Source organism: Rhinolophus sinicus, chromosome 9 (assembly GCF_057876585.1).
Source record: "Rhinolophus sinicus isolate RSI-liver-muscle chromosome 9, RSI-T2T, whole genome shotgun sequence".
NCBI classification, from domain to species: Eukaryota; Metazoa; Chordata; class Mammalia; order Chiroptera; family Rhinolophidae; genus Rhinolophus; species Rhinolophus sinicus.
Window position 1 is genome coordinate 40,366,019 of NC_142509.1, and position 277,238 is coordinate 40,643,256.

Here is a 277,238-nt window from a genome sequence, read left to right on the forward strand (position 1 = left end):
TGGCTAACTGGTTACAGCTGATGGCCATCTACTACCCAAGCCAGCACCTTTCCACGTGAGGCTGAGAGCCTGGAAACTGCTCTCTGGGACTCTGTCCCCCACCCTTCAGGAAGGTCTCCTTTGTCACCATGTTCTGCATTGATTGACTGTGAGGATCAATGACCCCCACACACGGGGGCCACACTGGGCTAAGCCCCACCTGCTGCAGACGCCTGCCAGACCCCAGGGAACGCACCCACAGGAGTAGTTGGAGATGGACCCAATTAGGATTTTCCCTTGACCGAGACTGCCTGGGAGTCCAGGAAGCTTATGTGAAGGAATGAAATATTTGGGTTAGAAGCCAAAGGACACAGCCCCCCTCCACCCACAGGGACACGGGGGAGGCCTGAACTTCTGGCTCTGTTCTAGGCAGGGCCCCTGACAGCGCCGCCTACTGGAGAACGTTAGTTTCTGCACGGGGGCCTCCCATCCCTGAGGGACATCATTTTCCAGGGATCACTTTAAGGGAGTGTCACGCTTGAGGAGGATGACCCATGAGGAGCTCTCTCTGTGGCGGAGACCCTCCTGGGAGCACTCTGGTGGGACACTAACCACCAGGCATCTAATCTGTAGGACCAGATGCACACCAGGACGCCCTGCTGAATCTGTGCTTTCCCATTCTAACTGCCACCTTCCATCTTTCCCGGCATAAATAAAACATGCCCTAAGCGCCCCACCGTCGCTCACCAGCACGTTATTAAAGCCATAAAGCATTTTCAGAGCTGTGGTTACCCTGAGCTAATAGCACCTGCGGGAGTAGCCACGCTGAGAGACATCTTAACCTAAAGAAAACTAACCAGGGAACCGACACCTCTTGTTATGTTATTTTGGAGGAGCCATGTGGAGTACGTTCCTCAGTGACCAACACCATCTCTGTCTGAGTACCCCATCCCTCCTCCCGCGAGCCCCACCCCTGACAATCTCTGGGCCTCACATCCTGAAGTTATGTTTGTTTGACCATCCACTCTTTAGCACAGAAAGATACACACAGAGGGGAGTGGGCTTTATCTTTCATCCCCAGTTTTGACTCTGTTACAGAAATAGGTGCCAGGGGCTGGCCCAGTGGCTCAGGTGGTTGGAGCCCCGGGCTCCTAACTCCAAAGGCCGCCGGTTCGATTCCCACATGGGCCTGTGAGCTGCGCCCTCTACAGCTAAGATTGTGAACAACAGCTCTCCCTGGAGCTGGGCTGTGGTGAGCAGCTGGAGGTTGGTGTGGGCTACCGTGTGCCACCATGAGTGGCCAGCAGCCGGCGAGAAATGCCGTGAGCTGCTGTGAGTGGCCGACCAATGACTGGCGACTGCGACCGACAGCCTCAGCCCTGGGGAGCACAAGGCTCATAACACCAGCATGGGCCAGGGAGCTGTGTCCTGCACAACTAGACTGAGAAACAACGGCTTGAACAGGAGTGGTGGGGGGAGGCAGAAGAAAGGGGGGGAAATGGTATAAAAAATATATCTTAAAAAAAAAAGAAAAAAGAAACAGGTGCCAGCTTGTCACAGGGGCACGAGAGAGGAAGGCTGGGGCCATGGGACAGCGGTTCTTAGTCTTCCTTAGTCCTGGAACCTTGGCAATGGCAGGAGTCTGGTGAGGACGCAGTGTTAGTTTGGGAAGATGAAAAAGTCCTGGAGATGGACGGTAGTCATGGATACACAATGACGCAAATAATTAATGCCCCTGACCTGACACCTGAAAATGGCTAAGCCAGTAACTTTTTATGTTATGTCGCTGAGGAGTTCTCAGAGGAACTGTAACCAAATTAGGGCAACCTGGAGGCTAAGGGGGCCAGCCAACGTGAGGTGTGGGAACCGGGAGGCACCTTCACGAAGAGCCTTCCAGGGGGCAGAGGAAGGCCACACCAGGGGCTTCCTCTGGTGCAGCCCCTCCCCCCTTTTGTGCACTCTCAGGTGTACCTAGAACAGCTTGGAGGCTGTTACGGGCTAAATTGTGTCCCCCCAAGTTCACATGTTGAAGCACTGACCCCAGGACCTCGGGGTGTGGCTGCATTTGGAGGTTGGTTTTCACAGAGGTGATTAAGGTAAAATGGGGTCACTGGGGGTCCTGATCCTATATGACTGGGGTCCTCATATGAAGAGGAGGTCAGGACACAGACACACACACACACAGGGTGACCCTGTGAGGACCGAGGGAGGACACGGCCATCCACACGCCGAGGAGAGAGGCCTCAGGGGGAACCAGCCTGGCCCACACCTGGATCTCAGGTTCCCCACCTCTAGGATGGGGGACAGTGAGTGTCTGTGGTTTAAGCTGCCCGTCTGTGGCATTTGTCACGCAGCCTTAGCTGACTGATACAGGGTGCAGAGTCCTGTCTGTCCTCCCATCGTCACTCTGCTCCAAGACCCCTGGTGCAGGGCAGAAGGCTGAGCCCCGCCCCAGCCCTCCTGGACCCACCCCTCTCCTTCCTGTCGCTGGTGGGTGAGGACATTGGGATGTTTGGGGCAGGGGTCCTCAGCCTGGCCTTGATTTAGAATCACCCCGAGGAGCTCTTGAAAGCCCACTGCATGGCCGCCACTCTGGAGGCTGGGGATCCGGGGCGTGAGCGTTTCTCGCGGTTCCTTGGGTGTGGGTGACTTGACCAGGAGGCGGGGCAGAGAGCCCCTCGCAGCCGCCGGATGCAGAGCAGCAAGTGCTCACCAGGTGTCGCTGTTGAGCGCTTGAAATATAGACCTGAAGTTTTTTGTTTTAAAGATTTTTTTTTTATTGGGGAGGGGGAACAGGATTTTATTGGGGAACAGTGTGTATTTCCAGGACTTTTTTATTGGGGAACAATAGTATGTTTTTCCCAGGACTCATCAGCTCCATCCAAGTCAAGTTGTCCTTTCAATCTTAGTTGTGGAGGGCACAGCTCAGCTCCAGGTTCAGTTGCCGTAGTTAGTTGCAGGGGGCGCAGCCCACCATCCCTTGTGGGACTCAAACCACAACCTTGTGGTTGAGATCTTGTGCTCCCAACCAACTGAGCCGTCTGGCCACCAGGGAGCTGAGCGGCAGCTCATTGACTTCATTCTATTTGCGGAAGGCGCAGCTCACTACCCCATGTGGTAATTGACCCTGCAACCCCGTTGCCCAGAGCTCCTGCTCTAACCAACTGATCCACCCATCCGCCCTAGACCTGAAGTTTTTATCTTATTCTAGTTTAAGTTTAAAAACTAGCGACTCAATTATTCATAATTGCAATGATGTTTGGGACAACTGGGGCATGTGAACGCACTTTCTCAACTGTACATGTTATGAAATCGAAATATAGATCAAATATCCCAGTGAAAATTTAGCATCTGAACTGGGAGTTGCTGTGAGCACAGAAAACAGCAGATTTCACAGGCTTACCACAAAATGAACAGGAAATAGCTCAATAACTTTATATATCTACTCCGTGCTGAAATGATACTATTTTGGATATATTGGGTCAAGTAGACTATGTTGCCAAAATTAATGTCACCTGTTTCTTTTTACTTTTTAAATGTGACCAGTAGGAAATGTTACATGACCCTCCTAGATACCTACCCAAGAGAATGGAAACACGTGACCACACAAACACGTGTGCCCACTGTTGGTAACCCTGAAATTCACAACTGCCAGAAATGCCCGTCAACAGGTGAACAGACAGAAAGTGTGCTCCAGCCACGCAGCCACACGTGGGTGAGCTGTGCAAAGAGGATGCTGAGTTACAGAAGTGCCCGGAGAGCAGGATCCCACTTGCCTGAAGCATCCAGAACAGCCAAATCCGTAGAAAGAAGGCAGAGGAGTGGTTTTCAGGGCCCGGGGTTGTGCAGGGGTGGGGGTGATGGCTGAGGGATGCGGGTTTTCTTTTGAGGGTGATGTAAATGTTCTAAAATTGATTGCGGTGGTGGCTGCACAACCTGTGACTGTCCTCGTAACTATTGAATCCTACACTTTAAGTGGGTGAATCAGGTAACATACAGATTATCTCAAAAACGCTGGTGGCTCAGGTGGTTGGCGCACTGGGCTCCTAACACTGAGGTCGCCAGTTTGATTCCCACCTGGGCCAGTGAGCTGCGCCCTCTACAGCTAAGATTGTGAACAACAGCTCTCCCAGGAGCTGGGCTGCCATGAGCAGCCAGAGGTCTGCGTGGGCTGCCGTGGGCTGCCGCAGGCTACTGTATGCCACCATGAGCAGCCGGTGGCCAGTGCGAGCGGCCGACCGACGACTGGCGACTGACAGCCTCAGCCAGGGGAGCGCAAGGCTCATCACACCAGCATGGGCCAGGGAGCTGTGTCCTACAAAACTAGACTGAGAAACAACGGCTTGAACTGGAGTGGGCGGGTAAGAGTGGGAGGGGGAGGCGGAAGAAAGGGGGGGAAGAAAGTACAGAAACGACCAGCAGGATAATTTCTGCTGGGCTCTGCTGGTCAACAGGCTCCAGAGCTGAAGCCACAAGCTGCAAACAACTGTCGGAGGGGGGAGCGCTGGTGGGAAGTGAGGCAGCAAATGGGGTCAGACGTCCCAGAGGCAGCCCAGCCCCTCCCCACCCAAGCTCCAGGAATTAGGGCACTTTCTTCGCTGCTCCGGCCCCAACGTCACACAATTTGTAGTACGAGAGCTTTGTATCATAGCTTCACGTCCGTAAGAGAAAGTGTCCCCTTTTATTTTTAAAATTTTTAAAAAAAATAGATCCAAAATTGGTGTGTGTGTGTGTGTGTGTGTGTGTTTATGGCGACAGCCAAGACCGCCAATTGAATGGACTGTGGTGTCATATATTTTCTCACATACTGTGGCCTCTGAATGCAAGCCTACAACTTCATCTGGTGCTCAAAGGTAAAGAAATCCGATCCAATTTGTGAAGAGAAGGGAAACCTATATTTTGGGTGGTATCACTTAGGAACTGGGCTAAGCTGCCAGGAACACAGACGTGGACATGGTGGCACCAGTCGGTCCCGGCTGCCCTGTGGTGTTTGGTGGAAGGGCCTGGCATCCCTCCGTTCCTGCTCCTCCACCCTTAGCTCATGTTTCCATCGTACCTGACGTTTCCTCAGGGTTGTGAGGTGGCTGCTGGGCTTCGGCCACCACACCTGAGTTCCAGGCTGGAAGACACAGGACGAGGAGTGCCCCGTCTTTCATGAAAGCCCCCCAAACACTTTACAGAATTCTTATCAGAAATGTGTCCCAAGCTCGCCCCTATGTGTACAGAAAGGAAACATTAGTTGTATGTTGGGCACATTGTAACCCCGAACAAAACGGGGTCCTGCTGAGGCAGAGAAAAGAAGCACAGATGCTGGGGGACACTGGATTCTTGCTGGACTCACTGAGGGATGGTGTGCTGCGCTGGACACGAGGCCCCATCACACGCGCCCAGCTGCCTCCAGGGAGACCTGGCTCTGAGAAGACGTTTGGCAGGAAGTGGGCTGCAGGGATTTGACCAACAGGAAACAGGAGATGGGAGGGCACCAGAGCTAAATGTCACTCCCTGTCCCCACAAGGACTCGGCTGAGGGGCTTTTCCTCACAAGTCTTCAGACATCTTGCATGCCAAGGAAACAAAGCCACCAAGGGTCTCCCATACGGTTCCCCCCAGGGAGCGGGCGTTCAGCCTGGGTAGCTCTGTGCTCCCAGTGCCACCAGCAGCGTGGGGCTGTGCAGCTTGGGACGCTGATTATTTTTACTTGCACTGACAACCCACACTTAATGTGCCTTTATGATGGAAACGCCAGAAGGGAGGGGACAGTCGCCACTCAGCAGCGGCCCTTTCTTTGCCAGGTCACACCTGAGAGGAGGGGCCACTGCCCCACACCTGAGCGGATCCCCTTGTCCACAGGCTGCACATTGCCTTTATTGTCTGAAAAAAAATAGATGTGACAAAACCCACTTTCACTCACTCAGGAGAGTTTACTAATGCCAAGTGTGACGTTGCTGGTCCCAGAAAGAGCCTGGAGTGTGGCACGCACGAGCTCCCGTAACGTGCATGACGAGACCCACAGTGGATGTCCGTACAGTACTGCTGGCTCTTCAGGGCACAGATTCCTGCCCATATCACTAAAGGACAGAGCAGAAATCAGGAAATGCACAGGGAGACAGCACCTTATGCAGGAGCAGAAGGAGGTCGGCTCTCAGGACAGTTGTGTCTTATGAGCCCAGACGTCCCTCCTGCTGCACAGATGGAGCAGGACGCCAGTGGGCCCATCTGGACATGATTTGCCACAGTTTTGTCTGAGCACCTGCTGCGCCTGGGTGCCGATGACCCCAGAGCAAGGTACAGGCGCTCAACATCAGTGGGTCTTAACTGCTGGGGACCCCTTTATAATCAGAGACCCCTTTATAATCAGATGGACATCATGGGTTCCAGCACAAAATGTGTAGTGAGGGACCCACACGCATCTCACAGCAGATGTTCTCGCAGCTTCCCGTGCCCCTCATCTCCATCTACTTCTGTCCGGCTCCATCTGCCCCTATTGCTGTCTGTCCCCCATCTCTGTCTATCCCTCGTCTGTGTCTCCCTTTGTCTCCATCTGCCCCCTCCCAGCTGTCCTCCCTGCTCTCTGCCTGTTCTGAGCCCTTGGAGGCTGGGCTCTGGGGCTGCATCGTCCGACCTCTTCGCTCCTGGACTGCAGTGAGCTTCATCCCATGGGAGGCTCCCGAAGGAGCTTCATCCCATGGGAGGCTCCCGAAGGAGCTTCATCCCATGGGAGGCTCCCGAAGGAGCAGGGAGGTGGGAGAAGGGATGTTCCTGGGGAGGGTCCTCTCTTGGGCTTCCAGGCCGGGGGTGGCGGCAGCCTCACTGTCACCTGTTCCCGGGTGCTGCTTGGTCCTATGGGTCCCACCGCTCCACCAGCCTCTGCCCTCCACCAGGCACATCAGCACCTGTTTCCCTGGGTCCCTGACCCATCTGTGAGCCCCACTATGCCCTCAACATATGTCCCGTCTGACACATTGTCCACTCTTCCTGCTCCAGGAAACAGACACTGAGGCCAATCTCCAGATGGCAGATGGTGGCGTCTCCTGGAAGGGGACACCCACTGGGCTCTGGAGACACAGCCCCCTGTCCACTAGCTGCGTGACCTGCCGCCAGGGACTCACCAGCGGCAGGCACTGGGCGAGGATCCCGCTGCGGGGGATGCAACGCGGGGGGTTGACCTCGGTGAGCAGGATGCAGCATTTGGACCTGCACTCATTGTGGTCAGTGCACAAGGCCCCATTTGGCTGGAGGAACACAGAGGCCAGAAGTCACCCCAGATGCCTGGAAATCATGCACCCGAGCAGGCGACCCCCCACCTGTGCACCTGAGCAGGCAACCCCCCCACCTGTGCCACCTTGTAACCTGGCCCCAGGAGGCACCTTCCCGCCCTCACCTTGCGCCACTGCACGCACTGGTAGAAGATGGTTCTGGGCACACAGAAGCGGAGCGCCCTTTTGCTGTTGGTGGTGCAGCAGCTGCTCCGACACTCCCCGTGGTCCGAGCACGAGTGCCCGGTGGGCTGCAGGGTAAGGAGGTCTAGCTAGCCCTTTCTGCCTGCTGGCCCGCCTTCCCGGAGGCCCGTGGCCCACCCGCCCCAGGACGCACCTTTTGCCACGACAGGCAATGTAGGAAGAAGGTCTGGGCCGTGCAGAACTTCTGTGGGTTCAGGCTGTTGATGGCACAGCAGCCACTCTGGCACTCCAAGTGCTCTTTGCAGGGCTCGCCGATCCCCTGCAACGCCAGGGCCTGTGTCTCTGTTCCTGGGGCTGCTGCAGACCCTGCTTCCTGCAACGGGCACTCCCTGCCCTCTGCCTCCCGCGTCCTGCCCGTGCCCCACACCTTTCAAAAACAGCTCGCCTGAGGAGTTTTCTGGAACATTCACAGACCAAGGTGGGTGGAAGGCCAGGATGGCCTGTGGAAAGGGGGGGAGGGAGCTAACAGTTGTCTGCGTCTGTCCTGAGTGATGTGGACAGAGGGTAAACTGAGGCACAGAGGATGGAGGAAGCTAGGGAGTCGCCGAGCAGCAGGGCAGGCAAAGGGCTTCCTGGTGCTGTGCCACGTGCCTCACGTGCTCACGTGTCACAGAGATGGTCAGTAACAGGCCACAGAGCCAACACGGAGCTGCACCTGAGGGTCAAGCCAGGTCTGCCACCCGCCCACGGCTGCCACAGTGAGCGTGGCCTTTGACCTCGGTTCTCAAACTTCTTTTAAAAACTCACAACATTACTGGGGGCCCCAGAGAACCGCTGTGGGCGTGGGTTAGGTCTCCTGTGTCCAGTGCAGTGGACGCTAACACGGAGAGAAGTTTTACGTATTCATGTATTCATTTAAAAATAGTAAACCCACTCCATGCTAATATAAAAAAGATTGTTATGAAAAATTGGCGTAGCTTTCCAAAATAACAAAACAAACCGTGCTCAGCAGAGTGGCACCTGTGTTCCAAGCTGGCTTCTCATCGTGGCCTCGATTCTACCTGTTGAGCTGTCACACACACTGTGACCCCGGGGGGATGCCACCACACGCTCGTAGGAGGGTGAGCGGGCAGAACACCCCTTAGCGCCCTCAGATCATAACTGACCTGGGGACCCTCCAGACTGGCCTGGAGACTTGGGGTCAGAGCCACTGGGAGCTGCTGCCTGGACCCTGGAGGCTCTTGAAAGGGTTTTCAGACGGGAACCGTTTCGCTTTGCTTTTCTGTAGAGATCCTACTGCTCAGGAGCCCGGGTTTGCAGGTGAGAAATGGGGACAGAGGAGGGGCTAACTTCTAGGCTGGGCGCCCCAACAGCAGGAGGGAGCATGGGGCGCGTCCCTGGGTGTATGTGCGGATGAGGCGGGGCTGTCCTCACTGTCACCTTTATTCACGAGCTCACACCGCCTCCTGTCAGACCCTCGTGCATCTATGCGGCCTGATGGCCCCCTGCTTCCTCCAGGGAGATCCTTAGCTGGGCCCTACGCTGACATTACCATCCTGAGAGCCACTTCCATCCCAGGACGTGGGCCACTGAGACCCGTCGGCCCCCATGTCAACCGTCCTGGAGGCTCGAGTGCACCTTCTTTTCTAGGAGCCCAGAGGGGGCTGGACACAGAGGGCACCTGCAGGGACGGGTAGGCAGCCCCAGGGAGCCCCGCATGCAGGGGTGTGGGCGTGGAGCCTACCTTGTGGGACGATGGCATGTGTCTCTTCATCGCCAGGAACACAGGCAGCGCACACAGCAGCAGCAGATGTCTAGCGTGTGCCATCGGGCCAGCCTGTCGATGCCCAGATGGCCCTGGAACGTCCCCACGCTCAGGGCCACTCTGCCCCCCAACACACCTCACGTGAGACCCACTTCCTGTCCCCTCCTGCTCGCAATCTTTCTCTTGCAAAATGGATATTTTAAGATTTACAGACATTATTTTCTAGAGCCGTTTTAGGTTTACAGAACAATTGTGCAGAAAGTACAGTTCCCATATACCCCTTCCCCCTGCCTCAGTTTCCCGTTATTCATACCTTGCATTGGTGGAGTACGTTTGTTACAATTGAAACTACACTGACCATCACAATCACCCAGAGTCTGTAATGTCTGTTCAGTGGGTTTGGACAAATGTGTCATGACGCGTATGTCATTATGTGTCACACAGGGTCGTTCCTCTGCCCTAAACGCCCTCTGTGCTCCGCCTGTTCACCCCCCACCCCAATCCCTGATCTTGTCACTGCCCCCACAGTCCTGCCTTTCCCAGAATGCCACAGCGTTGGGATCACACAGTGTGCAGCCTTCTCCGACTGGCTCCTTTCACTCAGTCACATGCACCAAAGGTCTCTCCACGTCTCTTCCCCGAGAGCTCACTTCTTTTTAGCACTGAGTGGAAAATGGATTTTGAACAAGGTTTTCTCCCTGGACGGCCAAGCCCTTCAGTTTAAGTGTCTCTGTGGCTGGAGGGGCACTGCGTCCGTCTCCCCGGGTCCATCTGCTGGAGGCCCACCCAGACCCCGACCCCGACCCCGACCACGACGCCGTCCACACCCGGGGGCCCAGTCCGGCCGTGGCAGGGGTTGGGCTGGAAGCCTCCAGCACATGTGACGACTCCCTCTTCCAGACTCGACAGACTCCAGGAGTCTGGAGTTGCCCTCTGTCTGGGCCTGAACTACACATGGGCACTTGGCTGGCCGCCTGCTGTTCATAACTGGACATTTGGCCTCCAAATTAGTCCCCAGTTCTTTTATTTTTTTAATTGCAGTTATAGTCACGTAACATAAAATTTACCATTTGAAAGTGAAGAATTCAGTGGCATTTAGTACATTCTCAGTGTTGTGCAACCACCACCTCTGTCTCGTTCCAGAACAATCCATTACCCCACAGAACAACCAGGCCCACCAGCAGTCACTTCCAATCGGCCAGAACCCTGCAGGGAGCAGCGTGACACTGAGGCCCCAATCCTAACACGGCCTTCATAGCTCGGCAGGGCTGTGGGGGCGCCCATGGGGCCATGTCACGTCTTCCTGGCTGGGCTTCATGGGACAGCACGTTCGGGGGGTGTCCCCCACTGAACCATGAGCCTCATGCCCTTGTTTTCTGCTCTGCCCCTCAGGGTCCCCAGATGCTGACGTCCCTGTCACCTTCACTCCCTCCCTCACAGTGGTCTTTCCGGGCCCCCTTGGCAGTGCCCCCTTGGCGTCTGCCAGCTCCAGACCCTGCAATGTGACTTCAGACCAACACTGGGTCCCGTCCGGCCTCTGTGGCTGCAGGGCCTTGGGGACAGAAACATGGTTCCCCTTCCTGTGACCTGAGGGGTGGGCTCCCGTGGTCCCATCACTGTCCCCCTGAATCTGTGGTCTCCAGATGATTCTATGAAGCCACATTCAACTGTCCCCTTCATTCTTTACTAGGGTATTTGTGTTGCAAAGTACAGTGAATTCTGTTTTTCCCAGAATTCCCAGAGCACGAGCCCGGGAACCTGCTGGCCGAGTCTGCCCCCATCTCCAGCCTGTGGTCATCCATCTGTCTTCTTTGAGACAGGAATTCAGATACTGGAGCCTCCCAAGGAAGGGAGGGAGAGACACACGGTGACCTACTGCTGGGTGGAGCGGTGTGGCTGGGAGCACAGAGAGGGGCTGCCTGGGGGACGACGCCTGCCCCCCCAGACCCACACGGAGGGTTGGATTCTGAGTCCCAGGATGTGGCCAGAAGGCCCTGAGCCAGGTGGGGGAGGTGTCTGGGTGAGAAAACGCGGGAGGACTCAATGCACGTCACACAGGAGCAGCCTGGCCAGGATGACCAGGGCACTCACAGAATTTGTCAGCTGAGGTCCCTTTGTTCCCTCACAAATACCCAGAAATGACTCCCGTCACCGGGAAGGGCCTCCAGGAGCTCAGCAACATGAAACATCTCAGAAAGGCAAGAGTTTAGTGCCGTTTAGAGTTTCCTTATCAAAAATAGCAAGTCACGGGATGCACTGTCTCTCCAATTCTGGTTTTCCTGTAATTTTAGATTTAAATGGATCTACAATGAACCATAGCTTGAAAACATTGCTAGAGCATCTCATCCAAAAGGTTTGCTGATTGGTTTCTACAGAGATACATGGACGGAGCCTCGGTTCTATTTTAATTGGCTGTCCCCCAAAACTGGCAAAGACGTGGAGGAAAGGGAGCAGGGAAGCCCTGGACTCGGCAGAGACACTACCGGCCCTTGGTTAGGGTTCACCTTTAAAAATGCACCCCAACTCTGCTTCATCGCGAGCGTGATAATGATGCTTGAAAACTTGTCCCTCAATAAAAGCCTCACGAAGCTGGGTGCCCCTTTACCGTGGGCGCGGCTCAGCAGTCAGGGTTTGCGGTTTTCCCCACGACCAGCAAGTGCGAGTGAGGCCTCCCAGGGTGGCCAGCCCGATGGAGAAGGGAGGGACTGGCTGTGGTCCGTCCTTGAGGTCATGCTCCTTTCTGCGCCATTCAGAAGCTGCCCGTATGAGTCGCCAAGTACCTCTACAGTGGAACCCAAAACACTTTTTTGTCCTGGAGGCTGAATCTGCATCTGACGCCAGGCCGGCCATAGAGCTCAGACAGAGCCCTGCCCCACAGTCGGCAGTTGCCAGCCCCAGATGCCACCACCCCCATGTTAGTCGGCCCAGACGGGCTCAGCGACCACAGCTGCCTTGGTTTGCGCCACTTCCAAGTCAGGACCAGTCCCAGAAGCAAATCCGCCCCCCAACCAAGCACATGGGACCTGTTATCAGTCAGCTAAGGCTGCGTGACAAATGCCAGACAGGCCGTTTAAACCAGACACTTACTGTCCCCCGTCCTGGAAGTGGGGAACCTGAGATCCAGGTGTGGGCCGGGCTGGTTCCCCCTGAGGCCTCTCTCCTCGGCGTGTGGACGGCCGTGCCCTCCCTGGGTCCTCACAGGGTCACCCTGTGTGTGTGTGTCTGTGTCCTGACCTCCTTATGAGGACCCCAGTCATATAGGATCAGGCCCCCCCGAGTGACCCCATTTTACCGTAATCACCTCTGTGAAGGCCCATCTCCCAATGCAGCCACCCCCGAGGTCCTGGGGTCAGGACCCAGCACATGGACTGGGGGACACAATTCAGCCTGTAATACTTCACATTTAGTTAGTTCCCCCTCCCCTCAGGGCACCTGGAACGGGCCTTTTCCACTGTCAGCATCCCCACCCGCCTGCCTCAAGTCTGATCACAGTGATGGGCCAGCCCCCCCCTCCCCCGCTGTGGAAGGCTCTGGATAAGCCTCCCACTCTTTCAGGCTAGCTGGCGCCCTACTTCCTGCAGCCCCTTTCTGCTGACCACACCCTTCTGATGACCACGCCCTCCAGATGACCACACCCCTTCGTGCTGACCACACCCCTTTCTGCTTCCTGAGGCTCTGTGAGGGCCCCAGGCTGGTATGAAGGGCACAGAGATTCCTGTTTATTTCCCTCACAGCAGGTCAAAGGTCTCAGATGCCCAGTCACGTGATTCTAGAGAAATGACACCAGACAATGGAGCCATATATAAACATTTTCCAGGATAAAAGGGCAAACCCATAGCCATTGTATGAACTTTGTGAGCCGTGTCCATATTGTGTCAAATCTATCAAATATAATTATTATAACTACATGAAAGGTACATTTGAATCACAACTCAAACGTTTTTGAATTTCAAACTTGCAGTGTTCTTTTTGTAGTTTAGACCAGGAAAAACATTTTTTTCTGGTCTCACACCTCTTCACAGGCCGCCGGGAAGGTCCCAGGCCCAGGCAGGTTACCAAAGTGGACACGATGTGCCTGACCAGTCACACAGCCCAGACACCACAGGGGCACACTGTGCCCGCACGGGAAGCACAGTTTACAAAGGTCATGGCCCACCACTGTCTACCACTCACCACAGCCCAGAGGTAGAAGCCACCCAAGCGTCTGATGGACGGATGGACAAATGCAACGTGGGCCTTCCACACAAGGGAACGTCGTTCACCGTGAAGGAAGGAGACCCTGCCACAGGCTGCAATGTGGGTGAACCTGGAGGACATTATGCTGAGGGAAATCAGCCAGGCACCAAAGGAGTAAATCCCGCAGGGACCGAGAGGGGTCAAATCCAGAGACAGAGAGATGCCAGGGGCTGCGGAGGGCGTGGGGAGTGAGTGTCTAATGGGGCAGAGGGTCAGCTTGGGGAGGCAACAGTTCTGGAGATGGTGGTGGGGATAGTCACGCAGCATGTGAGCATCTGGTGCCACTGGACTGGACACTTAAAGGTGGCCATGATGGTAAATTTTATGTTGTGTGCATTTTATCACAATTTTAAAAAAGTGGCAGGCACTTCTCACGGCCCTGGAGGCACAGTTGCTTCTGAACTCGAGGAACAGCGCATTCATAGCCCCTGGTTATTTCAAAACTTTCTCACATGTACTTATGTATGGAGTCTCTTTTCTTGGATGTGTTTATAAATATCTCAGATGAGACAGCTTTCCAGTTTTCCTCACAAACATCAAAGCCAGGTATGATGCCACAGCATCTCACTTTGCCAGATAAAAGCTTGACGCCAAATCCTGCCAAGGACAGAACAAGCCCCTAGCCCATGCTTTCCTCATAACCCTCAGGCCGGTGCCCTGCCCGACAGTGGCATGGGAAGGCTGGTTTAGCCTCTGGCACCCCGAGAAAAGGTGAGTCACTGAGCCCCTGCAAATTTATACACAGGAAAACTGAACGTGCAGGCGTGAGATGGGGTGGCCCCTGCAGAAGGACTCCCCGTGGGAGCTGACAATGGCTGAGGTATCTGGATCCTTACCTTTCTCTGGGGTCCCACCTGCTCCTCTGTGTAGAGGTGAGAGCGGCCAAGCTGTGGCTTCCAGAAGAGACTACAACCTCAAAGTGGAGAGTCACACAGACTCCCTGGGTCACCTTCTAATCCTCTTCTTTCTCATCCTGTCCCCGCCTTCAGCCTTGTCAGAAGGTCTTTCATCATCCGCCTGAGAGACTGAATGGACAGTTCCCACCACAGCCTCTACCAGCCCCAGAAGCCAAGTCCGCCCCTAACCAATCATGCGGGACACCCCTCCCCACCGGGAGAGACTTTCCCACCATGGCACCCCATCCCCACGGGCCTGCTCGCGGTTGGGGGCCAGCTCCCCAGCTCTGGATCAACAGCCTGTTTATTCTCATTTGGGAACATTGCTCTCTCTTCATTTATTTCTGTACAGTTTGTTCACAATAAGCCCGTACTGGCTTATTTATTACTGACTCTACGCCACGCCTTGTGCTGGGCTCTGCAGAGGAACAGACTGTGTGCCCCTCTTGTCACCTAGCTCTTGGTCTAGCTTGGAAAATGGAACTGTCAACAAATAGGTTACAAAATGTGGTAGGTGACAGGCATTTTAAGGGGGGGTCCACAGGTGATGGGAAGATGAAGACGGAGGGGCAGGCCCTGCAGAGCGGGCAAGCTAGGCACGGACTATCAGGGATGCGAGGGTTTTAGGCGGGAGAGTGACAAGACCAGAGTGTTTTAGAAAGTCTGGGCACGAGGAAGGACAGGCTGAGAGGCTGGAGCTGCTGAACGGAGGCAGGGCGGGTGGGGGAGGCTGGGTATTGATGGATGTGGGCGGTGAGGGAGCCATGGACCCAGAATGTCGCCCGGGTTCTGGTGACTGGGAGTGAGGGGTTCCGGTTAGCAGTTTCCGTTTCCATTGTTGACCTCTGCCTAACAAAGCACCCAACAACTCGGTGGCTCAAAGGGCAACTTAGTGTGTCTCAGGGCTCACCAGCTCTCAGATGGCACTGGGCTTCCTCATCCCCATGCTCAGGGCCACAGATGGCTGGAGTCTGGGATGGCCGATGCCCGTCCTCCCGGCTGGCTGCCCCAGAGCAGGTGTCCGAGTCCCAGAGGACCTGAGGCTCTGTGGCCATCCAGGGCTCAGGCAGCACCGCATCAATCAGGAAGGAGCCCCGACGCCGGGTCAGCACGGGAGCAGAAAAACCAAGTCATCTGAGCCGTAGTGAAACCCCAGCAGTGACAGTGTCACCAGGGACAGGAGGACAAGGGCAGGCGGGGACTGGGGATGGGGTTTCTTTTAGGCAGGGGGATGAAATGGTTCTAAAATTAGGTCGTCCTGTGAACAAAGCGCTGTAAACGAGTGTGTTGTGTGGCGCTGAGCTTCGTCTCAGCAAAGCTGCCGAGGTGACTACTTAGAACTTGGCTGATTGCACGTTGCTATTCCTAAATACGTTTTTAAATCTGTTGTTGCCAGGGAGTAATATTTTCTTTTAACCAAAGGTTTTAGAATTCAATTGAACAACTTAATTTTTTTACTTGTAAAATGCCTTTTTAAGTAAAAACCCATTATGAGACTCAGTCCTCCTAAGACTCATTTCTTTAACCTATTTAAATGTATTTATGCAAATTATAGATTTTAATCAACACCTTAACGGTTGTTACAAATTCTGTGGTTTTTCTCCCAACCTGGAGAGCTTGCATGAGGAGTTTACACTTGATTTCTGAAATTTCCCTTCCAGCTTCGAGACACCTTATCTAAATTTCGCAATAAGCGTTTGGGGTTTCCCCAAACCAGCCACACACAGGCTTGGCTCTGGGTTTGGGAGACCACGTGAGTTCTGGTGGGGGACCCTCCGAACGCAAAGCTACTTCCTACGGGTACTCGTGAGCTCGCCTTGTCACCTGACATATATTTCTAAGGACGCAGGGCAGAAAAGTCATCTCAAATAGTAAAAGAAATCCTTAAATTCTTGGATAAATTGAGATTATATAACATACCATTTCTTGGAAGAAAAGATAAGGAGAAAACACTACACATATTTAGCAGGGTGGTGCTCTGCCCCATGGGAAGGTAACAGCAGTGTGACATGGGTTTCTCTGAGTCACTGGAATTCAGACACTTCACCCAGACTTTTCAGGTGTGCACCATTTTCTAAAGTCATCTGGCCTCGGCCCCAGCAAGTCCTAGCAACCTACAGACGCAAGTCTTTGTTCAAATCAGATCATTTTCTTCAATTACTTTGATCACTTCTCCCTTTCTGGTCGTCTGTGACTCTGTCTCTGGCACCTGCCCTGCAGCCCTGTCTCCTGTGCTCTGCTCTGAGCCGCGGGGCCTTTCCTCCACTTGGTTACCCAGGTGAACATACTCTACTTAGCTCATCGAACCCAATCACGATTTGGGCTCCAGAGGATGTTACTGCTCTAACCGCACCCGCTGCATGTTCTCCTCTCAGCCTTTTGGCTCCAGGGTCACCTCCCGATTCTTGTTAGTGGGCTCACCATGCCCGACATTGGGCAGGGATGTGTGCCTCCCGGGGTGCTGGGTCAGGCTGCTAGTGGGCCACACACAGGGACCAGCCTCCGGCCAGTGGACAGCATGCACCATGTGCCCCTGTGCCCCGTAGCACAGACTGGCCAGCCACTCCCCTCCAAGGCACAGGGAGAAACCCTCTCTGCCGACAGCAGCACCCACCAAAACAATATTGAAAAAGAACAATGTTGGAGGATTAACAATTCCCCATTTCAAAACTTGCTACAGGGCCGGCCCGGTGGCTCAGGTGGTTAGAGCTGCATGCTCCTAACTCCGAAGGCTGCCGGTTCGATGCCCACATGGCCCAGTGGGCTCTCAACCACAAGGTTGCTGGTTCAACTCCTTGACTCCCACAAGGGATGGTGGGCAGCGCCCCCTGCAACTAAAATTGAACATGGCACCTTGAACTGAGCTGCAGCTGAGCTGAGCTCCCGGATGTCTCAGTTGGTTGGAGTGCGTCCTCTCAACCACAAGGTTGCCAGTTCGACTCCTGCAAGGGATGGTGGGCTGTGCCCCCTGCAACTAGAAAACGGCAACTGGACCTGGAGCTGAGCTGCGCCCTCCACAACTAAGACTGAAAGGACAACAACTTGACTTGGAAAAAAGGCCTGGAAGTACACACTGTTCCCCATAAAGTCCTGTTCCCCTTCCCCAATAAAATCTTTAAAAAAAAAAATCTTGCTACAAAGCTACAATTAGCAAAACAGGGTGCTGCCGGAATAAGGACACACATATAGAACAATGGGACAGAACAGAGAACAGAAATAAACGCTATGTCTATGGCCAATTGATTTTCCACATGGGAGCCAGACCCTTCAGAGGATAAAGAACAGTCTCTTCAACAAGTGGGGCTGGGACAGCTGGACATCCCCACACAAAAGGATGAAGTGGGACTCCTACCTTACATCATATGCAAAAATTAACAAAGTGTATCTACAACTGAAATATAAACCGCTAAAACCGTAAAACTCTTACAAGAAACCAGGGGTAAATTTTCATAACCTTAGACTTGGCAATGGATTCTTAGAAGTGACACCAGCAGCACAAGCAAAGACAGCTAAATTGAACTTCTTCAAAAGTAAAAACTTTGTGCATCAAAAGGCACTATCAAGAAAGTGAAAAGACCACCTACAATGTAAGAAAATATTTGCAAACCACAGAGATGATCAGGGTCTAGTACCCAAAATATATTGAGAACTCTTACAACTGAATAACGAAAAGAGAAACAGCCCAATTTAAAAATGGGCAAAGGGTTTGAAAGGACATTTCTCCAAAGAGCTTATACTATTTCGCCCATGAGGAAGGCAATAACCAAATGAGTGGAAAATGTCAAGTGTTGGCAAAGATGTGTAGAAAGTGGAACCCTTGTACTTTGCTGATTGGACTGTAAAATGGTTCAGCTGCTTGGAACATGGTATGGTGGGTCCTCAAAGTCAAACATAGAATTACCACATGACCCAGAAATTCCACTCCTAGGCATATACTTCAAAGAACTGAAAATAGGTGTTCAAACAAACCCTATACACGAATGCTCACAGCATTAGTGACAATCGCCAAAAGGTGCAAACAACCCAAATGTCTATCAGTGGGTGAACAGGTCAACAGTGGGATATGCATACACTGGAATATTATTCTACCATAAAAAGGAATGACGCACCGACACACACTACAACCCAACAGGTCTCGAAAACAGTATGCTCAGTGAAAGAAGCCAGACACAAGAAGACAAATATTGTATTATTCCATCACAGGAAACATCCCAAGCAGATAAATACACAGAGACAGGAGATGGTGGCTGCCAGGGTCTGGGAGGAGGGGTACCAGGCAGTGGCTGCTTCCGGGGCTTGGTTCTTATCTGGGGGTGATGAACGTGTCTGGGAGTCGATAATGGTAGTTGCACAGCAGTGTGAATACACTAAATTTCGCTGAACTGCTGACAAAACAATTGTTCATTAAAATGGTTAATTAGATGCTATTAAATGTCACCTCCAAAAAAGTAAAAAGTTTATCATTTTGTGAAAATATGGTCTCTGGGATTTGCTTCAAAATAATGAGGGGGGCAGGCAGAGATCTAAAAAGTTGAAAACAAAAAACCTTTGGTTTGCAAAGAGGAAAAATGGATGGGAAGCGGATAAAAAGCAGGGAGCTGATTCCGGGTGGGGGAGAGGGCCGGGCGCTGGGGTGCAGGAAGGAGCTAGAACAAAAAGTCTCCGACGCGAACCTGCAGATAAGCCAGAGGGCTGTTGGGCCAAAGACAGGCGTCCAGGGTTGTGTCTGAACCCCGGGGCAGGGGTCCGCGGCTGCCCTTTGGAAATGGTCTCGCTGCACCTTAAACTTACATATTACGCGGTGATGGTATCCCAATGAAGCTGGAAAATACATATATATATTTAAGTCTTGCCCTTCGGGTTCCATGCGCACTGCCCGTCAGACACCGGGGGAGACGCGGAGGCGGCCGGGCGGTGTGCCACGTCTTCGTCCCCATCTGGAGACAGGCTCCCTTAGTGTCCTGCCCCAGGAACGCGTGGGCCTCCGTCCTTCCTCGCTCCCTCCCCGCGCCCCCTGCTCCGTTCGCCCGCTGAGCCCCGAGCCCCGGGTCCCGCCTGGCGACCCCTGCCAGGTGCGCTGCGAGTCCTGGCCGGAGCGCCGCGGACCGGACCTGGGGGAGCCCCGGAAGGGGCGCCGCCCGGGGCGGGGCGCGCGAGACCGCGCCCCCGGGAGGAGGGCGCCGCGGAGCCCACAGCCCCGCCCCCAACCCACAGGACCGCGCGGCGTCCGAGCCTCCCGACCGTCGGAGCTCAGGGCCGCGGCGGCTTCCCGGGCGGCCGGGCCATGGCAGCTGCCGAGCCCAAGCCCCCCGCGGGAGCGGCCACGGCCCGGCGCCTGGCCCGGAGCTGCTGGTCCGCGTTCTGGGACTACGAGACGCCCAAGGTGATCGTGGTGAAGAACCGGCGCCTGGGCGTCGTGTACCGCTTGGTGCAGCTGCTCATCCTGCTCTACTTCGTGTGGTGGGTGCACGGGGGACGGGGACCCGGGGCGGGGCGGGCGCGGGGTCCCCCGGGGCGGGGAGGACGCCTCCGGAGCCGGCCCTGCGCGTCCCCACAGGTACGTGTTCATCGTGCAGAAGAGCTACCAGGACAGAGAGACGGGGCCGGAAAGCTCCGTCATCACCAAGGTCAAAGGCATCACCTCGTCCGAGCACAAAGTGTGGGACGTGGAGGAGTACGTGAAGCCCCCCGAGGTGCGTTCCATCCCCCGCGCGCCCTGAAGGTGGGACCGAACGGTGGCCGAGCTGTCCGCGCCAGCCGACTGTCCCCTTTCTGAACCTAGGGGGGCAGCGTGTTCAGCATCATCACCAGGATGGAGGTCACCCCCTCCCAGACCGTGGGGACCTGCCCCGAGGTGAGGTGGGGTTCCGGGCCGGGGAGGGCCCTGCCGGGACTGCCGCACCGCCCGAGCTGTGCCTGGGGGCAGAGGGTGTCCGGGCCCTGACCGAACCGTATCCTCCCCAGAGTGTGAGGGTCACCAACGCCACCTGCGGCTCCGACGAGGATTGCGTAGCCGGGCACCTGGACATGCTGGGAAACGGTCAGTGTGAGCCCGCTGGGGGCCGGGCTGGGCGCGCCCCTCACCACCTGAGCGCGTCTGCCCACAGGTGTGCGGACCGGGCGTTGCGTACCCTATTACCACGGGGCCTTCAAGACCTGCGAGGTGTCGGGCTGGTGCCCCGTGGAAGACGGGGCTTCCGTCAGGTGCGCCTCCCACCCACCTGAGACCCAGCTCCGCCGCAGCGCGTCTGTTCTGCTTCTGTCCGCTCAGCGACCGGAGCCGGGATGTGCTGGGAGGGGGGGGGGGGGCGGGCGGTGCACCCAGGGAGGCTGGGGGGGGGAAGGGGGGAGGCTAAACGCACCCAGTCTCTGCCTCCTCAGCCAATTTCTCGGTAAGATGGCCCCCAATTTCACCATCCTCATCAAGAACAGCATCCACTACCCCAAATTCCAGTTCTCCAAGTAAGAGCCCTCAGGGCCGGTGAGGTGGGCGGGCTGGGCGCCCCCTGCCAATGGGTGGTGGGCGTGCTCGCTGCTGTCCCTCCCACCTGAGGCGCTGGGCCGTCCTTAGGGGCAACATTGAGAACCGGGGAAACGGCTACCTGAAACGCTGCACGTTCGATGAGGTCTCCCACCTCTACTGCCCCATTTTCAAGCTGGGCTTCATCGTGGAGCAGGCGGGGGAGAACTTCACGGAACTGGCGCACTGGGTGAGAGCCCTGGCGACAGTGGCAGATGGCTCTCCTTCCAGGTGCTGGCTCCTGCCTGCCCACCAAAGGTCCCTCTCTGAGCCCCTGTGCACTCTCTGCCAGCCCTGGCCCTGCTTGGCACAGGACAGAGAAAGACGATTGGCTGCCTCATCTGGGTGTGCATGGCACCTGCTAAATTATTGACTCCTGGTCACACAGCTGGCCAGCCCTTCCTGTCCCCTGATGCCTCAGAAGCAGGGCACTCACCAAGTCCCCTCAGCCCTGACAACCTCAGGGCACCCCAGGGCTCTTGAGCATCTCGTGTGCCTGCCCTGACCCCGTCTGTGCCCACGTCTGGGCAGGGTGGTGTCATTGGGGTCATTATCACCTGGGACTGTGACCTGGACCTGCCGGCGTCCAAGTGCAACCCCAAGTACTCCTTCCGGAGGCTCGACCCCAAGCACATCCCAGCCTCATCCGGCTACAACTTCAGGTATCTTGGCCTTGGGCTCCCTGGGCCTCACCCATCCTGGCTGTGGGGGCTCCAGGAGCAAACAGGGCAGGTGCCCAGAGGCCCAGGGACGCCAGCAGTTGGCGGAGTCTTGGAGCTGCTTCCCTCTGGACAGACAGGCATCCACCACCATGCTCCTCAGGCAGCCAGGGCTCGGGCACCCGGTCATTCTGTTCCAGGTTCTGATGTGCTTCTGGGCCATTCCATCCCAGGTTTGCCAAGTATTACAAGGTAAACGGCAGCACCACTCGCACACTCATCAAGGCGTATGGGATCCGAATCGATGTCATCGTGCACGGACAGGTAAACCAGTGGCCCTGCCTGCCTGGGGTTCAGGCGGCCCAGGACTGAGCTCTGTCCCACCCACCACATGGTCTGCCCCAACGTCTAAGGTGCCTCTTCTCCCAGGCAGGGAAGTTCAGCCTGATTCCCACCATCATTAACCTGGCCACAGCACTGACCTCCATCGGGGTGGTAAGGACGCATGCTAGGTCTGGGTGTGTGCGTGTGGGGGCCCTGCCAAGTCCTTACCATCCGTCTTGCTGGCCCCAGGGCTCCTTCCTGTGTGACTGGATCTTGCTAACATTCATGAACAAAAACAAGGTCTACAGCCACAAGAAATTCGACAAGGTGTGTACACCGAGGCAGTCCTCAGGTAGCTGGCCTGTGACCCTGGCCCTTGTTTTGGGCCAGGCCCCGCCCCCGCCCTGTCCCTGCTCCAAAGAAGACCCAGGCCAAGCGGGCAGACCACAGGATGAGGGGCGGAACCAGGCCCTGGCCTCCCCGCCCCCACAGCCCCGGCCCCCCTGTGACCCGCCCGACCAGATGGTGGATGCTCCCGAGAGGGGTGCAGGACCAGGGCCGTGTGCCTCCCAGGACTCCACACTCACGGACCCCCGAGGTTTAGCCCAGCTCTGAGTCCACCCCACCTCCCATCCCACCTCGCCGGTGGCTGGGCCTGGCGGGGCACCACTCTGCAGCCCAAGCCGAGCTCCCTGGCCGCGCAGCTGGGACCCGCACGAAGAACCCAGGCCCTGCCCACGCACCTGAACGGGGACCGGGCACCTGTGCGACTGGGCAGTGGGCTGACAAGGGGGCAGCGCCCTGCTCCCAGCTTCCCATCTGCCCCACCCCCCTCCCCACCCACAGCCTGGGACTACCTGCTGAGACCCTTTGCTCAACTTGTAGCCAAGAAACCATATGTCCAGAATCCAGTAAATCTCTGACCAGAACCTTCTGGCCTCATTTTTGGGAAAAGCATCTTGAGGCCCTGAAGACAAATATGCACGGGTGGGTCCGGAGAGGGGCTGCTGGTGCTCTAACTGGCCTGTGCAACGTGGGCACATTTGCTGCCCTCCACAGCCAACCAGGTCGTGGTCACGTTTCACCAGGGGGCCAGCAGAATGGGAGACGGAGGCCCACAGTGCATGGGGACCCCAACTCGCCCCAGCACCCACCAGCTTTCTGGAGGAGTCATCCCAGACCACAGACCTTGAATACCAGAAAGGGTGGTGACGAGGACAGAAGCCAGGAGGGAAGCGATGAGAGTTGTACCCAAAGAAACTGAAGCTTAGGTTGCACTGTCACTTAAACTAAATACGCTTCCTGGTTCCGAGGGACATGGCAGGGCAGGAATTCGGTGGGTGGGGCAGGGCGAGGCTGCAGGCACCAGCTGGTCAGGTCTGTGGGTACCACAGCCGTGGATGCTACCTACAGTGGCCATCACACTGACTGCCTGCCTGGCCAGACCCTGCTCTGGGGGACACCACCACTTGACTGGACGGTGCTTTGTGTGGCAGTAGTGATGGCGAGTGAAGGGCCATGCCAAGGACCTTGCACAGGTCATCTCACCTGTGATCTCATCAGTCCCAGGATTAAGGGGATGGTTCAGACCCAAATCTGAATGTCGACCAGAGCTGGCCCTCCCACCTGCCCACACCTGACAACTGGGCTGGCCCCCCTCGCTGCAACCAACACTCCAAAGCCCCCACCCAGCCACCCCCAAAGACCCTCCCATCCTGTTACATTGGCTGCACGGGTCACCCAAATGCCTGTGACAGCCGGAGTGGCTCACAGATGTCCAGTTCTAGTGTTGAAGAAACTGGCTTTTCCAGTTAGGGCTGGGCTGCAGCTCAAGAACCACGGCCAGGGCTCAGGTTTCCTAAGTGTGAGTGACCCAGGCCTCATACCCCAAATGCCCACCCCAGCTGGCCTCCAGGGAACCCCTGGGAGCCAAGGAGAGGGCGGGGTGCCCAGCGACCCAGGTCCTGCTGCAGGGAAGAGTGCAGGCCCCCCTCCTCCCCACCCTGTGACGTGATGCCCCCAGCATGGCTTCCAGGAAGCCTTGCTAGCCCCCCTCCTCCTCCACCCGGCCCTAATTTGATCTGATCTCCATCTGGGGCTGACTTGGGCTCCAGCCACCTTCCACCCAGCGTCAGGTTTCCTGCGGCCATTTGGCCTGTCCCCGCCAGGCGGGCAGTACCCAGGGACGCACACACCGAACAGACGTTAGCTACTGTCTTCTTCCTTCCAGAGACAAAGCGCCAGCACACACACAGACACACAGCAACATTTTAAGAAACGTAACATGTAAATGAGAATTCAAAATGTCACTGAGTGACAGAGCAATGAGCTCACAAGACGCACTTTAGCCAGTCCCCCAAGGCCCCAGGCTGAGTTTGGTGGCCGCCTCACCAACTTGGTTTTTCTTTGGCTGCTTCCACTCACATTTCATTAAAAATGAGGCGCAGAGTTGGTCTTCTGTTTTGGGGCTTGTGACACAACGGAGAGCGGAGCTGGTGCTCAGCAAAGGCTTCCAGGGCACTGGGAAGCTGATCCTCAGCCTGGGCGCCAGCTCTGTGGACCAGGCTGATAAGCGGTGTGGTCCCACTTCAAATGGGCCGTGCCCCATTGGCTCTCCGCACCCCATACAGGAAACCCTGAGCTTGGGTGCCCTGTTGGACCCCTGACCATCAGGAGGGCAGTCCCTGCAGGGTCAGACGCTTTGGACCCACCCAAGGCTGAGCAGCAAGAACAGAACGGTGCCCTCTCTTCTTCCCTACCTCCACTGAAGAACCCAAATCTTCCCTAAAATCCCGGCGCTAACTAACATGTGCTGGCCAAGTCAGTGACAAATGGCCCTCAGGGCCCTGCCCATATGAGCAGCCCTGTCCTGACACCCTCCTGCGCCCTCCATCCGGCCTGACGGGGACACCCCAGAGCCCCTGCTCCCCTGGAGAGTCTCCAGAGGCCCAGGTCCCTGCGAGTTCAGGTCTGTATGCTCCGGAACTGGCCCACACGCCGCTGAATTTGGGGATGGCGCTTCCATTAACAAGTGACTGGACGCCGGGAATGCAGACTCCCACTCAGGCACCACCGCATCCTGGGTCCTGCCTCCAGCCACCCTCAGGGTCTTGGCTCAAACAGAAGACCCCCAGGGCAGCTGGGGCAGGGCTGTGCAGCAGCAGAGGCCCCACTCAGTTTATTCAGCAAGAAATGGACCCTCGGGGCCGCTCTTGGGCCCACAGTTGCCCTGACCAGCGCTGGGCCCGGGCACCTGCAGGTGGGGCCACTTCCCTTCCTGCTCTGGCTGGGGTAGGCCGTGACCCGCTCCCCGAAAACTCCCTGAGGGTCATTCTCCTTGAGGCCCCGTCCTGGACATGGCTGCGAGTTTGGGGAGCTGGGGCAGAGGGTGGGGACAGCGCCTGGCTTACTAATGGCCCAGCTGGGGGTTCTTCTCCAGCAGCCAATCCAGGGTCTCCATGAGGTACGACATGCCATAATGCTGGGCAATATTCCGGAAGATTCCGATCTGCTCCATGAAGACCTGCAGGAAACCAGTCACCGTGAGAGCCAGTCCCAGAGGAGGCGCAGGGACGTGGCCGAGGCCGGGCGCATAGGCAGAGCAGCAGTGGTGGGCGAGGCCCCACCTTGGTTTGGATGGTGAGGCCGAAGCCCCCGGCACAGCTGCAGTACATGGGCATGTGGGTCTCCTTCACACCCTGGCACTTCAGGCAGACCTGAAACGAGGAACAGCGGTCAGGAGCCCCGCCCCCACGGCCTTCACAGCCGCTTTGTCCAAACGTGTCGTCGCGTGGACAGCCGGGTCCTCAGGCTCCCTGTGTGTCCCACCAGCGCCAACTGCTTTGCCCGGATCCCACGCCTCCCTCGGGTCTGGGCTGAGGGGTCCCGGGCACCCAATGCTGGATACCTCCGTCTCTCACACACACTTCCCATTGGTTCCCTTCACACTCATCGCCACACACCTATCTTGTTTACTGTCTGTCGCGCCATGAGAACGAAGGGTCCACGAAGCCAGCTCTCGGCCACCGTAGGTGCCGAGATGCTGAGCCCAGGGGGCTTGTGGATGAGGTCTGAGCAGGACGCGGCCCCGGGGAGGCCTGGGTTACGACTGGAGCTCCCCAGGGTGCGACTGCTCACGGAGAGGCCCGCTGCTCACTCACCAGGTCCTGCAGCGTGAAGGCCATCAGCTTCTTCTGCAGGGCCGCCACCAGTGCCATCTCGATGACGGATGAGTCGTAGGCGACCTGACAGTTGGAGCACAGCCACCGGGGCGGCATGGCCCCGTCCTGGGCAGGGGAGGAAGCGGGTCACCCTCTGCCCGGCCGTCCTCGGCAGCGCCTGTGCACTGGCTGAGAAGGCTCAGCATTGAGAAGGCAGTGGGGACACGGGTCACCACCTGCCACAGCTCACTCACAGCTCCAGGCACACTCAGTCACCGAAAATGTCACTCACATATTACTGGGACAGTGTTCTACATGTGGCAGTCAAGTGGCTTAAGAAAGGGGGCCTGTTTTACTTCCCGTCCAAGCTAGCAGGGGCCTGGCAGGTAGAACCCAGAAAAGGGAGCTGGGTCCCTGGCGAGTGGGTACAACAGGACCTCCCTGGTGGCCTGAAGTCTGGACGCTGGGACCCTACCCGTGAGGGCCGTGGGAGCTGGCCCACCTGGGAGACAAAGGGGTCTTTGCACAGGTCCAGGTCCCGGCAGAAGTGACAGCTGTGGCAGATGACCTCGGGGAGCACGTAGGAGCGGCAGGGGTCTCGGAACTGGGCCTCTGCCGAGAACTCGCCGACGTCCACCAGGCGGAGCAGGTCCCGGTTCAGCTTGTTCACCTGGTTTGTGATGTTTGTGTCCAGGGACAGGACCTGCGGAGGATGGGGACGTGGAAGGGACGGCTCCCGGAGCCTCCCTGCTCTCTGGACTGCAACACCCTGTCCTTGTCCCGTTAGCAGCGTCAGAGGGACAGCGGGGTAAGGAGCTGCTCATGGGGCACACAGCACTGCTCTCGGGTGACTGCTCGGCACCTTGCTGTTGGTGGCACAGCCTCACGTCTGTGAAAACTCCCAACTGCACCGCAAACAGGGCAACGGGCCAGCATGTGCGGGTGGGGCACCGCGGGTGTGGGATGTGCTGCATCCTGACTGGTGGGCACGTGACCCTGGGCCTTGGCCAAACTCACAGGACACACACTAAAAGCTGTGACTTTTACTGTACGTAAATTCCACCTTAACACAAATAAAGTGAAAAAATGCTGAAGTCCACTGAGGACCTGAGCTGGTCCTGAAACCATTTCCCCACCCCAGTCAGACGTCACCTGGCCCTGGAGTGGCTGTCACTGTCAAGTGTAGTCTGCTGGGCGGCAACCTAATGGACAGTGAAGGGCCCTGTAGGTACAGGCGCCTGCTCGTCCTTATCTGGTAATACGACCCCGGCTCTGCGGCTGCCTTCCCAGAAAGGCATCGCTGGCAGCCAAGCCCTCCTCTCAGGTCGCATGGGAGCCTGGACCTTTCGGGAGCCCCGTCCGGTCCCTGGTCCATCCACATAACCCCTGAGCACCTGCCATTACAGCAGCACTCCGCGTCACCCTGCCCCGGGGCTCTGCACCCACTGCCCAGACACCCTTCTGGTCACTGTGGCCTCGGCCCCAGGCCCCATCAGAGGGCTTTCCTGCCACCTCAAAGCACCTGTACTCCCTGAACACAGGGCATCTTTCCTGTCTGGTCTACTGCTGAGCCTCAAACACCTCACACAGTGGCAGCACAAAGCAGGGCGCAGTGAGTGTCTGTGAAATAAATGAGTGACTTCTTCCTGCTCCCTGCACAGCCTTGCCACACAGGTGAGAGTGGGTGTCACCTGCACGTGTGCACAGCCTCACTGCACAGGTGAGAGTGGGTGTCACCTGCACGTGTGCACAGACTCACCGCACAGGTGAGGGTCGGCGCTCACCTTGCACACGCACTTGATGAATTCCAGTGCAGGGTTGTTGAGCAGCAAGTGAGAGCCGGGCAGGACAGGAAACATCTCTGAGAGCTCAGCCACGTTCCTGGACCCCGTGACTTTCTTCTGGATCTTCTGCGTGATGGTGAAGAAGTTCTGAGTGAGCTCGTTGGCCACGTAGTCCTGAGAGAAGGTGATCACTCCTGGGAAGACAAGGACGTGGCTCGGCCCCTCTTCACACAGCGGTGAGGACGCTGAGGGGCGCACAGGGGTTCGTCACAGGCACACGAGGCGGCCTCGTGCCTCAAGGCGCTCTCACCAGGAAGGGCTGCGGCTGCGCCCTGGGCCTCCTGTGATAGCTGGCTGGCCCCCCGTCTCTTCACGGGGGTGCTCCCCGGAGCGCTGCGTCTCAGCTCCTCCTGCACGCTGTGGTGCACGGCCACGATGTATGCTGCAGGGGACGGCACAGGCACAGGCCACGCGTGAGTGGCACCCACACCCGAGCAGAGAGGTGTGGCCAGCCTGGGCTCAAATGCCCCGTGAGCCAGCGCTGCCTCTGCTGAGTTTAGATGAGCCAGAGTCCACAACAGGAGTGGGAGCGAGGAGAGCTGGCCGACTCGTGCCCGGCAGCGACAGAAACAAAGCCCGAGTGCCGGGGTCAGCACGCCTGACCCCTAGACTACATGTTTCAAGAGAACTTGAGAGAGTGGGACATGGGACAAGTAGACAAAAAAAAAGTCACGAAGGAAAGCACCCTGCTGCCATGTGGCTGTCCCCTTGCTGAGCGTCGGCTGACAGCGAACCGCTAACTGCTCTTTCCTCGGAACAGGCTCTGAACCCCGGCGGGGTTTAACACACAGGCTGCATCTACCCGGCAACCCCACAACTTGGTTTGTAAACACCGGCCCTTCAGACCCAAATCAAACTCAGGCCTTTGTGACGCCAGCAGGACCAGCCCGGGGGCAGCTGATTCCGGCAGCGGCCAGTGTCTTCCACCCGACTTATTTCTAGTTACCTCACCTCACCGTATGTGACACACAAACCCTTGGGTGGCACTCCCTCCCAGGGACGGCCCCCTCACTGGCACCTGCGGGGTCTGGGCCAGGGTGCCCCACCAGGCCTGACCTCCTAACTGTGCGCCACGCACTGCGGGCACCGAGGCCCCCGTGATCCAGAGCGCAGGCTGGCAGCCACGCACCTGACACGACCATGAGGAAGTAGGTCTGGCAGGAGGCTGCCTGTGGCAGGAACTGCACGAGGTTCCAGTTGTTCTCCAGCAAGTCCTCCACGTCCGGCTCCTGACCACCGTCTTCCTCCTCGTCCTCGTCATCCTCGTCGTCCTCGTCCCCCTGTGTGCTGCCCTCCTTTAGAGAGTCCCTCTGTAACAGACAGTCCCAGGCGTGTCTTTACCGTAGCGGTGGGAAGCGCACCTGAGTGAGTCGTTCTGCATCAGCCCACCCATCTCACTGCTCTGTCCCCAGAGTCCCCAGTGAGTCTCTGTGTGATGTACCTGGACACACAGCAGTCTCACTCCACAGCGGGTTAGACTCACTTTACTCTTTCAGGGGATTCACTTTGCAATCACTTAGCTCCCATCTCCCAGGAAGGGAAGACCAAGGAGTGCTTCCGGGTCACCTGTCCCCTGGCCTGAGTTCCAGGCCTCCTGTCAGTCTCGCTTTATTACTGCGATGCCCTGTCTGACCAGGTCCCTTATGCGACATCTTTCATTTCAACACGTGAACTCTGCCGCCCGCCGTCCTTGGAGCAGCAGCCACCACTGCTTTCCCTCGGTCCGTCTACACCGCCTGCATTGCTTCCGTCCCAGCATCCAAGGGTAGCAGCCTGGCTCTGGCCCCTGGACGCTCTCCTTTTGACCCCGAGGCCCCACCCCTGGCTTCCTCCAGGGGGACTCGCCCTGGAGGGCTCAGTCCTTGCAACCCACACACCCTGCCACCACTTGACAGGCTACAAGTATCAGGTGTGGAAACATCCCTCGTCCCGACCAAGCACAGCACCCCTCACCCCACACTCTCTCTTTCCCGTCCATCTCGTAACAGACACCTCATCACACACACGGGCACGGCATACACTGCCCCAGCCTGTGTCACCGACAACCACCCCAACGGCCTGTCCTTGCAACCTCAATACAATACCCACGGTCCTTCCCCTGAAGCCCCCCTGCCCCATTCCTGCCTGGGCTCCGACCCCAGTGCTGTCTACACAGGGCCCGAGAGGAAGTCAGACCCGCCCCACCCCTCAGAGCGAAGTCTCCACCATGGCCTCAGGTCCCAGGGGTGTGGCCTCCACCCCGCCCTGTCACTCACGCGGGCACAGGATGCTCACTCGCTCCTTCAATCTCTGCTTTCCCATCACCCCCTTAGAGGCCTCCTGGGCCTCCCACCTCCTTTACCCCTGTCCCTCACCCATGTGGACTCTGAGCCTCACCCCTGCTGACCCTGACCCTACATGTACTTGTCTGCTTGTTCGTGGTCCTCGCTCACGGATGCCGTGGTCGCAGGGTCTGTCACATTTGTTGCTGCACGACCAGGGCTACAGCTGCTCCTGGCACCTGGCCTGTGACTACAGTGTGTGCTGGGTGGACGGATGTGGACCCCAAGTCGTTCCAGCCCCGACCCCAGCTCTCCAGCACCGGTCACCTCACCTGTCCGCAGTGGATGCCAGATGGCACATTCCCTTTGATTCCACCATAGTTAGACGGATCCATCCAGAGAAGGAACTCCCAGCACCGCGAGAAAGAAATCGTCAAGGAATGGAAGAGCTCTTTAGAATGGATGCTAAAAAGAAGCCAGACAGAAATTGCTTAAATGAAATCAGCTTCTTCCCTTTTCTCCACTTTTCCTCTTTTATTTTTACACCTATCTGCTTACCCTGCACTTATTTAAAACCCTCAAACTTCCTAGGGAACATGGTAAGCAATACTAAGGAGATGTCCACATCTAGCCAGGTGGGAGAAGCAGGACCGGCATGGAGGGAGGGAGAGGTGAGAGCCGCAGAGAGAACCGAGCCCTTCCAAGGCCTGTCCTCCAACTCGGTCGCATGTGGGTGGCCTGGGGAAAGGGGCACCGGCCGCCCGCTCCCACTGCCGGGAGCCTCAGCTCACGAGGCAGCGGGGCCGTGAGCTCTGGAAAAACGCTCTTCCGGACTTGCTCACAAATCTCGAAAATACCCGAAAGGATCAGATTGTTTCCAAGTAACAGAACGGAAAGCCCCAGAGTATTTATAGGAGTGCAAAAGCACCCAACAGACAAAGCAAGCTTCACAGTGTCCGGCATCCAATCCAGTGTCACCAGGTTTGCAAGAAGCAGAGAAAGGAGAAGACCTACCAGCTGCAAACAAACTGGAGCTGGCACTGATGTTAGAAAGAGCAGAGCACGTAAAGCAGTTATTGGAACTGTGTCCCGTGTGTTCAGCCTCAAAGGCAGAAAGGACCAACTACCAACAGCCCCCGCCACAGACATGCTACAGAAGGTCGGCCGGAGAAGAGGGGCGGCGCGGCACCTGCTGGAGATGTACTCCACGTAGGCCAAGGCGTCCTCCACCCGCCGCTTCCTCGTGCACAGGACGATGCGGTTGAAGTTGGCGTAGACGACCGACGACCCCAGGCGCTTGAACTCGGCGATGAGCCTGTGGACCAAGCGCAGAACCGACGGTCAGGATGCTGCCGAGCATCCCAGAAGGCACCGCGAGGAAAGAGCGGACGGTCCTAAAAAGCCACTCTAAGTGAGCTTAGAACCAGAAGCCACGGAGCGTGCAGATGTCTACATGGGAAAAACCCACCCAAAAAGCCAAAGATAATCAAAGAGAGGAAAAAAAACGCACAACTCATACCACAGAAATGGCTAATTTTTGTATAGAAAGAATTCATACAAACCAATGAGAAAAAAACAAAACTAGAGGAAAATGGGCAAAGGATATGAAGCGAAAGCCCAGCGTTGCTCCTACCAAGGATTGCACGTCACAAGTGCAGTGAGACAGCTGGTCGCCCTGGGCTGGGGACACGTACGTCCCATTACTGCTGGCAGTGAGGCTGCTGCACGACCTCCAGGGAGGGCTCTTTGCAATGCCACCCAAATGAGCATTTATCTACCTGCTCATCACATCTGTCAGACCCGCAACAGTGCCCCTTCCCAGGGACCATTCAGCAGGTAACACTCCCATGACCTCACACACAAGGCCCTTCCTTAGTTGGTTGCTCAGAATGGTATGTTCTGGAAACTGCCTGGATGTCCATCGGCATGGCCCAGCCCTCGCGGATCGCCGAGCTCTACTATGAGCAGGCGAGATGCAGAGTGGTGCACGCCAACTCGTGCAGAAGAGCGGCACACCTGGGGCTGCGAGGCGGCCGTGCTGGCAGCGGAGCCTTTCTGGGAACCTTGCACCACGGGCCGCGCACAGGTGCTGCCTGGGGACCGGGGACCCGCAGACCCCGCGAAAGCCACTGGCCACTCACTGCAGGAAGAGCTTCTTCATCCAGCCGTGCAGCGTGCGGTGCAGGGCGGGGTCGTGCAGCAGCGAGCACGGCGAGCGCAGCCAGCGGTAGAAGTGCACCACCTGGTTGTCGGCGTAGACGTTGCCGTACTGCGTGATCTCCTTCACCCAGCCCACCACCATGCTCTTCAGGATCCTGCGAGGGCACAGTGTGACCCCACTGTGGCCTCTGACCCCTCCACACGTGGCTCCCAGCAGCTTAGCTGCACCCCTCAGACTAGGTCAGGCCTCACCACCTCTCCACAGCTACTCACACCCGCCCCACGTGCTCAGTGCCAGGATCAGGAGACACAGGTGTGCAATGGGCACGCTGCCTGCTGGGAGCACCAGGGACCCGCCAGGGACCTGCAGGGCCTCCTGCCTCGTGCAGCCCCAGCCCCCACCGCCTGCCTCACGAGTGCCCCTGCTAAGCCGCCCTGATGTCCCCACACACAGCACCAGGAAGCCATCCCTCAGTGATTGTTCTTCCACCGGCGGCCTGACCCCACCTTTCAGGATTGCCCACGTCTTTGCAGACAGCCCCCGGGCCACAGCGTGCACACGTGGCCCCGAGCCTTTCTCTCTACAAGTCCCTTCCTTGCCATTTCCCAAGTCATGTCCGCCTTTCAGGAGAAGGCAACAGGACTGAGGGCAGAAGTCATGGTTCTGGAGTCACAAGACCACCCCGTGGCGGTGTGACCACAAGCATGCCATCAGCCTCTCTGCCTCAGCTTCGTCACTAAATGTGTAAGTGCCGTGACAGTGGGTGACAGCCCCTCACCTCGTGGGACTAAGAGTGTGTGTGCTCCCTGCCACCTAAACCCTGGAGGTTGCACCACGTCTGCCCGGCTGGACCCACGTTGCTGACGTGCTGTCTGCCCACAGCAGGTGCGCGATGGACACCCGCACTCCCAGCTAACCGGAGAGTCCCTAAGGCCACGCTACTGGTACAGGAAGGAGCCAGGACACAGCCCGGGGCATCACTGTACCCGAGGAGCTTTCTGACTGCCAGCTGGTGCCAGGAAGCCCAGTGATGCACGCTCAGAGGGGAGGGTAAAAGCCTATCTATGCTCCTTCTAGATCCCAAACCCAGTTCTGCCTTTGGGGGTGGGGCACGAGGCCGCTGTCCTGGGGACACAGCCGGGCACCTGAAGGTGCTGGAGCAGAGGGCCGTCTCGTCGTAGCTGGCCGGGGCGCTGGCCGCCTGGTTGCCGGTGATCATGTCCTCCAGGGACGCCTGCGGGGTCACGTCGAAGCTGATGCCCATGCTGTCGGCCCCCTCCATGTCGTTGACGTGGTGAGACTGAAGGATGGTGTTGACGGCTAGGTTCTGAATGTCCAGCTCCACGCACACTGCCCGCAAAGACAGCACTTCTCACGCACTGACCACACCCTGGTCAAAAGCCCGAGCCCACCCAGCAAGCACTCAGAGAAATGACTGTTGCGCGGGGCGGCAGGGGCAGCCGCCAAGCACGTAACTGTCGGCAGAGCCCGCCCGAGCCCTGAGGGTCATCTGCTGGGCGCCCAACGGCAGAAAGCAGCAGTGAGGTGCCCGGTGCCCTCGCCCACCCACCCGTTGAGTGACAGCCTGGACTGTTGATCTCCACAGTGGCTTGGTCATCGAACTCCATGACGAGGCGGTTGTCGTCTGCCTCCTTCCCGCCCAGGTCGGGGCGGGGCGTAGGGGACAGCCAGAGCAGGTGGTTGTGGCACCGCAGGTGGCGGGCAAAGAAGAGGTCGGAGCCGAAGGTGGAGATGTCCTCGGGCAGATTCCCAACGGGGATGTGGAAGTACCTGCACAGGATCCGGGACAGGGTGAGTGCCAGGCTGGCCCAGGAGGGGTGGAAACCAGGAAGACCAGCTTGCCACCAGGGGCGACGAGCCAGGTGGCCAGCCCCGCGCTGCGCTCACCGGCTCATCTCAAAGGCCTGTGACAGGCAGGTGTCCAGGTTGAGGTAGTGACGGAACATGTGGCGGGCTCCGTGGCGCTGCCAGTCCAGGACGCTGTAGCTGATGTGGTCGGCCACGCGGATGGGCACCAGCGGGAACTCCTCCAGGACAGGCACCTCACTGACCAGCCTCCTCAGCTCCCAGCTGGACTGCACGGCGATGAGGGTGGGCCCTCGGCGCTCCTCCTGGGTTGGGCGGGACAGAGTAGCTGGAAGCCAGCCTGGGGCAGCGGCTCAGGGAGGGCCGCCCCCACACTCACCTTGTAGACCAGCAGGAGGCGCTGGATGGCCCTGCAGAGGGTCTTCAAGTCGGTTTCAGCCCGAACCTCAAAGGTGTGTTTTGGGGGAGGCAGGAGCTCGGGGCCCACTTTGTCCAGCAGGAGGCCGTGCTCGGCTGTGTACAGGGCGCTCAGGTTGGGCATCTGGTTGCTTCGCACCTAAGCAAGGGCGGCATCAGCCCTCTGCGGCGGGAGGGGGGCGGCAGGCGGGCCTCCTGCCCCACCTCGGGCACTAGCGCCGCAGGCACTCCTGGGCAAAGGCTTCTGGAAATGAGGCCAGGGGCTGGCGTCCTCCTGCCCAGTGACCTGTCCCTCCCGCAGCCCTGCCCAGGGACTCACGGTGTCCAACACAAACACGGACGCCCTGCGCTGCGAGGGCACGAAGACGCCGAACAGCGCCTTGTGTCCTTGTGTGCGATGATACAGGTAGATGTGGCGGATGCTCCCTGCAGAAGGACACGCAGGTCATCCGAGGTGCGGGAGGCGGGGCAGAGCAAGGGCAGTCGGCATGTGCCGTACCTGGCTCCAGGTAGCTGAACTGGGCCAGCGAGCGCATCTCCAGATGCTCGAGAGCGAAGGCGTCCGTCTCCCAGCCTGAGAGATGCCTGCGCAGCTGCTTGCTGACCACACACACACAGCCCAGCTGCACCAGGGCCCGGAACAGCAGCGGGACCTGCAGGGGCAGACAGGTGGCCCAGGGCTGACGGGGGCTGCTGCCTGGGCACAGCCCGCCATACTCAGGCTGGCTCTGGCAGACACGCTGCTGAACTCGTGTCCCTGGAGTGGTGTCCACAGCAGCTGCTGCCAGCCCGCCGTGCCCACGTGGGCAGGCCGTTACCTGAGTCTCGTACACGCCTTCGATGTCGGGGGCCGACAGCTCAGTGCTGATCTCATTGATGTGTCCCTGGTACATGTCCTCTGGCACCGAGTACTCGTACAGGTTATAGACCGTGTTGGAGCGAGGAAGGATTCGATTCACCTGGGGAGGGCACAGCGGTGGCCTCGTCACCTGCTAAGCGGTGATGTAACACACACCTGCACAGGCATATACATGTGCACACTCACACGTATGTGCATCACTGAAGCAGTCCTAGGATTTCTGGTGCCCACAACCGTGGGGTACACCGTTTTACTCTCCCCGTGAGTGAAACTACAAGCTCTGGGCTGACTTTGGTAAGCAGCCTGAGGCCTCTGGAAAGCAGACACGCTCTCCGGCTGGGGGGGGGGGGGGGGGGCAGGTGTTCCGTTTCCTTTGCTCTGTTGTCTCCTGGGTTTAAGGTGAGGGTGTTCTTGGTCAGAGGACAGGGAGAGGAGACCCTGGCGGAGGCAGAGTCTGGTGACGAGGAAGCAGGAGAGGCAGCCAAAGGGAAGGGCATTCTCCCAGTGACCCCTCAGCACGTCCAAGAAAGCTCCAGGGCCCCAGCCACCTGCTCTCTGCTGTCCTACACCCTCCCTGTCTCTTTCGAGATCCCCATCCTGCTGAGTCTCCGGTCGGGAGTCTCGCCTGCAGAAACCTCCTCACTCGCTCCAGTCCCCAGCTGCTAATAACACACAACTTGTTCTGCGATTCTGAGCATCCGAGTGAGAGGTGCATGGACAGGCGCAGTGACCACGCTTCGAGTGACCGCACTTCGAGTGACCGCGCTCCGATGGAGACACCAGATGTGAACTGTCTAGGACATGTCAAGGACACAGCCAAAGGGAAGGAGGCAGAGGACCACCCATCTTGGGACCCCATTTACAGGAAATGTCACACTGGCTCATTTAAAGGTGGAACATGGTCTGGTGGTTACCGAGGGCTGGGCAGGATAGGCCACTAGGGGCCCCGGGGTTTCTTTTGGGGGCAACGAAAATGTTCTAAGACTGACCGTGGTGACGGCGGCACAACCCTGAACACAGTAGCAGCCACTGAGCTGCACCTGAAATGAGCGACCTATATGGTGGGTGACTGACATGCCAATGAGACTTGGCCTCCAGGAGCCTATGGAGAGGGGGCTGCAGGCAGCTCCCAGGTCTCGTGCCTGTGGAGCCCACTTGTTAGGTGCTCCCACCGCTGTGCACATGACCTCAGAGGCCGAGCAGGCTGCTGGCCGCAGTGACCAGCATCGCCAGCTGCCTCCCTACCTTGCGAGACGAAGGCCCCTCCTCCGCTTTGGGCACCCGCTGGTTCACGTAGAACACACGGGGGACGTGCAGCTTGATGCAGTGCAAGTCGCTGCCGATGACAGCCCACAGCCTGAACACGCCGGCTTGGGTGGTCTCGCTGATCTGAGAGGACAGATTGTACAGCAGTGCGTGCGTGTCTCAGCTTGTCTCAGGAAGCGCTCCACACCTGTGGACAGGCCACCTCCCGGGGAACCTCCAGCACCAGCCCCCGTCAGATGCACAAGGGTCACTCCTGTCCTTTCTCCTCTGTCCTAGACCACAGGACAGTCCCCAAGATCCTCAGCTGGCCAGACACCCCTTCCCATCATCCCTGCTGCCCTGGGGGCGTCCTGTGCCCTCCACGGGCCCCTGTACACACCTGCACAATCTGCCACGGAAGGTCCAGAATGCTGCGGGCGGTTCTTCGCAGGAAGCCCCCCAGCCCTGTGGAGGGTCCATCTCGGATGGCCCCAGGCTGTGGTGCACCCTCCGCTCCCTCTAGACGCTGCCTCTTCCTGCGAGCGAGGCGCTGTCGGGCCTGCAGCTGCCACTTCTTCTTGTGGAACCGCAGCCAGACCAGCCACTCTTCCTGGGACAGATGGTGGCACAGGTCAAGGGGATGCAAACACGGTAAACACAACCAAGGAGCACGTGGTAAAACAGGGCTGTGCTTCCACGGCTATGAAGCTGCATGGCTTCCAAATGTCTCACCGTCATCCTCAGAGCTCAAAACCCAAGTCAGGTCCCCGCAGCACTCAGGCGGCGTTGGGGACACAGCGCCCGCAGTGTGGGCCTGGCCAGGGCCCTACTCCAGTGCCCACCATGCCACATGCCCTGCAGCTCCTTACCTGGGTGGTTCCGAGGGCCGGAGGCCGCCCCAGGACCTCCTGCCAGGGCACCGTCAGCTCCAGGTCCTGTGACTCCTCCTGGCTCTCCCAGAGGACGCGTTTCCTCTTAGTCGCCACGGGAACTGCCAAATGGGGTGGCTTCACTCGGCCAAAGTCCTCCATGTCTGGTGCTCCAAGGCTCGGGGTGCCTTGGGGAGCCTGGGCCGGGCCCACCTGCAATGACCAGGGAAGACTTACAGGGTGGATCTCTCGGCCAATTCCACTTCTAGAAACCCGTAAGCACGTCACTTGAATGGGATCAAGCATTGTACGCAAATACACTCAATCTATTTTTAACTTTGAATAGTGAAGAGGTCAGACAGAAGTGTCACAGGACTGCCGCCATTATGAAGCGAGTCATTACACTTCTGCCTGTTTGCTCCAGGTCACTCTCCTTTTCATAGGAAATATGATATTGCAAAGAACAGATAAAGCCCCGCTCAGCCCCTGCTACGCCTTTCACTGCACTGCTTTCAGTACTTTTTAGTGTTTCTAATAGATTTTTATTTTACAGTTGAGAAAACTGATGTCATAAGGTGCAGGACTCACGAAATCCCTGGGTCTGTGGGCACAGCCCATATTTGCATGTCACACGCTTCTTCAGCCCACCTGGGATTCCATCTCCTACCACACAGAACATGGGGGGACCTGAGGGGCAGTATCAAGGTGTATGTCTTAGGAAGAAAACACATTCTAGAGGCCTGAATGGAAGCATCGGCCTCACGAACGGCAGCACAGGGCCTCCGGGCCCCGAGCACCACTGCGGACGTGCTGTCCTGCGCCAGGCACAGTACCTGTCTCTTTCCCTCAAGGATGAAGAGCTCGCTGATCTTCTTCTGCTTGTAGATGTCATTCTTTTCCAGCAGCTTTCTGTGCAGCCACTCGGGGTGTTTGACGCGTGGCACTGGGTTCCTCACCTACACGGAGGTGAGACCATCACTCGTCTGCCAGTCGGGACGGCCACACGACCGCCTCCCCGGCTGGCCCTCACCTGCTGCAGAGCCGCGGGAATCGTGATGATCTTCTGGATGGCGCTGCCCAGCCTCTCGATGTAGTAGTCCCAGTCCAGAATCTGCATGCAGGGAATGGACGACAGGCGCATGAGAGCCGTAGCCACAGCTGCAGCCAGCCCTGCGCCCAACACTGCCTGTACCTGATTTACCCTTAGGCACTACGGCGGAAGTGCCATTTCACAGAGGATGTGGAAACCGAGGGCTTAAAGGATGCTTCCCAGCGGCCGAGGCAGCACCAGGACCCTGCACTGGGTCTAAGCCCGTCTGAGACAACAGGGAGGCCCCCTGCGTCTAGCTTTTCCAATTTGGCCCTAAACGGTAACCATGTCCTACCCACTATGTCAACAGTGACGAGTCCAGACAAACAGCCAGCCTGAGCTGGGGAACACTCCATTGTCTAGTTTCCTTCTAAACCTCTGAGTAGAACAAAAGCCAGCACCCACCGTCCGAATATCGAAGTCTTGAAGGGAAGAGCTCTTTAGCCATTTCCGGAGAAAGTGCCTCCTCACCGAGGGCTCTGCCTGGAAAATGGCGAGTGGGATGGCCCTGGGTGGCAAGAGGCACGGAGGTCAGCTGGGGACGTCTCCCCAAACCCGGCCACAGTGCTCATCAAGTGTATGTGTGTTTTACATGGAAACAGGGACTCAGAACCTACTCTGTAACCTGTGTTTTCACTTACTGTTTGTTTTGTACAAAGTACACCTAATGTCTGATGCTTACAGTATTAATAACTGATAATAGCCAGTGTATTAGAATACCATGGTTTATAGCAACCCCCCACTGTGGCCACCTGGTCTGTGCTGTTCAGCTATGAACAGAGCCATTCACAAATGCCCTCACGTAAATTACATATTCATGTGCATGCATATAATTAAACATTTCTGAAAGGCCATTCGTGGGGTAACAGATGGGAAGAGTCCGACCCTTTCCTGAAAGAACGGACCAGTTTGTACGTCACTACCAAAGCGACAGGGCAGTGGCCAGCACCCCTTTCTTTCATTGGGGGAAATATTTGTTACTGTGAAATACTGCAAAGAACCTTAGGAAGACAGCAAGCCCCGTGCACTACCCCCCATCCTGTCACCCGTCAGGCCTGTGTGAGAAAACGGAGCTGAGGACGAAGCCACTCTGCTGCCTTGTCTCACACACAAGGACCCACGCTCCTTACTTCGGTGTTTATCCACCTATGCACGTTTTTATACTCTTCACACAAATAGGATTTCCCATCAATTTTATACAGAGGTGTCCTGTGCTATCATCCTGCAACTCGCCTTTTCTGTCCAGCATTGTTTGTGAACTCGGTGTGGTAACACGTGGCTGTGACGCAGCCATGCCAACTCCTATGCAGCATTTCATTACATAAAAAATACACTTATCCATTTTCTAGTTGAAGGACACTTAGGATATCCCCAAATTTTGCTACTCAGCGCAATGTAAACATGGCGGCAATGCAGGGCCTGCTGCTAGGAGTGCTCGTCAGGGGGTGAATCGGGCACGTTCTATTTCACCGTGCACAGCTGGCTTCTCACCCAAGCCACTGGCACCCACAGTCCCGTGGACACTGGGTGGACACTGGTCTACGTGGTCACCAACAACTGATATCATAAGGTTCATTATTTACAACTGACAGGTGCTTGTGAGTCTGCATTTCCTGATGTCTGCATGCACTGGCCACCAAGCTGTCACATGTGAGCTGCCTGTTCGTATCTGTTGTCCACTTTTTCCCTGGGTTGTTTTTCTTACTGATATGTAGGAATTCTTCATTTTACTCTCTATATAATCTATTTTAGACTTATATCAAATTCCTTTATTTTCTGTTATGACTGGGAATTTCTTTTTAAGAAAATATTTGCTGTATTTAATTCATTTTTTCTTCCAGACCTTTCTAACATAGGTGAGAACATAGACTATTGAAGTTTCTACATTTATTGGTTCTCTACTGCTGATTTCAAACTACCCCAACTTAATGGGTTGAAACAATACCATTTTTTACTTAGGAGCCTGTTGTTTGGGTGGCCTCATCTGGGGACACCTGGAGCTACAGGGAGCAGTTGGGTAGGCCCCCCTCTGTGCACGCGCTCTCAGGCTCCAGCAGGCCGCACCAGGCAGAAAGGGGTCAAGAGCAGAACCAGGACCCTGGTCCACTGTGTTTTCCTGTCTCACTCATCAGTTCTTGCACAGCTCACACAGCCCAAAGAGGGCCGGGTGACAGCAGCGCCGTGCCACAGACCCTGAAAGTTTCCGTGGTCGGGGCTGGAAGCCACTGTGGGGTGGCCCCTCTGCTGCTGCCCTGCGTGTGTTCCAGGAGCGGAGGGGCATTTCCCTCTGTCCTAAGGGGGCTGGGAGTCGTGGCGCCAGCAGGGTATGGAGCCTCGGCCAGTAGAGCACCCGCGAGGCACACACTGCAGCCTCTCCAGCCAGGGAGCAGCAGTCTCCTGGAGGGTGTGACGACCGGGACCCTGCCCTAACCCTGCCCTGGACCTTATGACGGGGCCCATCGTAGCTGATCCTCCAAGGACCCAAGCTCTCCGTGGCTCCAGTGGGTCGGACCCACCACGCTCGCTCACTCAGGGATCCCGCCAGGGCCCAGCAAGGCGCAGATCCTGTCACCTGATCTGCGGGGTCCGAGGTCCACCCTCCCTGACCATCCTGCTCCTTTCAGGGAAGCTCACCTCCCCACGAGGGACAGAGGTTGCCAACAGCAGCACCCAAGTGCCCCAGGAGCCCCTCCCTAACCCCAAAGCCCTCACCGCTCTGTGACGGGAGAGCCCTCGGGCTTCCGGGAGATGATGTACCGGCAGCTCAGCCCCGCGTCCTTCACCATCTGGTCGCCCAGGAACTCGGCCAGGCGCTTGGCTGTGCTGATGGATGTTGACTTCTGCTCCCCGTAGTCCTCCAGCCTCCGAGACATTGAACGGTTCTCAGATATCAACTCGAACAGCTCAGAGTCGGGCATGTTCGCTGCCTGGAGGGAGGACAGGCCAAAGGACACGAGAGCTAAAGAAGTGTCCCTCAGCTGACAGGGACCATCCACCAAATGTCTCCCCAGCGGAGGCGCTGAAGGCGGCAGTGAAATTCCAAGGACTGCCTCATACCAGGGACAGAAGACGCCAAGCCGTCACTCGTGCACACGCACCTGTGCATGCGCACGCCTGACCGTCTCCCCCCCCTCGGTCCCCCCAAGGTCTGCTCGGTCACGAGGACTGTGTGTGATTCCCCGTGTTCATTCTCGTGGGTGGGTCATTTCTACACAGAATAAGACATGCCAAGAACCAGAAGCCCACAGAGCAAAGGAAGCCAGACAATGTTCCAGAACATTCCAGCATTCCTTTCACCCAGAAAGTCTCTTCCTAGAAAACAATGCAGGAGGGGTAAAGGCATCTGTACTGAGACGTCTGATGCGATGTTATTGATCTCAGTGGAGGCCTGAAGCCCATCTGAGTGACACCCAACCACAGAGGATGGTTCTGTAACTCAACCCACTCAACCTGGATGGGACAGAGACTACAGAGCAACATGGGAATCACGACCAAGTCCATGAGAGGGAAGGAAACACCTCCATTCAAACTGTAGAAATTGTGTGTCGCATTCACAGGTCCGACAAAGATTTAAAACGTCAAACAATTTTCTGTGATCGCTGGCAAATCTTCCTCTTGCGATCCCTCGCATTACCACACCGTTTGTTTCCTTTAGAGTCCTGTCACTGGACACAGAAGTGGAGGGGGACTCTGCAGGCACTGGAACTACGCATGTGTTGGCATTTCACCAGAATCAGCCCTGGGTTATGTCACCTCCTCTCTGGGGCCCAGGGACCCGAGAGCCAGGTGCGGGGCGCCTATACCTTGCTGTACAGCACGTCCAGCCAGTAGTCAGCCACCTTGGCGACGGAGTCGTACACTTCCTCCAGGGTGCTGCCTTTGAGGAAAGCCTCGAACACGGAGGACTGGAAGATCTTAATCAGCTGCAGCTCCCCACGGCGCTTCACCTCGAAGCCCTTCAGCTCGGCCAGGGAACCGTCCTCGTTGAACACAGCGTATCTGGAAAGACAGGCGAGCACGGCTGTGAAGGGGCCTGGAACGCCGCTTCTCGCTGTCCTCTCCCTCCGCCTCCTCCCACCCTCCCTCCGACACCGTCCAGCAGCCATGTCTCTACCCGGACCTTTATTTCTCCCACACAGAAATGTCTCAAGGGCCTGCGGCCTGTAGAATCTACCAGGCGGAGGACAGAGCCGGGGCTGTCCAACAGTGCTGACAACAGCTTTTCAAACTGAACCCAAAAGGCCACAAACAGAGCCGAGGTCTGTACCCGTCCTGGACAGGCTGCTGGGCTGGACCCGTCTGTCTCCTTCCTAAGCACGGAGGCCGCGGGAGCCTACCTCTTCTTCAGTTTCTTGCCCTCCTCCTTGGAGGCTGGGAGAATCATGGCCAGGTAGGGCCCGTCGACCTCAAAGAAGATGCTGTTCTCCGAGCGGGTGACATAGGTGAGTGAGGCGGGCTCAGCCAGCTCCTGGTACTGCTCATTGGTGAAGCCTTCCTGTGGACATGGATGAAGGGGCAGCCTCAGTTGTCATCGTCACACCTGCAACTGACCGGCTGCCCTCCAAGCAGTGGACGGGTCAGCAAACGGGGCTCTTCCGTACGATGGGTGCCACTGGGCAAGACAAAGGGATCAAGTTGACATGTGTCCCACGTGGATGAGCCGAACTGCACTCTGCAGAGTCCAGAAGGCCGCACTCCGTGTTTGCACGCATAGGACGCTCTGGAAAAGGCAAGATTAGCACACAAAGAACACACTGGGGTAGCCAGGGCTTGGGGTTGGGGGGCTGATGACAAAGGGGCAGCATGCAGGAACCTTTGGGGTGACGGAACTGTGGCATTGCTCTGTGGTGGTGGACACACGACGCTACGTGTGGGTCAAAACACACAGAGCTTCACTCCATAAAGGGAATTTTACTGTAAGCAAATTAGAAAACATTCGACCAGTCAATCAGGTGATGCCAGAGGGACCGCAGACTGGCACAAAAGAACCCATGGTACTATTGATGGATGACAGAACCCGCTGAAGGGCTGCGGGACAGAGGGATGCCGGACATAACAGACAAGCCATGCTGAGTAGGTGGTGAAGACGAGCAACGAGAACAAAGGTGAGCAAACACCACTGTCGGCACGTCCTGGAGCTGTTACACATACACTAGGGCTGAACAAACAAAGAAATGTACTGAGAAAATCTGGTAGGTTTACTGTCTGCAAGAGGAAGAAGTTACTACTAAGGGAATGGACGACATCGGAGCCCGATGTAGCAACGGGTTCAGGTCATACATGTAAACACACCTGCAAGTAAGTATGGGTGGGTGTGGGGTTACTATACATCCATGTATCTCCTAGCTCAACTCACAGTGAGCAGCTACAAGCAGTGACATGGGGTGGCGTCAATGAGCACACTGGCACCGACTTCAGTTTCTAGCACCATCTCCACTAAAAGGAACCCAGGCTCCTTAGAGAAGTGGCTGATTCTAGGGCTGAGGCAGGAAAATACAACATGAGGCTGGAGTGTCTTGTAGTACCAGGCGGTAAGAAAGTACCCACCAAACCCAACCCAAGCCCCAGGACGGAGCGTGTCGCAAACATGTGGGCAAATGTGAAGGAGCCCAGAGGCCAACGGGCAGCGAGCTGAGCTGCAAACACAGCAGGCAGTCGTGGGTCACATGCCAGTGTAACAGTATCCCTGGACGACATGGACATAAACCACCAAGTAAACCAGGGAGCGAGGAACGGGTGACGACTCCTCCCACACAGTGCCATTGATAAATGTCGGGAAGGAGGGAAACAGATTCACCAGAGGGAAACCCAGCAGAGAACACCAGGACGACTGGCGAGGGTGCCCAGCGAGTGCGCCCGTTCAGGGAGGAGCAGGACACCCGCAGTTTCAGAGCATGTCCTCAAGGCTCACTCGTTACTGTGCTGCTCTAGCACGTGGCCAGACTTGCACAGCCCACTGTGGGCGGGCATGTCAAGGCCGCCCGGTGTGGACTTCTGCAGCACGGCAGTGGGGAAGCTGGGGCCGCAGCTGTGGAGGGACCGCAAGTGCAGATCCTGACACCACGCGTGACAAAACCACACAAGGCACGTCACCTCATTGGCGTTCCTCCAAAAGCCCAAATAACCTCAGTGCAAGAACAAGGAAAAATAGACAAGGCCAAGCTGAGGGGCAGACACGACACCTGCCCGGCACTCAGGGAAGTATCCCGGTCATGCAGACGGCAGGGCACTAAGGAGACAGACGACTACACGCAGCTGGGGTCCTGAGACAACTGGGAAATCCGAGACCGAGTTTGGTTCCAGTGTCAGCCGGCCCGAGTGCCCTGGTTCTGACAGCCGGGCCATGCTTTGTGGAGGTCAACGTCAGGGCAGCAGAACTCTGTTCTATTTTTGTAATTTTTCTGTAAGTGCAAAATGATTCCGAAACAAAGTGACGAGCAAAGCAGCGTAGGTGCTGTGCTGAAGGATGGCGCACTCGCTCGGCAGTGTGAACTCAGGCCACACAGAAAATGGGGACGGCGGAGGCAGGGCGTGGAGCCCAGGAAGGGATGGACACACGCCGGCCTGAGAGATACCGCAGGCCCCGTTCCCCAGGCCCCACCAGGCTGGTGCGAGGAGCCCACACCCACAGGAGCCCCGTCTGCAGGCCCAGGCTCACCTTGACCATGATGTTTAACATGGCCCCAGGGTAGGAGATGGTCACCTTGGGCTTTTTCATGCAGGTTGTCTTGATGACAAAGTTTTCAGGGAAGCTGTTGGGCAGCACGCACCATATTCCATCTGTGTCCAGCTCTAAGGGCCTCCTTCAGAGAAACAGAAATGAGGCCACACGGATACGGGCCTGGGGCCCCAGGTAGCGAGAAGCCCCTATCAAGTCTGGACGCGGTGGAGGCCCCTCCGGGCCATGAACGCAGCAAGCGAGACGCCCACCCATTTCCAGCTCGCTCTTCTCCCAGCCGTTCCCTCCCATTGCAGCCCTACCGGCCCACTCCAGCAGGCATGCCGCCGGCCGCGGGCCGCAGCACGGTGCTCACCCAATCTGCTCGATCAGCTCCCGCGCCTGCGTGATAATGCTGGCCCCCGTGAAGCAGACAATGCCGGCCATCTCCATGGAGTACCAGCGGGCCCTGGGGAGGACAGTCACAGGCTCATTAGGACAGGGCAGGAGAGAGGATACCAAGAGGGGGACTCTGGAGTAGGGCAAGAGGACTAAGGCAGAATCCACTCTGTGCTGAGGGTGTGGGGCTCAGCTCAGGAAGGATGAGCTGCAAGGATGCAGCATGCTGCCCCTGCAACAGCTCAGGACCTCAGGCTCAGCGGGACGCCCCATAGCAGCCCAGATGGTCACGTGTCCCCATGAGCCTCTCCCACCATCTGCAGCACCAAGCATCTCATGCCTTCTCCATTCTCCCAAGCCCCATGCACACCCTCCAGCTTCTCAGGGAAAACAGGGCCACAGGCACCCTCGGCTTCCTGCCACCCTCTGGCTCAAGGTCCCTGCCCGGGAACTCTGTTCAGGTTCCAGCCCTGCTCTCATCCTCCCCAGTGCCATTAAAAAGCAACATGAATAAACAGAATGACCCTCCCTCAAGCCCAGTCCCTGTGCCACCCACCGCCTTTTTCCTTCTCCAGAGCTGCCCTGTTGACTGTCCTAGCGTCCCCACCCAGTGGCCAGGTCTCCCCTTCAAGACCTGCTCTGCCCGAGGCCCTACCCACCTGGTCATGTCCAATGGACATGCTCAGGCCCCACCTCAATTCATCTCCTGCACCCCTAACCCCAGAACAGTGTCCACAGCGGCTTTGAGACCCCATCTCCTGGCTCTCTCCACCTCTCAGACGGCTTGACATCCCTCATTAGCCACACGGTGCTGTTTTAGTGACTGTGCAGACCCTCTCCACGTCCCAAGTGGTGACATTCACTAAGTCACCCCCCCCCCCCCCCACACACACACGAAACTACCAAATCACGTCTCTAGCCCAGGATGCTGAGACCAAGGCGTGCAGTGGTGCAGATGCCCCTTGAGGCCTACTGAAGGGGATGTGGCAGCCCACAGCCCTGCCCTCTCCCGGCCCCTGGTGCTAAGGCACCCTGTGCGCATGACGTACCCTTTGCGCATGACATAGCCATAGAAGGAGTTGAGAATGCACTTGTGTGCGAGCTGCAGCGACTCGTACAGCACCTCCATGTTCCTGCAGCGCCTCACCTCCGCTGCGTCACCTGCCTCCACGGCTGCACACAGCTTCTTCTTCCACACCTGCGAACCACACACACACAAAGCTGTCATGCCAAGGTCATTCACATGGGAACTCTCTGTCTATAGGCCTCTACTGGTACCTGCCACACTTCCTTCACTCCGTCTCTGACGGCACTATCAGTAGAAAGCTGCAGATTGCACACCTCGGCACAACTTCTAGGGACAAGGACGTGCTCCTGCTCCTACCCCAAGAAACTGAACAGGGCACGGTGTCCGGCATTGACTCGTCCCTCATAGGGTCTGCACGACCCCAACGCCTGCTTCTCTCACGTCCCCATTCACCTTTCATCTAGAACTGCCCCTTGGAAGGAGATGTCCTGAAAGGGCTGCTGAGCACAAAGAACAGGCCCACGTTACATTTTTACTTCCTGCGAGCCCAAGGACAGGAGGAGATACTCCACGTGGACACCTCAGACTTGGGGCAATGTCAGTGCCCTGGGACAGAGCCCGGAACCTGACAGGGAGCTGGAGAAGGGACTGAAGCCACGTCTGGAGACCAACAAAGCGGCAGGCGTTTGCTCCACCAGAGGTCCAGGGACTCCCTATCTGGGTCCTGTTACTCAGTTTACTCTCTTACCTACGCACTTGACAAGTTGAGTTCCAGGGTCTCTAAAATAACACAACTCAGGTGCGGCTGACAGGCACAGAGCCAGGTGCTCGTCATCTGCAGCAATGCCCCAGGGTAACAGTGTCCTCACTGGCCAGTACTGCTGGGCCACCCACTGCCTGGCTGGTACTGGGCCCAGGGTTGAAAGGTGCTGGACTCTTCAGTGTGGCGTGTTTGTCAAAACCCACACAACTGCCTACCCAAAAGGGTAGGACTTAACCCTATGTCAGGTTTACCTCCATAGAGTGGCCCAACTACCACCAGGGATGGTGTGGCCACGGGCACTGGAACGTCTGAACGTCCTACCCCAGCTACATTTCTGTCCCCATCACAGTGGTCGAGCATGACAGGCTCCTCCCATCTGATGTTTCGCCTTTCCTCCCCCAGCTGGCAACTGTCAGTACTTAGAAGAGTGTCTGGAACATACCAGCTCTCAGTAAATGTCTTGATGAATTTGCATCACACTAAGAGCCGTCGGATCATGCAGGCTGTGCCTGGGCGGATGTAAGACCCTCTGTGCCAGCAGAGGGGGCACATGGCAACCACAGACGGACTGCATGGCCCAGGGTGCCAAGCCTCAAAGGAGAAGCCAAGCGACAGCTCCCCCAGCCAGCGGGCTGGCAGATCAGCCCCACTTGCTTCACTGTGCTGACTGGTCTTAGCCAACAGGTGCTGTGGGAAGGCTTGGGACACTGTGTCCACAGCTTCCATGATGCAATGGACTGCCCTGAGGCCAACGTGTCCTGGGTCGAGGAGTTAGGCCTGTCTGTGTCTGGAACGACTGGGTTTAAGGGAACCAGAGCTACTCAGGAGATCACTGGAAGAAGCAACTGATAAAGAAATGCAGAGAAGACCAAAAATATTTCAGGGAACTCCCCATCCAATCTGAGAAAAAAATGTTTTTAAAGGTTTGGTATTTAAAAAGCAAAACACTTTAGACATTTACTGAGTGCCTACTATGTGCCAGTGACTGCATTAGACTCTAAAGAATGAGACAGTCACTACACTTTCAGGGCTTGTCTGATGAGGGAAACAGATAAACAGGTAATTGAAGAGTTAATAAAGTGAGATGGCATGGCAGTTTCTCAGAAGGTTAAAAACACCATCACAGTAGCATCTGCAGTCCCACTTCTGGGCGCGCGCGCACACACACACACACACACACACACACACACACACAGAAACGCAAAGCAGGAACCTGACATGCCTGTACATCCCACGACTCCAGACAGCGCCAAGTAAGGATCCTCACCTCCGAAACTAGACTCCGTCGTGACCCCACAAAGGTCAGACTCACCTTGTGGAGACCTTTGAACTCGTAGCGCCGGTCGCGGAAGGCACGCACGGTGTCCACGTAGAAGGAGTTCTCCCGCTGGCAGATGGTGGTGAGGCGCTCCTCCACCTTGGTCACGTGGATCTTCTTGTAGGCCTTCCGGCAGTAATCTAGGGCACAGCCGGGAGGGGGCGCACGTGAGCCTCCTGACTGGCCAAGGAAGGCAAGGAGGCAGCGGACGCAACACACACAGCTCTAGGCAGCTCTGAGTTAACAGAAGGGGCAGACCACTAGAAAGCGAGGCGGTCAAGAGTGAATGGGTGGAATACACCAAAAGCATGGGAAGGAGAGTCCAGTGTCGGAACACTCATGAAGCCTACAGGAAGAACTAGTTCGCCACGATCTGAGGGGTTCAGCGACTGGTTTAAGTGACCCCAGGCTGTGTCCCACCAACACACCCCTACTGAGGCCCAAAATTGGGAGACGCAGTGTTGGGAAAGCCATGGCCAAGTCCGGGCTGCTCACCTGCCAGTCTCCTCTTCTCGTATTTGGCCTGCTCCTCGCGGGACAGCTCATGAAAGGCCCGGGCTGGACCCTGTGGGGTCAAGGGAGGGAACTTCTCCGACTCCAGCTGGTGCCGGATCCGATGGTACTCGCTGCGGCTGGCCGGCACTGGAGGGGTGACAGCGGAGAAGAACCACGATGGAGACCAGTCCATCCATTTCCGCTGAGCACCCCCAGCCCGGCCGCCACTCACTGAACTCGCCCCTCCACTGCCAGGCCATCTTGCGCTGGCAGTTTGCTCCGGGCTTGTTGAAGTCACAGGCCGCACAGGTGGCCTCATCCACCATGGCAGAGGGCTGCGGAGAGCACGGGAGGGAAAGAGGGAGGGAGGGAGCAGTTAGGCTCAGGTAGGAAGGACTCAGTCTGGATGTAGGAGTATGTCTCACCTGCAGGCGGTTCGTCAGGATGATGTTTGGGTACATGGCCCCCACATCCAGGTGGTAGATAAGGGGACACTCGATTCTGTTAGGAACATCTTTCAGGGAGGTGAGCTTGTTCTTAATCTGATCACACACCTGCAGACGAAGAAGAAAGAAATGGAGGCTGGTGACCCAGCAAAAACTGGAGACTGTACACAGTAACAAGGAAAGCACCACAGGTCCCAGACGGACACCAGCCACCAGCACCAGGCCCAGGGCCATGGGAGGCGACACAGGAGCACAGCCCTACTAAGGGCAGCATGGTGGGAGCAGCAGCCTCCACCCCAGAACTTTCAGGGTTAGGAGAAAACTGCAGAAGACTGTCTGCAGCCTCACATGGCAGAGCCCATCTGCCAGCGAGTGCGAGACCTGGCGAAAATACTAGCAGTCACCCTTGCTGAGGGCCCCGTGGGTCCCCGAGGTGCGCATGTCCCAGCAAGCCTGCAGCTGACAGGTGAGCGGTTGGCATGGGCTCAAGCCCAGGCCTCAGACCAAATGCAGTGCCGGGTGGCCTCCAGTGGGACTTCGTGAACCAATGACAGATTTCTGGTTCCAGCAGCAGCTGAGCTGTTTGCCTGAAGACCCTCCTGATACCAAACACCTGGAAAGGCTCCCTGAACTAGAAAAACTCTCCCTATCTGTGCAGAAGTGAGCTGCTCAGTCATGCCGAGTACAAAGCAACGCGTGAACTGTAAACCGGAACAGGGAACTGACCTGGTGTCCCAGGGCCATGCCAGGTCTGGTAACTCAGTGAGAGGACACGGCCAAGTCAGACAAGGGGAAAGACACATCAGGTGAAGTCGGGAGCAGGCTCAAGATGGGAGGAGATTCCTCCTTCCAGCACCGAGCTGATAGTAGTGCGCAGTGCCACCTCCCAGGGAAGCCCCCAGAGACCCAGCGCGAGGCTTCTCCTGGGGCTGGTCACACAGGCAGGCACCGGCCTGCATGAACCCAATTACAGACCCCGGGAGGAGTGCACGAGCAGCCATCCTGCCAGACAAGGGGAGGGAGCCCAGCCATCCCAGCGCCCAGACGCAGGCCCCTGAGAGCACAGCCGACTCGGCCTGTGCCAGGAGCCCTGCTGCTCATTTCTCCAGCCTCCTCAAGGAGTGGTGACCTACACACAAGAGGGAGATGAAATACAGAACTTCCAATAAAGGCAGGACCCGCAAAGGCCACTTCCACAGAAGGCTAAACCAACACCAGTCTGCTCACCAGAACCCCGTCTATTCTGGGCTCTGGGCGAAGAAGGTACCTTGCCTGAACATGTCTCCAAGGGCTGGTCCCTCTAAAGGATCTGTGGTCTACATTATACTTCTCACTTGGTCTGGGAACGTCCAGCCAAGGAGCCAGGTAAGAAGGGACCCAGCCCAGTGTCCCCTCTGGGGACCCAGGCAGAAAAAACCATAAAAATACTTGACAACAGCCCTTGAGAGGCCGCCTGGATTCCTTGCTGAAGATGAATTCTCATTCCAAAATCTGAGTGTAGGAAGAGATACCCTCTGTGGCTGACAGCGGACACAGTGGAAAGCAACCCGCCAAAATTCAGGAAATAAATCTCCTAAATATGCTGAAGTGAGCGTAATTAAAAATACTAGAGACCTTGGGGTGGCCGGATGGCTCAGTTGGTTAGAGCAGGAGCTCTGAACAACAGGGTTGTCAGTTCGCTGTGCCCTCCACAATTAGATTGAAGGACAACTACTTAGAGGTGTTGGGCCCTGGAGAAGCACACTGTCCCCCAATATTCCCCCAATAAAATTAAAAAAATATATACCACAGATCAAAAATCTAAAACACAGGAAGAGAAAGTCCACTTTTTATAAAATAAAGCATGTCGGAAAAAGAACGAACAGAGCTCCTAGAAATAAAAACATTGTCCTAAAAACAAAAACAGTCACTGAGACTCCATGAGAATAAAGCTAAATAGGCTCTGACAGTCATATATTTTTATTCACTCCCCAAAGCATTTAAAACAGAACACTTGGTGTCTATGTGTGTGATAAGGTCACTGTGTCCTAAGAACTCCAACCCGAGACTTGGGAAACGCTGGCCTGGAGTGTCGGCCTATTACACCATCACAGCTGCATTCGCTCCGGCGCGCGGGCTGCCTCTGATCAGCTCACTGCACTCACTGGTTTCCCAGACCTGAAAGTGACACCTGTGCTCCTTTCCTGGACGTGTTTTCGCTCACACTTGTTCCTCCGCCTACACCCCCTTCTTCCTAGGGTGGCTCAGAGTCCGCACAGTATATGACAGCTGTAGCTGACAGCAGCTGTACAGCACTTCAGTTTGCAAAGGACATGCACACATTCTTGTTTGAATTTTGCCTGGTGAATCCATTCAGATATTTCTTAAAACCAATCCTAAAATGGTAAAAATGCCACACTCCTGGAGTCACTGGATGTGCTGCACTGTCGAGAGGTGCTCGACAGACGTGAGCTGTGCTGTGCCCAAGGGAATAGAGGCAGCACCAGGGGAGGTGCCTGGGGTCTCCAGTCATGTGACACACTTTGTAAATGGTGCTTTCCACCATTTTTGATGGATTTTATAGTTACTTTATTCTACTCTATAACTTCTAGGAATTCACTCTCATCATTTTTAAAGTCTCCTTAACAAAAAAAGAAATTAAAAACCTCCAGTGGCCCCTCACTGCTGACAAAGAGTCCAGGTGACCTGGACATGAGAGCCAGCACTGCCGTCTCTGCCCGCAGCCCCTCAACGTCCCCACAGCCTGCTCAGGAGCCCAGAGTGTCCCTGTGAAACTCCCCGACCACACCAAGTCGGGTCATGCACTGTGACAACACTGTCACAGCTGTCCGGCCAGACCAGGAGACACCCTGAGTCATCTGTCTCCGGTGCCCCCGACAGCAGCACGCAGTAGGTGCGTAATGAACATGCTCGGGAATGAAGCCAGGCTGCCAAGGTTGCCCATGCCACACTGTCCCCTCCCTGAGTGTTACCTCTTGGAAGTTGGCAACCTGCTCCATGGGCACCTTCTCCTCTTCCTCAATAGCGTGACGCATGGTCTTCTCCACGCGCTGCAGCAGGAAGTCAAAGGCAGCGGGATTCTAGCGCAAACGACCGAGAGGACCCAGGTCAGTCGGGAACCCGCCCCAGCTGCACGCAGCCTACCTCAGGGACGCCGCAGACCGCGCTCCGGAAGGAGCCGAGTCCTGAGCCTGCAGGGTCCCAGCCCAGGGCAGCCCAGACAGGACGGCCGGTGAGGGCCACAGGGGCAGAGGTGCTACTTCAGCCCTTGTGGCTTCTGGGGGCGACCAAGCCTGGGGTACCCGGGGGGAAAGGGGGCGCACCATCCTGAACCGGCAGGGGATATCACTGCGGAACACGCCGGACTCCAGGGCCTCCACGTGGCCACCCACATAGGTCTCAGAGTCCAGCACGTGGCCGTCATCGGTCATCTTGTTGAACTCCTGCTCCTGCTTGTTGGGGAAGACGATGTTGGCGTGGAAAGCCTGCACCATCAGCAAGGCCTCGCACAGCGTCCCGGAGCCCTTCCGCAGCACCTGCAGGAGACGCCAGGCTCAGCCGACCCCGGGCCAGCCCACGCGGGGCAGCGGGCCGGCGCGGCGGGGCCACTGACCTCATCGGGCTCCATGGGGATGATGGTGCACAGGGCGAATATGAAGGGGTGGACGTACTTCATGTACAGGTAGTACGTGGCCACTGCGTCCGACACCGAGTACGTGGCCAGCGTCTGAGGAGAGAGCGGAGTAAGGGCCACGCCCCCACGTGGGACCGCCCCCCCCCCCCCAAGGTGCGGCGCCGGCACTGCGGCAGGAACCTGGGGCTGCTCCGTGGCCATCCGGCACATGTCCTCGGGGTCCAGCTCCACGGGGTCATAGCCCAGCTTGGCTTTGGCGGCTGCCTTGAGGTTGTGGCTGCCCACCGGAAGGTAACTGTCCCTCTTCACCCACCTGGGAAGGAGAGGAGAACAAAGGCCAGGAATCCGTGAGGGGCCGCGAACTGGACACAGGAAGACAGGCCAGGCAGCGCGGGGCCCATGCGCCAGGTAAGTTCGCAGACACACCTGCCAACACAGAGCTGCCCAGCCGGGGCTCCAGGCCCCGCTTCCCTCCTGTCCTTGTGGGGAGAGGGATGCGAGCGAGGTGGGAGCGGGCAGCTGTCACCATCCGCGGCCTGTCCACCAGGGCTGCTGGGCTCTGCCCTCAGGCCCTGCCGTCACACTCCCTCCTGTCTGCATGTGGTCCTTTAGCAGGGAAACACGCAAGGACACCCTGTGCCCCGCGACCCCTGTGCCCGTCTTCACTTCTTCCCGATGAGTGACATCGCCTCCCGGGCCTGCAGCTCCTACTGCCCACGCCCACCCCGCCCCCCGGCCTCCACCCAGAACACCCCGCACTGGCCTACCCGGCACTGCCACCTCGCTGAGGCCCCACCTCTCCTCTGACTTCCCTTGACAGCGCATTCACCACCACCGTCTCCACGTGGATGGGGCTCCCAGGCCTGCTTCTACCTGTGACCTGGACTCTGCCCTACACCTGAACGCCCACACCAAATCCTGAGCCAGGCTTTCCTGTGCTCACACACCCTGGCCCCCAAATCTGTAGACCCCCAAGTTCTCGCCTCTCAGATATCTTAAGCCCACCCTTCACTCCTGTTCACATTGCAGCCAGGCCTACCCCCTCCAGCGCACGCACCACAGGCCTAACGAAAAGATGGATCAGCTTTAAAAGGTGTTGATGGCTCCCATGACAGCCAAGATGAAACGACCTCCCCACAAGGCACCGAAGGCTCGTGAGACCTCCAGCCAACCTTGGCACTCTGGGCCACCACAGCCCGCGCTCCGGGGGGCAGGGAGGCGAGGGACCTCATCCCAGGCCTTTCTTTCTGGCTGGGCAGCCCTGCCCTGAGGCCCAACGCTCAACATGTCTGCTGCACGAGCAGGCGACGACAGACATCACATCCCAGGACCCAGCCAGAGCCAACAGCTGTGTCCCCAGTGAGGGGAGCTGCTTCTCAGAGGCGCCGCCATCCCCCGAGAGGATGCGGACAGGACTGGCGTGAGCGAGAAGGGAGCCTGGACCCCACTCATGTACAGCCCTCAGGACACGCTGACGAGGGGCCGGGGAGCAGCGCGGCCCACCTGAGACAGTCCATGTGGATGCACTGGGGCGCCTTGTACTCCCCCTGGCTGTCCTTCTGGAACCCGATCTCCTCGTACATGCTCAGTCCGTGGGCTGCTGCTCTGGCCTCCACGAAGGGCCTGGGGACGATGGACAAGCACATAGGGCAGTGAGTCCCTAACTTGATGGCGCCGACCCAGGAGCTCCTCACTCGGGTGGCGCTCTTGCCTCTCCTACTTTGTTCCATCTCAGCCATTTCTCAAAGGACAGACCTGAAGCACTAAGTGTACTCAGTGTCCCGTAACGTCCCCTCTCGAACTCTTTTGTTACGTACAAATTAGACATTAAACTCACCAGTCAAAAAAGTCCCCATTGTAGGTGACCATGATGGTGGGCTTGGTCTCCTGGACGTGTTCAAACCACCTTTGGATTAGATGAACCTGAATTCAAGGAGTCACAGCATCAGCCGGCTGCATTTCCGCTCCTTCCAGCTCTTCCCAGCACCTGCCCAAGTTCAGGAGCGCCTCACACCAGCCCTGGACCCGCCCACTGTGCCTCCACACGGGCAGCAAGGACGCACACACCTAGTCCAGAAGCTGCTGTGCGGGTCGAGGCCTGAAGAGCCAACATGCCTCTCCTTCCCACTTCACCCCACACCGGCAGCTTCCCAGGGACACCTCTGTACCTCATCGGGTTCATTGAAGACACAAAAGGGCCCTTCGTATTCCGGCTTGGGGGTGAACTCAAAATCATCAATGTCCTCAGCAACAATCTCCCTGTTGGTGATGAGGTAGCCCTGGGAATTCACCAGCAGTCAGCGGGGGTTACACACAAGCCAGAGACACATGCCCCCCGACACTCGGCCCAGAAACTCCTGCTACAAAAATCTCTGTGGCACCTTCAAGGTGCCAAGAAGAGCTCTCCAAGAAGAGACGCGCTCCCTAAGCCCCCATGTCTGATTTCGATTGGAAGGTGGGAACATGTCTGGGTGGCAGAACAGCTTGCTTTTCACTTTTGGGATCACACTCACTCATTATTCACCCCAAAAATACTAATCATGGGGTGGGGGACCAGACAAGGGCTCTGTTCCCAGGGGCATACATCCCAGAAGGCACTGCTCACCTGCCCATCGATCATATAGGAAATCATCATAATCTGGTCAGTCTCAGCATCGGGAAACTTGAGGGGCAGCTTGGTCGTCTCAATGTCAAATGCCAACACCACAGGGTCCTGGAGGGACCAAATGTAGCATTAAGCCAGCCACAAACCCAGCTGAGCTCTGGAGACGGGTCCTCTCGACACCCACCACCAGCTGCTCCACTTCCACCTGCTACAAGCAAGAGTCCAGCCGCCACAGGGAAAGGTTTCCAAAAGAGTGGGACAGGCACCTCAGGGCTGACTGACCCACATCAAACACCACGATTCACTGATGGTATAAAAACTCAACACGGACAGAAAAAGACTTGGTCATAGGCAAACTGGAGAACTGCAGAACACCTGAGTCTCAGAGCGCATTCCAATGCATGACCTCTTCTTGACCTGATGCCAACCCTGCCAGAAGACTGTGGTAGCGCCAACATCTTCATTTTGGAAATGAGAAAACAGAGTAGAGACCTTTCCACGACCACAGAGCTGTCCCTGAACCGAGGCCTGAATCCATTTTCAATCCCTAGTGAAGCTGTTTCCCCACATCACTTCACTACTGACTGCCCAGAAGTCAGAGCGCTCGCTCGGGCGCTGCGATCCAGCCTCGCTCACCTACTGACGTCACCTCGTGATGTGCAGGTGCAAAAGGAAATTATACTCTAGGTCAGAAATGAAGCAGGAAAGTGATTACTCCACAATCTCTTATGAAAGTATTTGAGGAAAAAGAAGCAAACAAGTCTTTCAAGCAAAGTCACCTGTCAGCACTGAATTAGATCTCTGCAGAAACCCAGGGGACATTCAGGACGGAGACATGTGAACAGTACTTACGGGTCGTTCGACCAGGTCATCCCGGCGGGTGACCTCCACTGGAAAGGCGTTTCCTCGGTACCTGACATTGTACCAGTGAGCCTGCGGGACGTGGGGCACATTTAATGGCGAGCTCACGTCTGTCTCCCCAGTGGACTGGGCTGCGCCGCCGTGAGGCATGGCCCACTCACCACGTGGATCTTCAGGTCGATGGAGAGACGGATGTGGTAGGGCACGTCGTACTCCCGCATGTCCACGATGTTGTCCAGCTGGTCAGCAGTCTTCTTCGAGGCTTCCTCTTCGTCGAGGATCACATTGCCGCCTTGCAGGACACTGCAAACAGAGTGCCGCTCACTCAGCACACTCCGCTCGGGCTGCAGGGGAGGCCCGCGTCCACACGGAGGACACGCGGCTGGGCTGACCAGGACAGACCCTTCTGAAGAAGGAGCTCAGGCGACCCTCCGAGCCGAGCAAGTCACACACACAAGGAAATTTAGTGTATGCTTAGGGCATGTGCATTTTATAGGATGTAGGTAATTAAAAGAACAAAGAAGAAAAAAAGCGCTGTTACTTTGGTGGTGTGTCTACAAATGTGACCTGCTCTCACTGAGCTTGTTTCTACATCAAGAAAAAGAGGATGATAATAACAGGCCCACCCTGCAGGAGTGTCGTGACATAACAGTCACAAGGCTCTTGGTTGAGTGATGGGTAAATGGTAACTATTTCTGCACTATAGTTGTTCCTATCATATCCAAGCAGAAAATCACTGTCACTAGAATAGTCTCTCCAATATTAGCCCGCTAAGCTTCCTAATACTGAATGGACTATTCGGGGTGTGGGGGAAAGACAGATAATGAGTTTCAGAGAAGACCTCGGGGGACTCGGTCTCTGGTTACACCTTGCAATATTCTGAAAAGTAATTTATGGGCTACCGGTGTGTGTGTGTGTAGAAATATTCAGAGTCCCTAACTGATCTTTTGTCAGAGAATACGAATAGTTCTGAAGTGATCACAACTTTTAATTTGCCGAGATTGCTTCTTCTTGATCTCTTCCCTGCTTCCTGCTACAGCTGATGTCTGAACGTTTGGAGAACAATATTTGGTGTCCTACGTTAAATTTCTCTGTATAACTCCAAGGTTCTCTGGAGAAGAGGTGCTGTGTAAATCTAGCCATTTAATAAAATTTGTAGACAGCTTAACACTTACCATAAACCACGAGAACAGACTGTGTTAAGGTAGTGGGATTAGGAATCTAAAATGTCTTCACCGTTATAGCAACTCAGTGCTAGAGCCACAGATCCAGCCCCGATGTAATAAATTATGACATGGGGAGATGCCATTTATGTAACACAACTGGAGAACTGTAAGAAATCCTCCGTAATTGCTCAGAAGTGTTTCCCCATCGATCAGAGCCAGTCATAAAGGCCACTTAACTGCTGGGTTTCCCCACCTCCTATCCATCTCAACTCAGGAGAAGGGGACCACAGCCCTGTGGACCAACTGGCTGCCGTGGGTGTGAGGAGGCTCACCTGGAGAGCATGGCTGTGTAGGTGCTGCGGGTGTGGCTCTGCTCCCGGTTCTTCTTCACGGCAGGGGAGATCTCCTTCCTCACTCTGACAAGGTCCTCCACGGTGTTGAACGACAGCTTAATGTAATTCCGCTTCAGACCCACCAAGTGATTTGGCTACAGAGTGGACAGAGTTCAAGAGAAAAAGGACTTTACTACGGAGAGAACATAAGGGCAGAACGATTTCAAAGGTAAATATCCTTGTCAAAGGGCTGGGACCTCCAAACCACCTCGTCCAGCTCTGCATGTGGCACCCACTGCGCCACCCATGGGTGTCACCCAGAGGATGTCCAGACAACCACCAAGGCCTCCTCCTCTGTCCCGCCCCACACCCACAGGTGCCAAATGGGGCCTCTTCCCATGTCACTCCTGGCAAAGCGGACCCAGCCTCATATACCCTGGAAGGAACAGTGACACTCACCAAGTCCAGATCCTCTTTGGGGACAGTCTCTACTTGAGCAATTTTACCCTGAAACTTCTTAGAGAGAAAAGATGAAACTTCTCGCTCACAACCCTAAATTGGGATGGTGATGAAAGGACTTTCCATTAGTAAAACCTACTTCCTTCCTTGCCTGTTTCTCTAGAGGAGTCTGCCGCCTCCCACAGAATGAGGAGGCACAGGCTGTCGGAACTGACTCTCTGAAGCAGACTCACCTTTCTGGTCGCAATGTAGAAGTACGGCTTGTAGGGCAAGGCCACCTGCAGTCACCAAGCCATCCGGGGCGATGAGAAGGCAGAGAAGGGTAAGGACGGCTGTTTGCTGCGACCCCACGAGCAGCGTGTGCCCAGCGCTCCCTGGAGCTACCCAGCGCTTAAGACGGGGCGCTACAGGAAGGCGGGACCTGCACACGCCGCGGGGGCTCTGACACACACCACTGCCCGTCTTTCAGACTCTCTGCGCGAGCTTCTCGGACATCTTAGGTGCCAGTAACGTGGCTCCCAGGGGCCTGTCCCTCCCGAGGGGCTTCAGGAGCTGCACACGAGGAGCCTCCCAAACACCAGAGCTGAATGAACACTCGTCATTTGGGGCCCAGCTGTGCCTCGTCACCAAGTGGGCCTTAGCTTGTTGGGGTTCACGGGCTTACCTTAAATCTGCTGCCATCATCTTGAATAAAGTAGTAATCCACTGCACTGACTAAGCGCTTCTCTTCATCTAAAACCTCAGTCTACAAGAGAGGCCGCCCAAACCGGTGCAGGTTACCCTCCACTCTGTACAGGGGCCCTGTGCTCCCCACTTGTGGGAAACTGAGCTTTCTCCACCCCCTTTCACAAGAGCCCCATCATAACAGTCTCAGGGCGGATTTCTCTCAACTTGTCCCTCATCCTTGAAAGGTTTATTCTTATGTGCAACAGGGACACCCCTGCCCTTAGTCTTCCGCCCAGGGCCTCTATGGCCCAATGCTGCTGAAGAACCAAGTAGGAGAACTACAGACAGCCCATGTCTACCTGCTTCACCTGGACAGCAGGTTGCCACCAGATGGCACCCACTCTTCCCACAAGGGCCACGCTACCACAGGCTGTGGAAGGAGGGGCGGGAGGAGGAAACGCCCAGGTGCTTACAGGATGCATGTTGATGAGCCAGCCTGTCCTCTCGCCCGGCTCCTTGAGCCTCTCAAACCCGAACCGCACATCCATCCTATCCGTCCACTGACTGCGCTCCAGGCGCTTGAGTGCCGAGACAGAGGAGGGGGGGCCATCATCCCTGGGTGGGAGGAGGAGAGCCTGTCTTCAGGGTCACAATGCTCTCCACTGCCACAGCCCTCAGTCCACCCGCTGTAAGCGTTCCACGTGTGACATGGTAGATGTGTCCCTGAAAAACCTTGCGTTTAGCAAGACAGCTCATTCTAATAACAGGACTTGTGGTAAAAATATGAGTGGGGCAGGACCCTCCAAGGCTGTTGAGGTCCATAAGCAGAAACTGGCAACGATCATAGTGGACATGGCTGCCTTGTGGGTATTAAAAGCGCACAAAGCCCAGCACGGCTCTTCTGACCGCTTATCCCAGAGAAAGGAAAAGCCATGTTCACACAATGTGCATGTAAATGTCCTCAGCAGCTTTGTTTGCTGTAGCCAGAAACTGAAAACCACTCAGCTACTCCTCACCCAGGGACTAGCTAACCTGTTACGTCCATCCAGTGGGGTGCTCCTCACCAATAAAGAGCAAGTTACTGATACTTGTGACAGCTTGGGTGAGTGAAAAGGCCAACCCCCCAAATTACACACTTTATCACTCCACTTACATAGCGTCTTGAAGTGACAAAACTAGTGATGGTGAACAGATGTGGCTGCCATGGGAGGTATGGGGGACAGAGAATGGAAGGGCCGTGGCTGTAAAAGGACAGCACGAGGGATCTTTGGGGCAGAACCGTTGTGTCTTGATTGGGGTAGTCACCAGTATACAATGTGACAGAAGTGCACAGAACGAGAGACACATGCACACACGAGTGCCTAAGTGCTGTGTCTGTCCGTTTCCTGGCTGTGACCTTGTGTTCTATTATGTAAAATGTCACCATTTTACATAATGGTGGAAACTGGGTGAAGGGCTCACAGGATCTCCCTGTAATTTCTTACAATTGCGTGTCAATCTATAATTACCTCAAAATAAAAAGGTGTTTCTTTACCTATTTTTATGATTTTTTTTAAATGTGTGTGTGTTTTCTTTAAGATTTTATTGAGGAAGGGTGAACAGGGCTTTATTGGGGAACAGTGTGTATTTCCAGGCCTTTATTGGGGAACAGTATGTTTCTCCAGGGCCCATTAGCTCAAGTTGTTGTCCTTCAATCTAGTTGTGGAGGGTGCAGCTCAGCTCCAAGTCCAGTTGCCGTCTTCAATCTTAGTTGCAGGGGGGCACAGCCCACCATCCATTGTGGGAGTCGATCCGGCAACCTTGTTGTTGGGAGCTCGCGCTCTAACCAACTGAGCCATCCGGCCACCCCACCAGCACCTCAGCAGCAGCTCGTTGTCTTCAATCTAGTTGTGGAGGGCGCAGCTCACTGGCCCATGTGGGAACTGAACTGGCAAGCCTGTTGTTCAGAGCTCGCTCTAACCAACTGAACTACCCGTCCGCCCCTCTTTACTTATCTTTAAAATGTTAATTCCCAAATGTATTATTAGTTTGTTTCTTGGTAGAATGGAATTAACAATGTCTGCCATGTAAGATTTTCATGCATATCGAAAGAGACAGTGGATGCAAGAGCACTTTGAGAATTACAAAGTCAGTAGCGCGAGCGCAGTACGATGGAGCAAACGCAAGAAGCTTGAAGATTTTTGGACTGAATTCCAACTCTGCCAACACAGCGCTGATGATTAAATCCCATGGGGCACACAGTATGCAGACAGGGTTCTTTGTACACAGTATACTCAGTAAATAGTGTGTGTGGTGTTTATCAAAGACAAATATAAATATAAGGGAATGGCCACTTTTTGTTGTCTAACAGGTATTAGGTTGGTGCAAAAGTAGTTGCGGTTTAAAAGGTTAAAAATAATTGCAAAAACCGCAACTACTTTTGCACCAACCTAATAACATTCTGTAATGTCTGAGTTATTTAAGAGAAATGAGTTGAATGAACTAGTCATCTGCTTTCAGTCGTATAATGTGAATTGGAAAGTACTCGCTGGACTCTGTGGTGCCGCACTATGCCAGGCCGTGGAAACGACACACAGAACTGGCACGCGCACTCAGGTGGCCACAGCCACCTGGGACAGGGCGTTTCACCTGAGTCAGGAGGACCGTGAGACAAGGACGCTGGCAGAATGTCGGGCTGCATGGTCCAGCCTCAGTGCATGAGCGTTTAGATGGCAGGGTTCTAAGCTAAGCCATTTCCTCCTTTACATCGAGAGATGGCTTTATTTTCTGTGCAGCAAAGTCACTAACCACGTTTTTACAGAGATGTTTGTTTTCAGGCACAAAAGCAAGGGAGCAGACATGCTGAGCACAGGAGAAGAGTGCAGCCGCCACCTGACATTTGTGCAAGACTGGGGCACACCTCCCTGGGGAAGGAGGCCCCACTGCAGGTGCTCATGGGATGTTCTTCATACGCAGGTTCCCTAACAGAGTGGTGACAGGGCATCTGTGCAACACTCCAGCTAAGAGCTTTTCCCTTTCCTACTGACCACGCAATTCTACTCCTCTATTCCGATCCCTTTGCCTGGGGGAAAATGCAAACAAACCAATACAATCTCCACAATTTACTGACATCATTCTCCTGTTTACCAATTGCATATGAGCTAATTGGGGTTACAGAAACACCTATGGCAGAACAGATTATACCTTTAAAATGTGATGTGTCTTCTGGGATGCCTGGGTCTAGATGTTAGTACATCTAGATAAAAAGGGGAATATAATATTGTCCTGTGTGAGAGGAACTATCTCAATTGACAAAGAAACTCGCTTTTCAGCTCTTCAGTACCAGGACACCTGCCTCAAACTTCCCAAGCCTTTCTCTGGGTAGATCGTGTAATAATAACTCTTCACACAGATTTTACCGTAAACCTTAGTACTTAATGAAGACTTTCCACCACCAGAACTATCTAAGCCTGTTCTGATTCTAGAACTTAGGTTCACCCCAAATTGTTCACAATCAATCTTTAACTCCACAGGTATGATCCCATCTAGATAGACCAGAGTCATTACAATTTAGCTATCTTCAAAACAGAAAAATCCTTGTTTATTAGCATTCCAACTTTTTAAAAACATTGCTAGTTTCTTCTTTAAACCACAGTTCTGAGATTCTGTACCCTGAATATTTTTTGGCAAAAAATCCTATTTGTTTGCTAAGCCAAGTATATTCTCCACTTCTCAAAAATGTATAGCTAAGAATCAATATCCCATGGCTTTGTGTCGAAATGTAAATAAATGAGCTACTTTATGAAGCAATGAGCAGAGAAAACATGGAAATGTTTAGGGTGGTGCTGGCAAGCAGAGAAGTGGTGAGTGGAGACGTAAATCCACCCCGAGCAGAAACCACCAGGTTCCCACGAGCTGGCATACCAGTTCTCATTCCTGCTGGACTGCTCTCCTGGCCAGTGTTCCCTGAGCTGCTCCTGTGCTCTGCCGAACGACAGAGCCTTTGGGTTTCTTTGTAGTATTCCAGTTCTCAAAGGCATTCTCCTCAACTCTTCACAGATATTCATTCCTTCCCTTCCAGCACCGCTCATTTTTCAACATCGGATGCTAGCTCCTTGCTACGTGTTTCCAGGTTCCTGGGATACGACAATTCTTGAAACTACATGACCCTTCCATTCCAACACTAGTAGATTTCTCCACAAAGTGGGTGCTTCTAAAACAGTGCCTATCATTTGACCTGGCAACTTCCACGTCTAAGAACTTACGCGAAGGACACTGACATGCAGTACATTGTTTTACATACAGATGTTCATCACCGCGGTTTATGAGACGGCGGCAAAAGGAAGCCGTCTAAATAAAAGGAGACCAGTGACAGAAAACTTAAGAAATTTTTTTTGAACCAAGCCTTACAGAATTCAAGTCCTTAATTACTATAACATTTGACCAATTGTCAATTTATAAACAGAAGTAGAGAATTATTTCCTGAGAAAACTCTTCCTTTACCTGGAGGTGTTCCTTGGGGCACCTCCACTTGAATAGAATGACGTATCTCAAGATTAGGGTCCTTACTTTTCACAAAAAGATTATAACCACCTGCTGTAGGCAGAATGCCCCCCCCACAAAGATGTCTATGTGTTATCCAGGGAAACTGTATTACCTGACAAAAGGGACTTTGCAGGTGTGATTAAAGATTGTGAGATGGGGGTGATCTGGGCAGGCCCAGTATAGTCACAGAGTCCTAGGTAAGGGAGACAGGGAGAGAAGCTAGAGATGTGACGTGCTGTTTTGAAGGTGGAGGGAGACGCCATGAAATAAGGAATGAAGCTACAGGAGGCAAGGGACTAGACTCTCCCCTCCAGCCTTCAGAAGGAACAACGCCGTCAGCATGGTTTTTAGAACTTCTAGAGCCGTAAGAGAGTAAGTCTCCATTGTTTAAGCCACTAAGTGGTAACTTGCTACAGCAGTAATGGGAAACCTACATGTCGCCATACTCTACAACTGTTCAATCTCTAAAATAGCTGGATTCACCTTAAATCAAACACACAGGAAAACAGTATTCCAGGCCCTGCTAGAGAACACAGCTAACCTCCGTCCGAGGCCCAGATCTTTACCAAAATCAAGACTGAGTGCAGTGCTGTGTACGGAGAACTGCTCCGAGGACACGCAGACCTCTGCTCTACATCGGTCCAAACACCCTGCGTCGGGTCTGTCCTTGCATCAGGCGAGATGGAGTAAGCGGATTAGGAAACTGCTCGCTTTGGAGCACATCTCCTCCCAAAACTGTTTTCTCTGAGCTGCATATCTCACCTTTTGTGCCGTGACAGTACAAAATCTGAAAAGCAGAGATACTAGTAACAAAAATAATGCCTACCACCTACTGATTGCTTACTACTGACATGGTCCAAGCATACACTGTCTGTTCAGTTCTCACGACAACCCTTAGGAGGGGGCTGTAAGCATCCCCACTTCACAGAAGACACTTAGGCACACCCACTGCCACCATGCACTGTCCCATGGGGCACACTCAGCTCCGAGGATTAAATGAGCTGCTCAATGTCAACTGTTCGGAACAGACAGCAGACGGTGAGTGAAAAGCGATCACTGCTGTGCATATTTCTGCAGCACCCATACCTCTGCTGTAAGGACATCGCCAGGCAGTGGCGCGGGACAGCGAAGAGCCTTCCAGCAGTTATGAACTCAGACAAATGACTTCACATCTCTGAGCCCAGATTCAAGTATAAAACGTAGGCAACAGTCCCACGCTCGTAGGGTTTCCCATGAGGACTAGAGGCCACTGCGAAGACCAAGAACTTCGCACGGGAACTACTGTCAGAACAGTTGTAAGTAAGGACCCCGCCGGGTTTCTCCTGTTAAGTGTCGGTGAAAGGCTGTGCGGGGCGCACGGTGTCGCCGTGGGCTGCGGAGCGTGCGAACACGTCGCCCGGGCCACCGGGCAGCCCACGTCTGGCAGCGGGGCCCAGCGCCGCCGCCTCTGCGCCCCCGCAGCGTCCTGGCCTCCCTCCTGCGCCTGCATCCTCACCGAATACGCCGTGGGCCCCGTGACCGAGGGGTGCTGCCAACAGCCCGCGGGGACGCGGGGAGGACCCCGGGCTGCGCACAGCGCAGTCCGACGGGAGCCACCCGTCCCGCCCGGAAGCTTGGAAGGAGCGGCCGAGCTGCGCGCCGCGAAGTGCTCCAGGGAGCCCTCGCCAGCCTGGCCTCCCTGCTCGTCACCGCGAGGGGCCCACAGCCACCGCCGCCACCCAGGCGGCGCGAAGCCGGGTGCGGCCGCCTCAGCACGAGCCCGGAGCCTCCGCGGAAGGGAGAGGCCCCGAGCCCGCCGCCCGCCCGGGATGACCGGGCGCCCCTCACCTGCTGGCCTCGCCGTCTGCTCGCGGCTCCGCTAGACGCCGCCCGCTGTTCCTCAGCACCATTTCGCCGCCTGGGCTTCCCAGAGAAATTTGGCGCGCTCCCACCAACTCTCGCGAGAGACCGGAAGCGCCCGGTCGCCCAATGAGGAGGCTCATCGCGCTCCGCCCAGCCGAGCTCCAATCACCTCCGGCGCCTGAGGGGCGGTGGCCCGTTAGGGACTCGGGGAAAAGTGTGCTGAGGCGCGCGCGCCGCACACGCCGGGGTCTGTCGGGGGTGGCGCTGCGGACCACGGCGGGACGAGAAATGTCTGGCCGTCCCCGAGCCTGGCCGCCCTGGGGCCGGGTCAGCGCCGCGGGCGCGGCGTGGCGCGGCGGAGGTGATGGCGCCGGCGGCGTCGATGCTGCGGGCGGAGGCCGGGCTCGGGGCGCTGCCGCGGCGGGCGCTCGCCCAGTACCTGCGCCTCCTGCGGCTCTACCCGGTGCTCACCAAGGCGGCCACCAGGTCGGCGCGGAGCGGATGGGACCGGGCGGGGGGCGGCGGGCGGCCCGGCGCTTGGACAGCCAGAGACCTAGTAGCTACACAGACGCCTGCTGCGTGGGGGTTGAGTGTGAAAGGCCCAATCCCCGTGTACACAAACGACCCTCCAAAGATCTGAGGGTTTGTGCATTCGGCTCTGACCGTTACTACTTTGGCCCAGACTGAAGGGCAGCACAAAATCAAGGAGGGCTTCCTGCAGACCTCCGGGTCTTCCATCGTTGGGGCTCGTAGACATCGTCCCCGCGGTGAATGGGGCCGGCAGAGTGGGGGAAGCCTGTCGCCGGCCCAGCTCCTTGCAGCGTGTTAGTCCCTGAATTTGTGCTGAGAATTAGAGGCAGAAGCCTTGAGGAACGGCCCGGGAAGGCTGGGCAGGAAGGTGTTCAGGTTTGTTTGCTTTGTATTTGGGAGAAACTGACCCAGCGCCCTCGGTCCGCTGGTTAGCTCCGCCCTTTGATCTGGAGCACTGAACTTTTTAGGAGACATGTCCTACTTCATTACTTTTGGTTAACTAATTTTATAAGCTTGTTCCGCTTTATTAATTCAGCCTTTCATAAAAATGCACAGCGTGCTTCCTGTGTACTGAGCAGTGATTAGCAGTGATTCAGATAAGTGTATAGGGTCCCGGCCCTCTTAGAGCTTGTATTTTAGTGAAGAACTGGACAAAAAGGTAAATACGGATAAAGTGGTTAGGGAATTTCTCTGATCTGAGGAGATGACATTTGAACAGAGGCCTGAGTGAAGGGAGGGCACAGGCTATGCAAAGAAGGGAAGCAGAGCTCTCCATCAGGTACAGCGCGAGCAAAGATCCCGAGGGAGGAGCAAGCTAATGATGGAGGAGCGGAAAGAAGGTCTGTGCCGCTGAGAAAGTGAACAGTGAGCAAGGGAGCGGATGAGAGAAGTGGCCAAGGATCAGCTCAAGGACGCCTTTATCGCCCACACTAAGAAGTTTGGATTTTTTAGCTCAGAGAGCTCAGAAGGTAGCTACACCAAACCTTGCAGTGACTGGGCCTGTCTCCATCTTTCTACTGAAATTTATATTGTGATCATTGCGAATTCACATGCAGCTGTAAGAAATGATACAGGGAGATCCCTTGTGCACTTGCCCAGTTTCTTCCATTGTTAACATTTTGTAAAATTAATACAATATCACAGCCAGGACACTGGCGCGGATACAGTTCATAGATCATACTCAGGTTCCCCCTGCTTTTCTTGTACTTGTGCGTGTGTTTAGTTCTATAGATTTATCACATGTATAGGTTTGTGTACCCACCACCACAGTCAAAATACGGGAAAGTGTCATCATAAGGATGTCCCCTGTTGTCCTTACAACCATATACCTCCCTCCCACACGTGGTCAATTTGTGCAAAGTAACATAACCGTCAGGATATCCACAGTGATGAGTCCACCAATTGGAGAACTTGCTGAGCTGGTGCGCATGTGCGCGCATGCCTGCATGTTCTGCCTCCAGCCTTTGATGCAGGGCCCTACACTGCTGCCACTTTAATAAGGATGTATCTCCACTCCTCCCGTTTGATCTCGGGACAGCCATGCTAGGTCCATGGGGAACAAATGCCCCCTGCTGGCGGTCGCTGTTCTCTGATTACCTCTGTGTCCACAGTGGCATTTTGTCAGCACTTGGGAACTTCCTGGCCCAGATGATTGAGAAGAAGCGGAAAAAAGAAAACGGCTCTCAAAAGCTAGATGTCAGTGGGCCTCTCAGATATGCCATTTATGGGTGAGTTCCATAGAGGGGCTGGTTTACCCGGTAGTTGACTTAAGTGCAACAAAGCTAGGGTCTCAAGTTTCTGAAATAATCTAATTTGGAAAAATAATTTTTAAAAGCATTGAAGTAATCATGGGAAAAACCAGAACAGTGGACGGATAATGTTCACTTATTTTATAGTTTCATATGGTTTTCATTTTGAATTGCATGGGTGGGAGTGGCCGTCTTCATTGCGCTGAGAACTGGGGGCTGATAACTCACCTGAACCTAAAGTCAGACTTCAAGACTCGAAGACCCTGCAAGTGGGAAACACTCAAATATGGCCAGTCAGTTATTTTCATGGCATAAACATCCAGGAAAGGAAGACTTACATGTCCAGTTTCTGAACCCCTTTTTGAACTGCAAAGCACAGCGATTCAGGAGTTGTAGCAATAAACCCACCAGGTTCTCTGGCCAGTCATGTTTGTGTAACTGGACTATTTTGAAGTATTTTGCAATGAGTGATTTTTTTTTCAATTCCAAATTCACAAATACCATTTTTGTATTTGAGAGCACTGTTAACTTCAGTCATCACAGCTTATCTATAATGTATTTAAAGTCTCGGTCGTCCCACCATGCCAGACGCAGACTAGATCAGAATCACCTGGGCAGCCTTATCCAATTAGTTTTCCCTGCTCTAGGCCACCTGCCATTCTATGGCAGGTTGGGAAAAGACAACTAGGAGCTGCTTGTTTAAAGACTTTAAGTGTGAGGAGTGGGAAGACCTCTGAGTCCTTGCCCATCTTATCGCTGAATTTTATGGAGCTGCAGGGCTGTTGTCCGCTAGATGTAGGGTGGGCTTCAGTCCTCTCCAGAGAAGCCTGTACAATTGGCAGTGAAGGGCAGCAGTACAGACAAGCTCCCAGGATGGGAGCTCGAACACCAGGCTGCATCTGCGTACTTAGTACTGAGCACCTTCTGAGCCAGGCCCTGTGGACACAGCAGTGAACAGACACACGATGTTCTCTTATGACGCTGAGAGGAGATCATGACATGTAGTGAGAAATGCTATGAAGAAAATGAAACGGCCCAGAACAGAGTGGCAGAGACAGTGGTGGGTGACTTAGGAAAATCAGGAGAGACCTCTCCAAGCCAACAGTGTTAGGGAGCCGGCCACGTGATGATGGGGGGGCTCCAAGCTCCAAGGCAGGAACAAGTCTAGTCTGTCAGCAGCAGAAAAGAATGCCTGAAGCAGATTCAAAGAAAGAATACTTCCTAGAAGGCCCACAGGCCTGTGTGATCAGTGTGAGGGGCTGCGGGAGGCAGGTTGGCACCTGGGCTTGCGCAGACCGAGGAGAGCAGTCCAGCTCACCCCCGTGGGGCGCAGCTTCTTGTTCACAGGGCCGCTGAGTCACTACTTCTACCTCTTCCTGGAGCGCTGGGTCCCGCCCGAGGTGCCCTTGGCAGGGGTCCTGAAGCTCCTCCTGGACCGTGTCCTCTTTGCGCCCGCCTTCCTGTTGTTGTTCTTCGTCGTCATGAACTTCCTGGAGGTTGGTCTCTGAGCAGCACCTAGGACAGCTCTCCATGTCACAGGATGCTTAGCCTGGCACCTGTGCACGGGGTTCAGGAGTCTGGGAACTTTTCATGACACTCAAAGGGGACTTTCATGTTTTCCTTGATGAATGTGGGAAGCAAAGCAGTGTTATTAGCCATGCCTGCTGGTCGCAGTAGAAATTCCACATCAGTGACATATCCCTGAAGGTCGTTTAGGCTCATTGCTCCTTGCACGTGCCATTAGGTCTTGTCACTGAATGTGTTAATAAAGAAACACCTATGCTAGTCTATCAGAGAATTGTTTTCTGAACATTTTGATTGGTTCCTTTGTAGTCCTATATGTTTTATTTTGTACATTACAACACCTGATTCTGAGAATGGGATCCAGGCGTTACCAGACTGCAGAAGGGACCCTGGCAGAGTGTCACCCGTGCAGTTGCAGAGGCCTGTGTGGACTCTGCCTGGACATCACAAGTGTTCTGAAGAGGCTGACTTAATGTCACAGCCCACTGCATGAGAGGTGTGCTAATGTACCCACACCTAGTCCCTTCCCAGTTCACTGGCACCTTCAACCCCTCGCCACCTGTTCTCTGCCAGGCACTCTGTGCCCAAGACACATCATGTTCTTCCCTGAAACTAATTTGTTTCAACCAATCACAGCAGGTAGAAGCTTCTCAGGCAGGTTTTATTTTAAAACAACATCTTTACTTTGGAGTTTCTGTTACTAAGGATATTCCCCTTAGTGTGTAAAGTGACCCTGGGGAGAAATAGAAAAGATATTTAAACTTACCTGTGGTTGCTAATAAGTCCCTGATAGTAGAAACTGTTTGGGAAGTCTTTAGGCAGTCTGAGCTAGGAGGAAGCAAAGGGTGCCCACATTAGAAGTGAGGGTACCAGGCGGCTTCTCTTTATTTCCTTCCAAATATGAAGGGAATATATTTTCATTAAGAAACAAAAGCCCTGCACGTATATGTCAAGTGCTACCAAAGTGCCTAAAGTACCCACCACGTAAATGGCACACGGGGGAGCACACACTAAGTCACATATTTTGGCCGTTAGACACGACGTTGCAGCATTCTACCATCTGCCTGTCCTTTTGTGTAAGGATCCCTGTTTGGTTAGTTCCTAGACTTGTCCTGAAAGCCTGTCCTTGATTGTCGTCCCTGCAGTGGCCCATAATAAGAGCAACCGCTGACATTTATCGAGCACTTGCCTTGTCCCAAGCTCTGCTTCCAGTGCACGTCATTTTAGGCTGGCATCTCCCCTAGTTGACATCTGGGGAAGCCGAGGCCCCAGGGTGAATCACTGGCTGATTCCCGTCCCTGTGGCGCGTGAGTCCTCCAATCAGGCTAGACCCAGGCTGTGTGACTGCAGTGCTCAGCCCTGACGGCGTCTCCCCATGTGAGGTTCCTTTCCCCACTCTGACAACTGTGATGGTAATTTTCTTTTACATAGTTTGCAATCTGATAGGTGAAAAATAATTTACATATATGTATGAAGTTGAACACCTTTTTATATGCTTATCTGTATTTCTTTCAGGAACTTTAGTTTTATCTGTTAGAGTGCTCGCCTTTTTTTTACTGATTTGTATATTTGCATATATTAAGGATACCAGTGCTTTATCAAATAGTTGCAGACATTTTCCCCATTTTCAGGTGTTTGCCCTTTAGCTGCACATAAAGTTAAAACGTTTGTATAAAGTTAAAAATGGAAAGTTACATGTTTTTCATAGTGTCTTTTGCACACAGGAGTGTATTCAGATGTCATTGTTTTCCGTAGTGGACTTCCTTAAAGGAAGAGACTGGAAATACTCTCCTACATCCTTCTACTCTCATGATTTCATTGTGTACATTTTGACGAACCCAAAGATAATAGAAATATTCTCCTGCACTTTCCTCTAGTGTTCCTATGGTTTTATTTTTATTTGTAGTGGGAGAGAAGCCTTCTGTCTTGGTGTTTTCCACTTATACAGCAAATTGCCTCATTACCATTTATTGAACAATCCCCACTTTTGAAACATTCACTTTATCATGTTCTCGTAACCATATGTACAGGCCATTACCTGGGCTCTGGTCTTTTGATGGATCCTATTCATTCCACTATTTTTTTGGGCTGTTGCTACCAGACTTAATTACCATATTTTATAGTATTTTTAAGTCTGTGGTAAGGTAGGCCTTCCCTCATTCTTTCTCAAGGTGGCCATTATGCATTTATCCTCCCAGATGACACTCAGAATTAATTTATGGGGTCCATTTTTTAAAAACTCCTGACAAGTTTTGATTGGAGATTATTTTGGAAAGAACTGACAGCCGAGCCATAAGTAGTTCCGATGCCCAGGGCTATCGAGCCGTGTGAATCACCAGTCAGGTCAGCTCTGTAAGGGGCAACGACCGGTCGTGGACAAACGTCCCCGTTCCGATGATTTTCCAATCGGACGCCTAGCTCCTTGTAGCTGCACTGCTACACGTGTGTGCTGTCCACATACAAACGGAGCCAAATCTAGTCGAAGAACCCCACCGTGTTCGGGTTTGCGGCCCCCCAGGCCTTGGTGCCGCTGCGAGGGCAGCGGAGCTCGCTCACCGCCTGCGTTTCCCTCCTCTCCAGGGCAGAGACGCGGCCGCCCTTGCCGCCAGGGTGAGGAGCGGATTCTGGCCGGCGCTGCAGATGAACTGGCGCGTGTGGACCCCCGTGCAGTTTATTAATGTCAACTACGTCCCTTTGCAGGTGAGCCAGAGCGCGCCATCCTCCACCAGAGGCCATTTCCCAACAGCCATCCGGGTTCCGGACTCCGCCCCGAATCCTTTAGCTCCGGATTCGGAGGCAAAGCGCCATAGAGTGGCTCCCGAGCGAGGTCCACTTTCATGCGTTCGCCGGACAAACGTTTTTAAAAAGCCCGGGTTTCCTAGGGATGAGGCCTTCCAGACGTGCAGCCCCACGCGCGCGCAGGTGCAGAGAAACCGCGAGGGCCGCCTCACCTGGTGACGTCAGAGCCGCACGTGAGCGCGGGGCGGGGCCTGGCCCAGTGCGACGTGCGCGCAGAACGCGCTCTTGGGGAGCTCCGGGTGGCTCGGCGCTTTGGGCCCCAAGGGGGACCCGGCAGAGGAGTGTCCGCGGGGCCTCTGCAGGGCGCGCCGCTCGCTTACCGACCGCAAGCCCTGCTGGCCGGGCGCCGGCTCTTCACTGCACACCAGTAGCAGCCCCTCTGTGTCCCGCTCCCAAGACCACTCCGGGGCGGCGATTTGCTACAAGGGCTCGGCGCAAGATTGGTTAGAGGCACGCGGCGAGGATCTGCAAGTGGGTCCTAGGAATCCAGTGCAGGCCCCCCGTGCCATCTCAGGGCAAGCTCTCACGCACCAACAAAACGCGGCAACGCCTAGGAAAGCCCACTAGAGACCGCGCTGGGTTTAGTGCCGGGCTGCTCGGGTAGGCGCCCCGGAGCGCCACGCTCCAGGAGAGAGCCAGCGGTCAGCATAAACCGCACCGTCTCCCCAAGCCTCCCAGGCACCGGGAAGCCGGCCTAGTCAGTTGGGGGGGGGGAACCCTCCTGAAATCCAGGTTCCTGGATGCCACCAGGCCCGTCCAAGAACGACAGCCTCAGGCCTGCTAGGCCAATCCTTTTCTCACACCATCTAAGTAACCGTTTTAGGGAGCACAAAGGGATTAGAGCTGAAGCCCCGTGGCCGACTCTGCAAATACACCAGGAAGTAGCAGAAAACCGGGAGAAGGCAGTGAGAGATCCATAGTAAACGTAGGTCGTTAGAGCAGAATGAAAATCGGTTGGGTTTCCATGGGCTTTAACAATCGACGACCTTCCCACAAACAATTTCAGTGGTTATTTGGGAGCTGAAGCCACATTGCTGTGAATCAAGGAAAGTGGGGAAGTAGAAATCATGAGTCTAGAAAATTCTCTCCAGAAGTTTGTGAAGAGGGCCAGGGGAGGAGGCTGTGAAGCTGGAAGCATCCTCCAGCTAAATGGATGTGCACCAGCTGCCCCTAAGGGAAGAGGGGACTGGGCTATGAGCAGGGAACCCTGGAGACAGAGGGCCCTTCTTCCTGACAGGAGGTGACTATTTACGAAGGACCAGGGCGGCGTGTGGGTGGGGCCAGACAGGGGGAGGAGGCAGGGTGGGAATTTGGAGGCGAGTAAAGGAGTGAACTTGTGGAGGGGAGTCACTGGAGAAGAGGAGCCAGCCGAGGCCGAAGACCCTGTGCTGCATGGGTCTGGGGCTTGGGGAGGCGAGAAGGCTCAGGCTGGAGGTTATTCCAGGGAGCGCAGTGGGGAAACAGGAAGGTAAGAAACGGGCCATGGGGTGTAAGGTGCATAGAGAAGGAAACAGGCGTCAAGACAGAATGGCTGAGAATATAGAGGGACCTATGGTTGGCTCAAAGGAGAGGCTGGCAAGTCCAAGCTTTCCAAGTCACAGGGACAGAATGCTGCCTGGCTGGACTTTCCATCGTGGGTGGTTGCAAGCGAGTGCTTTTGGGGCAGTGGTTTAGTCAACAAAGGTGTATGTGTGCCCCACTGCTCTAGATTTGGGATGCGGTAACAAGACAGACCACACTGCTACTTCCGCAGAGCTTACCTGCCAGTAGACTCGCTGACTAGAGGTGACTTCAGGTGGGTTTGTCTGTCAGGGCAGCGGGACAGTGAGGGGTCAGTGACGGGCAGGTCATGGGGTGTAGAGGGGCTGGGTGAAGTCACACACATGATGGCAAGCCCTAGGAGAGAGGCTGAGCCAGGCGTTGAGGTGCTCAGGGAAGGACAAGGGACAGTCACTGTTTTCCCTGCTGGCCCAGGCACGTTGGCAGGAACGCTGTCCTCACCATGCTATGAAGTGGAGGCAATGGGCTGGCTGGGGAACGAGCCATCCTAGAGTCCTAGAGAACGGCTGCCCTCCCCGTGCCAGGGCCTCACTGACGTGTGCCCGTGTTTTCTTTGGCAGTTCCGGGTGCTTTTTGCCAACCTGGTGGCTCTGTTCTGGTACGCCTACCTGGCCTCCCTGGGGAAGTGAGGACGGCCTGGAGAGAACGTCACCTGCCCCGGGTGAGGAGCAGAGACAACCCGGTCAGGACTTCATGTGACTCAGATGCCCTCAAATGATGGATGGAGACACTGCAATCTCTTACCATCAGAATCTTGTATTTTTAAAAAGGCACTAGCTGAATTCACGTGGTGCTGCCCTAGAAACTTAAAAGATAGTAATGATTTCACTTGTCACCTTGGATTGAATTAGGATCACAGCAAACAATAATATAGCTTTTTCAGTGGTGATTTTAATTCCTCAGAGTGATTGCTGTGGCTTTGGAAGACATGCACGATCGGAGGGCTGCCCTCACATTTTTTCCTAATTAACTACTGCTTAGCTACCTGGCGCCACAGGAAAAGGGTCCTTTGGACCAGGACTTTATCCCGATGCTCTGGGAAGCCTATGATAAATAGCTGCCAACCTTCAGCTGAGTTCTTCCTGCCCTCCCATTGCTGGGTTACATTCACCCTCCCCTGGCCTTTTCTTGCTTAGAACATTCTGTCCTGACAGAAGCCCATTCTTGTTTCATGGAAGCATCCCTTGGGATCTTAGTTATGTATTTTCCAAAATTCTCTTCTGTTCCATGTTCTGTCTCTATTTAAGCAGAGCTTGTTTTTTCTTGCTTTGATCTTTGTCCTTCCCAATCAGGATTTCTTCAAATGTCTGTGGGCCACACATATCTAATGACACTCACTGTGTGCTGACCAGGCAGGGACCAGGTTTTTGTTGGGGATTACTGTCCTCAATAACTGATGCCTTTTCCCTTGGGTGGGTCAGTTTCCCCAGAGGGCAATTCTTCTTGAATTTCGTGCCTGGGGAAGGATAGTGGTTTTAGTGGGGCATAGTATAAGCCTGGGGGACAACATTCTTGTGGCTCTTTGGAGGAAAGGGGTTAGAGGTCCTGCTATTACTATGTGACCTTCGCATAATGTCACTGTTACCACCGTGTCCCAGGCTCAGCTGTCTAGTGTCGCAAGTCCAGTCCTTCTGGTTCAGATCCTCTGGAATGAACTTTCTCTAGTCTTCTTCCATGATGGAGGGGATGGGAGGGCAAACTCTTAGATTATCAGCTGGCCCTCCTGTGTAGCCCCACCCACCGCTTGTCCTCAGCGGTGAGGCCAATGCCTGCAACTTCCCAGACCCTTCTAGTCGCATTGACTAATGAGCTTACTTGTTGGCTTCCCTCAGTACAGGCAACTGGCGTCCCATCTTCCAAGGTCAATAAAGACCTGATTTCCACCTTTCAAAATTTTGTCAACTGATCTCTCTGCTTTTTCTTGTGGACTCAAGTGTATCTTTGTGTATGTCTTTTCTTTTTAAAATCTTTTTACTATTGTTTTAGTAACCAGTCTTCTAGGAGACAGTATGGGTCCAAGACATCATGTTTAAGCATAAATCTGGGTATTTCTAGGGAGTAGATTGACTCTCCAAAATCCGGTGATTTTTAAAAATGTAAATTGGATCATGTCGCTTCCCAACTTAAAAATCTGCAGAGATGATCCAACAATCCCACTTCTGGGTGTATGCCCCCCAAAAAAACTGAAAGCAGGGACTTGACAAGATACTCGCACCCCCATGTTCACAGCATTATTCACAGTAGCCAAGAGGTGGAAGCAACCCGTGTCCACTGATGGATGAGTGGACAGTGTGACCTCTCCACAGTGGACACTGTTCAGCCTTGAAAAGGAATGAAGCTCTGACACAGACCCCAGTGGGGATGGGCCTTGAAGACATGCTCAGTGAAATAACCTGGTTCCAAAAGAAAAAGTGCTGTGATTCTACTTATGTGAAGTCCCTAGTCAACCTCAGTAGACAGGAAGTAGATGGTGGTGCCAGTGGTAGGGGTTTGTGTGTGTGTGTGTGTGTGTGTGTGTGTGTGTGTGTGGTGCGAGGGTGGGGGGTGTGGGGGGAGGATGGGAAGTTGATGTTTTATGGGGGCAGTTTCAGTCTGGGAAGGTGACAAATGATTGGGATGGTGGTGACGGCCGCACAACACTGTGAATATGCTGAATGCCACTGACCTGTGCACTTAGAAATGGTTATGTCATGGTCACTTATGTCATGGTCATATGCTGCGGGTTGTGAAAGAATTCACCAGACAGGTTGAAATACAGCAAGAAGAGGCTGGACAGAATCCGCTGGAGGCTGCGGCCCCAAGTTGCTGTTTCCACAGGAGTTTTATCCGGGGCATTTTCCATGGCGGTTAGCTCCTTCCGGGAATGCTTTCGGCCGTCGCGGGGGAGGGTGTGATTCAGCTGTTATCGCAGCCTTTGCAGATGCTGTGTGAGCTGGAGCCAAACGGCTGCCCCAGGCTCGTTCCTGTTAACCCCCACCCATCTCATCTGTCCAGACAGTAAACTGTACGTTACGTGTATTTTACTACAGTAGAAACAAAACCTCCAACAAACCCCAGGCAGGATCCCCAGTCCCCATCTCCAAGGCCGGACTCCCCCTCCCTCCGCGGGGCTCCCTCTGGGGCCGGCCGAGGCCCGGGGCCAGCTCGCCCTCCGCGCGGCGCGGCTCAGGCCCCCTCGTGCTGCCCGTCGGGGCGCCTCCCCGGGGGCGCCGCCGCGCACACCAGGAATTACCTGCGCGCCGGCCCTTCCGCAGGAGTTCGAGGGAAGGGCCTCGGAGCCGCCAACCTCCTCGCCGCTTGGCCTCCGACCCGCAGGCCCGCGCGCCTCAGGGGGCGGGACTTCCGCCCGAGGGCGCCGGCCGGCGGAAGCGTGTCCCTCGCGGCGCGCCGTCCGCGCCCATGAGCGCTTGCGCGGGCGGCGCGGGACGGGCCGGCATGGCGTTCCGGCAGGCGCTGCAGCTGGCGGCCTGCGGCCTGGCGGGGGGCTCGGCAGCCGTGCTCTTCTCGGCCGTGGCGGTGGGGAAGCCCCGCGCGGGCGGGGACGCGGAGCCGCGCGTGGTCGAGCCGCCAGCGTGGGCCGGGGCCACGCGTCCGGGGCCGGGCGTCTGGGACCCCAACTGGGACAGGTGCGGGGCCGGCGGGTGGAGTCGGGGCGCGCTCGGACGGCCGGGCGCCGGGGCACCTCCCTGGCCCCGGCCGTGCCGCGCGCTCAGCAAAGGGCGGCGAGGCCGGTTTGCGTGCGGGGTTCCCCTCCGGTTCCTGCCGCGCGGCTGGCTCGACGTGGGGCGTCGCTCACGCCTGCCAGCCGCAGCTCCCTCGTCCGTCCCACAGGGTCGTTGCGAGGCCCGGGAACAGTGAGGCCTGGACAGTGGTCATTGTCAGTTGCAGACTCCTCTCTGTAGGGCTGTCACCCATGTTGGCCTTTCTGACCTTGTGAACCCTCGCACTGGATGCCACGTTGATCGCTCTGTGCCCGACCGCGGAGAGGCGGCTGTGGGTGCCGGCAGCGTCGGCCGCCCCCAGGGCCTCTGTGCGGCGAGGGCGCACGGCCAGGCCTAGCAGACGCCTTCAGTGGACACGGGGGCCTCCAGCGGCCCTGGGTCGTACCTGGCTGCTAGCCACGTGCCCTTACCGAGCACTTGGAATGTGGCTCCTGTGGTCAGGAAACAGGTTTTACTCTTACTCAATGTTAATTCAATTAAATTTAAAAACCGAAGCAGTGCGGATTTTAAAATTGTTTATGTGCTGATAGTATTTTTGATACATTGGATTAAATAAAGCGAGTAATTGAAATTTCACCTGTTTCTTTCTACTTTTTACATGTGGCTACTTGGAAGTTGAAAATCACTAGTAGTTGCTGGGCTTCTGTTTCTGTTGGAGGCTCTGCTCTGGGCCTGGCCGGGGCGGGCAGTTTCCCCAGCTCCTCTTTGCTACTTTGCTGACTGAGGAGGCTCAGAACTAATATTTATTGTCAGCCTGATTGTAGCAGGAACAAAACAGGTATTCTTTTTTTAACCTGTAGTTTTTTAAAAACAAATTTCTTCTTGAATATTTGTAGATTTACAGGAAAATTGCAAAGATGGTATATTTCCTGTATACTCCGCACCTACTTTCCTTTATTATTAACATCTGACACGTACGTGCGTTTGTCACAATCAGTGAACTAGTATGTATATAGTAGTATTAACTGATGCCCTCATTTTGAGTTTTATTCAGGTTTTACCTGTTGTTGGTTTTCTCTTCCCAGGACCTCACATGACAGTGTTTACGTCTCAGGCTCCTTTTGGCTGTGACAGTTTCTCAGACTTGCCTTGTTTTGATGACTTGGACAGTTTTGAAGGGTGCTTGCTGGTCAGGGATTCTGTAGAATGTCCTTCTGTTGGGATTTGTCTGTTTTTCTCAGGATTAGATTGGGCCATAATCGCTTCTTAAATACCAGTACAATCTCCCGAATTTCTCTGGCCTCGTTACGGACACAGGTTCATTCTTGAGGTTCAAGTGTAGATGTATGGAGGGGGACTGTCCATGCCGGGAAGTTCCGCATCTCCGGCCTGTTCTGGGGAACCTCGTCCAGCCTGTAGCCCCCATTTCTTCTCCGGTTCAGCCCCCAGGCTCCACGCGCCTGTGGCCTCGGCCTGGTTGTATTGTGGGCAACCCAGGAGTCCCCACTGCTTATCCCCCTGTGAGACTATGCACAGTCCGTCTCGGCTGAGTCCGTTCTCCCAGCTGTGCCCATATCACAGGCTCTTCATGAACGACCTTCAGTTCTGAGCCCCCAGCCGCGCTCTGCTGACGCTGTCCCCACCCCTCCCGTCAGCTCCTCCTCAGCATCCCAGCAGCGCCATCCAGTCCTGTCCATGTAGCGGGCGCGTTCTTTTCCTCACCACCAGCGTGCTGAGTAGCCGTGTGCTTCTGAGCACTCAGGTGTGCTGTGAGTGCGGCTGGGAGGAGGGAGCTGGGACCTTACTTCATTGTCATCACTGCATTGACATTGTAGCCACATGGCTAGTGGCTGCTGTTGGGCAGCACGGCTCCAGACTGCCTGTGTCCCCTTTGGCGAGGTTGTTCTGGCCGCTGAGTGGCCCTTCACAGCCGCCCCTGCCCATTCAGTCCCAGGCGCTGCTGTCAGTCTCTCCTCACAGGGACAAGGGCCTCGCTTCTCTGTTCTGTTCACTGTCCAGTCGCCTGTAACAGGCCTGGCACCAGCTCTGTGGGTTGACCGAGAGGCTGGCCTCTTCAGGGCCGTGGCAGAGAGCAGACTGCCAAGGGCATTCATTGGCTTGTCCCCTGGCCTTTCCCCAGACAGAAACACCATCATGTCAGAAATACTCCAGGGTGACGTGTAAGGAGAGGTCCCGAGAACATACTGTCTATTTCACCATTAGGCGAGAACCACTGTCGCTGGTGAACCTGCGGAAGAGGAACCTGGGATCTGGGGACGATGACGTGCCGCCCAGGATGGACCACTACAAAGCCAAGGCCACAAGACACATCTTCCTCATCAGACACTCCCAGTACCACGTGGACGCCTCCCTGGAGAAGGACCGCACGCTGACACCACTGGGTACGGGTGGGGGCTCGGGCCCCAAGGCCGGTGTCCTTGCAGGTGCTCCTGGGGCCGCTGGGCCTCCTGGGCCCTGTGGCAGGGACTCCCGGCCTAGATGCGAGCATTGTCATCGTCAGTAATTACCAGCCTGTGACACCAGCCAGGCGTACCTCGGGGCTGTTGCAGTTGGAATGTCCTGCCTTCATTGTAAAAACACCCCACGGCGGGTCGCCGCAGGTGGTCATCCAAAGCCCCCATGAGGCGCGGCGCCCCCATGGCCTGGAATGTGGCAGGCACCCTGTGTACACCGTTGAGCCTGACTAATTGACTGAAGGCCCTTGGACTGGCACGTGCCATTCTGTCTGTCCAGCATCGCTCCGTCGCTCCGTAAGAACAGATGGGATGGAGTGAAGGCCCCTCGAACCATCCGCCTGGCTCTGCGGTCTCTGTGCCCGTGGGCAGGCACATCCTAGGAGAAACTCCTGGGAGGGGCCCCAGGTGGACTTTAAACATTCCTCTGTTGAATGGAGTGTTACCCAAGTGCGCGTATTAAATAGCTTCAGTGGGAAGGGCTTCGGGGCCTGTTGTCACACTGCTCTGCTCGCGGTTCCGGGCGTACAGACAGGAAGTGTCCCCTTTCTGAGGTGGCGTGCACCCAGCCTGTACTCAGTAACGCTGAGGTCATCACATCTTGGTGTTGATGTGTGCCATGATCGCACAGCTGGCGGATGGCAGCCTCCGTCATCGGCCAGAGTAAGGATGGTGTGAGGGACCCGGAAAGAGCATGGAGGACCCCACCAGGCTGAGCCAGCCTCAGCCTGGCTCATTCTTTCTACTGTTTTCTCTGGGGTCTCACTGACGCACCTGTTGAATGTCTGGCCCCCAGTTAGGCCCACGCCCTCGGAGGGCCTGCCCCTGCCCCTCCTGGTACATGGCAAGTATTTGTGCAGGGAACAAGGACATGTCACTTTCTGCTGTGTCTCTCTCTCTCAAAGGTCGTGAACAGGCTGAGCTAACCGGTCTCCGGCTGGCCAGCTTGGGGCTGAAGTTTAACAGAATCGTGCATTCCTCCATGACCCGCGCAGTGGAAACCACTGACATTATCCGCAAACACCTGCCAGGTGAGTGCAGGCATGCAGCCGCCCAGCTCAGGTGGGAGAGTGGCTCTGGGGGACACGCTGACTCCTGCTTCCCCACAGGCGTCAACACGGTCAGCACAGACCTGCTGAGGGAAGGTGCCCCCATCGAGCCCGACCCGCCTGTGTCCCACTGGAAGCCAGAGGCTGTGGTAAAGCGCCCCCCCACCCCCACCCCACTGGCGGCTGCCTCCTCATGGGGCGGCCAGGGCTCAGCGCGTCACTCTGCCCCCAGCAGTATTACGAGGATGGAGCCCGGATCGAGGCTGCCTTCCGGAACTACATCCACAGGGCCGACGCCAAGCAGCAGGAGGACAGCTACGAGGTCTTCGTGTGCCATGCCAACGTCATCCGCTACATCGTGTGCCGGTGAGGGCTGATGGGCGCTGGCGGCCTGCTTGCCTGTGTGCTAGGCTGTCTCGTGACCTGTTGTCGGTGGCAACAGCACAGATGCCATCTGCTCGTCCCAGCACGGAACGGGTGACGGAACGTGGTCACTCGGTGAGGGGACCGTGTGTATGCTAGTCCCCTTGGTGACCGATGTGCACGCCCTGTCCCCTCAGGTTCATGCCGACGGCTTCTGGCGCCTGCGGCAGACCCTGCCATGTGGGCTCGCCCCGTTGGCCTCACTGTGTCCCTTTCGTAATTGATTCTTCCGTAAAAGCTGACTTCCCCTGAGTCATGTATCACGATAGCCTCGGGTCCTTATTTTGTGCTGTGGGTCATAATCTGCCTCGCTGGTCATTTCACTGCTCCGTGTCCTCCATTTGGGCCATTGGGACTCCTGCCCAGTTCCCGGCCCCTGAAGCCCCAGGGCCCTGAGCTGCAGCCATGTCCCAGGGCCTGTAGGCGGGAGAGCCAGCCAGGTGCTCATGTACCCACCCACCCGGATCCATTAGATCATGTCGGGCATTTCAGTCGCCGAGGGGTTCCCCTTCTCGTGACGAGTGTGGCAGTGGCAGGACTGCACACAGTACAGTAGCTTCCCAGGGCCTCTGCTCACTGTGCTTGACCCTTGGGCCTATCACTAGGGCTGTTGGGGCCGGTTCCCCTCGTGTCTGTCACATGCACAGCCCCAGCAGGCAGCCCCGGGGTGGCCAGGGAAGCGCCTGTGGCAGGACAGCAGTCCTCGCGAGCACTTGGACGCTAGAGCCAGGGTTCTCGGGTCACATGGGGTGCTCAGCCAGATGGTGCTGCTGGGGACAGAGGGGTGGGCTGGGAACAGCAGGCACCTGTCCACACGCTCTAGCCGAGGTGCCCCCAGAGGCCGTCCCTAAGCTCCTGTGCTCGGCCTACAGTTTCCTGGGTCCCCGCCGGTGTGCACACAGCACTGTCCCACGTCCTGCGATGGCCGGCCTGAGCAGTCAGGAGGCCCCAGTGCTCAGAGTAGAGGTTACCTGTTAGGAAAAGGGCTATAAGGAGCCCATGTGTCCCCGTCATTATGTGGGGCACCTTGATGACAGTGAGGGATGACCCTCGGTCACGAGGTAGTTAGTCCCTTAAATGGCCCAGTTTGCGGCGGTGACGCTGCTCACCCACGCGCCTTCTGGGCTTTTTAGCAAATGTGACTGCTCAGCAGCGAGCGTCCTTAAGCGTGTGCTACGGGGTGGTGCTGCACCCTCGTCCGTCCCTCGGACAGTGGCTCAGGAGCACGTGCTGCAGTGGGCTGCTCACAGCTTTGTCACCCTGGGCGAAACTGCCTGTAGGAAACCAGGGTACTTCTGACTCGTGTGGGCCTTGAGTTGTGCCATCCTGTCGCAGACAAGCTGTCACCTCCCCTTGTTTTGGGTTGGCCTCGGCCTGGCAGCTCCTTCCTGAGAAGCCCCTGGCTTGGAAATGAGGGGGACAGACACGGAACGACTTACCAACAGTTGGTCCCAGCACCGAGGAAGTTTGCTCTGAGGCCTTTGTCTTCGCCCAGACACCAGCCCATTTGAAAGACAGAGCCCATTCTAGCACGTTCTTTCCTCTCCGCAGGGCACTGCAGTTCCCTCCAGAAGGCTGGCTCCGCCTGTCCCTCAACAACGGCAGCATCACCCACCTGGTGGTGCGTCCTGACGGCCGCGTGGCGCTCAGAGCTCTCGGGGACACGGGGTTCATGCCTCCTGACAAGATATCCCGCTCCTGAGGCCCGTGCCTGGCTGCACGGGCCCCCTCCCTTGTCCCCTCACAGGCAACGCCGTGGTTACTTTCCGTTTCTCCAGGACGAGGGGTGAAGTGGAAAACTTTAAAATGCAGCACTGCATTCGTCACTGTTCTGCCCCAGGATGGAAAAGCGGCCACTCGGTCAGAGCAGCCTGGTTTCTCTCGCAAGGTTTCCAGCCTTCGTCTCATGTCCCAGGACAAGCCTGTGGGGTTGAAGGTGTCACTAGCAGCACTGCAGGCCCACGGCAGCTCCACACCGAGGAGTCTCTGGTCATGCCTGCAGCCCACCGCACGACGTCCTCGAGGAGGGCCCAGGGCTTCCATTCTAACTTATTTCGCTTCGTACACTCTTTTCTTAAATCCTTTTGTCACGTATTTGTCAATTAAACGTTTTCCTCATCTGGGTTTTCTTAGAAAAGCAGTTTTTCCCAAGTTGCGCAGCCCCAACGCTGCTGGATCTGAACTCACCTTTTATTAGGCCTTTCTGGACACAGGCGCGCCTGGCCAGGGGAGGGAGGGGACACAGCCTGCTGGTGTCAGGGGAGAGGGGCCAGGTGGTGACAGCCCAGGAGAGGGTCCTATTTAAATAAAATGTCCACCTGAGAGCTGAATCTTCATTTGCCTCCGGCTCTTACCTTTATGCTTGTGGATGAAAGTACTTAGGTGTGATGCATCCATCCCAAACTGTTAATTTAGTGTGCGTTGGTGGTGTAGTGGTGAGCACAGCTGCCTTCCAAACTGTTAATTTACACAGCAGTACAATGTCTCGTAAGTGGTTGTGGACATTGTAATTAGTGCCACTGATTGGGCTGTCTGATCCGCTTCTGTCAACTTGGAAACGACTACAAAATAAAACTTTATTTTACTGGTTTTCCAAAGTGCTAGTTGTGAATGTTTTAAAGAAAACGAAGCCTGCAGAGCACGATAGCAGCTGACTGGCTGGAACCGTCAGCAGCAGGCTCTTGTGCCGTGTTGCGTCCCCAGAGATGGCTGCTTGGCTGGCCATCTGCCACCAGGGCCTCGCTGACAGGCCCTGACGCAGAACAGTGGACTCAATAGGGTAAGCAGTCTTCAAGAAGCAGACACCACGCAGCATCCTCTAGAAACAGTTTTGACAAGTGAGCCGGGACCTGTGCCAACTTCTAAAACCAGAGAGTGGCAGGTGGCACTCAGGGTCCACCTCGGTGGGGAGGAGGCAGGAAGCGAAGGGCTGCATGGCCTCACGCCCCTGCAGCTGAGCCCTGCACCCCTGGACCTATGAGGTCTGAAGGCGGAGGCCAGGGCTCCCCTTCCCTGTCCGCTCAAGGGCTTCCCAGCTGCCTCGCTGTCCTATCTGCAGACCTGCCTTTTCAGCAGCGCTTCTGCCCTTTACGCTTGACCCTTGAGAAAGGGTCTGGTTTAGAAACCAAAACCGGGGCCAGTGGCTCAGGCGGTTAGAGCTCCATGCTCCTAACTCCAAAGGCTGCCGGTTCGATTCCCACATGGGCCAGTGGGCTCTCAACCACAAGGTTGCCAGTTCAATTCCTCAAGTCCCGCAAGGGATGGTGGGCTCCGCCCCCTGCAACTAAGATTGAACACAGCACCTTGAGCTGAGCTGCCTCCCAGATGGCTCAGTTGTTGGTTGGAGCGCATCCTCTCAACCACAGGTTGCCAGCTCGATTCCTCGACTCCCGCAAGGGATGGTGGGCAGCGCCCCCTGCAACCAGTAATGGCAACTGGACCTGGAGCTGAGCTGCACCCTCCACAACTAAGATTGAAAGGACAACAACTTGACTTGGAAAAAAGTCCTGGAAGTACACACTGTTCTCCAATAAAGTCCTGTTCCTCTTCCCCAATAAAACCTTTAAAAAACACACACACAAAAAACCCAAAACCGAGCCCACCCAGGGGGACGCAGCTGAACAGAGTGTTTGGACAGGGTCAGTTAGAGGGGCCAGTGACACCACGACGGAAAGCGTCCTGAGGTAGGACAGGGGACCAAAGACTTCAGAAATGTGGGTCACAATAGCCTAAGTTGGCAGAAACATGGCACAACAGGAAGCCACATCACAAGAGGGCACCCGAGCTGTTGACTCCAAAATACTTTTCGTTTGAGGCAGTTGAGAAAGGAACGTAGTACAAGCTGTAAGCCTGAGAAAACGTCTGGGTGTCTGCACATATGCAAAGTGTCAGTCAGTGCAAGACAGGAAAGGCATGTGCTCTGAGCTGCGCAGTGAGCGAAGCTGGCTCAGGAGATAGGACAGCGATAAACCTGACATTTGAAACCACACCCAACAGGCAGTTCTCCCACAACTGGGACTTCCTCTGAGGGCTGTGAAAGCTTCTGGAAACACCCCACAGCCACTCAGGAGTGGTCTGTGGTCCTTGCCACATGGCGCCCACCTAACCCCCAGAAACACAGGGAACCTTGGGGTGCCCCCTGCATGGAAGCCATCACATGGCACCCCGCACAGTGGTCCAGGGCACCTCTTTTGAGCTGGAGGTATCACACACCACTTGTTACCATCACAGACAAGCTCCCACCTCAAAGGGCAGGTATGACTTCGGTGCCCGAGTAACTGATGCCAGACAGGTGTTCACAACTGTTAGGGAAGAACCAGCACACAGACACTCAGAGTAACACACTGCTTCCGCAAAACACTAAGATTTTACCACAAAGGGTATCTGCCCACTCACAGGTGAGAAGTCTTTCTGAAATCTTAGAATTACTACCATTGGCTTTAAAAACACTTCATTAAGTGGTTTTAAAACAAACATAAACATCACCGGACCAGGGCCGCCCGATAGAAACAGTCAAGGGAGGCCTAAAATGTTAGAAAACAGGAACAGCAGACTGCAAAATTAGGGCAAAAACACTTTTAATTTCCATCTGAATATTTACAATATACAGGGCAGTAGGATAAGAGTGTAGAAAAAAACAGCACTGTGAATATTTTCTGATTTCAGAACAAAGATGCCTTTTTAAAACACCGCTGGTTTTTTACAATAGAATGCATCTTCTGTCTTATATCTATACTGCTGGTTGCAAGAACCTTTAGAATTTTAAAATCTAAATCTTGATTCTAATATTCCTGACCTGTCTCTCACGAGCTCATAACAGAAGAATTTTTACAAATGCCAAGGAATCTCCCGCCTACTTCGTGTCACTGCATATTCTCAAAAAGCAAGTTCATGAAAGTCACTGACCTACACAAGGCACTAAGGCCAGCAGCAGCACGGCCCGTTCCCAGGGTGCCGCTCGTCAGCAGTGTTCTTGAGCGCCTGGAAGGAGCCAGCCCTCAGCATGTGGCTTGGCCCTGGGCATCAGCTGCGGTGGCACAGGGTCTCCACACTCTGTGCACAGACCATGCGGTTGCTACGGTCCAGGGGACGCCCAACAACCGCACTCCAGGACCTGACCCCGATCCAAACCCGCCAAATGGAAACCTCTGGTCTCTGTACTAAAATGGAACACTTGTTTGTAAGGAGACTCAACTGGAATGAATGATAAAACACGGGACAAGTGCTCTGACCACGCTCCTGGCAGGTGAGCAAGGCACGGCGGGACCGCCACCTCCTGACGCCGTGACCCCAGCGGCTGCAAGATGTTTTCCAAGGGAAGAGCTAGTTTGATCTTCTGGTCACAAATTTAAAGTTTTTACTGACCAAATTATAAACATCACTGTGAGTACAGGACAGCCGAGGCTCACTGGCTGCCGACACGGCCTCAGCAGCTGGTCTCACCAGAAGGCATCGAGTGGCATGGGGAGAGGATTTTCCACCAGGAACTGGGAAGTCCGAGACCCTCCCCAGAAGACGGAGCTGGCACACAACCCCGGTCTGCAGAGCTGGGCCGCCTGCCACACCCACAGCCAAGCCCTCCTCGGGCACCCACACGACTTCGAGGCGAGCACAGGTGCCCGGACCCCGTCTGTCCCAAGCGCACTCACGTCTGTCATTGCCACAGCGACCGTTTACAGAACACGTGTCTGAGTTAACTTTCATCAGCTTCTCCCAAAACCAGAACTCTCAATTTTATACAGAACATCTGCATTTTCTAAAATTCTTTTACTCTCAAAATGAGGATTAATAAATTAATCTGGATTTTTTTTTTTGGTGACTTTTAGCAACAAACGTTATTACCCTCTTTCTTTAGAAGTGAGCGAGCCCAGCAGGGCGCCCGCCCTACAAGGCCGCGAGCTGGGCCAGGCGCACCATCCTGCGCAGGTGGCCCCCGTGCGCGGGGCTGTAGCGCCCAGGGCTGCCTGGGCCGGGGGAGTGGGGGGCGGGCCCGGGCTTCCGGGGGCTGCCCCCCGAGGGACCAGTTCTCCCTGGGCTGCAGCTCTGAGGGCACGCGACATCCGGCAGCTGAGACATCAACTTCCCTTTTATCATGGGGCTCGGCCAGCTGAGGGAACCAAGAAAGGTCGGTCAGCACACGTGATGAGGCGGGCGCAGGAAGCACAGGCGTGGGAGGACCTGGGTTCCTGCTCCTGAGCCTTGGGGGCCACTGCAGCTCCGAGAAGAGGCCCTAGGGCCTCAGAACCAGGGGCCCTGAAGACAAAGAGCATCCGAATCTCCATGGAATCCCAGGGCTGCCCCTCCCTGCACCCCCTCTGCTCAGGGTGCCGCCAGCCATGACCACACGTCAGGGCAGCTCCACGTGAGCCTGGCCAACGGGTGTGCCAGCGTCCTAGGTGAACCACCACATCCTACGAATCAGAACCAGCCTCCGGAAGCTAGCTACCAACCACCTGTGAGAGACGGTCCCGGGGCCCACGGTACCTCTGCCTGTCGGAGGCCGGGTAACCCAGGACGGCGTTCTTCCATCTGTGCACGGCTGGGTACTGGCCAGGGTCCACGTCCACACACTCCAGAGCTGCCAAAACGTCCCGATCCAGTTTCGTCGGCTCCTCTCTACAAGGTGCAGAAAAGGAAACACCTAGGATTAAAACAGACTTCTCAGCCCACTGCATTCTCAGCTTCAGAAGCAGTACAGGATGGAACTGCAAGCAGACGCGTGCCATGGCTGGCCCGTCACGTCACGTCAGCACCAGCTGGCGTGCTGCGGAGGTGAAGGCAGCAGAGGACACGCTGAGCCCAGGGGGAGCATCCCCAGAACCCGCCCTGCCATCAAGGCAGAAAGCGTCACCCGTCAGCTCACACCCCCTCATACCCAGAAAGGAAGAGCCTCTGGACAGGCTCTCTCGTGGCAGGGAACGAAGGCTCTGGGGACACAGAGCTGCAGCCTCGCTGGGCCGCGTGCCCGGGATTGCTGGAACGCAGGCACATTCGGGCAATTCCCGCTGCCATGTCACTTTCCGTCCTCATCTGGTGCTTTCCGAGTCTGTCAGCATCAGCAGGCTCTAACAAGTCTCTATCCACCGCATCCGTTCTGGATGTCAGCACCTTCTCACCTCTGCTTTTCATACTTTTATTTGGTGTCTTAGAAAAGCTACTTTCTAGATTCTGCAAATTGAGTTTATTGAACTCAGCAGTCAAGCCGCAAACAGGTGACAGGAGGGCCCCCTGCTGGCTCGGGGCCTCTGGTCTCTTCCCACCCAGGGTCTCGCCGCCACTCAGGGGGCTGCAGAACCCGTTTTTGCTGCTGAGGGGACTGGTCGGCACTGAGGCTTCTATGAAGGGAAGGGGGTCGCAACCCGCGTCTCTGGGAGCTCCGACTGTGGGCTGGGCGTTTCGAGCCGCGTTCTGCCGATTTTTGATCTCTTCCAAGCTCACGTCGTCACCTTCATCTGGAAAGGCCCTCACAGGCACAGAGCTGCTGTCCTTCCCAGCACAACCTGTGAGTGAGAGAGCAGCTCTTTAGGGCTGGGGACCACGGGGACCCATGGCTGCCCTCTCAGCAAAGCCCACCAGCAGCACACATCCCACGGAAGCACCCGCCTGACTCAAGACAGCAAACCAGCTGCGTCGCCCTGGGGAGGGCAGGACCTTCCAACAGAGATGGAGCCTCCAGGCCCAGCCCTCCTCCCTCAAAGGCAGGGAGATGGGAAGGAAGCCACGGTCACAGGCAGGCACACGCCAGGGCGCAGAGGGGAGCCGCAGGAGCTCGCGCGAGCACAGGAACACGCTCCTGGTCCGCGAGCGCACGGTCACCCTTCCCATCCTCACCACAGGCAGAGTCGTGTCCCGTGTCCTGTCGGGCCCTCCTGCCCATTTCCTGCTGCGTGAGATGCTCCTCCAGCTTCTGCAGGCCTTCCTGGGAGGCCAAGTCCACGAAACAGCCAAGGAAATCCCAGAACTCCACCCAGGGGTAGCCCAGCTCGTGCGCCAGCTCCCTGTAAGGACAGAGCGCAAGCAGTCAGCCAGGAAGCCGGAGCAAACTCAGCTGCTCACATAAAAACAGCCATTTAAAGCTGGAATATTGGGTACGATTTTATCCTGAACTGTGGGCTAAACGAGCGCCCCCACCTAACAGGGTGAGGCCGAGCAGTGCGCTTCTGGAGCTGTTACAACAGAACGAGCCAGACACCAGCAAGGACCGGCCCAAACAAAGGGCTGGCACAGCCACAGACGTCCGCTTTCAGAACAGTAGCATAAAGCTGGCTCTGAAATCCTTTTCAGGTTCAAGCTGTAAACCTGAAACTGTGTGCACTATTCTGAGAAAAAGTTCTGTAACATTCACTGACACTTTGATTACACTGTAATTCAGCGTCCTGTGTGGAAAATACACTTTTCAGGGAACTTTCTTACTAGAAATTTCTTGTGTTCTATTTCCTCCTTGCTCACGGGAAACACTGTAACATCCCTCAGACACAGGCTGCACGAGTGCCCTCCCCTCGCATAGGGGCTGCAGCACGTACGTTTGCAAGGAATTAGACCTTGAAGAGAAAGCAGTGATGTCCCAGCAAACGACTTCTGGGAACCAATATTCTGAGGCACCGACAATTAGAGCTCCTGCCCCCAGCCAGCACACAGCACATAGCACAACTTCCCCAACCAGCCCTGTCAGTACCTTCCCACTCTCTCAATGCCTCTTTCTGGATCCGATTTCCTGACGTTGTGAAAGAAGCCTGCTTTCTCTCGAGGCGGAGTCTTCCAGAGTCTGCGGAAATCTTCTGCCTGTAAGAAGGTGTGCTGAGCTAAGGCCTGCAGCCAAGCTGCCAGGTAACCATGAAGAGCCACCAGCATCGCAGAACCACCTGGATGCCTCCCCACGTCTGGCTCCTCCTAACACACCTGGGCAATGCGCCCACCTGCCTTGGAGCTAAGAGACCACAGGGCTGCATTCTGACCGAGGTGAGGAAGGACGAGCGGCTGGCCTGTGGGGTCAGTGCTGCCACCCAGAGGGTCTCCAGTCACTGTCCCGTCACACAAAGGAAAAACGTTTGTTTTTAAGTCACTCTTACTCAAGTTTTATGTTTTATGCAGCATATAATCCTAACTGGTATCACTTGTTTTTGGAGTCTTTTTTATAGCTGCAGGTAACTATTTAGAATTTTTATTTTTTAACTTTTATATTTTTTAAGTGTGTTTTTCCAGGACCCATGAGCTCCAAGTCAAGTAGTTGTTTCAATCTAGTTGTGGAGAGCGCAGCTCACAGTGGCCCATGTGGGGATCAAACTGGTAACCTTGTTGTTAGAGCACTGCGTTGTAACCAACTGCCACTAGAATTTTTTTCAACACGAGGAAAGATTACATACAAGCCCGTGTATGAAACACCTCAGTCCAGAAGGCAAACTTCAAAGTTTGCAAACGGAGGTTTCCTAGTGACAATACAAGTTCAAGAATTGTGGAGAGGTCAGCCTCACTACACGGGCAAGGACCTGTGAGAAGGGCCCTGGACATTGACAGGAGAAGCAGGTGGCGATGGCATGGGAGGGTTACCCCAGGTAAACGTCGCTTCTTTGCAGTGTGGGCTCAGCACCACATCTGCCCTGGCTAGCATGTGAGGAACAGTCAAGACACTTTTGTTTCCCCAGCAAACACTGGGAAGCCTGGTCACTAACTCCTTAGGGACCCCATGACACCTGCTCTCTAAGACCAACCACAAAGAAAGAGGCTTGACACCTAGTGCTTCTGGTGTCCAGCCTCGTGCTAGGTGTCCAGCTTCTTCCAGGAGCTGGTTCCAGAGGCTTCCACAGCAGCTCACCTTGGCCGGACTCAGGGGTCCCGCGAAGGCTCTCAGGGTCAGGACGGGGTCTCTGGGGCCGCCTCCACTGTGAGAGGTCTCAGCCGTCTGGTCTGAAGACCACAGCTCCCCGATCACTGGAGAAGACGTGTCCTCTGCTCTCAGGAGTGGCACGTAGTAGTGTCCTGGGAGGAGGGGACACACCATGGCTGAACGCATCTGCTACAATGGCTCCTTGCCTCCGCGGATGCGTTGGGCACCCAGTAAACTGAGCTTTGCACCAGGGGCTTTGCAAGTGACTCCATGAACTAACAATAAAAAGATCGCATCAGCTCAGGAGCTGAAGGACCCACCAAATGAGTCCCCCAGTCTTCCTCTGCTGGAGGAAAAAAGAAAAAGGAGGGAAAGGGGAGCAACAAACACCTCCTCCCGCCCACAGGTAGTAAAGGATGGAGAGGCCGGACCTGTGTGAGCAAGACTGGCGTTAAGTGAGAGCTTGAGAAATGTAAAAAAGAAGTCACATTTTAACCTCCGGCACTTCCCAATGCCCTGTTCCTTTTGTCTGACACAATTCTGTGTCACTGAATACACACTGGAAACAGACCTGAAATATGGGAAGAGCAAGGGAGTGCGATGAGGTCACAGGGGAAGGTGCAGCAGGAAGTGCCTGGAGACAATGTTCCCACAGATGGCTGTGGCTGCCATGTACCAGTAAAACTTTATTTACAAAAGCAGCATCTATTGACCCCTTCCTGACTCCTGCTTCAAATGGAGACCCACGGAGATCGGGATAAGAATAGAAACAAGAGAGAAGGAAAGACAGGCCTTCGAGTGTCTCTGAGTCCCACAAGCTCCTGACAAGAGGAGCGAGGCCCCGGAAAATGGAAGTGGACCCCCCCAGACCTGAGCAGGAAGGGCTGCCCCAACAGGGTGCATTCTTGAAAAGCTGAGCAGGCTTTTCCACTCTTCATCTAGAGTGACGAGATCCAGGGTTGGCAAGGGTGCAGGAGTGGAGGGCAGCCCAGGGAGCTGAGGGAGGGCAGCCCGCCTTTGCCAAGGAGGGCCAGGGCCAGGTAGGGGGCCAGGCCCTGATGCAGAAAGGGCTGAAAGGGAGCGTTCCCTCCGCTCGATTCCAACCGAGAAGGGATCAGACACACCTGCTGCATGAGAGGCTCAACGATGGGCCCCACATTCCAGGCACCAATTCCCCACCTTACCCTTTAAATATTCTCTAATCCGCTCCTTCAGTTCCACAGATTTATTTTTGCTTCTTTCACAAATAACCTATTTAAAAAAAGAGTAAGTGAACACTAAATTTTAACTTATCACATTTTATTAGAATTTTACAAAGCAAGTTTTATAGTTAACAAAACAAGCATAGTATCTAATACTGAATATTTCATAAAGCCCACAATCAAAAATGTATGTTGTGGGCAGCCAGTTAGCTCAGTGGTTAGAGCGCGAAGCTCTTAACAACAAGGTCACCGGTTCGATCCCCACATGGGCCACTGTGAGCTGTGCCCTCCACAACTAGACTGAAAACAACAACTTGACTTGGAGCTGATGGGTCCTGGAAAAACACACTTAAATAAATAAAAGTTAAAAAAAAAAAAGTGTGTTGAACAGTACAACATTCTAGAACATTTTGTGACAGCTTAAGGGGCCAGGACAACACGAAAAGCTCTGAGATTATGGGTAACTTTATTTTCTTTCTTCATGTTACTCTACAGTTTCTAATTTTCCTCAAGGAAAAGAAACCTCGAAGTGCACTATCAACTCAGATGAGAGACACCAGACATGCTCACAATTCTCAGTTCTGACTTCCGCTGCCTGGGAGCCTGTTGTTTGATTGTGTGGAAACAGAATGCCTATCTAGCATGGAACACAAATGTTTCCTTTTTGCAACTACAGGAATCAACTTTGTAAGCCCCTGAAGAATTGTAGTGACAAGAACGATTTTGCTAGGAAAACAATAAAAAACCAATAACCTCCAAATTAAGGAACCACAAAATTACCATCTACTGCCAGCCTATGAGAAACAAACTGGAATACAGTTGTACGGTGTGCCCTGTGAGTACAGCAACTAAGCATTTCTTAAGTTAGTAACTGATTGAAAGATGTCAAATGCTTTTAAAATGTGTTACCAAATAGTATTTTATATTGGAAAAATATACATACGTATACACATAAACAGCTGAGTCAGAAATATCCAAATAAGAGTAATTTCTAAGTTGTAGAACTGTCTGAATTTTATCCTTTTATGTGTATTCTAAATTTTCCACAGAAAATAGGCACTACTTACGTAACCACAGCAACTACAAAGGAGGCATTCACTACTAGAATAGGATCCTTACAGGTTCTATTTCCAAAGGGCTGGCAGGTCCAGGTCAGCTAACAGCTCTTAAGGCATGGTCAGGTCCACTTCCTGCTCCACCTCACAGGCATAGACGCACATCTGCCCTCTCCAAGGCACATTTGGCTCAATTGCCAGTATAGGTCATGACAAGGCCTGCTTCCTAAGTCTTGTATGGGTCAGGTGAGAATACAGGGAGGGGGTCAGGCCAGTGCCTGGTGCACACTGAGCTGAACATATCAGCTGTGTTCAGCATCACCACCCTCATCACCACCACCATCACCATCATCACCACCACCACCACCACTGTCACCATCACCACCATCACCACCGCCGTCACCATCATCATCACCATCACCATCACCACCACCTCCTCTGTTCTCTCTGACCCTGGTCACCTGAGGTATGTACGAGGGAACTTAATAAAAGACTCTGAGCAGCTGAGAACTGACAACGTTTTAGGGAAACAAAATCAGCAAGCTGGGACAGTCTACCCCGTCCTGGCTCTACAGAGCGCGTTTTACTCAGCAGTCAGGGTTCAAGGGGCGCCCGTGAGGCAGTTACTCGTGACATCACTGTAGCTGAGATCACTGGCTGTAACTGTATGTACTTTTCATTTCTAACACTACATAGTAACAGCATTTTAATAGGTACTTACATCTTCAGGTGTTTTCTCATATTTGTTCCGTGGGCGCTTCACAATCAAAGGGTGTGAAGAGAGCACGTTGACCACATCTGCATTCCCAAACTTACAAGCAAAATGCAGCGGTGTGTCGTAGCCCTGAGATGTGCAGAGAAGAACACTTATTTTTTATTTACACTTTTGTTTCACAAGGTTGCTTTACAATGAAAACAGGTATTTAATAAAACAAACAAAACCCTCAAAGACAAAAGACCATAAAAAGACACTGTTTCTATAACTGAACTGTAATTGGCACGCTGCCACACATCCACTTGATGCCAAGGCTGGAGCCTAGCAGTGCCCTCGCCACTGTGTACCTAGTGCCTGGGTGCCCAGGTCCGGTGGGGAGCTTACAACCAAGCTGGCGTGTGATACCTGCTCAGTAAACAGTAGCTTTAACAATTCAGAGCCTGGTACTATATCTTACAATCAATGCTCAGAAAGTGAAATAAACAGATGAAGTCAACATCCAGAATACAGCAGTCTGTGAAACTGGTCCGCACTCAGAGGAAACTCTCTGGCAGCTAATCCCACCGTGAAGTAAACTCCACTGCTGAATGCACAATGCTTTTCAATGTTCCCCTGCCCTGGTGGTCTTCTCCCCAGGCTCCCCGCAGCTGCACCTTTACCTGCTGCCTACAGACCAGTGGGCCTGAGGGTAACAGCACCCTCGAGCCCAAGAGCTGTGGAGCCCACCGCCTGCCTCCAGGCGTCCCCACACAGATGGCCACAGGCTCACATGCAGCCCGTCCAGCATGGAACCCACTCACACCTATAGAGCCACAACAGGGACCTGTGGCTACCTGTGATTACCAAGGACAGCAGGTTCCACTCCCTCCGTATGCCACGGCTGCCACCCCAAGCTTCCTGCCCAGGGTGACCACCACTCCTAATGGGCCTTGATCTGGTGCCCACACTCCCAGCTCTAGTCCACGTCGTAGGGGACCCTCGTGGTCCTGTGCAAGCAAATATGCTCATCATCCACACCATCCAGGGCCATCTCACCACCTCACACCACTTCCCACGGCAACCTGGAAAGGTCTGGACTCAGCAAAATGTCTCAGTTAAGGGCCAGAAAGGAAACGTGGGCTTTGCAGGCCACCTAGTCTCTGCCACAACCACCCCACTCTGGCCTTCTCGCCAGCCGCAGACAACAGACAAAGAATGAGCATGGCTGTCCCAGTAAAGCTGCATTTACAGAAACTGTGGCTCTCGCTCCAGTAACTGTCTGACCCTCTGCCATGCCCGCACATCAGGTGGGCTGTTGTCACTCGGTGTTCAGAGCGTCAGACCTCAAAGGGCCCTCAACACCCCTGCTTTCTTTCAGCCACTCCTCCCTCACACCCCAGAACATCTGTCCGGCTCTACCCTGCTCTGAGCTCTGCAAACTTGACCCCAACCTCTCCCCTCATTCCTGCGAGGAACTTCTGTTCCTACAGACAGCAGGCCCTGGGTTCTGCTGATGTTCCTGGCTGGCCCAGCCCCGCTGCTCACCCGCCTGCTCTCTGCTGAGTCCCTGCGCTTTCTACACAGCCCAAGTGCTTGCGGCCAACACGCTGATTCCCACTCTTAGTGGGTTGTGATCAGAGAATGTGACCTGCCACATCTAATTTCAAAAATTATGAACTACTGTTTGTGGATATGCGCACTTCCTATAGGGCACAGCTCTGTGTTACACCCAGAGTCAAACTTCCTGCTAACCACGTCAGGTAGCCTCGCTCGGGCAGGCTGTCCACACTTAGTCCACCTGCTATGCTTTGCCTTTGCTCCTTGTGTCCTATTTTATTGTCCTATTTTATTGCTCCTTCTGTCCTATTTTATTACTATTGCTTTTATGTCATCAGTTTTCTCTTTATCCCTTGCTATAATTTTGCTAGCTTGGGTCAATTATCTCCCCTTTTTTATGTCTCGTTAAAACTTATTCTTGTTTTCCAATTCTGCAGCTCAGTGCATCACACTCAATACATATTATGAAATAATAAATCATACCCCACTCCACTATGCTTTTGGTCCCTCTCCTATCAGCTATAACTTTCCACACTCCTACCGTGTTTCCCTGAAAATAAGACCTGAGCAGAAAATAAGTCCTAGCATGATTTTTCAGGATGCTCGTAATATAAAATAAGCCCTACCATATTTCCCCGAAAATAAGACCAGGTCTTATATTAATTTTTGCTCCAAAAGACGCATTAGGGCTTATTTTATTTTACAAGCATCCTAAAAAGTCACGCTACAGCTTATTTTCCAGTTAAGTCTTATTTTCGGGGAAACACGGTACGTTTTGCTGAGAGTTTACAATTCCTGACTATAAGCTATTATTGGATTTTCCCGTAAATGAATACATAAAACTTTTGTGTTTCAAGGATCTTTACTTACACCTTATGCACCAAAAAAATCAACACTTTGAAATTTTTAACCCACAGGAAATCTTCCTACTGCAAAGTTAAAAAAAAAAAAAAAAAAAAAAGATATACACAGAACACTGGGATCAAAGACACCAAAACCTTTTTGACTTTCGTCTCCGTAGGTTTTGGCACTGACCCAGTTCAGTCAGGCAGAGGAGGGAGGGAACTGTTCTGGGAGCAGCACCGCCCACCTGCCTGGTGGGGCAGACCTCTCGCGTGAGCGGGTCATTTACACCATCTTTTCTAGGCTCTCTGAGCTCAGTGAACACGTGTCTCCTCCCTGGCCCTCCCCACGCAAACACAGCGCAGGGACCCAGGGAACACTCCAACAGCAGGACACAGGTCTTGTCTGAACGGTGGCACTGGCCATCACTGCCACCAAGAAAGAGAAGAGGGCGCACTCACCACCTTGTCGGGGGTGTTCAGGTACAGGTCAAGGATGTAACAGATGCGCTTCTGCAGCATGTCCGGGGCGTCGTCCGGGTACATGAGGCGCATGAACGCGGGGTCCTCCAGCGTCTCCAGGGTCAGCTGGCAGATAGCAGCCTGGTTCTCCTTCGCAGCGACATGCATGACGTTGTACCTGCAGCCCTCCTGCAGGAAAGCCAGGTCTGAGCTGCATCTCTGCCCCCCAGTCCCACCGCGAGCGACGGGGAAGCAGGCTTACCTGCACGATGGTGGGGTTGTCCCCGGAACCAATCAGATACCGGGGATTGCTCCAGACGAGCTCGAAAAAGGAGTCTTTTTCTCCCTTCTCCACAGCTTTCCGCAGTTTGGCAGTGAGGTCTTGGGTACGGGGATTTTTGTAACTGTTCGCTCGCTCTTTGTTTGCTGTTTCTGACTCAGGTACGTACAAACCATCTGTTGTTGAGAGACAGAATTTAACATTTCATTCCACAAACACTTTCTCATCACCCTCTACATGCTCCACTGAGGGCGATGAAAGTCTCTCCTAGGGGCTCACGACCCAGCAGGGAGCAGCAGGTGAGAAACAAGGAGCACAGAGCAGACGGACGATGTCCCCACCACAGCAGTGGTACACACACACTGCAGCAGCACATGGCAGAAAGACCCGACTGGGCAGGCAGGTGGAGGACGGACAAGGCGCACGGCCACCAGCATCCCCACAGGTGTTGGGAGCGCGCGGGGCATTCCTATAAGGCAGCGAGCCCAAAGTGGCTTGCTCTCAGGTATAATACAATACCTGAGACCATCCCAAAGAGATGTTCCTGAGGGAAATTCTCATAAACTGCCAAGAGGGAAACCTGTAACTGTCTGAAATCATCCAGTTTCCATGTAAGAAGCACTAGTGTAAGGCCAGGTTAAGGAACAGAGGAAAAAAGGCAGATGGGCCTCTCGACTGATGACCAGATGTCGCGAGGAGAAACCCTTCCTCTGGAACCCCAGCCAGCCAGGGAAGCAGGACACCTGTGAGCTCCAGGAGGGGACCAAACTGAGGCCTGACAGTGTTGAACACAGAGGCCGCCTCCCAAGACCAGGTTTGAACAAGAAGTGGGTGTGGCCCGACTTTCGCAAGGTCATCTGGTCAAAGCAGCTGTCATAGGCCTAGACGTAGGCGTAGCTTGAGGTGGGAAACAGACTAGGCTCAATATCAAAACAGCTGCTGTACCCAACAGGCAGTGCGGCAAGGGAGAGAAGGGAGCAGAGAAGAAGGGGGCCCGGGTGGTCCTTACACTTTTCCACGGCCTTGTAGACTTCGGGCCCAGAGGAGCTGCCTGGCCCACTCTGTCCTCCACCTTCATGGTCCGTGGTCCCCAACCCCCAGACCAGCCCAACAAGCCATTCTCTTCCCACTGCTCCCTGGCCTGGGCCCTCACTTCCTGGTAAACTAACTGGACTTCTCTCAAAGGCAGAGAAAACTAACTACTAGGAATTAGGAAAGAGCACAAAACATGTGGTGGGTTAATGTGACAGTAATGCCAAAGTGTGAACAGCTATTCACCTTTCAACCCACCATTGCTGAAGAGCGGTGCTGCTTTCACAGGAGACAGTGGTAATGAGGATTTGCTTGGAGAAGGGAAATAATCACAAATTCCTCTAGCAAATTTCTCAGCATCTTCTCTGCTTGAAAAAGCTTTAAATCGGGAGCCTTTAATCATTCTGACAGCTTGCAATGCTTCCTTTTTATCTTCATAAACATGAATCCTTTCTGCACGGGAAAGTACCAAAGGGAAAGCAAAGATGAGTGACGGGAGGCAGTGTCCTTTATTGGCTTCTGAAGGCCATGTTTAACAGTAATCAACTGTACCCTGTCATCTGACTTTTCTCATATTAATATTTCAGACTTTTCATCTTGAAGAAAAATGGCTTTAGCCAAAAGAACATAATGAGCGTGATCATCTATGTGTGTTGATATAAATAATATCATACACATTTTATACACATAAATAATACCATGCACATTTTATATATGTGTGTAATTTCATACCCAAGGATACTCTTCCATCCTAAAAAATAAAATTCACGGATTAATGGGCTAAATAAAATTTAAAAATCAAGTTAGAAAACTATGAAAATACTAGCAAAACAGTGTAAGAAAATTTTAAACATAACTTTGGGTCGAGAACGCCTTTTTAAGCATGCCAAGAAATCCAGAAGGAAATACATAAAGGAAAAGAACAGAACTTGTAAATATAGAACGTATATAACAGAGATTATATAAAAATATTAAAGTTCTGTAGGGAAGCTATCATAATCAAGTTCTGTATGAGACTCTCATAAATACATAAAATATAAATGACAGATCAGGGGAAAAATTTTGAACTGATATAACAGAAGAATGGTAATGTCCATTGCCTAATAAAAATGGTCAGTAGATATGACCAAGCAATTCATTAAATAAAAACAAATCGACTGTAACCATATAAAAAAGGTAAGCGACTTAAAACAAAACAGAGGTTTCCCTTATTCAAGCGATATAAAGGGAAGTTTGGTAAAATGCAGTATGACTGATGGATGGAAACAAGGTATCTGTTGTCCCTTTTTAGAGTTCAATATTATATTGCAGAGATCCTGGAAAAGTTATTGTCTCAGACACAATGAATGGTAACACCTTTGGGAGGATGGCAGCTTTCAAAGTTTTAATAATGCAGACTTTTTGACCTGACACTTCTACTTACCATTTTTATTGAAATAAAAACAATGTACACATATATATACACGCAAAAGCAGTTATTAAGTGGTTTACTTCTAGTAAGATTTGAGTGGGGAGGAGAAATGAAATTCCACATTTACTTTATATACAGAATACTGAGGGTGCCAAAAAAATGTATACACATCTTAACAAAGGAAAAAAACTATTAAAATTACACTGATGGTAACCACTTTGAGCACCTCGTTTGTAATTGCAGAAGTCAAACGTGACTTGTATTCATCTTTTGTTATCGGTATATACTATTACAATTTTAATAGTTTTTTTCAGTTCTTAAAATGTGTATACAATTTTTTGGCACCATCTGTATACAACACATATAATACATTTTTTTATAAAAAGCAACTTTTATAATAAAGATTAAAAAGAAAAACAATTGCACTGTGACCATCTCCAGTGTCACTAAAACTCTTCTTTACAAAGTTCTCATGGTTGAATAATATTCCATTCTACTTGTGATACCCATTTTACTCATGACACCATTAATATGCTACTCTCCTATTTTGGGCACCATCACACATGATACACAGTAATAACGACTGTGCAGTTTCTGACATTCTAATCAACATTAAGTTTTCATTAATTCTTCTCAATGCTATTTTAGTCTTGTTTCAAACTGCAATTGTTTGATGTTGAAAATTATTTATACCCTCATGAGCCACTTGCATTCATCAACATAAAAGAAGGAAAAAAAGGAGGGAGATGATTAGCAAATGGCAGCCAGCCAATATATATTTGTAAGTGAAATACATTTCGTACAATCCGATTTTCTTAACTTTATTCATTTATTTTCAATTTGAATTTAAAAAAATTCATGTATATGTTAAAAAAATTTTAGGAGCGTTCTATATAAAAATGCCAACAGCAGTTAATTTGGGGGGATGGGATTATGGTGATTAAACTACTCTGTCTTCTCCTGTGTTGTCTGGGATTTTGAAAATCACCTTTCCCCTGCTGTCCACGCTCCCCCTGTAAGAAACACCACGCACCTGTCACATTACCGTTTCTCGCTGGGGAGTCCTCGTATGCCGGGTACACCCCATAGTACAGAGGTGGCTCCACAGAGGCCCTTGCCACGGCTGGGGGGCCTCCGACTCTAGCCGCGGCACTGAAGGGCAGCGGGCAGGTCTGCGACCTCAGCTCATCCTCCCGCGAAGGGTTCACGCCTGTGCTGTAGCCCAAATCTCTGTCTTCAGAAGAGCTGACCTGCGGGGCCGGGCTCCCTACCACAGACTTCACAGTCCTGTGTGTGTCCTGGCTGAGAGTGGAGGCCCCTGCGGTGCCCTGGTCAGGAGAGGGTGAAGGCAGCGTTCTGTGCTCTAGTAACGCCTGAGCCAATTTTTTCTCAAAAATGAACCTTGTGGTTGCGGTAATGGGTCCACATTTCAATCCAGCTTTGACAATCTCTTCTCGAAGGTCGTCTGGATTCAGGAGTTTCAATCGAGCCAAGATGGCATCCATTGTCATTTCACCTAGGTCCCAAACAACAAACATCAATCCGATGGCTGTAAGTGCACCTTTTCTTATTAGAAGGAAGAAAGAAAGAGGCAAAAAAGCTGGCTTCAAAGTTTCATTTCAATCCAGCGTTTCTCCATATTCTCTGGAGTCTACGAACTCCCTATGAGAATTTTCACAAGTTTTTGTTTCCAAATCTATCATGATATAAACAAAATTAAGATAAGCAGTTTCTGGTTCATTGGAATAAGAATCTTATGACCTAGAAATGTGCGTGATAGGATGACACTGCTACTCTAGGTAGGTGAGCGCACCGGGGAACAGGTACACTCATTTATTGCTAGTTGGAATGTAACTTGAAACAAATCCCAAGGAAACTGGGCAATTTCCATCAAAACTCCAACTGCAGAAATTTACCCTACAGACACTGCACTTTATTCCTTAAGTGATGGGAAGTTATGCAGATTTAAACCAGAGGCACCACAGAGCTCTGGCAGTAATTTTGCTAATCCCAACAACAAACAGTCACGGTTAATGTTTTGTGAGGCCTCCCACGTCCCTGGTTCTATCCAAAGCACTCTACATACATGAAGTCATTTAACAGTGACAATATCTCCGTGTGGTAGGTATCACCACTGTTCACCCGCACTTTACAAATGGACTTGAACTGGGGCTTTAATCAATGTATTTGGAGAAACAGCTGTTAAGTCTATGGAGCATAGGCTCAGCTGGAATCAGGGGAGACGGTAAGAAACGACGGGCAGAGAGCACTGCTGAGTACCGGGGACAAGAGCTCTGATGAGAACAGGTGGCCTTCAAGACGGACGGATTAGATGCCACAGGAGGGCTTGAGGGCAGGCCGCCCAGGGTAACACGACGGTGTGCAGTCGAGGTGTCCAGGAAGTGACTGCACCTGGGGCACAGTACTGGAGGCAGAGCAGATGGAGTTCAGGCACTGAGCATCAGAAGCACACACAGCACGCCAAGTGGGCTCCACTCTGAGATTTAGAAGACACGGAGTCCCGAGTGGGAAGAACAGATCTGGGAGTCATTAGCACAGAGATGGGGGTTAGGGTACCAAGAGACAGAACCAGAGAAACAAGGGACACACGAAAACAGTGAGTGATACCTAGGATCAAAAGACAGGAGCTCAAGAAAAAACTGAGCATGTTAATATGCCATTGAAACCATGGAGGAGAGGTTTTAAGAGGTGTTTACAGGTAAAATGACAGGACATCTAGGATTGCCTTTAAATGACCCCAGCAGGAGAGCAAAACAGAGGGGCCAGTGACAGATAAAACAAAATATTAATGCCTTTTTATAGCAGGATGATGGGTGCAAGGGGTTCATTATATTATCCTATTTTTGTGTACTGCTTTTTAAAAAACACTTTTTATGATGCCACCTCCCCCCACCCAACTCCAAAATTTCAAAAGGGGTTGTTACTTATTTAAAAAGGAACTAACAGTCCTATAAACAATGAATATATTGCACAGCCTCCTCTAAAGCTGCCCAAGAACTTGAAGGGGCAGGCCCATTGAGCACAGGATCCCACCTGGGCGCGGACAGCACCTAAGCGGTTCTCTGCCTATGTGGACATAGGAGCAATAGAGGTGGCTGGGTAATGGGACCTGATAGGAAAGGCACAGGGTAGGTGAAAGCCAAATGCAAGGCAAAGGCTGAGGGGTGGGGATGACTGGGGCCGACGTGAGGAAGACAGAGAGAAACTGACTCCATTTCTGACAATATTCTATTTTTCATACTATCGCTGTTTCCTTATTCTAAAGCTACCTTTTTAACATGGGCTAGTTTGAAGGGGATTTCATCCCCTTCAAACCCTAAATAGAACAATTACATTACATCATATCATACCACTAACTCTCTGACCTTGGGCAAGTTATGTAATCTAAGCCTCAGTTTCCTCCTCTATAAAATGGACACAACAGCTCTACTTCTTAGGCTACAATGAGAATTAAATAATGCATGCGAAGCCTACGTCATAGTGCTCGGCACTGACAAATTATCCCCAAATGTCAGTTACAGCTAATAAGCTATGAGGTAATACAAGCTTATTAATCCTGTAGAATACACAAGGCTAGAAAGTCAACTTGAATAAAAACAAGAAAGTGCATTCTGCTACTAATATTCTTAATACAAGTATCTGCTCACCTGTGCAGAAGAAACAAAAGATAAAGCAGAAACTAATGAGACTGGTTACCTGTGGGTAGGTTGGAAATGGACAGGGAGAATGGACAGAGGGCCCAGGGCAGGGGAGGGCAGCACTTCAAAATATAACTTTGTGTTCTGACTTTTAGAAACACGTTTGTGATTCACATACTCAAAAAATAGGTAAACAAACAAAAAGATGAGGGAGAAGACCCCCCCAAGTGGAATACAAATCCAAACAAATAAACTGAACTGTATTACAAAGTAGTAACATAAACAGGGGAGAATCTAGTAACCGAAAAACAATGTGACTACATGCTAAGGACACAGACAAAAGGAAGGGTACGCAAACTAGTACCCTGTCTGGCTGGATCTATCCAGTTGGTATGTGTTTTCACAGTGGATAGACCAGCAGCTCTGAAGCCATTTTAAGTGGACTCTAGGATACAGCAAATAACTGGATAAACTGTGGCTCATGAGAGCCAGGTTCCTCACTGACAGAGAGGGAAGTTACAAATAAGGAGAAGGGGAAGGCTAGACCGGCCACAAACTGTCTAAGGGCCAGAGAAAATTCTGAGGCTCTGAAATGCTTAACAGCTACAGATGAGAGCGTGGCTGTGTCCCATTAAGACTTTCACAAAACAGTGGGGGTCGGATTTGGTCTGTAGGCCATGGTTTCCTGACCCCTGGGCTAGAATTGAAAGTATCTGCATGACCTTGACGGACTGACTGATAGAGACAAAGATAAGATACAAGTAGGAGACATTCAGGCCTGCAGAGTGGATGACACTTGTCGGTGCCCCCACCTGTGGTGTGATTCTGCAAGATGCTAACACCGCGGAAGCTAAATGAATGGTGTTCAGGGTTTCCTGAGCTCTTTGTTTGGAAATAATTATAAACACAAGAAGTTGAGAAACAGTACAGCGGTCCTTGGACCCCTCACCCGGCTTTTCTCGGCTTTCCTGAATGGTGACACCTTACACACTAGTGCACGATCCAACCAGGATTGGACGTCACAGCACAATTAATGAGGCCCTGGGCCTCAACAGTTTCTGCAGTCGCTCTCTTCCTGTGTCTTTGTACACAATTCCATGCCTGGTTGTCACCCACACAGATCCATAATCAATTCCTGAACTGTCCCCCCACCACAAAGATGTTCCTCTTGCTGCACCTTTCCAGTTACATCCAACCTCCTCTCCACCGTCCACAGCCCTGGGCAACACTGACTTGTCCCCTGAAGCCACACTTTCCCTTCAAGGATGTTGGGTGAATGCATCACACACTTGCAAGGTGCTGACTGACCAACGGTTCTGTCCCACTATGAGCTGCAGCCGCGGTATGAACGCGCCGGTCTGTTTAACCACTCACCCCTCAAGAGACACTGGGGCGGTGCCAGTTTTTGGCCATTACAAGCACAGTTATAAGATTTGAATATGGGTTTGAGTGAAAGGAAGTTTCCATTTCTCTGCGAGTGCAGTGCCTGGTTTTCAGAAGGGCCGCACCTTTAACATTTGCACGGGCAGTGAGCGAGCCCCAGCTCCTCCGCCCTCCGTAACACCGGCCTTTTTTATTTCAGCGACTCTAAGACGAGTGTCCTGGCCTCTCGCTGCAGGTTTCATTTGGATTTCGCCAGTGGCTGGTAACGCTGATCATCTTTGCTTTGTACTATTTTTCTTTTGTCATTTTTAAAATAAATAAGTCTACGATGATTTCAAAAGGAAAGGCTAAAGTTTTAAAAGAGGTTTTTAAAGAAAAAGCCCCTGCAACTCTCATGTCGGTCGGGACCCAGGGGCCACACCGTGCGGCCGGCGGCCGGTGATGCTTCGTGTCGGCGTCGGCCCTGCCGAGTCTCCAGGCCGGTGGGGCTGACAGTGGGACCGGACAAATCGGCACGTGGCTGAAGTCGCCACCCAACACTCTAAGGGGTGAGAAGGTAAAACTGTCGGCAGCCCCACAGCACGAAGGGCGCGCTGGGCTGGTGTCACCAGACTCACCGTCCCCAGCTGCGGAGCCGAGACGCGGGGCTTAAGTCGTCCCCAAGCACCCGTCGGCCCCGAGTCCCAGGTAGGTCGTTAATAACATGTCACCTTCCCATCAGAGCACGTGACGAGCTCCTGGGTATTCTGCGGGACACAACCAGGCTTCCGGGCGAGGAGTGGGCGGACACGAAGGGCGCCCAGCCCGGACGCGGGAGGGTGGGCGGCAGGGGGGCGAGCTCGGGCCGCAAGACCCCAGAGGCTCCTCAGTGAAGCCAGGGCGCGAGGAGACGAGCAAACAGCCCGCAGACTCACGGCTCCGCCGCCGTCCGCGTTCAGGACGCCCGAGTCTCCCCGCAGGCCCTTCCCCACGGCGCCCAGCTCGGCGGGGCGGGTCCGGCGCGGAGGCAGCGAGGGCGAGGGCCTTACCTGGGTCGGGGGGCCCGGGCCTCCCCAGGCTCCGCGGCCGCTTCTCCAGCCGCCGCACCAGCCAGCGCACCGCAATCAGCAGCACCGAGGCGCCCAGCAGCTCCCAGGCCAGCGCTGCCCACTCCGCCGCCGCCAGCTGCGGCCACAGCATCGCCACCGCCCGCCCGGCCGCTGCCGCCGTCGCCTCTGAGGAGATCCGCGCCCGCCTCAGGACCCCGCGTCCCGGGCTGCCCGCGCCACTGCCTGACGGGCCCGCCCCCCGGGGAGGCCGGCGCGGGACCCGGGCCGCACGCGCGGGCCAGGGCGCTCGCCGCCGCGTCCGGCGGCCCCGCGAGGGAGAGCAGCCGCCGCCCCGACCTCTGCCGGCGCGGGACGGGAGAGGGTGCCGTCAGGCAGTGGCGCGGGCAGCCCGGGACGCGGGGTCCTGAGGCGGGCGTGGGGGCGTGTCCCGGGGCGGGGGGCGGGGTCAGCGCCGCGGCCGGGCCGCTCCCGTGTCCCTGGAAATGACCCAACTGTTGCGCGTCCCGTTTCCCAAGCGGAAGAAAGCAGGGGACCTCCCGCTGCCTCGCGTGCGTGGGGAAACGTCTCCTTTGGACTCTGCAGCCGGTTCCACCCGGCCGGTGCGATTTTCTTTTTCTTGCCGGAGTAATGCGCGTCCTCACCCCCTACCTTTGGGGGCTTCCCCAGGAATGGGTGAAAGCGACGGTGCGACCCGCTCCTGCGACTTCACGCAGAGGACGGGGAGCGGCAGCGGTCCCCTCCAAAGTGGCCCCGGGGCGTTCTAGGGACCGATGGAAGCGATCGTCCCGATCGTGGGGCTGTCACACGAGACCGCATGTGCTTGTCACAGCTCTGATGGGTACAACACAAGGGTGCATTTTGCTGTGTGGAAACTAGGCAGCGATTTTTAAAAGAGGCAAACACCTAAGTAAATACTGACATCCTTGTTTTACAAAAGTCGTTGGCTGGTCCTGGGAGTGCGTTGGGCGCAGCAGAAGAGGCCGTGGGTTTGAGCGTGGATGAGATGCAAGGCTGTGAGCTGCTGCTTTGCACCTGAACCGTTACGACGAGACGACGGACCTGTCAGGTTGCGGTGGGGCTGTGGAGCAGTTTGGGAATTCGCGTCCGCTGCTGGTGGGAGTGTGACGTGAGGTAAGCGCTTTGGAAAACAGTGAGGCAGGGTGAGCAGTGCAGCCCCAGGTATGGAAACGCCAGTCCAGTGTTTGCACAGCAGCCGCGAGGAACAACAACGGGTGTTACAAACAGCTCCACTGAGGAAACTCGAAGATCTAATTGGCCGTTGAAGTGATTCGTGAACCAGGCAGCATCTCATCCAGCAACTAGCAGGGCCTCCGCGGGGGTGAGCACAGGAAGGTTTTCATAGGAAGCAGCGTGGGGAAGGGAGCCACTTGCAGAAGAAAAGAAAGGATGATTCTTGGGAGGGTGGGGGAGGGATGAAGGGTGTTATCTTACCCATTGCAGCTTCTTTCTAGGGGGGATGGAAAGGACCCAAGTGACAGTTGACCTCACGGTGTTCACCATTCCAGACTGGCTGATTAAGATTGTTTCTGGGAGACTGAAATGGCAATTAGATCAGGTATTAAGTCGAGGTTTGGTGTCATGGGCTTTAGGTGCGAGTGACCCCATTTTGGGCGTGTGGTTTTCTCTTTAACACGGGAAACACCCAGGAGTTTGGATGGACCAATTGTGGAATCGCCATATGACAACCCTGTGGTAGTGTGCTATTCGGCAACGACGTGGGTGAATCTGAAAACCATGCTGAGCAAAAGAACCCCTGCACAACAGTGTGTGCTGCACGGTTGTGTGTAAGAGTCGGAACCAGCCAAGCTGATGGATATGAACGGTGGTGCCTGTGAGGTGGCTGATGGGACAGCACGAAGGAGCTCATGTGTCACACATGGGTGGGTGATAACACAGGTACATGTTGGTTGACGTTTGTCAGAACTCACCAAACTACACTTTCTTGGTATAGATTTTGTCTAGATTTAAAGGGAATAAAGAGTGCCTTGCTAGAGTGAAAGCTTACCAGGTTTTTAATTATTAAATGCTCTGAGAACAGATTTCTGTCCCCAGGTCTGACTTTTATGTGAGTATGTGTCATTGTGTAATGACGACAGCTGGACCCTGTCTGCCCTGCCTGCTGGGTAACTTTGGGTGAGTTAATTTCCCCCTGCTTGTTTTCTCGGTGGTAAGTGGGATGGTAATTGCACCTGTCTCAGCGGTGATGATGAATACAGGCCACGTCCTTGCTACAGAGCCACCGTACAGTACGTAAGGACTTGATAAATGCTCGCTGTTCTTACTACTGTCATAGTTTAGAAACATAAAACATTACACAATGTGCGTGCCTTTAAGGGGCAGCAGGGTCCTCCCTCATCAAGGGACTTGGGTGGAGTGATCACAGGTCTCCTTTTGGAGAGGAGGGGACTGATTTTGGAAATTGTGATGGAGGCTGTTGCTGGCAGCACACATTCTCGTCTTCAAGAACAAACTCCCAGCTGTAACTGGGTAATCCGATGACCCAGCGACTAAGTGGGGGCCACGGCAGTGCCATGCACAGCTGGTGCCTCCATGTGCTCACCCGTTCCCACCTGGGCAGTGCTGACCGGCAGCTGGGCCCTGGGGCAGCTGTCCCAGGCCACACACGGGAGCTGTAGGTTACACAGAGAGGAGGCCATTTTGTCCTCAGCACCGTGAAGCTGCCCTGATGAGCCCTGCTTTAGCATTTGGGCGGCTACGTGAAAGACTAACTCTTCTCACTTAAGCCTCTGAATTTGGGGTGTCTTCACCAATTCGCAGATTTTCTGTGGAATCCTGCTCATTGTAGGGATCCTATTAGGGCTGGATCCTGCTCACTGCCGTCCAGTGCAGTCTACACACTATTAAACAAGACTGAGAGAATCCAGGGCCGAAAAGGAAAACACGACCACGTTAAGCCACTATTTCCCTTCGAGTAGAAATGAGGGAATCAGGTGGGAACTGCCGCCGGTAGAAGGGGAAGGCCAACGTGTGAGCAGAAACCGAGTGCAGACTTGGTTTTTTCTGAGAGGAGCAGTTTGATCCAACTCCTAATTACAGTTGTCTAACTTCCACCCTGGCCCTAACTCCATTTCAGGTCACGAGAGGGCGAGGGACCGAGTCGGTCCCAAAGTAAGTGGGTGTCATTTTCACTTGTGTGATTGTCCTTCAAGGAGAGAAAGCAAAGCACGTGGGGGTCCAGTCTCTCGATGTTACATAGGGGGTCTAGTCTAGGCGGAGCAGCCGAGAGGAAATGCCCCGGGGGCCACCAGGACAGCCACAGCAAGAAGCCACTGGACCCTCTGTGGAGGGCACAAGCAGCCCAGAGGTGGAGATGCAGCCACTGAGGAAGCCTCACCCAGCTGAGGAGCCTGGAAATTTCGTTTGAAGATGCGCAAAGGGGCGTCTACCCACAGGGGTCAGTGTCGCATCCAGTGCAACACAGGCAGTGAGGGTGCGAGAAGGGGCAGCTTTGGGTTAAGTTTTTGAGCGAGAAAGAAACAGACTTAATGCAGTTAAATCTCAGAAGGCCAGGGGTCTCACAGTTCTGAAAGGCTGAGCCCAGAATAAGGCCGACTGGAGGTTTTTATTGATAAGTATACAAGGGAGTAGCAGTGTTTTTGGGATGGTCTGTGAGACTCATTTATCATGTTATAGAAACTACCCAAACCAATTGTGTTGATCTTCAAACAGCCGAAGCAGAAAGTCCTTGAGGTGAGGTATGCGACTCCCTTGAGGGAGATACATCGCATGTCGAAATTGTTTTACAGAGCTGAGCAGACAGCTTAATCTTAGCGCTCTAAACACTTTTCTCCCAATTAGGTGAGAGGGGAAAGCCAGAATCAGCAGCGGCTTTTCCCAGGCAGGGGAAGGGGAGACAAGGCCCCTTCCCAAATCTTTCTAAAGCAGCTCATGGGGGTCTCCATGGGGTTCCGCCTGGCTTGAGTTGTCCCCCGTGGGGAATCTTACCTGTCATTGGCTGCAAACCCTCTTTTGGAGACTAAATAGAGAGAAATATACAGTCCCAGAGATGCAGTCTCACAGACTTTTCTTTCCTTAAGGAAAGACATGGAGGGGACAGTCTGCTAGGCTGCTGGGTGACAACAGGTCAGGGTCTTGGAGAATTGTAAGAGGTCTTCAATAAGGGTAGAGCACACACGTGTAATCCACAGATTCGCTGTACTGGCAGCGTCATTTTGCTTGACTGTACGTACCCACCATTTCTACACCCGTTGGTGTACGCAGTTCTCTTCAAAGCCACTGAAGCAAGTTAATGGAGGCTCGCCCTCCAGCTCGAGGCCCGTAATCTAGTAGAAATAGGGATTCTCCAGAAAAAGCTGTAATGAAGAGAAACATGACGCGAAACGGTTCGCTTACTTCCGTACATGCAGGTGCACACGGAAGGGGGTGTGAAGGAGAGAGGAGCTAGGTCTGTTTGCTTTTCACGGTCCCGTCCCCCTTGGGGACAGTCAGCCCTGTACTGGAGTCTCCAAGGAGCTGCAGATCTGCCCCGCTTGGGGGTATTTATACCTAGGAACTGAAGAGAATGCAAGTTTTGCCACCCGAAAGCTGAATTTTGGGATTTTTTTTTTTCTAAATTAGGGGAGACAGCGAATGCAGTCCCCCACTACAACAAATTATACAGTCGAGTTTCCCACATTTGGAGAAATCGCAGGGGTCAGCACATCCAGACTGCCATGGATAAGCCTTGCCCTGGGAAAACCACCTTGGTGATCATGGTGTCTCCCCTGCTAGGTAAGTATTGGGATATTGATTTTAATCAGGTTATTAAGAAACAAGATTCAGAAAGAATCCTTGACCCCTGCCCCCATTTCCTGCCCAAGAGATTCAGATGGAAAAACCCGGTTTAGGAAGGGAACCTTAGCATCATCGCCCGAGTATTAGGAAGACTCCTGGCAGGGGTCTGATGGCCCACGTCACCCCGTGTCCCGGTCTTCGAGGTTATGTACCTGCCACCTACCGCTCTTCCTCAATTACCTGTAAACTGCCCATCCCACCTTTGAAATCTAGGACCCTGCCCCTTTTGTCCTATGTCTCAAATGTCTCATGTACCCAATGTTGCCTGTCTTTGGAATTTTCATGCATATGTGAATTCCCCATGTGCACGTATTAAAATTTTCTCCTGGTCACCTCTCTTAATTTGATTATAGCCCAGCTAGAAGAATTTAGGAGGTGGGAGGAAAAGTATTATTTTAGCTCCCACAGAATGATCAAATGCTACAAATCAGGCTTCTTTTCCAGGACAGCGCGGTGTTTTTTTTTTAATTGGAGAAGGGAAACAGGACTTTATTGGGAAACAGTGTGTACTTCCAGGACTTTTTTGTTTTTGTTTTTTCCCCATGTCAAGTTGTTGTCCTTGCAGTCTTAGTTGTGGAGGGCGCAGCTCAGCTCCAGGTCCAGTTGCCTTTGCTAGTTGCGGGGGTGCAGCCCACCATCCCTTGCTGGAGTTGAACCGGCAATCTTGTGGTTGAGAGGACGCGCTCCAATCGACTGAGCCATTCGGGAGCTCAGCGGCAGCTCAGCTCAAGGTGCCGTGTTCAATCTTAGTTGCAGGGGGCGCTGCCCACCATCCCTCGCGGGAGACGAGGAATTGAACTGGCGACCTTGTGGTTGAGAGCCCACTGGCCCATGTGGGAATCGAACCAGCAACCTTCGGAGTTAGGAGCATGGCGCTATAACCGCCTGAGCCACCGGGCCGGCCCCAGGACAGCTGGTTTTTAAACTGTTCTGGGTATGGCGCTCCACAGCCAGGGGCAGCAGACGCCTGCTCAGTGAGCAACGGCCCTCCTGGCATGCGGTGGGCACGTGCGTGGTTGGGAGACACTGGATCTGTCACAGTAACAAATGACCCCCAAGTCTGCAGAGGCTTGGGAACAACGTTGATTTGCTCCAGTTCTTGCCCATTGTGCGACAGCCACTGACCAGAAGCACCACGTTGTAACAATGCCATCGCCAAGGTGGGGCATTTCCCAGCAGCCAATCAGTGCCCTGGCCCGGAAGGGACACACTGTGTGCACCCCTCACCGGCTGCAGTGAGCCGCGTCTGCCCCTCAGCCTGCACCTGCTGTCTCCAGAAAGGCAGCCGAGAACCATTGGTGGAGAGCCCTAGTGACAAGTGCACAGCGCAGAAAGTGCTCAATGAACTGAAAAAAGCTGGATAGGGTGACTTGGACCCCATCTAGAAGGTTTGAAAGCCAAGCTGTGTGTACTGAACTTGACCCTGTAGAATCAGTAGGTCACTAGAATGAATGAGTCCACACGTTTCTGACAGCAGTGGATGTCAGGACGTGCACAGGAGCCCTGCCCCACACCACACAGGCAAACATGGCACCAGACACCCAGGTGAACGTCTCCCGCAGCTTCCAGGGCAGAGGTGTTGCTGAAATACACTTTCTACGACTCGGCAACATTCATTGTCAAGTGGAAACATGCATCAGGACAAACAGCAGAATTCCCACAAACGCTGCTGGTGGTAGAAGTTAGATCGCTGAGAATTCCTCCTCCTCTGGGGGAGGAATGGGGGCTCTTCCAACAAGCCAAGGTGTGTAGACTGGACGGCAGCAGCAGCAACAGCCCTACTTATAATCCCCACATAATCTGCAGGAGACATGGGACTTCTGAGTTACCCAGTGACCTGTAAATGGTGAGTCCTCGACCCTGCCCGTGACGTAATCCAGCCAGCACTTGCCGCCCCCCGAGCCAGGAAGCAGCTGCCTGTAACAGTGTGCCCCGAACCTTCCTGCGATTCACTGTCTGACCGGGAGGGCAGACACATGCACTTGACCAAGGAGACAGCCGAACAGATTCGCCAGCTCACCAGTCAGTGCCTGAAAGGGCTTAGCCACTTCAGATGCATGTCACCTTCCCTTTGTGATTATAGAAATGGCACCGCAACATTTCAGGGCATCAAAACCACACAAGGTGGTCCGGGACTCTGCTCGCAGACCGGTGGTCACGTGCTACCTGACCCCTGGCTAGAGGACACTGGGCTCACAGGAAAAACGTGTGCCACCCCCACACAAGCATGCTGCAGTCACTGTTCCTCCCCTGCCATCTTCAGGAGGGTTATTTGTGACAACTGGAGACCCACTACACGTAGGTCACTCTTCTCGATCAAGAACAAAGTATGGATGAAAAAGGTGAAACTAAGAGCCACAAAACAGACCCATATGGCCTCACTGCCATCAGATGCGACAATGCTGGGTAATAGCACTCCAGTCCAGGAGGCGCGTGCGGACGCGTTCACACGCATCTACAGCTTCAAGGGCACCTGCCACCCTCTCATCTCGGCTGTACCCAGAACACTTCCCTTTGACAATGACTTGCAGGTGGCAACAGGCGAGACGTGGGCTGGAGGGGTTGTCCGCTGAGGTCAAAGGCCAGCACAAGCAGGTGGCTTTCACAGCCCGTCTGAACTTTGGCAGATCAGGAAAATTCTTTCAAGGCAAGCACTTGAACAGGGTGTTAACATGAGATAAAAGTTACTCCCAAGTATGACAAAGTATATCAATATGCAACCCCCGCAATGAACTATGAGAATCTTTAACAAAAAATAGTTTATTGCACAAAATTTAAGGAATTCCCAAGCACGCTTAAATTTATAAAAAATCAACATGCTTTTTAAAATTACAATTCATTGTGCATGGTGACACCTTTCCCCTGAACAGCCCCAGCCGGGGGCCCCCTTTGACGAGGCCATTACTAGAAATGAATAACTTAAAACCACCGAGTTTTCTAGACCCTCTAAAACAACACTTCAAGGGTCCTCTTGTAACCTGAGACCACTATACAGCGAGCTTCACGGGGGACGTGGACTTGCTGAGCTTGGGTGAATAAGGCTCAGAGCGTGTTACACGTCCCAGCGCTATTCATGTCACGGGGTCCTCGAAGAAGGCTCTAGGACATTTCTCTTCAGATACGCTGGTCCCTCTCACTACTAGAAATCTACACACCACATCTAATTTTTGATTAAAAACAAACAAACCCATAAAGTAGAAATACATGTCACGGTGACTTTGCAGTCCCTATTCCAGGAGAAGTCCTCACATGGAGAAGGCTTTGGGGGGACTCTCCCGAATGCTGGAGGCCGGGGGCGGGGTCCCCACGGCCACCCCGCTAGCGGGACCCCAGGCCACGGAGGAGCCCAGAGCATACCCTGATGATACTGCCCGTTAGGCCTTCCGAGTGGTAGAGTAAGGAATGGGGACCCGGACGACCTGAGCCATCGGTCTCATGTGTGCTGTGGGAAACCAGTGGTAGCCACGCTGCAGGAAGGCTTTTTTTGCAACATAAGAAAACCAAGTAGTGACATCACAAAGAGCCCAAGCCAACATTCTCTGCAGTGAGGACACAACACAGTGTCTTCACACAGGATGAGTCAGATACACAGCATAACGCGATGATGAACCTACTTTTACAAACTCCAGACTTGACTGTTATTTTTCATGAGTAAATTCCTAATTCCACTCTGCCCACACTAGAAGAGAATTTCACACCTTATTCACTGAAGAGTCCAGCTCTGGGAGGTAGAGTGCCAGTGAAGTCCCTTGGAAACAAACATGCACACAAAAGCCCGCAACAAATCAAAAGCAGGTGAGGTCCAAGTCCCACTTCCTGTTTCAGGTGCTTTGTTAAGGAAGCCTCCAGGTGGTGCCAGCGTGAACACCAACAGCCCCAGATGGGACCGGTGGGCACATGTGACACGACACCGGGGGCAGGGTGCCCGAGAGCTCAGACCAATGACAGGCCGGGTGTCTGCTGACCTGAGAGCTGGGAACTGAGGATGGAGGTGACGGGGAGATGACAGACCACAGAGCGTGGGTGCATCTGCACCGCGGAGGGGACCAGACAAAGGAACAGGGGTGAGGAGCAGAGAGTGGCTTTCATCCGAGGGATGGACTCAGTCACTCGATCCTTTCCTAAGAGAAAAGCACATGACGACGACACCACGGGCAGGCCTTCAGCAGTGGCAGGAGGCTGAGTGCCATTTCTTGGTTTCAAAATGACAACCAAGGATGATGCAGCAAAGTAAATTACCATTTCTTTTCCAATGGTACAAAAACAATTTTATCAAAAATGATTTGCAGCGTAAGTTGAAAAGTAGGACACGGTTATAATGAAGTTTTCAAGTATTATTTCAAGATTAACCCTGTACAACGACACACGTGTTTTAGAAGTTCCAAAACTTGCACGGGAGTCATTTTTAAACACTAAACGAGTTTGTGGTTAATGCTACGTTAACTTTACCAATTAACCTTCTAATGGCTATTATAGGAAAACACAAGCAGCTTGAAAACACCATCCTGTTTTCTCCACACAGACAATAAGGACACACCAACTCGAGCGTGTCTGCTTCGCGACACTTCACACCGTCACCTTCAGACCACATCTCACAGAGGCACAGGACCCATTCTCTCTTCTCTAACTTACAACAGTAAGTAGTATTTCAGACTTTCTTAGCAAACTAGGGGAACAATTTACACACCCGACTCTCCCAGTCAGTGGTGTCTGCGGTGCTTAAGCATTTTGGGAGGAAACTGTACACCCCTATCGACCTCGCACACTCAGGGCCGATGTCACCGGCTGGGAGCTCGGGGACCTCGGCCGCCTTCCTCCCAGGGCCCACCTGCCTCTCCAGATGGGGTGAAAGGCCCTCTGGCCCCTGGAGGCTGTCACCACTGAGTCTAGCCGGGCTCTCGATGACCACAGGCCCTGTGGGCACAAAGGAGTGAGGCTCAGAAGCCTCGCTGGCGGGGAGGTCTGCAGGCGCCTGTCCTCCGGGGCTCTGGCCTCTCCCTGTGTGCCGCACACGTCAGGTCAGCGCCTGGGCATGTAAGGCCTGCCTGTGGTTGGTCAAGCTGAGGCCAAGCAGGGCCAGGGTCACATGGGTGAGCATTGTGCGCTTATGACAAGCAAAAGACCCTAAAAAATAAAGTGAAATGAAAACAAAGAATGCTCTTTGTCTAAGAATATTTGGTTTTAGAAGATAAATAAAATAATTATATTTCTTATAACTTTCCGACTGACATCCCTTAAACCTACATGTACGTTATTTCCTGACAGCAGATTTTCAAAAGGCAATCAATGAAAACACAACCCAGGTCATTCTTAAATAACGTCAGCATGTACTTACGATTCCTAGTATTTACATACACGTCCTCTGGTGGGATGGAAAATAAAGTAAAAAAACCCAAAGGTGCAAATGAAGTGTCATTGCCGCAGGGAGGTAAAGCTCTTACTGAATCAAACAGGAAGTGAGAAAGCAGACGTGGGGACTTGGGGCCAGGTGTCCACGGCGACGTGTGTCCACCGTCACTAGTGAGGCCACTCCTGCAAATAACGCTCAGACCCCTACTAATATTTCTCACCGAGATCTGAACCAGCTTTTCAGATTTGGTCATTTTGTGGGAAAGCTAGTTGTGAACTACAAATGGCTGCTTCTCTCCCCCGCGGCTCTCATTACTTTACTCCTTGTACAGGCAGCGCACACTTGGCATTTCACCTCGTAGGCAAACGGAGCACACAGCCTCGCAGATGACCCGGAGAGTGTCCCCTGGGCAGTTACACATGCTCGGAGTGGGGGTGCTCAGCGGGCTCCGCTCCCAGCCCCTCTCTGGACACGTTGCTCGGACTGCAGCGCTCGGAGTCTCCCCCGGGGTGGGCGTGACCTCCCAGGGCAGCGGAGCTGTCGACAGGGTCCCCCTGAGTCCACGAGGACAACGACTCGTGCATGGTGACGGTGTGTGCCTCCATCTGACGCTGCAGGCTGTCCATCTCCTGCCTGGGGACGAGGGAGGCAAAGATGGGAATGCTGGTCAGAGGGGAGCCAGGAAAGAGCACCTTCCCCGGCAGCCGTCCCCTCACACATCTGTGACGCCCTCAGGGACCAGCAGTACTGATGGGGTTGCAGAACTTAAGGGACCCAACACTCCTCTGCTCCACGCAGAGGCCACTGGGCTGCGAGGTTGCCCTACACGAGCTTCCGCTCTGGGCGATGTGGGAAGACCACCCAGGGCCTGTCACACACGTCCACTGAACACCTGGGACGTAAGGCCTCGGGCTCATTCAGCTCGAGACAACGCTCACTTTCCCACGGGGACTGAGGGACCCTGCTTAACAGAGACCCACTCAGCCTTCGCTGGGCACGCACTGCTGGCAATAGAAAGACGCCTCCAAGTCAAACACGTGCTTTGGAGATAGGCGACATGGGGCCAGAACGTACTTTAGTTGCTGCAGGCAGCTGTTGAGGTTCCTGAGGGGCTCCTTGCTCACGGCAGGCGGGGGCCTCAGCAGCTCCTCCAGCAGCCAGGCGGGGACCGGGCAGTCGGGGATCTTCACGGGCGTCACGGGGCTGGAAGGGCTCGCCTCGCCTTTCAGTTCCCTCTTCTGTTTGTAAAAGCACATGGTTAGCGGTCGGAGGGGTGTCCCAGCTCCATGCGGCCCTGGGAGGCATGGCCCACTCATCTGTACCCGCTGAGCTGCAGGCACAGCGGTTCAATAGATGCTGGTGGGATAGGAAGCCTTCCGCCTAATGCACACGGTGGCCCAGGCCACAGCCCTACGCCCTGAGGACGGAGCTGCCATGGCAGTCCACGCCTGTGACTCTGCGTTTCCCTAAGAAACAAAAGTTGATTTGCTAACTCCTACGACCCCCGTTCTAGGACCTCAAATGTTTTCCTAACAGGCAAACAGTGCTAATAAAGCTCTGGATCTGAGCTAAGTCTCTGACCCAGAAAACATTTACACACATGAACTAGAAACACATGCTGGGTATACAGACAGCCTGAGCAGGACTGGGGACCGCAGCTCCGGGGTCCTGGGGTCCCGGGGTCCCCAAGCCTGAGTCCATTCTGGGGGCTGCCGGGTCCTAACCCATGACCTCATCTGGTTTATAAAGCCCAGGACGACAAAATGGCATTTGAAATCTTGAAAACAAGCTAGCGTTCTGTTGGAAAAGGCACGGAAATAAAAGGACGGGGCCTGCTGTGATATGCATTTTCACACGTGGCCGCTCAGTGTTGGTCAAATCCAACCTGAAGTGGGAACGACTAGGAACGCGGTGCCTGCTTCCCACACACGTCAGGGCCCCGCTCAGCTGACAGCCGGGAGCCGCACCGTCTTCGCTGTGCCGCGTCGCAGGTCCAGCTTAAGCTGCTGATTTTGCTGGAGCAGAGTTTTCATGTTGTTCTTCAGCTCTGACACTTTAGCCTGAAGCATGAATTTATCTTTCTGGGTCACTGACAGGTTCTCCTGCACCATCTCCAACTCAGCCCTCATGTTCTGAGGAAAGGCAACATCGAGCGTTAAAAGCTAGAAGGTCTTAAGCACACAAAAGCAGAGAGTGTGGTTTGCAGGTCATGATTCTAAGGGGCTAAAACGGACACACTAGCTGTTTCACGATGAAGTAATGATGCTCCCTTCTTGGCACAACTTCCCCTCCCGCAGGCGAGACTGAGTTATAGTCTCATCCTCAAAGTTCTTCTCCCAACGTCCCAGCCTCTGCCAAGGCACCAGTGACACTCCCAGGTCCTCATCCTACAAGGAGCCCCTGGAGGCCCCTGTTTGAATTCCAAGGTCCGCGACTAGATAAGCCCAAACATGACTAAGAACAAATGTTAAGTCAATTCTGTTACTCGAGCCTCCGCCACAGGTTACGTTCCTGACCCTGTGCTCAAATAGGAGGGTGTCACAAACGGGTGACCTTTCACTCGTACTGTTGCATTTACTGGACCCAGCTCTGCCCAGACACAGCACTGGGCTCCGCTCCCCACCCACTGACCTGGTCCTTCTGAATGCGGAGACGTGGCCCAACAGCGTGGGGGGAGCACGCCACTCACCTGGCAACCCGGCTAGGTACGCAGACGCTGCTGCGGTGAGTGGGCGTGACCTCCCGCCGGGCCCCGCCCCCACCAGATACCTGCAGTAGCTGCTGAACTCCACCCAGCTCCTTTCTGCTCTGCTGCTCAGTCAGCTCCAGCTGCTGCTTTAGGGACTGGATTTCTCGCTCCTTCTGATCCACCTCCCACTTGAGGTTTTCCATCTAGAGGATATAAGAGTCACATGACCAGAAGAATTTTAAGTGGCATTCTTACACTATGAAGTTGCTCTAACCATATCTCTGAGCAACGTTTAGTATCACACATAGAAAAAACATGTTCCTTGCAAAGCGCACAGGGGAGGGGGACGGAATGGGTCAGCAGCAGCGTCTAGCTCTGCAGGTCCCGTCCCGGGGATGCAAAGCCACCCCTCAGTCACCTCCTGGTTTCCTAGGGGCTGTCGGCTCAGCTGCTCGTCCAGCTGTTTCTGCAGGTGTTGCAGCTGGGTCCGGGCCTCGGCCAGCTCCGCCTGGAACCCCGCTATTTCCTGGGAATGTTTCCCATCCTGAATCCTGGCGTAAGAAACAGGAGGAATGAAGCCACAGAGCTCTTCCACTCCCAGCACAAAACACCCATTAGCTGAGTATCACCCGTCCTGGGTGACACTGGTAATGACAAGCTCATGTACTGCTCACCCTGAGCGGGAACTGTCCTAGGAGCTTTCTTTCGACTGCCTCACAAACCCCCGGGACATGCATTTGACAGATTACAGCAGGAGGGCCACTGCCTCAGGGGACCAGCATGTGTCCCTGCACCTTCCAACTTGAGGCTGCCTCAGTAGGTAACAGCCTCAGAGGTGGGCACAGCCCTCGGGGCAAGTGCCCCTCACACTGGGGGCTCTCTGTTCCCCCTGAAGGACCAAAAAGGTGCAGAGTGGAGATGGCAGTGCCAGGACTGAAATTTCAGGGTTAAGCTGAGGCTTCCTGGGACAGGAGTCAGAGGAAATCTCCTTTCCAGATTTGCCTCCAGAGTACTCAGTGACTTGCTACAATGGGACCTTCGTGTGTCAACTGTGCTAATTAGAAATGGAAGAGAACCCTTATGAGGGCCTCGGGGGAGGGGACTGCGCCCCCCTGCAGACCGGGTGGTGTGCCCTCGGCTCCAGGACTCACCGCAGACTCTCGGCTTCTGTCTGCAGCTTTTGCACCAGAAGCTCCTTGGCCTGCAGCTCCTTCTTCACCTCGCTCAGCTCCAAGGTGGCGGCCTTAAAGTGGCGGCGGTTATGTCCAGCTTCCATTTTGGCAGCGGCCACCTACAAGGAGGGACGCCCACATCACCGGGTGCTGAAGCAGGAGCAGCACTTGGGGTGCCATCGTGCTGGGAGAAGCGCCACGGCCTACCTGGCTGGCGCCTTCGCTGCTCTTGCGGGTTTTCTGCCAAAGCCTCCCAGGTCCCCACAAAGGGCTGAGGTCCCTACCACTGCAGTGTTGCAAGCACACGACACGGCTACTGCTACCTGCTGAGTTAACAAATCCGTCCAAGAATCTCTTGGCCTAAACAGTTTCTATAGTCTTCTTGGAGCATGTGTCCATATCTCTTGTTAAATTTATTTGTAGTTCATGTAATTTTGTGAGAAACCTACTTTTCCATCAGATCACCTGACTATCATAAAGCTGATTATTAACTGTGTATGATGTAACTAGCCTTTTCATAGTTAACAGATTTCTCAGGAGACAAACAAATTCTCAGGATATAACAAAATTTTCCATTTTCCTTTACAATAATTTAGTTTTCTTGTCTAATTGCACTAACAAGCACTTCATTTAAAAAAAGTTTAATAAAAATACTTATATGACAGATGATTATAGAAAGAACTCTTACATAAGTAAAAAAAAAAAGCAAACTCCAAACTCCACTAGAAGATATTACCAGTGCTTGTCACTATGTAGCCTAGATGATCTGAACTGTAATCTTTATGCACTTCTTTCTAAAACGTTTTCCTAGCATGCACTATTTTTACAATCAGGACAATGAGACTAAATGCACTTGGACGAACAAATAAGCGTCATCCATAATTACTGCCCTTAAAACAAAGAAGTCTAAGGCACATGTACATCGTTTCCTCAGCAGTTTTCCTTGGGAACTTCTAGTTACAACTTGCGTAAGGGGAGAAAAAAGTGAATACGTGGCCCCTGAGCATCGAGCAATGACAGGAGATTGGGGGACAGAGAAGCACGGCGTGTCGCTGAGTTGGGTCAGACCTGTCAGCACGCAGCAGCCCCCGCAAGGAGCAAGCCCCGACCGTGCCAACAAGCAGACTCAAAACAAGTTCTACTTTAAAAGAATATTTCACTGTCTCACCTCAGAAGTAAGGGGCTGTTTCTTTCTATTTGTGTTACATTATCATGAAGAATTCTTCAAAGGATGTGGCAAAACCCAGTTCCCACGCAGCCACACATGTACATGGCAAGCACATTCTTAGCATCTGCCCTGCCAGCATGGTGGACACGAGCCAGCGCCCTCCTCCCAGGAAGCTTACATCCTAACAAGGAGAGAGGTCTACAGAAACCACGGAGCAGGGCTGGATAGCTGACGTGAGCGTGGGAGGGGGCCAGCCTGGAAAACTGCTCCACACACAGCAAACGGCCAGGGGCCTGGGCAACCCGCTCTCTTGGCTGTTGTTTTTAATACAAAGGGGGTCAGCTGTTCGCCGTTTGCTTTCTAACTCAACTCTACACCCCCAGCACATGGCGTGCCTATGGAGCTATGCGCATGACTGCGTGTTGGTGGAATAGCGCCGGCTGGTTCTGATGGACTCTCTGCCTGTCACTGGCACCAACTTGATGACATTTGTTCTCAAAATTCGGGAGGGGATCTGAGTGTCCAGGACACGCACACTCAGGGTGCGGAACGAACACGTGCATGGTGAAGGCGGCTGCGGGATGGAGGGGGCGCGGCACGCACCTGTTCCCGGAGGCCGTGCACGAGCAGCTTCTCCGACTCCAGCGCAGTCTGCAGGGCCTGCACGAGCTGCCGCATCTGGCGGTCTTCTTCCTCTTTCTGCTGCAGGACCGCCTGCACCTGTGCGACGGCAGAGGCTAAGCGCGGGCAGGGCTGCAGTGAGGCCCCGGGGTGCATGACACGAGGCCCTCGGCTGAGTGCCCATACGCGCAGTGACTGGCAGCGAGGGCTGTGCCTGCTGGGGCTGGGAGTGGGGTGCAAGGCAACCCTGGGCCTCTGCGTGCGGCTCTGCGCTGGGCCTGGTACCTGCAAGTTCAGCTGCACCAGGCCGGCCTCCCTCTTGGCCAAGGCCGTCTCCAGGATGCTGTTGTGCTCCCGCAAGGCTGCGTTCGACTGCCCAAGGCCCGCCAGCTTCCCGCGCTCGTGCTCCAACTCCAGAGCCAGCTTCTTGTTCGACTCCTCAAGGCGGTTGATGTTCCTGTGAAAGCCCCTCGATTCCTGAAGCTGAAACAAATCCCAGAGAGGTCCTGGCTGGTGGTGCCACCCCTACCAGACCCGGAACAGCTAACGCTGAGCGTGCCACAGCACTGGCCAGCCTCTGGACCTGAGCCCATGGCCCTCCTAATGGGCAGAGCCAGTCCGAGCTGGCATCTTGGCATCTGCAACCAGAGCCTTTGACCTGGGAGCGGCTGCTCCGAGTGTGCGTCCTAGCCAGGGTGCTGGTGCTACTGGGTGGGTGGGAGTGGGGGGGCCCAGCGTCTGGCGGTCAAAGACCCTAAAGCAGCCGGCCGAGCGCACAGGCCAGGCTCTGGCCCTCCAGGCGCTCTGCACCAGGGCCATGGGGCTGGCCTACCTCGTCCTGCAGCTGCACCACCTTCTCCCGCTGCTCCTGCAGCTCCCGGTTGGTCTGTGTGATGACCTCCTGCAGCTCTTTGTCCAGCATGGCCTTGCTGTGGCTGACGGACTGCAGCTCCACCTCCAGGGCCTGTATCCTCTCCTGACAAAAGACAGGATGGTGGGCTGGGTCAGTTTCCACACCCCCGAGACACGTGCTGAGCACACTGGCAGGTGACAAGCTCCTCCCACACCCCCTTTCCTCCAAAGGACTTAATTAACTGGCCATGGTGTGCACTCACCAGTGACTCACAAGCAGAATAACCTTCAGTTAAATGCTAGGGAAACAGGCAATTTCTGACATGCAGGTAAGAGTTATAAGTTGCTACCTGTGGCAGGCAATAGCCGCCCCAGGCGCGGGATCACCAACACCACGTGTTGCACACACACGTGAACACACTTCACACCGTGTCCTCACTCAGCTTCCTAACGAGGGTCCTACTATGTACCCTACTCCAGCCTCGTCTTACTGAGGGCCACGCAGAGTCACCCACCAAGGTCCCCGTGTGTCACATGCTGAGTGTAGGCGGAGCCGGGCTCGGGCGCCTGCAGTGCAAAGGCACCACACCCTGCCAGGTACCACATAGGCCAAGGACTTAAAAGAACAAATACTTTAGAGAAGAAGAGAGACGTAAATGAATAAATTCTCCCTCCCAACATTTACAAAGTAAGCAGGGGAGAAGGAGCAATTCATTTAACCTGGCAAAAAAGCATCATGCTGTACCAGTCCCTTCCCACTTGTAACTTCTCAGAAAGAGAGGACCAACTTTCGCTAAGAAGAAGTGCAATTACTGAACCTAAGTGAAATGACTCAAACTGGAGCGTAGAAAATGAAATTTACCAAGGTAGAATTTTACACTTACCATGTTTCCCTGAAAATGAGACCTAGTCGGACAGTCAGCTCTAATGCGTCTTTTGGAGCAAAAATTAACATAAGACCAGGGAAACAGAGTACTGGCGAAAGTGAAACAGTCTGCCCCACAGCTGCAAGGACAGGGGACAGTGACACGGGTGCCCTGCGCGTCATCTCATGACCCACCCTGCCCAACGCAGAGGGCGCCCCTTCGCGGCCAGCTCAGGGACAGCACCGCTGATGAGCAAAACGATGACAAGTCCAGGGCCTTGGCTCGTACACTAACGGCAGGACCACCGCCATCGCGCCATGTCCCACACTGACCTCCCCGATTGCTCCAGAATGATGCCAGCTGTCAGCAGAGACACCTGCACCCCCTCAACCTGGGCACTGAGGGTCCGCGCTGCACTCGCGCACCAGCTTCCCCCAGCGGCCGCTTTCTATGCCGTCACCTGCACTGGGCTCCTGCCAGCCCCCACTGTCCCTCTACCCCTGCCTATCAGTGTCCTACTGAGGAGAGCGACAGGTCTCACCCCACCCCAGCCACCAGTCTGCTGCTGCCACCTGCATGATCAAGTCCCAACGTCCTGACCCCAGCCCACCCACGCAGCCCCCCAGCAGGATCCCTAGTGGAGCCCCGCTGGGGGGCTGCTCGGAGCAGGCCCTGCAAGGGGCGCCCTCTGCTGAGACGCCTGTGCACCAAAGGCCTCCTGTTTACTCAAGACCAGTCGCATGTTGGCCCTTCCAAAAAGGTTGCCTGGCTTCTCTAAACACTCACCCGAACTCTCCGGCCCCCACCCACGCTGCTCAGAGATTCCTGCCTGACACTGAAGGGGGCAGGGACAAAGATGGGCTCTGGGGACGGCCGTGGCCCGAGCTGTCGGAGACGACCCCGCACACCCCGCAGGGTTTAAGCCAGAGGACCCACATGCAGCTCAAACACGGCCACACACGAGTCCCGCCCCTTTTCAAGACCGCTTTATGAGGGTTTCGGGGGAAATGGTGTAGCACGTCACGTCCCCACAATGAGTCTCTAGGGATATGGCAGCAGACGCAGGTACCCACGCGCAGTGTGAGGTCGCCGCCACCTTCGGCGGCTCCAGCTCGCAGCTGGCTCAGCTCGGTCTCGGCCAACTCCTGGGCTGTGAGCGCCTCCTGCAGGCGGCGGCTGAGGATGCCCACGGCGTTCTCGTAGGCCTTGTGCTTGGTCCTCATCTCCTTCTGGGCGCTGCTCAGGTCCGAGCCGAGCCGCTTCATCCTCTGCTTCTGCTCAGCGATGGCCCTAGGGCGTGGCGGGGGGCACAGGCCGTCTGCTCACCACGCTGCGCTCGCCCAGGCTTGCTGGCCGACAGCGCACAGGCCGAGTGAGCCTGCCCGGCCTTCCTCACTGGCCCAGCTCCACCCTCTCCAGCTATGGAACCGCCCAGAATCCAAGACCCCAGACAGGGCAGTGGCGGTGCCTGCAGACACAGCACCAGCTTAGGTCTGCCTGTCCTCCGGTATAGGCCCTGTGACGGCTGACACGGTCCCCTCCTCCCTCACCAACGTGCCCGTGTCCTTCCTGAATGGCAGGCTCAGTCAGTCACTGGGCCCCAGGAAGCTGCCTTGGCGTGTGTGACAGGAAGCACAGGTGTTAGCCCCTCGGGGAGCTGGTGGTCTAGCAAGCGCACGAGACACAAACGGACAGGACAGCAAGAATGCGGGGGAGGCCCCACGCAGCTCACGGCCCCTCACCTGGCGGCTTCTTGCTGCAGCTCTTCCATCTGCCTCTTGAGCACCTCGTTGGCCTCTGTGAGGGCGGCCATCTGCTCCTTGTCGAACTGCAAAGACTTCAGAAGAAGGGGAGTGGCAGTGAGGAGGCAGAGCCCTGTGGCCTCCAGCCTGACCTGGGGATGGCACCCGTGGGGAGCCTGGGAAGGACCAACCAGCAGAAAGCCATGGGGTCCCCATGCTTCCCGTCCCTGGCCACTCCCACACCAGCAGGGAGGACTCGGGCCCTCCTCCCGGCTCCAGTCGCTGGCCCAGCACCCGGACACGGCGTGCAGTCACGCGGCTGCAGGTGTCACCAGTGTCTGCGGTCCAGGTCAGGCCCACTCCACCTGCACTGTCATGGCTTCAACGCCGTCTGTTCCCCAAACTCTCAGCTTGCGGCCTCCAGCCTGCCTGCCCACCTGGGTCCTGCCTGGGCCTCTCGTGGGACATGTAAAGGTGGCCCTTGCTCTGACGTCCTCCCTCAATTTCTCACGTCAGCCCGGATGGGACTCTGGACAGAGGCCTTGCTCTCCCCGGTCCTCGGATGCCCCTGGTGCATGCTGCTCCCCCACCCGCTGGCCTCTCCTGGATCACAGGACCCTCACACATGCCTCTCACCAGCTCCAACTGCACTTCTAGCGCAGGACCTAAAGCACCGCTGCCGTGACGACTGGCCCTTCCCAGTTCCTCATGCATCGCGTCACCTGCCTGGGACTCCGTGTTGTCCCTCTGACCCAGGCCACTCCTGCCTCTCGGCATGGCGGCTGACGCCCTCCAGTGTCCGGCCCCTCACCACTGGATGCCCACCTGCCCCACCAGGATGGAGCTCCGCGACCTAGGGAGCGCCCCCCACGTCCACCCCCACAGCAGGCCCCAGGTGATTGTGGCTGAACCTGCACATGTCACAGCCAGACCTGCAGGTGCGTCTCCATCTCGTCCCGCTCCCTCTGCACCGACATGAGCTGGTCTTCAAGGGCCGCCATCTGCTGCTGGACGTGGGACACCTCCTTCTGCAGACGGGACCGCTCGGCCTCCACAGACGCTTTGTCCCCTTGGAGCTGCATCAACTCTCGCCTCAGCTCCTTCACCTCCGCGTCCAGACTCCTCCTCGTGGCCTTCAGCTCGCTGATGAGCTGGTCTTTGGAGGTGGCATCCCGGCGGTAGGCCTCCACCATCACCTGCCCGAGACAAGTTGCAGCCAGTGCGGGCGGGGCCCTCTCAGGGGCCCGAGGCCTGAACAGGAAGGCTCGCCACTTGTCCAGGTGTGACGTTTCAGGGTTAATGATAACACACTGCCCCAAACCCAAGACACCCCATTATTTTACGCTTCTGAACAAGTCTAGTGATACATGGAGCTGCCACGTCAGCTGCTGGTGCCTCAACCCTTTCATCTACTCTGGGATTCTGGCAATTCTTTGTCCCCTCAGCTGCCTGCCTGGCCTCAGATGGGGACCCCTTCTTGTGTCTCAGGATTCAAAACGAACACCACTGATCGCGCTCCCTCGGGTTGTCCCTCCTCAGACCCTCGGCACTTGGTGACACTCACTCCATTGGTCAACAGTGGACACTGGCTTCTCAAACACAATGGGCATCACGCCTGCACCATGACCTTTGTCAATGCTGGGTCATGCACGGTGTGACTTTTTCAAATGCGTTAAACAGAATTCAGCTTGTTGGTTGCAACGCATGCTCTGATGTGACAACTGGGCACACTCCGTGTGACACAGAGACCAACCCCACTGTGGGTGTTAGAGTGGAGGGAGTGAAGACTATATCTGAGAATCAATGAAGTGCCTTTAAAAAACTGAAGGCGTCTAGATGTCACCTTTCCCTGATCCACTCGGTTCTGATAAAGTGATTAAAACACACAGGATTATTTTCATATGAAGAAAACCAACAACACTATTTTACCTTTTGTTGAAGAAACTGTTCCTTTATTTTCTGCGTCTGCTTTTTCAGAGTGACAGTCTCTTGCTGCAGGTGCTCCACCTACGAGGACACATGTACATGGACGTCACACTGGTGGCTCCAAGAGGCCCTGGGCCTATGAGGACACGCGTGTACGGATGTCATGCTGGTGGCTCCAGGAGGCCCTGGGCCTACGAGGACACATGTACACGGATGTCACACTGGTGGCTCCAGGAGGCCTTGGGCCTACGAGGACACGCGTGCAGACATCACACTGGTAGCTTAGCTCTATTCCTCTAGTCCCCAGGGTGAGGTCCCTCTGGGTCTCAGTGAGACAGGATTATACCACCACTCCCTCCCCACTCTGTTTTTAGGATAATAACTTTAATCCAAGGTGCAGCTACCAGGGACTCTGTTATTAACTATACAGACAAAACTCTAATATGATCAGTAATGCCCAGTACCAATATATGTCTCTTCCAGAGCTTTCCAAGTGTCAGCCGAAGTCCCTATTACTGAGCTAACAGTCAGTAAAATCAGATTGTCAGAAGGGTTCGCACAGTTCTTATAAACTCCATCCCTGAGGGTCTACGAGCTGCCTGAGTGCGTCCATCCTACACAGTAACTCAGCTGGGTCCGTGTCTGCACAGAAAACAGTCGCCGTCGTCTGACTTCCTGAGGGAAAACGCTACTGATTTCCTCTTGTCCTGGGTGCTTATGGAGGGGGATCTGAAGACAAAAGTGTCCCTGACCCTACCACATTTTGTTCCGTCTGTATTTCCTAACATGTACCTATGTCGTCATGTCACACTGTTAGCAGAAGGGCTCCCAGGTGTGGCGTGCTAGGTCCTGTCCACACATGCCCAGACCCTCAGGCCGTCTCCCGCCCTCACCCGCCGATGCCTTAACTGTCCTGCTGACGAGTCCGGGTGGTCCCAGGACAGTCAGGTTCATAAGAAGGAAAACCCAAAAGTTCCACTCAGCTTTTCCCGTCTAAGCTTCATGTCATCCGTGGACAGAAACCGATGTTTCAAAGCCAAAGCGTGACTCAATTTCCCAGTTCTCGGCATGTACCGTGTTTCCCCAAAAATAAGACTTAGCCGGACAATCAGCTCTGATGCATCTTTTGGAGCAAAAATTAATATAAGACCTGGTCTTATTTTACTGTAACCTAAGACTGAGTCTTATAGAATACACTAACTATACTATACTATACTATAACAAGCAGTTTTTATGACGTGATATGATATAATACCAGGTCTTTTATTAATTTTTCCTCCAAAAGACGCATTAGAGCTGATTGGTTGGCTGGGTTTTTATTTTCAGGGAAACATGGTATGTGGCCAGCAGTGCCAGAAGCACACCACCTGGTAGCTGGTGGGGCCCCTGGATGCAACCTGGATGCATTCTTTCACGTTTACAAAACAAGGTGTTCACAGAAAGGACCAAACAGTTGGCATCGGCTCTCGTGTGTAATTGGTAACAAAATGATGGCAAATGTTACTACCTGGCTGGACTTGACAGCTAAGTCCTGTCTCAGCTGTTCCAACGTTCCTGAGGTCTGCTCGGCCCCTTCTTCCAGGAGTTTGGACCCTCGAGCCAGCTCCTCTGAGCCGCTGCGGGCTGCCTGCAGAGCCACCTCCAGGACAACCCTCTCGTTTTGCAGGAAGTGGATCGTGTCATCCTTGCAGGCGGCCTCCCCCTGCAGTTCCTCCAGCCGGGCCTGCAGCTCGTCGAAGCGCACCTGCAGCTCGCCCAGGGACTGCTCCCTGCTCTGCAGCACCTCCTGGGCCACGGTGAGCTGCTTCAGCAGGTCCAGCTGCTCCTGCTGCAGGGCCTCTAGCTGCTGGTCTCGCTGATGCAACGTCACCTTCACCTGGAAAAGCAGGAGCTCGATTCAGTGTGAATGGTCTTGAATGAAAACACTGCCCCACTCCAAGAGATCCCACTTTCTCCCTGTTCAAGTTCTAGGTAATTCGGGTGGACGCGTGGAGGCCGTCTTCTGCACATGAAGTTCTGGCGTAGGACACCAGTGGACTGAGCACGCAGCCGGGTCTGCGACAGCAACCAGGTCTGAGGATTGACGTTAATACCAATTTGATGGACAGCCTGGCACAAACACATGCCGTTGAGGCCAATGTGTGCGGCCCCGGGGGTCCGTGGAAGGACAGTGCGTGTGGCCCCGGCCGTCCACGGGAGGACAATGCGTGTGGCCCCGGGCGTCCGCGGGAGGACAGCGCGTGTGGCCCCGGGCGTCCGCGGAAGGCCGTGACGAGTGCTTGCCTGATCTAACTGCTGCTCCAGCGTTGCTGCTGAGGCCGCCACCTTCTGCAGCTGCTCCCGTTCCCCCTCCATCTCCTCCAGCCTCCTCTGCAGGTCTTCCTCCACCATCGTCTTCGCTTCTTGAATCTGAGCAAAGGCTGCCTCCTGGTCCAACATGTCAGCCTGGGGCCCGGAGACAAGAGGGTGTTTTAACCTGTGGGATAACCTGACGGCCACTGCAGGCGGAGCAGGCAAACCCGCCACCTGGAGGAGGGGCCCTTGTCCACGACCTGCAAGCAGAGGAGCCAAGTGCACAGGCGTCAGAAGGCTGGCGACCTCCCATGCCCAGAGACAGATCGCCCTGCTGCTTCCTCTACCACGGTCCCCTCTGCCACCCGTTGGGCCTGGCTGAAGGGAAAAGTCAGCAGTTTAGGGGCTGGGACGCAGGGAAGAACGAAACCTCGCGTGGCCTCTCATATGAGGATGGGCTGCAGCCTGTCTCCACTGCCAGGCAGTGATACATGGGACATTCTCTTGCACAGAATTATGTCCCAACCATTTGGGAAAACCAGAGACCAGGGGCCATGGGACAACCCGGGATTCCTTCCATTCTGACTACGCAGATAAGATCCTACGTCCAAGAGTGTTTCTTAGGGGAAAAAACATTAGTGTATAACTTAACATTTTTTCAGTTCTTTGACACTGGAGCCCTCGGAGAGTACGTTTTTTTTTTTTGTGGCGTGATGTTCTTCTGTCATTCACATCATCCGTGAAGACAAAAGGCCTCGTGCAGAGAAGAGCGGGATGGGATACCACACCAGTCACAGGACGCTGACTTCCCATGTGACCGGGAAGATTGACATTCGTGGCACAGAACCGCCATGGTATGTCACATACCCTTTTCTCTTCTTCACTTTTCCCAATAAACCTACCGAGTCTATATGATTAACCTCAAGGCTCAGAGAGGTTAGGAAATCTTCCAGGGTCTCGCAGCTAAGAGAGAACAGGTATCGGGGTCCTGCTCAGACTACTGCATCCCACTCCCCCAGAAATGACCTGAGGGACAGCTGGCCCTCATCCCCACTACTGCATATGGTTGCTGGAGGATTAAGGAACCGTGTAGGCTGAGTGCTCAGAGAGCAGAGAACACTTGTTAGCGCAGGCTCTGAAACGCTCTGGCACGCGCTAACTCCTTTCTCCCTAGCCAGTCCCTTCCCAGCACCCCAACTGCCTGGCTGAGCGCTGGGACCTAGGCCCCACGGTTCAGAGGACAGGAGCCGGGAGCCACCCAGACAATTCAACGAGAGATGAGCTTGCAGCGAACGTGAGGAACTGAATCCCCACCCTGATCCTGCAGATTGCTTGGTATTTAAAAGACATACAAATGCACAGAACGTTAATGCTCACGTACACATCTGTGTTCGCATATTTTCTTACCCGTGAGCAGTGTCCACAAAAAGCCCAACCCCGACCTCAGAAGCATGCTGCCCACCCACCTCGATGCCCTGGAGCTGGAGGGCAATGCGTTCCTTCTCCTTGATGGACCTGTGCTGCGTCTCTGACAGCTGGTGGGACAGGGACACGTTCTCGAGCTTCAGGTGCTCCAGGAGGCCCGCCTGGGTCATCTGTCCAACCTTCAAAGGAAAACCACGGCGGAAAGTTGCTCAGTTTTATGCACAAACGCAGACTGCCTTTCCCTGAGGTCAGCAGGGTGAGGGCCCCTGCCCAGGATCCCATCACACAGGGCCGCACTGCCCACACTCCTGCCAGCCACCTGATACCAGGGCCCACTGAGTTCTGTGTCCTGAAGAGGGGCAGGCTGGCAAGCCAGTCCGTCGTCGTTCCCACTAAAGGTGAGGGGCCTCATCTGGACAGCAGGGACAGCGGGGCTGGAGATCTGTCCACCAAATGGACGGAGCCAGCTGTGACCAGGCCCATTTCAGGCCCTGCCTCTCAGTGCCTGGCTGTCCTGCACACTCACCAGGCTGACCCCGACCATTCCCAGGACATGGCAACAGCCCAGGGTCGACCCCGGCCGTCAGCCAGGCCTCCTCTGACCGAGTGAGAGAGGTTGGGAAGAAGGGGCCCAGCCTCACAGCACCCACCAGGCCGGCCCCCGACACGCGGGTCTGTGATCAGACCTTTGAGTTCTCCACTTCCAGGTCCTACTCGAACACTCCTAGATTCACCAAAGTTTCAGGGTCTCAACAGAAGCTTCCAGAGCAAGGGAGACACCATGTGCTGGGGTTGTGTCTCAAGGCAATGAAAGAATGGGCCACCCTGCACTCTCCTCCCTCCTGGACGGTCCTGGGAACGTGTCTATGTTCCTGAGAAAAGGCACATGATGGACGATACACCCTAATTTAAGGAATGCTGAACCTGGGTGCCAAAGGCACTGGAAAAAACCAGCTCCGGCTCTCAAACTGCCACTCAAACCCTGGGACTCTCCTGTTTTTGTCTTCCAAACTCCACTTCTACTTACGTCAGATATATCCATGTTGCTTTCTCTAATATTTCATGCCTCATATAAAAGTACTGCAGCTTCCAAACTGCATTAGGTTGTAAAACGATTAATTTCTAAGTATGCTGTGTATGATCCTTTAGCTAAATATGTGACATAAGTTTAAGAAAACTTCTATTTTGTACGTTTGCAGACTTTAGATTTTTCAAAAAAAGGAGCATTTGATGGAATTAGTGTTTAATATCCTCTACTCGAGAAAGTAAGTTTTAATTAATCTACAATATTCAATCTGGACCAAAAAAACGGGGAAGGGGGGCAAGACCCAGAGCTACATTGAAAAAGACAGGCCGGCCAGGGCAGTACCCGCGCCTTCACGGCCAACACAGTGGCCCAAAGCAGTGTGGCGCAGAGCGAAGTGCATTTCGCCCACCAGCTGGCTGCTCGGAGCCCCCGAGGATGACGGGCCTGGAAGGAACAGCTCAGCATGGCTGGGCCCCTGGGCTGCTGACGCTCCTGCCTGCCTGCACCTAACGAAACGAAAGAGGAGAAGGTGTTTCCTGCAGGATGTGGGACATGAGTGTCCACACAGAGAAGGTCCGGCGATGAGGCAGCCAGTAGGTAACGCGTGCCATACTCTGTGTATGTCAGAAACAAGGTCACAAGAGGGTGGAGGCCGGGGGCAGGGACTGGGGAGCTGGGTTCAGACGATGGAGGCGTCCTCAGAGGGGACAAGGCTTAGCGGTCAGAAGTAGGCACACAGCACGTTCCAGAGAGGGGCCTTTAGGATTCTGCACGCTCAGGCACGACCTGTAAGACCCTGTGTCAGAAGGTCACGGGAAGGTGCTGCGGGCTACACGAGTGGTTAGCAGATTTTAAAAAACGCATTGTGCAATCTAAGCACAGAAGCCCTTTTAATTCAGGGGAAAGCAGTCGTCCCGCACGAGACGTGTGGGGGCCATACCTGGATGTGTGCCATCTCGCCCTGCAGTCTGACCCGGGCCTCCTGAGCCAGGGCGAGCTGTTGCTGGTACCACTGCCGCACGTTCTGCAGAGACGAGATTTCGGCCTGGGACGCCTGCAGCTTGCTGGTCAGCGTGGCACGCTCCAGTTGCACTTCCTGGAGCTGGCTCTGTAAGGCTGCCATCTGCTGTCGCAGGTCATGCACTGGAAGCAAGAAACCACAGCCGCTCAGACGGCCCGCCACGGCCAGGAGCGCCAGCCCCTCTGCAGCCAGCACGGTGGTGATGTTCAGCTGCCGTCCTGCACCAGGGTGCTTGGGGGAGACACAGGGTAGGTTCTGGCCCTGGTGTTCCGTCGTGTGTCCACCCGACACGTGACTTCATTCGCAATGCTGATTCGGCAGCACTGAGCTCACGGCCTGTGCATCTGTCAGCCTCAGCAAGGCTCATCCAGGTGTATTTTCTCCATAAAACACGTCACAGCCTCTTTGCACTTAGGGGTTTGGGGTTAATTTTAAATAGCAAAACCACCCCCAAAAGCACAAAAATGTGAAAAAATGTGGCACTAAGTTTGAGGTCCGAGACTGGAAGGAGAAGGCTGGGCTGGGACTCTGCCTTGTGGGTGGCGAGGGCCGACCTCAGGGTTCCAAACACCCTCGAGCAAGCAGGTGACTCGCCAGCAGGGAATGAGTGGACACTGAGCGCCACTGTGGACGCCTGGCTGTGGTCTTGAGTGGCCTGACAATGCCTGAGAGCCTCAACAAGCTCGGGAACAGCACGGTGTTTCAATTCCACAGAGAATCTGCTGGTGTGCTGGTATGGCCAACTCTTAACACGGATGAGGGGAGGGCAGGAAGGTAGAGGTGGAGCAAGGAAGTGACAGACAGCTCAAAGCATAGCACAGAAAAAAAACAAATATTTTAAATTTAAAATTACACCCAATATTTGACAAAATATTTACCCCTCTAAATGAGTTTCCAAAGATTGTTTAAAAAGTGACAAAACGAACATGACAGCTTAAGAGGCTCTGAGACGCTTTCTCTGAAATTCTTGGGGCCAGATGCTGCTCCGGAGTGTGGCAGGGCGGGGTTCCAGAATGGCACTGCAGGCGCCCTGTACACACGACGGGCGGACATTGGCGCCACCTTGGAATGGAGTCTCAACCTCGTGGGACTGTGGGCAAGTTCTGCTGCCCCATCAGCTCTGGTTAGGACAGGCCTGGCAACCCAGAATTATGGAAGTATTTTTAGGTTCAGAACTGTGTGGATTTTATAATTTTCTTAAGGGACTGGGTAGCATGAAACGCTCCGACACTAAAAGCAGTCTGTTTTCTCAGCCGGCGCGCTCTCCTTCGTAGTTATAAGGATAAAGCCTTTGCGACAGCAGCTGGTCACTTTTTCTTTAATGTCTACAAGTCTTATGGCCAAGATGCCACCCGGAGAGATGGGCCCGTCACAGCAGCGCTGCTGAGCCACGCAAGCCTGGCCTGAGACGGCGCTGTCTCTAGCAGGTGGCCTGTCTTCTCGGCGGCCCCAGGATGAGAAGACAGCACTGTACAAGGGCGACCCGGTACTTCGCTGTGACCTGCCACCAAGGTTCCTGGACTCTGCTACCCCACTCGTGTCACTGCCCAGGTGACTCCCACAGGGGTCCAGATAGAGCCAAAGCTGAGCTAGGGTAGAGCAAATGAAGGTTTGCATGTTGGCTTCCATCCTTTACCCAGAAGCAACACTGCTGTGGAATCACAGCTGTAGCCCTCACATGACAATGGCCTCTGAGAGCAGAGTAAGAGCAGTGAGTACTCCCCATGCCCAGAGTCCACATCCAAGCCCCAAGACTTCCCCTGCACACGTGCAAAGATGGACACGATCCCAGGGCTGGACTGGAACGATGACCCACTTCAGAAAGGTGGCGTGTCCCGCACGCTGGCACACGGGCACGCCACCAGCCCCCAGCTGCCCCAGGGCCACGCACCTGTGTTGTCCTTCCTGAGCATGCTGGTCTGCATGTCCTCCACTTTGGCCAGCAGCCGGCGGTACTGCTCCTCTGCCACCTGCAGGTCGCTGTGGGAGGAGGCCAGGCTGGCATTCTTGGCTTCCAGCATGTTCTGCAGGTCGGTCATGGCTCGCTCCAGGTCCCAGCAAGACTGTTTCAAGGTATCCACCTCCGAGCTGAGCGAGTCCTGCTTCTGCTGGCTGCTGTGACTCTGCTCCACGTGGGCCCGCAGCCGCGTGTCCAGGTGTGCGAGCTGCGCCTGCAGCTCTGCCTTCTCTTTCAGTGCCTGCAAAGACCACCAGGCAGCACAGTGACGCTCAGACCACCACCACCGCCACCCTGGGTATGAAGAAGCTGACTGAGCGAACCAGTGACACAAGGAGAGGTGTGGCCAGGCAAGCTATAGAGGACAGCACCATGCTTTCCACAGCACTCGGTCGTCCAGCATGACCGTTATCCCCAAAGAGGGCAGATTTTCCAGACACGCCCAGGGGGCAGGAAGGTGACGTCGGAGTCGGGCAGCACCTGGGGACGCTGTGCGAGCACCCCTCCATCCGCTAGGACGCTGGAAAACATACTTGTTCATAACCCCAAAAAACGTGCAAGCACGCGCACACACAGAGTAAGCACAGCAGGAGCCCTGGGGGACCAAGATGGGGAGCAGTGAGGCTCAGACTGGAAGACGGGCTGGCAGTTGGTGTCTGCAGGGAGCCACTATTTTCTGGGGGGCTCTGAGGGCTCCAGCCGGGCGCCTCGGCATAGAGCAGCCTGTGGCACTTCCCTGCACTGAGCGGCAGGGCCATGGGACCACTGTGCACAGGGTAAAGCGAGATACACGTGGGGCCTCCAGACGCCTCGGCCCTGGGCAGCAGAGCACGTCCACAAGACCAGCAAAGGGTGTGCCCCACCCAGCCTGAAGTCTGTCTCCAGGGTGTGACAGGAGTTACACATCAACACGCCCTAGGACAAGACCGTCACTGTGAACATAAACTCTGCCAACAATGGAAGAACAAACACCCAGAGAAACCGCATTAATGGAGCAAACGTAGTGGGATTCTAAAGTAGGTGTGTGTTCACGGAGAAGCCAGAAAGGATCGCACCCGGGCAGCTGGCAAGGGCCTCGGTGTGGACACAGCTGAGGAGCAGAGCAGTGTCCCAGGACGGCAGATGCCGAGCAAAAGCAAGACACCGGGGTTGGATGCCGCTCAAGTGGAAACGCACTTGGTGAGCCGCGTTCTGAAGGACTGAAGTGAAGACTGTGCACAAGCGCATGGGCTGTGACAGAGCAGGTGTCGGTGTCCCAGGACACGGAGCCACAGCACACCTGAGTAGGGGCCCACTGGCAGAGGGAGCAGCCCCTCCCGCCTCCCAAGAGAAGCGCCATGGCTGCTGTGACCTTCCTGCCACCTCGCAGTGCCCGTGTCCCCCGCTCTCCAAGCCAGATGGCCAGCCGGATGCAACCGAACTGGTTTACTCTAAATGTTGACAGGAAAGTTGGAAATTAAGGGACAGAAAATGATTTTTCAGGCACGTGCTAACCAGATAGAGCAAAGTTCATTATCAGGAAAAGCAGATCCCACAGCAAAAACTATTAGAGGGGGAAAGATAACAATTATAACGTGTCAGAAAAAGGTGAAATCCACCAGAGGAATTAAACTATTTGCTTTGTCAGGTATCTAAGAGCAGAGATAGGAATCTTCTAGGCATATCCTGAGATACGGGGACACAGAGCGCCAGCGCAGTCAGACGGCAGACTCATGCCTCTCTGAGGCTGACACTTCAGGCAGACAAGCATGTGGTGAGAGGTGAGGCATGCCTGCTGTGGCTCGTTCTCAGATGAGAAACTCTGGACCCAGAGGCCAGGAGGCACGAGGCACAGAGCACACCCACCAAGCATCATTACCTGACTGGCCTCCAGTGACAGGGCCTCCAGCTGTCCTTCGAGTCTCATTTTTTCTTTCAGAACCTGCAACATTTCATCGTGCGTTTCAGCCACAGAACTCTCCAGGGACACGCTGGAGGAAGAGGCAGGCAGCGGGTCAGGCAGTGGGAACAGGAGTGACCGTCCTGCCTCTACACTTGGCTACTTCTCCTAATTCCACCCACCCTGCTGCTCTCCCCATTTTTCACAATAAAGAAGTAAATAGATTTCAGTGGAGAGCTACCCCATCCAGAGTTGGACATTTTCCGCCACGACGTATGTGGCTGGAACGACCTCACGAGAATGTGAGCCCTGGTTAGCACTGGGCTGGCTCAGAGGCGGCTGCACAGAGACCAGAAAAGCCTCTCAATACTGCAGACGATTACTGAGTAGCTCAGGTTCCGTTTTCACAAAGCACCAGGTCTGCATGTAAATGGCCCTGGACAGACTCAGGATGGAGTGAGAGACGAGTGCTGGCCGGGCCACCCACCTGCTGCAGACGCTGTTCGCCGGGCTCCGCGTCACCCCATTGGCCTCCCGGGCCCGGTCTTGTTGCTCAGCCGCGGCGGCCTGGAGGATGTCAGTGATGGATGGGAACTGTCCCAGGGAGCTGGCAGCAATCTCCTGGCCGCCGACCACATAGGAGGCTTCACGTGCAGTCATGGTGCTCACCGGGAGGCCGCCTACCTCTCGGGCAGACACGCTGCTGTAGGAGGAGCTGTCGCTCTCGTTCCCATCGGCCTCAGATACGTCGTCTCCTGTCAGAGACACATTCTCCAGGCGGTCATCGGCCTCAGGACACAGGCTGACCGCAGACACCACTGACGCCACGCTACTCTGGCTCTGCATCAGGGAGCCCCTGCCAGAGTCTGAGGCCGGGACACTTGCGCCAGAGTTCCCAGCGTCTGCGTCTTCAGTTCTGTAGTCAGCCAGAGACCGAATCTTGCTTGATCTGGAGTTTCTTCTCTCCTTCTGATGTGCCAGGAGCCCTAAGCTGCCCACCTTGGGCCCCCGAGGGACACTCGTGCGCAGGAAGGAGTACTCCTTCGTCATGGCCACCGTACTGGCCCTTGGTAAGGCTTCTGGGTTCAGCATGAGCTCAGGGTCAAGTGTGCTGAAGGGTCTCGTTTTCGCTGCAGGCTGACTGGACTGAGAAGGAAAGAAAAGCACAATTACGTTTACAATCGACAAGCACTGACAGGCAGCACTTAAAACCTGGCGTCTGGAAAGGCTGCTGAGCTTGCTCCCTCCGCAGACGCCGGCCCCGCGGTCTCACTTCCTCCTGTCATGTCGGTGACCAGCGCGAGCACCCGACTTAATGGCGGTGACCTGATCCCCGCCAAACACCGACTACAGCAAGTCCTCGCCCATCAGACCTCCTTGATCACATTTCCTGGCTACTCTCCGCGTTTACCCCTTTAGATAAACTTGAAAATTTTCATCAAGTTATAAAACAAGTCCCACTGAATTAGAACTACCTTAACTTGACAATGACTTACAGGACAATGAGCTGTTTCCCTCCATTTATTCATCCTGCTTACATGTCCTCAGCAAAGAGTCATGTAGTGTTCATCTAGACTCTAGATGTCTTGGCCATTTTTATTGCCATTTTAATCGAATGCTTAGTTTATCATTTTGTCGTTATTACAAATATTATCTTTCCTCACTAATATAACTGGTCACGTGAAGATAACTACTTATTTTCAACATTTGTATTTTTAAACCAATTTTCTGAACTGTAATTATTTTAATAATATTTTTATAAATTTGTAATAGTAATTTTTTTAGTTGATTCTCTGGAGTTTCTCAAGGCATCACCAACACCTGCAAACAATAACACTTCTCTTTTCCAATGTTTACATTTCTTACTTCTTCTCACATCATCACGTTAGCTAGAACTTCCCCAATGGCCTTAAATGAGACTACGGATGAAGGAAGACACTGCTGCTTGTCGCTATTTCAGCGGGACTTTTACAGAGAATCTGTCTATCCTACATTATTGTGCAAAGTCAGTGCAACTCCAGTGGGGTGGGGGGACAGAGAAGAATTAGAAACATCTTAAAATGATAGTGGGATCAACTGGCAGAATAACTGAGCACGAGTGGTTAGAACACAGTAAGGGGGGCAGGGCAGACTGTACCCCCAGATATTGACACACATGTAACGCTGCAACAGTCAGATCCCCGAGAACTAGAAAAGCAGCAGACAGGCTGATGGCACAGGTCGCAGCCCAGGAATCAGCCCAAGGATGGTGGCTTTGCAGGTATGTAAGGCGCACCCCAGGAGGCAGCACTGTGACCACGAGGGAGAGATGCCCACAGAGCCATAGCTCCCTCTTGGGAAAACAAACGGCCAACCCTGATGGGGACCCGTCACTACTTACTAAACCATTCACTGAAAGCATTTTTAAAAGTTAATTTAAAATTATTTTCGCCTGTAATTTTTCACGTTTGCAGAAAAGTTGGATGAAGTGTGCAATTAACATTCCCACCCCCCTTGCCTGGAGTCACTCGATGTCATTTCCAAGCTGCTTTCATCAGCAGCCTGACTGGAGTTTGTGCCCGCGCAGGACTGAGGACAGCACACCCTGTGGGCACACGGATCGGGCGTCTGTGACATGGCACATATGCTAACTGCACGCCAAGTTCAGGAGACACTGTAGCACGCATGAAACCACGAAGGAAGCCCAGGACCGGCTGCTCGCACACAGAGCAACAACACCCACGAGTGCACTGTCGTGACTCCCATGGCAGGTGCAAGAGTAAAATGCGCTTCCTCTGGGGAGGCGGAGCACGTAGGTGGGACCCAGAGCCCTGCTGGAGTCTCTCAAAGAGGCTGCAGCCCAGAGGAGGGAGAGTCTTTGTGGAAAAGCACAGAAGCCCACCCAGGACTGCACCTGGCTGCTCTCCACACGTGGCATCTCTGTGAGCTGGCGCAGGACACTGACTCACCCTTTCCTGCTGGCGCTTCACCCTGTACTGCGCCAGCTGTTCTTCCAGCCGCCTCTGAGCCTGCAGTCGGACCTGCTCCTCCTTCTCCAGGGGCAGTGAGGACTCTGTTGAGCCTGTGGTGGGGAAGTGGCCATTCAGAAACTCACGAAGCACCAGGGCACAGAGGTCAGAACAGCGGCATGGCTGTTCTGCGTTCAATTACCATCGTGACTTAGCTTCTAAACAAGGCACGGCCGTCCAGTTGGAAAGGACGACTTCCAGACAGAGACAAATGTGTGAGCCCTGGACACTGGCTGCAGATAGGCCCTGCCCAGGGTCTGTGCTCCTGCCACAAGGGTGTCACTCTCTACAGCACTAGCGGACACAGCACGACATGGGCGACTGGCCCTTTGTGACAAAGCAACTGAGTTCAAAGTAGGTGCCGTGGTGAATGCTGAGCTCAGGGGTCCTCGGCCCTCGCCGAGTTCTAACGCTGACCTCTGATGTCACAGGAAAGAGTGAGGGGCAGTCCTGGACTCACACTCAGTCAGGCGGTCATGTCATACCAAATGTGCTCTTTCTGCAGCTACATTTGGAGGTACTCGTAGAATTGGATCCATAGCTTAACTAAATTTCTGCAATAACGACTCATGTTATAGTTTTGGCCAATAAAAGACTTTAAAATATCGAAACCCAAACCTTTTATTTTGGGTATAAAGAGCTGAACAATCAATGTAATGGTACGACAGTCACAGGTTTCTCCCATTCAGCAGACATGTGTGTGGCACACTGCCGAGGGGCCATGCTGATGAGAGCAGGTAATGTCCTAATTTGACCAGCTTCAGACGTGGGTTCTCAGGAGATGAGTAGCTGTTGCTTCAAATGACCCCTAAAACCTGAGAGTTGCCAAGTTCACTAGGAATCCACCAATGTCATTACTAATTTGTGCGTTTAACACTGAAAAGATCTCTAGTACTTTTCACCAGGGCAAGTGGTAAAGGTGGCAGAAACCCAGAGGCTGGGGACCCAAGTCAGCAAACAACACCAGAGACACAGACTCGGGTTGGGATGATGGGTGGACACTTGCCGGGAGGCAGCGGCAGCCACAGGCGGCTGCCATGTGGGTGCCTGGGCCAGAGCTCACACACCCCTCAGATCAGGAATCCAGGCCTCTACAAGATGCGTTTTGACTTAAATGTTGACAATTAGTTTACAGAACATTTAAAAGACACTGTGGCCCTAACAAAATAATGCCTGTGAGGATAAAGCAAACAATCCAAAAAAATGGGCCAAACATGAACCGACAGTTCACAGAAAGGAATGGCCAAATGAGCAGCAGATAAAAAGATGCTCAAAGCCTCCAGTAACCGGGGAGCTGTGAGTCACACGTTACAGTAACAAGGACACCTCAGCAGCCGTCAGACTGGTGGAAAGTAGCCTGTCCCTGGGAAGACGTGGGAGGCAGTCCCCACGCCAGACAGGCATGGCAGCGGGACTCTCGTGAGGGAAAAAGCACCCTTCTCTGGCCAAGAAGCCTGCATCCGGGATGTCCCCAAGGTTCAAATGTGCTGCCACTCGGGCTCCTGGACAGCCTGGTAGGAATGAACGTGGGGCTGCAGCAGACAAGGCTTATTCTCAGCACAGCAACACCAAGTGAGAAAATGTGAGCACATAATTGCACTTAAAAACAATGAGCCAAGCCTGGCTGTTTAAAGGCCTAGAAGAGACCATGTGGAGGTGCAAGCAGCATGTGTGATCTGGTCCCATCAGGTAAAATTTCGGGCACGTGGGAGACAAGGCCTGGCACTTTCTTGGACTCCCAGGCTGCCAGTGTGTGACTTGTTCAGCCCCGAACCCCCAGGGATCAGCACAAAAACAAACGCTGATTAAAGTAATTCATAAAAGAAAGCTTTCAAAGTGTTGAAGTGTTGAGCTCAGTTTCCCACGGCTGCCTGCTCACCACCTAGGTGAGAAGACGCACACAGACCCGGCCTGCATGGCCAACCCAGGACCACACAGCAGGGTGTTCTCTGTGAAATGGAGCTCTCTGATAAACACACAGTCCACCAGCAACAAAAGACCGGCAGAGGGACAAGCAGGGAGCTGGTCAGGGCCCCGGCCTGAGGGGTGGGGAGTGGCAGGGGCTCAGGAGGGGCTGGGAGAGAGCGGGGAGGAGCCGGGGGAAGGGATGCTTACACAGTTGAGTTTCTTGCATAGGAAGACTCAGCCTGAGAGACTGCAAAGCTTCTTTTCTAACACTGCCCTCAGCACTAGGCCCCTGAGACTTCCTTAGGTTGTCATGGAAACCAGCCACACCTGGAGGGACAGCAGGACCCACTGGGCTTGTGGTGGGGCCGAGAGCCGGTGGAGGGTCTGGGAGCTGTGGCGTCGACCCGTTCTGACAGGTGTCCCCCTGGCTGGGTGGGCCCCGGCTTTGTCTTCCATCGGCAGCTCTGTTTGCCTCAACACTGGCATCTGGAAGAGAGAGCACGGTGGGCCATCATGATCGTAACACCAGATCAAGTCATTTTCCAGACACGCAGACAAAACAGGAAGAGAATCTAGAGATATGAGCACGAGCTAACCCCACATGCTCAGTCTGTTTCCTCTGAGAGGACAGCAGGCCCTCGTCCTCCTGTGGGCGGGAACGGGGGACCAGTCACCTGACCTCTCGGGGCCTGACACCCTCATCTGCGGGATGCCCCCACCCTCCACACTTGGGTTGAAGAATGTAAGTAGTAATGTTTCCTTTTCCTTTGAACAAGGCCAATGGGAAACCTTATGAAACCGTTTTAAAAAAACAGCAAAAGGAAAATGCTTCAAGTATAGCTGACAATGTGTCATTGCAGTGCTAATCAGCCACAGCCTCACGTGCACAAAGGGCTGATTCCATCGTCATTTCGAAGCATAAGTGTACCCTTCAGCCTGAGAAACCTGAGTAGGATTAGCCAAGAGCAGGATTAGTCGATCAGAACGATCTCGGCAAACCCAGTCTGGCCAGTGAGGACTACACACCCATAGTGAGCTCAGCTTCCCCCACTCTCATTATCACACATGCACTTGTTTACACACTCAACCTATTTCCTTATCCAAAGGAAAAATGGAAGAAAGGCTTCTTACGCAGCCCCTCACCCTAGTGGGCCAGCCAGTTGGCAGACGAAGAACAGAGATGGTGTGTGCTGGGAGAAAGGGGCTTCTAGGGGCTTCCAAGAGGGGCTCTGGAGGTGCCCAGCCCAGCGCCACCCGAACCACTCATGGGGTCTACACCCCCTGGGTTCGTGATGTCCCAGCACACACCCAGGAGAGTTCTCTTTGCACAAGCAAATTCAGAATGGGTTTCTGTCACTTGAAATGCGAATCCCAACTAAGATGGCTACTTAGTCACCCCTCCCTGAAAGGGAGGCCAGAGTGCCAGCGGGTGCCACAGGCACGCAGCAGGGTGAGGGGACTGACACGGCTCTGACACGACGGCTGGCCCTACACAAACGGCCCCTTCAGCGAGCGAGCGAGCGAGAGAGAGAGAGAGAGAGAGAGAGAGAGAGAGTAGGGGGAGGGGAGGCCCTGCATTTCAGATACAAGTTAATTAGGTCAATACTGTTAATACTTCCTCATGTGTTTATACGTCTGGGAGAGTCTGAAACTTCACTTTCACCTAACAAAGCCGGTTTTGAGTATTATACTGCACTTAAAAGAACACGTGACAGTGGGAAGGCCCAATGAATAAGACCACTGTTTCCGAACAGCCCAACTGCGGACTAACAGATAGTGATGACGGACATATCCCAAGTCCTGTGTTTTCCGTCTCTGAGGTAAGGGCAGCACTAGTCCTGTTTACACCAGGAGGCTTCAGGGCGCTTCCTGGTGGGGCTATGAGCTGGCTCCCCGTCCGTCCATCCACTGTGTAGCACTCGGTCGGGGCCCATGGCGCCACCGGCCTCACCTGGCACGTCAGGAGCGCCCTCAGCACAGCTGTTCAGGTGCCTGCATGTTGCTTCATAAGAACCAGAAGGCAATTCTGCTAGGAATCAGTCCACACCCTACAGTTTTCAGGCACACACTGACCCTGCTGGCCAGGAGGGCACAGGAGAAGCAAGTGACTGACTCACCTGTACTTCTGAGGCACAAATACCCCGTCAGCTGACAGACACACGCGCTCCAATAACCCTAAGGTCACTACTGGACCATCCGGGGTCCTAGTTAGCAGGCAGACTACGAAGCAGGGAACAGGCCCTAAGTGGAGCGCGCCCCATCCCGCTGGAGCAGACAGTGCGACACCCCTATCCTGCTCCACATGCACGGTGCCTGACGGGAAGCTGGCACCCGCTAAGGGGCTCAGGCATCTGGTTACTGACAACGCGCTTTGAATGAGAAGCTCACCCTGGGCTTACAGTGTTTCTCCAAAGCCCAAGCTCAGCCACGTCCTCCTGTTGAAAAGGCAAAATGCCAGCAGCGCAGAGCAGCTGGTGACTTACACTGAGCTTCGTCCCACTGGTCAGGCGGTGCCAGCGAGCCTGGGGGCCTTGGGAGGGCATTGGGGTGAGTGGAGGTGCTGCTGCTGGATCCGTCCTCCAGGGGGCCGGCCTGCACGGCCGACATACCGTCCATGGTCACGATGACACAGGCTGGGCTGACAGTCGGGGGCTGCAAGTGAGCTGCTGGCAAGTTCTGTTTCTGCCATCACCAACAGTCACAAGCTCCTGGGGAGGGCAGCACGAGGGTTTCCATTTTGAGGAGATTTAAAGTCTCATAAATGGCTCAAAATCAAAGCAAATAATATCATGATACCTGATAGGAGGGAAAAGGAAATATTATGCAACTTTACTTGTCAGATTTGAAGTAACAATTCCCAATTTACATCTGTGTAAGCAAATTCGGACTGAATCATTCAACAAATGATCCGTAAGCACCTACCACCCCCTAGGTTTTGAGGGTAAAATGCTGAACCAGCCACCCGAAGCCCGCTCCTGAAGGCACGTGCTGGCTAAAGACGGTCCTGCCAGGACAGACAAGCTCCGTAACTGGCAAGCTCATCACAGGTGGCCACTGAGCTGGGGGGTGGTGCTGGGGCACACGAGAAACTGAGGTTTCATTATTTAAATCTGACTAATTTGAGAGTAAACGCTGCAGGTGGTCTAAGCGCTCACAGAGCAGCTCCCCTTCCAGGACCCCTGGCGTGTTGGCGCTGAGGCCATAGCTCAGAAGCTCAGGGGCAAAGTGAGGGAAGCCAGTGCAGGGAACATGGTGGCCACACCGCTCGGGGAGCACAGGGAGGAGACACGGAGGAAGGACAGCATGTCGGAATGCGGATAAAGAGCGTCCCCGCACGTACCAGCTGGTCCTTCACTTCTGGGAGGAGCAGCCCTCTTTTAGCCCATCTGCTCGGCTCGGTTTAAGGGAGCAAAACTTTGCCCAAAGTTTGGCGACTGCCTATTGCTGTTGAAGTATATTGAGGATGTCACCATAGGTACCACCCACAGATGAGGTGCGAGCTAGTAGTCACTGTACTTCCCTTAAAATAAGTTCCATGTTATTCTCTGTTCTGTTCCACTTCACATGTTTCAGGACAAAGTGACACGACCTTCCTCTCCAGCTCACAAATCCCACACAGATATTTGAGGTAAGAGCCTAGCAGTGGCCCTCACAGGAGGGGCAGTGGATGTAGTGTGCCTGTTTCTCCAGGAGCATGTACCCTGATAATCCTCTCTCACCCTGTCACCCGGGAGCAGGCACCCGCCCTGGCTGGCATCACCCGCCCTACCCACGCAGCAAATGAGCAGTCATGGAATGTCCCTCTACGAACCCAGGAGGTGGGCTTGCAGCTCTAATAATGCACACATTCCTCTGCTGTCCGGCCCCTTACAGGCCAGACACTGGGTTAACAGTAGTGCTGGAAAGGATATAAAAAGGTTGTGTCTACTGCTGAGCATGGAACTAGCACCACGGGTTTGCACTAGAAAGGGCTGCTGATAAACACGTGTGGAAACACAAGGAACCCGAACCCACTGCAGCTTATGAAAAGGCTCCCAGTTCCTGGCTCCTGGAAATACTCGACATCTGATGGGACATGAAAGGAGTTACTAAGGCTGGACAGAGCCTGACCCTGAGTACGACACGTTCTCAAGCTCATTTTTGTCTCTACAGCAACTGGTAACCTCTTTCATCCCAGAAAGACTTTCCAGGTCGGAGGGAGGGAAGCAGGGAGAAGAGGCCCTGGGAGGCCCCACACCTATACTTGCACCCTTGACAGGCCCCTCTGAAAAATCACTGTTTCCTAGGCTCCCGGCTCAATGGAAAACCACCACAATGCTCCCCACCCCCCTCCAGCCTGTCTCTCAGCCACAACCCCAGCAAGCCCTGGGCTGGCTGGTGGGAAGCTGGCCAGGCCAGGCTGAGATGCTACAGAGACGCCTACAAGGCAAGGGAGGTACATCAGCACAGGATGGCCAAGCTGTCCCCTTCATGGCGGGCTTGCCACTTCAAGGACAGATGATGACAGACGACACGTAAGAACAGCGGGGAGCATGGAATCAGCTGCTACTGCATATGGCATCGAGTATGGGCTGCTCATCCGGCAAGTCCCTTACCAAGGAAAACATCTATATTTTGCTCTGAAATGTGGGTGCAGAGGCCTAGGTCACTGCTGTGCTCCTTAGGATGCGTGATAAGATGACAATGACAGATGAGTGTTTGTCAGGCAGAAGCTGGTCCCTCTGCGGCGGGTGGCCTTCTCCCCTTGACCGCCAGGCAAACTCCCACGGATCCCTCAGCGTCTCTCACAGGCACAGCTCCCATCTCTCTGGGCCTCAGGTACAGCACCTGCCTGGCCCACGCCTGCCTGCACCACAACACGCCTGCGTGTACATCCCAGCGTGTGCCCACCTCCGCTACCATGCGGTCAGAGCCTGGAGGCAGCAGCCTCCACTCCGGACTGCCCCTGCCCTCGAACAGCCCTACTCAGAGTGGTGCCCAACCTAGGACCCAAGTCCCAGCCCCGAGAGCCCAAGCTAGTGGTTCCACAACAAGACGAAAGTGTCTGCATCCGGGAGCATCACAGAAAAACTCTAACTATTCTTACTACAAATACCTGGGAGCTACACTTCCAACAGGGACAAAGGACAAAGGCCACCCCGGCCCAGGGAGCAATGTCACCTGGGTGAGAAAGGGAAGGAGCAAGGAGCACAGCCTGCAGGACCGCACTTACCTACTAAAGACAGATCATGCCAGACAGAGGCGGGAGGCAGAGGGGCAGCCAAGGAGCTGCCGAGGGAAATGTGCTGCTGAGGCACGCGGGGGGGTGGGGGGGTGGGGGGACGCCTGGCCCGACGCTGCTCAGGAGAGGGAACACTGGCTGAGATGTCCGAGGTCCACTGCTGAAGGCAGGCCAAGCATGCAGACGAATGTGTCAGCTGCCTGAGCCCGATGCCATCACAACTCCACTCACTGATTCCCTCTCTTTGGATTTCTCACTAAACAAGAGACCTTTGATGCCCACGCAGTGCCCCCTCACGAGACAGCTGGTGCAGCCCTCCAGAATACGAGACCCCACAGCTGGGACTTGTTTTGTCAGTCATGAAGATGCGTCCTGTTGCCACCTGGCTTCTTCTGAAGCTGGACAAGACACAGAACCCACTGACTGCCCAGGGCGGCCGCTGGGGAAGTGACACTTCTCTCCGTGGGTAAGAAGCTGGCACTGTCCGTCATCCTCAGCCTCCTGCAAATTTTACTGAGCATGACTCAGTCGTTCAGGGCCTCATGACCTCAGACCGTTGACAAAAACGGGGCAAGGAGGAGGGTCAGAGAGCTGGGAGCACATCCCAAGGAAGCCGTTGCCAGTAACATGCACTCCATTTTGTGATTAGAAAAAAGTAAAGACATCAGTCTTATCAATTAATGGCTCCCTGCCCTCGCTGTTTCCTGGAGGGAAGGAAGGGACAGGGTAAAGCTCTCACTTAGAACTCTGCAGCGTTCTGAACTCTAGGTTCAACCCTGTCTGACATCCAGAGACCTCGCACTGAGAAACCCCTGCTTCAGGCCCCCCCACAGCAGAGCACAGGACTCCGGCGCCATCCTCCCCTCATTTCAGTTGTTCCTGTTGGCAATCAGAAACGGAGCATGGCCAAGGGTAACACAGAATTCCCTTGAGGAGACAGTGTTCTGTTGAGGCCAGACTAGTAACCAAAAGTAAACAGAGGCTGACACACAAAGTGAAAACCCTGCCACGCCTCATGTCACTGCACAGAGTGCTGTGCAAAGGACAGGCTCAGGCACCAGCCATCTCGGCTTCAAATCCTCACTCTTCCACCCTCAGCTGTGAGATCAGGGCAGATTCCTTAACCTCATCAGTAGGATTGTAAGAAAAAGAATACTACATTTTTGGCAGGATTAAACGTAACAAGGCACAGGGTCTGTGCCAGGCCCTCAATAAATCATAGCTATTATTATTAGCGTTATTTTTCCTTCAAATGTTGCTTGTCAAGATTGATAGGTAAAAACCAAAGGAATGTATTCTCACTCAAGAAAGTATACTGCTGCTTAAGGCAACTCGCCAAAAAAGGGGGGTGGGGGGGCTACACCTGAATTTGCGTAATGTCAGATGATTTTTACTTCCTTTCTTCAATATTCAAGATAGACTGTAAGTGAAAGCTATCACTCCAGAAAAGGGTTATGTTTGCAATATTAAAGGGACAATTCAAAACTTAGAAAATCCATGAGTCACCTGCATATGGCTTACAATGTCCCGGCGGTTTCAATCCCACTGACAATAAAACTCAAGCCTCTTACCATAAACTAGGAAGCTGCATGCCATCTGGCCCCTCCCCCCACTGCACCCTCGTCCCGAGCACGTTCCTCCTTTCTCGTTACACCTTTGTCACACTTCTCCTCCTGCGAGTGCCAAACTTGCTCCTCCCTCAGGGAATTCACATTTGCTGTTCGTTCTGCCAGAAACACTTATTCCGCAGCTTTGCATGGCTGGCCTCCTGTCTGTCATACAGACCCTGGCTCAAGTCACCGACCCCCACAGGCCACGCCGCAGCCGCACCCCGAGCCCCACCCCATGCCCTCAGCGACTGCGCCCCTCACCGTCCGTGCGCCTCCCTGGAACGCAAGCTCAGGGAGGGCAGGGGCCCTGACACGACTGCACGCCTTGTGTTTCAGGGCCTACAATGACAGCGCCCGTCGCACGACTGACTGGCAACAAACGTTTGTTGAATGAAGCCTGAGCTGTTCACCTGCTTCGCACCAGGGACAATGCCTGGCCCACTGCCTCTGGACAGTGTCACTGCACCGGAGAAACCCCTCTAAGCAGCCGGAAACGAGATGCAGTCCAGGAGGGAGACGCAAAAAGCCACACGGATTCTTTAAACCTGGCTTCACACTGACCACGCGACACCACGTCACGCTTGTCATCTTGACAGGAGTTGTGCAAAACGGCTCCTGCGCGGCCCGGCGGTCCCTACGCAGCTCCAACAGCAGCTGCGGGCGCCTTTGGAACAAATCAAGCCCCGTCACGCGCAGACAGCGTTCGGAGGACTCGAATGCAAGGACATTTACGAAGCCAGGTTCGCTAACACCTGCACAAGCCGGCTTCCAGGCCTCGAGCTACCAACGGTGAGGAGCGCGACCAGTGCGGGGCGTCGCCGCCGGCCCTCGGGGCCCGCCCAGGCCCCGCCGCCCCTCGCCCGCCTCCCGGCCTTCGCCCCGACCGCGCCGTGGTCTCAGGGCAGCCCAGCGCGCTCTCCGGCCGGAGTCCCGGTCGGGGAGCTTCCGCGACCCTCACCCCGGCGCTGAGGAAACCGCGGCAGCGGCCCGGCTCGGCTGCTCAGCGGAGACGTGGCCGCGCGAGAGGCGGGGCGGGGAACGGCGCGACGACGGCCTCCGGCCCCCCGGAAACAGCCTGTGTGCGCTACTTCCGTTCCGAAAGAGAGAACGTCCTCTTCTCGCCAGCAGCCGCCCTGGGGCAGGGGCTGCTCCGGCCGCAGGGCCGGGATGGAGCCCCCTCACAACTGGCCCGAGGAGGATTTCAGAAAGTGAGTTTGCGGCGCCTTCCCGTTTAGAAGCGCCGCTTCCTGACTTGTAGGACCAACTCCGAGAGGAAGCCGGACAGTTGAGCTTCCGCCGGAAGTGGAGTGTCCAGGGCTCTGGCCCCCGCCTCGCCCAATTTGCCAGGTTGTGGGCGTGGCCACTCTCCCTGCCACGGGCCCGTTGGAGGCGTGGTTAGGAAAGGCGGGGTGGGCGTCCCGGCGGCGCGGAGGTGGGACGCCGAGGCCCCTACGCACCCCAAACCCCCGATCTCCCAATGCGGTAGTCCTTATTTATCTCTCAGCTGCCAATGCAACTGACTCCTGCTTTGGAACCATGGTAACGTTTTACCTTTTCAACCCCCCCCCCCCCACACACACACACAGAAAGTTGGCATTAGTATTGAGGTTTAGGCGGCTTTTTTTCCTTCGTTGCCTAGATACCAAATTGTTCCAGCACCTTTTACTGAATAAGACTATCCTTCCTCCATTAAGTTGCTTTTGCACATTTGTCAAAATGGATTATTGGCTGCTTGTGTGGGAGTTTCCGGGTTCTCTGTTCCATGATCGCCAAGTCTATCCCTCTGCCAACACGACAACCTCACACAGTAGCTTTGCAGAAAGCTGTAATATCTGGTAGGTGATTCCTCCCACTTTATCCTTTTTCCTGATTACTTTAGCTATGCTGGGGCCCATGCCCTTCCATATAATTTTTAGAATAAACTTGTCTGTCTACAAAATCCTTTCTTTATCCCCATAAAACTATAGATCAATTTGGGGAGAACTGACATCTTTACTGTTTTTTTCATTCATGAACATGGTATGTCTCTCCACTTTAGGTCTGTACTTACCCCTGCTACACTCACTTTTGCTGATTTCTCAAAGGATAGAATAGAAAGGAGGGTATTTGAAGCAAGAGCACACACTTGCAACAGAGAAATAACACAGCATGTGGCACTGGGAACCCAAGTGGGACTTGGGCTGGGGACGGGCTGAGAGAGGCTGTGGGATGCAGCTGAACCTGCTCCAGGGCTGGGCCCGAGAAACCAGAGACAAGCATGCAGTTCCCTCTGCACAAGCCAGCCACATGCCCCACAGGCAGCCTGCACTGCAGGTGCGGGCAGGGCTCTGACACACCTGTGGGCTGGGAGGGGCCTGAGAAACAAGTACAGAGGGTCATAAAAACATTGTGGGGTGCACACCTGTCCAGCTCTGTAAAACAGTGGTTCTGGAGAACACCACCCTGGTCCCAAGGCTTCACCCCAGGGTTACAGCCAACAAGGTGTTTTCTTAGCCTGCACTCATAGCAATGGGAACCCAGGTCCCAGGGAGTTGGCCCGCAAGGAGGGCGCAGCAGGCGGATCCGGCACAGCCCAAGGAAAGCCACATTTTCTGTTCAAACCTAGGCAAAGAAAGCTGAGACATCCTCCAAGAGACGGGTCTTTCTTCTTACTTTTGGGGAGGGGGTGATGAGCCACTGTCCTAACGTGCAGAGGGGCAGCCTCACTCCTGCACAAGCTGAGCCTGGGGCTTAGACACAAAGCTGTGGCTCCCTTGGTTGGCAGATCCAAGAGGTCCTGTGCCTTTTCAACTGTGTTCAGACCTGGGACCCACGCCCAGGTCATGTGCTCCCAAGGGCCAGCTGGGTGGCACGCTCCTTAGTACGTACTGACTAGTGATATTTGCAGCCACCTGTCCCCGTGGTGGGAGGGGGCACATCACAGCCGACACATGAACAAACATGCAGGGGAGAGAAACAGACACGGCGTGTTTATTAGCGCGCAGGTAGGAGGCCTTCGTCCGCAGACAGGGTGCTGCTTCTCAGAGTCTGTATCAAGAGCAAGTCAACAGTTGAAAACTGTATTCCTGAGAAGCAAAAAAGTTACAATTTTGCAAACAAACATAACAGGTGCTTTTCACGAAAAATAAAAAACATTTTTTTCTTTTACAAAACACAAAATTTCAAGTATTATTCCAGATGGCATGGCAAACCCAACGCAGGAGGAAAGATCAAGGACTGGTGGAAGCAAAAGCCCTCATGCTCTCGGCAGGAAGGGGCTGCTCCAGTGGGCTGGGGTCACCAGGGCTGACATGCACCTGGCACCCTGGCCACCCAGGGGAGGAGTAAAGGACACAGGGACAGCTGGGTGGGGCCTGCAGCTGTGCTGATGGAGGGGCAGCAGGGACCAGTGCTGTGCTCGGGGTGGTGGTGAGCCAACTCACACACCTGGGGGGCCGCGCACTCAATGCTGGGGTCCAGGGCTGGCAGTTCTGGACACCTCATGATTTGTTTTAATAAACAGGAACATGTTTATTCTTTCAAATACCATACTATCCCCAATTTTTATCAATTTGTAAAGTATGAATTATATTATTTGTGCTACAGTTTGTGGTATTTAAATCTCATTAGGAGTTAAGCACCAAACCTATTAAAATAAAAATACAGAAGACGTCGTGGCTTTCGGCAGCAGGGCACCGTACCGCTGCAGGCTGAGCGTTGGCTGCTTTTCCTCAAACAACACGTTTCTGACAAACTCTTCTTGAAGAAAGACTTTCGCTTTAGCCACAGTGCTGGGAAAGGTACACACAGCAAACCTGCTGTCATCGCCTCAATGGGCCGATGGCCTCGGCTGGCCCCCAGCTCAGAGGGTGGTCGTGTATGCTTCCCAAGAGAAAACAATCCCAGCAGAGTGCCAGGCACAGACGCCCCCAGCATCCCGAGGGGGACTGTAAAATGCCCTGAAAACGGTAAGATTCGGTGTTTCCTGACACGCTGTCAGTGACTCCTGTACTCCCAGGCCGTGTTGGAGCTTCCCAGTGCTTAGTTCTTGAACCGCGTCTGTTCACAGATATGATTGAATTTCCTGCAGGGAGAAAACAGTCACATTACACAGAGAACCTCCAAGAAGCACTCAGACAGGTGAAGTTCGAGAGGGCACACGGGGCGGTCTACACAGGAATCGCCGGTGGGGCTTACAGCGGCCCCCGCTTAGCACCACCACAGATGCTCACCCCAAAGGCCTCCTTCTCCCCTTTTAAAGTTTAAAACAGAAGTGAACATTGTAGGTAATTTCCTTAGAGACGAGACTGGAAGCTGTGCATCCTTGGCATCTCCATGGCACCAGTGGCCACCACAGGGTGATGCATGTGTATGTGGGGGGACAGCACTGCCCCCTTCCTGTCTAGCAGGAGCACGGCCTCTGCAGAGGAAGAAGGCGATGCCATTGCTGTGTTTCCCGGGTTTTTATGAAGGAAGCACCGCCGTTTCTAGTGAAATCTTGTCGAACAGAAGTGTGGATGCACAAAGCAAGGGTTTCAGTCCAGCGTCATTCAAGCCTCCGAGGGCTGCACCTTTTCCTGAGCTCAGCATGTCTCCTGCACTGAGACTGCTCTCGTGACGGCTGCCCCTTGGACAACGCATGTGAACTGCGCGGCCCACTCGTGCTCGGGTATTTTCCACTGACCCATGCAGCTCACACCTGCGTTATTCGAGGGTCAAGTGTACTTCCATATGAACCACAGCTAGTCGACTGGGGACCAGTCACCTCATACAGCCTCACTCCACATGACTGACTGTACGACTACCTCGGCCACAGCTTAAAAGGGAGGTGAGCTGATTCCTGTGACGACCACATGCAGTGTGGACATCCCGTGACTACGCCCCTGGGAGCTCCCCGGGGAGCGGGGGAGTGACCGTTACAGCGGTCAGACACCTGCTCACAGCACACCGCCAGTGGCTGGGGAGGAGTTTCTCAGTGACCACGGCCACCGATCTGGAAAGCGCTGATGTCGTCACTGGGGATGAGGGCTGTGCTCTGGGGACACAGAGGTGGGAACATTTCCATGCAAATGTTTCACAAAATGAGGTGACAGGGAGCAGAACTTCTACCTGACGACACTTGTGTGTGTATCATGTGACCCCACAGAAACAGGAACCACAGCGGTACACAGCTGTAAGCAGGTGGCTGTCTAGTTCACGAATACTGCTAACATCTGAGATGTCAGCTTGGCAAAACAGTTAAGTCACCTAGCTCTCAGGAAGAGGAGGGTCTTCCTTTCTGTGGGACTGCTCCAGCCCCTGCCCAGACGCGAGGACCTGCGCTGGCACATGCCCCCAGCCCACGGCACGTCTCACTCACATTGCGTGGTGGGCCTTCACCTGGGTGCGGCAGTTGCGGCCCCAGTAGCAGTCAGGACGGGACGTCACAGCCACTGGGAGGAGAAAAACATCATACGTGTGTCAGGGACATACGTCATACATACTAACAGCTCAGTGAATTGAGACACAAAGAGAGACTGCAGTAGAAACGCACAGCATTTTGTCACACTTTTAACTAGTCCCTCGACTGTTCCTAGATGGCAGGACAGGGAAACAAGTATTGAACTAAAACCCCAGTTTAGGAAATGAGATTACTCTAGTTGTCTCTGGGATTCTTTGTGCGTCTTGTTTGAGAAGCCCATGGCAGGCAGGCAGGCAGGCAGGCAGGCAGACCCAGGGCCTGAGCTCGCACCAGGTATATGGCAGAAGCCATGGCATGGCCCTGAGGCAGCCATCGGCTGGGTTTCACCAGGCTGAAGCAGACATTTGCAAAGAACACGGAGCCCAGGCCCAGAGAGCTCTGTAGGAGGGTGTGTAGAAGCCAGATCAAACAGCGGTGAGCTGGGTTCCTCACCTGGCAACTCGGAGGCAGGAATGTTCTGCCGATACTGGTAGGTCAGTTCTCGGAAGCTTCGCAGGCCGCAGCAGTAACACAGCACGGTGTTCCCCGTGACTCTGTAATCTGAAAGGGACACAGCCTCACATGGGCATGGCCAGTCGTGTTTCCAGAATGGCAGAACAGACGTGGCTTTGCAAATAAGTGGGGAACTAACACACTGATCCATAAATGGGGTACAGACAATGGGCTGGACGTTTGTAAAACAAGGACACAACCAATCTAGATACCAACTTATTTCCTTACAGCAAAATAATTCCACTTGGTTAAAAAATTTAAATATTTTTTAAAAATTGAAAAAAGTGGGGCCGGCCCGGTGGCTCAGGCAGTTAGAGCTCCATGCTCCTAACTCCGAAGGCTGCTGGTTCGATTCCCACATGGGCCAGTGGGCTCTCAACCACAAGGTTGCCAGTTCAATTCCTCGAGTCCCGCAAGAGATGGTGGGCTCCGCCCCCTGCAACTAAGATTGAACATGGCACCTTGAGCTGAGCTGCCTCCCAGATGGCTCAGCTCAGTTGGTTGGAGCACAGGCTCTCAACCACAAGGTTGCCAGTTCGATTCCTCGACTCCCGCAAGGGATGGTGGGCTGTGCCCACTGCAACTAGCAACGGCAACTGGACCTGGAGCTGAGCTGCGCCCTCCACAACTAAGACTGAAAGGACAACTTGAAGCTGAATGGCACGCTCCACAACTAAGACTGAAAGGACAACAACTTGACTTGGAAAAAAGTCCTGGAAGTACACACTGTTCCCCAATAAAGTCCTGTTCCTCTTCCCCAATAAAATCTTTTAAAAAAAAAGTTGAAAAAAGTACTAAGAGGAATGACTATTATTTTTCACTTGAACCATTTCTGAGTATGCCCTGAGAACTAAATGTGCAGAAGAAAGGATCTATAAATCTGACTACCTACAATTAAACATCACAATGGGAACACAACGAATGTGAGATACTAATGAAACAAAGCAACATAAATGACAGCTTGCTGGGCCCTAAGTGACAAAGATGTCACACAGATCCCTACCCCCAAATCCAAATAACCTGACATAAATATGGGCCAAAGTCCCGTCAAGCACATGATGCATTAAACAAGAATATCTCCAATTCTGTTAATAATCACGGACCAGCAGAGGAAACAACAACATACCACTGTTGGCCTCTTTCATATTTGCAAGACCTGAAAGGCAAGTGTGGGGAGACAGGCTCTGGGGGACACAGGCCCTCAAACCCCCAGGCACCTCCCCAGGGACAGTTAATGCGACAAAGTCTCAACTGTGCTTGTGTCAACTGTGCGAACCACTGTCCAACAACCCTATTTATTTATCTATCTTAAGAGGACAAGTTTTCACATCTACGAAGCTGCACAAACAACAGGTGCAGTGCAGTTTCAGATCGTGAGAAGTGGAAATAACCTAAATACTCTTAGTAACGAACTGGGTAAGCAAACTATGTTAGAATACTGTGTAACAATTCACTATCAAGGTACACATCTTTCTTGGCCTAGAAAGGGTCCCAGACATACTGTTGAGTGAATAGTTATGAAACTGCACATGTGTTAGGATTTTATTTATGAAAAATGTGCTTAGAGGGGTGCTCCTGAAAATATTAGCACTGGGTCAATTTTTCGATGGTAGGATTTCTGATGATTTTACTTTATCCTCCATCCTTCGCTGTGCCACTTCCATTTCCTTTGAGAACAACGTCAATCTTATAAAAACAGTAAGCTATGAAAAAGTTGAGGGGGTTAAGACCCAGCTGACTGATTGAGGCAACTACACAGAGCTGTCCCAGCAGAGAACACCCAAGGTTCTCCCTGGAGTGTGTTCCCAAAACAGCAACAGCCTGCAATTCCCAGCAAACCTCTCGTCTTTTCTAATAATTTATGTGTCAGAAAATAAATCACTTGATTTTTTCTACAGCCTCCCTCTGTGACAGAAATCACAACACAATGCACTGAGTGTCCCTGGGAGAAGGGACAAGCCTCCAGGAGTCACCAACATGCCGAATGACAGGCAGAGGTCCCTGAGGATTTGGGAACAACCTGCCCTAGGATTTCAGCGCTGACAGGTGGTGGGGCCAACACCTCTCTGGCTGTGCCCTCCCTCCCCTCCCCTATGGTAGAAAAGATCCTGGAATGTATACCACGGACTCAAAGCCAACTTGCACAAAAATCCCAATGTACTGGGACTTTTCTGTCTGTGTCTGTCAGTGTGGGCAGAGGCCGAAACTTGAGTGCGGGAGAGCAGATGGTGGCACTGCCCGGGGGTGGCCTGCTGGTTTGCTCCTAACAGCAGCAAAGGCACCGGGTTCCAGGGGAAACTGAGGCCCCGAGCTCACCAGACAGCAGGAACACGCCCCTCTGCAGGGCCCCGAGGCTTTCGGTCAGCATGTTCTTCCATGTCAAACCCCGGGCTGCCAGGTAATTCTGTGATGGGGAGACAAGAGCAAGAGAGATAAATGGTTCATGAAAGGCCCTCGGCCCTAGACGTGGCAGGTGTTTGGTGGGGCAGCTAAGGACTGGCGTTGCATGCCTTTGGGGGGGCTCTTCTGAGATCATGGCCTAGGATGGCCGCACAGGCACACGGACCAGGACGCCCAGGCCGACATGGTCACATCCAGACCAGAGCCAAGGGTTCTTGTCCACATGCTTCTTGGGAGCCTCAACAGGCAGGCTGGCTTCAGCACGTTACCGTGGAGTCACATACTCTCTAGAGGGCGGACCCATCGGGGGTGTGACATGCCTAGCCTTGGCCGGAGCAGCCACAGGGCAGCGACAGGCCCAGGACCACACGACAGGAAGCCACGGTCTGGCTCTGCTCTGCCCTCAGATACAGGGAGCTCCTTGGCCCCCACCCTGCCCTGTGCCAACTACAAGGAAGTGGGCACCTGAGCAGGCGCAGAGGGTTCAGCAGTGTGTGTGCGGTGCCGTGTGTGGGGCAAAAGCAAAATTTTTGGCACGAGACTAATGTGTAGTTAAATATACTGGAATATTCTAAGAGCCGGCCAGCTTACTGAAATGTGTGCAGGAGGCAGTCAGGAAGAACAGCCAGAGAGAAGCCCCGCGCCCTCTAGGCGCAGTGCCCCCGCCCCACCAGATACCCTCTGCGTGGGGTGAGCAGGGCTGCAGCCCTGGGAAGCAATCCGTGGACTCACAGCTGAGGGGTACAAAGGGAACACCTAGTTTTTGGAATATGGGAAACAGACACACACCCAGAGGGAGCTGCCAATCAGCGGCAGCTCGAGTCAGAGACGCAGAGGCCCTGAGCTAAGTGGGAAGGTTCCGGAGGCCTCTCTGGGCCCCAGCCTGACTCGCCCGCGTGAGGGGCCGGTACCTTCAGGATGTCGGACTCGTAGTTGTTGTTGCTGAGCACGCCATCCAGACACCTGTCGCCCAGGTTGAGTTCTGTCGGGATGGAGGGAAGTGGCATTACCGTTCAATGGAAATCTTACGAAAGTGTCGTTCACCCGACAGTTACGATAACCAAATTTCCTCCATTATAGAATCCAGAACGGGTAAGAGATTCCAAGACAAATATACTTTAAAACTGAGAGCAAGGATAATGACCTGCATGCCACTCCCTCCCGATATGGCCAGCTGTCTGAGTGTCCTCAGCGCCTGGCATGGGGTCACCAGTCTGACTGCGGTAGCCAGACAGCCTTTTGCTGGTGGTGTTCCTCGCACATAAATAATAAACCCTCCTGACTCTGAACTCAGTCACCGGGGGTGTGAGCTAACACGTACTGACACTGAGAATGGCTCACTTAAGCAACATGGCGGGAAAAGGTAGCTACTTGGTGGAGACCATCAGGGGCGTCCCCCTGCTCGGGCACACACGCCATGCCACCCCGTCACCACCCAAGAGACTTGGCGGAAGGGCCGGCATTACCACAGAAAGGGGCGAGGCAGCCGAGGCAGCCTGTCCGGGTGCATCCCCAGTACAGGTGGCAGAAGGGCTGCAGGCACACAGCACCTGTGGGCACAGAGCACACACGTCAGGCAGGCCACTTGGTGAGGAATCTATGCGAGTGGCCACTAAGTGACAAGCTTGCCTTTAACAGCATCCCCACACGATAAGTCAAGGCATCACAGTTCACCTACTAGATTTAAAGTGACACACAGAACTACTGTGGCCCTGATGTGGGGACAGACATGAGATGTGGCCTCAGAAGGAGCAGCACCATGTATAGAAACCCTGGGCATGGTGGGGTTGGCCTCGTCAGGTGCTGGGAGAGATGGTGACAGAGCGTGGCCACATGGGGACACTGACCATACAGATGGAAAACAGCCACATCCTTACTACGCACCCCACACACGAGTCAAGGAGACTTCAAACCCCAAGCCTGCAAGGACACATGGGGCCCTGTGGTGGGGCGGCAGGCGTTGGCGGCACACACGCCCTCACTCACACTGCTGGGGGGCGATGCAGGGGTCCTGCTCGCGCTCGGCCCTCCGGTCAGGCATGGGCTGGAAGCAGCAGGTACATGTGACATGGCTTCCCTGCAGGCTGCACACGTAGTCCTGGGCTGCAGAACAGACAACACTCAGCCGGGGAGTCGGGACACAGGCCCGAAGAGCCGATCAGCCCACTTCTGGGGGCAGCTAGAAAGGGCACACGACGGTAGACAGACCCACAAGAGCACCCAGGGAGAATTCAGACCAGTGTCCCAAACAGCCAGTTGACAGGCAGCCATCAAAATGAAGGAGTTTAATTAGAATGAAAAAAAACCCAGTTATCTTTTGGTTCCGTGGTTGTAGCTAGATTTCCAAGATCACGTCAAGATTTCCCCCCACTTCCTCTAAAAGAAGGGTGGGCCACTGAGCACACAGCATAAAACAATACAGGTCTGGAGGGCAACACTGTATGGCCCATCCCGGAAGCTGTGTCCGTGGGGCCCAGCCCTGCAGCTCCGCACCCATATGGAGAGTCTGAGCGCCCACACTTGCTCCAGGCCCCGTCCCAAGGGGGACTTGCGCCTGCACTCTGCAAACCACGGAGCCCCTCTGGTGAGTGGCAGGGTCAGGAGGTGCCGAAGCCATGCCCTGGCCATCCCTGTCCATGCGGCCTACATGGAGACCCAGGCACAGCGTCGGTGGCTCTGGGTCATGATCCTGGGTCGGAGGCCTTGTGGTGGGCTTTGGCCAACAGTGGCTAAGAGGCTGGGCCCTTGTGGGCTACGAACCACAGATTCCACAGGTCCAGTTTCCCTCTCTTTATGGCAGCTGGGGACCTGGCCACTGCACACAGGCAGGGGGCAGATAACACTCAGGATGGCTCTGGGAACACCAAGGCCATCACTGCGAAGAGGCTGGTCTCACTGGAGGCGCCTATGTGGAATGGTCATTTTGGTTTGGCAAGCACCGCCGGGGACAGCAACTGCCTGAAGCAGTGGGCTGTAGGGATTGGATGTTAGAATCAAGACAGAATCTCAGGTGTCCAGGACAGTGGCCCACAGGTGGACAAGGTGACTGTCTGGCCTCTTAGCCCAAGACAGATTAGGAGGAGCAACGAGCTACAAGAGGTGGGGAGACTGCTTGAGGCAGGCGACAGGACAGCAGACAGAAGCCAGCAGAAAGGCTAGTCGCAGCCCGAGTGGTCACAGCCGAGGGACAGCATGGAAGGTGCGGCCGTCTTACCTGCTGTGACGCCGGCAGGTGCCGACGGTGTGTCCCCGGAGGCCTGCGGTGCCCCCTGCGCACTGCCGGGCCCTGAGCAGGGGAGGGGCTGCCCAGCCTGTCTTCGGTACTCGGGACACTGTCTGCACACGATGTACGGCTGGCTGCAAGCAAAGCACACACAGACCCAGAACATGGAGGAGCGACGTGGGTGGTGACAATGGCCCCACCCTGATGACGAAACAGGGCCAGGTCGCCGAGCCTGCCGGTGCCTTCTCCACTCGGGCACCTCGGTCCCACTTCACGTCTCAGCTCTGGATCATATGCTGTTGCCCGGTGTGTGTAAAGGGGAATGATGGTATGGCCTTGCCTGGTACCCGGTTGGTGCTCACCCCGAAACAGAGGGCTCTGCTCTCTGCCGTCCCCAGGCTCCCCCTTCCTGTATGGCCTCCAGCGCCCTCACCCCCTTAGCTGCTCCTGGGGTCCTAAAACGTCTTTTGCCCACCCTCGCTTTGCCATGACATTCCCAGGGGTGCAGCTGCTCAGTCCCCACACTGGGCAGGACATGCTCTCTCAGGTCTGACGCTGGGTGAGCTGTGACCTACATCCAGAGGCACACTCAGCTCCCCTAGGGCACTCAGGACGGTCACCAGGCCACCCAGGAAATGTCCACATTGTAAAAATCAGAGCGAAATGCACTGACTGCGGGTGGACAAGGCCGTCCGCAGGGAGCTTCCACGGTGGCCAGCAGAAGCCCGGTGCACTTGAGCTGAGCTTTCAAACCCTGCATAGGTACAGAGAACCCATGGGGAAGACCTACAGGGACTCGACCCTCATCTCAGTCAGAGCACGCCATCCTGAGCCTGCCACTAATGGCAGGAGCCACTGAGGCAAGAGCAGGTAGGACCTGACTAGAAAAATAAAAAACCGAGAGAAGACGCTCTCAGCCTCACTGGTAGGGAGTGCCACCTGTGGGGTCGTGCTGATGGGCACCCATGACACAGACGTCAGGAGTCCTGTGGAGCGTCCCCCGCTCGCTCTGACCTGACTGCCCACACCCATGTGCTCATCTCCAGGAAACAACTGGACACAAGCACAAACTACCAACGCAGCATTGTTTCTGAATTCAAAACATCGGAAAAATACAAAGTCATACAGGTAGCAGAGTCCCACCTTCATAAAGTATTCATTTCTAAGCATATCACAACCTACTTTGGTAAAAAGGAAGCGCGTGTGACACACGTATGAATGGCCAGATGGGTCCACAACATAATGTTTGCACTGAAGTTATTTTGGGTTTTTGCTGACCGCTAATTGCTAAGTTTTATGACAGATGCATTTGGGAGTTTTTTTTCTTTTAAATGCCGTGGCCTTGCCCTGTGAGTCAGGAGCCAGCAACATTCTACGTAGATATAGCAAGGTCTCCCAGGACCGCCCCGTCTGAGCCGGGTGACCAGCCTTTCCACAAGCCCCCGACACATGAGAAACATCCCCTGCGCTACAGGACTGCCTGGTCACCGGACAAGTGGCAGACCCAGGCAGCTGATGGCGGCACAGGCTTACCTGACGTCCGAGGACTCGCTGTCCACATCCGACAGTGCCAGCAGGTCCTCCGAACTGCCCTCCTCATCAGAGAAAGACCGCCGGACCCGGGGCTGCAGCATGTCCTGCGTGATCTTGTTCCTGGCGGCCATGCCCCGCACGTCTTCCTCGCTGCGGCTCTTGTCTGGAAGGAAAGCACACAGCTTTGCTGGCAGGTGGCCCAGGAGACAGGCAGCCGGGCTGGGGGACAGGGATATGTGGCAGGCATGGGGGACAGGCAACAGCCCTGGGGGACAGGTGGCAGGCCCGGGAGACGTATGGTGGGCCCGGGGGGACACGTGGCAGGCCCCAAGGGACAGGCAACAGCTCCGGAGGACAGGCGGCGGGCCCAGGGGGAACAAGTAGCAGCCCCGGGGGACAGGAGGTAGGCCCAGGGGACAGGCGGTGGCCCACTTGCCTGGGTGCTGGAGCAGGTAGGCCTCCACCAGGTTGTTGAGGATGTGGTTCTTACAGATGCGCTCCACCGGGCAGCGGCAGGTGGGACACAGCGAGGAGCGCTCCATCCAGCCCGAGTAGCAGGCCGCGCAGAAGGTGTGCAAGCAGGGCTGCAGGCTGGGGGCCAAGCGCAGGGCTGCACGGGGCCACACGCGCCTGCGGCACAGTGGCCCCAGACCCAGGGACACCCAGGGCACCTGCGCTCCGGGCCACGCTGCTTCTCCCCGGGAGGACATGGCCTTGCTCAGGCTGAGGGGTCGTAACGAGACACAAGAGCAAACCACCCGCCCAAGCCCTGTCCTCAGCAGGGCAGGGAATCTGGACGTCTGCGTGGAGCCACTGCTGGCTGCGCTTGCGTCCCCTGGTGGACCTGAACGACTAACTCAGTCCTTGTCAATCAAAGGAAACCAGAGGCCATGTGGCAATTGTGTGTGGGAGGCACAGAGAGCGCACTTTGATGTCAGGAATATGAGGAACTGAGACAGAGTGCACGAACGTCTGCACTGAGGCCGAAAGCCAGACAGGCTCTAACTCTTCCTGCAGAAAAGCAAGGACATTCTCCCTAGGCCCCTCCTGGGACCTGCATTCTGTTAACCACACATTTCCTCATGTCTGCAGTGGACCGGGCCACTGAGGTCAGACACGACCGTGCCAGCCACAGCTATCACCATACCAGTTTTGTGGGCTCTCTATAGCCTCGGTCACCGGGGCCAGGTTTTTGGCTTGTTAACTGTTCAAGTAAAATGGCAACAGTACCGTCAGCGGACGCAACCCCAAACATGACCCGAAAGCCCGCTTCTCCACGGCAGCCCCCCATGGGACGAGCACCTGCGGAGCCCGTGGCCACCTGCGGTGTGCGCACCTCACACAGTCGTGCAGCAGGTCCTGGCAGATGATGCACGTGAGTGTCTCCTCCATCTTGTCCGGCTTCACGGCCGCAGCTCGGGCATCCTCGAGGGCAGGGTGGGTGTCACACTGGTCTGTGACCAACAAACACAGGTTTGGGTTGGGCTCCCTGTCTGCAAGAGAAAGGGACGCATTCTGACTATCACTGCCAAGGAGAAACAGATGCTTGGTCCTTTTGTTTCAGGAACGTTTTAACCTGCAGACAGAAGTCCTGGTCAGTGCTCGCATTTTCAAGGCCCATGATAGGTCTCGTATTCCAGTGCGCCGAGCTTTGTTTTAGAAGAGTGGTTAATGACATTAAGAGGCGTTCAGGAGACATGGCTAAGAGACACACGCCAGCTGTCAAACACAACTTGTGTATAACACCATTTATGTTTAAGCAAACAAAAATCATGACTCGAATACACAGGGAAGTGCAGGAAAGTATAGACTCTCAGATGTTCCCAGGAGCTTTAAATTTTTCTTTTCTTCTGCTGGTGCTTTTTCTGTAGTGCTCAGGCATTGCTAATCACAGATTTTTATTTTTAATTCAAGAAAGACTTGCACACAGTTCGAGAGTCTAAGACTCCTCAAAAGAACGAAAAGCAGCAGCCTCTGCCCAGCCTCTCCTCACTGTCAGTCTCCCTCCTTTGAAGAAGCCACTTTCGTATCTTAGCTGTTCCTCTTGGTGTGGATCCCATGTTTTGAAACTGTGACGCGATGTTTAGGTTGATTTCAGACATCATTGCCTGACGTCTGTTTGGGTGCAGGAGGCTCTTGTCCCGAGCCCCTTCCTGATTTACTGTATGTCACCCAACTGTCGGCTCAGTGAATCGTATTTACATTACTATGCTTAAGTGTTCACTGCTGAGCCAAACAGTAGACTCTTAAGTTTTCTTCCCTATACAACTTCGCATTTTTGCTGGCATTAAAAATGGCTTCACTTTTATACTTGCTTGTGTTTTACAGACCTATTGCTGATTCTTTCCACACCCTCCTTAAGCCAATCAACTTCCCACTTGATGCATCAGATAAACCACCCTCAGGCCCCCTCCTGAAGCCTTCTCACCACGCCTGCCCCCCTCAGGCTGCTCTCTGGTCTGCCACACAGCTACTGTCCTATCACGACATTCCAAATACGCTTTACCATCTCCTAACCTTGTCTTTTAAAGCATGGTTCTTTCTCTAAACACCTTGAGTGTGAGGTTCAAACTACCACTAGAGAGACAAGACATTCTCAAGAACTGGCTGCTTCAGGACAGAGCTGCGATGCAGGACACGACCAAGGGCACAGGGAGCCCGGGGCTCTGACCTCCTCTCATTCTCTTCTGAGCCGGCTCCGAGTCCTCCCGCTCCTGCAGTTCTGACGGAGGAGAAGGTGCTCCCTGTGTGTCCAGGAGAGCTGCAGGAACGCTGGAGATTTCATCCCTCACCACAGGTGGACCGGACCCTTTTGGGGAGACACCAGCACCTCCGGAGGCTGTGAGGGAGACAAGCAGGAGAAGTTTGGACCCACCCACCTCGAAGGGGAGAGCCTCCCGATTCACACCAGGTACAGGAGCAGAAGACACCACGTTTTCAGAGAAACGTGCTACCAGAAACACTCCTTCACACAGTTTGGAGCTCCTAAATGTGTTCACGCCCATCGCTGTGCTGGGGGAGCAGAGGGCACGTTTACGGCCACAGCCTTTTCTGCAAGGCAGCATTGCTAACAAGCTTAAGAAGCTGCTCATGGGTGCCCTGAAGTCACAAGAGTACATCAGAGTGTAATTCTTCAGCTAGCAGCGGGTCGTGGATCTGGGAAGAGTGACGAGTGCTGCCTGTAGCGTGTGGCTGAGTAAGCGGGGCGAAGGGAACTCTGGGGAGGGAAGCTGCAGGGTGCTACAAAGCCTAAAGGCCGACAAATAGGAGCCATGGTGCTGCCTGTGTTACAAACGAGTGACAGCATGAGCAGGCACAAAACCAAATTCACAACAATGGAAGTAGGTACAAACAGTATGGAAGAGGACTTGCCATCTCAAGAAGCCATATTAAATCCCTGCATTTCCTGTGCCTCTCTCCCCAAACCCCACCAGAACAGACACAAAAATAAGGACTGTTGTGTAGCAGCACAGCCGACTGGCCGATGAAATGGAGGAGTCCTCTCGGAGAGATTTCTTTGCTGCTGCTGAGCAGCTGATAGAGCCACGGGAAACAAAGGTCCCTTTCACAGAGGCTCTGCTGGTTCCTACCTCTGAATGTGGCTGTGATGGCTGGAGCTCTGGTAGCCATCTTGCAGCCACAAGACAAAAAGCAAGAGGACAAGGAGGCATGTGCGAGGGACAGAAAGTGTCTAGGGAAGGTGAGCTGACAAGCCAGTGCTGGGCTGTGTAGCTCTGTGCTTTGTTCTGGGAGCCAGGTTTTGTGTCTCAAATCGAAACACACTCACTGAGATTGAAGAGGGTCTCTAATCCATACAAAACGTGCAGACTGGTCTATGATGTAAGGATGAGAAAGCAAGCATGCTGGGGATAAATGAGAATCATCCCCAAACTAGGTGAAGGAGGCTATAAAACTGTACTGAAGAACATCAGAGAGTTTAATAAATAGAGAAAAACACAATTTTTCCTGGGTATTGTAAAAATATCAATTCTTCCCAAATCATAATCTCAAAAAGCATTTTTTTCAACTTGAAAATGTAATTCTAAAGATAATATGGATGAAAATACAGAAGAATAGCTAAGAAAGTAAACCAAAAACACATGTACAGTGTGATCCGACTTAGGAAACACGCACACGTATTGTGTTGTGACAACATGACGTGGAAATGCCCACAGCATTCTGTGGCTGAACAGTATGCGTTGTTTCTGGGTACGAGGGAGAGGTAAAGAGTTCATGTTGTGAGGACAACATATGTAAACTGATGTAAGTAATATGCTACAGTAGATGAGTCTTGAAAACATGATGCTGAGTGAAAGGTGCCAGACACAAAAGGCCACGTATGGTGTGATCCCACTTTTATGAAATGTCCAGAACAGGCAGATCCACAGACACAGGTGATTTTTATGGCATGTGAATTATATCCTATAAAACCGTAAAAAGGGGCAGCCAGATGGCTTAGTCAGTTAGAGCATGAGCTCTGAACAACAGGGTTTCTGGTTCGATTCCCACATGGGCCAGTGAGCTGCGCCCTCCACAACTAGACTGAAGGATGACTTGGAGCTGATGGGCCCTGGAAAAACACACTGTCCCCCAGTATTCACCAATAAAATTTATATAAAAAAATTTTTTTTAAAAACATAAAAAATGACTACTATGGGCCTATAGACTCTGACCTTCAGCATTTCTCTTGGGGATGGAACAAGAAGGTTTACTACTACAGAAACCCTACTACTGACAGCCTGAAGCCTGATGCAATCTCTGGATTCCCGAGTGGCTTATCTGTCTCTGTAACAACATAGGTCAAGACCAGTGAACAACAGCAACGCAGCTAACCCCCTCCACCCCCAAGTTGAGGTCCCCAGCTCACCGGTGCTGGAGGGAGGCGCTGGCTGCACAGCGGGCTCCGTGGAAGAGGTAGAGGCTGAGGGGAAGAGGTCTGACATGGATGTTGATGGCTGTGGTTCCTCAAAGCATGCCTGAGTGCTGGGTGACGATAGCAGGGTCTGGGGATCGTCACCTCGCCCTGCACCTGAGGTAGCTTTGGTCACGTGGAACACGTTTTCTTTATTAGCTTCTGTGATCACAGAAGGAGCAGGGTCGGGGCTTGGGTGGAGCTCCGCGGCGCCCGGCAGCACATCCCAGACCGCAAGGCTGTCCTCGGAAGGATGGGCAGCCCCGATGTGCACCTGCGCCCCCGAGGTGCAGCTGTAACCCCACTCACCGGAGGAGTCTTGTGCCGTGCCTCGCTTCTCGTTTAAAGACTCGTAGAGGTACGCCACATCTGGAAGGCAACGAGCCTATGAGAGCGGGGTCGGCCGACGAGCCGAGCCAGCTCATCTCCGCTCTCCCCTCCAGTCACTTCACAGCTGCTCTGGTCTTGACTGTTTGGACCATCGGTGACTAACATCATTCACCAGTTTAAGGGATTTTTAAACAAATGATCCAAGACACCTTAACCAATTTTAGAATAAATAAGCCCCAGGAAACACGGTCTGGAGTCAGAAGGCAGAACAAGGGAAAGCAAAGCACGGCTGGGTGAATAACCCACGTCTTTCTGTCCTTTCAAACTACTGGGAGCGACATGAGACCCCTCTGTGGCCAGGGACTGGCTTTCATTGTGCTTCAGAAACCTTGAGAACATCTGCCCCCTTTTCCGGATTCGGGGTAACCTTCAAAAGACTCTCCTAACTCTCCTTGTCCTATGTCATTCTTCTTCCACAAACCCAGACAGATGCTCAGAGTTGGAAAAGCCCTACTGGAATCCAGTCTAACCTCTGCTGTCTCCTGCAAAGTCTCCAAAAGCAGACCCATCGGTGGCCTCCAGTTCCCTATTCTAGGCGTTCCTCCCCACAACTCAGATCTCTTCTATGCAATCTCACCCAGCCCCAACCCCTTCTCCTTGGCGGCCACTTTGAGATGCATGGCTCACGACCACGGTGGTGTTTCTGAAGAATGGCTGGGCTCAGACTGCAAGGTCAACACTCATTTTTCAACAGACACGACTCACACCAAGAATCCACACGAGCAGCAAAGGGAAGGCTGCTACCACAGCAGCCCCACAGGCAGCGTCTGCCTCGCAATGCTGTGCACAGGACCTCCGCTGTCCACCACGCGTGTCCTCCCCAGTAAGTCCTGCCACTTACTGTGCTCTGGCTCGCTCTTCCTGTACACCAAGTAGATGACGTCCCCGGTCTGTAAAAGGCAGGTCTGCTTCTTAACAACCTTCAGCTTGTTAATGACTGTACCATTGGTGCTGTAGAGACAACAAAAGTGCAGTTCATGCCACTAAAAACCTGGAGTTAAAAATTTTCTTGAGGGGTGGTAGATGAGGGTAAGGGGGATCAAATATATGGTGATGGAAGGAGAACGGACTCTGGGTGGTGAACACACAATGGGATTTATAGACGATGTAATACAGAATTGTACACCTGAAATCTATGTAATTTTACTAACAACTATCACCCCAATAAATTAAAAAAAAAATTTTCTCTGTAGTGCTCACTTCGGCAGCACATATACTAAACATTTTCTCTTTCTACCACCACTGGGACAATAGTTCCCTATGACCACGTTTGATATCTGCACCCCCATGTTCACTGCAGCACTATTTACAATGACCAAGATGTGGGAGACCCAAGGGCCCGTCAGGAGATGATCGGATAAAGAAGAGGTGGTTCATATACACAATGGAGTATTACTCAGCCATAAAAAGAATGAAATCTTGCCACTTGCGACAACACGGAGAGACCTAGAGGACACTATGCTAATGAGATAAGCCAGACAGAGAAAGTGTATGATTTCACTTATATGTAGAATCCAAAAAAGAAAACCAACAAAACAGAAATGGACTCCCAGACACAGGAAACCAGACTAGGGAGGGGTGGGGAAGGGTGACATAGGTGAACGGGATTAAGAAGCACAGATTCCCAGTAATAAAATAAACAAGTCACGGGGGTGTCATGTATAGTATAGGGAATGCAGGCATTAATACTGTGACAAGTTTGCATGGGGACAGACGGTGACAGATTTATCATGGGGATCCTTCGTAGTGCATACAAATATCACATCATGGTGACATACACCTGAAACTAATCGGATATGGAATGTAGATTATACATCAATAAAAAATCACAACCTTGAAAAGAGCAAAACACTGACAGGAACAATGCAAGCACTTCCGGGACCACACACACTAGTGCCCCTCCAGCGCTACGCAGGAAAAGTCTGCCTGCTGCCCCCGCACTGGCGGCCCAACTGGAAACCAGCCAGACCAAGGGCTTTAACCACTGCTGCTGCGCCACCACAGCGTCCTCCAGTTGCCATCCGGACGTGCGCCAGCAGCTCCGTGCTTTGGCGTCTGGCTTTGGCGCCCGGCTTCTCTCTGGCTTCTGTGCTTCGCCTGGCCCCCAGGCCTGCCCCTCCCTCCATGAGCACTGACCCCTGCTACTGTGGGCCATCAGCCGGAAGACGCGAGGCCTGCCTGTGGGAGGTCCCTCCAGTCAGTCAGGGACCACGAGGCTGGTGGGAGAGGCAGGGGTGGCAGGGACAGGCAGGGACCCGATCAGATGGGAGGAGGGACTGCAGACATTATTCCGAGTGGAAATCGGACAGGAAGTCAGCAAAAAAGGGCACACCGCAAGCCAGACAGTACACAGTTCAGGCGAAATGGTCCCACGGGGCCCATCCGACCATTGTCACGGGCAAGTCGCCAGACAGCATGCCACGGATGGGCTGTGGCTGTGTCCAAGTAAAGCTTCACGTTCGGAGCCAGCGGCACAGCCACAAGGGCCAGGGCCTCTGCTCAGAGCCACCCTCCCACTCTCCCGGACGACATGGTGTCCCCTCTGCTGTGTACACTCTCCAGGACTTCGCCTGCTCTCGGGCAGGCATCAGGGTCTCCCTGCACTCACCACTCACTCTGACCGGGTCCTTATGTCTGGGACACCGCTTCCCTCCAGCCACCTTACTGAGGAATGCTGAGCCCTTGAAGCTGGAAAAGGCCAGGAATGGGTCCCCTCCAGCCTCAGGAGGAGCCAGCCTTGCCGACACCCTGATTCTAGTCCAGTCACACCTGAGCTGAACCTTTCACCTCCTGTACCGTAAGGTCACAGAAGTTTGTAGGAATTTGTCACAAGAGCCATAGGAAGCTAATGTTATCACAGCTAGTGCAGGAAAGCCAGGACGAGACACAGGAGGGTGGGAGACGAAGGACCCCACCTGTTCCTGTCCCAAGAGGAAGGAAGGCAGCACCAGTGCCTCTGGGTGAAACCGAATTCCTAGTCTTCAGGCCCTAACACAGTTAGTTACCAAGGAATCTCGTAGCGCCTGACCTTCACAAAATAATCATCCACTGGGAAAGGCTCACTCTCAACATGCTGACGGATGGCCACCTGCCATTTGTACCTTGTACCAGGTGTCAAACAGACACATTCGGACACAGCACTCCTTCCTACAAATTTATCACAAGAAAATAATCAGATGCGAATACCCAGGGTTTGGGCGGACAGTCACCACAGTGTCATTTATGAGAAAAGTTAAAATAATAAATTTCCATCATTAAAGAAGCTGACAAGTTATTACATAATAATCATGCAAAAGATGAGATAATTTAGATGTACTGACATGTCGATTACTTGGCAGACGTTAAAAGTGAGACAAGCAGATATAACAGTATACCTCAGTAGTAAAACCTCATTAATACAAAATAAATACATATGCACTTTTAATGCGTGAGTGGGACTTTGGAAAGCTTTTCACTGTTACATACTACTTTTGATGTAGAATAAAAAGGAAAGATATTTTTGATTTGGGTGAAAGAAGTCTAACTTAGGTAGGTTTGCAAGAATCAAAAATTTATCACTGTCTATTAAGTTTTGAGATACTTTTGCTCTAATTTGAATACAGTTGAGAAGGGTCACAGATACCCACGTCACTGAGTGTCCCATCTTGAAGACCACAAAGTACACTTCCTGATACCTTGAGGACCCCACCAACTACTGCCTTACAGAAGACCAACCCTCGTTTCTTCTCCGCAGCCACTGGCGTCAAGCCAGGTTCCTGCAGCTACAGAAGGAAACAGAAAAGAAGTCAGAAACAGCTTACCTGGTATCTTCCAGCGACACCTGACCAGATTTTTCATCCACTGTAATTTTACAGTGATCTCCAGAGACCAGCTTATTGCCAGGGAATGAAAGATCACAACCTAAAACAGAGAGGGGGACACGCTGGATATGACTGGGTACTGTGAACAATACTGCCCTTTGCTTAACCAAAGCTTGTGACCCACGTTGGACGTACTTAAGGAGACAACACGTAATCAAACAAGGTACAAAGAAAGTTTTTAAAAGGACTTAAGTGTTAATCCAAAGTAAAGGGACAGGGACCATGTCTGATTCCTGGGTAATGCTAGAAGATACCCCAACATCTGCAGCTACATGTCAACAGCGTCTTGGTGACAAATTTACAATACACATACATATGCAACTGGGCTAATAAATATTATAGACCTTAAAAAAAACTAAGAGGTTTGGTTATGTAGTTCTCCAGTATCTTAACTTAGTCTACAATTTCTTCTCTGTGTAACCTAAGGGTTCACGAATCATACAAAATTGAAGCAATAACAAAGTCAGAATATATGCCTGAGCAAATCATCATAGGCACTTACATGTTTACAAAAATTTAAAACAGAAGGGGGAGATCCACTTATATGTAAATATAGTCATATCTTCATTAAATGCAAGGAGAAAATTCTCAAATACTTTGTTCTCTCCTTAAATAAAAAGAATAAAAGCTTTCAGGAGGTTTTCAATATCTAATCACTAATCTGCTTATAATAGGTTCATATACTACAGCTACTAACAAAGGTTTTAGTAGCTTTATTTTTAATAAGCACAAGTTGGAAGCAATGCACGTGTCCATGAATGGTAGTGAATTAATAAACAGTGGTACATCTAAATGATGGACTACTACTCAGCAACAGAAAGAACAAACTACTGATCCATGCGACAGCAAAGGCTGAATCTCAAAAGCATTATGCCAGACACACAAGGCTGTGGCAGAGTACTGTGAGTCCACTTAGGTGACACTCTGGAAAAGGCAGAAAGAAGCACAGGGACAGAACTCACATCGCTGGCTGCTAGGAGATGGGGTGGTGGGGAGGGGACTGACTCCAAAGGGCCACAAGGGAACTTTCCGGGGGGATGGGAAGTTTTACATCTTTACATCTGTTGTGGTGGTTACATTTCTCAAAGCTCACTGAGAGCTTTGGGGGTGAATTTTCCCATATGTGAACTACGCCTCCGTAAACTGTTAAGTACTAGAAGTCTTATCTACAAACATCTCACATTATGGGAAGTGCTGTTACATTTATCCACGGCCATTTTCACCTGATATCTTCCCAGTGCACTGTGCATAATAACCAGGACAGTCTCCCCGAAACCCAGAGCTTGCACCTGTCACACTGTCATCGGGGGGGTTTTAACAGGCCTCTCTACACCAGAACATCAGCATTCTAATTAGGAAATGAGATACTTTGTCTAACGTTCTTGGCTTTGCCCTGCTTGTCACTGAGCTGGTTAAACATGGTTGGTGCACATTTCTGCCACTCCCCAAGAATGGGGAGCTCTTTGGGAAAGTGGGGTCTTCATCTCCCTTCCCACACATCAACTCGGCTCTCCCTTTCCCCCCAAATAATGTCTTGTATCTAGCAGGTATGTAATCGTTTTACAATAAATATAATGAAGTTCTACAAGTCTTATGGAATGTTTGCATACCCCTAAAATCCGTATGTTGAATCCCCAACCCCCAATGTATTTAGACATAGGGCCTGTGAGGAGTGGTAAAGGTTAATGAGATCACTAGGGTGGGGCCCTAATCTGAGAGGGCTCCCTTATAATATGAAGAGGCACCGGAGCTCCCTCTGTCCAGCATGTGACAACACAGCAAGCCAGGAAGACAGCTCTCATCGGGAAACAAACTGACTGATACCTTAGTGTTGGACTTCCCAGACTGCAGAACTATGAGAAATAAATTTCTGTTGTTTAATTTTCCTGGTCTGTGGCATTTTGTTATGGCAGCCTGAGCAGACTAAGACAACAACTTTTAAATTTGCTGGAAAGGTTAATACATTCACTGAAAGGACTTCTATTAAGAAGCAGATTGGGAGTCTGGTTAGCTCGGCTGGTTGGAGCATGATGCTCAGAACACCAGGGTTGCTGTTTCAATCCCCACGTGGGCCACTGTGAGCTGCGCCCTCCACAACTAGACTGAAACAACTGCTTGACTTGGAGCTGATGATGGGTCCTGGAAAAGCACACTTAAAATAAAAACACACTCCTTCTAAGCACTTCACACAGATGACCTCATTTAATCTTCACAGTGACTCTCTGAAGTGGGTACAAAGACACTGAAAGGTAAGTTGTTAACCCAGAACAAATTATGTGGTGATGCCAGGTTGGAAACCCAGGCAGTTTTATCTCTAGGACTTCAGCTCTTCGCCAAACTTATTACATCAACTAAAGGCAATCAGTTCATTTTTCAAAAGTTCCTAATGACATGTGAACACTTTCAAAGTTGTAAAAAAAAAAAAAATAGTTAACTTGATATTGGGATTTAAAGACTGCCAAAAAACACACACAAAAAAGCAAAAAAACAAACCAAAATAAAACAAAAAACCACCTGAAAATGAAAACAGGTGCAGGTGCATCATAAGGAGTAAAATTAAACCAAAACATTCGCTTCTAAACAGTAATCTTTGTCATTCTCTTTTTAAAAACATAGTGATCATTTATTTTCAGAAAAAAATAATATATGGGATGTGATTAATACGGAGAATGTTTAAATAAATTTACTACAGTAGAAGACACATTGCCATTCGTCCCCCTCAAAATACCCCCCCTGGCTTTGAACACACGTGTCCCATCGTTCTCGCCACTTTCTGAAGCAGCTCTGGGCGTCCTCTTTCATGAGTGTCTTTAGTTGCGTCCTCGTGGCTGCCTCGATGTCCTGAATCATTTTGACTTTGGGGAAGAGCCATTAGTCTCACGGTGCCAGATCCGGTGAATGAGGTGCCTGCGGACACACTGCAATGCTTTAATTTGACAGGAAATTGCGGTACCAGAAGCGACGTGTGACATGGAGCGTCGTCATGATGGAGGGTGAAGTAACGACACTCGTGAAAGAGGACGCCCAGAGCTGCTTCAGAAAGCGGCGAGAATGACGGGAAGAGTGTCTGTGTGGAGGGTGAGGGCACCTTCAGTAGCTGCATGACTGCAGCTTCCCAGGTTCTTTAAAGCGACGAACATTTGAGTGGCTCCAGGAGCTGGGACTGAAGTCTTGAAACGTAGCTTCCTGCTGCTATCAATGTCCCTCTAAGCACTGCTTTAGGTGAACGCTATAATGAGTCCTGGTAGATTCTACTTTCATTCTCATTTATCTTAGAGCATTTCCTAATTTCCCTTGTGAGTTCTTCTTTGACCCACTGGTTGTTTAAGAGTTTTACTGAAGTGTGTACGTATCAGTGAGTTTTCCAGCGACCCTTCTCTTACCGATGTCTAATTTCACGCCACTGAGGTCGGAGAAGAGGCTCCGTGTGGTAAGGGAGTGAGAAGGCGGACTAGGGGATAAATTGGTGCACCCCCTTCATGAAGTTGTCACGAGCGTTAAACAAGCTGCCAGAAGCACCCGGAAGCGACTGGGCGCACCCACAAGGGAATGAACGGGAGCTCACGATACAGCCCATCCCACCGGAAAAACTGGATAGCAGAGCGCGCCCCACCCAGGGGCCCCGGCGGTCCCCAGCTCCCGTCCCCAGCCCCCGCCCGGTCCCCGTCCCCGCCCCGCACCTCTCCTCCGCCCGATGGTCCACTCCGGTTTCCTCAGGAGGACATGCGGCTCGCCCTCCTCGGCGCCCAGGCGGAGAAGCCTCCCCCACGGCTGCGGCTGCGACGGCTGCTCGCCTTCCCCGGGATGCTCCATCGGATTCACATCTGACGAGACCCGGAAACGTCGGGTGAGACGGTCCGCAAAGGACAGGCTGCGACCCGGAGCCCCTCTCCGCGGCCGCCGGCCCGGGCCGCACGCCTCCGCCCGCGTCCCGCCCGCCGGCCCGCACCGCCCGACTTACCCCACGCCCCGCGCCGAACCCGGAACCGGGCGCAAAGCCGCCGCTGTCAACAGACATCGCGGATCCCTCAGCTGATCCGCGGGGCGGGGCCAGCGGCGTCCGCGCCCTGCGATTGGCTGGCGGTGGCGCCCATCGAGCACCGCGACGAGAGCGGTCCTGGGAGCGGCCGTAGAAAGTGGGCGTGTGGAAGCTAGAGGAGCGTGCGCAGACGGGAGGCTGCGGGCCTCAACGCCATCTTTGATGCTGGCCTGGACGACTTCGTCGTCGGGCATCTAGGGAAGCCGCTGCGCTCCGCGCCATGTTAAGTCGGGGCAAAAGAGACCGAGTAATTTGCAGACGGGGCACTGAGAGCAATTCTCAAAGCCGCGTTGGAACTGCGCAGACGCAGGGGAGGTTCAGCAATTCTAACAGATTCCAAGGAGAAATGAAGTCTCATGTTAAAACTTAAGATACATTTCCACCCCATTGCTGTAAACTCCGCACAGAGCTACAATTATCGTGAGTAATTTCAGGTCAATACTGTCCACTTTTATGGTTTAATGGGGAAATTTTTTTTTTTTCGTTTTTCCTTTCACAAGGGAAGGAAGACATTCATTTTGTTTTATCTCACAAGGAAACTATTATAGATTACTGTTTAACGATAATCCCTCCAGTTTGTATCCTAGGTATACAGTGATTTCCTCTTTGCAAGAGTAATTTCTTCTTGAAAAATGCTATTGGCTGCTGGATAATATGAGCTCATTGTTGATTTTCTTGGGTGTAGTTACAGTATCGTGGTTATGCAGGGAAATCTTTTTTTTAATTAAAGTTTATTGGGGTGACCATTGTTCGTAAAGTTACACAGATTTCAGGTGTACAATTCTGTATTACATCATCTATAGAAAATGTCTTTTTTAAGAGATAGTACTAAACGTATTTAGGGATGAAATGTCACGATTGTTACATTTCTTTAAAATGCTTTAGCAAAAGAATAATATGAGAAGATCAGGTAAAGTAGAAGCTACTGTTAACATCTGTATTCAGTGGGTATCTGTGCATTGGTTCGGTTATGCTGCACACTGGGTGTTTGTGATTTCTAGAATAAGGAGGTAAAAATGTTGCCCGCGGTGAATTGCCCTGAGTAGAAAATGTAACTAATGGTAGTTTTAGGGGAAAACTCTTTTTTCATTTATGAGCCCACAGATATATCCATTTAAGTTAACACAAACCCAACTTTAAATAAAATGTAAGGTTGTGTCAGTCCCGTGTGTTAGTTACCACACCAAGCAATTTGTACTTAATAATCTTGAACATGGCTGCTTACAAGTCTCTTTTTGAAGCTGTTTTACATTGTACTCTTTCTCTGTGAAATTGCTCAGCACTGAATGGCACCTGCATTCATTTGCTTCCACCAGTGTTTCCAGGCTCATTTCTCAGCATTAATTTATCCTTGTTGCCTAAATCCTGCCATCAGTCTACTTGGAATACCCCTAATAGTCCATGTTCACTCACACCTCCCTGCTTTCACATACGTTATTTCTTCAAGTTTGAATGTCCACCCTCAAAAGAGGTGGTGGGAGAGATTTAGTAAGGGGCAATTTCCAAAGATGTGGGCAGGGTTGAGGGGAGACAAGTGGTATGTGAAGTGGCCAGCTGCTGACACAGCGGGGATCTCTTAACCAAGTATGCCTGACAGGGCCAGGGAGGAGCCAGAATCACAGAGCCCGCAGTGAGGAGAGGTTGCCCAGCAGAGGCTGTGGCCCTTGGGAAAGGAATGCAGCTCCCCACTAACTGAAGGGCGGCGGCCAGGAGAATAAATACCTTGTGTGCGGCTTCTCCTGACCTCTCTCCTGCTAGCCCCTCACCATGTCCACATCCAGCTGCAAGCCACAGCCATGGGCATCCGTGCACATCTGCTGACGGGGGCAGAGCAAGACGCAAAGTCACTCTGAAGGGAGCATGGAGGCTGTCACACATCTTCCCACACCGGGCAGTTTCTTCTTGCCCTTAAAGACACAGCTCAAACACTTTCTAGACACCTGGTAAGAATCTGAAGTCTGTCTCATCTTCCTCCAGCTCTCCACGTGCCCTTAACCTTCAGACCCCAGTACAGGGACACTGCTCACCAGCCTGTCCCAGATTACAACACAAAACCACAACGGCAGTGACATACTTGAACAAAAGAAAGGGATTTGGAGTAACAGTGTAGAATTAGAATCGAGTCCTGGCTCTCACGAAGGGTTGAGTAACAGGTACACTGCTTAAATACCTTCAGTGACATGGTGGTCATGGCGATGCCTAATCCACAGGCTGTTTCTGCGAGATAAAGGAAATGTTTGTGTGGAACTAACTGTCCATCTGTTCATCACAACCCATCAGTTTTGGTTAGCTTTCCTGTATTTCAGAAAAATCACGTACTGTGAGCCCTGCGTCCCCAAAGGCGGAGCCCGGAGTCAAGTCCTCTGTCTCCTTGCAGTAGCAGTCATGTGACCTGGGCGCCACCATCAGAACCGTCCTCCCAATTCCTGCTCCAGAAGAGAGCTTGGAGATGACTGAACGGCCTGTATGTCCATTTCTTGATGCAGGGGACCACAGGAGTGGCAGCAATATCCTGTCAGACTTGTCACTCTGTGGTATCTGGCAATTTATGGTGGCAATACATTTTTGTGCAACTTGGAGGGAGACCCAGTGATTTTTAAAAAATCTTATTTTCCACACTACCAGTTCTACAGTGTAGCTTTGGGCATTTCTCTTGAAAGTTGAATAAGCTTCAACCCTTATTATCTAATCCATTTCTTAACCTCAAGGAAAACAATCAAACAGAGGATGAGGGAAGGAAGGCATTCCAAAGTAGACCGACGGTCTTATGATTGACGGTGAAATTGGTGAATAAATTAAAAATTAGCAACTAAATGGTCGATCAATGAAAGGTGACATCGTATGTTCATGTCATTTCACTGGGTGATGGGGACAGTTCAGGGACAGTTGGAGGGGATTTTTGTGTGTATGCAGATTAGAAATTTCCTCATGGGGCAAATGGTGCCACCAGGGCAGCAGTTAGGCTCCCCCTCCTGAGTCCTGAATCAGGACCACAGCTCTGGCAGCCGAGTGTGGGGTCTGAAAGATAACATGAAGTTTTGCCAATAAATGTGGCCATTGTTACCAGTAAGTAAGGTACTGGCGTGAAAAGGTGAGAAAATAGTTTATGTATGTTTTTAAAAATTGTTAATTTTGAGGTACCTACAAAAATCTCCCCAATTCCTAATTTTATAGAAATATCAGCTCATGAAGGGAACTTTTTTTTTAAACTTTTATTTTAAATGTGTTTTTCCAGCTCCAAGTCAAATAGTTGTTTCAATCTAGTTGTGGAGGACGCAGCTCACAATGGCCCATGTGGGGCTCGAACCAGCAACCTTGTTAAGAGCATCGTGCTCTAACCAACTGAGCTAACCGGCCACCCCAAGGGAACATATTTTTGTTAAAATGTAAGCAAAAATAAAATCCTATTGCTGAGTGGGAGGCCAATGGCTCAAATGAGAATTGAAATTTTAGCCACAAGGAAAGGATGACGCAGGGGGAGGTGAGCTGTAACCTCAACGAGAGCAGTGCCCTCACCTCAGTGCTCATCAGACTGCACTGCATCTCACATTCAACCAAGTCTGTTGAAACATCAGTCTGTTTAACTGGAAGGAAGTCTTGTTCTGTATCTGACATTCCGAAAATTAGAAAACAGCTGCTTGAATAAATGTTCTTTCCCTAGTCAGTGGACAATCATGGAAAAAAAAAAACACAGCTACAAAGATTATGGCAATAAATATAGACCTTAAAAGTTGTAAAGGAGGTACAGTTACTGTTTCTTGTTTTGTTTTTTAATGTGAGCTATTATTACCTTTTCAACTATAGTATTTTCTCTATTGTATTTATTTTATTAGTTTCAGGTGTACAAAACAGTGTAATAGACATTTATGCCCTTCACAAAGTGATACCCCCCGCTCCCAATCTACTAGCCCTCTGACATCGTATACAGCTGTTATAATTGCACTGACTGTTCCCTCTGCTGTCCTCCACATCCTGTGACCGTGTGTGTGCGTGTGTGTGTGTATATGTATAAAATTATAGTTGACATTATTATTATTCAGGTTCAGCTTCAGGTGTACACTGCAGTGGTCTGGCATCTACACCATCCATGAAATGGTCTCTCATAAGACAAGTGTCCATTGGATACCTTACAAAATCTTTACACCATTATTGATTATATTATCCAAACTGTTTTTCATATCCCCGTGGCAATCTTGTAACCACAAGATTTGTTTTTCAATCCCCCCAATTTGTGTTTTCTAATCCCCTCACCTTCTCCCTCATCCCCACCCTACAGTTCCTGTTTGACAGGTCTCTTTACCCTCTGCAGACACCTAATATTGAACTGACACCCACACCTCAGTAAATCCAGTGGCCTCTCATCGGGCTCCTGGCTGGCGAAATCTGGTTGTGTGGCCTCTGAGGAACAAATGGTCCCACTTTCACCGTGAAGTCCATCCCAGCAGGAAAGTTCCACATTTTGCACAGCACACTGCCACATGGATCTGCCCTCGTCCACGGGAACCTCACCAGCACTACTGTTAAACTGACTTCCTGGGGAGGGTAAGAGGCGCACCACTGTGTAATGGGCAGGGAACTCAACTGGGAAACCGAATTTTAATATTGTGAAGCTTTGAAATACTTGACCTTCTAGACCTATGGGAGATCACCTACCTCCATCAGCCTCAAAACCAAAGGGAGAAGCAGGAGCTAAGGAGACGAAACGTAGTGTAAGACCCTGAAATGCCCTGAACAAGGACATTAGTGGAAAACTTGGTGAAATGTGACTAAAGTGTGGTGCCAATATTTATTGTTTTGCACAATGTACACTATGGTTGTATGAGATGGTAACACTGAGGGAAGGAGACACAGGAGTGCCCCAAGTCTTCTCTTAGTCTAGAACGATTTCAAAACTAAAAGTTTTTAAAAAGCAATGATACCTATAACGTCCAACATATTTTTTCAGTAAACATCAAATGAGGTGGCATATGAAGTGTTTGGCGAACTAAAGCCGTACATATTCATACACAAAAGACGTAAGTTATAATCAACACGTTTAAATGTCAGTGCAAGTGCAGGCCATTCTGTGATACTTTAGACACACAGTATAGATTCATAACAATCTGGGTCAGATCCAGACTCATGAATGAACACGACCTGTGACCTTCGTAGGTAACGGGACATTAGTTTATTCACCTATACAAAGGAGAGTAATCGCTAATGCCTACATGGTATAGAAATAAATAAGATGAACGTTATCTTGAACAAAGGAGAAGCTCCAAGGTCTCATTCCTCACTGGTCAGTTAGAAACACCATATAGAGACGACTGAGAATGGAGGAATGGCTAGTTTTAATCACCCTTTATGCACTTGAGAAATGAGTTTGTGAACTGTCCTACAAAATGTTCTCTACTCACATGTATCTTTTGTTTAATGAAGAAGTCCACATAAAATGGTTGAGACAGACCACTGGTTTTCCAAAGGCATTTCCACAAATTAAGACAAATAGACGTACTTCTGTAACTCTGGAGAAAGAACATTAATGCTATTTGTTGAGTTCCTTTTGAGCGTGCGAGCAAGTTACATGTGTGTCAATAAACCACAGGCTCTGTGGCCAGTAGAACAGCAACGAAAGTCAGCATAAGTTAGGGTGGGAAAGGCCAACTCTGTGTCTTTGCCATGGATCCCATTTCTGTTCTCAGGAGAAGCATCGCATGGAGGCTTTGGGCACATCACATGCAGCATGTGATAGTGGAGCTGTGTCAGGTGGGGACCCGCCCAAAATGTCCAGTCAGGATTCCAAGGAATCATTTAGTGGACATCCTTCCAAAACTTTAGTCAGACTCAGAAAATGTGCAAAACACCCATTTTCTTAAGAAAAATATCACCTGGGTGTTCAGAAGGAGTAAGTGCCTGCAGAAAGCATCTGAAACCAGGAGTCTGGAGGCTCTGCGTGAAAAGAAAGGACCCACGGGAGTGCCAAGCATGATCGCACTCCCATGGGCAGTGAGGCCCCACTGCGAGGTGGTGACCCACACCTTCCCAGTGGTGACAGCATGCGGTGGGAACCAGGCACTGGGGCAGCAGCCATGGGAGTTCTGGCTTAATGGGTATCATTTCAGTTCTGCAAGATGAAAAGAGTTATGCAGATGGACAGTCGTGACGTTTGCACTGAACTGTTCACCTAAAAATAGTTCAGATGGTACATTTTATGCTATGTGTATGTTAGCACAATAAAAAACGGGGGGAAAAAAGGAGACCTATGTACTGTTTGTTTTTTACTGTGGTCTTATGAAGAACCTTGGAAATAGCTAAGGCAGGTGTCATATCTACTTTACTCAAAACTCTTAATTGCAAAAGACAGATTGCAACTAAAGCAGAAAAGGAAATTAGAAAACAAATAGAAAATTCACAGGTGTAGATAACCTCAGGGATAAATGGATCCTACCCCAAATGACATCATTGAGACGTTGGTCTGCTGCTCTCTGCTTCATTCGAAGTCTTGGAATCCTTCATCCTGAAGACAAGATTCTCCCTACGAGGAGAGAGGACAAGCCAGAGCAGCTGCACTTTCTAGGTGTCAATCCCAAAGGGAGGCTGCTTCTCCCAGCACTGCGTAGGGTCTTGGTAAATACACTTCTTGAGTCACATGCCTGAAACTTATGACTGTGGTCACTAGGTCAAAAGTCGCACTTGGAGAAAGGAGGGGTGGGCCACGACTCCCAGAGCCAGGAAGAGGATGGATGGACGATACTGTAAAGCCATTACAGTCCCATTTTAATTTTTCAGACTGGGAAATTGGAGCCCCCAAAACTTAATTTGTCAGAAACTACAGTAGTAAGATGGCTAATAATGCACATGAGATTTGCCTCTTCTGCTTCTGATGTTTTCAGACCCTCAATCTTCCTGGCTTTAGTCTGTGAAATATGTATGGATTTTGAGATACTTGAAATTAGCTGTTTTAAACAGGGATGAATACAGCATAATTAGTAGCATCATAAAGAGCGCTTCGTTTCTAGGAAGACAGAGGGGTTCAAACCCAGCCTTGCCACCTTGTAGGTGAGTGACCTTGGTACACCAGAGTGCCTGTGAGAGAGACATGAGCTAAACAGTACCAAAAATACATAAGGCACAGGCAGAGCTTACCTGGCACAAGCACCCCAGAAGTTGCTGCTGCATTAACATACCAGTTAGTGACTTTTCATTCCCACCACAGGAAACTCTCTCAGGCTAAAGCGTGCCATTTGCGGTCATTGGGAACACACGTCAGCAGCCCAGACACTGCCTCACAGGAGCAGTGGCAGCCTGACGTTTGTCATTAGCCATTGACCCCATCCTCATATGGGAAGACCTCGGACATCGTCATTGCTTGACACATCCTGCTTCATACAAACATACACAGTATGATGAATGCATGTGACGTGCTTGTGCCCTTCAAGCTGCCCTGTGACCATGACTTGGGGATAAACCCACACTGCCAATCAGCTGCAGTGGCAGCAGTCCATGGTTTCAATGTCCCTTCACAGGGCCATTCAACAAACACCAGAAAGTAACCTGCTTCCACTGCTTTTTGAGCCTGAGCTTGATGTTCTCTTAAATAAATAATTTTAACGATAAGAATGCTTTCAATTGCTGAAATTGAACCTGAAATTACAAATGTTACTTATACCTTCTTTCCATCTCAGCAGTGACTGCTTCTATACTATGTCCTCCTTGTTGGGCACCTTTAACAATTTATGTACCAATACCCGAATATAGTGATTTAGGTACTAAGTAAATTTGGTATGCCCTGGTTTACTTAATCTTAGTATTTTTAAAGTAACAGTCCCAATGACAAGACATCAAGACTGCCTGGATACAATGAGTAGTAACTGTGATCCAAGTTGCAAAGACTCACAAAGAAAATAATGACCAGGAAGCACCATGAAATGCACATCTGACCTCAGAATGGGCTGACTACTCCTGAAGGCCTGGTGACGGGGTGTGGGTGTTGGGGGAAACGTGCAAGGTAGGGAAAGCACACTGTAAAAGTAACTCAGTTAGATTCCATTCTATTGAGCTGCTCACAAGATGGTCCGCTGCCTGCTTCTGTGTTGTAGACATGAGATAAAATTTCTAAGACAATAAACATGAGAATGGCCTTTCCCTTCACCACGTGGCGAACAAAGAAGGAAACCATTGTTATCAGCACACAGGTCACACGGTGCCACCCCTGAGAATCCACTGCAGGTACTGGCACTGTGCCCAAGTCTCAAACACTGACTTCACTCACTAGCTAATTCCCTCAAGACAGGACTAGAGCCATACACAAATTCATTAACAGACTACATCATGAATGGTTACGCATCTCCTGCAGTTACACAAAATGGAAAACCTGCATGAAAAGCTCCTTCAGGATGCAGACTGAAATGCAAGTGCACCTGGAGGAAAAGTTCCCACCCTTCATGAGGTGTGTATGCCAGCATCACAGAACCACTGGATGAGAGAGGACCAAGAAAGCTGAAGCGCTAGGTGGCAGGTCACAAGGGACACGCCATGGTATGGTGCTGTCTGTAGTGGACCTCTGAGAGTTTGTTTCAACCTAACTTACGCTTCATGACATGTTAAGTGAAGCAGCTTTGGTTTGATCTTAGAAAAGCTGATCTGCTTTCTGGCATCAGTTGCAATGGGAACTGGTGTGGAGCCTTGGAAGAGGTTCTGTAGTAATTGTGACTCCTGAAACGAAAAGTCTTGTTTATGGTTACAGATCACATGAACGACACATATGAAAAAACAGCAGAATATGGGAGGAGGATATTTGAACTGCACAGCACAATTTATTAAGATGGAACTTCTGGGTAGCACGGTCCACACCTTTCCTTCCTCACTCAGTAATGGGCTACCGCTTTTTCTTGTCCACACGTTTATCATAAATAACAACGCTTTCTTTTAGGTTGTCTGGCTAACCCAGAGGTAGCACAAGATTCCGCCGATGTCTTGGTTTTCCTATGAAGGGTCAGTAATGACTGACTGTAGGGCCGCTTGCATATGGGGCAGATGGCAGCAACCTCCTGAACCATTTATATTTTCAGCAAAACTGAACAAAACACAAAGAACTTTGACATGTGATGTAATTTCCACTGAATTGTTAAACACAAAAACATTGCTATTGATGGTGGGAAATCTTGATCAGTTCAGCCCATACCCTAGGGCACTACAATGCTCAAAACTCCAGGTGCTCACCACTTAGCACATGGCACAGCAGGTGCATGGGATATTCTAAACATCAACAGCTTAATAAAGGGACTCTTTGTAGTTGTGTGTTCAGAATTAAGGAACTAACCAGGGACAGTGACACCGCCAGAGCAGTTACCACCCTGTCTGAGGAGCAAGGAGAGGGAGGAGATCTGAACGCTGGGCCACCTGCCTGCTGGGAACGGCAGCCAGGCAGAAGAGACTGCTACCCACGGTCCAGAGGGAGGAAGCGTAAGTGGCAAGGACTCAGCTTTCTTCCTCCCACGTGCCATCTCCACCTCATACTAGAACCCCCCCACCGCTCATACGTGAGAGCAACCCTGGCCAGGAGGTCCCTAGAACACAGCCCTTGGGGGCACAGAGCAGATAAGGAAGTGGTACGCAGGTGTTGAGGTCGTCAGCACATGGCCAGGTCCACAACACAGACAACTGTTGTGCAGCTGCTACAAACAGCCATCTTGAGCGCCAAGGAACAGGATTCTGACTCATGACACAGGCCAGTCACCTGTTTTAAAGACTCACACTCGGGCAGTATTGTGGCTATACACTTTACTTTGAAATACATCATAACCCCAAATACGTTGTCATTGCTTTGGCTTAAAGCACTCAATTGCCTTTTAAAATGAGGAAAAACACACACACAAAACACCTTTCATATTTACCCACGCACTCACCATTTCCGGAGCTCGTCCTGTCCTCCTGCAGGCCTCCTGCAGATCGAAAGCTCCACTTTGTGTCCTTTCCCCGCTGCCCAAAAACGTTCTTGCATGTCTCCTGAAGGTAGGTCTACAGGTGAGAAATTCTTTGATTGTATTTTCTGAAAAAGTCTTTTTTGCTTTCATTTTGAAAGATGTTTCGATGGGTAACAGCACTCTAGGGGGCAGGGTTTTTCCCTTTCAGTAATTTAAAGGAGTTACCCTCTGTCTTCTAGAAGTGTGCTCTCATCCTTTGCTCTGTGAGTATCCTGGGTCCTTTTTCCTCTTTACAGTCGTTCTCTTCCACTCTAGAGTTGTTCTCACTGGTTTTCATCACTTGACATGATGTCCATGGCATGAGTTTGTTTTTTCTGTGCAGAGTTCTTTGAGCTTCTTGAGTATGTGGAGTCATACTTCTTACCATATATAGAAAAGGGTCAGCCATTAGGTGTTCAAATACTTTCTTTCGCCTCTTCTCTCTCTCCCCTGTGGGGCTCGCTACATCAATGTCATGGATCCCCTATTCTCTCCCCTCCCCATCTTTTTTCTCTGTGTACATCATTTGGATAGTTTTTATTCTTCAAGTTAATTAATTTTTTTTCTTCCTCTAGGTCTAAACTGTTTTTAAATCCACCCACTTTTTTTTAATTTTAAGACATTGTTATTCTCATCCTGAAATGTTCCATATGGGTTTTTAAAAATATGTTTTCCACTTTGTTTCGGTAAATTCATGTTTCCACTTATACTTATAATAGTGATTTGGACATCCTTGTGTACTAATTCCAACCCCTTCAGTCTTTTTTTCTAGGTCTCTTTCTACTGATTGATTTTTCTCCTAATTACAAGTCACATTTTCCTGCTTCTTTCTTAAGTTTTTGGACACCACACATTGTGGGTCCAGAGTAGCTTTCAATCTAGAATTAATTCCGTCACCACTTAGGTAGCAGTCTTCTAAGAATTCTGCCTGATGCCCTATGTGTGGAAAGATGTTTGCACTCTGGTGGGAACACAAACTATTCTGAGGTCTGCGCTGAGATCCAGGAATCATTCAGCTACTGCTTTCCATGTCTGAAGAAGCTTTCTTTCACACACATGCGAATCGGTACCAAGCCAAAAGGCTCAAGGGGACTCCTTGAACATCGCCTAGCCCCGTCCCTGGGAATTTCCATCCTCTCCAGTCTGTTCTTTGCAAATTCTAGCAACCATGGCCTCCCCAAACTCCAGTCCAGCAATTCAATTCAGCAAGGCTGCGTCGGTTCCCTTCCCTGAACTGTAGCCTGGGAACTGCCACCACTTTGTCCACCTTCTGTCAGGGATGACAACCCTATGCCTGTCACGTGTCTGAAACCATCATTTTACACATACTGTGCAGTTTTTATCTGGTTAAGGCAGGACAGTCCATCTGGCCTTTGGTATAGTACCATGGCAGAAAGCAGATGTCTTCATGTAAAACAAATTTTCTATTTAAAAATGACTATCTTTTAGGATAATTTATATACAACAAACATAACTTCCTTACAGAATTATTTCAATAGGATCATGCTTAGCAAATTCTTCAATTAGGACTACTCCTCCTTATGAAATCTCTAATAGTCAATATTTCCTCTATGCATGTATTCTGTGGTGTATAATAAAATTAATAAAAGTTACCCTTTCTAATGACATCTCTCACTTGTTATGACAATAGAATGTTTTTCCTGTTCAGGTATTCTAAATGCTTAATGAACTTCCACTTCTGACTGAAAGGTTCCGTGCTGTCACAATATTGATGAGCCATCACTGTGCAGTAAGCTGAGTTTTCTGGGAGGAGACTTCCTTATATTGTCTCCTTAAAAACATTCTCCCCTTTCTGAATTCTTTACTGAGGCTTGCCTTTCCCACAGTCAGTGCATTGATAGGGTTTCTCTTGTGTGTGTCCTTAGATGTGTCAGGAGGCCTGACATTTACTACCATGCTTTCCACGCTCACTACACTTGTGTGGTTTCTATATTATATGATTTCTCTGATGGATGATGAGCTGTGACTTCCTGTTGAAGGTAGTCCCACACTCATTGCATCCATAGTATTTATCTCCTGTATGAATTCTCTGATGCCTCATAAGATGTGACTTTCTAGTAAAGGACTTCCCACAGTCACCACATCGATAGGGTCTCTCTCCTGTATGAATCCTCTGATGTATAATCAGCTGCGCCTTCTCAAAGAAAGCTTTTGCACAATCACTGCATCCGTAGGCTTTCTCTCCTGTGTGATTCCTCTGATGCTTAATGAGCTGCACTTTCTGAACAAAGGCTTTCCCGCAGTCGCTGCACACATAGGGTTTCTCCCCGGTGTGAATTCTCTGATGCCTAAGCAGCTGTGGTTTCCAGGCAAAAGCTTTCCTACATTCACTGCATTCAAAGGGTTTTTCTCCAGTGTGGGTTCTCTGATGATGAATGAGACTTGACTTCTCACTGAAGGTTTTCCCACACTCAGTGCACTCATAGGGCTTCTCTCCTGTATGAGTCCTCTGATGCGATATCAGGCTTGACTTCTGGGTGAAGGCTTTTCCACAGTCACTACATTCGTAAGGTTTCTCTCCGGTGTGAGTTCTCTGATGTGTTAGAAGCTGTGACTTCCCAAAGAAGGTTTTTCCACACTCAACACACCCATAGGGCTTCTCTCCTAAATGAAGTTTTTGATGTCTGATGAGCTCTGACTTCTTAAAGAAGGCTTCTTCACAGTCACCGCACTGGTAGTTCTTCTCTCCCGTGTGAGTTACCTGGTGTCTAATAAGCTGTGGTTTTCTGATGAAGGCTTCACCACAGTCACCACATTCGTAGGGTTTCTCTCCTGTGTGAATCCTCTGATGCCTGATGAGCAGTGAGTTCCTGCTGAAGGCTTTTTTACACTCACTACACGCATACGGTTTCTTCCCTGTATGAGTTCTGTGATGAGTAACAAGCTGTGACTTCCAAAAGAAGGCTTTTCCACAGTCACCACATTTATAGGGTTTCTCTCCTGTATGTGTTCTCTGATGTGTGATGAGCTTTAATTTCTGGGAGAAAGATTTCCCACAGTCACTGCAGCCATAGGGTTTCTCTATTGTGTGAGTTATCTGATGTCTTTTAAGCTGTGACTTCCTGCTGAAGGCTTTCCCACACTCGCTGCATCCATAGGGCTTCTCTCCTGTGTGTGTTCTCTGATGTAAAACGAGCAGAGACTTCCTACTGAAAGCTTTTGGACATTCCCCACACCCATACGGTTTTTCGCCTGAATGAGTCCTTTGATGGATAGTGAGCAGTGACTTCTGTGAGAAGGCTTTCCCACAGTCACTGCATCCATAGGGTTTCTCTCCTGTATGAGTTCTCTGATGTATAACAAGCTGTGACTTCTTGTTAAACACTTTTCCACATTCCATGCATAAACAGACTCCTGTGTGTGTTACATGGTTTGTAATGAGCCATGACTCTTTACTGCTGACTTGCCTACATATATTGCAATCACAGTATTTTATTCCACCTTGGGTTCTGTCTGGTTTGATGTAGAATAACAATTTTTTACTGAACTCAAGATTCTTTCTTCCACAGTTACTTTTTGGAATAAGAAAATCAAAACTTTTTTCACCTGTGCCAGATTTACGGGGTCTCACTCCTAAACGAACAAAGTTAATGCTTGAATGGAATATTTTCCCAAAAACATCATATCCATGGATGCTCTCTGTACTTTGAAGTTTGTCTTGATTATTCTGGTGCCACATTTTGAGATTATTTTCTAGCCAGAGTTCCTCTAAAAAGGAAAAATGAACCGTACTGTGTAAATCCCCCAATGATTATGCTTATTAAATAAAACTTCTGAAACGGAGCCTAGGATCCCACTCCCACCACCCGCCAAAAATCTTCCACATACAATGTCTTCTTATTGGGCATTAAAATTTTTCACAGAAATGAAAACAGATTTTTAAGTTACGAATGTTTATAAACATGAGTTCTTATATAAGGAAAGATAAAATACACTCAAGGAACAGTAATCATGAGATAAAAAAGACTAGAACAATTTCTAATCAAATACTTATTCAGCAATAACCCACAGATTATCTAGCATGTGTCCAGAACTTGCTAGCAGCACATCAGGGGAGAAGATAGGTAAGCACCCACCCTCATAGGACTTACAGTTCAGGGAAGACTGAGAATAACAAGAACATAATAGAGTGAGATTATACACGTTGTCGAATACTATAAAGGAAGAATACTGAACACAATGCACAGTAAACGTAAGGTTACAACTTTACATCTCAAAAATGGGAACACTCATTTCCTGTGCTGTTATTTGAAAAACTTCTCAGTCAAGTCTCTCCCTGGAATCACTGACATCAGTAACTCTACCATCATTACAGCTACTTCTTGGAGTTATCCAAGAGTTCTCCAGAGCTGAGTACCACTTTTATTCAGCTCTTTTGACATTTTAACTGAATCTATTACCTACATATTGAATCTGTATATAATACTATCAATGGAAATTATTTCAAACCACAAGAATTCCTTGCATCACATTAAGACAGAGTAAGTACAATTGTTGTGATTTCCATAATATGACCATGTACGGAATATTTTAAAATGATCTTTTAAAGGTTGGTTTACTTTAGTACGGTATTCTTTATTAGCAACTGTGAGGTAATATTCCCAGGAAGACAGAAGATTTGCAAGATAGAAGATTTGGCAGGATTTCAAACATAAGACAACCGCTCCTCTTATGTGGGATAACTTTGGGGGGACATAAAAGCCTCATCTACTTCTCAGACATATCAGAATTTCAGAGGAAGAGCCAGCTACACTGCTGATATGGAGGAGAATAAAATGATTCAATATTTCAACCTTAAGTGAGTGGAGATGCTGCTACTACTACTTACTGAGATGAAAATGATGTGGGAAAAAGTTTGGAGACTAAAAACAAGAGTCATATGTAGACATTTGAATGTAAGATCCGCTTGAAGAGTTTATAAAAATTGCTTCACTGAATTGTTACAGTAAAGAAAAAGACAAATTTTAAATTAAAATCACATCAAGATAAGATATATCCAAATGGATAAAGTACACGATATAAAACAATATTGAAGTATTCAACTGTATCAAAAAACCTTTAAGAAAAAAAATCCTGTTATTTTGGAAAACAAGTGGGCCATCTCTTATCGATGTTATCGTAGGTGGGTACCAGTAGAATTCCCCAGGTCTCTGTTTCTGTTACACTCTTGTATTTACTACCTTCGTTTCATCCTATTTTTCAAACTGATATTCCTACTTTCAGTCTTGCTCTCTCCCCACTCTAGTCTCCACACAGCAGTCAATAATCTTTGGAAAATGTAATCAGGCCTTTTTACCCCCAGCTTAAAAACCACCCAAAACCTTGGATAAATACAATCTTTCATCGTAGTGTCCATGCCTTTGCACCACATGGTTTCCTCCAAGCTCTCTGACTTCCTGTCACAGCCCTGCTTACCACTCCTCAGGCACACCCGATTCCTTCCCGCTCCTCTGATCCCTCCTCTGCCTCAGGACCTTTGCATTTGCTGTCCCCAGCTGTCAGCATGCCTGATTTATTTAAGTCTGAACAGCACTTTAAGGCCACACTAGCAAATGCCGTTATTCCCTCCACAGCATTTACCAGACAGGTAATCACTGCACTTCTGGCTCTACCACTAGAATGGAAACCCTGAGGGCAGGGGACAGGTTTGTATGTTTACTGATGTACCCCCACTACACGACACATAAGAAGCCCTCTGTTCATGTAGGGAAAATACAGTTCACTCATCCCTGAACTTCTCAGGCAGTTCCTTCCTGGATCATTACTCTGATAATTAACTTTGCATTTTAACACAAAGGCTTTAAGTGCAAATACTGAATTAGTGAGTATTTCATAGAACTGAATTTTCCTCTAAATTTCTCCAGTCACGCAAGGTTATTTCATGACTCTTATTTTCTTTCTCTCAATTTCTTTTATTCCACATAATAGCAGTTTTTCTCAGTTAATGAGGGAACAAAGTCTATCTTCACAGGTTTTCCAAACCACACATACCTACACCTAATAATGCATGTGAATGGTGCTTAGATATCTGTGATTCGAAATACCTCCCGAGGTAAGCTGAAATAGTTGCTTAGATGAAAGAAAGCCTTTGTACTAAAGAACTATTTGATGAATAAGAAAGTTCCTGCCCTACCTGGCCCCACAACCACTAGTTAATGAAATGTTTAATAATCACACACCATAAATTCCACAGCAAACAGAGAAGGCGTTACTTGCCATCTTCCTGTGTGGGTAAGCTGGGTAAGGAATTCCACATAAAGTCTGGGTTTCTACAATACAATGCTCAGTGGGTAGAGATTGCAGGAAAGGCTGGGAGACAAGGAACGCTCGCTGGAGGTGAAAAGAGCTGAAACTGAACAGAGGAACAGTCTACCTGGGACAGCACGTGATAAACGAGGCCCAGATGCAGAGGAAACTGTGTGAAGGACACTGAGGAAGAACTATTAACAGTTCAGATGGAGTTGACCATGACCTTGGGGCACAGAACACACTGGGAAGATGCTGCCCTACCCTGAGAGTCTTCAACATAAACGGAGCTGAAATGCCCACAGCAGGTAACGGGGGCCTTAACACAGCAGACTATCTGATGGGACGAATGAGAAGCTGTCGACAAGCTAAACGTCAAGGGCACCAGAACGACGTGCTGGAAGGGCTGCAACGCTTCGAGTGCACAGAGGCCAGGAAGCGGCAGGGCCTGCGACAGCACTGCAGGTATTCAGTTCTGTCCTGTAGCCACGAAGTCACCTTCTATTCTGGGGACTTGAAAAGACGTCTGACAAACTAGAGGGAGCAAAGAAAACTACCAAAGGAAACTCAAAGACAATCAATCACTGTCAGCTAAAATGAGGCACATTCATGAATTCTTAAAAAAGGAGGCAAGGAGCTTCCTCTGCAGGCTGGGTTCGAGCAGGGGACCGAGGAAACTGGGAGGCAGAGTCTTACGCACAAAGTGGATCCTGAATGACTGGCCACCACCTTGTGGGGCTGTACACGTAGGAGGGGGCACATTTCATCACCAACGCCACGCCAAGGGACTCATCCTGCTGTGGGCAGACAGCAGGACACGACGAGCACTTTAAAAATCGTGGCGAAGTAGGTCACTGATGCTGAATCGATCCTAAAGACGCAGGACCTTTCAACAGTTTTATAGTAACGTTTCCAAAGTGCCAACCTGCCATACACCTGCCTGTTCCTCACCTGAAAGGTTCTGACTCAGGACCTCTTCAGTTATTACCCAGGGCTCTTCTGGCTCCAGCTTGAAAACTGCATCAGGCTTAGTAATTTCACAACCTGTTCACGGAAACACAGGATGTGGATGCAACTGCCTGGGCTGAGGGACTCTTTAGTAAGAAAACTATTTTACCGCAAAGACCATAAACAAGGTAAAGCAAGTGCACACAAATCTTTCAGTTGAGTGTACAAGCCAAAGCCTCTCTGACCCCTGCGGCTTAATTCCCAAATCAGTAAAGACCTCAGAGACCCCACTACTGGGCCCATACTGTGCTGCGTGAGAATGTTCTTACCCAGAAACACGAAATTACTGTAGTTCTCCAGCATCACATCCCGGTACAAGCTCTTCTGGGTGGGGCTCAGCAGATGCCACTCGTCCAACGTGAAAGCCACCGCCACGTCCTCAAACGATATCTAGAGAGGCAGAATCCCTGTTAAAGCTGAAGTGGCTCTTAGGTCCAATGCAGGCTTTCTTCTCTACGGTGCAGGCGGCCCAGCAGTGGCCCCAGTGGCCTCACTCTTGGTGTTCCAGCCTCTCAAATGTAGCCAGACTGACTCAACAGAACAGGGTAGGAGTGAGGGGATGCCACTTCCAAGATTAGCTCCAGAAGACTATGCTTCCATCTTGGGACCCTGTCCTGCTCTCTGGGGGAATCCAGCTGCCATTAGGAGGCAGCCCTGTGCAGAGAGAACTGGGGCCTGCCCACACCCACGTGACCGTGACCGGGCATGACAGGCATGGCCATGTCCTGTCTGCACCTGGAGATGACCCAGCCTTCTCAACCTCTTGACCACAGGTTCATGAGATCCTGAACGAGAACCACATGGGTAAGTGGCTGGCAGTGCCCAACACACAGACATGGAGAGATAAAAGCTTGTGTTTTCAGCCACCAAGGTTTGGGGTAATTTGTTACATAGCAATGGTGAACTAATGTAATATGCTACTCTTGTGTTATACCTTGAGAAAGATGCAAAAACGTGGTTGAAATGTTTATCATGAATTCATCCATCTATCCATTGAACAAGAAACTGAAATGCGTTGTCAAAATACGCCGTGTTTCTCAAAGAAGGTGGTAATTGGAAACAGTTCTTAGCTGAGCGCCATGGCCCAGCCATGGAGGACCTTCAGAGGTCCGGCCTCTGCCCGCTAAATGACAGTGCTATCCGAGTCACCGTCAAACCCCAATTCACATCTACATGCCTAACACACTGCCCTCCCTCCGGCGGCTCTGCTCCAAGCAGGACCAACTTAGCAGGCTCCTTAGACATCTTCCCGAACACAGAAACTAAGGTCTTCCAAGGCCACAGGCACTAAGGCGTTCCAGAGGCCACAAAGCCCGGGCATGCAGGGCGTGGGGACAGGCACAAGGAAGGAGAGCAGCCATACGCTTTGGAAAAAATGACAATGTTGCAGGACTCATGTTGATTTCTTGACTTCCGATAAAGACAATGATGAGAACAAGGTGATATTAGTGAAAGGTAGACACACAGACGAACGGAATAAAACAGAGAGCCTAGAAACAGACACCCATAAATATGCTCCTGATTTTTGACAAAGGTACAAAAGCAATTCCATGGACAAAAGAGTCTTTTTAACAAAAGATGCTAGAACCATTGTACACGCAGGAGAAAAGAATAAACCTCACACATACCTCATGCCGGATGTAAAAATTCCCTCTAAGCGGATCACAGACCTAGACATATAACTTCTAGGAGAAAACCTGTGTGACCTTGGGTTTGACGAGTTTTTATATACAATACCAACACATAGTCAATTTAAGACAAAATTAGTATGTTGGACTTCTGCAAAAAATTAAAAATTACTTTTCTGTAAAAGACATTGTTTAAAAAAAAGAGAAAACGCAGCACAGACTAGGAGAAAATATTTGCAAATCACTTGTCTGAGAAAGCATCTCATCCGGAATATGTGAAGAACTCTTAACCCTCAATGAAGAGAGCACCATTAACAATGGGAGCTCTTCACACACATACTTCACCAAAGAAGATGGAGAGACGTGAGATAAACGTGAGAGGATGTTGAGCAGCATCTGTCGTAGGGAGTGAAACTGGAAAGCGATACACTACACACCTATGAGAATGGCTAACAGTTAACACCTAAAACCCTGGCAGTGAGGGGCTACGCAACAGTGCTACTCCGCTGACGGTGAGGACGCAGAATGGCAGCAACTGGAGGGCAGAGTGGGACCCAGACTGGCCACACCGCCCAGCGATCCTGCTGTTTGGTGGCGACCCAGGTAAACTGAAACGCACGTTCCAACCTGTAAGCCTGTGAACACAACGGCTGAAAGCTGGGCGCAACCAAGATGTCTTCAGAAGTGAGTGGGTGAGTGACCGTGCGTCCCTGCAGAGAAACTACTCAGTGACAGCACTCGGCAGTCAGAAGGAACGAACGGCACGGTGGCTCTCGGAGGCACGAATGAAAAATGCCAGTATCACAAGGTCACATACTGAGGATTGTATTATGTGACATTCTGGAAAAAACAAACCAGCAACAGATGAGCTGGTGCCAGGGTTAGGGACGCAGGAAAACGAGAAGATGGGACGTGCCAAGTCCTGACTGCTGTGCTGGTCACACAAATTCACACATGCTGTAAAAGTCACAAGGCTTTACGTGGAGCTGTCACTCCCACACCAGGTCTGGTGACAGCCTGCGCAGTGCAGACATGGAAGGAACCGCAGTCCAGGCCACAGGTCCCGGCCCGGCTCCCCTCTGTGCATCCTGGGTGTCCTCACCTGCAGCTTTTCTCAGGCGCCTCTACCGATACCTCCTTCGGGGCTGGCAGGAGGGAAGCCCTGGGGAAACTTCTCCCCATGGTGACTAGTACCCATAGTTTTCTACTCCAGCCCTCCTCCTGACCTGATTCCACAAAACTGCCTGAGCCCTTGTTCGGGACGTCCCGGGAGACCCATGTCTGGCTGGATCCACTGACCCAACAGCGTGCCACTCCACGGAGAAACACCGGAAGCGGCACCTTTGTCTGTGAGTGAGGCTCAGGGCCTTTCACTCTGGCTGTGGGTTAACTGGCTCCTCTGACACCTGGCAGCTCAGCTCTCAGCTCAGCTGAGCTGGCGCAGAACTGTGTGTGCAGAAAGGGGAAAGTCAATGTGCTGTATGTTAGTGTAAACAACAGAATTTGGGAAAAAAGGAACAAAGGGAGGGCGACAGAGGCAAGTCAGCCAAGCGTGAAGGGACACTGCAGACTGCTTCCTGAGTTAAGACATATGGAAACAGGGCTGAGGCCGACGCCTGCATGCCCAGCTATGCCAACAGAAGCAGAAACATGTGCACCTGAGAAGTATCCCAATTCCATCTGTGAGAATACCACTGGGCTGCCTAAAGGCTGCGCAGGTCACCTCTGCCACATGGTTCAGTTTCTTTGCTCAAAGCGGACAGCCTGCCTGTCCTGCAGGGGCACCACGTGGCGTGCTAACCAGGTGTGTGTCAGGGTCCTGACTCAAGCCCTGGGCTTATCCTGGGGACTTGCGAGGGGACCCGCCACAACAGGGCTGCTGGGCACGGTGCTCACAGCCACCAACATGTTTCCTTTCTGCAGGATCACCAAGAAATGCTAGCTTCTCAGACCATCCTGGTCAGGTTGGTCATGGCTCCGGGGTCAGCTCAGCAAAGCCTGCAGCTTAACCTAACAGTGAAGGACTCCATTCCTTTCATACCTGTGTTCCAACTGTGACTTCTGTACGATTCCGTGACCCACTCGTGCTTCTTCTGAAATCCTCTTTCCAAGTTTATATTTCCTACCCCTTAAGTGTATTGAGGTCTTTTCTGCTGATTCTAGATGTTCCGTCAGCCTCATCCCATCCACAGAAAAACCTTCTGGAGAATCAACAACTCACCTGCGACGGAATCATTTTCTGCTGCTTTGGGGAATCTGCTGTTCTGGGACTTCTCTCTGTCCTGATGCGCTGAGAGGGGCGTCTGGTTGAGGTCTGCAGACTGGAGGAACGCACCCCCAGTCCCGAGCCTCTCCCTTCTTATCTCGCACGGGTCATCTGTTCCTGACAGCCACAGCCTGGAGACGCAGTGGGAGTTTTCTTTTAGACGGTGTACTTCATTTCCACGACTGGGAACTCTGATGAGTTGTCTGTGAGACTCCACTCAGAAGTGGCTGGATTGCCAGCTGCTGGCACACCCCAGCTGGGCCTGCCACTGTTCTGTGCAGCCCTGGCTCCCAGCGGGAAACACCAGATTGAAGCCACTCGCCTCACTGGTTCCACCAAACGCACCAGAGGACCAGCACAGCCAGCGCTCTGCAGACACCCACAAAGTACGAAACTACAAGCTGGGCTCACTCATTCTGCTGCAACATTTCCGGGGACACGCGGATGAAATCACTTGCTTAGGTGCCACATGCAGCTCCTGTCCAGGCAGGACGGTAAACAGAAACGGGCTTGCAGCCTGGGGTGCTGGCGCTCTGCTCCCATTAGCCTGCAGCAAAAGAGAAGGGAGATCAGAGGAACTAACAGGAATGGAAAAGAGGAGGGGGGCGGGCAGCCAGCTGTGGTGACGCTGACAGCTCCTGTGACAGCCTGACCACCCGAGCGGATGACAGCGTGAAGAACCCAAGGAAACCCTGATGATACTTCTATCTCACACTGGGACACAGACTGCCTGCCCTTTCCCTCTGAAATCAGCAGGAACGGCTTAGGCCACAGGTTCCCAGGGGGTCAATCGAGGCAGATCAGAATCCTGCTGAGTTAAGGAACCACAGGAATGGCTGAGCCTGACCCGCTGCCTCTGGGCGGTTAGTCATCTCCTCACCCTCTGCTCCCAGGGGAACCGCTCCACACGCAGCTTCTGCCAAGGGTCTCTGGTCCCTGACCAAGGCGCTGCTTGGAGGGGGGTGGGACAGGGGCTGTCCACTGTTCTACCAGGGCCACAATGTTGGCCCTGGGACCCCTCCTGTCCCCTCTGCTTCAAAGGCCGGGAGGGCCTGCCCTAATGCAAAGTGCCATTGTTTCTAGGCCTGTAGGGGAACAGGAGCTCAGAGGCCTGTAAGAGCAAATACAAATGAAAAAAAGGAGAAAACCCCCTAATTCTCCCTCATGCAGAAAAGGAAGACTCCTCCCCCATTCAAAGAGCACTTGCTTGAGAAAACATGTTAACTGTACTTTCTTTCTCTGCCCCTTTGAGATGTATGCAACTCTTTCCAAAACTAAATAAATAAGCCTCATCCATCTAGTTTAACAGCCCAAGAACCTGGGAACCATCTCTCTGCAATTGCCCAGCAGACCCACCCATCTCCCAGTGTGGCAGCGCAGGAGCCTAACCAGCCTGGCTTTGGCAACTGGCTCCGAGCTATACATCTATTAGGTTGGTGCAACAGTAACTGTGGTTTAAAAGGTTAAAAACAATTGCAAAAACTGCAATTACTTTTGCACCAAACTAATACTTCCCATCATAAAGATATGAAAGGTTGATTTTTCCCGAGGGAAATTTCAGATGGCCTAAGTGTGACAAATTACCATTTACCTTGGGACCATCCACCTGGCTATAGAAAAGGGTGTGCTTTCTTCCTGCATTCATGACCTCTTTAGGAGACTCTCTGCCATGCTCATCGATTGTTTTCATTTTCATGCAATAATAAAACTATTTTTCTTTCTCTTCCACTTTTGTGGAGAGGTTTTCTGGGTTTGTAGATATGGTTTTAATGATTTCCCCAACAGGCCCAATAACCAGATAACTGAGTAAAAGCCCTATTTTTACAAGATGACAGACTGCATAACAAGTATCATCTTAGGCAGAACTGCTGGAACAGACAAACCAAGACTTAAGATAAGCATAGTAAACAAAAAATACTACGTCTTGATGCATATAAATACTTACACTTTAAATTTTGTCACTGCTCGTGTCCAGGTCATTTACACTCAGCCACCTATGGGATCAGAGCCAAGGGCTTCACAGGCACATGTCACATGGGGACATTTCCTTCATAAGCATACACCTGAAAGGAAATGTCCAAAAAACTCAGTACCCAGTAAGCTTGGGACAAGAGGGACAAATTCCACCCTTCCTAGCCATCTTGCCAGCTGAGATTTGCCCCACATGTGCGGTCTCCACCTGTGGTCCGGGAATGGTGGCTGAGCAGCGACACGCCCGGACCTCCAGTCCAGGCTCCACAGGCCGACAGGCTGGCTAGGAAGGCTGAACGTGCCAGACCGGTCAGTGGGCGCCTTCCCAGAAAATAAACTGAGCAAGGAGACGCTGTAATACCCTCAGAAGGTTAGTTCTGAGCAAGAGCTCTTTGGAGGCACTCTTCCACTGAGAGGGGAAGGTGTTGTCAGTGTTCCAGTGGGTACGGACACAGATGGAAGTGTCCACTCACCTGCCGTAGATGAGGGGAGAAACTCACACCTGTGTTTTGCGAGTGGAGTCAGGACAGTGGCCCCTTCCAGGCAGTCACCACCCAACCCCGGAGCTGGGCGAGGCCTGGAGGCAGACTAGACAGGCCTGCTCTCATTGCCACCCGCTCAGGGTCTCCACAGTGCTCAGTCTGCAAAGCCGAAAGGGGACGCCTGAACACTGCTCAGCGCTAACGTGGCCGTGTGCACCAGCTCCTGGCATTGTTTCCCAAGGGCCTTATGTGTCTCCCTCTGAGTCATTAAGAGAACCGAGGCCAGGAGGGGAGATAGGTCCCAATGCCCACAGACAACCAGGATCTTGTGGGGCAGTCAGCAACCACAGCCAGTCTGGAAAGGCAAGCTGGACTTTGACTGACTTGACCTGAATCAGTAGCAGAGGGCACAGCAAGCACGTCCAGGCAGGAAGAGGGTCTGTGTCAGGCCTTGTCATAGGTTACCGGGGCACGTGTGTGTCATGTCCAGTCATACGGGAAAGGGGTTCTTTGTGCGAAGCAGCTTCCTGGAACACAGGGTGGGATTTTCATCACCTCCCCTTAGTCTTTCCTGCTCCCTCCCTCCCAGGAGCACAGGGCTCAGGTAAGACCCACCTGTCACAACCAGTAGGACGTCCAGTCAATGAACTCCTCAGTCCAACAACTCTGAGCCCTCCACATGCCCCCACGACGGTCTTATCATTCGTCTCCACTGGCCCCAATCGCCAACCCAAAGGCACCCAATCATCTATCATCAGTTCTTAACTATTTCTACAAACAAACCCTCCTCCACCGCTGTCCCAGTCACACCAGAGGGCAGCCTCCAGGGGCGCCGTCACTCCCAATCCATGCTGCCTCATCCCCACAACCGCTAACCCCCAAGTCTAAGACGCCCCAAAGCCCCTCAGTGACTCTCCCCAGAGACCCCTGTCACTCAATTAATTACCTCCACTGGCTTCAAAAACACTCATCCCCTCCCAAGACCATGTTACTGATTTTCAGACACTCCAACACCTAAACCCTCAAGTGTCCCCAAATTAATCAGCTGATTAAAACGCTGCCCCCATCCTGCTCCCTCCCTCCCTCCCCCGTGCCGTCCACGGTCCCCACCCCACCTGGACCAGAATCCGCGCCTGCGCGGCGGGGCCGTCCTCCCGGGCCTTTCATGCGCCGGCTCCGAGGTCGGTTCGTGCGCGCTCGAAGCGGTCCGCGTGCATATCACCACGGGACTGGGGCTGTCGCGGAGGCAGCCCCCAGGACCGCAGCCTCACTGTCCCCACGCCAGCACTAAACACCCTCACCTCTTGGGTTCGCAGCACCAAGACTGACACAACCCGACGGCGGAAGCGTGCACGCAGAACTGCATTTCCCAGAGTTCCGCATGTTCTAGAACTACACTTCCCAAAGGGCACTGCGGCGTGCCTCGCGGGATTGACTGGACGGAGGTTTCACGCCCTCTGCCGCTGCCTGGAGGTGCGAGGTTCAGAGATGTGGAGTGCAACCCGAGTTGCGGCTCAGAATGTGTGTTTGTGAACCAACATAAACGTGTCACCAGGAGGGAACTTTTCTATCCTTTCCGTTTTTGATCAGATCAAAGTAATTTATAAAATGAAAGTAATGCAAGTATGCTTTAGTACATCCAATCCAACCGCGCTAACAACACAAAAATGAGGAATTTAGGGAGAAATTAAATGTAATTACGGAAAGAAGGAAATTAATGAATAGCAGAAATTAAGGAATTAAAATAGAAAAGACTAAACTTGATAAATCCAGTTTTTAAAAATAATATATAAAATCATACTAGAAGCTTTATCAAATAATGGGGAAAATGCAACAACATAGATGGACCCTAAAAGCATTATGCTAAATGAAGACAGAGAAAGTCAAATAATGTATGATCTCATATATGCATTTTAATTTCAATTCAAAGTATTTTCTAATTTTCCTTCAGATTTCTAATTTGAGTTAGGGGTTACTTAAAAGTGTTTTTCAGTTTCCAAAAATCTGGAGATTTACTACATTTGTTCTGGGGTTGATTTCTACTTAAATTCCACTGTTGTCGGAAACAATGTATCATTTCAATCCTTTTAAATGTATTGAGAATTATTTTGCGGTGCATCACAGGACTTATCCTGGAGAAAGTTCCATGCACACATAAAAGTTATGCATACTTAACAGTGTTTGGGTGGAGGTTCCATGTCAATTACTTTGAGTGGGCTCCTAGTATTATAACCCTGGGAACTGCAGCTTGTAGCCTCCCTATCTGCTATACTCTGTGGTCTGAACTCTTATCTTTTTTGACATCAAGACCTGAGCACGCCTGCCCTCTCCACCGAGACGGGACTCTTCCCGGGGCTGCGTGAACTGTGCGGCCCAGAGCCGACGGACCAGGGCCGCTTTGGGAGCCCCGCCCGCCTGCCTTACCGTTAGGTCCTGGCGCCCCTCTCTGCAGACCCTCCTGCTGGAAACCCGGCTGGTTAGGAAGGGTCCTCCGCAGAGGATTCTGGGAGATGTAGTCTTCTAGGTCTGTCCTGTCCGGCGCATCGACGCGTGACGTACTTCCGCAGGCGCCGCACCGCGGCCGTAGTGTTACGCGCCTGCGCGGCTGTTTCTGGCTTGTCGTCAGTGGACGTGAGCGGTGGGGGCGTGTTGAGTTTTTGTGGCCGGTACCCGGCGGAGGCGCGGAGTTAACCCGACCCGGGGCGTGCATTGCAGACCAGGGTCTTGGCCAGCTGCGCCTTCCACAGTCGGTGCCGGGCGTGGACGGAGCCAGCCGGGGCTCGGTCCCTCCCGCGTCAGGGCCGCGGAACGGCACAGACTCATCGCCAGACTTGCTCTGCCCAGGCTCGGAGGCCGCGCGTCCCTGCGAGGGACTCAGCCCCGGACCCTCCCTCTGTGGGGCGCGAGATCCCGCCTGGGTGAGCGGGGGTGGAAGCAGCAGGGACCCCTCACGGTTCGGTGGTGTCCTCCGCAGCCGGCACGCAGCAGCGCGGAATGGCCACCAGGTTCCGGACAGCTTCCTATTGGGTACGTAGGGACTTCTTACTCTGGAGCGATGCCTCGGCGCCGAGTGTGGACACGTTCGTCCCTTCAGGTCACATCCAGGGCCTGAACTCATGGGCTGCCCTGCCCCCCCGCCCCCCCCCACACACACACGCCGTACGCCCGGCCCTGGATCTCACGAATTTGTGTCGATTGCTAACACTTTATTGGCAGCCGCGGACAGTGAGCGCTGAGGGAGATGAGGGTCCCCACGGACTCGGTCCTCTGTCGTTTCAGGTTTTTCACACTCAAGTGCTGAGCTGTCTTCATATCCAGACCTTTAGGGCCTCGTTAGGTAAATTCCCCTCCTTTTTTCTTACTGTTCGTTCAAATGCTTACTTTTTGTGTGCTGGACCCAGGGGCTGGTGCCGGCAGTGCAAAGATAAGTTATGTACGGTTCTTGTTTTAGAGGAGCTGTGCTCTGGCAGGGAGGGTGAACACTGGGCACAGTGGCAGGTGAGTGGGGAGGGGAGCGCCTGGGAGGGGAGTTGGGGGGTGGAAGCGGGAAGGAGCAGTTTTGTAGGCGGGAAGGGCCCGCGGACCACCTGGGCCATGCAGGCGATTGATGGAGTGAGCGAGAGGGAGACTGGGCCGTGCCCGTGGAACTTCCGACCTGTCGTACGCGGTGGCGGTTCCCAGCCTCGGGGACACTATGGGAAGAGGTCTCCTGGGAAAGGGTGCAGTTTTGTCCGTGTTCGGTATGCAATGCCTGTAGCCGTGTGTATAGCTCAGTGGGAATTCTTCCCTGGAAATACACAGGTTAAAGGTTCCTATGACAGCGTTAGCTCAGGATGTGACCGAATAGAGCCCTGAAAGCGACCGAGTGGAGGACTCAGGGCAATGAGACAAGGACAGGGCTGCGGTGAGAGAGGACACGAGAGTGTTTACTTCCTGCAAGTTTGAGAAAAGAACTGCACAGAATGGACCATCCTTTAATTCTTTGGAGAAACGCTCTTTTCATAATTCACTCTGTATGTATATAAAGGATTCATTTTACTTTACTAGTACCTTTCACTAGGTATTTTAATCAGAGTTAATAAATGAAATTAGACTACAGTTTGTGCTGTGCTGTGGTTTTGTGTGTGTGGGGGATGGGTAACGCAAGCTTCTATAATGCTCTGTGCAGGCGTCCCCTCATTTTCTGGCCCTACATCAGATCAGGTACCATGGGAACTTTCTGTCCCTCGGATGCTGATAGAACTTAGTTTCAATATAGCGTGGGACCGCTGGCTTTCTGGAGAGAGTAAACCTTTCGTTACTACTTCAGTTTATTGTATGATCGTTGACTAAGTCTGGCTTTCCTAATTCTTCCTCTTCCAATTTCGATTACTTTTATTTTCCATTTCTTCTAAGTTTCAAATTCACTAGAACAAATTTGTAGATAACAGTCAGTTCTGCTGTCATGTTTGCTTTAAAAACGTGACTTTGTTTCAACGTGATTGATATCTTAGGGAAAGATGAGAACTTTCTGTGTGATTTCATAGAAACCTCTTTCCACGACTCTATAATAAGATGCAGCACCCCCTGGCAGGTCTTTTTCAAGGTAAAGTGCTATATTTATTGTGGCATTTGTATATTTCTTAACCATTAAATATGTGTGCAACTGCTACTGTTTTTAGTAGGTTCCTGATTTTCTTTTATGTGTTGTTGACAAAGGTTTTATGCCTCTTCCCATAAGCTCTATGGTTTTACGGTGTGACTTTGCATGGTAGTGGTTTTTTGTAAGGAACATGTTGCATCGCAGCAGAACTGCCTGTCTATAAAAATCTCTTATAAATTTTAGTGTGGATTCTGTCTTGGTCTTAATAGTTATGGCCAGTTAAATAATTCTTGGTCAATTAAAAAAAATTTAATAGTTTCTTTGTGTTTTAGTCTTACCAAGCTTAAAAAATAGGAAAAGGCTTAAAATAAAATAAACCTCCTGTTACCTGCCTTTGTTTCCGTCTTGTCCCCAAATCAGCCACTTCAGTCTGTGTACCCTCGTGTGGCATCTGCTTTCATACAGTCACACGGTCAGAGGGGTGTCTCTTGCTGCATGTCTCCTCCCTCAGTCGTGAGGTAGCCGGCTGGGTGAATGAATGGCCTTGGTGCGCTTCCTTCGGGTACAGACAAGTCACAGCTTCATTTTCTCCATCATAACCTCAGAGGTGTCCTGTCGGGTCTCCCTACCCTGACCCCAGCCGTCATCTCTGCAAGAGCCCGTTGTGTTCTGGTCACAGCCTTATTTGGCTGTTAGTTACTTCCAGACAATGGAGAGGCCGTTCTACACTTGAATCCCAGCTCTGGTTTTTCCTCCACTTGGTGCAGAGAGGACATGGGGGCTCACCTCTTTATTCCCACTTGATGTCCTTGTTGCCCCCGTGGGGGCTCCTCCTGGGTTGGAATGGGAGGGCAGTGGTTAGAGGACAGAAGCCTGTTGCCTGGTGGTCAGTACCCAGCACCTGGGGTCACTTGGAGCTTGTGACACGGCTCCATCTGTGCGTCCTTGATGGGAGCGACTCTCTCTCACTCATCTCTGCAGGCTCCCCAGAATGCACCCCTGCCTCTTCCCTCCAGGGTCCTTCTGCCGGCAGGCAGCCCTGCTGGGTAGCAGCTGTCATGGGGCGGGGGGGGGGCATGTCCAGGGCCTCCCGGGCATCACCCTCACCTGCCTTTGCAGAGCATCCAGCAGGCTCCGGCTTCGGTTTCCCTGAGGGACACAGATACCAGACTCCTTGTTTACAGAAATTCCGAAACACACGTCAGTTCCTGTGGCTGAGCTGAGTGGACATCTGGGTTGCATGTGAGACACGGTCTCCTCCGCCCCTTTCTCCCCGCAGGCACTGTCCTTCTTGGGGCACTTCTCCCCCAGTTGTCCACTTGGGTGACCCACTTTCCTCTAGCAGCTGCTTCACTGTCTTCAGCCCCTCGTCCCCTGCGTGTCTCACCCCTCAGGCTTCGCAAACTCCTTGAAGGGCAGCATCTTCGGTTTGCTTGGCCAGGATCCGTGCCGTCCTTGTCAGCGCCCTTGTCTCCCTCTGTGTGCTGCCTCATCCCCCTCAGGACGTCCTCTGTCCCCATGTGATGCCCTGCTCACTACCCCATCACTCCCACTCCAGCCCCAGCTGCCTCCACCTGCCATGGGAACCAGGACCACTCTTCCCTTCTCCATGGCAGTGAGAACCATCTCAGATCTGAGATAGCGCGCACCTCTCTTGTTCAAGGCCTCTGGGGGCTTCTCCTTACCTGGAATAAAATCTCAAGTCCTTACCATGTCCCCTGAACCCCGGTTGGCCCCAGTCATGGCCCCTCATTTTCTCGAAAGAAGGCTGTGAATTCACGTACTTGGCACTTTTTAAATTTATATATATATATTTTCTTTTGTTTTAGGAGGGCGCAGGTCACAGTGGCCCACATAGGGATCAAACCAGCAACCTTGGTGTTATTAGCACCACACTCTAACCAACTGAGCCAACTGGCCACCTCTGCCTCTCTCCCTCTCTCCCTGTCTCCATATATAGTGCCAGGCTCTCACTCCCACCGAGACCCAAGATGGGCTGAGCAGCTGACAAGGTGATAGACCAGCTGCAGGGTCAGACCTTCCTGTGTCTGGCACCTTATGTAGAATTGTCTTCTCCATCTCTGCAAAGTATACATGCCCTGCGAGACTCCTAACTTCATTTGCACGGCTAGATGTTTGTTTCCCTTTCAAGACTGAAAGCTTCTCGAGGACAGACATAGATTTTTTTCTTCCTGAAATCTTCAGGACCCAAGAGTATCTGGCGCAGAGAAGCTCAGTGATTTTTTTTTTTTTTTTAATTCTCTCTCCGAGGAAATGCTGACCTGGAGGGATGTGTCTCCTTTCCCGGCCCCCCTGAATCTTGTCCATGTCACCTAATATAATTGCATTCCATTGAACAGGCTGTGTGTTATTACAGGGATTATTGTCATTCAAGGATATATCTATGGAGTTCACCTGGGAAGAGTGGCAGTTACTGAATTCTGCTCAGAGGTACCTGTACAGGGACGTGATACTGGAAAACTACAGTAACCTGGTATCCGTGGGTAAGTCCTGCTTCTCTGTGTGAATCATAAAGTACCTTCCGCTTTCCTTTGTTCATGTTCTCTGGGGCCTCTGAAGTACTTAAGGATTATGGACTTGAACTTCAGAGGTCATGTGTTCTTAGTCCCTATGCGGCTGTCACTTCCTAATTGTACTTTTTCCCCAAATGCCACAAGCAGTTTCATTTTGTGGCCTCTCCGTCCCTAGCAATTTGGGAAAATCCCACGTCCTTTGTGATTTCCCATTGACAGGGTATCATGGCACCAAACCTGATTTGATCTTCAAGTTGGAGCAAGGGGAAGAGCCATGGACAGTAAATGCCAAGGTCTCTCATCAGAGCTGTGCAGGTGGGTGAGTGGGACCCAGGATGGCGGGAGGTGTGGAGCACACCCCCTGGCACCCAGGCGGCGTGTCTCCCGAAACCTTTGCTTGAAGTTCGAGAAGCCCTGGGTTGACTTGGGGTGGGAAGGAAATGGCCATCGGTCCTCATGTTTGGGCTCCTCCCCGGCTCTGAGAGGTCGGCATGCTGTTTTCTGGGTTGGCTTCCTGCCTTCTGCCAGCTTCTTTCCTGCTTTCCTTCCCGTGGTCGTGGACTGTGTTGGCCACCCAGGCCTTGAGAGCATGTCCCTTTCCTCTCACCTTTTGGTGTGACTCAGACCCGGCTTCCCTTCCGTCCATTTTATTTTCCTCCCACAGTACATCCCTTCCGCCTCACCCACAGTCTTTCACTTCCTCCTCTTGCCTTGACTGTCGTAGGAGATTTCATCACTTCCTTCTGTCTTCTCACACTGATCACTTTGAATTATAGCTGTTACTTTCGTGGGCACTTTTCTTAAAAGAAGTCCAAAACCTAGCCTGGTCTCGTCAATACCGTGTTTCCCCGAAAATAAAACCAGGTCTTATATTAATTTTTGCTCCAAAAGATGCTTTAGGGTGTATTTTCAGGGTCTGTCTTATTTTTTCATGTACAACAATCTCCATGTATTCAAATACAGTCATGTCATCTTCTGGAACATCATCATAACGTACTAAATGCATCCGTCTGGCTGACAATCTTAACTGGGGCTTATTTTCGGGATAGGTCTTATTTTCAGAGAAACACAGTATTATTAAGTAGTTTTACCACCTTCCATTCCCCTGGCTCCTTTTCCCTTTTGAGTTGCCCAAAGGAGTTTGTTTCCCGAATTTGGCCGTTTGCTCTTATCCTGTAAATATGGAAAGGCTCTTCCGTTCTGAAAAGTTAAGCTCTTTTTTTCTTAGTGCTGTAACATCAAAGTGGATGTTTTCTTCCCCTTTTCTTCGTTCTAGTCCTGGGTTTTACGTGTTTGCAGGAGACCCTATACTTGCCCACTTTTCATTCTCAGGGTCAGAAATGGGACGGGACTGCTTCCTCAGTTTTCCCATCTTCGTTACTGCTGTTGCAGTTCTCGTCCTGTGTCCTGACCTCTGGGGGTCACTTGGGGTACCATGCCGCCTCTCTCCTTCGCTAGCCTCAGGACTGCTTCTGTTGCTGTCAGTATTTTATCCTTTGAAAATACCTTTGTAGTTGTGCCTCCTCGATTGTCACCCAGACCAGGTGAGTATTCTCTCACACTTGCATAGGTCAAATTCTTGGCCACATTTGCGACCTTGAATCTTCTCCTTAACTGTTGCTGCTGGATTTATTGTCGTAAGCTTCCTATCACCAGTCTGAGAAAATAAGAAATATCTTAAAGCCCTGGTTCAACCAGAGTGAACAGGGCAAGACTTATCGTCTCAGGTGACCAGTGTCTGCCACAGGGCAACAGCTCCGTGGTGCCTTCACTCAGAAGCCGTGGTGTCAGGGATCAAGGTTCCCTCTGTCTCCCCTTTGGCACCGTCAGATGCTAGCTTTTCCCTTCTGCACGGTCAGGTCACATGCAGACAGCAGGAAGCACTGGGTCGGTCCTGTTTCTTTCCAAAATGTCCCTTTCATTGGTGCCCATAGTCTTTCCCAGAAGCCTGGCATGTTTTCTTACAACTGACATTCCAGTGCCAAACCAGTCACGGTTGGCAGACGTGCCCTGCGCCTGCCAGCTAGACCACCTGGATGGTATCCTCGCCAGTCAAGGCTGCTGCACAAAGTGGGGAGATGCCTTGGGGACACGGTGAGGGGCGTGTGTCAGAGTTCCCCTGGGGTGTTCAGCCCGACGCGCCCTTCTTTCCAACGGCACTCCTTCAGAACGCTGGTGCTAGCATGAAAGCTCACCAGCCCTTCCCTCATCCTAGACCCGAGCCCACGTGCAAGTCTGGGATCCTTGGGTGTGTGTGGTGCCGTCAGACAGGTCAGACAGCCTTCACGGTGTGAACTGACACGTATGGGACGTAGACTGTCTGTGCCAGACACTCACAGCTTATGGAGGACCCAGGACATTGTGGTAGAGCCGTCCTTCCAAAGGGGACGTGGGGAGAAACGGCCACCGCCGGTCCAATTGCTCACCCCATCTCCTTTAGAACAAGGTTGGGGAAGGCTTTTTGCCCTTGTATTGGTGTAATTTCCTTGTGCAGCTCCTGGCACTTTCCTCAGAGACAGTGTGCCCTCCTGCTGTCCTTGGCCACAGATGAGAGAACGTATGGGGACAGTGCCCTTCCTGGGGGCTGTTTACACTTTCATCAGCCCACTTGTATTGGTGCACGTTTCGGGGTTTTACGGTTGAAGAATCATAGCTGTTACCAGACCCAGGTTAGCGTTCCCTTCAAAACAACAGGCTCTAGTCATTTTCTTTTTCTCTGACAAATGCTGGTAAGCCAGGGACGGCAACCAAGTGTTGTTTAGACGTAGTCTTTCAGCCCGAGAACCCTCTCTTGTCGCCCCCCATCTCAGTACTCTCACCTCTAAACCTTGAGCCCCGTGGCCCCGCTTTTGGGCACAAGCCATAAGCTGACTCATTCCACCACTGTTGGGAAGAAAGTGTTTAGCAGGAAATCCTGAGGCAGCAGGAAGCTACTAAAGAGCCACCACAGCCATCCTGTAATGACAGGAGGAGGGCTATCCAGACCAGGACCTGCCGCTGTTTTCCTTTGAGCCCGTCTGTTTATCACACTCATCATTTTAGTCTTTGGGCCTCATGGGGGACCTTCCCATTCTCTCTGCATCTCCTGTCAGCCTTGAATGTCATGGGCTCCAGGGCTGTTCAGGCATTCCATTGGATTTGCACATACGCCCGAGAAGCTGTCATCTGTCATGTCATTTAATACCTTTTAGTGCTGTCGACGCCTGCTTCCTACTAGCATTGAACGGACATCTGCAGCCTATTTGGTACCTCCACTTTGATAGTGAACTGAGGTCTTAAATGTAGTAAGATCCAAGACAAAATTCCTTTATTTTCCCTCCACACGCGTTTCTCTTTCAGTGTTTTCCATGTCAGAGCGGCTCCACCCAGCTCTCCAGTTTGAAACCTCGGAGCTGTTGCCTTCGCCCCTCTCAGCTCCCACATCCCCTCTTGGCAGCTCTCCTAGTTCTCCCTCCAGGTGTGCTTCATGCTGGCTCAGCGCCAGAAGTCCCGTCCCAGCCACTGTCCAGTCACCTAGACTATTGCTGGGCTTCTAATCTGTGTCTCTGCCCTTTGCCCACTCATTCATTCCGTAACAGCCAAAACAGTGGGAAAGTCTTCTCAAAAAGCACAGACGAATCGAGATGTTCTCTAATTGAAATCGTCTGGGTTAGAGGAAAGGTGTTTGGCCATGGTCCTGCCTTCACTCTGCCCACTCAGTGCTTTTAGCTACCTTGGCCTTTTTCCATTTCTTAACCATATTGGTCGGGTTCTCTCCTCAGGAACTTTGTACTTGTATTTCCTCTATTTGTAATGCTCTGTCCTTTAGTTCTCTTTGGCTCACGCAGGCTCGTTTTTAATGTCTCATTGTGCCCACTTGTCATACCCTGGTGGTGCCATACACTGTGAACTCACTTTTTGAGTGAACTCCTGCAGTAATAAAATTCAGACATACAACAATTGCCATGGCTCCTAAGAGTGGGATGACTGCTCTAAAAACCATCTGGACCGCTTCTGATTTCCTGCCCACTTCCACAGTGGCCTTGGTTTGCTTTGACTCAGGTCCCTGCACCCACCCTGCGCTCAGGTGTGTGCACACACATACCTGGCCAATGTTTCTCTGAACCATTGTCAGGCCTGTTACCAAAAGGAAGAGACTCATTACATGGCAGCTCTAAAGCTCTTTAGTTCTATATCAGGTTCATGTTATGATTTTAAAAATGTTTCTTTTTCCTAGAAGACTGGAAAGAATGGTTCTGGAAAAATCAAGATGAGCTTGAAAGTGTTGAGAGAAACTATGCTTGTAATTCACTTGGAAAACTTCATCTGAGCAAAACCCATGTTTCTTCACGACAGAGACTCCCGAAGTATAGCAGTCACAGAAGAAGTTTGACACAAAAGTCAGCCTTAACCAGAAGCTATCTAAGAAAGAATCCTGACAGGTTTCATGGATATGAACAATCATATTTTCTTAAGCATCAAAGAGCTCACAGTATAGAAAAAAACTGTGTGTGTGGTGAATGTGGGAAAGCTTTTCGTTGCAAATCACAGCTCATCGTCCATCTCAGAATTCATACAGGGGAGAGACCTTACGAATGCACTAAATGTGAAAGAGCCTTCAGTGCCAAGTCAAACCTTAATGCTCACCAGAGAGTTCACACCGGAGAAAAGCCCTACTCGTGTAGTGAGTGTGGGAAAGTCTTCTCTTTCAGGTCACAGCTCATTGTCCATCAGGAAATTCACACAGGAGGGAAACCTTATGGCTGCAGTGAATGTGGGAAAGCCTACAGTTGGAAGTCACAGCTTATTCTACACCAGAGAAGTCACACAGGAGTGAAACCCTATGAGTGCAGCGAATGTGGGAAAGCCTTTAGTTTGAAGTCACCATTTGTTGTCCACCAGAGAACTCACACAGGAGTGAAACCCCATAAATGCAACGAATGTGGGAAAGCCTTTAGGAGCAAGTCCTACCTCCTCGTTCACATCCGGATGCACACAGGAGAGAAACCCTATCAGTGCAGTGACTGTGGGAAAGCCTTCAATATGAAGACACAGCTCGCTGTCCACCAGGGGATTCACACGGGCAACAATCCTCACCAGTGCAGTGAATGCGGGAAGGCCTTTGGCAGGAAGGAGCAGCTGACTGCACACCTGCGAGCTCACGCAGGAGAGAAGCCCTATGGGTGCAGTGAGTGTGGGAAGGCTTTCAGCAGCAAGTCCTACCTCGTTATACACAGGAGGACACATACAGGAGAGAGACCCTATGAGTGTAGTTTCTGTGAGAGAGCCTTTTGTGGGAAGTCACAGCTCATCATACATCAGAGAACTCACTCAACAGAGAAGCCTTATGAATGCAGTGAGTGTGAGAAAGCCTATCCTAGGAAGGCCTCACTTCAGATACACCAGAAAACTCATTCGGGAGAGAAACCTTTCAAATGCAGTGAGTGTGGGAAAGCCTTCACCCAGAAGTCATCTCTCAGTGAACACCAAAGAGTTCATACAGGAGAGAAACCATGGAAATGCTCTGAGTGTGGAAAATCCTTCTGTTGGAATTCAGGGCTCCGCATACATCGGAAAACTCACAAGTGAGGACTGAGAACGAAGCCATGTTAGAGGCATTCTAACAACTTGGTCCTTGGGAGACTTCAGATGCTGCTATAGACAGGACAGATAAGCAGGAAATCCTAAAAACACACTCATCAAAGAAGTCAGTCACTTGGAATGTACATGCAAACGCTTTTACAAATCCTTGAAAATGAGAATAATGGAAGGAATTAAGCAGTGACTGTAGCAAACCTGGTGGCATCATTATGAAGGTTTAATGTGGAGAATTCATATGGAAAACACCGTAAATGTAATAAATTGGGAAGCATTTTCCCATCGAAAATGTGTCATGTGCAGAGTTGCATTCCAGCTTCGAAGCTGTGTGTTAGGGTGAAGAAAATCTCAATTATAAATGGTGGACTTTTTCATGGTGGTGTGTAAAGTTTTTTATTTTAATATGTTAGTACAGTAATGGTCAGGAAAACAGCCAGGAACATATTCTAAAGGTTAACGGATATTTAGTGTGACTTTCCTGAGCAACACTGAATAGCATTTTTTAAACTTTTGGTATTTTTTTAATGTAACTTGTTATATATATATTTGATAGTTTGTGGGACAACATCCCCCAATATTCTCCATATTAAATGCTAGATATACATATTGTCTCTATTTCTTAGCAATATATTTCAAATAATATGGCTTTTGCTAAATGAAAGGATACAGTTCTCACTTCCAATGATTTTTCTTATTCAGGAGTCCACATGAGTGGGGCTGGCAGTTATTACAGGGCTGCATGTAGTGAACCCTGAATCTATTTTAGTTCAGTGTCTTCCCATTGAGCGATAAAAGCACTCTGGTTTTCTCTGGAGAAATCCCTGCCCTCTGTGTGTGCATCCTGTGGTAGTGTCTTTTAAGGTGCCCTTTCCACTAGCCACAGGTGACCGGGATGCCCACTGTTGGGGAATGGTAGCCTCTTTTCAGTCTCACATGGACCAGAAGGGAAATGTGGGAACTCATATATTGTTCCAGAACGCTAATGAGACCATCAGTTACTTCTGCTGTATTGATTTCCCAGAATGACTGGGTACTATCCCTTTTCGAACCTGATTTTCTGGCCTTATGTGTGCTTCCTCATATCTTTTCAATAAAAATGTCTTTTTCGGCAAAAGTTAAGGAGAATGAGTGTCTTGTAACCTCAGGGCTTTAATTGATAAATTTTGGCTCTGGAATAGTATGTACGTGACAAACTGTTACAGAAAAGTGGGGCATGTGGTTTAGGTATTGTTCCTGAAAGACGAGAATCAGATTGTTCAGATTTATAAGATGGAACGTTTCTTGCCCATCGTATGAAGTGGTGTTATTGTTTGTGTGCACCAAGCACCTGTGGCCCTGATGTTAAGATTCTGGGAAAATTGGGGAATGACTGTGAATAAAAGTTCACATTTATGAGGAAATCGGGGACAGGAGATGAGATGGCTACTTCTGGTCTTATCAGCTTTTAAGTTCGACAGTGACAGACCTGAAGCCCCAAAATCTCATCCCAAGGCAGAGTATTGAACTCAGTAAGTCCCTGTGACATTGCCAAAATAACTCCTTACTCACAGCTGTGGGGCTGAGGTGGTAGAATTAAAATAGGAATTTGGCTTACTGAGTTGAAAAAGCCACCTGACTCAAATGCTAACTAATCCCTCAGGTAAACGTGCATTGGTCTAGAAAGGTCTCTTGATCCCTTCTCACTACGTCTGCATGGCCTTCCCTACGGTCTTGCCTGGGGATAGTGAGCTCCCTGGTGTCTCTTATGAGGACACTAATCCTATGGGATCACAGCTCCAGCCTTCGGACCTCATTAAACTAAATGTCCTTAAGGTTAAGGAAATAGAGCCACACTGGGGGTTAGGATTTCGACATGAATTTTGGAGCTACACAAACACTCAGTGCATAGTGCAATAACCAATAAGAAAATGTACCAGGGGGAAAATCACGTTCATGATATCAACGAGAATGATACACTATGAATATATACAATGTTGAATTTAAAATGAGTTCTAGGAGTCATAAAGACAAGCAGAATTTATGAATAAAATTATAAAATGCTATTAAAATTCATAACAATTGAAAACTGACAGATTCATTGATGTAGTAGAGTCAGTATAATAAAAATATTAACTTACAAAATATAAAAATACAATTGCAATCAAAACAATAAGAGGCTTTTTTTTGAAATGTGACAGATTCTAACATTTACATGACAGTTTACAGATCTCAAACTATCCAACACAATAATTACAAACACAATTACCGAAATTTTCCCTTTTAGATACAAGAGGTTTTTTAAATGCTAGAATAATAAAACAATGTGGTATTCACACAGCCATAGACTAATAGATCAGTGAAACAAAAATTCCATAAAGGGACCTTTGAACAAATAGGAACTTCAGGTACAAAAGGAAGAAATTTACAAGTATTGAAGAGAGAGTGGCCTATTTGATACTTGGTGTTACGGTTTGAACTGTGTCTCCCCTCCAAATTCACATGTTGGAGTCCTAACGCCCCCACCCTCAAGCACCTGAGGACTGTATTTGGAGTTGGGGACTTAAAGAGGTAAGTAAGGTAAAATAAGGTCAAATGGATAGCCCCAATCCAAAACGACCAGCGTCCTTATGAGATTAGGACATAGACACACATAGAGGGACAACCATGTGAGGACAGGCACCTACAAGCCAAGGAGAGAGTCCTCAGAAGAAACGAAATCTGGCAACACCTTGATCTACTTCCAGTCTCCTGGATATTAACAAAATGTTGTTTAACCCACCCAGTCTATGGTATTTTGTTATGGCAGCCTTAGCAAACTAATACACTTGGGATTAAGAAATTGGCTTTCCATGTGGAAACAAAATGAAATTAGATCAGAATCTCACACTACATGACTACACACAACTCCAGATAGATTAAAATGTAAATGTCAATGCTGAGTGCCAAAACTGAAAGATAATACAAGGAAGTATTTTATGCTATCAAGATGGAGAAGGGTTTCTTAAGACACTTAAGGAAACCATAAAGCAAAAACTAAATAAATTTGATGTCAAAACTAAAATCTAAGAGATCAACAATTTTATAAACAAAGTTCAAAGACAAGGAATAGACAGAAAAAATTAAAACATTGAGGATTAGTAAGTATACATTCAAATCCGTGAATCTAGTAGAAAAAGATAAGGCAATACAAAAACAGGAAAAAAATAATTGACAATTTATAGAATAAACCACAAGTGTCGTAGAAATGTGTATACTTCACCAATGATCACTGAAACACATTACCCATATATTCTGGATTTCAAATATTAGTCCAGTTCTTAAAATCTTGATCTTAGGTATGCATACCTTGTTCGTAACTTGTAACGTTCCAGCATTACACAGCATACTGGCTTTATGGTTCAAGTCTATATTTTTATCACGTGAAAGTAGAAAACACATGTTCTAATTTATTTTTTTAATGTAAAATGTACTTTTAAATTTTCTTTTCATCTTATTGAGGTGATTATATTTTCAATTTTTTCCTTTGATATGTTGAGACGGTAATATTCATGGATAACCTGATTATATTTCTACAATAGAATCCACTTGGTTATAGTATATTTTTGTGAGGTATCGCAGCCTCTCTCTGTTAAATATTTCTCAATATTTCTGCATGGATACTTCTGTCTCAGCTTCCTTTTCAATTCATAATTTGTTGATTTTGGTGTCCTATGCTATTTAATAAAGTTCCTTCTAATTCCTCTGGAACTATTGAAATTACAAGAATTCTCTTATCGCTGGATATTTGAAAGAGTTCACGGAGAACTCAATGATTGATGCTGTTCGGCAGAGAATCTCTTTATTATTTACCACGATTAGGTTTTCTTGTTTTTTGGGTCAAACTTGATACATCTATTAGTGTCATAAAGAATTTTGAATTTAACAGAGAGGATTCTCATTCAATTTCCTATGTGTCTGTTGTTATTTCTCTCTTTTTAAAATCCTACCCTTCTCTCTCTTTTTAATAAGGATAGTTACTTGTCGATAATTCTCCCCACAGCACCTGAATTATGGATCAGCTTCACTTTTTCCCGTGGATTAATTCCTATTTGCTTTCCATAAATGTGTTTAAAATATTTGTTCTGTTTTCCTCAACTGAATTCGTAAGCCAACTGTCTTTTTTTCAGGCTACTTTTGGATTTGAATTCCGAGTCTTTTAAAATCCTAATCCTTTATGTTTTTTCCAAAACTGTACTCAACGAAACTCGGTCCAGGGCTGGCACCCGTCTCCGCGTCTCTAGGCAACCAGCGTTCCTAGGACGCCGCCGAGCCGCGCAGCCTTCTGGGAAATGTAGTTCGGAGGCGCCGTCCTCTCGCGCACGCGCGCTCGCATGGACACCGACACTTTAGGGTTACGCGTCTTCTCTTTGTCCTTCGCCGCCACGCGAGAGGCGAGTGTGTTGGTGTCTGCAGACTCCCAACCCTGTCCAGGCCGTGTCGGGGTCCAACGGATCCGCAGGGATCACACCGAGGCCCGCAGGCCGGGGCGTTGTGCCGGCCGGGAGCGAGGCGGCGGCGACTCTGGGGGCCGCGATCGGTCACGTGGTTCCGGGTCCAGTGCACCCGAGGCCAGCGGCCTGGGGGTCGGTGTCGGCGATTTTTGAGTGTGCAGGGACTGGGGTTGAAATCCGACCGGCGGTTGGGGCCTGTGGGGAGCCCGTTAGGGATGACTTTGGGGGCCGTGTTGGGCTGCGGGGTTCGAGGCCTGTGGGTATCAGCGCATAGGCGGGCGGGGAAATCCGGGGGTCCCGGGGTTGGTGTGCGGCGGGCACCGATGGGGCCTTGGCCGGAGCGTAGGGTTAATTGGGGAGCCTGGGGCCGCACGGCGTGGAGCTGGGGTCAGGACGCAGGAGCCTGGGCGCACTGGTCACACGTTGTCTGGGGCCCTGCTGGGTCCCGACCGGGCTCCGAGCGCCGGGCGAGGATGAGGCCGGCGGGGGCGCGTGCGGTGAGTGACCGGGTGGGAGATGTCTGCGTGCCGGCCTTTGTCCTGAGGCGTTGCTCCTTGGCCCTCTGGGTTCTTACCCGTTGGACGTTTCCTTTCAGGGCGATTATTAAAAGGCGCTACCTTCCGCACGTGGCTTCCCTGGATGTCTTTGGCTGCCAGCCCAGGTCAGGTTCGGTTGAAGGGCTGGGACCCGATGGCTGAACAGAAAGCGTTTATTGTGTGAGTATCTGAGCAGAACCAGCGCAGTCAGGGGCGAGGGGGACCTGGTTGCTGGGCCTGTTATCCCGCCTCCAACCTGACTTCACACAGCTCAGCGCTACTTTTATCAATAGAGTGTTTTAAAGGACTTCTCTCCTAAAATAACAAGCAAGCAAATGAAACACCCCTAAAAACCAAACAACTTTTGACAATAGCTGGTGTGGCAGGTGCAACATTGGTCTGAAATCCTTATCTCCCCATTTGATCCTCCTCTGCCACTTGGAGCTGATCGCTCCCGATTTCTGGGCGGCACGTTTTTTCATCTGAAAATAAGGGAGTGGAAAGAAATGATCTCTCCCCCAGTAGCTTTAATGCTTTTTGCTGCCATCGAAACATACTTCATTTTATTTGTTAATTATTTGTTTACTTTGTTTCTCCCATGTAATGCTAGACTGAAACTGTTGTTTTCTTGGTTTAAGGATTAACATTAAAAAGTAATGTATTTTTTTCTATTATAAATTTAAAATATGTCCACTAGTCAATTTGGAGCGTCTTGATAAAATCATTCATTATCCCATCACAAGGAGATAGTCACTGCTAACATTTTGGTACATTTCTTGTAGCCAATAAATGTAAATATGTTTTTAGTACACCTTATTCATATTTCCTCCAGAAAAACAAAATTGGGAATATGCTGCATATGCTGCTTAAGACCGTTACAATAGATCATGAATGTCTTTCTGCAACTTGGAATATTTTGTCCCAACTGGGAAGTTTAAACTTACCTGGGGAGATTTTCAACAGGCCTGTCAGAACTTACCTTCTCATTTTATCCTTAGTCTGCCCCGATGCCATCTTTTCTGGACGGGGAACTGTATTGTGCGTATCCTAGGAATATAAACAGGGACTCTGGAGTCCTTTGCCTGTGTTCACAGGCGTGGTGGACTTTGGGATCACAGGCATGGGACCAGTGGCTCAGATCTGCCACTTCCTTCCTAGTGTGTCATCGATTCTGGGCAAGTGGATGGACCCCTGTGCCGAATGCATTTGAAAAGATCATGTGGGGTATAGAGCCCCTGACTCATAATAAGTGTAAATGTCACGTTTATTACTGTCCTGAAATTCCTTTACAACGTGATGCTGAGTGGAAGGACGGGATGGTGATGAAGGCTGCTCCTTCCTTCTGAAGATGAATGTGAGGCTGTCTCAGGGAGTACTGCAGTGCCATGCAGGAAACTGCCAAGGTAAAAAAAATACCAATTGAGTTAAAGTGGGCCCGATCCTACAGTGAAGGGCTTGGGCTTCGGTGGATGAGGTGACATGTGAGCGCCCAGTGTAAGTAACAGTTCATGGCTAAGTTCTCCCTTAAGGGCCAACTTTCAGAAAAAATTACTGTTCAAAAATAGGAATGGACTTTTGTTGTGATTTTCAGAATGAGCCATTTGTGATCCGCAACACTAGAAGCACCTCTCTAGAATGTCAGAAACATTTTGTTTTTAATTTTTAATTTTTTTGTTAATGGGAAACATTGTGTTTTTCCAGGACCCATCAGCTCCAAGTCAAGTCGTTGTTTTAAATCTAGCTGTGGAGGGCACAGATCACTGGCACATGTGGGAATCAAACCAGTGACCTTGGTGTTATGAGCACAACGCTCTAACCACTGAGCAATCCAGCCCCTTACCCCCTTTTCCCCCGGAACATTTTTTAAATTAAACTAAAATAAGGTTGAGTCTGCATTGTGCTGAGTAACAAATATCGGAAATATTTCAAAACCACCGTACTGGTGGCTTATCACGCCCTGTTTTGAAATTCTCAATTCTGTATATTCTCTACAATAAATCTACCTTATAAGTTTGCAATGAAACCCAAGTAAACGTCACCAAGTAGTCTTTGACAAAACCACAGAGGGAATTTTAAAATCACATTGTGCATTTGGCTGTGTGCTTAAGGAATGGTTTGAATGATAAACGTAGTTTTATTCATCACAATGCCAGAATATATTACAGGAAATGAGATGAAGTGAAAACAGAATGCAAAGAAAATGACATATTGTGTTGGGTTTATTTTCCCCGGTTTGGGGACATGGGGGTGTGTCTATATGTTATTTATGGTTGATTTTTTTAACCACGCAGGTTTTTACATTTTTCAATGGTTAAATTTATTGACTGTTTTTTAAAAGAAATAATGGCTTTTGTATCATGTGTAGGGAAAATTTACGCCAAATTACCCAAATATTCACCAGTGTTTTCTTCATGCATTATTGCGGTTTCTATTATTTTAAATTCTAATCCATCTGGAAGTAGTTTGTTGTAGTGTAAGAGATAAATAACTAGCTTTGTTTTCTTTCAAATGTTACCACTTCTGTTTGTGAAGTAATCCAGTTTTACTCATGGCTTTGAAATGCCACATTTCATTGCATACTAAATCCTGACGTATTTGGACTCTAATGCTTTATTCATCTGTGTGTCAAATGCTTTATTGATTATAATAATTTTATAAAATATGTTAATATTACATGGACCTTTTACACTCATTATTTTGTATTTCCAAAAGGATCTGAGCTCTTCTTGAACCTGTTTTCTTCCAGATGAACTTTATAGCTACTTGTTGAAGGAAAACTTTTTGAGATTAGGAGTGGAGTTAACTAAAGATATAAAACATTTTGGGTTAAATTATCTTTACTATATGAAGTCTTCCTATCCCAAAACAAGACCAAATTGTACATGTATGAATTCTGTTTTTCTCGTCCCCTTTGGTGTTTTCAGTTTGTTTTATATGGATCTTACATATTCTAGTCAAGTATATTCCTGTATATTTTATGAATTTTTTTTCTATTATGAGTAGATTTTATTTTCTATATTGTTATTATTGTATATAAGAAAACTGTTGATATTATTATACAGGTATGTTTATTGACCTGGAAAGATGTTCTTTCCATAGTGTGAAAAAACAAAAATAGTTTTTAAATGTGCCATATACTTATTTTTTGGTTAAAAATATCCCAGTAATTTTCACCATCTCTTAAGAATTGTTGTCTGTGGTATGGTGATATCATAGATAATAGTTGGTATATGTTTCTAAATTTCACCGTCATATTTTACTTTTGTAGTAATAGCTGTGGCTGATATTTGTGTAGTGCTGATGTGTGTCAGCTCCTGCTCTAATTATGATGCATATATTTTCACAATTTAAGATACCAAGGAATGCCTTCTTGTGTAACTGAGAAACTTCAACATGTGTTTCTGAGTTGGCACTGACGTTGGAATCACAGAAAGGCATGAAAGGGGAGCTTGATTTTTTTAAGTACTGCTTTTTAGTACAATACAGGGAAGAGCAGGCTGTTCTTTGTGTTTTTTTGGAAATAAGAACTTTAAGATACATGGGGGATGTGCATAAATACACACAAATGACATGATTTTGGCAGTAAATGCCTTGAACATAGCAAGAAAGAGAAATAACATTCCAATTCTGCTACTTAATTAATAGTTGTCAGTCATGGGTGCGCTCAAAATCACTCTAAATCTCAGTTTTCATTCTGTAAAGTGGAGATTATGTTAAATGCCTTATTGGGTCATCGTGAGTATTAAATTATAAAGTACTTAGTATTTTGTCTTATGTGTAGAAAGTACTCAAATATTAACTATTGTTATAAGGAATTGGTCACTTTCTTTTTAATATCAAATTCGTAAGTCTCCCACCTGAAAGTGACCCAGCGGTCTACATTATCCTATCCTCATCATTTTATCAAGTAAATAAATGGAGGCTTAGAAGGCAAGAAAGGAGCGTAATGGGGGGTATGGAGTGTCATCCTACAATAGGTAAAACGTCATCCTCCAGAAATATGGAACCTCTGTGCATCAAACAACATAGCCTTATATACAAAATCCAAACATCAACGTGATATTTACAAGGAATAATTGACCAATCTGTAATCATATTGGGAGATTTTAACACACTTCCTTCAGAAATTGATAAAACTAGCAGACATTAATTATGCAGGTTACAAAAGATTTTAATAGGACAGTAAAGCTCAGAAAAATGAAGTTTGTTTATTTGTGTCCAGTCACTTAGCCAGTAAAAGGAAAAGATTGACTGAAACTCAACTGTTTTAACCCAAATGACATAAGCTTTCCAAACTTCTGTCTATATCACCCGTTCAAGTGACTTCACTGCTCGCACAACATTGGCTGGCTCTCAGAATGACTTACTTCTGGTATTGCTTTAGGCTTGTAATGCAGACTTCCGCTGCTCTTTCACACTACATCCTGTTTCTGTTCTTGTTACCCTATCTGTTATGCAGATGACACACTCTGGCCCTGGGTGGTCATGAATTCCTAATTCCTGGCAAGAGAGGGACAGATTTTCCGTGAGGTTGAATATTCTAACTGAAGCGTTTGTCCCTAAGCCCACAGATCGTGTGTGGGAGGGGAAAGGAGGCTCCAACCAGCAGCTGATCTCTGCAAAGACCTCGCCACGACCTCAGCAGAGTTTCAGGAAGAAGCAGAAGAGACGCAGGATAGAAAGCTCTCAGAGTTGCTAATCATTTCCCACAGGGAACAGAAAATGACCATGTTACAGGTGAGTTGACTGTTTACTCCTCGTTATTTTCCTAGGAGATTAGAAGTGTGCAAGTCTTCCAGTGAAAAAGAAAAACATAAATAGATAAGGAATCAGGGAAAAAGAGCTTCAGAAGAGAAGGCCCAGATTGTGACAGAATTAGAGCAGTGTTAACTAGATCCTTGAGACATTCTTAAGGTCTGAACTTTTATAAACCGTAGTGTCCCACGACGTCTTTGAATTTGAGCTGCTGACTTACTTAGTTCTCAAGTTTTTGGCAGTTGTAATGTGAGTTGCATTATCCAAAGGAAAGAAAAAAATTAAGTCTTCATAGAAAATAAATATTTCTTGGTCATTCCTTGATGAAGTCGAATAAATTATATAATGAGTAATATTTTCAAGAGAAACATTATAATAAATACGTAGGTCCTATAGCCATTTTGCAGTTTTTCTCAGAGTATGACTCAACAGGAAAATGCCACAGCAGAACTTAGTGACCATAATGGTTTATTTTATTTACCTATGTCTTTAATTGTGAAGCAGAATCACATGCAGAAAGTACATAAAAGGTAAAAGTGCAGCTTAATGCATTATCAGTTGAATACCAGTAAAACAACCACGCAGGTGAAGAAATAGAGCATTCCAGAGCATTCCCAGCCCAGTCGCAGCCCCGCAGGTGCCCTGTCCCGTCACTTCGCCCTCCTGACTAAGGGAACCAGGACCCTGACCTCTGGACCCATTTCCTTGCTTTATGGATTTACTTCAAAGGGTTCAAACTAGACACTGCTTTCTATTTGCTGCCAAAACATGGAAAATACAGATTTTTGCATATTTGTGTCCAGGAATTTCTTAAGCACACTTATTAATTCTAATAATTTTTCTTTAGATTTGATAAGATTTTTCCATGTTCACAAAAATTTCAGCAATACCCTTTTTTAGTAAAAAGAAATTCCACTGAATTCCTATTTTGCCAAGACTTTTTATAAGAAATAAATGTTAATTATTTTTCCATTTTTGGTGTATTAATCTTGTTTTTTTTTATATGCTAATTCTTTTTCATACCTTTATAGTCTTGCCTTATGAAATCTAGTCCTTATTTTTGAAAATTTTAAACGTGCTTTTAAAAACTCTGTTAGATGTTACTGTTATTTGCAGTTCCTCTGATGTGAATTCCTCCATTTGCAGATATGCTTTATCTATATCTATTGAGGTGGTTCTGTATTTTTTCTTTAGACTTTTTTGCCCCCCTTTCTTCCGCCTCCCCCCATCCCCCAACTCCAGTTCATGCCGTTGTTTCTCAGTCTAGTTGTGTAGGACACAGCTCCCTGGCCCATGCTGGTATTATGAGCCCTGCGCTCCCCCTCCTGAGGCTGTGTGGCAGCCCATAGCAGCCCAAGGCAGCCCAGCTCCAAGGAAAGCTGTTGTTCACAATCTTAGCTGTAGAGGGCGCAGCTCACTGGTCATGTGGGAATCCAACCGGTGACCTCAGCCTTAGGAACACGTGGCTCCAACCACTTGAGCCACTGGGCTGGCCCTGTATTATTTTTTCTTAATCTATTAAAGTAGTGAATATCATTGATTTTTTTTTTTTTCAAATGGTAAACCAACCTTGAATGTCAGGGATAAACCCCAACTTAGTCTTAACATATTTCCTTCGTTAACGTTTATCTATAGTGTAATTTAGAGTTCTCACATCAGCATTCATGTGTAAGTCGGCCTTTGCTTTTCCTTGCTTGCAGTATCGGTTTAGGCTTTGTTACCAAGATTATGCTGCTGTCAAAAAGCTTCTTCCGATTAGCATGCTCCTGAGGTCCACCCATGTTGTAGCACGTCAGAGATCATTCCGTCCTGTGGACACACTTCTTATTTATGCATTCGTCACCTGATGCACATTTGGGTTATTTACCCCTTGTGGTGGTTGTAAGTAATGGTGAAGTTTTTGTGTGGATTTACTTTTCGTTTCTCATGAGTGCATACCTGAGAGTCATTGCTGACCTGTATGCTGAAATTAGATTTAATTTTCAACAAACTGCCGCAGTTCGTAGCGTCTTAAACGGTTCCTACCAGTATGAAGTTCCAGTTTCTTCACATCCTTTCCAATACTTGTTCTCGTTTGTCTTTCTTGATTATATTTATTCTAATGAACGTGAAGTGGTATCTCATTGTGGTTTTTATTTGCATTTTCCTAATAACTAATTATGTGGCTCCTCAGTTCATGTACTTATTAGCCATCCCTATATCTTCTTTGTTAAAATGTATTTATTCTGCCTGTTTTTTAATTGAGTTGCTTGTCTTTATTATTGAGTCCTAAAATATTTTTGTTTTAAGTTCTGGGTCAAGTTCTTTATCAGAAATATGATTTGCCAATAATTTTTTCTAGTCTGTAGCTTGTCATTTCATTTTTTAATCATGTCATTTGAAGTTCAAAAGTTTTAAATGTAGTTTTGCCACTTCAGTAGGAATGTAGAAACCTTACCGATTTCTGCCCGTTTACCCTCTTTCCTTTGTATTATAGCTGTCTTATATTCCATGCATATATATTGAAAACTCCATCAGAAAATGATACGATTTTTGCTTTTAACCGTCAAACATTCTTTAAAGTATGAAGAATAAGAATAAAGTAGAATATTTGTGCAAATATTTGCCATTTCTGTTCTTTCTTTACTTTCTAAGTTATCTTCTGGTATCATTTCCATCTGAAGCTCTTGCCCTAGTAATTCTTTGGAGCACGTCTGCTGCCCTTCAGTTCTCTTCATTTTCTTCATTAGCAAATGTCTTTATTCCACAGTTACTCGTGATGCATATGTAAACTGGCTACAGAATTCTGGGTTAACAGGTCTTTCCTTTCAGCATTTTAAAAATGTTCTGCTTCCTTCTGGCCTGTGTGCTTTTTAATAAGAAATTTGCAGTTGTTTGTATCGCTGTTCCCTGTAAGTGATGTGACTTGTTTCTTCACCTTATTGTGTAACAGTTTGGTTATGACAGTGTTGGTCATTTCTTTATGTTCATCCAATTTGAGGTCACTGGGATTTTTGATTCTGTAGGTTGTGCTTGCACCATATTTGGGGAGCATTCAGCCAGAAGTTTCTTGAAACTTTCTTTCCCCACCGTGCTTTCTTTTCTCTTCCTGGGACTCCCGGGACATGCATTTGGTGTTGTCCACAGTGCCCTGAGCTCTGCATTTTTAAGTCTCAGTCACCCAATATGAATACTTTCTGTTGACTGTCTGCAGGCTCACTGTCTCCTCTCAAAGTGTGTGGTGTGCTGTGTAGGGTCAACTTTCTTATTTTCCAATGGTATTCTGAATTTTTAAAAGACTGTGTTTTCTTGTCATCCCAGGAGACTGGGACAGAAATCCATGTTGATCTAAAATCCAAGAAAACCTTTCAAAAGCTAAATTTGGTTATAGCACTCCCTCCCTGTGAAATCTTTCATGGCTAACTCCCATTGTGGCCCGACATTTGTGATCTATCTGACTGAACTGTTTGTATTTCCTCCGCCCTAGCAGTTTTGGGGCCCATATCAGAGCTGCTGTCTTCCAGGATGCTTTTGCACCCCCTTTTTTGGTGGAAAACACTACTTTCCTAAAGGTCATCTCCAGCTTTGCCTCTTGCACAGAGCCTAGCGTGATACTAAGTAGAGTGAGACTGCCCCTGCTTTGATCCACACTGAGCTTCTGTTGTAGCTACTTGAACAGCTTATTTTACTCATGGGTGTACGTGTTTGTAGCTTTCTACAAGAATAAGCAGTTTTCTAGGATATTGTTTTATCTTTATTTTGCTACCACCTCTTCCAATGCCAAAACTGAGGTTTAGTAAATAATTTTTGGTGGTTCAGAAGATTTCCAGTCGTGTGGTCTGGTTCCTGTGTATTGTGTACACGGAGGGCCAGAAGGATGTGTGTGGCCTTTCGTCCAGCAGAACGCAATGGAGACAGTGACGTGGTGGCATTCTCTGGTCCTGCTGTGATGAGAGTGGTGCCCCCCTTGGAGGCCCTGACGACTGCTGCAGACTCACTGGGATTGTGTTTTCACAGGACTCAGTGTCATTTGAAGATTTATCCGTCGACTTCACCCAGAAGGAATGGCAGCTGCTGGATGCCTGTCAGAAGGACTTATACAAGGACGTCATGTTGGAGAACTACAGTAGCCTGGTGTCCCTGGGTAAGAAAGCGTCCCAGGGGCCTCACTCTGTGCCCAGCTCCTTGCTTGTTTTGTTTTAGTTCCTCAGAGCTGTGGGGCTTCTGAAATGGTTAATGATTGTGGACCTAAATGTAGATCAGAGTTTCCTGGACTGGGACACCAGACAAGGTGTTTGGAGCTCACGTTCCAGCAAAATCTGAATCTCCTTGTGCAGCCTCTGAAACTCAGCGATGGTGCCAGTGGGGTGGTGGTGCCTCTGGCACATAGCTTCCTGCATGCCACACTCTGTTCAGTCACAGACCAATCCTGTTTGGCAGGTACAATTACTCTCCTTTATTTTCTAATGAGGAGGGTAAGTCACATTCCCAAGGAATGAAGGAGCCTGGGTTTGAATGCAGGCAGACTGGCTGCAGAGCCTCTGAAGTGTTGGATAGTTTGAGACTGGATTTTCTTAGACCTCTGAGCCACCAGGGAGACTGTCACCATTTCAGAGAATTCCTGACTCGTTGATGCACAGATGGGGATAGCTGGGTCAGCTCTGATGCCAGACATTGCCCATTCTTGAGGGGCCCTAAAGCCCACGCATGCAGGGCCAAGCCTGTGTGGTTTCCCTTGAACAGGGTATGAAGTTACGAAACCGGATGTCATCTTCAAGTTAGAGCAAGGACGAGAGCCGTGGACAGGAGGTGGAGCGCTGCCCAGCTCAGGGTCCCTGGGTGAGTACATGAGACGCAGGCCGTGGGGACGGGGGTACAGCCTCGGCTGCCCAGTGTCGGCTCCTTTGAAACGTGTTGTGGAGAGTGTCTTTCAGAGTCTAAACTGTTGACATGAGCTGCCCATGTCAATCACAGTTCCATGTCGCTTCTTGCGTGTAGCTGACGGTGAAATGTTCCCAGCTTGTCTGGGCATGCTGTCCCCCGTTTGTCCTCTCTGAGGCTGTGACTCCTTGTTTGGTCTTGTGCCCCTGCTCTGTTTAAGCTCTTTCTCTTCTCCCTTCCCCTCTGGGCAAAGACTCCTCTGGTTGTACATTCAAGAACTTTGAATTTTCCCCGCTTTTTGGGTGTGTGATCCCAGAGAAGCACCCTGTGAAGCCAACTGGGTTCAGTCTCATTATATCAGAAAACGGAGGCACGTTCCTCCCAGGTGCCTCCCTTGTAACATTAGGCTCTGCTGTGCTTGCTCTGCATGTTAGATGCATGGAGCACATTGAAGTCTCTTTCTACCATTCTTTCTTATTATTTAGGTTTTTGCCCTTTGGAAAATATCTGTTTAAAGCCTTCCCTTGACCTCTCACCCCTGAATTTCCCAAATCGCCCATAGATCCAGGTTTAATCCTTTGTAAGTTACCCTAAATGGTGCCACCGCGTTGGCATTCCTACAGCACCCACCACTCCTTTGGCCAGGTAGACCTTCCTGCTCACCTGCTACGTGACGCTGACTTATGTTTCCGGAAAAGCAGACCCTGAGTGCTTACCTGAGCTCTGGAATTGGCTGGGTGTGAGCCCCAGTGTGTGAGGTCAGGGAAGTGAGACTGGCACGGCAAGTGGTGCAGCACAGGCTGCGTGACGTGTGGCGGCTACTGCCATCCCCCAGCTTCCACCTCTCAGCCTTGCTCCAGGCTTGCTGTCCTCACAATGTCCAGCATCCCTGCCCTCATACCAAGCTGCGCTTGCTGCCCAAGAGCGCTCTCAGGTGGAGAGAGGCAGGCACCAGGCCGAGGGTGTCCTGTGGGCGCAGCCGGGGTATAGGGCAGGTACTGGCACCGCGACAGGATGTCCCCCCTTCTTCAGGGACCTCCATGGTGTGAGCCTGTGTAGCTTGTTCGGCTGTGGCCCCCTTTTCCCCAAAACTCATGGTCAGCTCCATTTAAACACTTCTCATGGTTTTCAGACACGTGATACGTATTCTCTGCATCTGAACTTCGGCGTGTCCAGTGCGTCCTCTGTCGAGAAGCTCTTAGTCCCTCTGCACAAGCTCTTTGCGGTGCATTCATATTCATAAAGTGTTCCTTGACGGCTCCAGCCTAAATGGGTCTCTTTTTTTTTTTGAATTCCCTCCCCAGATCTGATCACAGTGTATGTAATACTTTTTTAAGTTGGTTGCTCCCTTAGCCTTGTTTGCACAGAGTCACAAGGGCTTATAATGTAATATCTTCAGTTATTGGGCACATAGTATTCATTTGATGTACCTCCACAAGCCATTTGTGTTAATACATGTGTTGTAGACCAAGTGTGCGTAAGTATCTGGGAATTTTCTTCTTCCAGTGGTGAGCTCCATGGATTACTACCAGATGCTGATTCAATAGAGCGGTTTTAAAATTTCGCATTCTGGGACTGGAATTTGTACTTTGAGAAGCCTCCAGCAATTTTTATGTGCCCCACGTGTTTCAGACCCATTGCTTTAATGACTACTAAAAATGATTGAAAAGTAGACCTAAAAAATACATTGCAGAAGCACAGGGTTTAATTAAGAAGATGAAACAGTTGCAACCATGGTTTTTATTCCACATTGAAATGTATTGAACGTTTTTGTTTCATTGCAGTGCAGTTACTTGTCACAGTTAACTACACAGAGGAGGACTGTGGTGTGTCCTCAAACCACCAGCACGTTCAGAGAGGGGCCAGAACGTAGCTGTAGTTATGGGCAGGATTAGTGACGACCTGGGACACAGCTGCATCTCAAGGGAAGAGGCACTACAGACTCCCAAGGAATCTTGGTGCAGGCCTCCTGGGCGCTCTCCCCCCATGAGGGTCACGCAGCTCACTCTTCCCCCAGCAACAAAAATGCCGTCAGGCAGGATGTTCCTGCCCAGGGAAGCCCAGGAACAGACCCAGCACCAGGCTTTTCCTGGGCCGGTCGCACAGGCGCCTCTGCCTGGCACACACGAGCAGGTCAGGCTCCCAGAAGGAAGGCTGGTGCTCAGCACAGATTGTGTTGTTTGGACACAGCCTAGGCCCAGGGAGCACGTTCTGCAGGTAGGGAGTGGTAGGAATGCTCCTGAAACCCAGGTTCCCAAGCCTTGCCAGCAGGCCGGTCCTGCAAAAGCCTCAGGCCTGATGCCCACTCTTGTGCAGACTGTTTCAGCAGCTCGTAGGAAACTGAATGTGTACTGGCTTCTTCGGTTTCTCAGGTATTGTGCTGGGCGCTGTGGGTGCAATAGTGAGCAGTAGAGAGATACTCCCTCCCCACAGTGTGTACTTTCTAGTGGGAGGATAAAATGAACAAGTTAGGAAATAATCAAGATAAGTCCAGACTCGGAAAGTACTAGTACAGAAATCAGTTCAGTGACAGTATGACGGTGTATTAGTCTGCTCAGGCTGCCATCACAAAATACAGACTGTGTGGTTGTACAACACACTTCTGTTCTGGAAGCTGGACGTTCAAGAGCAAGCTGCCAGCATGATCGGGTTCTAATGCGGCTCAGCCTGGCTTGTAGACGGCTGCTGGGTAGCGTTGAAGCTCTGTCCTCACATGACCTTTCCTCAGTCATGCTGTGGACAGACTGCGGGGGTGCTCTGTGGTGTCCTTCCTATGAGGACATCAATCCTGTGCCTTCATTTAACCTTAATGACTTTGAAATCCGGTATCCAATCCACCCGCACTGGGGGTCACGGTGTCCACGTGGGAATCTTGGGGGAACATAAGTGTTCAGTCCCTAACAGTAATAGGAAGAAGCTAGTTCTCGAAATGAAGACTGAAGTGAGCCAGCTATATGAATGATTGGGGGAAATGGTCCCCAAAAAGAATGACATGACAAGTGTGAATTTATTAATTCATTAAGCGGCCTAGTGACTTTGGGAAACAAAAAGGAAGTTAGGAAGTCATGGGAATGTGAAGTACTGCATAACAACAGTAGTCAATAATACTGCAGTAACTATGTATAGTGACCAGTGAGTACGGGACTAACCGGGGAGGTCACTGTCGTGTCCACTACAACACGGGCAGTGAGGGTGCGAGAAGGGGCGGCTTTGGGTTAAGTTTTTAAGAAAGAAAGAAAGAAACAGAGACTTAATGCAGTTAAATCTCAGAAGGCCAGAGGTCTCACAGATCTGAAAGACTGGAGCCCAGAATAAGGCCGACTGGAGGTTTTTATTGATAAGTATACAAGGGAGTAGCAGTGTTTCTTACACGGTCTGTGAGACTCATACATCATAGCAGAAAAAATGCTTATTCCAATCAACCTTTGTCAACAGCCAAAGCACAAGGTCCCATGATGTCTTACCGAAGGTATGTACCCTCTCAGGGTCAGGTCGCTCATATTGTAACAGTTCCGTTGAGATAAGTGGAGAGAACTGATCTTCATTGCCCTCATGACTTCTCTCACAATCAGGTGAGAGAGGAAAGCCAGAGACAGCCATGGCTTTTCCCAGGCAGGGGGAAGGGGAGGAAAGGCTCCTTTTTGGATCTTCTAAGGCAGCTCATTGGGGGTCCCCACTCGGTTCTGCCTGGCTTGAGTGGTTCCCCTCCCGTGGGGAATCTTACTCGTCATTGGCTGCAAACCATCTTTTGGGGACCAGACAGAGACATAAGGTGTAAAACATAGAGATAAGCAAAGTCCTAAAAAGGCACAGTCTCACACTTTTCTTTCCTCAAGGAAAGACACGGGGGGACAGTCGGCTAGTCTGTTGTGTGACTACAGGTCACTTTGTACATTATTTAAATAAGCACTGTGTTGGACACCTGAAAGTAATATGAAATAATATCGAATGCCCACTGTAATTGACAACTTAAAAAACGGAAGCCTGTGTGTCTGGAGGTCAGTGTGGCAGGGATATAAATGTTGGAAAGAGTACAGGGACTAGATCATACATAAAATGGGAAATGTAAATTGATTCAAGTAATTTTAAGTTAACGTAAAACTATCTGATTTACATTTTTAAAAGTTCACTCTGACCGCAGAATGCAAAGTGTAAACAGAAGCAGGTAAACCAATTAAAAGGATATTTCATTGAGATAATAAGATGGATTAAACTACAGTAGAGAAAAGTGATAGAGAGTTTTGGGGTAATTGAGATATACCACAAATAACCAAATATAAAGCAATCCCATTTTTCTAATTGGAAAAACTTAAAAACACTTGGGGGGAAGGTAGATAAAATTTCCAAATTTGAGCTTAGCTTATGATGTAACATTTAAAGTAATGTAAAATTGTAAGGTTAATTTACAAATACTCCATTTTCTACTCATATTTCCTGATAGCACTTAATTCAAACTTGGAACCTACATCTCAAAATTCATATACCTATAGTATACTCTTGATTTTAATCTTCGGACCTCTTTTTCCCCTCAGGCTTTCCAAGCAGAGCCACTGAATTGATCAAACCCCAAGGGATCATTTCTGATTCCTTGCTTCCTTTTATCCCCTCCACCAAACCCATGAGCAAATCTCATTGGTTCTACCTCCAGAATATATATGACCAACAGTGAGTTGTGAGTTTTTCACAAATTTATTGTCCTCGATTGACATTTAAATCCTTAAAAAGTTTTTCACCATACTGATTGTCTTTCATACCTGTAGGTATGACCTCAGAAAAAATTCCAGGCATAGATTGTTAGTGAAAAATGAGCCCGTGAAGACCGTTTCTAACACGGGCACCACGTTACGTTGTGAGGATAATGGAAACAGAGATCTGTAATAAATGACAGAACTGTCAGAATGTTTTAAGAATGGGAACTTGTGCTTGGGAGCGTTTCAATGAAAGAACACCTGGATTTTAAACATTCGTACCTGAACAGTTTAGACGGAAGATGATGTGTTTTGTAACGGGATGTATGCAGTGGCTTTCTCAGTAATAATGTTTGAAAGGTACTGCCACCCCTCATTGTCCGTGGCGGTTGTTTCCAGGACCCCTCTGGGATACCAAAATCAGATGCTCACATCCCCATATAAAATGGCATATCTGCATGTAAAATACACACATCCAACCATCTACTTTAAATCATCTCTACGTTACTTATCTAATATGATGTAAAAGCTGTATCAATAGTCGTTGTTTGTATTGTCTTGTTTAAGAAACAGTGACAAGGAAAAACGTCGGTACTTGTTCAATATAGGCACAACCAGTGTAGCCCTAACTACAAAGGACACATCAGCAATAACATTTGTTTCAAATATTTTCAGTCTGCGGTTTGTTGAATCTGCAGATGCAGAACACGCCAATTAGGGGGATGACTGTATGTGTTAAGTTTAAATAAAAATTTCATACAATTTGAAATGGGAAAAAGCACACAAAATACATCTTATTCTTCAAGCTTGAAATGGCTAATTACTCTATCAGATCAGTTAATTTTCATCATAGTACTTATCACAATGTACAGTTGTGTTTTTAAAAATATCTATGTATTGACTTTTCCATTAGAATATAAGTTTCCTAATGGCAGGAGCTTGTTCCCGTGTCTGCAGTACCTCACACACTGCCTGGAACATTGTGTATTGAGTAAATTAATTCCTCAGAACATTGAATCAATGCTTCTTTGAATCTCCTTTCTTTATTCCTCGTTGCTCTCATTTATTTTTCACATTCTCTCCCCATTTTATAAACTTACATTTAACAACAACCAAAGATAAGTTAATCTACTGTGCTTCCTGTTCCTGTTTACAGCATTTCCTTTATTTTTCAATACCTAGAATATAGACATTGTACTTGGGACTTATCTCAGAGTAGGAAACTAAGCCTTAAAAAGCATTCATCCCTTCACAGCATTTTCAGTAAGCACAACCATAGAAGAATTTACAGGTGTTTTTTTCTTTATAGAACAAGTCTTACAAGTCAATGGTCACATGACGTGGCACCAGGATAACCAAGAGAAGCTTAAAAATTCGAAACAAGATCATGAATGTGATGCATTTGGGAAAAATTTCAATCTGAACATAAACTTTGTTCCTTTAAGGAAATCAAACAATAAAGGTGATGTAGATGGATTAATTTTAAAACATCATTTTGACTTACTTATACCAAAAGCAGATTACGGCAAAACAGAACCAGGTGACTTAAATATATTTGATAAATTGTTTCTGCATACCAAGCCTGAGGAAAGTGATAGTTGGTTAAAATACTATGAATGTGATAAATTTGATAAAATTAACTATAAGAAGTCACAGATTATCATATATCACAGAACTCGTTTAGGGGATAAACTTTATGAATGCAGTGAATGTAGGAAACACTTCAGTAAGAAATCAAGTCTCATTAAACATCAGAGCAGACATTTGAGAGAGATAGCCTATGGCTGTGGTAAATGTGGTAAAACTTTTCCCCAAAAGTCACAGTTTATTACACATCACAGAACTCATACAGGAGAGAAGCCTTATGATTGTATCCAGTGTGGGAAGGCCTTCTCCCAAAAGTCACAGCTCACATCGCATCAGAGGACACACACAGGAGAGAAACCGTACGAATGTGGTGAATGTGGCAAAGCCTTCTCCCGGAAGTCACATCTTATATCACACTGGAGGACACACACAGGAGAGAAACCCTATGGGTGCACTGAATGTGGGAGGGCGTTTAGCGAAAAGTCAAATCTCATCAATCACCAGAGAATCCATACAGGGGAGAAACCTTTTGAATGCAGAGAATGTGGGAAAGCTTTCAGCAGGAAGTCGCAGCTCGTTACACATCACAGGACTCACACAGGAACAAAGCCGTATGGGTGTAGTAACTGTAGAAAAGCCTTCTTTGAGAAATCAGAGCTCATTAGACATCAGACAATTCATACTGGTGAGAAGCCCTATGAATGCAGTGAGTGTCGGAAAGCATTCAGAGAGCGGTCAAGTCTCATTAACCATCAGAGAACACACACAGGAGAGAAACCTCATGGGTGCATTCAGTGTGGGAAGGCCTTCTCCCAGAAGTCCCATCTCATTTCACATCAGATGACACACACAGGAGAGAAACCCTTTGTGTGCAGTAAATGTGGGAAGGCCTTTAGCAGGAAATCCCAGCTCGTTAGACATCAGAGAACTCATACAGGAGAAAAACCCTACGACTGCAGTGAATGTGGGAAAGCTTTCAGTGAGAAATTAAGCCTCACTAATCACCAGAGAATTCACACAGGAGAGAAACCCTATGTATGCGGTGAATGTGGGAAAGCCTTTTGTCAGAAGTCACATCTCATATCACATCAGAGGACACACACAGGAGAGAAACCCTATGAATGCACTGAATGTGGGAAAGCCTTTGGAGAGAAGTCAAGTCTTGCAACTCATCAGAGAACTCATACGGGAGAAAAACCCTATGAGTGCAGCGAGTGTGAGAGAGCCTTCTCCCAGAAGTCACAGCTCAATACTCATCAGAGAATTCACACGGGAGAGAAACCCTTTGAATGTGGTCTTTGTAGGAAAGCTTTTTTTGAGAAGTCAGAGCTAATAAGACATCAGAGAACTCATACAGGAGAAAAACCTTATGAATGTAGTGAATGTAGAAAGGCCTTCAGGGAGAAGTCAAGTCTCATCAATCATCAGAGGATACACACAGGAGAGAAACCGTTTGAATGCAGTGAGTGTGGCAAAGCCTTCTCACGGAAATCACACCTCATACCACATCAGAGGACGCATACAGGAGAGAAACCCTATGGGTGCACTGAATGTAAGAAGGCCTTCTCTCAGAAGTCACAACTTGTTAATCACCAGAGAATTCATACAGGGGAGAAGCCGTATCAATGCAATGAATGTGGGAAAGCCTTCTCACAGAAGTCACAGCTCATTAATCATCAGAGAACTCATACAGTAAAGAAATCCTAGAAATGGAGTTACTATTAGTCTTTGATAAAGAGCTTACCTCATTGTACTTCAGAAAATGCAGTTCGGGTAAATCTTTCAGATAAGAGATACTTCACATTATGTGTCTGAGTAGTCAGAGTAGGAACTCTAAAAAGGTTATGTAGGGAAAGCTTTCCGCCCATTCATGTTTATGTTATCAACTCATAGAATAGAATGAGCCTATGAAATGCAGTGGATCCAGAAACCTTTCAAACCACAGTCAAATCTTATACAGTAGAAAAGTTAACAGCAAAGAGGAATACTGTGAATATCAGAAAGCCTCTGGAGATCAAATTGCATTAGCTGTTAGAAAATTCCCACTGGGCATAAAGCCTAGTCCAGTAAGTGAAAGAAAACCCCATGAATGTGGGAATTGAGGTATTATTTTCATCAAGAAATGACAGCTCATTGTACATAAAAAATGGCCTCAGAAATGTAAATTTCTATGAACTTACTAAATATGGGACAGTCTTCACTAGGTAATCCAAGCGTATTGTATTTTGGATAATTCAAACTGAGTAAACTTAACAATTAAAAGACACTAGAAATCTATGCCCCGAGACATAATGCTATAAAGGAAAGCCACATACTTTTTATAGACCTGGGCATCCAAAATACCTAATTCTAAATGGTTGACCGGTGCTCACTCTGAAGTGCGAAGTTTAAATATAGGTGAATAAATTGAATCATTGAAACATCTAAATAAGAAATTTCTTAGCGGTATTTATAGTTAACTTTCCTTTGTCACATGTGTTCTGTATTTGGGGATCCCAAATGATACTGTAACTGGGAGCATGAGATGCTCATGCCTTGTGCCCCTGATGTCTGTCAAGACACATGCCACTGGTTTTCCTATCTCACTGATACTGTAAAAATGGTAACTAATATGACACGTCTTCTTGCTAAATCAGTAGCTTAAGTAATAACACCACATCTCTTTTCCCTATGGTTTGTTGGCATATAAAAGGGGTCTCTTGTTACTGAGCTTTCTCCTCAGTAGTAAAAGCCCACATTATATAAAGTCTTCTGCATTCTCAGAGTACAAGAGATAGATGATAGAAAACCCAGGTAAGAAGTATTCAAAGGCACGAACCACAGAATAGCAATAGTGATTCCTGATCTACTGATGAGCAAAGGAAAGGAGTTGTGTGAACCCTGACTCAGCACTCCACCTAACTGGAAGCAGTGCTGTGCATAGTCTTCTCATTGCGTGAGATGCCTCCACGTGTCAAGTCTATGTATCTCAAGTGCCATGTAACCCAAGTACATCCTGTACTTTAATTTACTATGGTAAAATATGGGTTTTATGTGCTGCCATTACGTTTTTGGTGTTTCATAAAATATCTTGTAAAAATTAAATGAAGAACACAATTACTTAAGAGTCACTGTTCAGAAAATGTAAAATACAGATAATTTTGTGGTGAGAAATATATTTTTGATGTATTCATGGAAGCCTGTTTCGCCTTCCTGCAAACTTCTGTGATCACTGGATAAGTATTAGGAAACAAGATTTTCATTATTTCATCCGTTGGAGGGTCTGTGCTTCACCTTCCGTTACCAGTTGCATCCATCACATGGCAAACTTCCCATTTTGAATTTCCCCTTAAGTATGGTGTCCTTTGAAAATTCATGAACTACCCTTAGCTTAGTTAGAATTTGTAGCGATCTCTGTACATTGTTGCTTGACAAAGTCAGCAGTCGTTCTGTGTGCAGGTGAAATGCAGAGAAGTCCAACATTAACCTTGTTTCCACACTAGGAAAAAATCAAGACTTCTCATACACGAGTTTTGTCAGTATGGTGGATTGGACCTTTGATTCTAGAAGTATTTTTTCCTTTAATTTCCAATCTTATATCATTGTTGAAAAATTTTACTGTAACTGACAGTAATTTTCTAAATTACTGTACCTGAATTTCAACAGCCAGATAATTATGTCTTTCCACATGGTAATTTTAAAAGCATCAAATTTGCCAAATTTTTATGGACTATGACATTTATGGACTTCCTACTTTTCTGCCTAATACCTGAAGGTCATTTTACCAGATGGGTAAACAGACCTTTGTAAATGAACAAATAGTTACAGGGTGATGTTTTACTTTATGGTTTTCCCCATTTGTTTCTTTCCATCATAATTCTCATCCCTAGTCCCAGAGATTGACTCATTAGATCTTGAATAGAACTCAGGAGTCTGTTAGCTAAAAACATTCCTGGCTTTGCTCATTCTAACTCTAGATTTTTTATTAAATGTTAAGCAGTTAAAACTGGTACTTCCTTCAGTAGATATTGGAACTTTGGCACTGGCCTATTGGTTTAATACCCAAGAGATTTTTTGTTTGTTTGTTTTTGTAAGGGTTAGGTGTTAGACGCAGTGAGGGCTGACACCGGCAACAGCCATCTTGTTTACCTGAATACCTGATGCAGAGCCCAGGTTTGTGGTGTTGACCTCACTGAGAGCCTCTATGCTCGAGTTTCACAAGGGGCCTGATTCTAAAATTAGAGAGTTTCAGTTTCAGGTTTTCAAATTACTTGGTAACCAACAAAAAAAGGCATCCCTACATGTCTGTTCATTGATTTGTACCACAAACCCCCACATCAAGAAGAAAGGCAGTTTCAGATTGGATTTACCTAGTTTCATGGAGCAGTAAGTTACATGAAGACGGAATACCTAAGAGACCAAATTTGGAAGCACAACCTTCCTACATTTCACCACCCAGGTTCTCCCCCTGGCCTGGAGGCCGTTCTGCAGAGGACAATTTCTATGATACTCCTTTTCATAAATAATGGATGTTTTGGGGGTCCAGTCTGTGAATTTTGAGGCCCGTCCAGGAATGCCTTCTCTTTAGCTGTTTGATATCTTCTGACACTGTTAACCTCTATATGGATCCACATGTTCCTGATATTTTGGTTTCAAGAACATCACTTGTGGAACCCTGAGATGAAACAAACCCAAAGAATATCTGATTAATCTGACAATATCTGTATTAAACAGCAGAATATAGATCAATAGTCATTTATCTACACTTGACACTTCAGTCATTTTGCCATTTATTCCAGCAATATATGCCCACGTTGCCAGTGTCAGTGGGCTTCTTATTCTACAAACATAGTACCAAAAGCTTTCAGATGTGCAGTCCCTAGTCCTGGCCTGAGTGCTGGCAAACTGACCCATGACCCTTGCAGCTGGATGCATATTTCTTGCACCTTCATTCTTTTTTAATCTATTTTCACACTCAACATAGTTATTTTAAGATACAATTCTGATTACACCTGTGTTGAAATATTGTGTGGCTAATTGTGCACTTAAGAAAGAGTAATATACTCATGGTATGTGAGGGCTCTTATACAAATACATGCCTACCCATCATTTCTGAACTTTATCTTTCTTCCTACACACTATAGTTTTGGCCACCTCAAACTATTTCTACAATCTCTCGCATGCTTTCTGCATATCTGCCACTGAAATACCCTTGTTTCTTGTTAATGCCTACCCAACTTAGATGAACCTGTACGTGTACTTATCCCTGTGATAGTATACTCATTGCATGTTTGTCTTTTTCCATTAGAAAGCTGGGACTATCTTGTTTGTCTATGTAACTTCAGCAACTGAAGCTTTAATAAATAAGTGTGGGTGCTATCAGTGGCTGTGATTTTTACGGAATGAAGCATGGTCTGCAGTGAGAGATAAGAATGAAGCCATTGTGGAAGCAAAGTCCAGCAACAGTCCTGACTGCGCCCCCATATCTGGTGCTCGGCATATTCACCACTGCCCTTTCCATGCCTTGATCGTTGGGTTTTTCCATGAGATATCACAAATATCCTATTAAATCCCCATGTTTGCGTCAGCTGGTTCAAGTGTGTTTGTTACTTAAACCCAAATGTTCCTAACCGGCTAAGTCAGGCTGCATCCCCAAGGTGGGTTCTCTGGAAGCAGATGCTGACATGAAGTTTTGGGTGCAGGATGTTTATAGAGGATCAATGGCTGTGAAGTGATGGGAGAATAAATAGGAAAAGACTGATCAGAGCAAGAAGTCAGAATGCACTGCACTGTAGGCTGTTGAAATCCTGGCCAAGCCAGTTAGGGGGCTCTCAAGCAGGTATTCACTAGTGTCCCGTGTCCGGGACGGCCAGGCACTGACAGCCCTGAGGTGCTCACTTACCTGAGGCAGGCTGCCCTGGGAAGGGAGGAACCTCAGGGGAAACAGCTCTTTTCAGCAGAGGCCACCTCTGGGAAAGCTGCCAGGAAGTGGTCTGCTGACGCTGCTGGGCAGCAGGTCCTTCCTTGAAGAGGGATCTGGATGATGCATCTCTGAATACACAGTCCGACCCTCGCACTGTTTAGATCCACGTTCCCAATATTAGTTATCTCTGGGGAGACGAAAAAAAAGAAAGGTTGTTAGGACCAAGCAGAGACCCTGGTTGTCGCGGTTGTTTTCTCACGTTATCCCTTCCAGATTCTTCCCCGTTACCACCTCCACTGACATCAGTGGCTCACCTGGTGGTATGACCCGGACCCTCACGCCCGAGCCCTGGTCACCGTGCCCTTGGCGGACCCGACTTGCTGTATCTGCCCATTTACCGTCACAACCCGGCGAGGAAATCCCCAGGACCCAGACGAATCACCCCAATCCACTCGAACTCCTCCCGCACTGCTGTGTAACATCAGCCCTGCCGCCAATGGCCCTTCAAAGGCCGCGCTCCCCTTCGATCTGCTGGTCTGGACACGGGAGCACAGTTCCCACGTCAAATCTGTAGCTTATAAGTAATTAAGGGCTTGCTGTGTCGCCTGCAGTGAGAAGTGTCACCTTTGGGGATCAAGGGCACAAAGTCGCTGGAGGGTCATTGCTACCGGTGGTAGCAATGGGGACACAGCACCACGACTCGGCTGGGCGGGAGCCATGGCCGCCGGGGCTACTCCACGGAGGGTCTCCAGGAGTCGCGGTCCTCCTCGGCGGGAGATTCTGGTCACGACAATTATGCGAAGCTGGAGGGCTTTCACGGAAGTGCTGGCGCTGCAGTCGGTTTTGGGAACTAATTGTCTGAGGCCTGCAGTCTCAGGCTCTGGCGCGGTGGGCGTGAGGCGGGGGATCCGAGGGGGATCCTCCCTCCCACGCGCAGTGAGGCCCCGGTGGTCGGTGGGCCGTGGGGAGTGTAGTCTGATGCCCGCCATCTCCAGCGCGGTGCGCGCGAGGCTCTCTGGGAGTTGTAGTGTGTACGGGGGAAAGTGACTCCCACGCGCAGTGAGGCCCCGGTGGATGTTGGAAGTGCAGGGGTCTGAGGCTCACCTTCTCTGGCGCTGTGAGCGCGGGGCTCCCTGGGAGTCGTAGTGTCTGAGGGGAAGCTTTCCTCTCTGGCGTGGTGAGGCCCTGGTGGATCCTGGGAAGTGTAGTTGTGTGAGGCTTCGCGGTCCCTGCGCGCGTGCTGTGCGCGCGGGTCTTTCTGGGAGTTGTAGTGTGTGAGGGGGAGCCTTCTTCCCACGCGCGCCGAGCCCCGGTGAATCCTGGGAAGCACAGCTGTGTGGGGCCCGCGGCCTGCTCCGCGGGCCGGGTCGCTGCAGCGGGGACCCTGGATGCAGCGCCGAGAATTCGGAGGTAGGTAAAGCGGCCCACCCCGCCCTCACTGGGATCCCCGCCGGGCGGCCCAGCCGATGACTCGGTCCGGATCTCCGGACAGTGCGCCCGACCTGCCAAATCGCCAAGGAAGCGCGCCGGCCCGTGACCCCCGTTAAAGCGGGAGGTGCCGGGGCTGTAGGCCAGGCCAGGCTCCCCGGAGCCCACGCCGTGGCAGGAAGGGAGTTCCCCCGGGCGCCCCGGCACTTCTGGGGTCCCTGTCCCCGTGTGACGCGGCCGGTGGCTGCGGGGCGACGGTCTCCCAGTGCGGGGACCCGGCCGTTCGTCGGGCTCAGGGCCCCTCCTCCTCTCCTGCCAGCTCGCCCGGCTCACCGTCCAGGTCTCCTCGCCGCGCGCGGGAGCCATGTCGCAGGTAAGCTGGTGTTTCCTTTCTTCTTCCTAAATGAGGCTGTGAGTTCAGTACGTGCTTGGGAACATGGGCTTGTCTCGGTGCTGAAACGTATGCGGGCAGAACCCCGGGACCCTCCGGGTCGCCCCCTGCAGGCGCTTGTTCCCAGCAGGATGTGAGGGGCTGGCCCGCAGCGGCTGCGATGTGCGGTTCTGACCGGCGGGTGTGTTCGGGGTTGGAGGCCGGGCGCCAGCCACGGCGCCGCCTGCGCTTCCGCTGGTGTCCCGGCGAGAGGCGCTGCGCTGTGTCTTGCTCCAGCTGCCCTGCGCTGCTCCCTGTTGTTGAGCATCCGCTTTCCGCACTTTTACCAGTGGTGTCAGAGTGGATCCCCGGACCAGCAGGGTCGGCATCAGCTGAGAATGTACTAGAAATGTATGTTCAGGAGCCCTGCCCCAAACCTCCTGAACCAGAAACTGGTGTGGGGTTCTGCAGTGTGTTTTAATAGCCCCTTCTAGTGGCTGCAATGCGTGACCCGTCCTGGGTCCTGGGGACGCAGCAGTGAGTGAAACAAAATCGCCAAACTCACAGAGCTCATTTTCAGACTTGACCTTAACTTTATTTAGCAAAGAACACTGACCGTTTTTGTTTCTGTCGTGGCTAAATGCCTGGCTGGCAGTTGTGCTTCACAAAGGTGGGGAAGAAGAAAGCTAGTCCAAATTCGTCGCTGTTTTTAGTTCCACTTCTCTGTCCTTTTTGTCATGCTTCTCTCGAAACCCAGGGGCTCTCCAACTTTTGCTGGGGAGTCCAGTTTCTACCTGGGCTGCAAATCCCACTGTTGGCTCAGGGAAACAGGTCCCTTCTCAGTCAATAATCTTTTATCACTTACAAAATGTTTTTAACTAAAATAGAACCCTGCCATACATTTGTAGCTGCTACCAGTTTGGGCCCTTTTAGAATTCCTTTCGATGCCTAACTGTTCCATGGATCGCTCAAGTGGTGCAAACCAGGCGGTCAACAGGGACTTGTTCTCCGAATCTGGAGGGAGATGCTCTACGGTCCATCTGCAGGCGTGACATTTCCTCGTGGGGGGGGTCCTTGTACATTACTGCTTACCCTCCTTGTGACACAGCTAAAATTGCCTCTAGCTGCCACAGCTGTGTCTTCAGGAATGCGATACACTTGAGAGTATTTGCCTCATTTCTAGGGTGCTGCTGCTCTCTGCTGCAGCCAGTTGTTACTATGAAGTCATTCTTGCCAAATCATGTTAACATAGGCTGGTAGTAAGGAAAACATTCATTGCCTGTTAAACACACAGGAATTGCCTGGACTGTTTACAAAGTGCTGTATTTACAACCACAGGCAGAAATTCATGCTGTTCACATGTGTGATCCTTTACCTTTCACAGGATTGGAAATTGTCTTAGGGCACATTCCACACATTTTTTTCTCCTTTTTTCATCACACAACAAAACAGAACAGCTGAGTTCTTAGTTATACTCTTAATAATGACGCAGAATACTGAAAATTCCCATTCCACTATGTGTACACACTGCCCACCCTCCACAGTGGGACTCATTTCACTCCTGGATCTGGGCCTTTCGGAGCATAGGTGCTGCGTGTCATTTCAGGGCTCGGTAACTTTCAGAGATGTGGCCGTAGACTTCTCCCAGGAGGAGTGGGAGTGGCTTCAGCCGGCTCAGAGGGACCTGTACCGACATGTGATGCTGGAGAACTATGACCACCTGGTCTCACTGGGTAAGTCTTCTTCGTCTTGCCTCAGTCAGCACTGGACCATTAGTGTGGCTGTTGTGAATCTTGATTGGTCATCTGGCCGAATATTCCCAAGGGAGGTGGGTTATTTTATTTTTAACCTGTGTTAAGATGGGGATCATGACTCCACCTAATCTTGAGACGTCTTTCATATTTACATTGACATTGCTTTTAATGGTCTCTCTTTTCTGAGGATTCAAGGACCGATTTTGAATTTATTTCATTTTCTGCAAGCAGGTCTTACCATTTCTAAGCCAGATGTGGTCTCCTTGTTGGAGCAAAGAAAAGAGCCCTGGCTGCAGAGAGGAGATGGGAGAAGAGACCTGTTTTCAGGTGAGCGAGTTAGATGCTGGTGGGGAAAATTTTGTACACAATCACCCAACTAGTCAGTGAGAAAGCAGCACATGTTTGTATGTTGGTTGCAATGTTTTTCCTAAAAGATGCAAGAGATGCAGAGACCGAGTCTTGCCCAGAGCTCCACATGGCACCACCTGGCGGTCTGCCTCTCCTCCACTCCTCACAGGCTCTCCTCCCTTTCTCACTCTGTCTGGGGTCTGAATGTCAGTCCTTTGGATTTCCCCTCCCTTTCTTTCTTGAAATCGATGTTTCTGTTGCCTAAATTGAAAGGTATGTGTTTTTTCTTTATAGTGCTGTCCTATTTGACCAACTTGGGAAGATTGAATCACGACTCTTTAGTTCATTGATGGGCTTCCTCATTCTCTCATGTATTCTCTTAACAATATTTATTGAGTTTTAATCTTCAGATCTTTCCTTCAGTGCTACTGAGAGTAGAAGGCATTCAAAAGTGTAATAAACATCAAGGCAGCCGTGGCCTAGCGAGATAAAATGGGTCTGTAAATGACTTTGGTCGCCTTCCTCAGATGGGCAGTTTAGCAATGAGGAAAAAGGCATTTCCCGTGGGTGTTTCAGGCCTGGGTAATTGTAGAGGCACAGCGGTAACAGGAACATGAAAAACAGGAGGGAACTGGCTTTGGAGAAAAGCGATGAGTTAGTGTGAGATGCACGTGGTGTGAGTAGAGGATGCATTTTAACAAGCTCCCAGATGACGCTGAGCTTGAGCTGAAATACGAATTTAGGCTTCTTAAAACTGTATAAAATGCCTGTATGCCCGTTGTGCAATTTATTCTTAAGCAAACGCTTTCTTAATGTGTTTTCTAACAAGTTTTATTGCATTTCTCCAAGAATGCTAGTGAATTTGTATATTTATCTTTGAAGCTTTATTGTAGCAATATAAACATCCTAAACATTTCTTGATTGGTTCTTCCCTGCAAATACTGCAGTGTTTTTTAATTAATAAACTTTTCTTTTTTAAAGCAGTTTTAAGTTCACAGCCAAACTGACTGAAAAGTAGAGTTCCCATATACCCATATTCCCCCACCCCCCTACTGTAAACAGCCCACACCTTGGGTACCTGTGTTACAACCCATGAGCCCTGGTCGACATATTTGTGGTTATCCCACAGTTCTTGGTTTTCTAGTTTTCTTCATCTTATTTCTCTTTGCTTTCCACTTTTGGAAGTTTCCATTGAGATATTATCCTCTAGCACAGAGACTTGTCCCTCAGGCAAATCCAGATTGCGCGTGAGCCTATCAAAGGCATTCTTTATCTGTTGCAGTGGATTTTTACGTCTCGTCTCTGATCTTTGATACACTTTTTACTCTAAATATAATGTGCTTTTGTTTCTTATAGCGCTAGTTGTTTTCTTCTGTGTCCTCTAGTCTCCCTTTTTCTATTCTTAGCTCTTGAAGAGAATTATTCAGTTTATATCCCCAAGGTTCTTAGTGAGTTACTCAGTAGATGTGGGATTGGTTTACAGAACGAGGAGAGTGATTTAAGATTTTCCCTTTATTGAAACAATTGTTTTCTTAACAGCTACTTCACTGCATCCCCTAGCCTAACCTTTCATTTTTATGTGCCTGCCATATGGGTATAGATCTTGGTTTATTGCTTAGATAAGTATTAAAGAAATATTTATTTTTCCCTAGAAGCTTACAGTCAGTGATAATAGGAGATAGCATTCCCCCCCGAACAAAATAAATGTCAAAGTGTGTTAGAGAAAAATGATATTTGTAATGTATAATTTGGAAATAATTTTAAAGTTGCAAGAATAGTACTGAGAGTACTCAAATGTCCTTACATTCACCTATTGTGAAGTTTTTGCCCCATTTGTTTTGTCATTTGGTATATGATTTTTTCCCCTGGAAACACTTGAGCATAAGTTGTCCACATCATGGCCTTTCACTCCCTACATATTTCCTAATAATAAGGGTGTGAGAGAATATCTATCTATAGGTGGATAGATAGATAGATATAGATGTATATATATATATTTTTTAATTGGGGAATATTGGGGAACAGTGTGTTTCTGCAGGGCCCATCAGCTCCAAGTCGTCATCCTTCAGTCTAGTTGTGGAGGGCGCAGCTCAGCTCCAAGTCCAGTCGCCGTTTTCAATCTCAGTTGCAGGGGGTACAGCCCACCATCCCATGCGGAAATTGAACTGGCAACCTTGTTGTTGAGAGCTCGCGCTCTAACTAACTGAGCCATCCAGCTGTCCCTCCAGAAGCTCAGCGGCAGCTCATTGTCTTCAATCTAGTTGTGGAGGGCGCAGCTCACTGGCCCACATGGGAATCGAACCAGCAACCCTGTTGTTCAGAGCTCGTGCTCTAACCAACTGAACCATCTGGCCACCCAAGTTATATATATTTTTAAAAACCTTCATATTATAAAATTCTGTTCAGAAAGGAATGATAAAGTCCCTCCTAAAATTTAGCCAGGAGAAAAGCCTATGTTTGTCTTTGTAAAGCATCTGATAGAAAGATTGTTAGACCACAGTTGAGCTCCAATAGAAGTTTGGAAAGTAGAGTGAGGATCACACAAGGTGGTTTTCAGGAAGCCTTTCATCTGTTTATGTAGAATAAGTCACTGTCATGTTCCAAAGCCCCCGAGTGAGCAGTCTGATGGTTGTGCTTGTGGTTGGTGGGCAGCATTATGAAATTTTCATTTTCACTTCATTCTGGCAGCAAATAAAGTTTAAATGGAGGTGAGGAAGACTAACAACCTATCCTTCCTAATTCCTTTTCCTCCTCATATTTCTATTTTTGACTCACTTTTGGTTACTTCTATTTAATCTTTCTCTCTATTCACCAAAATTTCTCCTCTGTTTGATGTCTTTTGCTTTGATTTCAAAGTCATGCAAGCCATGAACTGCTAAGATTTTTTTTCAATGTAATTCTCTCATTAACAAGGGAAGAATGACTTTTAATACAGAAAAAAAAAATAAACATTTGCTTTGTTTTTTCAGTTTCGGAGTCAAATGGTAAGATCAGAGAGTTTTCTCCCCAAAATATCACACATGAAGATGACTCACCCCAGTATTTGATAAAGGAGAGAATTCTGATCCAAGGCCCTGGGCATTCCAGTTGTAAAGGAGGCTGGAAATGCGAGGGTGTTACTGAGATGCTGCAGAGAAATCAGGCCTGTGTCAGGCAGGTGACAGTGTCTCCTCAGGAAGCCTTGTCTCAACATAGCATCAGCTCCGTGGAGCGGCCCTATGGATGTGGTGATTGTGGGAAAACGTTCAGTCGGCGCTTTTCCCTCGTGTTACATCAGAGAACTCACACGGGAGAGAAGCCCTACATATGTAAGGAATGTGGCAAGACCTTCAGCCAGATCTCGAACCTTGTGAAACATCAGATGACACATACCGGGAAGAAACCCCATGAGTGTAAAGACTGTAGTAAAACGTTCAGTTACCTTTCGTTTCTTATTGAACATCAGCGAACACACACCGGGGAGAAGCCCTACAAGTGTCCTGAATGCGGAAAGGCCTTTAGCCGTGCCTCCAACCTCACCCGACATCAGAGAATCCACATCGGGAAGAAACAGTATGTGTGCAGGAGATGTGGGAAAGCCTTCAGCAGTGGCTCCGAGCTCATTCGCCACCAGATCACACACACTGGGGAGAAGCCGTATGAGTGCATGGAATGTGGGAAGGCCTTTCGCCGGTCTTCACACCTCACGCGCCATCAGAGCACCCACACCACCAAAACCCCCTACGAATGCGATGAATGTAGGAGAGCCTTCCGTTGCCACTCATTTCTTATGAAGCATCAGAGAATTCACACTGGAGAGAAGCTGCATGAGTGTGACGAGTGTGGTAAAGTTTTCAGATGGCACGCATCGCTTGTACAGCACAGGAAAATTCACAGTGGAGAAAAGCCGTACGCGTGCACTGAGTGTGACAGAGCCTTTAGTCGGAGCTTCTCCCTCATCCTGCACCAGATAACTCACACTGGGGAGAAGCCCTACGTGTGTAAGGTGTGCAATAAGTCCTTCAGCTGGAGCTCAAACCTTGCCAAGCATCAGAGAACACACTCTCTAGTGAGCCCCTGTGAGTATGAAAATGTGTTTAATCACCACCCATTCCTTACGGAACACCAGGGGGTTCACACTGCAGAGAAAACCTGAGAATGTACAGGTAACAATAGTAGCAGCTAATGCCTTATTCTTACTTCAGAGCCTTATGTGAAGGTGCTGAACTGTGAAGAAGTGTGACCCATACTTGTTCAGCATCCTGGAGAAAAACACCGGGAATATGTGGGAAAGCCATTCAAGCCGCTCCTTCTCTTCGTGATGCCAAAATATGAGGTCAGTTGTGTGGAGAAGACCGTTCACCTGGGAGGATTCCTTACTCCACGTGTAAAACCTCCTGCCCGGACACGAATACATGCCCCACACATGCGAGAAAGCTGCTAATTAGAGATCAGCTCTCCCTCTGCATCTGCCATCTCAAGTAAGACAGGACACATGGGGAAGGGCGCTCTTTCCTGGACACAGAAAATTCAGGATGAAGCAAAGTCTTCAAACAGTGATTTGGGAATGCCTTCGTGTGCCATGCATTATTTATTGGATTTTAGAATACTCTTCTAAGGAGAAAAACCCTGTAAATGAGCTGGATATAGGTTGACCTTCTGCACACTTTAAACCTATAGAATTATACGTGGAACACAGTACTGTTGTAATGCGTGTGGGGAAATCTTAGAGTTCCCACAAGTCATACTGGGGGAATCAGTGTGGGCGTTATTTTTTAGCAGGGGATATTTGTTTTGGCCTTTATTTTGAAAAGCAAATTCAGTAAAGAAAGCTATGAATAAATCTTTTGACTGAGAGTAAATTAATGTGCACTTGAGTTTTTCCCACAGCGTACATGATTCTGAAACTGCAGCTACCAGTGTCGACGTCAGTGCAGAGATCTGTGCTTTTGTGGAAACAGACGTAACAAGAGAAACCTTAGGTGTCCCAGGTTTTAGCTTTCAGACCTTCCATTTAAGGTTATGCTCATGTTCACCCTTGAATCTGCCTGGACATGGCTTCCTGTCTGAAATAAGTGTGAATAAGGTCGACCACAGGAAATGCCAAGGCAGTTTTCCTGGTGCTCCATTTAGTGAGAATATTTCTTTTTTAAGCACATATTTGTCAAAATCAATCAGATGTTTGCTTTTCATGGACACCTGCCCCCTTTCTAATGTTCCAATTAAAGGTTTACATTATCTTGGAAGCATGTGACCACCTCTCTTGAGAACTTCTTTGCATCTAGTATATGTAACGTGCAATTTAGTACTTGAATAAGAGCCTCGTTTATTTTCTTCGTGTACATGTAAGTCTTTCACACAATGAGACGCAGCATTTTTCTTTCCCACTCGATGTGGCGTGAGAGAAAACATAGCTGCTGGCTAATAATTACTCTTGTAGGATTGCCTAAAGCCTCAAACTGCCAGCACTGCTGTCCAGCTCTTCCCTTCCCCAGTATTCTCAGCAGTGTTACTTCCCGTCGCATCATGTGGGCAGGTCTGTGGTGAACAAGAATGTATCCGTCACTTCAGAGATTTGTCCCATTCAGGGATGTGGCCACAGTCTGCCCTCAGGAGGAATGGGGCTGACTGGACCATGCCCAAAAGACTTGACATGGGATGTAATGATGGACAGCTATGGGAACACGGTCTGAGGAGGTTGCCGTTCCTCTGAATTCAGAATCTGAAAATGGTTATCTCTGCTGTCTCCATAGGAGACACCGGGGTGGGCGCTCAATGGCCTGACGTCCTGTTCCATGTTCTTGAGGAAATGGTGGAAAATTCGTTAGGAGTGGGAAGTGGTCAGCAGTTTCCTCCTGCTCCTGTTCTTGTCACAGCTTCCCTAAGAGATCAGGTCTGGATCTCAGAAAACTAATATTTTGAAGTATCCATTTTCTCCCTCTTGTAAGCAGAACTTTCTATTTCTAAACCAAACCTGACCTCCTTGCTGGAACAAGGGAAAGAGACATGGAGAAAAAAGTGACAAGAGGCCTGTGACCAGGTAAATGAGGGGCAGTCAGGCCAGAAGTGCCTTACAGGTAGTCCAGCTCAGGAATATAGTACCTGAATCATTTTATGAAAAGTTAGAACTTTCCTCTAAAACTCCCTTCATGTAACGTCACTCTGAAGTATGTAACTCATCCAAAAAGACCTTGCATTGATCTGTGGTAAGATATTTCAGAAAATAAGTATATTATTTTTAATTAAAATAATAGGCAATTCCTAGGTTATACAATAAAAGATGTCAGGACACTCGTCAGTGGAAAGCAGCAAGCATGTTGTGGATGTTTTCATTCAGACAGTGTGTTTTGTCACTGCCAGGTGAAGGTTGCTTTCCTTCCCTTACTTTTAGCACATAATAAATGTGTTACATCTTTCTATACTTAACACACCTTTTGTTATGAGCTGGGGTGCTTCGCAGAGGCAGGAGACAAAATGTTGCCCGTCTTTTCAAGGTGAAAATCAGTAACAGCCATACACGCTGAGATGGAAGAGTGTACTTTGAATGACTTGTGTAATACTTTGGGTACAATTTGTGAGATACAGTGTGACCATCTCAACAGGTAAACGCCCACTGGAGATGCCAGATCTGTACAGTGTGACTCCTAGGTTTGCTCATTTGGTGTGTGGGAAACATACAGGGACAGTTACAGTATCTATTACTCTGTTATGGTTACTCATGCATACACTGTAAAGGCACCTTACTCTTGCCCTTTACAGGAGCACACAGTAGGGAATCTTTCACACAACATGGTGCCTTGCCTGTGATGTGACTCCATATGTAACCTTGTCTGAGTTGAACTGAATTTATCTTGAGTGAGTCTCGTAACAGTGTACAGCTGAGTGACCACTGAACAGTGAACACTGGCACACTCCTAGATGCAGCTGTCTACAGTTACAGCTGTTTTTATGGTTATTCCTTCAACTGCATGCAGTGTTGTTATTATGAGGTAGAGTTTAACTGTTTATAATATCTTCAAAAAGTCCGCTTCTAGATAGGATGCAGTATGGTGGTAGCAAGCAGATAAATTTCAAAATAGTTTTATAGGCATCATAGCGCCGTGGAAGGAATGAGGACTAGATGGTGGAAACTTCCACAGGGGACCATCCTCAGGTGACCTGTTCACCACAAGCTGTTCTTTTCCCCCTTGTAAGCATTTCCTGATTTTGGATGTGGGCTGAAGCTTGGGCTGAGCCCAGGAAAGGGTCTTCTCTGGGGTAAAAAGTTTTAAGGGTCACCTGAGGTTGAAGTGGCAGATTAGAAATGTGAGAGAGGGGCCAGCCCAGTGGCTCAGGTGGTTGGAGCGCTGTGCTCCTAACGCTGAAGTCGCCAGTTCGATTCCCACACGGGCCAGTGAGCTGCGCCCTCTACAGCTAAGATTGTGAACAACAGCTCTCTCTGGAGCTGGGCTGCCGTGAGCAGCCGGAGGTCAGCGTGAGCTGCTCCCAGCCATGAGCTGCTCTGAGCGGCCGATCAATGACTAGCGACCGACTGCCTCAGCCGGGGGGAGCGCAAGGCTCATAACACCAGCATGGGCCAGGGAGCTGCGTCCTACACAACTAGACTGAGAAACAACGGCTTGAACTGGAGTGAGGGGGGAGTGGAAGGAGGGGGAAAAAGGAAAGGTGAGAAGCCTCAAATGCACAGGTGGTTCTCGCTCATGGGACATATGCTGAGTTTTCGAGCTGGGTAGAAGGCTGGGGGGCTAGACTACGTTTCAAAAGGCAAAGTGTGTGGTACTGAGGACTGAAAACCCACCAGGAAAGGGTAACTGCCTGAAATAACGGCCAGCCCTCCTCAAGCCATTTGGCAAAATCTGAAGCTGCATGGGGCAGGATGTTAAGGAGACTTGCCCCAACAAGCCTCAGAATTAATGCCTTGGGGGCATCGTGTCCAAAATACAAAGGCTAAATAGAGGTAAACTGAGTCATGCTACAAAAGCAACACAGCTCCATCCGTGATTGGACTGAGGTGATCAGCCCCTCAAACTGTCTCCAGAGGAAAGGAGACTCACAGGTAGGAGACCCTGTGCTTCTTGTGAACATGACATCTGCACAACATGCATTTCTCAAATTACAGGTGAGTTTCAATCATGACATTTATCGATCTGTGAATTTCATTTCTGTGTTAAAAATTGTCTCTTGTCTTCAAAGAAATCTGTGGGAAGGAAAAGATTGTTTTCTGTCACTGCACACAAACCACAATAGCCTCCTAAACTGTTTCCCCAGGATTTTTTTTTACAACAGCCAGTGTGACCTTTCTAAAATAATTTCACTCTCATGAAAGATCCCTGAAGAGTGAGTACCTCATAGGTCTTCAAATAAAATGTAAACTCGTGCCACAGCTGGTAAGGTCCCTTCTGATCTACTGACCTCCCAACCTGGTTCCATATACGCCTGTCCTCAGCCTTTGCCTAAGGTTTTCCAGTTACTGGGCTATTTTTCCCCAAACAAATATGCTGAGGTCTGAATGAGGACTTTGCTCCTGCTGTTCTCCTCAGCTCTTTGCTGTCCCTCCACCCCCTTCCCCCATGGAGCCTAAAAAGAGCCCATGCCCCTTGGCAATACTTCCAAGTAGTTCACCTTTAAAAAGTTGGAGATAGAAAAGGGGGGTTAAAAATGTAAAAAAAAAATACATATACACGTATATATCTATATCTATATGTGTGTGTGTGTGTGTGTATATATATATATATATATATATATATATATATATATATATATATCTTTATAAATGGGAAGGGATCTACACATCCAACAACAGCATAAGCAAACTGATTTACTTTACAACTCTGGAAATATTAAAAAGCATACTTTTGATATTAAGAAGTTCATGATTGAATTGTTTAATTTAAAAAATACACAACTTAGCTCTGTTTACTATGTAAATTAGAAAAATTAGCACATAGGTGAAAGAAAGAAGTATACTCAGAAATAACCACCGATGTCATTTTCATATACATCCAGCATATTTTCAAGGCATACACATCCATATTTACAATATATATAGTAATAAAAACATAGTCATACTTTGATATTTTGTAATTGTATTTAAAAATCATGATGTAGTGAATATATCCCCACATATCAATAAATATATAACTATATTTTAATGACTCATTCAATTCCATTTTTCAGACATACATAACTTAAAAAAACAATTAGCTGTTATTGGGAATTTTCCAGGTTTTCACTAGAGCATGACACTGAGATGAGTACTGTTCCTTATGCATGCTTGAATGAAGAGCTTTTTTTTAAAGCTCAGAAAAGCCTGTGAGGTTAAAGATTAGGAATCCTCTCCCTTTGGAGCCACATTGCTTCCCTGTTGCCAGGAAAGGCTGTTCTGATCAATGCTTCTATTGGAAGCCAAGAGGAGGACACTGCACCCTCCCCCAAGCTGAGTCATCGCGTGCCTCTAATGTGACACACAACGAGGCAGCCCCTGGGCATTGCCCACATAGGAGCGATGAACTTGTGACAGAGGAGAAGAGGGTATGGGAGGAGGGAACATGATTAAACAGACTGCGGTTCTCGTAACCGTCCTAGTTTCCGTGTGTCTGTCATGGTGGAAGAGCTCCTCATGCTGAGAGTGGCTCTAGTGCTCAGAGAAAAGAAATTTTGGTTCCATGCAAATTTTGCCTATATAGTCACTTACAACCCAACCCTTCTTTTAAGTTAAGCTGCCACTGAAATACTAAGTAAAAAAGTTTACTGAAAACCTTAAATGTTTATGTGAACACTTACTATGGGCCAAGTACTTGGAATAAAACACTGAACAATTTAGACAAAGTTCCCACCTTACTAAAGCTGGGCACATGGTTTTGAGTGGAAGATACATAATTAAACAGGCAATACTGTGAAGTTGTGAAAAATGTTGTTAAAGCAATTACAGGGTAATTCATTAAAAAATGGTACCTAAATCCCAACTGCAACCCAGCGGAACCACCCTTCTGAGCACCACTGACGATGACTCACGCAAAGACCAAATGTGTACGTCCAACATAAAATGTTTAACTCTGCAGGGCTTCGCGATCCTTTTCTCCTAAACAAGGTTTCTATATTGATTGCATTCACATACTGCCTTTAAGAAAACCAGGAAGCTTACTTTTCTCATGAAAAGATGTCCAGCTACAAGCAGTGCAGAGCTGGCCCAGCCATTTACAGATGGCTCTGAAGACTCTTCCTACTACCTCATCCTTAGGCACGGTTGTCATTCCCACCGTCACAAGATGGCTCCTTCAGCTCCAAGAATGGAAAAGCCACAGGGAGAATGGGGAAGGCAGAAAGGCAAAAAGAAAAGACCAGGTCTGTCCCTAGTGACACTGTCCGATTGCTCAGGAATGAGGGAGATGGCGACACTTGGCTGAGAAGCTCTGTAACTAGACTCTGGTATTGTGAACTCAAACAGCGTCATCAGCAGGGAAGGAGGAGCTTGTTTACTTGGCCACTGGCTGTATCTGCCACACCTGGCCAGAAAACCCCCATGACACTCGGAACGGAACGTACTGCCGTTAACTTAGAAATCAATCATCTGAAAACGGAACCTCACATGTTACAGATACTTAATTCTAAACAGCTATGGATCAAAAAAGTCTTAATGTTAGGTATTTAGAATTAAACTAACATAGACCAATATGTTATATAGCTAAAGGAGTGTTTAGAGGACTATTTTTAGCCTTCAATGCTTATTTTAGAGAAGACTGAAAAAGAGAGCTTGGGATACATCTGAAACAATGGAGAAGGTGATTCCACACTCCAAACACTTACAGGGATTCTCGCGCAGTATGAGTTCTCTTGTGTATAAGTGAAGCGCTCTGACTGAAGGCTCTTCCACACTGCGGGCACTCGTAGGGCTTTTCTCCAGTGTGAGTTCGCACATGTCTCCTAAGGGAAAAGGAAACACTGAAGGTTTTCCTACATTCGTTGCACTCGTAAAGTTTCTCTCCAGTGTGAGTTCGCACATGCATTCTAAGGGATGAGAGGCCACTGAAAACTTTCCCACAGTCGCTGCCTTCATAAAGATTATCTCCAGTGTTTATTTTCTTTTGAACTTTAAGGCGAGAGCTTGTGTTGAAGGCTTTCCCACAGTCACTGCACTCATAGAGTTTCTCCCCGGTGTGTGTTCTCTTGTGCACTGTAAGGTAGGAACTGGTGCCGAAAGACTTTCCACAGTGAGAACTCTCATACGGTTTCTCTCCAGTGTGAGTTCTCACGTGAGCCCTAAGAGATGTTTTCTGACTGAATGTTCTTCCTCACTGAGGACACTCATAGGGCTTCTCACCAGTGTGAGTTCGCATATGTCTCCTTAGAGTTGAGGAATCACTGAAGACTTTCCCACATTCCTGACATGCATACTGTTTCTCACCCAGGTGATTTCTCTGGTGCAAAGTGAAATCAGAAATCCCAAAGGTTTTCCCACACTGTGTCCACTCATGTTTCTCTCCAGTAGGAAGCTGCTGCTGTCGCTTAAGGGATGATCGATGACAAAGAGTTTTGTTTTTGTTACATTCATAGGAATTTCCCATTGTGTGAAGGTGGTTCTGCAGAGGGAGCATGCTATGTTTTACACCATGTTTGCAGCATACATGCTCTTTCTGTGCTGTCTGAGTTCTTTCAAGATGCCACAGAGCTCTATCGTATTCACAATTTCCACAGAGCTTCTCACTTAGAGAGTTTCCCTCGTGATTGTTTAGGATTTAATTACACTTCAAACACCCACCATCTAAGGAACATTTATGGCAGTGTTTCCTGGTAGAAACTCTCTTTGAAAAACCAAGTTTTGATCTAATTTTAGAGTTTTCCTCGAATTCACACCAGTCACAGAATCTCTCCTGATATGCTGTTTTCTTCTGGGTAAATGTGACTTGCCTCAAATTACCCTCTGAGATCTTGTGCTGTTTTCTGATCTTATGGCCTGCCCACTCTTCTCTTAATGTGGGAGACCACTCATCCATCATGAACCTTACCACTTTTAATTCCATTGGATGCTTTTTCCCAAAAAAATATTCCACATAGGAGTTGATTCTTTGGTTTTAATTTGAGTCCCCCAGTCTGGACAGGTGCCTTGAGGAATTCTTTGCCTCGGTATCATCTCTTCTTGACCCAGCAGGGAGTACACAGGAGGCTTGCATAACTGACGTTCCACTGTGGTGAGAGTCATATAGTTCTCCAGCATCACATCTCTGTATACACTTCTCTGAGCAGAATCCAGCATCACCCACTCTTCCTGTGTGAACTCCACAGCCACATCTTTAAAGGTCATTGGTCCCTGGAGGCAGGTGGCTGGAAATCCAGCCACCATCCTTTCCTCTTCAGTATTTCTCACACAGAAGCAGGCAGAGTCCTGTACAGTCAGAGCCCGTAGTGGGGACAGGTCAGTCTCTGCCATCTTGAGAGTGTGAGTGACATGTGCCCACACAATAGGAAGATAGATCAGGGTATTTCTTTTCTTATTTCTCTCATCCAATCAGAACAAGGGAATATTTCACTGGGCGTCATCCCTGTAGGCAGAGGCAGATTCAGATAAAAGAAGAAAGGTGGAAACGAGGCCTCCTGAAGGCAACGTAAAAACTGTATGCCCTCCCCCTACCTCCCATCAAGGGCTGATCAGCTAAATCTTTACTGGGATATGTAATGATGTGCAGTATAGTCATCCTCGGCCACCTTCTAGAACTGTTACCTTGGTTATTTGTACTGGCTTCACCTGCAGACAACTTCTCAGCCCTGGGTGGAAAGAGCATGCATTATTAAAAAGAAATTAAAGCTAAAGACAACCAGTCAAAAAAGACATGGTTGTTGAATTAAATTTCATGCATAGTTTGCTACTTTTTTAGTTAACTTTTTGGAATGAAAAAATAATCTTCCTGCTAAACACAGCTGTTTTAGGTAAATTTCTCTGTTCTGCATATAACTTGGTGTTTACCTGAATAACCTCACACATGATGATTTGGCTGCTACCTCACATAGGAACTTTACTGGAGTTGTCAGAGGCAGACATGTGACTTTGAAACAACCGTTAATTTGATTACCTCCAATGTACTCTTTCCCTGCTAAGTCCTTATTTCCTTAGGATAAGTTGGTCCAGGTAACACTTGAGCAGGATTAACATAGAAGCATGAACTATGCTCCAAGCCTCAGGAGTGAGGCCTAACAGTATTAGATGGCAGAGTACTTTCCTGTATCATTCTTATAATGGCTTTAATAGAAAAGGAAAAACAACACAATGAGCACATAGTGTGACTTCAAAAAGGAAATGCTTAGGCTTTCAGGATCTCAGCAAATCATGCAATAATTTATTAGGCTGATACTTTTACTGGTCTCACTTTTTGAAGATTACATGTTTACCTTTAAATGCAAGCCTTCTCCCTCGGTATCATACTTCAAAGGCGTTGTTTTAATGGACAAAATTACAGAATTGGGGGCCGGCCTGGTGGCTCAGGCGGTTAGAGCTCCATGCTCCTAATTCTGAAGGCTGCCGGTTCGATTCCCACATGGGCCAGTGGGCTCTCAACCACAAGGTTGCCAGTTCGATTCCTCGACTCCCACAAGGGATGGTGGGCAGTGCCCCCTGCAACTAAGATTGAACACGGCACCTTAAGCTGAGCTGCCACTGAGCTCCTGGATGGCTCAGTTGGTTGGAGCGCGTCCTCTCAACCACAAGGTTGCCGGTTAGACTCCGCAAAGGATGGTGGGCTGCACCCCCTGAAACTAGCAACGGCAACTGGACCTGGAGCTGAGCTGCGCCCTCCACAACTAAGACTGAAAGGACAACAACTTGAAGCTGAACGGCACCCTCCACAACTAAGATTGAAAGGACAACAACTTGACTTGGAAAAAAGTCCTGGAAGTACACACTGTTCCCCAATAAAGTCCTGTTAAAAAAAAAATACAGAATTGGCATTTTAATTGAGACAGGTATATTTTATGTCTCTACACCAGAAATGTATATAACTCTGTTCGTTTAGTGTATGTAACATAGAAATAGATTTGTCTGAAGGTACTAACATTATAATCCACTAAAAAGGGACTAAAGGTGTTTCAGGAAATATGACATCCAACACAGAGATGAGGGAGAAAATGGATGAGGGTAAAGGGAAGTCCCAGTGTGCCAGTGGGCTGATGCCTAAGGAATCTGATCAGTCTAGACTGCAGGAGTTTGGGAGGCTCCTGGGTTACGTGTTCAGGAGACGAGAAAATGGTTTAAGATTATATGATGGGTTTTCACCTTGAGGAAAAAGGAATTGAGAGGCATTTTACATAGGCTTAAGGAAAACAAGCAAATGAGGAAGAAAAGGCAATGATTAGAAACAGAAAAAGTAAAATTTGTAGAAAAGGAACTTATCGTTCAGCAGTAAAGACTATTTACATAGTTATGAGGATAAAACACTGATCATGAATTTAACCACAATTTGTAAGACAACTACACTACAATACTTGCAATATAATTACATTGTCATACAGGAAGGAAGGGTGTTAACAGTAAAAACTCTCATTAAACACAGTAAGAAACTTAAAAAATGTCACAAACCGATGAATTAAAAAAGATACTGAAGACAGTTCAAAGCCAGAACTGCTTAAAAATTTCAAAGTCCTTACCACCAAGAAGAAACAGGAGCCTCCTGTTTTTATTAGTAGCCTTTATTATTACTATTAGACTTTAAAAACTGTATATATACATTTCTTGGGCAGTAAAAAAATTACAGAGAAAATAGCAATCAAATCAAGAAGCAGAAAAATAACAACAAAGTAAATTTAAACATTGACAGAGAAAATTAACTGAAAACCAAAATACAAAGACATAAGACAAAAATAAGAGATCACAAAAACAACCAAAATCTGCTTCTTTGAAAAGATTACTGTACATATCTTGCAGGGTTAATCAAGGAAAAAAAGATGGCCCAGATAAATAGTAGGCTAAAAAAATACAATTACAGCGGTGATTTTAAAAATCACTATGAAAGAATAGCACAAACAACTTCATGCAAGCACATTTAAAAATTCAGATGAGATGAATAATTTTCTAGAAAAATTTAAGTGTTCAAAATTGACTCAGTAAGAACTACAAAACCTAAACTAATCAACTACCATTAAAAAATTGAATCATAAGTAAAATATCGGGGCAGCTGGTTAGCTCAGATGGTCAGAGCGCGGTGCTCTTAACATGGGCCACTGTTAGCTGTGCCCTCCATAACTAGATTGAAACAACTATATGACTTGGAGCTGATGGGTCCTGGAAAAACACACTTAAAATAAATAAGGTTTTTTTGTTTGTTTGTTTTAAAGAGAGAGATGTCCAAGAAGTAAAATATCTACACCTAGAGTTTGAGCCCAAAACTTTCAAGGGAAAACTATTTTACAGAATAGAAGAAGAAAGCTGTGCTTCCCAAGTTATTAATGAGACTTGTGAAATCTGTTCAGTATAGTACAAAGAATGAAGATTAAAGTGCAATCATAATTCTGAGCACTGAAAAAGTCCTAAGTAAAATATTAATAAATTGAATACGACCTTCTATTAAAGTAATACTGTCATATCACACTCAAGCAGGGTTTAATCAGGAATTCAAGACTGGCTGAAAAGCAGAAAAATCACTATTGTTACTACAATGTAATAGTATAATGAACACTCTTGTACCCATCCCTCTATTTTGAACCATATCTGGAAATGACATATTATTTATAAGTATTTCAGAATTTATTTCTCAATGATAAGAACCCTTCGAAAATCATCACCAGGATATTATCACACCTACTAAATTAGCCCTAATTCCTTAATACTAAATATATAGGCAGTGTTTAAATTTTTGTTATCTCATAAATGCTTTACAAAAACTTTTTTTTTCTTCGACTCATGGTCCAAATAACCTTCACACAATTTAAGGTCTCTCAATTTAAGGTTTGCATAGAGAAGCCGTATTGCTGTGATCCAACCATAAATTGATTAAGACATTAAGGGCGTCAGGAAAAGCTCCGGGGCAAAGCACGAAGCGCACCCAGGACGCCCCGCTGCTCCCACTTAGAGCCGCCGCCTCCCGACAGCCGGCACCAGCCTGCGGCGGGGACGCGCCCAGTTCCCCTGCTCGCCGCCTGGTCCCCGCGATCGGGGCTCCGCGGACGCAGCCTCGGGTAGGGCCCTCCGCGACCGCCGCCTCCCGCCCCCACGCGCCCGGCGCCCCGGCCCCGCAGCCCCGGCTCCCGGCTCCGCACCCCGGCTCCCCGGCTGCTCTCGCGGCAGGGCCCGCCCCGCACACAGCAGAACGTAGTGACTGCTCCCCTCGCCGCGTCTCCTCAGTCTCTACGGGCTCCATCGCGCTCACCCGTCCTCGGGCACCTGCCTCTCGGCGTCGGAACACCCCGGCCTCGGCGAGAGCGGGGCGGGGAGCGGCGCGGGGCGGACGGCGGCGGCCCGGGGCCCCGAAGCCGCCAGGAGGAAGGCGGGGCTCGGAGCCCCCACGCTCGGTCGCCCCGCTCAGCGCAGCGCCGGAACTACATTTCCCAGGAGCTCTCGCGCCGCGTCGCGGAGGGATTCTGGGCTTCGCATCACGGTGGCCGATCTCAGCGGAGGGGCCGGGGCGCGGGGCGCGGGGCGCGGGGCGCGGAGTGTGAGCGAGGGATCCGGGCGCGTGAGTACGCGTGCGCGTGTCGGCCCCGGGGCGCGTGCGTGAGGGGACGGGCGCGTGGCGTGGCGAACCCGGGGGGCGTGGGCGCGTGGAGGGCGGTCGGCACGGGGGGACCGGGGAGACCTGCGCCGCCGCCCGCGGGGCCCTGGCTCTTGTCTGAGTGGCCGTCGCTGCTGCCATTGTGACGGGGCTGCTCCCCATCGGACCTTGCAGGGCTCCTCGCAGGTAGGGCCCGACGCGTCGCGTTTGCGTGTTTGCCTCGCAGTCGGACGCACCGACCCTTCCGCAGCATTGCGGCTGCTTAGCCTCGTCGTGCTAGGCGCGCGGTAACGTTGTCAGTGCGTCGTGTTTCTTCCTAACGGCGATTTCTGCCCCTGCACCAATGCCTTTCCCTGCGCGGTGCTTCCTGGATGCCCGTCGTGGCGTTTGTAGCAGACGTGCCTGGTTTTCCGCGGATAACGGCAGGACCCTGGCGTTTGAACGTGCTGCGTGGCGCCGGTGGTGCCTGTGAAGCACGTTCTCGGTGATGCGAAGTCAGGGGGCTGCTGTTCCTGCTTCCTTTTCCCTCCATCTGGGACTAGGGGCTTAAAAGGTCGCATCCGGCCTTTCTAGCGTCTGCTGAGAAATCATGTTCTTTTTTGTGAGTCAAAGAAATTTCTTAATACTAAAAACCTTATGTTTCTAGGAGAAATGCAACTTGGTTGTACTGGTTTTTAATAATGTACCACTTGATTCTATTCGAGGATGTTAATAAAAGTTACACGTCAACCGTTGATGAGGTAGGTCTGCTTTTAACAAGTTTGGTGTCCGAAAGGGCTGGATAGACTTCTATTTTTTGGCCTAAAAATATTGACAAAAATGTCAGTCTTACCATTATTTTCAGGACCAAGCAGTTTTGTGTGTGGTCTTTAAAAAAAGCTTACAAATCTCTAGCTCTACCTTCCTGTTCTTTAGTTGTTGTTTAACTCAAATAGATTAACTGGCGGTTTGTGTGTGTTTGATCTGGTTTTATTTTTCAGAGACAGTTCATAAATTTAGTTATGTTTTTATTTCCCCTTGACACTAGAGGCCTTATCATCTGACGTCTAGTGTGAGTGTCAAAGATAAGGCTGACATCAAGATTCCATAGATCCCATCCGAAATATATGGAGGTGAAGAATTCCAATATTATCTATGCCTTAATAGCAGAACATACTTTAAAAAAAAAAAAAAAAGAGGAAGCAAAAGGGAAGGCAAGATGTTATCCAGAATGCTTGCTAACAAATGTTAGGTTAGAGATGGTGGATACAGGTAACTGTCGACTTGGGAAATAAATAGCGCTCCTCCCTACGCCTTGTTAAACCACCTCAGCTCCACGCTAATTTTTCCCTATGACTTCATCTACTCTTCTGTTTCATTAAAATTGTCTCTCTGCCTTGCGAGCCTTCCTGGACAACGAGTTGCACACATTTCTGCCTTTTCTCGAAAGTTGTTCATTTGTTCTTTCATTCTTTCTCTCAACACATATTTCTTGAGCTCTTAGCAGGTGCCAGTCACAGGGCAAGGACTTGAGATACATATAAATTAACTGAGGATGTCTGCTAATCAGTATTTTATGTAAAAATTGTCTCTAAATTCTGCTTAGCATAGTGCAGTATTTACATAGAATCAGGGACTACCTGAAGGAAGCCGAGTCCCAACACGGACAATTAAACCAGATTCTCTCTGTGGGCAGGGATGGCGTGGGAACCAAGGTACCAGTAATTTATGAACATACCTGGGAATTCCAGTTGTGCTGTCAGCATTGAAAACCGGTAGTTTAGATAAAGGTTTGAGGAAACCTAGAAGTGGAGGTGAAGGGAAATTAGGATGCAGTGCGACGGATTGTGAGCTATTTGTGTTTTAAATCATAACATGGCAGAGCCGTTGGAATGGACCTTCGATATCCATGGAAACTGGAGGCTATACTGTACTTTTCAGTTACTTTTATAAGATCCTATTGAAAATTCTTTGGTGACCAGAAATTTCTTGCCTCCTTTCACAACACCTTGTATAGCCAGATGTCATTTGATTAACAGTGTCTTATTTTGTTGGCTTGCAGTTGACTTCTTTGTGACACATTGCTCTTAATTCTGCCCTCCGGAACAATTCAGAATAAATATTATCCCTGTTCCACAAGACCTGTAAATGTGTGAAGACTGTTCTTTTGCTCCCCTCAATTTCTTGTGCAGACTAGACATCCCTGGTTGTTTCAGCCATCGCCCATCTGACACTAAACAGTCAGCATCGTGAGGGAGGGGCCTGTCTGAATAGCCACTACTCAGTTCTCAGCTCCTTGGATAGCACTTGGCACACTGTAAGCAGCCAGCCAAGATCTGGTGCAGGAAGGAGGGAATGAAGGAACTGTATGCGTTCACTACACTTTCAAACTGTGGCATCCTGATTCCTTAAAATGAACCTGATACTCCTCTCATAACACGCATACAAGGTACATGTAGCAGCCACTTCTTTATCTTCACCTCCACGTCTAGTATGTTAACTGCCTTTGTCAGCTGAAACTTGTAACTAATCCTTACTCCCATTGCTTGGGAAAGGGCTAAAGAAACCGTAAGGACAGGACCTGTACCTGGCGTCAGAGACCTCACTGCACGTGGACACAACCCCGTGGTCAGCGAGCTGTGGCTCTCCTGCTGTGTCTTTGTTCAGTTTATGTAGCTTCTGGTATTACGGACTGGGGGAGTACAGAGGAAGAAGCACGAGCCCTTCCCAGGAAGCTAGGGAATGGCACAGGAGGAAGGTCTTGTGTGGTCCTGCAGGGTGGACGGGTTTCTGCTGAGAGGCAGGAGGGGAGAACTGCTGGCAGAAGAGGAGTGTCTGTGTGGGCGTTGAGGCGGTTTGCTGTGTGCTGGGGAAAGTGTGATTGTTTGATGGAACTTGTGGAGCTAGTGAGGTAGAGAAGGCCCAGCCACAAAGAACATTGAATGCGTGCTATGGACTTGGTCCATTTTCCTATAAGTACTGGGAGGCCAGCAGAGTTTTAACCAAGCACTGAAACGTGTTTTACAGAGATCTCACTGAAGGAGAGAGCGAGCGAGGCAGACAAGCCCAGTAGGATGTCTCTAAGTCAGGAATTAGGAGGTCTGAACCAAGGCCAAGGCAGCAGGATTCTAGAGGAAAAGGTGGATGGGAGAAAATTTACAGGTTCCAATAACTGACTAGATGTTAGGACAACAGAGTCTAGAAAGACACTAGTGTGACTGGGTCATTAGATGTCAATGTTTTTTCTGTTTGTTTTGTTTTTTTTGGAGAGGAAATGCATTTTTATAGGGAGGGTGCTGCAGGAGGGGGTAAGGTTGGTGAGGCTCAGTCTCCAAGAAACTTGAAGTGCTGGTAACTGACGAGCTGGAGTCGGCCCCTGGCCTCCTTCACCTTGTGAGAACTGCCCATTTCCACAGGAAGCTTCCAGCAGCACTGCTGATCATTTGGGCAGTTTAAGTGTTGAACTTCATACTCTCTGCAGGCAGGTGTTTCTGCACATGCCGTCCTAAAGCTGGCGTGGAGTCTGGGGCTCCTGGCTCCTGCTCTAGTGGCATCTGAACAGGCCATCTTTCTTTTGACAGCTCGTACTTCTCAGCTTCATATTCTCTGCTCGGTTTGGCTGGTGTATTGCATGGCATCATTTGTTAATTTAAGGGATTAAAATCTTTAAAAACTGTTGAAATAAGAAACAGTGAAATCATTTTATTTATTTCCTCTGTTTATGTGGAAAATAGGAAATGCCAACAATCTCTCTATAGATCATTGGTTTATTGTAAAAGGATATAATTGAGGAACCGCCAGACGGAAGACATGCTTAGGGCCAGGTCTGGGGAAAGGCAGGAGCCTCCATGCCCTCCGGGCACCACCTCCCCTCATCCCCACATGCTCACCAGCCCAGAAGCTCCCAACTGTTCTCTTAATTAACAAACAAAATCCTTAGTGTGTGCCTGGCTCTGTTGTATGTGTTTGACAAATATTGTCTCACTTAATTATCATCATAACCCTGTGGGGTGGGCGTTGATTTATCCTTGTACAGATGAAGGACTGTCAGGAAATGACCTGGTACGTATGGAGGAGGGGTTTGAACCCCGGCAGTCTGGCTGCAGTCCACACTTTCAGCACATGAGGTCAGCAAAAGAGGCTGGAGTACAAGACAGAGTGGTCTGTCCATTCTAGACGAAGCACGTAGCCCGTGTGTGCCATGCAATGGCGTAGACCGTGGGGCTAGAGCAAGTAGATACACTGTGTCCTGACAGTGCCCCGGGGGTCACTGAATAAATAGAGACCAAACAAGACCCAGATGAAACAAAGGGAAACCTACATTTAAGCCAATCATAACTTTTGAAATCTTTACAGAAGACTGAGAAGTACCAAGGAGGAAATCTAGGTGAGGAAGGAAGCAGTGTAAATAAAGAGCTTCTGGAAGGAACAATTGAGAGACTGCTGGTGGCCTCCATGATAGGTGTCACTGGGGAGCCGATCAGGGCTGGAGGGAGGGACAGAGCCAGCGTGCTTTTATTTATTAAAATGTGCATAGGATTGAAATGGAGATCATTAACATCTCCAAAAGACGACATAGGTAAACCCTATGAGAGAAAACAAAATATGAAAGAACTGCAAATATAAACATATAGAAAGCATTCAGCATAGTATTTAAAATGTGGAAATTAAAATTGTGATCAAAATTTAAAACCAAGTTAAAAATGCAATGTTTATACACTTCTGCTTCTGGCCAAGATGGAGGAAGAGGGAGTGGATTTACCGTCTTGCCCAAATAAAAGCAACAACAACAAAAAGACGACATGACACGATTGTTTGAAGACGCTGGATGTCAGACAGTAAAGGACAGTCATCCCTGTGAGATGCAAAACCAATGAGGTAAGCCCTCTGGTTGCCCCTGTGTGTTGCCGTGAGCGGGTTTCCAGGTTACAGCAGAGGAAGGGGGTGCAGTGGAGCCCAGCAGACTCCCTGAGTCAAGGACATGGTGCTGAGAATCTGGGGAGAGCTCATAGGACAGAACACCAGATGGGACCTGTCCAGGGTCCCCTCGGGTCATCAGAGTCCCGATCAGCAGTGTGAGGCGAGTGAGAGAATCCTGTCAGGGATTAGAGGGAGTAGTCGCTGGCATTCACACAGGGAACCGTGCCCGGTGGAAGAAGCCAGACTGGAGAATTCTTCTAACTCCAGATTATTGGGGGTGGAGCTGTAGCTAGAATGCACCAAAAGGAAAAATCACTGTCTACTTCAAATTCTACAGTCAGCAAAAATGCACTTGAAGGCAAGACAGCCTACAGAATAGGAGACAATATTAAAAATCATACGTATCTGAGAAGGATTTCATATTCAGAACATAGAAAGAACTACAACTGAACAGCAAAAAGAAACAGTCTAATTTAAAAATGGGCAAAGGACCTGAACAGACATCTCTCCAAGGAAGATACGGAAATAGCCAATAAACACATGAAAATAATGCAAATGAAAACCACCAGGAGATGTCACTTAACACCTCCTGGGATGACTATAATATCTTTTAAAATGGAATAACGTGTTGGCAAGCTTGTGGGGAAATCGGACCCCCCATGTATTGCTCATGTAAATGTGAGATGAGAAGTGTGGTCGGTCCTCTGACAGCTAAACCAAATATTACCACATGACACAGCAGTTCCACTCCAAGCTAATCGCTTGAAGGAACTGAAAGCGGGGACTCGAGCTGGTACTTGTCTGCCAGTGTTCCGAGTGGCGTTTTTCACAGCAACAGAAGGAGGAGACAACCCCAGTGTCCGTCAGCAGGGAGATAGATGGACAAAAGGGGGTCCATACCATGGAATGTGATTCAGCCATTAAGAGCAATGAGGTTCTGATGCAGATGACAACGTGGATGGACCTTGAAAACGTGCTACGTGAGTGAGATAAGCCAGACACAAGAACACAAATAACATGTGATTCCACTTACGTGGTGTTGTTCACCAGGCAGGTTCATAGAAACAAAGTGGACTGGGGCTTCCCGAGGTGGGGATGAGAGGGTGGCATAGGGAGTTACTGCTTGATGTGTAGGAGTTTCTGTTTGGGGTGGGGGTAAGGTTTGGGGTTAGTGGTGATGGTTGCAGTTAATGTCACAGAATTGTACACTTAGCAGTATTAAAATGGCAGGTTTTGTTATATACATTGTACCATAATTTTAAATATTATTAATGTAACATACCTAACCACTGAATTTGTGCGCTCTGAGTGGGCGAATTGTATGGGGTGTGAGTCATCTCGATAAAGCTGTTGAGAAAAGAAAAACAAAATAAAGGTGTCGTCAGGCCTCCAAAAGCTGAGAGCTTGCTACCGGCAGACGTACATCACAAGAAATGTTCAAGGGCTCTGCAGCGAGGAAGGAGCTGAAACCAGGTGGAAGGCAGCTGGGTGACGGGCACGGGTGCTGCTCGCTGCATAGTAAATGTATGTTTTTCCCTAAAGTTAAATACTTTTCAAAGGTAATGGGCCGGGTATTGGTTTCCTATTGCTGTGTAACAGAGTTCCACAGATTCAGCGGCTTCACAGCTCCCACTTACAACGCACAGTTCTGTAGGTGGGAGTCCAACACAGTGTGGCTGGGTTTTCTGCTCAGATGTCCAGCAGCTGATGCCCAGGGTCGGCTGGAGGCTGTGGGGGCAGCCCACTGACTGTTGGCAGAATCAGTTGTTTGCAGCTGTAGGACTGATGTCCCTGTCTGTATCCATGCTGGCTGTCAGCCGGCCGCTGCATTGGGCTCCACAGGCTGCCCTCATTTCTTGCCACGTGGCACCTTCCAACTTCAGGCCAGTGGGGACCCATCACGTTTCTCGTGCTTCAGATCTCTGATTTCCCTTCTGTGATCAGCTGGAGAAAACACTCGTTTCTTTATCTATACAGTGAGGGTGTTAAATCAGGTCAGGGTTTGTTATTTGTTTGATTTCCTCCAAAGAGAGGGTTTTGTGGTAGTAGAATTTGATTCCGAATGAAATTTTGCATGGAACTCTGGGGGTTAAGGGGAAAAAGCAGTCTACACAGCCCTTTTCATCCTACTCCCCGGAATTCCAGGCACTGTGGCTGCATTTCTGGAATGTCTATCTCTCTGTGTGGCGGTTTCTGCATTACACCTGCTGGGATGAGGGAGTCTAGTGAGGATTTGTGGAACCTTCCAGTCGCAGCAAACTTCCCTCGTGTTTCTCTCTTTTCCCCAGCTTTTCCTTCTCGGGACCTCACCTTACTCAAGCATCGCCAGGAACGAGGAGGGCATGGAAGCCAAGTCGCCAACTGCCTGGTCCCACGTGAGTTGGGCTGCCTTCTTTCTTTTCCACCTGAAAACCCCTTTTTGCCTAAGTTCTGAAGTTTCTTTGGGAACTTGAGAGATCGAATCTCAGACACTGTCCTCCAGGAGACCAGCACCCTGTCGTGTGCTTTGTCTGTAGTGGTAGTTTATTTCCTGTCATGGCAAAGAGAAGGTTTATCAGAAATGCGGGTGGAGCAAAGGGAGGTCCCACCGAGGAATGAAACACTTTCATGCACACGGAGGAACTGAGCCCACAGCAAGCTTGCTCCCCAGAGAAGAGGAAAGATCTGAGAATGGGAGTGCCTGTCGAGGGGTCAGGTAGTCCCTGGTTGTCCTGGGTGTGGTTCTGGCTGTGTTAGCACCTCCACGGGCAGTGCCTATTTGGGGGAACTTGGGGACAAGCTATGAAATTAGCAAGGGGTAACTGCACCCAAGGCCCAAAGAGGTCGGGGTGGACGTGGGAGCAGCCAGACCAGGGGCCTCAGGACGGACTCTGGGCTCCTCACCCTGTCCCGCCTCTCCCCCAGGGGGCCCCTCACATGTTGCCTGACGTATGTTGAAAACCCGCCAGAGGTGCTGTCGGTTTTGCTCTGGACTGCGCTGCATAGTTGGAAGGATTTCGGAGAAGAAAACTAGTCTATTACGTTCCACGAGATGCGTATTGTTTGTTGCTTGCCCTTAATTCCTGAGAGTTCGTTTATCTCTGGTATCACTTCCCTTCTGCCTTAGGGACCATCTCTAGCCTGTCTTTCAGAGCAAGTCTGCTGGTGACAAATTCTGTTAGTTCTGCATTTGACAATGTATTGTGCGTCATTCCTGATAGGTATTTTCCCTGGACGTAGAAATTCTGGTTTGACAGTTGTTTCCTTTCAGCACTTAAAAAAATACGTAATTGCCCTGCCCTCAGCGCTTCATGGCCTCTGAGGAGAGCTCCTCGACCCCAGCCGTGGTGCTTCTCCTGTGGTCATGGCTCCTTTTAGATGCGGCTCATAGAGAAAGGCCTTGCTTCTGTGTGGTGATTCCTTATCAGGTTGTTTTGCTGCTTATGGAAATGTAATCTTCCTATTTTTATGCCTATAAATGTTTAGGAAAAATGTTTTGGATAATTATTTTTGGTCGTAAAACATGGCTAGCTTGGTCTTTCAAGCTTTAGGCTATGCTGAATTCAAGACCATTTCTCTCTCTTTTCCAGCCTTGAATTAGGTTCTTTATTTCACATAATATAAATGTAGGTTAACTAACTCCTGGTGTCTGGCTCCCCTTGCTTTAACTGTTTACAGCAAAGTTGATTTAAATAAAAGTGTGTCTGACAGATTCTAAATGTAAAGCACAGTGCTCGGCAGCACATATACTAAATGTAAAGCACAACAGATCTGGCTTGGGGACAGTAGGTGCCTAAGAGCCTTGTGTGTCAGGATCGTCCAGAAGCAACGATAACTACTCCTGACACCAGGCACAGGGTCTGCCCCATCCCTGCCCCTGCCCCAGTGCTGTCTGCCTGGTCCCTCTCTGAGCATTCTGGAAAGGGAGGCAGCAACACTCATCCACTCAACGCAGATTTGCTCCGTGCTGTTTTAGACACTGGTGACCTTCACGGACGTACTTGTGAGCTTCACCAGGGAGGAGTGGCAACTCCTGGAGCCTGCCCAGCAGGGTCTGTACAAGGACGTGACGCTGGAGAACTACGAGAACCTGGTTTCTTTGGGTGAGTCTGACCTCTGTGTTGGGGAAACTCCCTGCAATGACTTTGGTCCTTCACTGATCAAAAGCTGTGGAGACTCTGAAGCAGATACCAGAGGGAGCTGGGCTTCAGGGACCTTATTTGTGTGGGGCAAAAAATTGTTCTCATTTGTTGAATTTTTAAAAATGCCCGTTTTGCTGCCTCTGTAGCCTCACCTTGTCTGCTCTTCATTGTCCCCCAGGACTGTGAAGAGGTTGGGGGTTCAGGTTGACTCTGGGATGCTTTGTATCCATCCCAGAGAGCCCCCACCCTGGTCCAACTCTGTATCTTTCCCTGTGAACAGGTCATCAGTGTGCCAAGCCCGATGTGATCCTACAGTTGGAGAAAGGGGACGAGCCGTGGCTGGTGGACAGAGGGAGTCCCCAAAATGCCCACCCAGGTGAGAACCAGACGAGAAGTGTTACAGGCAGGAGCATAGATGACCCGTTAGGCTGGAGACAGTGGTCACGGGTTCTCCTCATTTCTGACAAGAAGTCTGCGTTTACTTACCTGTTTCCCCATTATTAGTCTTCTTTCTAGAGTCTTGTCACATTTCCATTTGCCTCAGAGATAAAGGTGTCTTCTTCATTAAAACCATCATTCTCTTGGTGTGCTTGTTACCAGCTCTAGCATCCCCGTTCTCTTATTTCCACAGAATCTTTTTTCCATCTTTGCCTGTCTCCCCCCTTTCACGTGGCCCCTTCCCACAGCCTCTGTGCAGTGGGACCCCATCGCCAGCCACTGTCTTGCGTGTCCTCTGCCGGTTAGAAAACCCAGCAGACTCTTGCCATTCCCGAGCAGAACCTGTGTTCTCACTGTACCCTCACTCTTTATTTAATGTTGTTATGTTTATCTTATTTTATTTTAATCTTAATATCTAAAACACAAATCATTCTGTGGACTCCTGACCTCGCTTCTTTCCCGCACTGCCCTTTGTGTAGGAAATCAGGTAGAAGGTAAGCTCCTGTCTTCCTCCTTCTGTGTTCTCTGTAAGCAGTCTTCTCCCCATGCTCAGGACTCACAGGTGTTCTCCTCCGCCCTCTTGGGTGTCACTGAGTCACGCTGCAAATAGCCCGCTGCGCACGGGACTCCTGCCAGCGACTGCACATAGTAGGTTCCTGCCAACACACGGCCTCCTGAGTCCCCTGCAGCCTGCAGCGTCTGCGCCTGACACTAAGGTCCACACGCAGGCATCCCCCGCATCCTGGGCTCTCAGTAGGATGTAGAGAGGACCTGTCCGTCCAGCTGTCCTGTAAGTCTCACCTCAGGCTCCCTCTGAGGCCCTTATGAGTCCTCAGGGAGCTCAGGTGCCTTCCTTTCCTGAGCTCCCACTTTAAGTCTCCAGCAGGTTCTCCATTAGTGTCATTTGACTCAACGTGGATGAGATACGTAGGAACTCACCCCTCCTTTATGTCAGCCAGTCTAGGGGAAAGGTGGTTTCGTTACACATGGTTTGCTTCAACTCGCAGAACCTACGGACGGGGAGGATTTACTGCACATTTAAATGTCATAGACCGTCTCTGACTTTTCATTTGGCCTGTAGGTGCCTCAAGGGCAGGGCTTTCAATTCACTGGTAAGATCTAGATCAGTCAGCTGCTCTCAGAAACACTGGGATGCAAGATTGTCCTGTTTTCTTTCATTTTCCTACTAGTGCCTTTCTTGACTTCTTCCATCCACGTGTTCATTTATTTAGCAAGCTTTCCTGGATGTCTGTTGAGAAGTATCCAAAAGTAATAGACTGGATCCAGCAGTTTACACTTTTACCGAGTATTTATTGTCAAAAGAAATTCTGAAACACATGGTGCTTCAGGGAATTTGTCAGCCGTGTGAACTTCATTATCAAAAGGAAAAGTGTAATGAGTGAGGGCTTTAAAATTCGCAGGGTCAGATAACTAGTGCGTGCTCCAAAGTTTAAAGATAACCCACATGAGTGGTTATGTCACGTGATACAGGAAGGGAGACTTTCAGGATTTTAAAAAAGGAAAGCACCCGTCATTATGTCCACGCACCCCACCCAGTTTTCCCCATCAGTCCTTCGCCCCCCACTCCTCATGTTCATTTTACAGTTTTCAAATTGGTGTTTACAACTTGGAAAAGTTCTCCATGCCCTGATCTGAGGGGTGGGGAGGGAAAAGATTGTGTATTTCCTGTCAGAACTCATCCAGCAGTCTGTGTGTGTGTGTGTGTGTGTGTATGTGTGTATGTATGTGTATGTATGTATGTGTACAGGCAATGGGATATTACTCGGCCTTAAAAATGAAGGAAATCCTGCCACGCTATAGGATGGACGGACCTCGAGCACGTTATGCTGTGGGAAATAAGTGAGCCAGACACAAAAGACAGTTGTGTGTGATTCCAATTATGTGCGGTACTTAAAGTCGTCAGAGTCAGAGACGGGTGTCGTGGCTGTTGCCAGGGGCTGGGCTAAGGGCGCGTGGGGAGTCACTGTTTAATGGGGTAAAGGTTCAGTTTGACAAGATGAGCGTTACGGGGTGGATGGTGCTGCTGGCTGCACGGTCCTGCATGTGTGTAACACCTGAACTGTGCACTTAAAAATGGTTAAGGGGAGAAATTTTATGTATATTCTACCACAAGAAAAACAAAAAGAAAAGAAGTCAGGTGGAGGGAATCTCCTAACAGAGCTGTGAATGGGAATTGTGCTGTTTGGGGTTGGGGTGTACAAAGAAGGCAGACAGGAGCTGCTCACAGGGATTATGTGCCTGGTGTATCAGTCCTCTGGCTCCCAAAGCAAAGTTCTACAAACTGGGTGGCTTGAAACAACAGAAGGGTATTGCCTCACAGTTCTGGGGGCCAGGAGGCAGTGTGAGCAGGGCCATGCGCCCTCCAGGAGAGCACCCCTCCTGCCTCTTCTAGCCCCAGTAGCCCAGGTGTCCCTTGGTAGGTGCATCAGTCCCCCTCCAGTCTATCTGGCCCCCTCCCCGTGCTTCTGTTTCTGAATCTCTTCTCCTGTCCTACAAGGATGCTGGTCACAATGGAGTAGGGCCCACTCAGCTTCTGTTCTCCATCATCTTAACTGATTCCATCTGTGACAATTCTGTTGCCAAGTGAGACCACATTCTGAGATGTAGGCGGTAGGACTTTACCATGTGTTTTTCAGGGGACACAGTGGAGTCCATACACCAGGTAAGTAAGTGCGGTGTCACCCCTCTAGTGGAGGAACAGGTGGCGCTGTGTAAATACTGTTCTGTTTCTAGGTTCGGAACCAAACATTTACCTGAAAGGCTTGGAGAATCAAACCTAGGGTCTTAACCAGGGGAAATAATCGGCAGTAACATACATGGGTACACGCAGGTCGGCAAAATGCCCAGGAGAACACGCGTTAGTGCCCTGTTGTGTTAGTCCCATTGTTAGTCAGTTGTCCAGTCTGGATGTCTCAGAACAAAGGAATCGAAGACAGCAGTAATGACCCTAATGATTATTATAAATGGTGTTGCTTCAACCATACATGTCAGACTTGGATGAGTTCACACCTTATGTAGTACTTGATAATCTTACATGACAAGTACTGTCGTCCTCAGGTTACAGAAAAGCAAAATTATTTTTGAAAAGGTAGCAACTTGTCTGAATTCACCACTAGCAGTGGTGTAGCTTAGGTTGGAGCCTGTACCTGCGTGGCTTCTGTGTGGTTGCTTTTCCAGCCTATCATGTCCTTTCTGAGAGGCTACTTGTGTCAGCCGTCTGTGCATTCTGAGTGCTTTGGTGATGTAGATAAAAGGCATTGCCTGACGTGGCTGTGCTCATTGTTTAGGATATTAAATTGTCCGTGGTGTGAGGCGTGCATGTTGGGGGAGAACCTGGCAACAAGTGGACACGTTAGGTTCTTACATCATTAATAAATAGGTTAGGTCATGGAAGCGCAGCCCTTTCTGTGGATTTCCTTTATCAGCATCCCCACCACTGCATGTGCCGATCCCATGTTTCATAACCAGTCCCGTGGCTTCTTACTCTCTCTGCTCCTTGTATGTACTGCATTGCCCGGCACACTTCGTTTACTACTGTGTTCTTCCTTTCTCATTCTCAATCACGCTTACGGAGCTATATCAAAGCAACTGTACGTGGCTTACATACCTTGTCTCCACATACATCCCACCATTCTCGCAGTGATACTTCTTTCATTATGCAAAGCTTTTTCATTTCTTTCAGATTGGGATACTGCAGTTGAAATTAAATCATTAATTTCCAGTAAGAATATTTCTAAAGATAGACAATCCTATGACATTAAAATGGAAGGAATGGCAAAGAATGATCTCTGGTATTTGTCATTAGAAGAAGTCTGGAAATGTGAAGACCAGTTGGACAAATATCAAGAAAACAAGGAGAGACATTTGAGGCAAGTGGCACTCACCCAAAAGAAAGCACTTACTCATCAAAGAGTTGGTGAAAATGGTAAATATGGGGGAACCTGTCTTATTCCTGCTCAGCTGGTACTGAGAGAGTATTTCCATAAACATGACTCACATGCTAAGAGTTTAAAACATGATTTAGTTTTTAGCGGTCATCAGAAAAGCTATGCAAATAACAGTAATGAATGTGGCCAGACCTTCTGTCAGAACATACACCTTATTCAGTTTGCAAGGACGCAAACAGTTGATAAATCCTACAAGTGCCCTGATGATCGTAACTCTCTGCCTCATGGCACATCACTTAGTATATCAAAGGGTATGCGTAGAGAGAAACGCTATGAATGTAAGGAATGTGGGAAATTCTTCAGCTGGCGCTCTAATCTAACCAGGCACAGGCTTATTCATACTGGAGAAAAACCCTATGAATGTAAAGAATGTGGAAAATCTTTCAGCCGCAGTTCTCACCTCATTGGACATCAAAAGACTCACACTGGGGAGGAACCCTATGAGTGTAAAGAATGTGGAAAATCGTTCAGCTGGTTCTCTCACCTTGTCACCCATCAGAGGACTCATACAGGAGACAAACTGTACACATGTAATCAGTGTGGTAAATCTTTTGTTCATAGCTCCAGGCTTATTAGGCACCAGAGAACTCACACTGGAGAGAAGCCTTACGAGTGTCCTGAGTGTGGAAAATCCTTCAGACAGAGCACACACCTCATTCTGCACCAGAGAACTCACGTGCAAGTGAGGCCCTATGAGTGTAACGAATGTGGGAAGTCTTACAGCCAGAGATCTCACCTGGTTGTGCACCACAGAACTCACACCGGACTGAAACCCTTTGAGTGTAAAGACTGTGGAAAATGCTTTAGTCGAAGCTCTCACCTTTTCTCACATCAGAGAACCCACACCGGAGAAAAGCCATACGAATGCCATGATTGTGGGAAAGCCTTCAGCCAGAGTTCTGCCCTCATTGTGCATCAGAGAATCCATACTGGAGAGAAGCCGTACGAATGCTGTCAGTGTGGGAGAGCCTTCATTAGGAAGAATGACCTCATTAAGCACCAGAGGGTTCATGCTGGGGAAGAGACCTATAAATGTGACCGGTGTGGAGTTACCTTCAGCCAGACCTCTCCATTTGTAGTCCATCAGATAGCGCACACGGGGGAGCAGTTCTTAACTTGTAATCAGTGTGAGGCAGCGCTTGTTAGTAGCCCTAACCTTATCAGATACCAGACAGGTAACATCAGAGAAAAAAGTTACTAATATAATGAATATGGAACACTTCATTGTGATTGTATTTTGCATTGGAGAGTTCCTGCAGAGACGCTGTACAGATGTAATCTATATGGAAGGGCTTTTAGTCTCATTAGTATCGTTTTTTGCACTATAGAATTGGTCCTAGAGGGGGGAAAAACCCAGATTTCACTTTAGTATACAAATACATCGTATTTTTTTTTCCTCTCCACAAACTTCTACAAAAGTAATTGGCCTGGGAGCATTCTTGACCAAACCTTAAGTGCCAAAATCTGAGAAGGAACCATTAAGTAGTTGAGTTGTTGAGAGAGGTCCAGCTTAGGTACCTTCTTCAAAAAAATTAATGAGAGTTGTTGATTAGAATAGAAAGTTGATATCGTTATTGTAACAAAAGGTAGAAAATAATATTCTAGTGAATTAATATGCCACTTTTTACTTGATTGTCCTTCCCTTCTTAGACACGTAATAGTGTTTAGTGTGTTTTACGTGTCTGATATTACATCTTGTTTAGCCGGGAAAATGCTTATAATGGAAAACAGAAAGAATAGTGCATTTACTACTAGTAGTACCCATTTAAAAATGTATTTGCATGTAGGCAAGAATTGAAAAAATATTTATGGATAAATGAATAGGTATTGGGATTAGGAGTGAGTTTTATACTTTATTCAGTGTAACTAATAATTGTGGAAGACATTTTTAAGTATTAAAAAAGGATATTTTCTCTATTCCACCATCAAGGAAGCTTGAGAACCACCTACTAGCAAGCTTTCCCATTAATTCTAAGCTGTTTGGGTCATAGAGTTGTGCTCCATCAGACTGGGTGCTAAAGTCATCTGGGTATTTTAAAACAGTGATTCTCTGGACGTTGGGACCTAAAGGAGCTCTGGGTGTTTGAACACACCTGGGAGGGTGTCCATTTGAGTGAGAGCAGGTACATGGTAATACTAAGAGCTCGTATGCTCATGCGATAAACACAGCACTACCCACAGGCACCCTCCTTCCAAGGTGGCCGGTGGCCTGTCTTTGTAAAGAAGACAGTGGTTATGAGCATAAGCTTGAGCTAGACTACCCAAGTTGAAATCCCACCTCTGTCCTAAACTTCCTGGGTGAACTTGGGCATTCTACCTAACTTCTCTGTGCCAAACTTAGAGATATCCTCCTCTGTAAATTAGGAGTAATACTACCTTGTAGGATTGCGGTGAGAATTACATGAGCAAACATATAAACCGCTTAGAAGAGTATCTGCCATACTGAGTGCTTTATAATTATTAGCTGTGGTTACTGGTATTACTGTAGCTGCCCCACCCCAGTGTCTGTCCTTTAATTTAAACCTTGAACGCTAATTAGAAGTCCTTGCGTTCTCAGTTCCCTCCCAGTCATACATGTTTTCCCCTTTTACATAAATCAGAACTTACCAGCCTGAGGATATCATTGACCCTTGGTGGGTGTATGAATTAATTTCTGAGGATCCAGAAACAAATTTTAATACAATTTTTATAAAGGTTTTCCCTTCGGGGGAGAGGATTCTAATCTTCAGATTCCCTGGTAAATCCGTGACCCTAACAAGATTTTGGAAGATAATCTGTTTTAGTTCTCTGGTTGGTTCTATAAATGTTTCTCCTGTGCGGTGAATGATAAATATTGCCAAGACCAACGGGACGAATATCTTGATGTTTCTTCCAGAAAAAAATCTAGAAGTGATTGTTAGACTCATGAGATCTGAGAACTACAAGGAACATGAGACCCTGTAACTCATACTCTTCATTGGACAGTGGAGACACTGAGTTTGCTCAGGGTTCACACTGTGAGTCTCCCAGGACTCGATTGCTGGTCCCTCGGTCACTGCTGCTCTCGTCCATGTTTCCGTACCACTCACACGTGTACAGACTCCCACAGGACTAGTTTTCATCGTAAGCACTGGTTCCCATGGGAGAGGAAGAGGAGCCCCTGAACTGGGCCTCTTAGAATTTCTGATAAGCTGTGGTCCAGCTTTCCTCAACTGTGTAATGGAGATGCTACTAGTACCTACCTCAGAGAGTTGTGTGGAGGAGAAGATAATGTGTGTAATGTGCTCACAACAGTGCCTGGGCCGTAGTGAGTACTGTATGTGTTAGCTATTCGTCATGATGACACTGCTGTCACCAACATCATAAGGAATGTAGGAAGACATACGTGTCTATGGATGATCACTGAGACATCGTTTATGCCAGTGCAACATTTGCAATATGAAAATTATAATAGGAAAGTGGTTATTTATAGTATATCCATGTAATATTATGCAGGCATTAAAATAATGCAGTTTCATAACAGGAAAAATGTTGATGCTGGCATGTATTATGAAAAAAGCATGATAAGTGTCAATATGGAATAAGTTCAAGTATGTAAAAATAAATGAATTGTAAAAAAATGAAACGAATCTTGCTCAAATTAAGGGAATTTGTCAGATTAATAACAGTTAACCTACATATTGAAATTGGCACTCACTTATTTTTATTTTTATTTTTTTACTTTCTGTTTTTTCCAGTCTCTTTAAAGAATACGTATACATACTACTTTTAGGGTCAGGAAAACAATCTCGTCAGTGACAGACTATTTTCTCTTCAAAAGTTCTTACCTCTAAATAAGCTACTAGAACCTTAATGAGAGCTTGGCAAGACCACAGGGTACGAGGCCAACATACAATAATTGATTTCCTCTCTATATAGCAGTGAACAGTTTGCAAATGAAGTCAGAAGTACAGTCCCATTCACAATGATACAAAGATGTGAAATGTTAATGAAGTGAGCAAAGTCTGTACACTGAAAAGCATAAAACTTTGCTGAAGTTCAAGAACACATAAAGAATACATAATAAACACATGACAAAGGGAGAAATACACCATGGTCATGGATGGGAAACTCAATGTTGTTAAGATAGCAATTCTCCCAAATTATTTTTTAGGTTCAGAGGCAGCTGTGTGAAAACTGACAAGGTAATCCAAAATTTATACGGAAATTTAAAGGACCTAAGATAACCAAAGCATTTGGGGGTTTTTTTGTTTGTTTTTTGTTTTGTTTTTTAGAACAGTGTTACCCAACCCATTTCAAAGTTTACTATAGGAGTACACTGATGAAATGTTGGCACGAGGAAAGATACATATCAATACAACAGTCCATAAATGGGCACATGCATTGTCAGTTATATGTTGACACAAGTGCCAAAATAATTCAATGTGGAAACAATAGTTTTTAAGCCAGTGGTGGTATAACAACTGTTTAATTGTGTGGGGAGAAACTCCCCTTACGTGACATTACATACAAATAATTCAAAATCACAAACCTGAATGTAAAAGCTATAACTTTATAATATGTACAAGAAAATAGGAGAAAATGTTTATGGCCCTGGTCTAGGGAAAGATTTGTTATAGCACAAAAAGCAAGAATCATAAAGGAGAAATGATTAAGTGGACTTCTTAAAACAGTTAAAAACCCCAGCTTTTTTGTAAACACCATTAAGTACATAAAAAGGCAAGCCACAGAATAGTGTATATTCACAGTACATTTATCAGACAAAGACACGAAACCAGAATACAAAGAACCTTTATAAGTTAGGTAGTAAGACAAACAAAATATGTTACCAGATGCTTCACTGAAAAGAATACATAGGGCTGACTGTCCATTAGACCCATGTAAAGAGGCTCAACATTCATTAGTCACTAGTGAAATGCAAATGAAAACCACAAGGAGAGAGTACTTCACAGCCAATAGCACAATTAAAGTAAAAAATGTAATAATTGATATGGAGTGAGAGATCAGAAACCTCACCCACTGCTGGTGGGATTATAAAATAATGCAGCCTCTATGGAAAACAGTTTGGCATGTTTTTAAAATACTAAACATACAGTTACCACATGACATCAATTCCATTCCTTGAATTGAAAACTTATGTTCATGTAAAGAACAGATCTCATGTATAATAATTCACATGTGAATGGATAAACAAATTGAGGTATAGCCATATAATGGAATTCTACTCAGCAATAATAACATTTTATTGATACACCCAACAGCATGGCTAAATCTCAAAAACATTCTAAGTAAAAGAAGTCAGACACAAAAGAGTACACACTGTGACTCCCATATGTATAATTTTAAAACACAAAATCTATAATGACAGATGGACAGATGGTTGCCTCTGGCTGGGGGGTCGGAGGACAATGGGCTGCAAA

At 50.6% G+C, this 277,238-nt stretch overlaps 16 protein-coding genes, 3 long non-coding RNA genes and 1 other non-coding gene across 64 annotated transcripts; 9 read left to right on the top strand and 11 right to left on the bottom strand.

Annotated features, from left to right (window-relative positions):
- Positions 1–5,356: 5,356 nt before the first annotated feature.
- On the bottom strand, positions 5,357–9,206 carry LRCOL1 (leucine rich colipase like 1). Its single transcript, XM_074321374.2, has 5 exons — positions 9,060–9,206; positions 7,572–7,805; positions 7,360–7,485; positions 7,088–7,210; positions 5,357–5,419 (listed from the first exon to the last, which is right to left on the bottom strand). Exons 1-5 carry the CDS (start codon positions 9,204–9,206, stop codon positions 5,357–5,359), a joined length of 693 nt encoding a protein of 230 aa, XP_074177475.1.
- A 10,268-nt stretch (positions 9,207–19,474) lies between these two features.
- Positions 19,475–22,707, top strand: P2RX2 (purinergic receptor P2X 2). Of its 4 annotated transcripts, XM_074321699.2 has the most exons (12): positions 19,476–19,735; positions 19,833–19,968; positions 20,058–20,129; positions 20,240–20,315; positions 20,383–20,479; positions 20,657–20,737; positions 20,847–20,985; positions 21,327–21,457; positions 21,688–21,778; positions 21,884–21,949; positions 22,028–22,105; positions 22,301–22,707. In XM_074321699.2, exons 1-12 carry the CDS (start codon positions 19,560–19,562, stop codon positions 22,391–22,393), a joined length of 1,236 nt encoding a protein of 411 aa, XP_074177800.2. In that variant the 5' UTR covers positions 19,476–19,559; the 3' UTR covers positions 22,394–22,707. The 4 variants fall into 4 exon arrangements, with proteins under 4 accessions (XP_074177801.2, XP_074177800.2, XP_074177799.2 ...); XM_074321700.2 differs by lacking the exon at positions 21,884–21,949 and having other exon boundaries at positions 19,475–19,735; XM_074321697.2 differs by having other exon boundaries at positions 19,477–19,735; positions 22,028–22,707.
- Positions 22,708–24,032: 1,325 nt separating this feature from the next.
- On the bottom strand, positions 24,033–71,821 carry POLE (DNA polymerase epsilon, catalytic subunit). Of its 5 annotated transcripts, none has more exons than XM_088801114.1 (50): positions 71,548–71,821; positions 70,276–70,337; positions 59,814–59,955; positions 59,339–59,419; positions 58,908–58,952; positions 58,675–58,767; positions 58,216–58,370; positions 56,879–57,020; positions 56,709–56,789; positions 55,857–55,964; positions 55,420–55,530; positions 55,089–55,174; positions 54,755–54,874; positions 53,432–53,564; positions 53,231–53,344; positions 52,941–53,153; positions 52,590–52,697; positions 49,597–49,725; positions 49,404–49,506; positions 49,172–49,318; positions 48,671–48,816; positions 46,618–46,766; positions 45,546–45,638; positions 45,170–45,314; positions 42,849–43,006; positions 42,315–42,510; positions 41,224–41,438; positions 38,917–39,019; positions 38,452–38,532; positions 38,255–38,377; positions 37,422–37,634; positions 36,953–37,162; positions 36,553–36,696; positions 35,267–35,407; positions 34,948–35,101; positions 34,768–34,874; positions 34,411–34,587; positions 34,113–34,336; positions 33,775–33,995; positions 33,350–33,554; positions 32,185–32,358; positions 31,233–31,358; positions 30,376–30,508; positions 28,912–29,092; positions 28,033–28,164; positions 27,723–27,916; positions 26,441–26,641; positions 25,939–26,064; positions 25,405–25,494; positions 24,033–25,301 (listed from the first exon to the last, which is right to left on the bottom strand). In XM_088801114.1, the coding sequence occupies exons 1-50, from the start codon at positions 71,578–71,580 to the stop codon at positions 25,188–25,190; spliced, it is 6,882 nt and encodes a 2,293-aa protein (XP_088657240.1). In that variant the 5' UTR covers positions 71,581–71,821; the 3' UTR covers positions 24,033–25,187. The 5 variants fall into 5 exon arrangements, with proteins under 5 accessions (XP_088657240.1, XP_074177795.2, XP_019604341.3 ...); XM_074321694.2 differs by lacking the exons at positions 70,276–70,337; positions 71,548–71,821 and adding an exon at positions 65,692–66,094 and having other exon boundaries at positions 24,033–24,331; positions 25,189–25,301; XM_019748782.3 differs by lacking the exons at positions 70,276–70,337; positions 71,548–71,821 and adding an exon at positions 65,692–66,094.
- PXMP2 (peroxisomal membrane protein 2) lies at positions 65,984–74,763 on the top strand. 4 transcript variants are annotated; one of them, XM_074321703.2, is made up of 6 exons: positions 66,004–66,192; positions 67,848–67,964; positions 69,319–69,481; positions 72,090–72,209; positions 74,017–74,103; positions 74,429–74,763. In XM_074321703.2, exons 1-5 carry the CDS (start codon positions 66,071–66,073, stop codon positions 74,089–74,091), a joined length of 597 nt encoding a protein of 198 aa, XP_074177804.2. In that variant the 5' UTR covers positions 66,004–66,070; the 3' UTR covers positions 74,092–74,103; positions 74,429–74,763. The 4 variants fall into 4 exon arrangements, with proteins under 4 accessions (XP_074177805.1, XP_019604343.1, XP_074177804.2 ...); XM_074321704.2 differs by lacking the exon at positions 67,848–67,964 and having other exon boundaries at positions 65,984–66,192; XM_019748783.3 differs by lacking the exon at positions 74,017–74,103 and having other exon boundaries at positions 66,008–66,192.
- Positions 74,740–77,242, bottom strand: LOC148757347 (uncharacterized). The gene is made up of 2 exons (XR_016022437.1): positions 76,534–77,242; positions 74,740–76,261 (listed from the first exon to the last, which is right to left on the bottom strand). It is a non-coding gene; the product is annotated as an uncharacterized LOC148757347 (long non-coding RNA).
- A 10-nt stretch (positions 77,243–77,252) lies between these two features.
- On the top strand, positions 77,253–84,067 carry PGAM5 (PGAM family member 5, mitochondrial serine/threonine protein phosphatase). Of its 2 annotated transcripts, none has more exons than XM_074321701.2 (6): positions 77,253–77,494; positions 79,754–79,932; positions 80,910–81,035; positions 81,114–81,202; positions 81,286–81,419; positions 83,028–84,067. In XM_074321701.2, the coding sequence occupies exons 1-6, from the start codon at positions 77,268–77,270 to the stop codon at positions 83,176–83,178; spliced, it is 906 nt and encodes a 301-aa protein (XP_074177802.1). In that variant the 5' UTR covers positions 77,253–77,267; the 3' UTR covers positions 83,179–84,067. The 2 variants fall into 2 exon arrangements, with proteins under 2 accessions (XP_074177802.1, XP_074177803.1); XM_074321702.2 differs by having other exon boundaries at positions 81,289–81,419.
- A 1,969-nt stretch (positions 84,068–86,036) lies between these two features.
- Positions 86,037–106,108, bottom strand: ANKLE2 (ankyrin repeat and LEM domain containing 2). Of its 4 annotated transcripts, none has more exons than XM_074321104.2 (13): positions 105,905–106,108; positions 100,880–101,350; positions 98,682–98,876; positions 97,374–97,567; positions 97,112–97,300; positions 94,278–94,400; positions 92,484–92,550; positions 91,288–91,451; positions 90,151–90,257; positions 89,307–89,473; positions 88,351–88,975; positions 87,960–88,091; positions 86,037–87,582 (listed from the first exon to the last, which is right to left on the bottom strand). In XM_074321104.2, the coding sequence occupies exons 1-13, from the start codon at positions 106,053–106,055 to the stop codon at positions 87,360–87,362; spliced, it is 2,808 nt and encodes a 935-aa protein (XP_074177205.2). In that variant the 5' UTR covers positions 106,056–106,108; the 3' UTR covers positions 86,037–87,359. The 4 variants fall into 4 exon arrangements, with proteins under 4 accessions (XP_074177205.2, XP_019604360.3, XP_074177203.2 ...); XM_019748801.3 differs by having other exon boundaries at positions 98,670–98,876; XM_074321102.2 differs by having other exon boundaries at positions 100,868–101,350.
- A 249-nt stretch (positions 106,109–106,357) lies between these two features.
- On the top strand, positions 106,358–113,363 carry LOC109456483 (uncharacterized). 3 transcript variants are annotated; one of them, XR_016022442.1, is made up of 3 exons: positions 106,358–107,842; positions 107,999–110,698; positions 111,512–113,363. It is a non-coding gene; the product is annotated as an uncharacterized LOC109456483 (long non-coding RNA). The 3 variants fall into 3 exon arrangements; XR_016022441.1 differs by lacking the exon at positions 111,512–113,363 and having other exon boundaries at positions 107,999–109,361; positions 110,546–111,209; XR_016022443.1 differs by lacking the exon at positions 111,512–113,363 and having other exon boundaries at positions 107,999–108,079; positions 110,546–111,209.
- On the bottom strand, positions 110,545–110,706 carry LOC141569289 (U1 spliceosomal RNA). The gene has a single exon (XR_012492796.2). It is a non-coding gene; the product is annotated as a U1 spliceosomal RNA (small nuclear RNA).
- Positions 113,364–113,502: 139 nt separating the features above from the next.
- GOLGA3 (golgin A3) lies at positions 113,503–149,771 on the bottom strand. Of its 5 annotated transcripts, none has more exons than XM_074321232.2 (24): positions 149,454–149,771; positions 144,148–144,372; positions 141,992–142,150; positions 139,697–139,809; positions 137,236–137,894; positions 136,728–136,839; positions 134,804–135,110; positions 132,832–133,034; positions 130,906–131,043; positions 129,431–129,592; positions 128,655–129,023; positions 127,151–127,228; positions 126,154–126,417; positions 125,222–125,316; positions 124,553–124,769; positions 122,594–122,737; positions 122,047–122,244; positions 121,744–121,860; positions 119,952–120,091; positions 119,219–119,351; positions 118,881–119,003; positions 118,079–118,243; positions 117,186–117,349; positions 113,503–116,744 (listed from the first exon to the last, which is right to left on the bottom strand). In XM_074321232.2, exons 2-24 carry the CDS (start codon positions 144,278–144,280, stop codon positions 116,525–116,527), a joined length of 4,413 nt encoding a protein of 1,470 aa, XP_074177333.2. In that variant the 5' UTR covers positions 144,281–144,372; positions 149,454–149,771; the 3' UTR covers positions 113,503–116,524. The 5 variants fall into 5 exon arrangements, with proteins under 5 accessions (XP_074177333.2, XP_019604329.3, XP_019604330.3 ...); XM_019748770.3 differs by having other exon boundaries at positions 141,872–142,150; XM_019748771.3 differs by having other exon boundaries at positions 144,148–144,460.
- Positions 149,772–151,438: 1,667 nt separating this feature from the next.
- Positions 151,439–174,694, bottom strand: CHFR (checkpoint with forkhead and ring finger domains). Of its 2 annotated transcripts, XM_019748731.3 has the most exons (18): positions 174,426–174,694; positions 170,686–170,785; positions 167,727–167,836; positions 166,805–166,864; positions 166,451–166,657; positions 164,255–164,422; positions 162,920–163,076; positions 162,020–162,174; positions 161,584–161,746; positions 160,042–160,184; positions 158,814–158,930; positions 158,294–158,377; positions 157,739–157,809; positions 156,744–156,831; positions 155,554–155,583; positions 154,368–154,475; positions 153,834–153,906; positions 151,439–152,558 (listed from the first exon to the last, which is right to left on the bottom strand). In XM_019748731.3, exons 1-18 carry the CDS (start codon positions 174,556–174,558, stop codon positions 152,516–152,518), a joined length of 2,010 nt encoding a protein of 669 aa, XP_019604290.3. In that variant the 5' UTR covers positions 174,559–174,694; the 3' UTR covers positions 151,439–152,515. The 2 variants fall into 2 exon arrangements, with proteins under 2 accessions (XP_019604290.3, XP_019604291.3); XM_019748732.3 differs by lacking the exon at positions 155,554–155,583 and having other exon boundaries at positions 174,426–174,558.
- A 5,106-nt stretch (positions 174,695–179,800) lies between these two features.
- On the bottom strand, positions 179,801–199,755 carry ZNF605 (zinc finger protein 605). 5 transcript variants are annotated; one of them, XM_074321253.2, is made up of 7 exons: positions 199,466–199,755; positions 197,843–197,960; positions 195,853–196,444; positions 192,273–192,393; positions 184,672–184,783; positions 181,212–181,298; positions 179,801–180,887 (listed from the first exon to the last, which is right to left on the bottom strand). In XM_074321253.2, exons 3-6 carry the CDS (start codon positions 195,865–195,867, stop codon positions 181,223–181,225), a joined length of 324 nt encoding a protein of 107 aa, XP_074177354.1. In that variant the 5' UTR covers positions 195,868–196,444; positions 197,843–197,960; positions 199,466–199,755; the 3' UTR covers positions 179,801–180,887; positions 181,212–181,222. The 5 variants fall into 5 exon arrangements, with proteins under 5 accessions (XP_074177354.1, XP_074177355.1, XP_019604292.3 ...); XM_074321254.2 differs by having other exon boundaries at positions 179,801–181,516; positions 199,466–199,752; XM_019748733.3 differs by lacking the exons at positions 179,801–180,887; positions 181,212–181,298 and adding an exon at positions 191,947–192,039 and having other exon boundaries at positions 183,558–188,457; positions 199,466–199,728.
- A 1,457-nt stretch (positions 199,756–201,212) lies between these two features.
- On the top strand, positions 201,213–212,162 carry ZNF26 (zinc finger protein 26). 3 transcript variants are annotated; one of them, XM_019748724.3, is made up of 5 exons: positions 201,247–201,377; positions 201,630–201,687; positions 205,310–205,436; positions 205,686–205,781; positions 209,683–212,162. In XM_019748724.3, the coding sequence occupies exons 3-5, from the start codon at positions 205,337–205,339 to the stop codon at positions 211,032–211,034; spliced, it is 1,548 nt and encodes a 515-aa protein (XP_019604283.2). In that variant the 5' UTR covers positions 201,247–201,377; positions 201,630–201,687; positions 205,310–205,336; the 3' UTR covers positions 211,035–212,162. The 3 variants fall into 3 exon arrangements, with proteins under 3 accessions (XP_074177349.1, XP_019604282.2, XP_019604283.2); XM_074321248.2 differs by lacking the exon at positions 201,630–201,687 and having other exon boundaries at positions 201,213–201,377; XM_019748723.3 differs by lacking the exon at positions 201,630–201,687 and having other exon boundaries at positions 201,213–201,377; positions 209,686–212,162.
- On the top strand, positions 201,694–202,448 carry LOC148757349 (uncharacterized). The gene is made up of 2 exons (XR_016022444.1): positions 201,694–201,848; positions 202,152–202,448. It is a non-coding gene; the product is annotated as an uncharacterized LOC148757349 (long non-coding RNA).
- Positions 212,163–215,343: 3,181 nt separating the features above from the next.
- Positions 215,344–237,504, top strand: ZNF84 (zinc finger protein 84). 7 transcript variants are annotated; one of them, XM_074321243.2, is made up of 7 exons: positions 215,344–215,452; positions 216,108–216,228; positions 217,207–217,451; positions 220,613–220,785; positions 224,800–224,926; positions 225,526–225,621; positions 231,661–237,504. In XM_074321243.2, the coding sequence occupies exons 3-7, from the start codon at positions 217,397–217,399 to the stop codon at positions 233,643–233,645; spliced, it is 2,436 nt and encodes an 811-aa protein (XP_074177344.2). In that variant the 5' UTR covers positions 215,344–215,452; positions 216,108–216,228; positions 217,207–217,396; the 3' UTR covers positions 233,646–237,504. The 7 variants fall into 7 exon arrangements, with proteins under 7 accessions (XP_074177344.2, XP_074177346.2, XP_074177343.2 ...); XM_074321242.2 differs by having other exon boundaries at positions 215,367–215,644; XM_074321251.2 differs by lacking the exon at positions 231,661–237,504 and adding an exon at positions 226,796–231,368 and having other exon boundaries at positions 215,371–215,644.
- LOC109456442 (uncharacterized) lies at positions 228,893–239,634 on the bottom strand. Its single transcript, XM_088801123.1, has 3 exons — positions 238,945–239,634; positions 237,820–238,027; positions 228,893–236,592 (listed from the first exon to the last, which is right to left on the bottom strand). Exons 1-2 carry the CDS (start codon positions 239,632–239,634, stop codon positions 238,022–238,024), a joined length of 696 nt encoding a protein of 231 aa, XP_088657249.1. The 3' UTR covers positions 228,893–236,592; positions 237,820–238,021.
- ZNF140 (zinc finger protein 140) lies at positions 239,121–246,581 on the top strand. Of its 6 annotated transcripts, XM_074321269.2 has the most exons (6): positions 239,121–239,250; positions 239,588–239,641; positions 241,245–241,371; positions 241,624–241,719; positions 241,827–242,013; positions 244,710–246,581. In XM_074321269.2, the coding sequence occupies exons 3-6, from the start codon at positions 241,351–241,353 to the stop codon at positions 245,873–245,875; spliced, it is 1,470 nt and encodes a 489-aa protein (XP_074177370.2). In that variant the 5' UTR covers positions 239,121–239,250; positions 239,588–239,641; positions 241,245–241,350; the 3' UTR covers positions 245,876–246,581. The 6 variants fall into 6 exon arrangements, with proteins under 6 accessions (XP_074177370.2, XP_019604287.3, XP_019604288.3 ...); XM_019748728.3 differs by lacking the exon at positions 241,827–242,013 and having other exon boundaries at positions 239,127–239,250; XM_019748727.3 differs by lacking the exon at positions 241,827–242,013 and having other exon boundaries at positions 239,159–239,250; positions 241,621–241,719.
- Positions 246,582–250,556: 3,975 nt separating this feature from the next.
- On the bottom strand, positions 250,557–258,276 carry ZNF891 (zinc finger protein 891). Its single transcript, XM_088801120.1, is given in 3 exon segments — positions 250,557–253,769; positions 253,772–254,258; positions 258,072–258,276. Coding segments are annotated over 2 exon segments (1,623 nt in total). The 5' UTR covers positions 254,147–254,258; positions 258,072–258,276; the 3' UTR covers positions 250,557–252,521.
- Positions 258,277–258,278: 2 nt separating this feature from the next.
- On the top strand, positions 258,279–275,443 carry ZNF10 (zinc finger protein 10). Of its 7 annotated transcripts, none has more exons than XM_074321257.2 (6): positions 258,444–258,599; positions 263,130–263,270; positions 265,601–265,687; positions 267,268–267,394; positions 267,714–267,809; positions 271,575–275,443. In XM_074321257.2, the coding sequence occupies exons 3-6, from the start codon at positions 265,655–265,657 to the stop codon at positions 273,038–273,040; spliced, it is 1,722 nt and encodes a 573-aa protein (XP_074177358.2). In that variant the 5' UTR covers positions 258,444–258,599; positions 263,130–263,270; positions 265,601–265,654; the 3' UTR covers positions 273,041–275,443. The 7 variants fall into 7 exon arrangements, with proteins under 7 accessions (XP_074177363.2, XP_074177358.2, XP_074177362.2 ...); XM_074321258.2 differs by having other exon boundaries at positions 258,454–259,153; XM_088801119.1 differs by lacking the exons at positions 258,444–258,599; positions 263,130–263,270 and adding an exon at positions 266,597–266,719 and having other exon boundaries at positions 265,640–265,687; positions 271,575–273,014; positions 274,715–275,443.
- Positions 261,717–261,993, bottom strand: DEFB116 (defensin beta 116). Its single transcript, XM_088801124.1, is given in 2 exon segments — positions 261,717–261,875; positions 261,877–261,993. Coding segments are annotated over 2 exon segments (276 nt in total).
- Positions 275,444–277,238: the final 1,795 nt, after the last annotated feature.

Bases quoted from the DNA above. Each gene is read 5' to 3' on its own strand.
- ANKLE2 (XM_019748800.3), bottom strand. From the start codon at position 106,055: ATGCTGTGGCCGCAGCTGGCGGCGGCGGAGTGGGCAGCGCTGGCCTGG. The intron at 89,474-90,150 runs GTACTGACAGGG...CTGTCCTTACAG, and splicing joins GGCATTGAGAGAGTGGGAAG to GGAGCTGGCGCACGAGCTGG. The intron at 88,976-89,306 runs GTGAGGATGGGA...TCTCACTCACAG, and splicing joins GGGACACGACTCTGCCTGTG to GTTGTGCTGGGAAGGACAGC.
- ZNF10 (XM_088801119.1), top strand. From the start codon at position 265,655: ATGGAAGCCAAGTCGCCAACTGCCTGGTCCCAC. The intron at 265,688-266,596 runs GTGAGTTGGGCT...CCCTGCCCTCAG, and splicing joins CGCCAACTGCCTGGTCCCAC to CGCTTCATGGCCTCTGAGGA. The intron at 267,810-271,574 runs GTGAGAACCAGA...CATTTCTTTCAG, and splicing joins TCCCCAAAATGCCCACCCAG to ATTGGGATACTGCAGTTGAA.
- ZNF140 (XM_074321269.2), top strand. From the start codon at position 241,351: ATGACCACCTGGTCTCACTGG. The intron at 241,372-241,623 runs GTAAGTCTTCTT...TTCTGCAAGCAG, and splicing joins TGACCACCTGGTCTCACTGG to GTCTTACCATTTCTAAGCCA. The intron at 241,720-241,826 runs GTGAGCGAGTTA...TTTTCCTAAAAG, and splicing joins GAGAAGAGACCTGTTTTCAG to ATGCAAGAGATGCAGAGACC.
- ZNF84 (XM_074321243.2), top strand. From the start codon at position 217,397: ATGAATGTGAGGCTGTCTCAGGGAGTACTGCAGTGCCATGCAGGAAAC. The intron at 224,927-225,525 runs GTAAGAAAGCGT...TCCCTTGAACAG, and splicing joins CAGTAGCCTGGTGTCCCTGG to GGTATGAAGTTACGAAACCG. The intron at 225,622-231,660 runs GTGAGTACATGA...TTTTCTTTATAG, and splicing joins GCCCAGCTCAGGGTCCCTGG to AACAAGTCTTACAAGTCAAT.
- CHFR (XM_019748731.3), bottom strand. From the start codon at position 174,558: ATGGAGCATCCCGGGGAAGGCGAGCAGCCGTCGCAGCCGCAGCCGTGG. The intron at 166,658-166,804 runs GTGAGTGGGGTT...CTGTGATCACAG, and splicing joins CACGGCACAAGACTCCTCCG to AAGCTAATAAAGAAAACGTG. The intron at 161,747-162,019 runs GCAAGTGGGCCA...CTTTCCTTCCAG, and splicing joins CTACCTGCTCCAGCACCCAG to ACAAGAGCCGCAGCGAGGAA.
- ZNF605 (XM_019748733.3), bottom strand. The intron at 192,040-192,272 runs GTAAGAACATTC...TTCCGTGAACAG, and splicing joins CAGTAATTTCGTGTTTCTGG to GTTGTGAAATTACTAAGCCT. The intron at 188,458-191,946 runs GTGAGGAACAGG...TTTCCTTTTTAG, and splicing joins CCTGAGTCAGAACCTTTCAG to AGGAACTCTGGCTAGAAAAT.
- ZNF26 (XM_074321248.2), top strand. From the start codon at position 201,345: ATGGCCACCAGGTTCCGGACAGCTTCCTATTGG. The intron at 201,378-205,309 runs GTACGTAGGGAC...GTGTTATTACAG, and splicing joins TCCGGACAGCTTCCTATTGG to GGATTATTGTCATTCAAGGA. The intron at 205,437-205,685 runs GTAAGTCCTGCT...TCCCATTGACAG, and splicing joins CAGTAACCTGGTATCCGTGG to GGTATCATGGCACCAAACCT.
- LOC109456442 (XM_088801123.1), bottom strand. From the start codon at position 239,634: ATGGCTCCCGCGCGCGGCGAGGAGACCTGGACGGTGAGCCGGGCGAGC.
- P2RX2 (XM_074321697.2), top strand. From the start codon at position 19,560: ATGGCAGCTGCCGAGCCCAAGCCCCCCGCGGGAGCGGCCACGGCCCGG. The intron at 20,480-20,656 runs GTGCGCCTCCCA...CTGCCTCCTCAG, and splicing joins GAAGACGGGGCTTCCGTCAG to CCAATTTCTCGGTAAGATGG. The intron at 20,738-20,846 runs GTAAGAGCCCTC...GGCCGTCCTTAG, and splicing joins CCCAAATTCCAGTTCTCCAA to GGGCAACATTGAGAACCGGG.
- PXMP2 (XM_074321703.2), top strand. From the start codon at position 66,071: ATGGCGCCGGCGGCGTCGATGCTGCGGGCGGAGGCCGGGCTCGGGGCG. The intron at 69,482-72,089 runs GTTGGTCTCTGA...CCTCCTCTCCAG, and splicing joins TCGTCATGAACTTCCTGGAG to GGCAGAGACGCGGCCGCCCT. The intron at 72,210-74,016 runs GTGAGCCAGAGC...CCACTGCTCTAG, and splicing joins TCAACTACGTCCCTTTGCAG to ATTTGGGATGCGGTAACAAG.
- PGAM5 (XM_074321701.2), top strand. From the start codon at position 77,268: ATGAGCGCTTGCGCGGGCGGCGCGGGACGGGCCGGCATGGCGTTCCGG. The intron at 81,036-81,113 runs GTGAGTGCAGGC...GCTTCCCCACAG, and splicing joins TATCCGCAAACACCTGCCAG to GCGTCAACACGGTCAGCACA. The intron at 81,203-81,285 runs GTAAAGCGCCCC...CTCTGCCCCCAG, and splicing joins ACTGGAAGCCAGAGGCTGTG to CAGTATTACGAGGATGGAGC.
- GOLGA3 (XM_019748770.3), bottom strand. From the start codon at position 144,280: ATGGACGGTATGTCGGCCGTGCAGGCCGGCCCCCTGGAGGACGGATCC. The intron at 135,111-136,727 runs GTAATGATGCTT...TGGTCTTTGCAG, and splicing joins TGTCACTGGAGGCCAGTCAG to GCACTGAAAGAGAAGGCAGA. The intron at 121,861-122,046 runs GTACCAGGCCCA...GCCGTCGCACAG, and splicing joins TGGTGCAGCTGAACTTGCAG to GTGCAGGCGGTCCTGCAGCA.
- LRCOL1 (XM_074321374.2), bottom strand. From the start codon at position 9,206: ATGGCACACGCTAGACATCTGCTGCTGCTGTGTGCGCTGCCTGTGTTC. The intron at 7,806-9,059 runs GTGCCCTCTGTG...TGTTTTTGAAAG, and splicing joins CTGCCTACCCGTCCCTGCAG to GTGTGGGGCACGGGCAGGAC. The intron at 5,420-7,087 runs GTGAGTCCCTGG...AAATCCCTGCAG, and splicing joins TCGCCCAGTGCCTGCCGCTG to CCCACTTCCTGCCAAACGTC.
- POLE (XM_074321694.2), bottom strand. From the start codon at position 65,846: ATGAGCCTCCTCATTGGGCGACCGGGCGCTTCCGGTCTCTCGCGAGAG. The intron at 34,875-34,947 runs GTACGGCACATG...GTCCTTCTGCAG, and splicing joins GTTCAGCTACCTGGAGCCAG to GGAGCATCCGCCACATCTAC. The intron at 28,165-28,911 runs GTGCGTGGCTGC...CGTCCCCTGCAG, and splicing joins CTTCCTCATGGTCGTGTCAG to CATACATCGTGGCCGTGCAC.